This window comes from Globicephala melas, chromosome 15 (assembly GCF_963455315.2).
Source record: "Globicephala melas chromosome 15, mGloMel1.2, whole genome shotgun sequence".
Classification (NCBI taxonomy): Eukaryota; Metazoa; Chordata; class Mammalia; order Artiodactyla; family Delphinidae; genus Globicephala; species Globicephala melas.
The window spans coordinates 6,463,083-6,718,788 of NC_083328.1; the positions used below are offsets into that span (position 1 = coordinate 6,463,083).

Genomic DNA, 255,706 nt, shown 5'->3' on the forward strand with positions numbered 1-255,706 from the left:
AAACTACAGAACATTAACACATGTCACAGCCACAAGGCATTAAGCGTCTCTAGGAACCACCCATGGTACTAGATGCTTTGTAGCCGTGATAGGATCTTTTTTTTTTTCTTGAAGACTATAGAGTTTTTGTTTAACTGCATCGATCTTATATATATGTTTTCTTTGTCTCATGATGAAAATCTCAGTTCTCAAAGAAATCAATATAATCATTCATTTACTTTATTCCATGTTACACAAAAACTATGGAACACTTCACGAATTTGCGTGTCATCCTTGCTCAGGGGCCATGCTAATCTTCTCTGTATCGTTCCAATTTAAGTATATGTGCTGCCGAAGCAAGCACAGGATCATTTTTAAAAGTCAGAACAGTTGCCAAAATGCATCAGCTGCAGAGTGGCAGAGGCTAGTCTGTTCAGGTTCAAAGCTCAGGCTCTTTTCACTAAAACCCTCCAGATATAGGCTCTTACTGTGCTCACACTTTAGAACAGGCCAAAAGCCATCTGGAAAACCCATGGGCTCTATGCATTAGGGAGAGTTTGGCTGCGCAATATTCAAAAGGAAAACTGAAGTGTTTAAGACAAGAGGGTAGTATGGTCTTGTGTTCTGGAGATAGCCAGAGATGCTGGAATATTCTTTACCCCAAATTTTGTCTTCTTCATATTATCATATAGATGCACAAATGACAACCGACATGGAAAAACAGAAGGACTTGATTGGTTTTTTTGAAAACTGCTAAACAACAACAGCAAAAAGAAGTTTTTCTTTGTTTATGAAATGCAAAGGAGTCCTTTTCCACTGGGGCTAAAATGTTTTCTTTCGGTTTTGAGAACTGTTCAATTCATCACCTGAATACAGGCATGTGTTTTACTCTATAGAAAAATTCTGGAGCTCTCGCTTCCTGCCCCAGAAATGCCCGGCTGCTTCTCAGTCCCGCATTGGTGTCACCTTGGGACCATCCCCACCCCCCATATGTTGGATTTCCTGCTTCCGGATCCCCTTTCTCTCCTGATTATTCCTCCTTTTGGTGAAGCATACCCTTCTAGAAGCATCCTGAGATAGAGTGCCTGTTGGAGTTCATATTTTGAGACCTTGCATATCTGAAAATGTCTTTTTGCTCTCCTTTAAAAAACCTCTTTTTTTTAGTTTGGGCATAAAATTTTAGTTTGGAAATTATTTTCCCATGGAATTTTGTCTCCAACTTCTAATATTGCGATTGAGCCACCCAGGAACATTCTGATTCTTCGTCCTTTATATGAGAACTCGTTTTGATTTCTGGAAATCTTTAGGCTCAAAAATTTCACATCTATGGTTTGTTTCTTTCCCATTCATTTTGCTGAGTATTCAGTGGGCTGTGCATGTTCTCTATTTCTGAGGAATTATCTTAAATTCTTTTACTTACAATTTCCCCCACTTCATTTTCTCTGTTCTCTCCTTGCAAAATTCCTAAAAGTCAGATGTGGGACCTCCTGGGTTGCTTCTCTCATTTTCATTTTCCAGTCATTTTCTAAAATTTCTTTGTCTTTTTTGTTCTATTTGCTGTCCTATTTCCTTAACCTTCTCTTCTGTTGAAGTTTCCGTTTTTGCTCCAATAATTTCCATTTCAAAGATACTCCTTTTGTTTTCTGAGTGTTCCTTTTATAGAGCACCCTGCAATTTCCTCTCATATCTCTGAGGACGTTAACAGCAGAGGTTCTTGTTCACGATTTTCTCCTGCTCCCTCCATTGCCATGGTTTCCTGGTCTTTATCTTGTTGTGGCTGCTGTTATTTCATGGGCTAGAGATGACCTCAGTGTTTTTTACTTCTTCACAGCAGGCTCCAAGCCCACCAGTGCTAAATTCAAATCCTCACACATCCGATTGCTTTAAATATAGCCCAAAGAAGGGTATTTTTAGCCACCTGAGCCTGCCCACTTTGAAAAACTGCACCCAGCATCAGCTTACCTTAGATAAGACAAACCCTGGGGCCATGAAAGACCCCAAATCTGCTCTTGCCCTTCAGGGGTCTCTGACCTGGAAACTCCCCACCGCACTGCTGAGTGATGCCACGGAGACACAAAAGTCCCTTCTGTGATTCCACTCTCTCCTGGGAGTTCCCTTGCCCTGTTCCTGCTCTGGGTGCCACAGCTGCCCCTGTAAGGTCTCCTGCAGCTGTCTGTAAGGTCCTTTTCATGCAGTCCCGACCCAGTAGGCCTGTTCTGTGATCCTGACACATCATGGTCCCATCTCTTCCTTGATCAGCCCTGAAATTCTCCACCTCACCAGATGTAAAGATGGGGGCTTTGCTCACATGTCTTGGCCGTCCACTCACATGTCATCGTGGGACTCTGGAAGGTCCTGGCTGTGGGCAGGGCTTGTCCACCACGAGCTTCCCTCAACTCCCAACTGTCAGCATCTAGATCTCGTCTCTTGGTCAGTTTCTCCGGGGGAAAACCCTCTAGTCTCCCTCCTGAGGAGTCCAAGCCTGGCTGCCAGTACTCCAGATGCCCGGGGAGGAAAGGACCTGACCCTTGAAGGGCAGGGGGTGAAGGACAAGGCCACTCATCCACTGTGGGTCTGGGAGCCTGCACCCCTCAGGCTACCAACTAGACCCAGCTGGATCGAGGCCACCAGGTGCAGCTGAGGTGTGGGTGCTGTACCAAAAACAAGGGGTTAAATAAATATCTACCTCCTGAATGGTGAGACCCTCCCCCCAAACCCCTGTCCCAGGCACATAGTTTTTCCTAGGACAGGAGATGGCAAACTTCTTCTGTAAAGGGCCAGACAGCAAATATTTTAGGCTTTGCAGGCCACGTGGTCGATGTTACAACTCTTCAACTCTGCCATCCTAGCGCAAAGGCAACTGTGTAAACGAAGAAGAGTGGCTACCTTCCAAAGTCGCTTTATTTATGGGCTGAAATTTGAATTTAATATAATTTTCACATGTCATGAACAATGATTCTTTTGATTTTTTTCCCAAGCATTTAAAAACATAAAATTCTATATATAAAATAGATAACCAACAAGGACCTACTGTACAGCACAGGGAACCCTACTCAATGTTCTGTAATAACGTATATGGGAAAAGAATCTGAAAAAGAATGACTGTATGCATATGTATAACTGAATCACTTTGCTGTACACCTGAAACTAATACAACATTGCAAATCAACTATACTCCAATAAAATTTAAAAAAATAAAAATAAAAACATAAAATTCTTAGGTCGCTAGCTCTACAAAAAATGTATCAAGCTGCAGTTGGCCCAGTGGTGGAAGTTTGCCCATCCCAGTCCTGGAACATCGTGGTCGAGGCTTTATTGTCAAAGGCCTCTGAACCTCTCTTACTCCTTCCCTTAGCAATGCTCCCAGCGCTGATTTTTACCTGTAGGTATGAGGGTTACCGGTTCTCTCTCCCTCGTGCAGCCTCCAAGACGTACCATGGAAATGTAGACATTTATGAACTGCCTTGGAGTGGAAAAGGTGGTGACAGCGATTCCGAGAGTTCCTGCCAAGTTCTACCCCGGGTGGAACAAGTCGCTGATTGTTCTCTTTCCCTGGATTTTACCCAAGGTGATACAGGAATGCAGTGAGAGGAGATGTCTGGGGAGGGTGGGGCCCCTGAGACAGAGCCCTGACTCCCAGGCCTTGAGCTTATGAGTCAGAACCTCTGTCTCCGGCAAGAAAGATTGTTTCCCGTAGGCCAGGACCTTCTTAGCTCAGCTTCCAAGTTGTCAAGGAAAGAAATCCTCAGTTGTGGGGGCAAAATGGGGGTTTGGCAGAGAGAAGAGCTGCTTCTGCCACTTCTTTTTATTTTTCAGTTAATTTTTATTGGAGTGTAGTTGATTTACAAGGCTGTGTTAGTTTCAGGTGTGCAGCAAAGTGAATCAGTTATACATACACATAAATCCACTCTTTTTTAGATTCTTTTCCCATGTAGGTCATTACAGAGTATTGAGTAGGGTTCCCTGTGCTCTACAGTAGGTCCTTATTAGTTATCTATTTTATATATAGCAGTGTGTTTATGTCAGTCCCAATCTTCTGATTCTTAATGTGCATTTTGGGGGCAAATCAGGTCTACCTGCTAAGCCTCAATTTCTTTATCTCTAAAATGGGGATAATCATTCCCTACCTCATTGGGTAGTTGTGTGGATTAATAAAATAACATACCCCCTAAAGTCCCCATCACATCAAAGGGGCTCAACAAATGGCAGAGAGTATAGTTTTAATTTATCTGGACAAGGAAACTCAGAGAGGTTAAGGCACCATCCAAAAGGCACACAGCTCATTAAGGGTGGAGGCAGGAATAGAGTTTGTTTTCTCGACTCTCCAGCTGATATTCTTTCTTCTACACTGCACTGCTGGAAGAGGAGGTTTTAGTTCTTTTTCTTACCACACCTGAAATTCTACAGTAGGGAAGTTGTCAGGGATGAAGGATATCAGGTCTGTTGCCCCCCTTTTCTCACAGCCCTCTTGGTTTCTGCTGCAGGAGACAGACCCACTCCTCCCATGGCCAGACACTGGGCAAAGCAGACCTCTCTGCATCACACGGCACAGGGAGTATTGATGGGCATCACCTCTTCGCCACCTCCCCTCTCCCTCCTCCCTGCAGCCACCCCCATCTCTACCACCACCCGCTTCCTGATTCAACCTCCCTTCCTCTGGACAGTTACAAAGATTCTTTGTAATGTGTTTACACAGGGAGGAGTGAGAGCAGGGGCCTGGCTATACTCAAACCACAGGGGCCCCCAGCCCTGTTTACAGAAAGAGAGAAGGAGAGCCAAGACAGATGACCCCGTTGCCCGGGGGCCCGGATTGAAAACAGAACCCAAGTCCAGAGCCCAAGGCTCCTCATTTCCTGGGGTTCATCACACAGAAGCAGCACAGAGGCGCTGCTACCCAGGAGGCCTGTTTACTCGGCTGGGTGAGAGCTGTTTGCACAGGGAGGGAGGTGGCAGTGCCGTCTGGCTGTTCTCTGGCTGAGCGGGGAAGCGGGCGGGGGACCTTCGCAGGTCAGGCCCCGTCTGTGTTCCAGGGCCTTGGGGAAGGCAGGCCCCTGACAACAGTCTTTTGGAGACGCTCTCGTCTCTTCTTTGAGAGTGCATCTGGCGGATTTGGAAAAAATTCTCAAAACAGTGCTAATTATTTTCCCCTTTAATTCATACCCACACCAAATAAATCATCTAGGACCTTTCAAAGTGGGGAGAAATGCCATTTTCAGCACTCAAGGAATGGTGATGTTTCACACACGAGGAACGGTTGACAAAGCATTGTCATTTCCACCGTTTCACGTGACCCTCAAGACAGCAAGGAGGTGGGTAGCTGCGGCCAAAGTCATCCCTGTTTTACCAATGAGGAGCTGACACTTAGAGAGTCAAGTCACTGGCATGAAACCACACACCCAACAAGAGGCAGAGGCCCAGTGACGGCGGTTATGAGCTTTTTCTACTCCGTCCCCTGCCTCCCACTTGGCTGTAAAGTAAGGTGTGCGGAGACCTTGTTCCGATATGTTACGTCCTTCCAGTGGCTCCTGGGAGAGAGCCTTGCATCTCAGGGACCTAGCAGAAAGCAAAGGCGGTGTGAGCTGCAGGGCGCTGTGCCTGGACCACGGGGTCTGTCCATGGGTACCGCCAATGGGGCATTCCCTGGGCACCAGACAGAGCCTTATGTGGACCAGCCAGGTGAGACGACACAGAACATACACACTCTTCTACCACCAGCGGAATCATGGCGGCGGGGGAACGTGCTGTAGGACCACTGAAGCTTTCCTCCAAGTTCATTTCTCCCTGTCTCCTCTTGGGCTTGTCCCCATGCATTCGAACCTGTGCGTGTCTACCTGAAGCTGTTACCTGAGTTCCATCTCTGTCCCTCAAGTCCAGCTGCCCTGCTCCATCCAAATTGCTTTGACCTGTGAGGTCAGCTGGAACTTCTCAGCTCTGCTCCTGTCCCCACTTAGCCCAGCTCCAGCACCTGACTCAGCACCTGGCCGGCCTCACTTCCTGGTCTTTCCCGTCGCTGTCAAATCCTGTCTCCCCTCTTTTCTCACCAATCCATCCTTCAGGGACCACTTTCCTGTGACAACTAATGTGCTACCATGTCTTAGAGCTTGCAAGGTCCATTTGCCTACGTGCATATAGACAAACATTCATGCAGACTCACATTTAAGAGTTAGCTTCTCCTCCCTGCTGGATCTCTATTCATCCCCTGCCTAAACTACCAATACTGGGTTGTTATATATTTTTTTAATATTTATTTATTTGTGTATTTATTTATTTATTTGGCTGTGCCGGGTCTTAGTTGCGGCCTGTGGGATCTAGTTCCCTGATCAGGGATCGAACCCAGGCCCTCTGCGTCGGGAGTGTGCAGTCTTAACCACTGGACCACCAGGGGAGTCCCTCTAACACTGGTTGTTTGTGAGTTGTTGTTGTTGTTTTTTTGTCTTTGCCTTCAATGCACCTGAGCTCGGCCGCCATTTTTCTTTTAACCGACCTACGTTAAGATCTTCACTACCTTCCTGATAAATTGCTCCTTATACGCTTTCAAGCATCCTTCCTAATGTGAAGATCTCACTTCCTTTCCTCCAAAAATTCTAAATAGCCCCCTCCTGTCTCTTTCTTCTCTCTCAACATTCAGAGCCTGTCATCGATTGTTAAAATGTGACTCCTGAAACCAGCAACTTTAAGGGTCAGGTGGCCATGAATGACAGTTCACCCCATGGCCAGCCACCCCGTGCTGCCTGGGTGTGTTTGCACATCCACACCTTGCTTCTACCCTGCCGGCTCCTTGCAGCAGTGACAGTCCTTTTCCTTTATAAACTACACAGATGTTTAGAGGAAGCTCTGGGTTAGTTCAGCTGCTCTCTGGGTTCTATCCCGACTCAGACACGCCCTGTGTTCTATCACCTATAGGTTTGGCATTATACCGAAGGCAATTTGGGGGAGGCATCGTGAGAGGTGACTCCCAGCTTGCCTGTGATTGAAACTCTGACGATCAGAGAAGTCCTAGGAACATGTCCTAAAGTTGAGTCCTAGAATTTCATAGAGGGGCATGCAAAGCCCTGTGCCAGCCCTAAATGCACCAGAGTTCTAGATAAATCCTAAACCAGGACTTCAGGCACAGGGACAAGTCAGGATTCCAGACATGGGAACTCAGATTCAAGGAGACCTGGTCTTTGGAACAAAACAGAAATTCAGGTCATAGAACTGGTGCCCAAGAGCAACCAGAGTGACCTTGTGCTGAGACCTAAGGGTCAGCTGGGTCTCCTCACATCTTCCCCTGATATGAATGGGCCTGCAAACAAGGGGGCAGCTCACCTATGAAAGGACCACCAGTGGTCCCAGCTGGGCAGAACCAAGCAGGACTTCACTTCCTCCTCCTTCTGGGTCACCTCACTGCAGTCCAGCCACTGTTCCTTCTCATTTCTGCATTTAAAACTTAAGACTAACTCAAAAATATATGCACCCCATGTCTATTGCAGCATTATTTACAATAGCCAAGATATAGAAACAACCTAAGTGTCCATCAATGGGTAAGTGGATAAAGAAAATGTGGTATCGGACTTCCCTGGTGGCACAGTGTTTAGGAATCCGCCTGCCAATGCAGGGGACACGGGATAGAGCCCTGGTCCAGGAAGATCTCCCATGCCACGGAGCAACTAAGCCCGTGAGCCACAACTACTGAGCCCACGTGCCACAACTACTGAAGCCACGCACATAGAGCCCATGCTCCGCAACAAGAGAAGCCGCCGCAATGAGAAGCCCGCACACCGCAATGAAGAGTAGCCCTCGCTCACTGCAACTAAAGAAAGCCTGTGCGCAGCAATGAAGATCCAATGCGGTCTAAATAAATAAATAAATAGAAAAATGGTACAGATGAACCGGTTTGCAGGGCAGAAATAGAGACACAGATGTAGAGAACAAACGTATGGACACCAAGGGGGGAAAGCGGCGGGGGGTGGTGGTGGTGGTGGTGTTGTGATGAATTGGGAGATTGGGATTGACATGTATACACTAATATGGATAAAATAGATAACGAATAAGAGCCTGCTGTAAAAAAATAAAATAAAATTTTTAAAAAGACATAAAATATTAATGAAGTATTTATTGTAGTTGACATGGACATATACTAGATTGGTTGATTTGTTTTTTCTTATTTTCCCATGTCTATTTCGTTCTTAGTAGTGTGTAAGTATGTAGCCCATTTGCAGTGTTCTCTTACAACAGTAAGATAGTGATTGTCATGAGGCTCCAATGAAACGTACCACCACCCTACCCCACCCCTTTGCAATCTATATATATAAGTGCATATCCCTAGAATGACTATTGGCATTGTCAGCTCAACTCTGAATTGCTTGTCTAGGTGAGGTCTCTGAGTGTGTCCCCTGAAAGTGGTAGGTTACTATTTCAGTCACCAAGATTACAAGTGGTGGTTCATATAGGAAATGAGACCACCAGGAGATTGACTTCAAGCAGATAGGAGAGGAAATTACTTTTCCAGCCCTTATCCTCTGAGGTTTGAACTTTGAATTGCTTGCTAGTACTGCAAGAGAAGAAAGGTGACTTCTATCATGTAGAAGCACCCTTAGAGTATTCCTTCTTGGAAGCCAAGCCACATGGAGAAGCTGTGTTGAGAACAATCAAGGCCTTCAATCAACAGCCCCAGCTGAGTTCCCAGACGACAAGCAGCACCAACTGCCCGCCCCAAGAGCCAGCCATCGTGGCTATTCCAGCCGGGTTGAGTCTTCAGAAGACTGCAGCCCTGACACATGGTATAGAATTGCACTGTTGGGTCCAGTTAACCCACATAGAAATTGTAAGAGGCTATAAATACTTGTTGATTTAAAAATAATAATAATAAAATAATAAATAAATTTATTTTAAAAAGAAGTGTGTGTGTGTGTGTGTGTGTGTGTACTTCAATATTATTCAATCATAAAAGAGAATGAAATCTTGCCATTTGCAGTAACATGGGTGGACCCGGAGGGCATTACGCTAAGTGAAATAAGTCAGACAGAGAAAGACAAAAACCATACAATCTCACTTATATGTGGAATCTAAAAAAAAAAGCCAAGCTCGTAGATACAGAGAACAGATTGGTGGCTGCCAGAGGCTGGAGGGTCAGGGTTAGTGGTGAAAAGAGTCAAAAGGTACAAATTCGGGCTTCCCTGGTGGTGCAGTGGTTGAGAGTCCGCCTGCCGATGCAGGGGACACGGGTTCGTGCCCTGGTCCGGGAGGATCCTGCATGCCGCGGAGCGGCTGGGCCCGTGAGCCATGGCCGCTGAGCCTGCGCATCCGGAGCCTGTGCTCCACAACGGGAGAGGCCACAACAGTGAGAGGCCCGCGTAACGCCAAAAAAAAAAAAAAAAGGTACAAACTTCCAGTTATAAAATAAGTCCTGGGGATGCAATGTACAGCATGGCAACTATATTTAATAATACCATATTGCATATTTGAAAGTTGCTAAGAGAGTAGGTCTGAAAAGTTCTCATCACAAGATAAAACAATTTTGTAACTATGTGTGGTGACGGATGTTAACCTGACATTGTGGTGATTGTTTTGCAATATATACAAACATTGAATCATTATGCTGTATACCTGGAACTAATATAAGGTTATACGTCAATTATACCTCAATTAAAAAAAATTAAGTACAGAAGAAATGGTACCCCAATCCAAAACGATGACTCTCCAGGTCTGGTATTTTGTCATTAAAGGGGAACACAAGAGATATTTTTGCAGTTGTGTACACTCAGCAACAAAGAACCTCAGGCTGATAGATGCATCTTGAGGATTCATCCAGTCTGCCTTTTCTCAGATACAGCCTTCCCAACAAGAGACTATCCACCCTCTTTTTGACCATCTTTGAAACCATCCCTTCCTAAGGCAAAGCTCTTTCTTCTTTCTTACAAAGATTTTCCTATTGAGCCAGAATTGGCCTTCCTAATAATTCCTACACAGTGGTCTTTGCTTTGTCTGCTGGAATCGCAAAAGAGAAATCTACTTCCTTTTCTGCATGTGGAAACAAGAGTCAGTCATTGTTATGGGCTGAATTATGTATCATCGTCCCCACACCAAAAGTGCATGTGTTGAAGTCCTAACCCCCAGTACCTCAGAAGGTGACTGGATTTGGAGACAGGGTCTTTGAAGAGGTAATTAAATTTAAATGAGGTGGACTTCCCTGGTGGTGCAGTGGTTAAGAATCTGCCTGCCAGGGCTTCCCTGGTGGCGCAGTGGTTAAGAATCCGCCTGCCACTGCAGGGGACACGAGCCCTGGTCTGGGAAGATCCCACATGCCGCGGAGCAACTAAGCCCGTGCACCACAACTACTGAGCCTGCGCTCTAGAGCCCGCAAGCTACAACTACTGAGCCCATGAGCCACAACTACTGAAGCCCGCATGCCTAGAGACCATGGTCCGCAACAAGAGAAGCCACGGCAATGAGAAGCCCGCACACCGCAATGAAGAGTAGCCCCCGCTCGCCACAACTAGAGAAAGCCCGCACGCAGCAATGAAGACCCAACACAGCCAAAAAAAAATAAATTAATTAAAAATAAATAAATTCAAAAAAATTTTAAAAATAAAAAAAGAATCCACCTGCCAATGCAGGGGACATGGGTTCGAGCCCTGGTCCGGGAAGATCCCACATGCCGCGGAGCAACTAAGCCCATGCGCCACAACTACTGAGCCTGTGCTTTAGAGCTTGCGAGCCACAACTACTGAAGCCTGTCCACCTAGAGCCCCGTGCTCCTCAACAGGAGAAGCCACTGCAGTGAGAAGCCCGTGCACCGCAACGAAGACCCAATGCAGCCAAAATTAAATAAATAAATAAATTTATTTTAAAATAATGATTAAGATGGTAACTTTTAAAAAAAAATTTAAATGAGGTCCCTGGGGCGGGCCCTAATCCAGTAGGACTGGTGTCCTTAAAAGAAGAGGAGATTAGGACACAAACACACAGAGGGAAGACCAGTGAGGACACAGGGAGAAGGCCATCTGCAAACCAAGGAGGGAGGCCTCAGAAGGAACCAAGCCTCCAGATGTTAAGACAATATATTGTTATGGCGGCCACTGCAGACTAACACAGGCTCCCAGCTAAGCCCCCTCTTCAGCCTAAGCAGACCCTGCTCTTCTTACTGAGCAGGGATCTTCCCTTGCTCCTTCCCCATGTGGCTACCTCTCCCCTCCGTGCACTCTGGTTAGTTCCAGTGCCCAGAGACGAAGCCCCGCAACCAGTTAGTTGCCTGACCACTTGTGGAGGAAGACATGCCTCTCACTTCATTGGACTCTGTGCTGCTGCTCACGGAGCCTAAGATTTATTTAATTTTGATTGACTCACCCTTGGCTCACCTTGAGCTTACAGTCCGTAAAGAAACCCAGGCCTTGTTCACTAACATTACTGTCAAAAAGCCACATCTTTCACTTCTGGGCCTTCTATACTTGTTTTTTCCAGACTGATGTTCCATCTTGGATGGTAGCCACAGGGATGTTTTGTAGACTTTTCCCCCTACAAGCAGAACACTTGGCCCTGTTATATTTTAACTCATCCATTCCCTGTCTGTGGATTGGGGTCGGGGGAGGAGGGACAGAAATTGCTTTTCTACCTTCAACACATTAGTTAACACCGTTAGCTTAGGATCATGCGCTAATCCAACTTTATGACACCAACATTCTTGAGTATGACACTGATAAAAGAGGAAACAGGTCATATAAAGCACATATAAGAGGATCCTGTTGAATGGGAATAGCAGTACGGAGCCCAGTGGTAGCAGTCTCTGGAGACTCCATTTAAAGTTGATATGAATTTGTTAATAGAACTTGGGTCTGGTTATTCAACCAACTAAAAATTCCATCCAACTCTGCCCTTACCTGCCTTCCATTTATATAGCAAACAGTCATGGAGGGCCACGTTTTTCCAGCCTGTCCCCCAGGAATAAGATCCACAAAATCACTATCTTCTCTACAAAGCAATATCTCCAGGTACGTGTCCTTTGTACTTTGCACGAGCGTCTTCATTCTAGTGTTCCAAGATTTAATGATTAAGCCTATTTTACTCCAGCCATGCCACCTATAATTTTTCAGACTTACAAGTCTTACATATAATATCCTCCTGGACTTCTACTTCTGGCCATAGAGCAGCTAAGATGATTAGAGAAACTCTCCCCATAGAGCATACCGAAAAATGATGGGTTCCATGAAAAAGGCATCTTTTATTAATACTGTATGTGAAAGAGCCGGCTGGAAAGTAAGGGAATTCCCTGGAGGCCAGAAAGGACAGTCCAGAGAGATAAGCACACCCGTGAGAGACTTTTCCCTGAAGTGTCTGCTCACCTCTGGTGTCCAGAGCGTGGGTTTTGACAGGCCACACGTGACACGATGGGAGACAAAGCTGGGGACCTGAGGCCTCTGCCTAAAGCTAGGAACCTCAAAGGACAACACTCTGAGGGGTGAGTAAGAATAAGATCCACACCAAGGAAGAGGATGATAGGAATGTGGCTCTTCGGGCCTTGGAAACTTCCCAACCACAAGACCACCCTCTGCAAGGTTTGTGGTCTGAAATCACACTATGTCAGTGACCCCAAAGATGTCTAGCTAAATTTGGTTTATAGTGACTCTAACTTCTTAATGTTCCTGGTACAAGACTGAATCAAACACAGATTCTCACTATAAACCCAGGGCTCAACAAGCCCCTGCAGAGAGAACGCTGAGGAACTCACAATGAAATACCCCCAGGGTCCCTAGTGCCTGGTGTCACCAACGCCTTCAGGGAGGCACCCCTTCAGTATCAACTCCACCAGCTTTCACAGCCTGGAAGTCAAACTTGGGAGCCTTCAGTTTCCAGAGTGCCCTACAGAAACTTTTATTGTTCAGGGCAGCCTGTCAGTCTGTAAGCACAGCATCTCTTTGTAATGGTAAACCATTACACTGAGTGGTACTCTCAGCTCTTACCTTTGAGTTCTTTCAGAGTGATGCCACCTGATCTCATTAGCTGAGTTTGTCTGCCAACAGGTCTAGAACCTTGGAGCTACCAGCACTATTTCATATAGACCCTCTGACTATTTGGGGGACCAACAATCTCATTTCTTAGAATCTGTCCTTAAGAAATCATCAGAGATGCCTTTAGTGAGTATGCACAAAATTGTTTTGCTTTTTTCACAGCACCACTATGAAACTATCTTGATTATTTACTTGCGTCTTTTCCCCCGTGTGGATGTAAGCTCCATTATTTCCTCTTCTGATTCAGATTATGATAAGAATAACAATAATAATGATAGGTAACAGGTCTTGAGTATTAACTGTGTACCAAGCATTTTGCTATGCATTTAATACATTATTTATACATTATGTCATTTAATGCTCACAAAGACTTTATGAGGTTAGTATCATTATCACCCTTGTCAAACATTATCAATAATGATATTAATTATTATTAATTATTAATTATCATTATTTTACATATGAAGGAACTGAAGGCTTAGAGAGGTTAGTAAAAAGCCCCCAAACACAACTGTGCAGTGAGTTACGGAAGTAAGACCTGTAGCAACTATGAATATTTTCTTCCTTATTTGTAGTATATAGTTATATATGTATTTATATATTTTTATGTATCCACTAATCTGTCCTTTTTCTTCTGTTTCTCCTATTATTTTATATAAAGAGTGTTACTAAAAAAAAAAAAAAAGTGTTACTAATTTTACATCAGAAATGGTTAACTTACAATTTAGATTTTAGGTTACAGACTATACAGGTGAGATTGGAACCGAACAAGACATTAACACCCAATGGTGAATAAGTGACTGATGGGGATTTGTGGAAAGGCACAAAAGCATTTCATGTGTATGAGGAATCATTGCAACAACTTAAGTGAAAGTATAGTGTGTTTTGTTGTTGCTGCTGCCACATGGAAGTTAAATCTTGATGAACAGTGAGAATGAGTGCAGTGGACTCTTCCTGTCTGCTCTCAGCTCCCAGCTTGATTCTCTCCCTTCTGGCTCCCACTCTGTATGGAAGAAGCTAGGACCGTGCAAATTACACTTTCCAGACTCCTTTGCCAGCAGGTGATTCTGGTGTCGTTTGCTTTGGGGGTAGTGGCAGCAGCAACATCTTTGATGGTGGTGATGGCAAGCTGACAGTTGATGGTGAAGCAATGGCCTGGGGATGCAGGTCCGTACGTGCCCAGGACTTGGGAGCTGGACGGACAGCCTGCAGTGAGGGTTTGAAGAATTCTTCCCCCAGGAAATTTTGGTGGGCAGAACGATCCCTTCCCAAAAAAAATATCTATGCTGTAATCCCAAAACCTGTGAATATGTTATCTTTCATGGTGAGAAGGACTTTGCAGGACTTCCCTGGTGGTGCAGTAGTTAAGAATCCGCCTGCCAATACAGGGGACGTGGGTTCGAGCCCTGGTCCGGGAAGATCCCACAGGCCGTGAAGCAACGAAGCCCGTGCGCCACAACCACTGAGCCTGCGCTCTAGGGCCCGCGAGCCACAACTACTGAGCCCACATGCCACAAATACTGAAGCCCGTGCACCTAGAGCCTGTGCTCCACAATAAGAGAAGCCACCACAATGAGAAGCCCGCGCACCGCAATTAAGAGTAGCCCCCGCTCGCCGCAACTAGAGGAAGCTCGCGCGCAGCAACGAAGACCCAGTGCAGCCAAATAGCACAGGGAGATCAGCGGGTGCTTTGTGACCACCTAGAGGGATGGGATAGGGAGGGTGGGAGGGAGACACAAGAGGGAGGGGACATGGGGATATATGTATAGTATAGCTGATTCACTTTGTTATACAGCAGAAACTAACACACCATTGTAAAGCAATTACACTCCAATAAAGATGTTAAAAAAAAAACAAAACAATCAGCTACATCCCTCATCCTTCTCCCAGAGGGCCCACCCACCTCCAGGATGTACAATTTCCTCGTGCAGTGCAAAGAAAAAGACTAAGGGATACGTGGGATCCTCCCGGACCGGGGCACGAACCCGTGCCCCCTGCATCGGCAGGTGCACTCTCAACCACTGCGCCACCAGGGAAGCCCCAAAAGACTATTTTTTTAAAGGGAAGGAATTGCAATAGTGCTTCCATATTGTTGGTGGAGGATCAGCATTCACTTCACATGCGGATGGCTCGCTGTTTAGGAAAACGCCTGGAAGGGAATTGTATAAGAAAGGGAAGGTTCCTCGCCCTGGGGCTCTTTAGACGAGAGGTAGCACACACGGCCACCTGCAAATCTCTCTGCGCCCAACTCAGAGGGGGTGTATTGTGTGCATGCCCAGTGCCAGTGTGCCCCTCGTTTGTTTGCTGAGTACCAAGTAAAAATTGAGAGACTTCATCTAAAAATCCCATTTCTCTTTTCTCCTTGGAAGAATTAGCCTTTCTGGAAATTCTGAGTCCACACCTGGTTTGGCAACAATAGCCTGAAGGGTGAGTGTCTCCCTCGGCCAGGGTCTGTGCTCAACAGATGGACAGCCACCCACAGTCCCACTTCAAGCTCAGGTAACAATTAAATTTATCCCAGCCACTGGCTGCCTGGCCCCTGTGGGCACTTGGGGGTGGGGTGGATGGACGTACATAAAGAGACATCGATGTTCAATAGAATAAAAGCTCCAAGAGATTGTTAAAATCCTAGAAGGAAGAAGATGAGAGGGAAGATTTGGGTAAAGCAGAGAGCTTGGGTTCAGGGGGAGGGCTAAGCATGAGCGACCTGGGCAGGTATAAATTCCTGATGGCTGCAGGGGTTGCAAATGTTGAATATTCACCTTGAGTTTGATTCCAATCTGCATGTTATCATCTTCCTCATTGATTCAGAAACTGAGGATTAAATCTATTGTGCACAACAATCTTTTTTCGTCCCAGCATTTTATCCAGAAATATGTTTGCACAGCATATCAGAGGTAATGGAGCAGGTGAGGGGGGCGACCATGCTGGGGGAAAGCCCAGCTCAGGGACAGAGCCACTGCACCCAGATGCGCTGACGAGGGCCAGATAGCAGGCTGGCTACCGGTGGTGGTCTCTCTGTGGAGCCACAGGAAGCAAGAGGGGACAGGCGGGAAGGCCAGAGGCCACACACAGTGGGACAGAGGGGGGAGGCGTGAGGGCCAGGCCCTCAGTCAGCACAGAGGTGGCTGACCTGAGAAAGGTCCTCACGTGGGGACTGCTCCTTCCCTGGCCCGGCCCCTTCCACCCCGCCCTGCCCTGCTCACAGCCTCGCTGGCACAGGTGCACAACAATCTTGTGTTATGGACCTTTCATAAGTCCAGGAACTGAAGAAGAGGCCTTTCCAAGCCAGGGGAGTCAGAGTAGACAACAGCAGGCAGTGGCACTTAGGGGCAGCAGGAGGAGAAGCTGACCTTGTCACAGCTGACCTTGTCACAGCTGACCTTGGAGCAGGCTTGAGACAACCCCTTTTTCTTTTTTTTTAAATTAATTTTTATTGGAGTATAGTTGATTTACAATGTTGTGTTAGTTTCAGGTGTACAGCAAAGTGATTCTGTTATACATATACATATATCCACTCTTTTTTAGATTCTATTCCCATATAGGTCATTACAGAGTACAGAGTAGAGTTCCCTGTGCTATGCAAGAGACAACCCCTTTTTCTACTACCAGAGAGTAACCCTTGGAAGAGGGGCCCCACAGATCCCTTAATTCTGCCCTGGGAAACCTGCAGTCAGGACAAAGAAGTGTATTTATATGGCTCTGGATATATGCATCATTTCACTTTGTATTTTGGTGACCCATGCATTGATCTAATATCCCCACCAGACTTTAAACTTCTCAAAGACCAGTGCTATGTCACTTTTTAAAAAAATTTTTATTATTCCATATATAAGTGCTATCATACGGTATTTGTCTTTCTCTGTCTGACCTATTTCACTTAGCATAATACCCTCCAAGTCCATCCACGTTGTTGCAAATGGAAAAATTTCATTCTTTTTTATGCCTGAGTAATATTCCATTGTATACACACACCACATCTTCGTAATCCATTCATCTGTTGATGGACTCTTAGGTTGCTTCCATATCTTGGCAATTGTAAATAAGGGTAATATATATATACATATATATGTATATATATACACTTTTTTTTAACTCAGTAAACTTGCTTGTCAGAATCTGTCTTATTTAAATAATCCAAAAGACATCTGCACAGAGATCTTCATTTAAATATTTCTTAACGTAGCGAAACTTTTGAAGTATTCAGCATGTCTAGAAATACAGGAATTATTAAATAATTAATGGTACAGCTGCTTGACGGAATACTATACAGCTATTAAAATGATACTTATCCATTCTGTGTAGCAAAATTTTCAATGTTAATGATATGATATTAAGCTTTTCTAAGTAGCATGCATTATTTCACATCAACCACATTGGGCTTTTCTTTGTGGCAAGGAACAAACTGAGACTCTTTTGTTGGCAAGGGATTTATTCTAAGGACACACGGGGAAGTAGGGAGACAGGATACAAGAGCATCTGCAGCAAAGTCAAGTGGTGCAGAGAATAAAACTTTGGGACCTGAGAGTTATTCAGGCTGTCACCTCCTTATGCTGTGGGTTCTCAGCACTAGGTGGCTGGGCTCCCTTCTGTGAGCCCTGCCATGTGGTGCATCAGACCCTCTTGGTCTTTGTTTCTATAGCTCAGTTGAGTTTTCTCTACTGAAACCACTGCTTACCCATGACACTCACGGCTTTGTGGCTTCTGTCACCTAATGCCTTCTGCTGACTGATTTCTGCTTGGCCCCAGTTTTCTGTGTGTCTCACATTTGAACTCCCCAAGAAAGGAGATCTAGTTGCTTTAGTTCCCTACTGTCCCATTCATCAGAGCTCTCAGACCAGACCACCTCAGCATATAAGCTGTGCTTCCATCAAGTGCCCAAAACTGTTCCCATCAGCTGTGGTCCAAAAAGTGGCCACACAATATGAATGTGGCAAGTGCTTCAAGTACACCAGCCACATATCCAATACAATCATAGTTTTGAACCATGTTTAAAATAATAAAAACATATACATATGAAAACAGATAGGAAAGGGATACATTAAAACCATCATAGTTGGGTTACGATGGAGGGATTACAGCTGATTATTTTTCTCCATTTTGCAATTTTCATTTAATGATACTGTAATTGCCTTTTAGTTTTCAAATATTTTTTAAAAAGTAATCTCTTCCAAGCAATAGGAGTCATGCAACCAAGCTATTAAGTTCAGTCTCTCCCCCAAACTTGCCTTGGAATATACAGCAAAGTCACAATCATTAAAGCCTGTGGTCACCCTTGTTCAGCAGGCAGAGTATTATTTCTGCTTTATCTTGCCAGGTGAAGGCCATAATTGTTGTAGGTTGTGAAAGCACCTTGAAGGCATAAGTGTCTGTTATTATTCTGAAAACTTCTTTCAAATCGCTATAATAGCATATCTCACATGAGCAGAACATAGAACCTGTAACTAGCTTGGTTGTAGAAAGACGTCCTTCATCCACACGCCAAGTATTTAAAAATACCACCCACTCAATTGTCAGACATCTTCAGGGCCCGAGAGAAACTACCACGGCAGTTTTGTGAAACCAGCCACCGCTGGCTTCACTTTGACCTTCCTCTGTGTACACCCTTCTTTCAGCTCCTCTGCCACAGACATACAATTATTAAGTATTATTATTGCTTGGTAATAACTATAATTACTACAAGGACTGCCAGAGATGAAAAAGGAGAAATCGAATTATCAGATGGACTGGTGTCAGAACTGGACAGTCTGTTTGTATCTCGAAAGGCCTGAATCCCTTCTCCTTCGTTCCCAGCCTTCACACGGGGCGCACAGGCTGAGGGCGGAGACCCCAAAGCGGGAGATGGGACCACGGCAGGGCACGGGACTGGTCCAGCGTTCGGGAACCGAGATTCCAAAACCTCCCGCGCTCCTAGAGAGGACACGGAAGCGCGGCGCAGTCCCGGAAGACGAGGTGCTGACACACTTCCGGCCTTTGTGACTCATTGTGTCTGTGTCGAGGCGTCAAGAGGGCCTAGATCTGTGCGCGGCGCCCTTCGGCCGGCCTGAGCCCCAGAGTCAGCTCCCCTTGCTCGCCCAGCGCCCCTAGGCCGCTCCCGGGGCTCACGGTGAGAGGTGGGGCCGGCCTCTGGGGGGGGGCGGGCGGGGCCGCAGGGGTGTGTGCGTGGGGGTGGGCTCTGCAACTGAGGCCCCGGGGTCCCCTCCGGGCGGCCGGGGCGCAGCGTGAAGCGAGTCCGTGCCAGCGTCCCCGCCCCAGGCCAGGCCGCCCCCTCCCCACCGCGGGCCCAGGCGGGGAGGGGTCGACGGTCCTTGGCCGGGGGTCCTGGGAGGCCGTCTGCGGGCCCCTTCCGGGCCCCTCTCCTGCAGTGTCGTCATCGTCGCTTGACGTTTCTGAGAACCGGGTCGCGAGCGAACCGACCCCTGTCTGAATGTTCTGCTCTGCTTTCGTCGCCATTTGCTTTGATTCCAGTGAGAGATTTTTTTTTTCGGGGTCCTTGCAGGACCTCGAGGTGAAAAATGCGGAAGGCTGAGAGAAATGGACACGTTTCAAGGTGCCGCATATGTGTTTCCAGATCACCTGCTTCTCCGCACCCCACCCCCACCCCCGAGCGGTGATTAAAGAGCTTTTGAAACCTAGTCAGAGTGGGTAAAGAAATGATTCGGGTCTGGTAGAGGTTATATGTACATCCCACTCTCTTTCAGCTTTATGGACTATTTCGAAGGCTTTTGAAAACGAGCTGTCCGGTAGATGAGGTGGATTTTCCACTTCTGGGTAGTAGTTATTCTGCCTGACGTGGAAGGGGTGAAGAGTGAAAGGAATTTGTGGAAATTGCGCGCGGCCGTCAGGAGACTGATTAACTGAGTGACCTTGGATAAGATAAGACACTTCCGCCAACTCAGTTTTGTCATCAATCAAATTAACTAGGTTTTCTCCAAAGGCCCTTCCAACTTTGAGATAATTTGGTCAATGTAATTGAAAAATTCAGCTACAGTTCAGCCTGACACTGACCCCCTGCCCTCCGTTTCTTGCAGTGCCTCCAGTACTCAATAAGATACTTTCATCATAGAGAGCAGCTGTTACATGGCCTGGGACCAAAGACAGCATTTATTGTACAGACTATTGCTAGGCGGATTGGAGGTGGTCAGTAAATAGTTGTCGAATTGAATTGTGGAGGATTCATTGTAACCAGCCAACAAAGCCCTGTTACTGTATTTGCCAGCCACGTGTGGAGAAATAGCTTTATTACTTAGGGAACCATAATGATCATTTGCCCCAGAATGTTTCTCCAAGTTTGTATTGTCTCTGAATTACTATGCACGATGCTTGTTCATTATTTCAGGCAGTCTTCACCAATCTTAAAATACAAACAGGGAAGCTAGCTACTTAATATCATAGTCTTTTGCTGATTCCCTACTTGATCTAAGCATTTAAATTTTTCCTAACTTTATATTGTATCTAAATACAGATGAGTGTTATGTTAAATGTTACCTTTTCATTCTGAGTATCAGTATTCTTTGGGTAGCTAGTTGTCTTTTAAAGGTAGCTTTTTCATGTTTTAAAACGTCTTAGAGCTCTGTTCAGAAATGGGTGGGAGGCAGTTTAAACTTTGAAGACTATGCCCTGGAAAAGATACTGGCCTGTTTAGAAAATAGCCTTTGAAATAAACTGAGCTTGTAACTCCAAGCCTTTTTTGTAAGAAAATCTTTCGTATTTACCTTCGGGGAGAACCAGGTACTGGGGGTAATCTTATCTAAATCGGATAGTGTGTCAGAATGGTTTTCAGCTCAAAGGGACCCCAGAGGTAGTTTTCTGCTCCTCTGTTCCCTCCCCCACCCCGCCCCAATTTGACAGATAAGGATACTGGATGTCAGAGAGGTTAAATAACTCACCCAGGGAGGGACTCACTCTTATTCATGGGAGACTAGAATTCAGGTGTTCCACCCTGTGCTACTTTCACTATTACAGGATTTCTCCTGTTGCTTAATCTTTTCAGCAGGCTGAAAATTGGAAAGTATAGTTACATCTCTTAAGTTTATTGGAAAAATTTAAAACACTTCTCTAGTGCCTACTAAATGCCAGAGACTGTTTGAAGTGCTTCATATATGTTAACTCCTGTAATCCTCACAGCAGCTCTGTGAGACAAATACTGTTTTGTTTTTTTTTTTTTTTTGCGATATGTGGGCCTCTCACTGTGGTGGCCTCTCCCATTGCAGAGCACAGGCTCCGGACACGCAGGCTCAGCGGCCATGGCTCATGGGCCCAGCCGCTCCGCGGCATGTGGGATCTTCCCAGACCGGGGCACGAACCCGTGTCCCCTGCATTGGCAGGCGGACTCTCAACCACTGCGCCACCAGGGAAGCCCCACAAATACTGTTTTTTAACCCAGAGAAGAAACATCTGTACTTAGAGTAACTAAACCTAAAATCAGCTGGTAAGTGGTGATGCAGCTTAGTGAAACTCTTCCACGCCTGTAATTTGAGGGCAACTTTGAATGCTATGTGAATGCGCCAAAAATAGTAACATTCAGTCAAGTATTTTTTAAAAACTAGTGCTTGCAAAGAGGTCATACTAAGTGTAGGTCTAAGAGGTACAAAGACGCATACTCTTAACAATAGTCTAGTCGAAGAAGACGGCATGAAAAATTAGTTTACCAAGAAAGAACTTGAATAGCAAATGCTTGGTGGAGACCATTAGGGCATAGAGTTTAGAGAGAGGAGAAAAGATTGTGTGCGCAGATCCTCTGAAACCTAAAATAAAACCCAGCCCTTCCGCCGCTGTTGTGACTTTTCTCCTGCCCAAAGTAGGAGCAGAGAAATGTTGGGGGGGGAGGGTACCTGTCAAAATTGGGGGAAGAGGGACTGTGGCCGTGCCCTCATCTCTGTCCCTTTAGGTCTCACTTCCTCCTCAGAATCCCTTCCTGTTGAGTCCCACTGACCCAAGGAGCATCCTACTCTTCAAAACTGGCTAAGATGTGGGCACAAATTAAGATTCCTTTCCTTTAGTCTCCTTAAATGCCTAAGATGGAACAGAATTTTCATAAATGAGATTTCTGACACCAGACTAGATGCCACACTAGCTCTGCTCAGTTGTCTCTTTTGAAGGTCCCACCTGGTTAGAGTTTAGATGATTCCCACTTGCGTCTCCTGCTGTGTCTCCTTAGTCACGCAGCTCTCCAGTGAAAACTGGATGGCAGGTGAGGCCCATTCCTGAGTGGTCATCCTTCATAGGCCTTCCTCTTCAAAAGAATCCGTGTGTCCACAGAAGCCCTTCCTTACCCCACACGTTGGGACAGAATGAGTTTGGTATGATGGTTGGAGCTTGAGCTGAGGGGTCCCACAGACCTAATCTCAAATCCTCGCTCTGCCATTCAGTTGCTCTGTGACCTTGGGTATGTTGTTTAACATCTGTAAGCCTTAGTTTTGTCGTTATACAGTGAGGCAGCCATGGCGCCTACCTCCTGAGGGTGTTGTGTGAGATGCCTGGTGCATGGAAAGCACTCGGTTAGCGTTGGTTCTTCCCGTAATGCCTACTAGAGAGAGGCCTCTTGAGCAGATGAGGGGCACGGTGCACTTAGCTTAGCTCGAAGGATAAGTAGGATTTGAAAAGTCAGAGAAGACTGGGAGTGAAATCCCAGGCATTATCGTGGGAGAAAAGGATGGTGTTCAAAATACAAGACACGTTTAGGAAGTACTGAGTAGACTCATTTTGCTGGATGGAGAAGGTTCATGGCAGGGGAGGGAGAGAAATTCATGGGAAATGAAGCTTGATGGGGAAACTGGGACCAGGTGCTGGGGAGTATTGACTACAAGGCTCTAGAGTTTTATGAAGAAGATCTGAGAGCAAGGTGGGAGGTGAACTGTGGGGAGATGACGGCAGGGCACCAAAGAGAGGAAGCTGGCCTCCGTGGAGCTAGACAGAAAAATAAGTATGAACAAAGAAATACTTCTCCCTGGTGCCTGGAGACTGAATGCATGTAAGGAGAGAGGAGTCAAGGAAGGTGAGATTCTGTGCCTGAGTGATGAGGTAGATGTTCCTGGGCTGTCTGATCACTAATTGCCACTAAAGGCAATAAGACGGCAGGGGGTGCTGTAATGGCTTGAGTTGTTCTTTTTTCTTTTCCTTTTCCTTTTTTTTTTTTTTTAATATTTATTTATTTATTTGTCTGAGCTGGGTCTTAGTTGCGGCATGTGGGATCTAGTTCCCTGACCAGGAATTGGACCCGGGCCCCCTGCATTGGCAGCGTGGAGTCTTAACCACTAGACCACCACGGAAGCCGCTGAGTTGTTCTTATTTTTTCTGTGCTGTTCAACAGTCTCCCCAGTTCCCTAGAAGATAAATAAACAAAAGTCCTTGTTCTTGAGGGGTTTAGCTGGGAGGTGGAGATAGGAACTGCAGCTCAAATAATGATAATACAAGGAGAGTAGAAGTGCCTAAGATAGGAACAGAGAAAGTACCAAGGGTGGTCAAAGGAGGAAGATATCTTATTTAATTCAGAATGTCAGGAGACAGTGTACATCTTGAAGGGTGAGTGAAAATTTGGCCAGTAGAGGTGGATAAAGGTGGGAGATTGGTCCCAGCAAAGGGGTGAAGATGCAAAGTCACACCCTATGCTTGGGGAACATTAATGGGCCCAGTAGGCTAAAACATAGGGGATCACTACTAAGGAAAGTAATGGGGGTGGAAAGGTCGAGTGGGGTGTGTTGTTTGAACACTAATCGGTAGATGTCAGGGATTCATTGACAGTAACTGAGGGGAAGGAGGGAATGCCTAGAAGCATACTTTGGCAATACTAAGTTGACCTTGGTATGTTGTTCGTATTAGAAAGGGGAGAAATGGACGCTAGAGAAAATGTATGGAGCTAAGGCCCTAGTCTCGGCAGGAGATGTGGAGCCTGGATTAGGGTGGTGGAAGACAGTTCTGGGAGGCATAGCTGGAAAAGATAGTCTTGCTTTTCACTTTTCAGAATGAAATAAAGAGACTAAGCCTTACAGGAATTATTCAGCCTCCAGCTGGGAGAAAGCTAGCCAAAGGAGTGATCTCTTGGACTCCCTACTCGCTGCCTCTTCCTCTCTGGGTCCCAGCTCCAGGGGGGCTGTTTCCTGGAAGCTGCCTTGTAGCTGTCAGTCACTCCTCAGGGCTTCTCCAGCACTCAGGTTGTAACCTCCTTAGAACTGTTGGCACATCTGCTTTGTACTGTAATTATTTGTGTAAAAATAGGAATGGTGCTTCTCATCTTTTTATTCCCATCAGTCTAGCAGGACACTTTGCATACTGTAGATTGCAGAAATGGTTAGGAAATTGAATACTCGTAACTGTAAGGACTTTCCAGGTAAAGCTGGTCTGAAGTTAAAAAACAAAATATATTTCCTGCAGCAAGGTGGGTGGAGTGCAAAACAGGTCTGAAGGAGTGGATGGGAAGGGCTAGAAGATGGTTTGCAACAGGACTTTTACCAGTTTAAAATCATTGGAGAAATGACTTAATTCCCACAATGTTTTTACATTTATGTAGTAAGCGTTTTTGAATGTAATATTCTTTATTGTTATTATAGACTGCTATTTTAATAAGGATTTCTGGTTTTCATTAAGGACCAAAGAAAGAGGAAAAAAAACTAATCCTGTGATAAATCTCAGATTAAAATCATATTCTTTGCGATTAGAACAGTCATCTCCAAACTTTTCTGGTCACACGTCCCTGTCAGTAAAAACTATTTAGAAAAATTATATACATGTACCAGTGTTTTGTATAATTAAAAAAATACATTAAGTTGTGCTATTCTAGAAAATATTTGTGCTTTCAACGTACATGATCCGTTTTCCATCAAAATTACTAATAATTTTTCAGTGAGAGCCATGTAATTAAAAATACTTTGCTAGTTTAAAACTCTTGGCTTATCTCTTTGTTATAGAACAATTGGATGCTCTGTCTCTAAAAGTTGAATTTGATGCTTAATTTTGATGGCCGTAGAGGTGGGGAAAAAAAGATGCTTCACAAAGATTTGTCAGTTCAGATGGAAGCGACACATTGTTGCCTCTGCTCATCAACTCATGATTGAGCCTATCCACCAACCATGTTAAATTTTTGTTCTTGAAATTCAGCTACTTTCTCACTTATCGGTTGACTTCTTAAGTTTGATTTAGTTCCACATTTGTTTTTACCTTCTGACCTGGCTGAGTTAAAAATTGCTGTGCAGGGCTTCCCTGGTGGTGCAGTGGTTGAGAGTCCGCCTGTCGATGCAGGGGACACGGGTTCGTTCCCCGGTCCGGGAAGATCCCACATGCCACGGAGCGGCTGGGCCCGTGAGCCATGGCCGCTGAGCCTGCGCGTCCGGAGCCTGTGCTCCGCAACGGGAGAGGCCACAACAGTGAGGGGCCCGCGTACCGCAAAAAAAAAAAAAAAAAAATTGCTGTGCAGTTTTCTTGTTTGTGTGTATTTGCATCGTTAGTATTTCCCTAATTGTAGTTTCTCTGAAAGAATCTTTAAAGCTGCTTGTCTGTCTTTTTTTTTGAGATGTAATTGATATGTAACATTATATTGGTTTCAGGTGTACAACATAACGATTCAATATTTGTGTATATTCCAAAGTGATCACCACAGTAAGTCTGGTTAACATCTGTCACCATAGTTACATTTTCTTTTTTTCATTTTTCTTTTTATTTTATTATTTATTTTTGGCTGTGTTGGGTCTTTATTGCTGCACACAGGCTTCCTCTAGTTACAGCGAGCGGGGGCTACTCTTCGGTGTGGTGCACAGACTTCTCATTGCGGTGGCTTCTCTTGTTGTGGAGCACGGGCTCTAGGAGCACAGGCTGCGGTAGTTGTGGCACACAGGCTGCGGTAGTTGTGGCACACAGGCTCAGTATTTGTGGCTCACGGGCTCTAGAGCGCAGGCTCAGTATTTGTGGCGCACGGGCTTAGTTGCTCCAAGGCACGTGGGATCTTCCCAGACCAGGGCTTGAACCTGTGTCCCCTGCATTGGCAGGCGGATTCTTAACCACTTTGCCCCCAGGAAAGTCCCCTACATTTTATTTTCTTTTGATGAGAATTTTTAAGAACTACTCTCAGCAGCTTTCAAATATGCAGTACAGTATTATTATTAACTGTAGTCACCATGCTGTACATTACATCCCCAGGACTTAACTTATTTTATAACTCGAAGTTTGTGTCATTTGACCCATTTTGCTCACACCCCCCCACACACTTGTCTCATGTGTGACATGTGGCAGTTCAGCATTTAGACCAAGTGAGTTTGGTAGTGTCCATTTGTACATTAAATATGGTTTATTTTTTCTCACTTTTAAAATATAAATAGACATTTTGATATTTTCTTTCTCTGTCCAAAGTGGATTATCTCGTACTGACCAAGGCACCTATAAAAATAATAGAAATAGCTAGATGGTGGGTTAGTAAGTCCTGGCCTTCACGTTTGGCTTGAGTGTTGACTGCTAGGTAGGTAGCCTCCTGCTCCTGAGCAAATCACTTGAGTCGTCCGAGCCGCGGTCATGTCATCTGTGAGATGGTGCTCCAAGCGTGTTGTGGGAGGGGGTAAGATGGCTAGCGTGCTGCTGAAGCGGGTGCCTGGCACCCCACTAACATTCCGCTCTCACTGGGCTTAGCATGTAAACACATGATGTCATAGCCTGCCCTCCTCCTGGAGGGACGGTGCTCAGGCAAACACCCTGAGGGGGGAATTTGCCAGTTGGAAGTTTGTTTGCAAACCTTAATATCTAGAGTGACAGGGAAAACAGTGTGGCTCTGGAGGCTTTTTTTTCCCCCTTTGCTATTCAGAGGCATTTTTTAAAATTAATTAATTTATTTTTTGGCTGTGTCGGATCTTTATTGCTGTGCGCAGGCTTTCTCTAGTTGCGGCGAGCGGGGGCTACTCTTTGTTGCTGTGCGCGGGCTTCTCATCACGGTGGCTTCTCTTGTTGTGGATCACAGGCTCTTAGGTACGCGGGCTTCAGCAGTTGTTGCACACGGGCTCAGTAGTTGTAGCTCACGGGCTCAGTAGTTATGGCGCACGGGCTTATTTGCTCCACGGCACGTGGGATCTTCCCAGACCAGGGCTCGAACCCATGTCCCCTGTGTTGGCAGGCGGATTCTTAACCACTGCACCATCAGGGAAGCCCCCAGAGGCATTTTTAAGGCCTTGAGGTGTAGCCTTGTATGAAATATTAACAGCACAGGTCACTTTTCATAAAGGTACCAATAACTTTTTTTTTTTTTTTTTTTTTTTTTTACTCCTCCAGGAATAGTACAGAAACAGATATCAGAAAACATTTCCCAGGACAGAAAGGAGAGCACAGACCCTGTTTGGATCAAGTCAGGTCCCTGAGCCTGAATGATGACTGCTGAGTCAAGGGAAGCCACCGGTCTGTCCCCCCACGCTGCCCAGGAGAAGGACGGCATCGTGATAGTGAAGGTCGAAGAGGAGGATGAGGAAGAGCACGTGTGGGGGCAGGACGCCAGTCTGCAGGAGTCTCCTCCTCCCGACCCGGAGATCTTCCGCCAGCGGTTCAGGCACTTCTGTTACCAGAACACTTTTGGGCCTCGAGAGGCCCTGAGTCGACTGAAGGAACTTTGTCACCAGTGGCTGCGACCAGAGATAAACACCAAGGAGCAGATCCTGGAGCTGCTGGTGCTGGAGCAGTTCCTTTCCATTCTGCCCAAGGAGCTCCAAGTCTGGCTGCAGGAATACCGTCCCGATAGTGGAGAGGAGGCTGTGACCCTTCTGGAAGATCTGGAGCTGGATTTATCAGGACAGCAGGTAAGAAGAGGGGAAACCTGTCATGTGTGAGCAGCACGTGGACTTTGAGACTGAAGCAGAGAGAAAGTTACTGACTTAAAGTTCGTATTAATAGTCCTTGTGGTGCTTTGATCCTCTTCTGCTTGGATATTAAAAAGTATATTTTAATATACTGGTATATTTAGTGTCTTTTTTCACTTGTTTAAATTCCTGTTTAAAAAGTGATTTACCCACAAGCCCACCCTGTTTGTCCTCAGGTCCCAGGTCAAGTTCATGGACCTGAGATGCTCGCAAGGGGGATGGTGCCTCTGGATCCAGTACAGGAGTCCTCGAGCTTTGACCTTCCTCATGAGGCCACCCAGTCCCATTTCAAGCATTCATCTCGGAAACCCCGCCTCTTACAACCACGGGGTAAGAAGCAAGGTTTCACATGGGGGGAAAGAAGCAAACTATTCAGGATGGGAGTGCCCTCTCTGTGTTGCTAAATGCCTGTAATAGAGAAACATGTTTATTTCTATTGTCATTATTACTAAACATCAGAGGAAATATAACTTACAGGCCAATTTCAGGAGTTAAATAATGTTACCAAGGAGGTAAGTGAAATGTGCATAATGAACTTGGGTGGACATTATATTATTTGTTGAATTGTTAGTATTCTGGATGTCTAGCAGGTTTTTTTTTTTTTACAGGAAAGTCCTAGGAAGAGATGAAATATAGCCAACACCCTAGTATGTCATAAATTATCTTTAAAATGATCATTTATCAATTCATTTTATTTAAAATGTATAAAATACTGTGTAACATCACTCTATTTCTAGGTTACTTTCAAAAATTCCAAAGAATGGGAAAAGGATGGAAAAAATATTTTGTTTTTGGTTGAGGAAAATGAGGCAAAAAAAATCACTTCAGGGTCATATAAATAAAAATCAGTTGAATTTTTTTTCCTTTGAGGGAAATATTAACAATATTTTTAACCAGTTTTAAAATCAAAATTGATACCTAGAATATCAGTAAAAGAAAAAAAAATAACATGCTAAAAGTATGGTTGTTCAGCAAGAGTTGACAAAGGCACAGTCCTTAACCAGTGTGTTTATTTATGATGACATTCAGGATAGGAATATTAGAGCTTAAGGAAGTATTGTCTTCCGTGCATTCTGCAGGATAGCCAGCGCTCGTAAGCTGGAGAAAGCCTTGTGAGCCAACCAGTGCGCTGTGATGTTTATCCACCACTGTCCACCCAGTCCCGTTAGGTCCTCGTAAGGTTTGTGAGCTCTCTCCACACTCCACCAGGTGAAGTCAGGAAACGGAGGAGGATCTTCGTGGTTTTAAGTGCCAGATTAGGGCTGATTCAGGTTACCAGAGTAACAGCTTTCCAGACCCTGGAACATACAGTTGTTACGTCGTAAATAGTTCTTGAAGGAATTGAGGCATATGCACTTATTCTCAGTTTCTCTTTGTGCTGCTCATCTTCCAGAGCGTTTCCTAACTCTCAGCGGGTTAAAGTGCTAGGTACTTGATCTTTTTCTACATTTTGCTTTAGCTTATATTATTGCTGTATATTCTGAAATAGTTACAAGATTTACTAATTCCGTTTCAAATTAGTTTTTCTAGTATCTTTGCAGCACAGTAACATCATCTGTTCACCAGTAACATTTTCAAATCTAACATTACTTGGCACGGGAGGATTTTGATTTTGCCGCTTAAAATTTTTCCAGTTTTTCTTGCACGTCGCAGTTAATGTGACCCTATATTGTAGACGTCTTTTATTAGATGAGTGTCAACCCAGACCCTTATACATTTGTAAATGTCTCATTGACATTCGAACCATGTGTATGTTTTATCCAAAAACTGTGGCTAAGTGAGGGAGAAAAGTAGAGGGACAAAAAATGGCTGAAACTTACCCAGAAGTAAGAAGAGCCCCTTCCTTCTCTGTGTTTCAAGATATTACTACTAAAGATTTTTAAAACTGTTGCATTTTCCACAACTGAATGGGATTCTGAAGTCCTGGTATACTGTTTGTTGGACTGGAGAAAATTAAATTATGAGCCAGACTTGAATGTGGGCTGAGTGTTACCTACTTTTGTGGCTGAGAGTAGGAACCCGGGTTATAGTTCTGGCTCTGCCCTCTTAACAGGATGATGTTACGCAAGTTGTTTACCCTATCGGGGCCTCGGTTTCCCCTTCTTTAAAATGAAGGAGTTGGACCAGGTGATTTTAAGGGCCCTTTTGTGACTCCTTGTTACTCCTGCTTAAGAACAGAGATCTTGGGAAGACACAGATCATGCCTTTTCTTTCTTCCATTCTCTGTAGTTCTCAGTTCTGTAGTTAAACACTGAACATTGGGCATGCTGGTACAGGAAAGAGGGTGCCCCTGGGCCCTTCTTTGAAGGGAGGCCCAGAGCAGAGCTGGCTTCACTCACAGCTCCTTTCTCCTCCCTCAGCTCTCCCTGCCACCCACGTTCCTGCCCCTCATCATGAGGGGGGTCCCAGAGACCAGGCGATGGCATCTGCACTGTTCTCGGCAGATTCCCAGGTGAGCTGTGGGCCCCTCTGCCCTCCTGAGTCCCTTGCATCTGCCTCTTCCTGGAGCTCTTTCAGCGGTCTTCACCAGGACACTGGCTCTTGACGTCCCTGCCCACAGAGTAGCTCCACTCCCACCTGTCCACTAGAGCCTGGCGTGGTCACCTTTTCTTTCCCAGCATCCTGTAGGTTTGCAGTCACCTCCGTCCCTGACTCCAGGTTCGGGCAGTGGGACTGTCCCTGGACTTTGGGAGAACTGAGTGTGGGGATCTCGTGTTATTTCAGGCAATGGTGAAGATCGAGGACATGGCCGTGTCCCTCATCCTGGAGGAATGGGGATGTCAGAACCTGGCTCGGAGGAATCTGAATAGGGACACCAGGCAGGAGAATTATGGGAACGTGATTTCCCAGGGTAAGATGGCTGCAGGATTATTGTCTGATAAGATTGTATTGCCTCTTTTTCTGTTAGTTCTGGGATCTCTGGTGTGGTAGAGACTACTGAGCCCGTTTCTTCAGACCAGATAGAGAAGGAGAACAATTTGAGTTTCTTTAATCCCAAAAGCCTCGTACTGGGACTTCCTGATTCCAGGTGGATTTTTTACCTCTAGGTATTTTTTGCTGTTTGAAAGCAGAAATAATTTTATGTTCTGAATCCCCACCTCTTCAACTACTCTGTCACCATTGAGGATTCTGCTTCATTCCCTGTGGATACAACTAAGTGCTTTTGTCAGGGGAGTGTCTGTATTTCCTATTATAGAGGGCCAGGTGAGAATTGATCATCAATCTAATCCTAACCTGGGACCATGTTCCTGAACCTACACTGCATCCTGCCATGGGCTTTCAGTCTTGCTTCCTGTGAGCGCTGCTCCACAACAGTTCTGTATAATTCCATGAACTTGCACCTGGTCAGGATTCCCAGATTCCAAACCTAATGGTGATCTTCTGTGAAGAGCTCTGGCTCCTGAGTGTGTAGTAAGAACAAAGAAGTTCTAAGAGGCATCAACCAGATAAGACAAGGTGACACAGTTGACAGACAGTCCCATTTGTCTCTATTAGGTCTTAACCCCTGGGAGATAGTACTGCAGGAAGCTCTCAGATCAGTCCTGTCATAGGAGGGCCACTTCCTAAGACTTCTGCCTGGGGAGGGCAGTGGTAGGGTGAATGAAGGGAAGTTATGAAGAAAGGATGTTAATACAGAAACCTCAAGTTTTGTTTTGAACCATAGAGGTAACTGGGGTTTGTTGTTTCTTAGTACTTGCTCTTTGGACGAGGTGAAAATTAAGCCAAAAAACTGATCTCTGTTTGTGAGCCGGGTAGTACCCACCCCTTGCTAACTTAAAACAAAGCAAAACAAAACATTGGGAACAGCCGGCGAACTATCCAGATCATCAAGGACCTAGGCTTGGAATTCAAAAGAAGTAGACCAGTTTCCTCTTCCTTATGATCAGGTCAGTATTTATGGTGATTTCATCACTCAAGTCAGGGGTTAGATACTCAACTCCTTCAGTGATTGCGTTGAGATAGTGCACACTCACGTGGAAAGGTTTCTTAAGGCCAAGTAAATAAAGAATAGATTTGGGATAGTTTTTTTCCTAGACAAATGTAAACATATATAAAATAGTGTTTTTGTACTGAATAATTTTTAGTCTATACTTAAAAAACAGGGTGGCACACAGAATGTAGCAGTCCACAATAAGAATATATTCCAGTGTTTTAACAGGCAGATTGCTAAAATCAGAGGATCAGCTTTGCATTCGTAAGATCTTGTCTTATATTACGTCCTTTGTGGGCTGTCTCCGGAATTGTTTTCAGTCTCTTTGTTCTCAGTAGTTCTCAGTCATTTGTCAGTGCAGGTTTCAGTTACATGTACTAATGCCCCAACCAGCTTCTTCACCCTCATCCCTGTTGCTTAAGCACTGTCAGCTCTGTGCTGCTCTCCCTGGTGGAGAGAAACTAGTTTCTGTGTCTGAAGTTCTGCGTAACCTGCCAGGTTCAGCGCTCCTTGTTTTGCCTGTTAACTATCACCTTGTCAATAAAAATCTCACAGAATTGGCAGAGTATTTGCTTTTTTTAAATTAATTGCATTCCTTTCTTTCTGGTAATACCACTTATCATTTTCTAGGAAAGACCTGTCCGTTCTCTCTTTTTTTTAACTCATAAATTCTTAATTAGAACTGGAACATCATTTTTTAAAAAAATTTTTTTTTTAGCCTCACAGCATGTGGGCTCTTAGTTCCCCAACCAGGGATTGAAGCCGCCCCCCCTGCATTGGAAGCACGTGGTCTTAACCACTGGGCCACCAGGGAAGTCCCTGGACTATGATTTTTTTAATGTGTGTTTATTCTTTCAGATTAATTACTGGGTGACCAAATTATAGAACCATGAGTTGTGACCTCTTACGTTCCTTAATTCCTCACCCCTTCCTTCTTTCCTCGCCTGGTCTGTTCCCTCTGCTCACTCCCGGCCTCTCTGCATGCTCCCTCCATTGTCCTTTCCACACTTCGCCTGCCCTCTCATTTCCCAGTTCTACTCCCTGTTGTCCCTAGGTTTTTTCCCTTTTTTTCCTACTATTTTATCCCCAGTTAATATTGTGAGGTCATTTTGCAGGCAGGTAGAAGCTTCCTGGAAAACAGTGTCACTTGAGTAACCCACATATTCAAAAGAAAAAGATGCTATTTGTATTTTTTATTTATTGTGTCAGGTTGTGAAAACAGGAATGAGAATGAGGAGTCCACCTCAAAGGCTGAAATTGCAGAAGACTCAGCATCACATGGGGAGACCACAGGAAAATTCCAGAAAGATTTTGGAGAAAAACGTGACCAGCAGGGCAGAGTAGTAGAAAGGCAGCAGAGAAACCCTGAGGAGAAAACTGGAAAAGAAAAGAGAGATCCAGGGCCAGCTACAGTCAAGGAAAAAAAAAACCCCAGCACAGGAGAGCGAGGTCCAAGGGAAAAGGGTAAAGGACTGGGGAGAAGTTTCAGTCTGAGCTCAAACTTCAACACCCCTGAAGAAGTTCCGACAGGAGCGAAGTCCCACAGATGTGATGAATGTGGTAAATGCTTCACAAGGAGTTCAAGCCTTATTCGCCATAAAATAATCCACACTGGAGAAAAGCCCTATGAATGTAGTGAGTGTGGGAAAGCCTTCAGTCTTAACTCAAACCTTGTCCTGCATCAGCGAATCCACACAGGAGAGAAGCCTCATGAATGTAACGAGTGTGGCAAAGCCTTCAGTCACAGTTCAAATCTCATTCTGCATCAGCGGATCCACTCTGGGGAGAAACCCTACGAATGTAATGAGTGTGGGAAGGCCTTCAGCCAGAGCTCAGACCTCACTAAGCATCAGAGAATCCACACGGGGGAAAAGCCCTATGAATGTAGTGAATGTGGAAAAGCTTTCAACCGAAACTCATACCTTATTTTGCATCGGAGAATTCACACCCGAGAAAAGCCCTATAAGTGCACGAAGTGCGGCAAGGCCTTCACCCGGAGCTCGACCCTCACTCTGCATCACAGAATCCACACCAGAGAGCGAGCCTCTGAGTACAGCCCTGCCTCCCTCGATGCTTTCGGAGCATTCCTGAAAAGCTGTGTGTAAAGCGAGAATTTGTCAATAAGCCATTTCCCCTTTTCGTTTCTAAAATTATTTCAGAGATGTGTGCCCATGGAGGGGGGGAAAAAAGCCTCAGCAGGTTAAAAAAAAAAATCACACTTATGGATCCTTACAGGTACATCAGCAGTGTTCTGCCTTTGCCTAGTCTGTGGGCATGTAATTCTTCCACAGCCCCTGCAGGAAAATGCTAGTCATAGGGATGGATAATCCACATGCTATTTCCACACAGGATAGAAGCACACACACAGGAAAATGTCAAGCTTTTCAGTAATGAGGAGACCTTTAAGACGCTCTTGAACTCTCCGCAACCACAGTACATAATTGAAAGACTAAGATCGTCTCTGTGAAAATGACACTGAGGTTCAAAACCTGCTTGCCGCAAACACGCCCTCCTTGGCCAACGTCTTGCTGAACCTTATTTCTCAAAAAAGAGGGACAGTTTGAACAAAAACTACATCGGCACATGCTGCTCAAAACTAGTTGTATATATACGGTAAGTTCTGTACAGTCGCTGGTAGCCTACCAAAGCTATAGAAATCTGGGACTGCGCTGTCAGTATCAAACCAAAGATTTCTATCTCTTCCTGAAAGAGAGGGCATGCGCACCAGTCTACAGTTCCAAAGGACGGCTGCAGATGTAGATGGTTCCCTCCTCATGACTGAGATAAATCTTACTGAAATGGCAACTGTGATTCAAAACACTTCTCTCCCTTCGCGAAATCCCCGAATTCCCTAAAGCACTATCGCACTCCTAACTGCGTTTCTCCACAGGTTAGCACTTGATTGCATACTGTCTTTGAATCTTTTGTTGTTCCGTGTGTGAAAGTTTTCATCACTCCCCAAAAGAGATGCTTCTCTCGTCGGGGGATATATTTATATCCCCGACAGCCCTGGACACAGTGCTGACCACATGAGAAGTGCTCATTAGGCCTGACTTCTAGCAGGATTTGTACATTCATGACAAAGCCTGTGAGTCACGAGTACCTGAAATACGGTAGCGTGGCCCAGCTTGTGAGCCCGAGGCGTGGCTAAAGCTCTAGGGTCGCATGCTATTTTTGTCCTAAATATAAACGAAGGGTGCTGGTCAGCTGCCAGCATAGACTATCTAGACACGGATCAGAGAGTAAATACCATGAAATGTCAAACGACTTTGTTGTCATCCGTCATCTTAACAATGTGAACACTTACTAAAGCAAAGATGGCAAAGATCTTAACCAGAATTTCTTCAGTCAGCTGCTGAACAACGTGATGATTTGGGCACTTTCTGAATCATTTGTAACTTTAAAGTTCAAAAGATGTGATTTCTGTTGCTTTTCAGAAAAAGGAACATTGGAGGGAGCACTTTTTTTCCCACACCTTCCAGAAACTTCTAAAAGACATTTGAGATCGTTAGCTGGCAATTACTAAATGTCCGTTGCTCTGAGAAGCTCACCAACGTGCTAAGATGTGGCTTGTCGTATTGTCATACCGCACAATGTCTTTTGTGTTTCTCATCACTAGAGACTGAGGTGAGGTTATGAAACTTCGATCTTTCCCATCATCTATGCAGAATGATGCATTAGCTTCTGCGTGGAAGCCAGCGACAGACCATTTTCAGGTGCACACACAAGAGACCCAAGCAGCGTGGGTCACATAGGAAGTCATCAGGGCCTTGGGTAGAGATAACTGCTCGTGAGAACGTGCAAATGATTGTAGACAGCCCTGCAGGGACTTAGAAACAGACTAAGAACACACCTGAAGACTAGCCCCATAATGGGAGACCCCTCACATAGAGTTTGAGATTTTCCGTCAACTAAAACTGTCACTCGTCACTGGTTTGCTAGCCAGCAACCCAAGCCTATGAGACAGTGTCACTTCACGGGGAACCATGGAGGTGGGGGCAGCTGTGGCCTCAGCTCCGGGCCAAACAGCACTTTTTCTCTGGCCTCTCTCTATAACTTGGAGCAACTTCCAGCCTCCCAGTAGCTCCTAAGCAGTTGCATCAGTGTTGCCTGGGGGAACTTTAAGGAAGTCAGCTGGTGACCAGAGTATTCTGTCCATCCAATTTAAGAAAAACAGGAGAGATACTCCAGAAGAGCACACCTAAATAGCTTTTTATAGTAAGGGAAGGTAGAAGAAATGCTTTTAGGAATTTTCTTCAAAGAGTGAGACATAGTGGTGGTCGCATAGAAAACTGCTGATGCTTTTGAGCAAAGACTTTTGCTGCCAGGAAGCAACTGAAAGCAGTGAGGTGCTTAACTCCAGACACCGATCGAAGCACCGACTGTTGTGAAGAGGGAAAGAACACTGGTCAAGTCCACCCACATTGGCTTTTTTATGCGGACATGATTCAGCCATCATTTCTTTTTAATGGAAGTTAACTATAACCTGTGCCCCACATTTAATTCCCATTTCCTGGAACATCGTACTGACTGTGGGATGGCCATGGGCGTTGCTCCAGATCTTCAACAGATGGACTCCTTGAAGCAGCTATTTGAAGACAAGTTTTCTGAAGAAAACCGGCTACCACTGTTTATTAAAACCATCTGCATTGCATTCATTTATCAGCTCTTCAGTGCAAAGTGTAATAGAGTCATGGCCCAAAAGGCTTACGACATCTAAATTAGTGCTCAGGATAGTCATTTGAAAGTTCTCGACTGGCTGAAGTACGTTAACAGTTTAAGTACTCTAGTTAACTGTTAGCATGCTAGTTGACCCAGTGGAAGTTTTTGAGGGGTTTTTAAAAATATACCTTAACCTTGCCAGGAAGAGAAGTAAAAGTCTTAAAGTTGTGGGGCATTTGTTTCTACTTCATCCTGGCAGGCAAGGCTAAAGCCTAAGACTACAGATGTATGAGGCATCTTGATATGAAAGGCACTTAGTATTTTATTAAAGGCATAAAAGTGAAACTGTGCTAAATATGTACAGAGAGGTTGACACGTTTGATACCTAAGACAATTCTGTCTTACCTGGCGTCGGAGAAGTCATCCCAGGAAGGAACCTCTTGAATGTGATAAATATGGCAAAGCCTTTAATCACATCTCAGCCCTTAGCATCAGAAAGCTCACACTGTAAATAAACATTATTAATATTGTATGTGAGGAAAACTTTCATGTGTAGCACTCATTGCTTTGGACAGAAAATGAATTCCGTCAGTATGTTCCAATCATGTATTGAATTTCAGAAACACTGCAGAGGAAGCTCAATCTTAACTCCAGGGGATCCACAGAAGAAGAAAAAAAATGTGGGGAAATGCTAAAGAAATAGCAAAATGTACAACTTCTGACAAAAATTGTTAATGTTGGGTACTTCTATATATTTTGTATGACCATAATGTCAGTGTCTGTGTTTTGTACCTCCAGCCCCTGTTGTTATTCTGTATATTCCCTGTAAACAGATAATGTATTTTTTATTTTAGTCTATTTGACAGAACACATCACTCCAAAAGAGCAAAGTTTTGGAGTATTGAAGAAGTTGATGTGGTCATAGACAAAAAGTCAGTTCACAGAACTGAGGAAGGGGAAAACGAGAAAAAAACCTTCATAGTTTGGTGCTTATCAAGTCAAGAGCTTAGGAGATGAGTGAAATTGTTAGGAGAGACAGGCGACTAGGGCAGTAAAATGGAACAGTTCTAGAAACATCGGCAGCTTCCTGAAGTTGACCAGGAAGTTGACCGCTTAGCTGCCAGATCACCATTTCAAGCAAGGAGAATGGGTTCTCTGAGCTTGTCGGGGGAGAAAGAAGGTCTGCCCCCGTCAATCAAGAAGAGGGCATGTCCTGGGAGGGCCAGTGGGGCCACTTACCTTGACCCAATGGTGTGAAGCGTAGTCCTGTTTCCTCCACTAACTCTTAAATTTCTGTGTATAGAAAACTTGGGATAGGAAAACACCAGGATGGGCTCTTCCCTGGAAAAACAGACACACAGGCATCCAGTCCCTGGGATTGCAGGAAGGCTCGAGAAGCATTTTGCAATATTCCTGTCTCAGCTGTCTCCTGTGTACCCTCCTTGCTCCCACTCACTTCCCCTGGCCTGTGATTATTAGGAGAGGGGCTTGTGACGATTCATAGCTAGGAAAGAACTTTTTTCTAATTTTTATCCTAGAGTTGATCACCTTTTATTGCAGGGTCTCGACGTCCTCATCTAAAGCTAGCTAACCAGGTTCATCCTACCATCCTCACGGAAGAGTCATCGTGTGAATTGGAGTAACAGTATTAAAACGTAGTCACACAGTGACAGCAGTACTTACCAGCGGAGCCATGTGTTTGTGGGTCCCACTCTGCGCAGCTTCTCAAATACTGATGAGGGGGCTATGGTTCCCCAGCTGGGAAACCACGTGAAGGTCTGCAGATTGCAAAGTGAAACGTAGAATCAGAGAAAAGGAAATTAAGTGGTATAAATAGATCTTTTCCTAGAAGTTAGAGTAGATTTTTATTTCAACTACTACTGGAGAATATAATAAAAAGTATTATTTGAAAAGTTTCCCTAACATTTAGGTTTCATTTTTAGAATGGACACACTACTGTACATTGAAAAGTAGTTACTTATTTTGCTATTCAAATTAATTTTTTATTATATCTAAAAATGAAATTATCTGTTTTACTTTTCAGAGCTTTGTAAAACAAACTTGAAGTTATAGGGAGGTAAGCCATCTCCAATTCTGCAGGTCAAACAAAAGTTTGGGAACTGTTTTGGACATCTCATAATACAGAATGTCTTAACATGAGAACTTAGTTTCATATTGTCTGGTTCTGTTTAACAGTGGATACCACAAACCTCATGTTTTTCTCTTATCCTAAAACAGTGGAAGGTAAAGAGTGGGCATTAGGTTGACTTCTGAACAATGGTCTGCTGTTATTTTAACAGGTTTTTTGTTTTGTTTTTCTTTTAACCGTTGAGATTCTCACCTCCATTTACTAAAGAATCATGACTCACTTCAAATTACATAGTAATCAGCAAAGTTAATTGGTCTTAAAATTAAATTTTCTCCCTTCAGCAAGGACTCATTAAGCAGCCAGGCTGAGTGCATTAAGATACAAAGAGTAAGTTCTGTGAGGGATTGAAAGGTGATGCTGAAACTGGGATTTCATTCCAGTTTCAGATGCGGGTTTCAAGTTCCTTTGGTCCAGGGAAGGGACCGGGCAGCTGCCCGAGTCGCTATTGTTTAGTCTCCCGACAAGGTCAGGTTTGCTAGGAAGGAGAATGCGGGGGGAGGGTTGTAGGGGCCAGACTCCCAGCTGCAGAAGAGTGGTGAGGGAGCCCTGTGGAGGGAGAGAAGAGAGACTGCTGGGCGTGTGCTGGGGGCCAGTGCTCGCCTGCCTTCCTCATCCCCCTACCCCCACTTCAGCCACTTGACAGAGTAAGGTTTTAGTCCGCCGAGCGAGGACAAAGCGTATTAGATTTAGAGGTGCTTCTGCTGGTTGCAGGGGTTCTTATGTGAGAGGGCTGGGCAGGGGGAAGTAGGTTTGTGACGACACAGGAAAATCTTTTTCTAAAAATCTATGAGTTTAGGGGCAAGGGGCGGGATATGCAAGCAAAATCAGCAATTATTTTAACATGAACATAAATATTTTTATTAACTTTTAGTTAAATAGAGGTTATTACACCCAGGTCAACACGATAACCCTAAATCTATATAGAGAGCTAACTCAGGCATTGTCTTGTTTATTATCTAGACTGGGTAAAACAAACCTTTCCTGTTTTGTCAGTTCCTAGTTTCTTAGTTTAGAATAAATTAGACAAAAAGAAACTGACTTGTCTTTGTATATCCGCAGAATTAAGTTATTGCTGTTAAACCTGGCCTTTTCAGTTCCCTGGTCTTTGAAGCGTCCAGATGCTTGGTAGATGTTCAGTGAATGATTTTTAAATTGAATTTGTTCATTTAAAATCCTCATTAACATTTCTAAAACGGCTTCTTTCAGTAAATAATGGAATTTTAGAGGAAAAGTGAGGGTTTTTTTTAAAGCTAGGAAACTCCACTGAAAATAGTCATTTGATTGAGCACTAAAGTTTCAGTCATGAGAAATGGCAGCAAAATAAATTGGTAATGCATTTATAGTCAATGGTCCATTTTAGGAGGCCGATGGTGTCTGACAAATTTTAGAGTAGTGAGGTGGGAGAAGGAAATTGTGGGGATTTGTAATAAATATTCTCTTTATGTTGTTTCTCTTCAGGATCATGGTAAAACAATAAATTATCATCTCTAGGTGGCAGTAGTTGTGATGTTTGTTTTTTGTTGCCCTTGGTTGCATAAAATGCGTGTTTTGGGTAAAGAAAAAAGTATAATTTCAAAGTTAAAAACTAGAACCGACACAATCCTCACCCAAATGACACGTTGTAGGTAATTTCACAAGCGCTTAGGTAGCTTCTTGGCAACAATGAAAAACCATGGAATAAAGTTGCTTTTTTTTTTTTGAGGTACGTGGGCCTCTCACTGTTGTGGCCTCTCCCGTTGTGGAGCACAGGCTCTGGACGCGCAGCCTCAGCGGCCATGGCTCACCTGGACGCGCAGGCTCAGCGGCCGTGGCTCACGGGGCCAGCCGCGCCGCGGCATGTGGGATCTTCCTGGACTGGGGCACGAACCCGCGTCCCCTGCATCGGCAGGCGGACTCCCAACCACTGCGCCACCAGGGAAGCCCTAAAGTTGCTTTTTAATGATCCCCCAAAACAATTTTTTCATAGGATGGAATAATTAAAATAACCTTTGGAGACTGGGATTGACATATACACACTACTATATATAAAACAGATAACTGATAAGTACCTACCATATAGCACAGGGAACACAATGGCCTGTATGGGGAAGGAAGCTAAAAAAAAGTTGATATATGTATAACTGATTCGCTTTGCTGTACAGCAGAAACTAACAACATTGTAAATCAACTATACTCCAATAACAAAAACATACCTTTGACCACTTTATGAGACTTAAAAAATTGAACATGCTAATAGTAGGAGCCATATGTAAAGTTGACATTTTAGACCTTCACACTATGAACTCTAACCTATAACCTTGTTTTTGCAGAACTTACTGAAGCAAAATGTGATTTTTTTCACTTTGTCTCATTTAAATAATTGATTTTTTTCCACCCTATTTAGAAACTAGAGAGAAGTGCAAAGTGTTCTGTTTTCCTCTGCTCTTCAGTTTCCTTATCCTAAAGGAATACTAACCCTTGCCTCACTTGCTTTCCAGGGCTATGGTGAGATAAACAAATTTTTTAAAAAGTAAAAGTGGCACGTGTGAAAAAGCAATGTATTTTTACTTAGGTATCACAACCAAATCTTAATTCAGTAGTACTAAACCCTATACTGTCCAACAATCTTAGCCTAGTTTCCCTGAGAGCAGAACCTGAGGTCAGGGCTCGTGTGCAGTTGATTTATTTTAGGAGATGATTTCAGAGAACAGCAGGGTAGACAGAAGCTGGAAGAAGTCCAGTGCATTATTGAACTTGGTCACTGCTGTGGACGACGGGCCCTGTGAGAGATTCTGGTCCTGAGTTTATTAACGGCTGGGTGTGGAGAGGACCAGAGACTCCAGCGTCCCCAGTGTAGACAAGAGCCCCAGGAGTCGTAAGGGTCAAGGTTACCTTCCAAGAGCATCTCAGCCTTTCACTGTGTCCAGTTCAAACCCTGGTAGCTTCCTCCTCCCTCCATTCCTGTGCCTTAGTTACAGAAAGCTGCCCGGGGAAAATCTGCAGACATGGCCCCTCCATGACCCTCGCCCCTGCTAGCCTACCCTCCTCTCTGCCGTAGTCTTGGGGCCGCTGTCCGGGTGTTCCCTGCTCCCCAAGCTCCCAGGCCCACCATGGCCTCACCTCACCCTTTCTCAGCAGACCCCCCTTGTTATGCTCTCCCAGGGGCCTCAGGCCATCTCGACGCCTCGCTGTCTGGTCCTCCCTGCTCCCTGGAGCCCCTCCCCTGCTGCCTCCGAGGGATGTGGCCTTGCTCTCGAGCGCCTCCAGCCTCCTCCTCACCCCTCGGTACCTGTTCTCCATTTAAATAAGCACAAACTTGTAGCTTTAAGGAGCAAAAGCAAATTTTTCAAATCTTTGGTTTGACTTTGACCCTTCCTTTTAGCTACCAAATTCCTCTGCCACGTGAACCAGAACTGCTGTTTTCATCTCTTCACTGCTGATATCCTCCCTCTTAAAGCCCCTGTAACTCAGTTCTTTTTTTTTTAACATTCTTTTTTTTGTGTGTTTTTATTTTTTGGCCACGTTGTACAGCATGCAGGATCTTAGTTCCCCAGGGATCTGCCCCCTGCAGTGGAAGCATGGAGTCCTAACCACTGCACCACCAAGGAATTCCCTTGTAACTCGGCTCTCATCCCAGCCTCTTAGATGGCACCATTAGAGGTCACCAGTGTTCTTGACAGAGCCCTTTCTCTCGTCTTCATTCTCCCTTACTTTTCTAGAGCACTTGACATTTCCTTGAAACCTTGTGAGTTGTTTGCATTGCACTGCCCATCAACTCCTCTCTCTCTTCCTCCTTCACCAGGTCCTGAATAATAACAACCATGAGGTTTCCCTAATCCATACATCAACTTTGTAGAGACAGTTGCCCCATTATACAGATGTGGACACTGAGGCCCGTAACGTGAAGCAGCTGATCCCATGCATGAGTGGCAGAGCTGGATTTAAAGCGAGGTGTGTCTGACTCCAACAATCAGGTTCTCTCCACTACTTCATGTCCTTTCTGAGCTCAGTTATTCTCCCACCTGCATACGCCACCTCTGTGATCCCACAACTACGTTTATGGAGCAGCCTAGCATAGTGTTTACACACGCAGGCACTGGAGCCAGTGTGCCCAGGATCAAATCCTTCATCTACCACTTACGTGCTGTGTCTTAGTTTCCTCATCAGCAAAATGGACATAGCGTTATAAGCATTAAATGAGCCGTTACATGTAAGGCAGCTACAGCAGTGCCTGACCTATGTGTTCCAGATATACTAGCTATTATTTCCTCCATGGTCCTCTCACTCTTTCCTGAATATTAATTTACCCCTCACAAAGGTCTCCCTTCTTTAAGTGAAACATGCTGGCAGTGTCCTCCATCCCATGAGTCCCTAAAAGACATTACCTTGAAATCAGGTCTTTGTGAAAATTTGGGACCCGTGACAGTCCCCGATGTTATGGACAGAATTTCACATGGCCTCTGAGTCTCTCAAACTGCACTAATCCCTACTCAATTCTTTCCCCTGCCCCAATCCTTCTTCAGCTCTTGCAATTCCAAATCCTCCGGGGAATGGTATTTCCTCTGGAGTCATGGGCATTACTGCACAGGTTTAAGAGGCCTTTCTTGTCCCAAACTATGCACATCCCTTCACCAGTAGTCACCACCACTGCCTCCAAGTCTCAGGTGTCTTTGGCACGGCCTCCACTCCAGATGCTTGAACACACACGTGCTAGCACGACTCCCCCCATCTGGATCATCTGTCATCGTGCGCCCTGCGTTTGGGTCTGGACTCCACATTTTAAAAGAGAGACAGACCAACCGCAGGATGGTAAAACCAAAACCACCTCAGATGTGCAATAAAGGGTTTTGCTTGGTGAGGAGAAAACGTATGAGAACTTGGTCTCTGCCCTCAAGTATCTAAAGGCCTCTCATGTACAAGAGGCATTCAGTTTGTCCTGCATGCCTCCAAGAAATCAATCTAAATCCCTTTCAACAAACATTATTGTCAGGCCATGTGCTGGGTGTCAGGAATAATAAAAAAGAAAGAGGTCCAGCACTGAGTAAGGCAGATAAGTAAAGCCAGCTCTTCCCAGCTGTTACCAGGACTTTGGACAAATTAGAAAAAGGCACCCCTTCCTCAAGACACTTGCCTGCCTTGTGCTAGTGAGTTGTGATAACCGTACAACTCCTGATAAGAAGATGACTGGTGGCCCCAGGGTTCTGCAGGGCCCAAGGTGCACACCCAGAAGGAATGGCCCTAGTGGAAGACGCTGGGAGAAGGAACCTCATTGCAGAGCCAGCCAGAGCAGGTGTCTGCATCAAATCAGGTCAGGTATGACACCCAGGGGTCCTGGGCAGGAAGGGATTTTGCAAGGGGGAGGGCTGGGCCAGATGCCCTTGGTGATCTCCTTCTACTCAGAGATTATGCAATTTTTTTCTGGGTTCTTCCACCAACAACGGGGAACAAGCCGGCAACCTGCTCTTGTAAAAGCTTTGGCGGGAAACTTTACTGTCTCTTGTTAAGAAGGCAAGTGGCCCTCTCCAGAGCAGGTAGGACAACAGCAACAAAAAAGGACCTGTGATGGGCAGAGCCACATCCTAGGACAGGGCGGTGGGGAAGGGCAGTGCACTGACATTAAAACGGAGATCAGAAATAGTATGGTAGCCAAGAGTTTTGAAGATGAAAATGTCCTTACTATTGGTACAGGTAATTACAAAGCTGGTTCACTCTCATGTGATCCAAATGCTTTAAAGTTCTCAGAGCAGGTTATTATTATGCCCATTTTCCAGATAATTAAGCTGCGTCTTCAAGTCCTCCAAGGCACATTAGCAACAGCGCTCCAGCTCTAAGATATGGGGTTGTCTAACTACATCACCTTTATTCTCTTTTCATTTTCTTTAGCTGAATGAATGTCTTTGCAGCTTCCCAACAGGCTGTACAGGTGGACTCCCTCTGGGAAGAAAAGAGGGAAGTTTTCAGAGCTGTGATGGGTAAGGAGCTTGCCTTATTCTAAAAGAAACGAAGGTTTGATCACCCTCTGCTGGCCAAGCATAGTGATGGCAGCAAAAGTAAGTGATGGCGAGACTGAGCGAGGAAGATCCAGAAAGCAACCTTTTTAGAGAGAACCATGACCACCCTGCTGGAAGAGGAGGGAGGAAGCCCAGACCTGCAGTAACTAGCGTAGCTTTTCCCTTTCCAGACCTCTGCTACAAAGCGGGGTCTTTTTCTTTTTCAAACCAAATAATCTTTCAAGACAAAAGACTTCGTTGTACAGCAGAAACTAACACAACATAGTAAAGCAATTATACTCCAGTTAAAAAAAAAAAGACAAAAGAAAACCAAGTAATGCAGAGAAAGTTAAGTGGGAGAGTATGGAGGTCATTTAAATGAGGAACCATGGACTCTCAGAGGGTCATTATACACTTCACATTCCAAGATTCAGAAGCAACTTTCAGACAAGATCATAGAACTGTTGTAGGTGGTTTTTGGGACAGTCACACATGGTAGTTTCCAAATATTTTGAAGGGCTGACAAGAACAACTACATGCATTTTGTGAGAGAAAATGATCAATCAAGACTAGGATCAATGTGGGACTTCCTTGGCGGTCCAGTGGTTAAGACTCCGCGCTTTCACTGCCGAGGGCCTGGGCTTAATCCCTGGCTGGGAACCTAAGATTCCACAAGACTTGTGGTGCAGCCAAAAAAAAAAGACTAGGATCAATGAGTTGAAATTACAAGAAAGCAGATGTTTGCTTTTTGTTTGTTTGTTTTAATTTATTTATTTTATTTATTTTTGGCTGCGTTGGGTCTTCATTGCTGCGTGTGGGCTTTCTCTAGTTGCGGCAAGCCGGGGCTACCCTTTGTTGTGGTGCGCGGGCTTCTCATTGCAGTAGCTTCTCTTGTTGCGGAGCGCGGGCTCTAGGCGCGAGGGCTTCAGTAGGTGTGGCTCGCAGGCTCAGTGGTTGTGGTGCACGGGCTTAGTTGCTCCGTGGCATGTGGGATCCCCCCGGACCAAGGCTTGAACCCGTGTCCCCTGCATTGGCAGGCGGATTCTTAACCACTGCACCACCAGGGAATTTCCCTAGATGTTTGCTTTAATCGAAAGAACTTTTAGCAAGTAGAATTCTCCAAAAGGCGGGAACTGTCCTCTAATAAACTCCCTGCCACAGAGCTTTGCATGTTAGGAGACATCACATTGTGCATCCCCAAGATGACACGTCACTTAGTCACCATTTATTGGTCTCGTCTGTATTATCATGGACCGTGTATTATTATGGACCACGTCCATAGTTATTTGTTTACATAACTGCCAAGAGCTACGTGTATTTTTCATTTTTCATTTTCTCCTTGTGCCTGAACCCAATGGCTGACACATTGTAGGTTCTTGGTTAGTGTTTGCTGAATGAATTCATTGGAAGAGTATGAGGTTCTTGTAAGTCTAAACTGTTCTGAAGAAGAAATGCAGAGCCACCAGCCACAACGGCTAACTGTTCCTTCGTCTGCTCTCTTGTGGTTTTGTCATATGGCCATGGTTATATCAATAGATGATAATGGATCATGTAAGTTAACTTATTTGACCACAGTCTGATTTGGATGGGAGCATATTGATCTTTTTAATCTGCTGAGATATAGTAAGGACACAGGATTGAATTAGAGCATCTGGATTCTACTCTCAGCTCTGCTACTAATTAGCTCACTAGTGTTCCTCGGAGCTGACCTCTTCAGGCACAGGTGGGTTTCTTCATCTGAAAACAAGAACTTAACCAGTTTTTCCCTAAGGTCTCTCTTGCCATCAGTATTTTGCAACTCTAGGCCCTTTGCTGTAGAAACAACAATGGGCTTGGAACGGGAAGGATTTCCTTTAAGCCTCAACATCACAACTTACTGGTTGCATGACTCGGCAAAGATCCTTTTGTCTAAGAGGTTGGACAGAGCGCTGCCAAGGCATCAATACATGTGTGGCTCAGAAATTCCTGGGTGGTCCAGTGGTTAGGACTCCGAGCTTTCACTGTAGAGGGCACGGGTTCAATCCTGCAAGCCTCACAGTGCGGCCAAAAAAACAAACAACAACAAAAACAACAATGAAACGTGTGGCTCATAGAACTATGCAGGTTTCTGAGGTTTCTGGTTTCCCCCTCAGCCTGAGTGACTCTGTTCTATCTAGCTCTTGGCCACATTGCAAAAGAGCATGTGGGATGGGAGTTGTGACTATTTTTTAGAAACAATCTGCTACACACATTTATCTTCAATTTATCAATCCTTTGAAACATAATCCTGAGAATACTTACCCCTGTGAAATATTAAAATCTCTGTTTTATAGATCAGGAAACATGGGCTCAGGAAAGTAAGTAACTTCTCCAGTGTCATATAAGTGACATGTGGGAAAGTCAAGATCCAAACTTGGCTCTTTCTTCAGAGTCTATATTTTTAAGCCCCTTACTGCCTCTGAGTTAGAAGAAGTCAGGATAATTGTTGTGTTTAAGGCACTAAGTTTTGGGGTAGTTTTTTATGCGGCAATAAAGAATTGAAACCAAGTGCTTAACACAGTACCGGCCCACAGTAAGTACTCAGAGGAGGTGTGTGGAGGGAGTGGTAATGGTGAATGAATGCCATTGGGGCTGGAGGTGAAGGGAAAAACTAACAGGAGTCTGGGGCAAGCTGTAGGTCATCCAGCCCCAAAATTCACTCTGCAAAACTCCTGTCCTCCCCATTCCCAGGGCTCTCCCACTTCAAAGCAGCACAAGATGATGCAGGAAGTGGCCGTTTTTGAGCAACTCTCTTAGAAAGTCCTTCCTTGTATTGAACTTTTCTTTCATTTCCATTCATTGCTCTTAGTTCTGTCCTCTGGGCCCCAGAAGACAAACTTCATTTTCAAGTGATGACACTTCACAAATTTGAAAACTAAGACTGCTTTGTCTCTCATTCTCCCCTTGTCCTCTCCTACCTAAGGTAAGAAAAATTCTCCAGATTCTCCTAGGTGGAATGGCATGGTGTTCAGGGCTCACACCTCCTGATGATTTCATCATTTCTGGATGATCACTGGGTTTTGAACACTCCTCTTAACGTTTGCCACCCAGAAGGGGCCCATCTTAGACGTCTGACCAGTGCGTGGGGGAATGAACGAAACAAGACTGACTGTGTGATAACTGTTGAAACTGGTCAGTTGGTACATAGGGGATTCACTGTTGATCTTTTGTATGTCTTTGAATTTTGTTTTTTAATTTAAATGATCATAGAAAACATCAGGGAAAAACGTCTCATCTCTACAAATTTATGGTGCATTCAGACACGGTATTCCCTGCGCAGGCACGTTGCTGTCCCTCAACATGTGTGCCTTTTGAGGGACCAGCCAAAAGCAAACTCAGTGAGGGCCAGATGGGGTGGGGCTGAGATCGAAAACATTGAGAATCTACAGTCCCGTAACCTGCAGTTGAGCAACAGCGGCGGGGGAAAAGGTAGGCAAGGACCTCTGTACAAAGTCCTGCAGCATCAGGAGCTTCTGGAAGGCGGCCTCAGAGACTTCTGCCCAGGAAGTTTCGAACCCGCAAAGCCCCAAGGGCACAGCTACTTCAGGTGGATGCCGCCGGGCATCTGAGTGTGATAACTGAATCTCGGGCTTCGTGGGCTAAGCGTGGGGCTCTGTCCATAAATGGGGACCGAGTTCTCACGCGGTGACCGGCCTGAGGGTCACAGGGGAACCGGCCTCTGAAGTCCACGAGGAGGACCAAGGCCGCCGCGCCGAGCCCACGCCTCCCCTTGGCCCGGGGCGTCGGGGGCGGGGTGCGAAAACCGCCAAGACTTCATCTGGTCGACCCCTCTTTGGTTAAAAAAAAGAAGGAATGGGAAAGAGGTCCCCGCCTGTTCACGTTGCGAGGCCGCCTCCACTAGTCACTTTCGCTCCTCAGCCTCCCGAGTACCCGAGACACCGAGATGCCAAAAAAGACCTCCCAACTTCCTAGAGGGGCCTCTGCGGCCCCGCACAGCTCTCCGTGGGCGGGGCTATGACGCACTTCCGGCTGCGTCGGCGGCGGTGCGCGTCGAGGTGTTCCAGCGGCCCCAGCGGATTTTACTCACGGTAAGCCTCCCGGTCCCCGGTTCGCGTGGCGGGCGGAAGCGGGAGTGTCCGCCGAAGGGTGCGGGGAGATACGGGTGGGTTAGGCAGCTGTGGCCTGTGGGGACTCCCCAGACCGGTCCTGGGAGGGTGGTGGGAGGAGCCCCCAATCCCTGCCCAGCCCCAGACGGCGGAGGCGTTTGCTCCCTTGAAAGCATTCCCCCCACACACACCGCGCACACCCCCAGGGGTTTAAAAAGGTGAAAGTTGGTTTCTTTCGTGTTCCAGAGCAGTTTTTCTCTGCGCTCCCTGAGCCGAACGGCCCGTCAGTCTGAGCGGGGCTGCTTTCTCTTTTTCCCTGGCTCTCGGTAGGCGGTCCGAATTAAAGGCTAATTGATAAGAATTCGCCCGAGGGGGTTGGGGACCTCGTGTGAGAAACTGGGCCTCAGAAGTCCTGGGTAGTATCTGTTCCAAGGGAGGGAATAGGGAGGGCTTTGTTCAGGTTAGAAAGCACGTAACAGGGATCTGCTCCAGTTTGGAAACACATTTTTAGAGGACCATTTATTTATAAATAGTTTGTCAAGAGAAAGGTGATCTGGTGAGTGAGGTACTTGGAAACTTCTTATATAAGGAGCAATTGAAAGAACTGTGAAGAAAAGAGAACTGTTTTCAGGTATTGGAAGCCTACAACGGAGAAAGTAAGTTTTGGTCTAGGACCAAACTAGGATCAGTGAAGAAAGAAGATAAAAAGTGATGCAGAATTTGGCGCAGTTTAAAGAAAACCTGTAACAATTAGAACTGTCCAGCAGTAGAAATCTGTGCCTCATGAATTATCAAGTTTGCCTGCGTAGGAGTTTTCGGGTACAGAATGAGTATGTCAGAAGCATTCTAGCATTAATTGGTAAGTCGTGTTAAATTGTTAGACTGTAATAATTTGGTTTATTTATGCCTCATCTTGTTCTAGAATGGATTTGGGGCACTTTGATAAGGGCATATAAGCTTTGGGAAATCGGCATAAAAGAGGGGGAAAAAACCTCGGAACAGAACAAAGGCCTCTGCTTGTAGTAGACCGTGAACTTTTCCTTGATGGGCCTCTCGTGCTAAACATTCTAGCGAGCTTAAAATAGTTCACTGTGGATGAAGACAGTGTGAGTAATGAAGCCTCTGTTTTCTATTCACATGCTTTTTTATTTTATAAGCACCTTATTAAAAATTCGAAAGCTAAGACCTTGAGGGCATCCCTAAATGAACCTTTAGACAAACTCTGCATGACCAGTGTGGTCATGACCAATACTGGCTTTGCTAGAGGCAGACAAGAGACAAGGAGATCTGAGAGGCAACAGGGGCTGAAATCTTTGAGACCTTGTTGGCCTTGTGATGATTTTGGCTTTTAATCTGTATGACACACAAAGCCTTGAAAGGTGTGAGCAGAGGAATGATGTGATCTGAGTTGTATTTAACAGGCAACAGATGATGGACTGGTGGGACACAAGTGCTGGAGGTAGCAAACTCTGAATCTCTTAGTTGTAGAGATTTGCTCATGAGTTGTGTGCATTCTGTGAAGGAGGAATTGGGTCCCCAGGTTTTTTTGGTCCGGAAAAAATGGTGGAGTTGCCATTAACTAAGATGAGCAGCTTTGGGTGAAAGATGGGAAGTACAGTTTCAGGCGTGTTAAACTTGAGATGCCACTGGACATGCTGGTGGCAACGTCAAGTGGGTAGTTTGTTATGTGAGTCTGGAGTTCAGAAGAGAGGTCCAGGCTGCAGATAAATTGGCGGCTGTTGAGTATATAGATGGTACTTAAAACCACGTGACTGGATGAACTCTCCAAAGAGAGTGAGTACAGTTAGGAAGAAGGCTTCAAGCACCCAGCCCTCCACTTGTCTGTGGCCTTGCTGAGGCATGAATTTGAATTGTGGGCACTGCAAAACTGGTGTGCTAGAATAAACCACTGAGCTATTGAGCCAGCCCAGCCAGTTGCCCAGCAGCAACATCTAGGGAAACTTTCTTCTTTAATTATGACTGTGTATGTGTTTTGCAAAGGCGATTGTGTGATATAGTGGCATCTGTGAGTTTGAACTCGCCAACTTCTGGGAACAGATCCCATGTGAACATGATACAGGACACTCACTGTTTAATGCCTCCTGTGCTGGGTTATATAACTCCTAGTGTCTTGCAGAGTTTCCCAGGCTGGATCCCAGAAGCTGAGCAGTCTTTCCTGTTCTTGGGGTGCCCTCCTCTGAAGAGAGTGGGAAATTTTGTAACCAGTTATGTTACAAAGTTATTCCAACACTTAGGAGGTCCACTTGAAAGGATTTCTAAGGAATGCTCCCAGCGCTACTACATCTATATTTAGGTTATTTTAGCCTTTGGTGCTAATGCCTTTATTTTAAGAGACTAGATGACAGTGCTTCCCACCCCCCCACCCCCCGCTCAGTTTTCAAGTAATTCTGAACGTGGGAGCTTTCAGTAGTGTACTGGGTGCAGAGGATAGCATAAACGAGTGTTCAGTGCTGATGCTGGTCCACTGTGTTGGAATACCTGTTGGCACCTCATAGGATGCTTCAGAATTTGGGTACAGTAGAGGGGAGTCCCAGCTAGCATCCCAAGAGTTCTGAACTAATTAGCAGCTGATAATTATTGACTTTCTCGTAAAAGCAAGGTTACGTATTGAGGTTTTATTCCTAGAACCCCACTTCCTATATTTTTTTAATTACCAAAATTGATTACAAAAATAAAGGGGAAGAGTCATATAAAATACATGTTTTTAATACATATTTACTAAATGTGTGAAACTAAACATCTGATATAAAAGCTGTAACATAAATGTACCTTTTTTGGAAGGTCCTGCATGGGCTGGAATTGCTGCTTGTTTGTTTTTCTGGGTTTCTTTTTTTGAAGGGCATGGAATTTGGGCATTAGAAGTAAAATCTATTTTATTTATTAAAAACTGCTTATGATTCCTTTGGAGATTTTATGATTTTCTGGCTACACAAGTAATAATACCCATTATAGAAAATGTAGGAAATAAAAAAAAGACTTTAAAAAATTGAAATCATTCGTAATTCTGTAACCCAGAAATATCACTGTTTGTGTTTTTATCTTTTTCCTTCATTGTGATTGTGTGTATATTATGAGTGTGTGTGCAAGATGATATTTCAAGTGCTCTCAAGCCAGATCCATGGAGATTGACACGCATGTTAGAAATTAGCATACTCAACTTTTTAAATGCCTTAGCTTTAGATTATCTGCAACTCCTGTTCCCTCGTCTTCAGCTTTTATAAGCCATTTATACATCCTTTTTATGTTCTCTACCATTGTTATCAATATAATTTCATGTAATGAACACCCACATAGATTTTTTACGTGTTTGGCTCTTTCTTGAGACTGCTGGAGTTTTCTTGGTCTAGATTATTCAAATTCAGTATGGGAACACCTATGTGACAGGAAAGGTGCTGCTTAGAGTTTGAAAACATGCTCATCAGGAAGGCCAGTCACAAGTGTGTAAGATTAATTAACTTACGTAGTTTTCTTTCAGAGTACTATATTTAATGAATGCCAAGAATGATAGACTGATTCTGTTGTCTGTTTACTCACTTCTTTTCCATCTCCCCCACAACTTGAAAGCTGTGTGAGTAGGCGTGTATCTGTTTTAGGCATCCCTGCAGTCCTAGCATCGAGCCCATGGCAGGTATTCAGCAAATGTTGAGTGAGTGGATTTCACTTTTTTGGCATATGAAGAAAATGGAAGTAATTATATTTACTATAGATGTTTTCAGTATTCTAATGTATCAGCTGACAGATATATATAATATTTAAAATTTAAAAGAAAAAATACTCTTAAACATCTTTTGTATTGTCTATTGTGGTTTAATTTTTCCCTTCAGTTTCCTCTCAGCAGTATGTGTCTCATCAAAAGAAATACCTCTGAAAGAACGTAGGTTACTTTTAGTCTAATCTCTTGTCATTCCACTGGTCTTTCTGTGAAAGCTAAACATAAATGGCATTTTAAAACAAGAGTATGCCCTGCTTAAAATGGGTCAAGTGAAGCTCAAATTATATCACTAACTATGCTCAATCATTTAAAAATATGCTAATTAATTCCAGGCTTCTAACATGATTCCTGGTTATGCTAACTAGCCTGTCATTTGACTAGTAAATTTTTAATGCTGAAGCTAAAAGTTGTAGGTTTAGACAGACTTCATTTGGCCAGTAGATGGTCTGTTGAGATCTCAGGAATTGTAAGATTCTGAAACAATTTTTGGAGCAAAGTTAATTTAAATTTAGTTTTAAGCTTACACCACAGTGCTTTTTTTTTTTTTCCCAAATCGAGGTATAGTTGATGTGCAATATTATGTAAGTTACAAGTGTACAACATAGTGATTCACAATTTTTAAAGATTATACTCCACTTATAGTTATTATAAAATATTGGCTATATTCCCTCTGCTGTACAGTATATCCGTGTAGCTTATTTCTTTTATACATAGTGGATTGTACCTCTTAATTTCCAGCCCTATATCGCCCCTCCCCCATTCTCTCACCCCACTGGTAACCACTGGTTTGTTCTCTGTATCTGTGAGTCTGTTTCTTTTTTATTATATTCACTAGTTTTTTTTTTTTAGCTTTTGCATATAAGTGACAATATACAGTATTTGTCTTTCTCTTTCTGACTTTTCACTAAACATAATATCCTCCAAGTCCATCCATGTTGTCGCAGATGGCAAAATTTCACCCTTTTTTATGGCTGACTAGTATACCATTTTGTGTGTGTGTGTGTGTGTACACGTACACACCCCACATCTTCTTTATCTGTTTATCTGTTGATGGACACTTAGATTGCTTTCATATTTTGGTAATTGTAAATAATGCTGCTATGAACATTGGGGTGCATGTATATTTTTGAATTAGTGTTTTCGTTTTCTTCAGACATATATGCAGGAGCGGGGTTGAGCCACAGTGCACTTTTTCAGAGAGTGGAGGCAAAGTCAAATCAAAATAGGATATCCTGAGCTGACTCCAGAAAGATATTTGACAGTCATTGTTATATGGTAGTTTTACGATGGCCATAATTTCCACAATTTCCTGTGCTAAAGGTGTGGCTATAAAGACCAAAAAGCATACATACTTTTTCTTTTGGTAATTTTATGGTAACCATATTTTCATAGGTTTAACGTGTAGCCCTAAAGAACCAGAAATCCAAAGGAACCAGTACTCCTGCTACACAGAGCCCCATTTTAGTGACACTGTTTCTGGAGTACCTATATGATGACCAAGGTACTGGGCATGGCCACAGTTCTGGGCCCTAGAACTCCACAAGAGCAGGGGCCTGTGATTGTGAAGGTCGAGGAGGAGGAGAAAGGGAAGCGCCTTCCCAGCTTGGAGACATTCCGCCAGCGCTTCAGGCAGTTTGGGTACCATGACACCCCTGGCCCTCGGGAGGCCCTCAGCCAGCTCCGGGTGCTCTGCTGTGAGTGGCTGCGGCCTGAGATTCACACCAAGGAGCAGATCCTGGAGCTGCTGGTGCTGGAGCAGTTCCTGACCATCCTGCCCCAGGAGCTCCAGGCCTGGGTGCAGGAGCACTGCCCGGAGAGCGCTGAAGAGGCCGTCACTCTCCTGGAAGATCTGGAGCGAGAGCTGGATGAGCCAGCACAGCAGGTAGGCTGGGGAGACCTTTTACTCTGTGAGGTCGGAAGCGTAGCAGTCCAGGCAGGAGCGGGTTTGTTCACACACTGAGAATAACTGAATGGACCTTCCGCTGAGTTAGACCATGTTTCCTCCTATTTTTCTTCTGCTGTCCTATATGGAATTAGGGAATTACCCTTGGGAGTTGAATGGGATGGATGCTTTTCTCTTTCCTAGAGGTTCTACATAGCTGTCCTGAGGTTTTCTTTTGTTCTGGTTCTTAAAGTGAGCTGTGCACAGACCCAGCCATTCCTAATTGTCTCTAGGCCTCACCGCCTCCCAGTGAACAGAAACAGTGGTGGGAGAAGATGGCATCCTCAGGAACAGTGGAGGAATCCCTGAGCAGCCCGCAGCCACGGTCTGTGGAGACCAGTTACAAATACGAGTCTTGGGGGCCCCTCTACATCCAAGAGACTGGTGAAGAGGAGGACTTCACTCCAGAGCTGAGAAAGATTCAAGGTAGGACCATCTGTCAGGCCCCCACTCGGTGCCCGGGCCTTTGTGGTTGAAGAAACACTCGTCCTAATTCCTGGTTGTGAGGTGGCCCCCCTAGGCTGACTCAACTGGTCTGGCTGACAAGGCAGAATGAGTTCCTTTCCTCCCTCAGGTGTGTCTCAGTCAGTCCTGGCGTGGGAACAGATGACACGCTCGTAAAGGGAGAGTTGAAGTGAGTTTAGTAAGGGGACTGTTCATGGAAGCGAGGACAGCTTGAATGAATCAGTAAGAGGTGGTGCTGGTTCATTTGTTAATGACTTAGTGAACCTGCTGTGATCAGTTCGGGATTATGCAGAAATGGTCCTGGTAATTTCTTTTTCAACTTATGCCTCATTAAGCTATTTAAAATGTTTAACTTTTCTTAAGTTATTTACTTCCCACACATAGTTCATGGCAACTTGAAGGGAGATCTGTACGTGTAGCCAAGTGACTGCTCATCATAGGGACTGAAAGGGATTTTAGCTGCTGCTTCAGTCAGCAGTGGACAGTGAGGAGGGGGTGAGCCTAGAAGCAGCTGGTAGCAGAGGAGGGAAATAGATGGTGGGTGGAGAGAGAGACAGGGACGAGGAGAAAGTGGCTTAGAGGAAAGTACCTTGTTGACTGAGGCTTCTGGACTTGCGGAGGGATGGCAGTTCTCAAAGGGAGCCCATTTTTCAGTGTGAATTTCTCTTACTCCCCTTTTCTGTGTATGTGGATGGTTAGGTGGATTTTTTTTTTTTTTTTTTTTTTTGCGGTACACGGGCCTCTCACTGTTGTGGCGTCTCCCGTTGCTGAGCATAGGCTCCGGACGCGCAGGCTCAGCGGCCATGGCTCACGGGCCCAGCCGCTCCGCAGCATGTGGGATCTTCCCAGACCGGGGCATGAACCCGTGTCGCCTGCATCAGCAGGCGGACTCTCAACCACTGCGCCACCAGGGAAGCCCTAGGTGGACTTTTAAGAGGTGTGACTGCCTCGTGAAGTGCTCTAAAAAAGCTAAACTGCTTCAGTCTGATTTTGACAGTTACTTTATAACTAAGAGAATGATAAGACATAGCCAATGTAGGTGAAATGATGAGAATTAAACCCTCATGGGAGTTAAGTACTGTCATTCAAATTAGTAAGGATCTGGGACTAGAATGATTATAAGTGGACCAAACGTTCTCTTTTATTGCTTTTATATTCAGCTTTTGTGAGAATAAGGATTTTGTGAGTTTGCCACTAGCCTCTTCTCCCTTAATTATCCTTTTTATTTTCCTTTATCAACTTTGACCCTTCCACAGTCTTTCTTTCTTGTTTCTTTCTACCTGAGCATCACCCATCTCCTTTGCTGCTGTCTCAGTATGCTTGGTTTTGCCTAATTGCCCTCTATACCCGAAGTTCTCCTGGCAGAGAACACCATGTACTTCTCATACCATGATAGCTTCTGGCAGGGGGCTTGCATGAAAGTTTGGCATCGTAAACTAGATCTGATAATGACTTATTTGTATTAGTGTGATACTGTAACTTCATAGAGCAATATTTGGTTACCCCTTAGAATCCATCAGTGTCACCTGGTGATTCTATTTCTCATTTAACAGTTTCTTCTCAGGACAGGAAACAACTGACATGTCCTTATTCTACTTACTGTTTCAGATCGTAAGTCGAACACCCAGAATGAGGAATCAACAGATAAGCAGGAAAGTTCTGAAGAATTTCACACAGAAGGATTCAGAAGGGATTCTATTCCCATGATTATTGCCAACAAATGTGAGGCCAGGTTAGAAAGGCAGTGGGTTAACCTGGAAAAGGGAAGAGGAACAAAAATTCCTCTCCAAGACAAAGGTCCCTCAAAAGGTAGAGAAGTAATGACTAAACCTGCCCCAGCAGAGAGACGTTACATATGTGCTGAGTGTGGGAAAGCCTTTAGTAATAGCTCAAATCTCACTAAACACCGGAGAACACACACTGGGGAGAAACCATATGTGTGCACCAAATGTGGGAAAGCTTTCAGCCACAGCTCCAACCTGACCCTTCACTACAGAACACACTTGGTGGACCGGCCCTATGACTGTAAGTGTGGAAAAGCCTTCGGTCAGAGCTCGGACCTCCTTAAACATCAGCGAATGCACACTGAAGAGGCTCCTTACCAGTGTAAAGATTGCGGCAAAGCCTTCAGCGGGAAAGGCAGCCTCATTCGACACTATCGAATACACACTGGGGAGAAGCCGTATCAGTGTAACGAGTGTGGGAAGAGCTTTAGTCAGCACGCGGGTCTTAGTTCTCACCAGAGACTCCACACTGGAGAGAAGCCGTATAAATGTAAGGAGTGTGGGAAAGCCTTCAACCACAGCTCCAATTTTAATAAACACCATAGAATCCATACCGGGGAAAAGCCCTATTGGTGTAATAATTGTGGGAAAACCTTCTGTAGTAAGTCCAATCTTTCCAAACATCAGAGAGTCCACACTGCAGAGGGAGAAGGGCCTTAACTGTCAGGTATGCTCTCTTGATGGTTTTTGTTTTTTTAACTTCAGAACGTGAATGCTAGGGAGAAAGCCCAGTAATTGCAATGTAAACTCGGGGGTAGATTTCGTTTCACTCGACGTCGAGGGGACAGTGAGAGCTCAGGCGGGGACACGGCGGGTTCCTCACCTTGCCCGCTGGCTGCAGCAGGGTCCCCTCACCGCACTTCAAGTCCCATAAACCATGCGGACATTGCCTTTTGTATAGTTAAAGTGCTGTGTATCTGGTATAATTAAGAAGGAAACATTAAAACTGTTTAACTGTTTTAACATATATTCAAGAATTATGATTTGTAAAGAAATGAGCCATGTTGAACACAGTTTAATCCGATTCAGAATAAACTTAAAACATCTTGTGATGCCTCAGGACTATTTTATTAAAAAATTGTATGTTAGTTATTCAACACTATTCTAGAGAGGAAACTTCCTACTGGTTTTGCTTTTGGAAAATTTGGATTTGGGGTAAATAGAACTTTCAGTGATTGTGAGTGTGTGTGTGAGGAAATTGCAGCAGGGTGTGCAGGGTAGCTGCAGCTTAGTCTTCATCGTGCTTTTCCTGCATACAGAACACGTTTTTCCAGCATTTGGGAACATTTTGTCAGCCTCATGCTTTTGGGGCATGTATACTCGTGTCTCTGCCGAAGTCTGTGAAAATCTGACTCCTTGAGAAGCTTCCTACTAAATTCCAGAAGCCAATAATACACAATATGATTACCTTAAATCCATCCTGTTTTTTTCCCTGTGACTGCAAACTCTTTGATTTAAGGTATGGCTTTTGGCCAGTTGGTCCTCCTGTTACCTGGAAACCCAACAACTTCACTCTTTGCTCCTATCATTTGCTTATCTTCATATTGTGAGTTTTTTCCACCTCTTATTAGTAGTCACTGAAATATCTCTTTGTCTGCTGCTGCAGTCCTAGTGGTCACGCAAACCTGACATGCCAGGATTGGGGACAGCAAGAAAGTGTCATGTCTAGTACCAGTTCTGATCGCTGGAAACTGCCTCGTATGCCATCCTGGGATCAGATTAAACTACAGGTAATGAGTCTGTGCAGCAGCCAAAATATTAGGGCGGTGGAGGGGGGGGGTCATTACTGAAAAAGAATCAATAGTGCTTGAAATCTGAAGGGTTCTTACTGTTCTGGTGGCCTGCCGACGATCTGGACGTCCCTGCCAGCTCCTTTGACTGGACGTTTCGTGTGAGCTATCCTGTTTGTATATTAACCATCCCGGAGGCCGCAGAGAATTTAGTGATTAGGTAGCAGCTGGCTCTCTGTAGGGCCCCCTCCGAAACTGCTCCAGATGAAGGCTGAGCCTGCTGAGCCCTCGTCCTCCTCTGCTGAGAGTGGACTGGGCCCCCCATCTGTCCTGCCACTCACCTTCCTGACTCTGCAGTGGTAGTTTCTGATGGGTGTCACTGTGACGCAAAGGTCCACATACTTCCTTTCAGCTCCCATTGGTCCATCTGCGAGCTGAAGTCTTCCTGTGGTCTCCTTGTCTCCAGGCTTTCAGCCTTATTCTTTGCAGACCCCTTGTCTAGACAAGTCACAGCCCGGGAGGCCACTTCTCCCTCCATGGAAAGTTGGTGCCAGATAGGCTGCTCACAGCTCTGCCCACCAGATTCCTTCCCCTCACTCTGGCCTTTAGGGCCACTCCTGAACAAGGCCGTGTGAATCAGCACATTTTTGGTTCACACACCAAAATATTGAGCTGATCCCTCTGTGAAACACAAACCCTCCTTGTTCCTTCCACCAAGTCAAAGGGGAATGAATCCACAGGTGTGAGCAGAGGGAGGCAGCAGGTCAGCAAAGGTAGGAAACGTGAGGCCTGAGCCTCCTGCTTACACACCTTGGGACTTCTGGACCTGCTCAGGTTGCCTGAATGACTAAATCGTGTTGTTATAAATCACAGTATCGCAGTCTGTATGTATTGGGGAAGGCGGGGACGGATCTTGAGGAGAATGAGCATTATCTTGAGAGGCATGTGCCTCAGGTGAGATTTTTGCATGGTTTCCAGGCAAAAAGAGGCTCCTTTCCTGTATCAAGGGAAGGGAGGTGCTTTTGTTAGGCCAGAGGGCTTGGGAATTTAGGGTTCCAGGTGCTCAGGCACACCTACCCAAGTGTCACATACATCAGGATCCCAGTCTTTCCCGATCAGGGCCTGGAATTTTGGCATCAGTGACTTGGTGAGGCTTTTCATTTAGCCACCTTTGCAGTTCCGCCACCCTGACAGTTAAATCCTGCGCCTGGTTTTCAGGCCAGTCTGCTCTCAGTACACAAGGTGCGGTTCTCCAACGCTGCCATGGAGGACTTCCGGCTGTCACAACAGGCCCTGAACTGGTAGTTGGCTGACCCAAGTCTATCATTTCCTTTCTTCAAAGCTTGAGAGAGAGAAACTCTGCAGCCCTTATAACTGCCACTCTCCCAGTAATGCTTGGGTTATATAGAACTATTGCATAAGCTGATGCTTTCCCTGGTACCTGTACCTCATCTCTTGCCAGAACTAGTAGGAACAGTAGCAGCTGCCATGGGGTAGAGCGCCAGGGGTTGCCACCGTTACCTTTATCACCAGGCTCCTTTTTTACCATCTGACCAGCAAGTGACGCGCTCCAGAATCCCATCCCGAGGGCTCCATTTCTAGGGCACTCCCACTACCAACTGTCATAGTTCGGATTTCCTCTAAAACAGAGCCCAGGACCAGGGCATGGGGGCAGATAGGTTACTTAGGGAGATGACCAGAGGAAGCAAGGGGAGAGAGAGGAGGAATAAGACAGTAAGAGACGCATTATTGAGCTGGTTCTTCTGTAGGCAGCCAGTGCTCAGGTCTGCTGGGGACCTTCAGAGACGTGAGATCACAAATGGGGGAAGCTGGTGTACCTGACCTCTGCTCAGTCCCAGTTCCCCTCTCCCATGGTTAGGAGACCAGTTCCTGCTTGGCTCCAAGAGAGTGGTTGAGGACCCCTGGTGGGCTGGGAAGGACACGGTCCCAGGGGCTGCGAGGCTGGCTTGGTCTGAAGATGCTTGTGAGTGTTGCCCCATAGGCCACACACGGACACACATTTAGACACACACAGATACACATGTGCACTGGGCCCCTGGCTAGGGCTGCCAGATTCAGCAAATAAAAGCACATGTAGATTCCAGGTAAACAGTATATTTGGGACATACTTCTTATGCTAAAAAAATTATTCAATGTTTATCTGAAATTCAGATGTAACTGGGCATCTTATCCAGCAATCCTACCCCCAGTATATGTGAACAGCGATGCTTCCACCTCTCTGTCTAACCTAATACAGATAACAAAAGCATAAAGAACCAAAGGAAATATAAGAGAAACTTATAAAGAAACTTATAAAGTACTTCCAAGGACACTGTCAAGAAAGTGAAAGGACAACTCACAGAATGGTAGAACATTTTTGCAAATCATGTATATATGATAAGGCACTTTTACGTTGAATATATTTTACAACTGAGTAATAAAAGAGACAACCAAGGGCTTCCCTGGTGGCGCAGTGGTTAAGAGTCCGCCTGCTGATGCAGGGGACATGGGTTCGTGCCCCGGTCCGGGAAGATCCCACATGCCACGGAGCGGCTGGGCCCATGAGCCATGGCCGCTGAGCCTGCGCGTCCGGAGCCTGTGCTCCGCAACGGGAGAGGCCACAGCAGTGAGAGGCCCGGGTACCGCAAAAAAAAAAAAAGACAACCAATTAAAAGATAGGCAAAGGATCTAAATAGACATTTCTCCACAAAAGATACAAAAACGGACAAGTACATGGAAAGGTGCTCAACATAGCTATGAGGGAAATGCAGATCAGAACCACAATGAGACCACACCATACCCAGTAGGATGGCTATAATAAAAAAGATAATATCAAGTATTGAGGATGCAGAGAAATCAGAAGCTTATATGCTGCTGGTGAGAATGTAAAATGGGACAACCACTTTGGAAGGCAGCCTGGCATTTCCTCAAAAGTTTAAATAGAGTGTTTGAGAAATTGCTACCCTAGATATATACCCAAGAGAAATGAAAACATTTACACAAAAACTTGTATACAGGGCTTCCCTGGTGGCGTAGTGGTTGAGAGTCCGCCTGCCGATGCAGGGGACACAGGTTCGTGCCCCGGTCCGGGAAGATCCCACATGCTGCGGAGCAGCTAGGCCCGTGAGCCATGGCTGCTGAGCCTGCGCGTCTGGAGCCTGTGCTCTGCAACGGGAGAGGCCACAACAGTGAGAGGCCCGCGTACCGCAAAAAACAAACAAACAAACAAAAAACTTGTATACAAATGTTCAAAGCAACATTATTCATAATAGCCAAAAAGAAGAAAAACCCCAAATGTTTCCATCAGTGGATGAAAGAAAAAACAAAATGTGGTATATGCATACAATGGAATATTATTTAGCCATAAAAAGGATGAAGTGCAGATTCACATTACAACATACATAGATGAAACTTGACGTCATTGTACTAAGCAAAAGAAGCTAAACGCGAAAGGCCGCATATATGATTATGAGTCCAGTTATGTGAAATGTTCGCAGTAGGCAAATCCATGGAGACAAAGTAGACCGGCAGTTGTCTAGGGCTGGGGCAGCTAGGGGGAAGTGGGGAGTGACTGCTAAAGGGTATGGGGTTTCTTTTTAGGGTGATGAAATGTTCTCAAATTGTGACGGTTACACAACTCGATACTAAAAACCACTCGATATGATGTATGGATTATTTATCAATAAAGTTTTTTAAAAACACACACAAACTCAAGCAAACAAATACAGAGCCTTTGCCGAAGGGCCAGCCTTGGTGGAACAGTGGAGGATTCATGCTGAGGAGACCCATGGATGCCCATACAGGCTGCTGCTTAGTAGAAGATGCACTGGGGAGTCAGATGTGAAAAGACATGAAAAGATTCATGCCAGCAGTTACCCTTGCATGTAATAACTGTAGGGAAATTTTCCATCAGTTTCAACTGGATTGAGGATCAAGACTTCTGTGTGAGGGCTTCCCTGGTGGCGCAGTGGTTGAGGACCCACCTGCCAATGCAGGGGACAGGGGTTCGAGCCCTGGTCCGGGAGGATCCCACATGCCGCGGAGCAACTAAGCCCGTGCGCCGCAACTACTGAGCCTGTGCTCTAGAGCCCGTGAGCCACAGATACTGAAGCCCGCGTGCCTAGAGCCTGTACTCCACAACCACAGGAGCCACCGCAATGAGAGGCCCGCACACTGCAACGAAGGGTAGCCCCCGCTCAGCAGCGAGGACCCAGCACAGCCAAAAATAAATTTATTTTAAAAAAGTGCTTCCCTGGTGGCGCAGTGGCTGAGAGTCCGCCTGCCGATGCAGGGGACGCAGGTTCGTGCCCCAGTTCGGGAGGATCCCACGTGCGGCGGAGCGGCTGGGCCCGTGAGCCATGGCCGCTGAGCCTGCGCGTCTGGAGCCTGTGCTCCGCAGCAGGAGAGTCCACAACAGTGAGAGGCCCGCGTACCACAAAAAAAAAGGAATTCTGTGTGAGAAAACCGCCTCCCAAATGATGATCTGACTTTCAGAATGCAACCCTTTCTAGATCTCAATGCCCCTCGCTGTTCCTGGGATGTGGCAAACACGGTCCTCTTCAAGAGCCCTTTGCAGCTGCTGTTCCTTCTGCTTGGAATGCTTTTCCCCTGATATGAACATACTAGGATTTTAGCAACCAGGGAAAGGAGGGAAGGACACTGCAAACAGGGAACAGTACCAGCAAAGGCAGGGTGGAGAGAGTATGTGGCACACTCTTGAGAGAAGGTGCTGGTGGGTCCTGGGGTGGCTGGTGTGTGGAGAAGCCTTAATGGCAGATCGTGGAGTCAGTGACGGAAATCTGTGACAGGGCAGCGTGACAGTTCCTGGATAGGTGTGAGACATGAAGAAAATGGGGCGGGGCTACCCCCAGGGAATCGTGCAGCTGCTGGGGTTCGGTGTTTCCATGGTGTAATTAGAGCAGATAAGTATTACTAAGAAATTCTGTGTTCAGTTTGGGGTACATGACAGGTAATGTTAGTAGCTTTAAAAGCAACTTTTTTGTCACTTGCTACTCTTTATGATTCTGATGGTGCATCAGCTTCTTCCTGCAGAAGAGACGACATAATCTTTCTTTTCACTGGAACTTTTCACCTGGCGTCCACACTGTGACAAGGCAGATGGGGGCAGGTGGGGGGAGGTGGCAGTGGTATTTCATGGTTCTGGACAGTCTTGTCTAGACGATGCCTGCCTGCCCCTGGCCTTAAGTATCGTGCCGCACAGAACAACATGCAGCACAGAAATTTCTGGGCATGAAGGTGGCGGTGACTGTAATGTCGAGATAGTCTGGGGCGGTATCCAGGGGAATATGCTGGAGTCTTGAGGGAAGGAGAGGTCACACCCTGGTGACTAAAAGAGGAATGGTTGTCTGTATTTACCAACCCACGTTCTCAACTCAGCTTTAATGCCGTTTCCTCAATGAAGCCTTTCATGACCACCATGTGCCTCACCCCTCCCCATGGGGAACACAAGCTAGCTTCTTTTGATTCCCCCGTTTCATTTGTAAAGAGAGAGTACCGTGGTGTAGTTAAGAGCCCAAGCTCTGGAGCCAGACTGCCTGGGTTTGAACCCCTGCTCCACTGCACTGTGTGTCTAGGTTTTCTCATCTGTAAAAAGGGGGGTGTTGGGCTTCCCTGGTGGCGCAGTGGTTGAGAGTCCGCCTGCCGATGCAGGGGACGCGGGTTCGTGCCCCGGTCTAGGAAGATCCCACAGGCCACGGAGCAGCTGCCGATGCAGGGGTTCGTGCCCCGGTCTGGGAGGATCCCACATGCCGCGGAGCAGCTGGGCCCATGAGCCATGGCCACTGAGCCTGCGCGTCCGGAGCCTGTGCTCCGCAACGGGAGAGGCCACAGCAGTGAGAGGCCTGTGTACCACAAAAAAAAAAAAAAAAAAAAAAAAAGGGGGATGTTAATAGGACTAACAGCACGTATGACTGTGTGACAATAATACTGACTGTACTGAAGACGGTCCGTGCTGGCGTGTAGGTGAGCGGTCAATAAAGGGCAGCGGTCATGATGGTTACCAGCCTCTCCTGGGGTCTCACTCTGGCTCTCATTAGGCTGGCGCCTCCTTAGTGCAGAACAATGGGTGGTTCGCCTCTGTGCCCCCCATGGCACTCGCTGAGCTGCTGGCGAAGAGCTTCAAGGATCAGTGAGAGGAGGTCTGGGGGCGACTGTGATGAGGGAGGGCAAGTCCGGGCTTTGGGCTCCAAAGCCTCTGAGTCTCACTGCACCATTTATTGTGCCTGGAGAACTCCTCTCCCTTCTCTCCTTCCTTTCTTCTTTCCTGAAGAAAAGGGAATAAAAATGGGGGCAATAATAGTACCTACCTCGCAGGATGGCTACGAGGATTAAATGAGTTACCAGCTAAAATGCTTAGAACAATGCCTGACACATAGTAAGTGCTCCGTGGCTGTTCCTTCTTACTACTTTTCTCTTTTTCTTGGTATATTTTTTTCTGATTATGAACGCCATACTTATTTATGGTAGAAAAGTGTGAAAACATAGGAAACCCCCCCACCATAGTGAGGGAGTCAGAGGTATGAGCAAACAAGTAAAAGATGGAGGAGGGGGGAGATGAGCACAATAATGAACACGTGTACAAGATGCACAGGCAGCTCAAGGAAATGATGTACTTGGTGGGGGTGGAAGGTGCCGTCCCCCACGCCCTGGAAACACCCCACGGACAAGGTGAAGCTCACATACGAGGAGGTTTTCAAAGATGAATAGGAGTTTGTTAGGTGGACGAGGCAGGGAAGGGCATTAGCATGTGCAAAGGCACTGGGGCATTAAATAGCGTCTGCGCCACCGTCACTGTAGTTGTGCATCGCTCCAGTATAGTGTGTATGGGAGGGCAGGAGGGTGGGTGCTGGGGTGAGAGGGGTGCTAGGAGGGGGGACGGGGAAGTAGGCAGGGCCAGGAAGTGAAAAGCCCTGTGTCATGATGAAAAATTTGGACTTCAACCTGGGGGCTGAGAAGGGGCCCCTGGAAGGCTTGGACGGGCTGTCAGCCAGTTAGCATTTAGGAGTGATGACTCACTCTTAGCAGGACAAATGGTTGGAGGGGACTTTGGGAGCGAAGAGACCTACTGTAAGGCTGGTGCCAAAGTCTGGGAACAAGTCAGATATGGTCTAGGCCAATGCAGAAGTCCCAGGAATGGGCCAGGCAGGATAGGGAGAGACGTGGAGGGTGAGGAGTTGGTGGGCAGCAGTGCAGCCAGAACAAGGCCCAGGTTTGGGGCTTGGCTGACTGGGAAGTTGACGCTCTCAGCAACCAGAGGAGGGGATACACAAGGGAAACTGTGCTGTGGATGAAGGGACTAAGAGTCCTCTGTCATTCCTGAGAAACCACTCTGGCAACCATGTTTATCTGCATATGCAGAAAATGGTCCATGGGAATTTGGACTCATTTAAAAACTCTTCAGTTCTTCATTATTGATATATTTTAAATAATGTACCTGGGGATGTGTGTGTATGTGTAGCTGATTCACTTTGTTGTAAGGCAGAAATTAGCACACCATTGTAAAGCAATTACACTCCAATAAAGATGTTAAAAAAAAAAAATAAAGACAAGGTTGTAAAAAAATAAATTAAAAAAAAATAATGTACCTGACTGGGCTTTCTTTTTATTTTTTGAAGTGGAAAAACACCTTAAGCTCTATAAGCAATTTATGAAAATGAAAAAAAAAAAGGAAATGTCTTTGGGGAGCTTTTAAAAACAATCTTTTAATTAAAAAGGAACGGTTTGTTACGATGTTCTTCTCCACCACCACCCCGTGGCTCACATTCCTGTCAGCTGCAGGGTTCAGGTAAAACCAGGCTTTTCCTCTACTTGGAAACTTAACATCCTCTCTCAAAATTATTTCAGTTGGAGCTCGGACAGGCGTGACTTGGGGTGGGCGGGGGCATCAGGAATGAAATTGCTTTTGCCAGGACTGATGATATCCTTCGGAATCACTCCACAGGTGAGAAGGCAAAGCTAACCGTGGAAGGCAGAAGCTTACAGGGAGACAGCATGCAGCGCAACTTAATTTCCAGCAGTGAGAAAGCTCAAGAGTGGAATCACCTGCTTTTGCCTGGGGTAACAACAAGCCTCCCATCCCTAAAGACACCACAGAGACCCGAGAGCCGCCCGCCAGGATACTACTGTTTACTGTCTGCGCTGAGCGGAGGTTGAAGGCCGCCTTGAAACAGGCCCTCTTGGACTCTGATTTTCACTGGCTGGAGGTAAGGAACTGGAGCGGGACGTGGGAACACCGTGCGTGAACAACCTCACAGGCAGGATGTAGGGTGTGTTCGGGGCCTTGTTATCATCTTGCTATATGATGTGACAGAGATTCTTTGCTTGACCAAACCTTACTCAGGCTCCCGAACCTTTTCTTAGGCCCCTCTGTGCACTTCCTTGCAAAATCCAGTTCTAGCAAGAACCCTGCTAAGTCAGTTTAGCAAGAGTTCCGCATCCTTCACGTCTGGTCCCCCTCAGTCAGTATCTAGTCAGTTACCTCATCCTGCACCATCACCCCAGGGTGATGTCTGACCACCCTGGCCTTTCTTCAGCAAGAATCCTGCAAGTCAGTTTAGCCAAAACCCCTCTTACCCCTAAAGCTTCCCCTTAGAAGTTTTCTATCCACTGACTTCCGCCCTACTCCTTAGCTATAAATTCCCATGTGGCCATGCTGTATTCAGAACTGAGCCCAGTTCTACACTGAGGCCTCTTTTCCCCTATTATAATAGTTCTGAATAAAAATCTTTTACCGCCCTACTACCCACCTCTGTTTTCTCAAACATCTGGTTTTCAGATGTGTGAAGAGCAGTAAAGGAGAAGGCTGTACAGATATGTAGACACCAGCTCAAGGAAAGCCTGGACTATATGGCTAAGGAGTTTGAATTTTATCCTTTAAGGAGGGAGAAGACATTGAAACTTTTTGGTAAAGGAGTGACAAGATGGTTGTAGAGCTTAGGGGAGATTAACCGGAGAAAAAGTAAAGGTATTAATCCATTAGGAGATTATTTATGTGATCCAGAGGAAAAGTCATAAAGACCCAAACTCTAGGGTTCGCAACAAGGGAAACAAAGAGGAGGAACTAGGAAGGAGATGGTAGAATTGTAACTGACAGGACAAGGCAATTGCCTGGATGACGTTTGCTCTTCACAGCGGCCTCCTGACCTCACATCCAAGGCGTCTGGGCCATGCCCTAGGCAAGTTCAATTGTTTTCTCTTCTGTAAGATGGGGTTAATACTAACACCTGCCTCACACACAGGCTGCTGGGAGGATTAAATGATTTAATATATGAACACCACTTGGGAAAGGGCCAGGAAGAGTGTATGCCACGTCTCCACTATTATTACCTTCACTGGAGACCCCACCGCCTCCATGACTCAACTCTGAAACCTTCCCCTCTGACAACAATCTGTCTTTCCACGTCTTGCTTACTGACCCTGCCCAGGACTTGACACTGGTCAGATGTAGGAGGATGAGCATAATTAAAGAAAACTCAGAAGTTTAGACCCTGAGAGGTTTACAGAAAATTTGGGGCAGCATGTGGGGGAAAAATCATATTTGGTTTGAAGCAAATAATTTGCAACTTTAAGAGGCCCAAGTGTAAATGCCCCGCAGTGCGCTAGAGACCCGAGACTGGAGCTGGAGAGCGATCAGTACCCCACGCGCAGTTAAAATTTAATTGAATAGAGGTTAACAGTCGAAGCCATGGGAATAAATGGGTTCCAAGGATAATGGCATAGGAAGAGACCACCGATACAGTGACTGAACATTAAGGAATGCTCAATTAGGGACTGAGAAGAGGAATCATTAAGAGAAAAAGAATGAACAATCAGGAGAATCAGGTGAATCGGATATTGTAGCTGTTTCAAAGATATTTTTTAAAAAACATATTTTTCACACAATGGCCCTGCTCAGTCTCAGGGAGCCCCTGAGATGCTCTGAGGAGTGTCACAAAGTCTTCTAGGGGCAGGGGTAGGGGTCGGGGTTGGGGGTGGTCAGAAGGCTGAGCCCTGCTGTGCAGTGACTGTCCATCACCCAGCAGTTCTACCTGTTCAGGGGTCTTTCCCAGAGCTTCACAGTTGAACCTGCACATGAGCAGCCAGGCTCAGGCCCACCCCAAACTGTCCTGCCTGGAACCTCCTCTCCTTTACACACGGGTCTTATAAGGCCTAGCTCAGGTTTCTCTCTTAGAAATTTCCTCCATTTTCTTACTATTTCTTCCTTCTCAGTGTAAATGTTTAGGCTCTACCCTCAGCAATTATACTTTATAGGTCTGACTTGGGGCTCAGACACCTGCATAACTAACAAGCAGCCTCGTGACCCTGCTATGATACTTCATGGTCTACACTTGGTCAATCTCAAGTCTGTGGCGGGCGTCAAAGAAGAGCCAAAAATGATGAGTTTCACGGTAGTTTTAAGAAATTAAAAACGTATTAGTCACAATATATGATCCAAAATTTTTCAGAGGTCAGAATTCCAGACATTTCCTCGTCTTTTCCATCAGACTTTCATCTCAGCCTTCTCCATGACTGTAGCCTTCTACCAAGAGCGAAACCAAGAAATCTCAACATGCCTATTGGGTTTTTTTTTTTTTTTGGGGGGGGGCGATTTTTGGCCAAGCCATGCCGCTTGTGGGATCTTAGCTCCCCGACCAGGGATGGAACCCAGGGCCCTGGCAATAAGAGCACCGAGTCCCAACCACTGGGCCACTAGGGAATTCCCTCAATATGCCTACTGTTACCCAACATCCAAGTATGCTCTTGTCAAGAACCCCATACTCAGAAACACCTTTCTAGTTTTGGTTGCTGGTGTTAAGTATCGTGCAACACAGAATGCCATGCAGCACATGAAATCCTAAAGGTGGGTACGAATGTGTAAGCGGCTGTGTAAATGAGATAGTCTGTGGCAGTGTGTAGAGAAAAGGACAGAGTCAAGGGAGAGAGGTCACAGGTTTGAGACTAGAAGACAAATAGCTGTCTGTAAAGATTCCATTTACAGTCACTAATGTTTCTTGTTTAAACCGAAATAAATTTGGCCCCTGCACAAAAACACACTCCATCTGTCCTTCTGAAAAACTATTCTGTTTAATAGTGCATTTGATTTATGCTACAGGATGAGCAGGATTTGGAAAATATAATGAAAGGTCATCCCTTCCGCTGGGAAAACTCGGAGAGCTCCATCCTAAGCCAGCAAGGAGCCCTGATGCCAGGCTCAGACCCGAGCTTCCTCCTCTGGGCTGTGCTCTCTGCATTCACACTTGGCTGTTGAAGTCAGAGGTGGGGTCGGGAGAGGTCGGGCTGCTGGGGCCAGATGTCAGAGGTCATCGGTATAAGAGGGCAGGGCAAGCTGGCTGAGCGAGATCCTAAAAGTGTCCTTAGTTGTTAGGGGTTTAGATTAAATCACTTTCCATCACAGGAGTGGCAGGAGGAAAAGGGAGAGGAGAGGGGAGGGAACGAGACAGAGGCCAGTGCTAAATGCTTTTGATCCTTTCCCTCATGTTAAGACTCACTGTCACAAAAGGGAAGAGTGAGTTCTCCACCCATATCGTCAGACTGCTCTTGGAAACTTGGTCTTGCTGCTCTAAGAGCCCTGAAGGATATACAGTCACTATAGAAAGCCTCTCTTGGAATCTTCCCCCATGCCCAACAAAATAACAAATCCCTCAGCACCAGATTCCCATAATTAATGAAGTCAAAATAGCACATTCCTTATCCAAATTTAAAGCTGGATTAGAAGCAGTGGCTTTGAAATACAGCCTCCATTTCCCCTTTCTAGCAAAAACATGACCAAGAACATTCTTTCCACTTTCTTCTGTGCTGTCTACGCTGATTCCAATTAGAGGAATCCTTGGAATTTTATTCCTATTGTGCTTCCATCCCCACCTTGGAAATGGTATGAGAAAATGGTCTAGTGCAAACTCCCTTCCCAAATGGAAGGAGACTGGTCCCAGAGCTTCCCTCTACTCCCAGCACTTAATCTGCTGCTTGCACCCTAATTTTTCAAGGCTGGTGTCATTCCTGGGAAAACTGACTAGGTTGCTAACCACTGTGCCAGGATGATTTGCCCAATATGCCCCATTCTCTAAGGCGAAAGGATGGAGTCGGAAGGGACACGTCCCAAATTGTTCATACTTATATAGTAAGGCAGGAGCTCTTGAAACTTAGAGGAAGTGAGGAAAACAGGCGTGTGGCTCTCTTTCACGTAGACTCTCTGATATTTAATTCAGCAGTAACTCGGAGAGAACTTTTGCTCACTCCCATTACATTCAAAGGCTTCTCTCCAGTGTGAATTCTCTGGTGGCGAACAAGAGCTGAGCTGTACCTAAAGGCTTTCCCACACTCACTACATTCATAGGGATTCTCCCCTGTGTGGATTCTTTGATGCTGAATAAGGCCTGAGCTATAGGTAAACTTCCCTCCACATTCCATACATTCATAGGGCTTCTCTCCAGTGTGGATCCTCTGGTGCTGATAGAGGTGTGAGCTCTGGCTGAAGGCCTTCCCACACTCGTTACATTCATAGGGCTTCTCTCCAGTGTGGATTCTCTGGTGATGAATAAGGGTGGAGCTCCTGCTGAAGGCCTTCCCACACTCGTTACAAGCATAGGGTTTCTCTCCAGTGTGGATTCTCTGGTGGTGAGTGAGGGTGGAGCTCCAGCTAAAGGTTTTCCCACACTCATTACATTCATAGGGTTTCTCTCCAGTGTGGATCCTCCGGTGGAGAATAAGAGCAGAGCTGCAACTGAAGGTCTTCCCACAGTCGTTACATTCATAAGGTTTCTCCCCAGTGTGGATCCTCTGATGCTGAATAAGATGTGAGCTCTGGCTGAAGGCCTTCCCACACTCACTACATTCATAGGGTTTCTCCCCGGTGTGGATTCTCTGATGCTGAATAAGGTCTGAAGTTCGATTAAAGCTCTTGCTACATTCATCACACTTATGGGGTCTGTCCCCCACAGGAAGTCTCTGCTGGGAAATAAGGTTGGAACTCACAGTGAAGCTGTTCCCCAGATCGCTGTATTTCTCACTTCTCCCTCCCACGGGGGTTCGCTTTTCCTCAACTGTCACTTGACCAAAATCCTGTATCTTCCTATTCAGTCTCTCTCCAGAGGAGCTTCCCAGCTGCCTCTTCAGACTGACTTCTTGTTCATAGGCTTCTTCAAACTTAAGACCCTGAGAAATATCCTTTTGGAATCTTCCCAATAGCACCCCGTGTGATCCTGTATCTTCAGAAATTTCTGGATCATGTTCAGTTCTGGTCTCACCATCTGGCACAATGCAAAACACAAATGTCACTTGTTCTTTGTGGGAAGAAGAATCAAAACCAGAGACAGTATAATCACATAATGTTCACAGGCTAAAAGCACATGACTCTTATCTGTGTGCAAAGAGGCCTACCCAGGCTGTACGTAGCTAAGGCAGAATAAGAGAACCGGGCCAAGGAAACAGGGAAGGAGAAAGGCAGGAAGGAAAATCGAGAAAAGAGGTGGAGGTGGAAGTGTAGAGAAAGTTGGATCAGGCAGAGGCAGGGAACCAAAAACAGAAGAGACAGGACATACGGTTTAATGAAGTGACAAAGTCCTAGAGGTCAGAGACTGAAGATAACCTGGGAGATGGTGACTGCAGAACAGTTAGAGGATGAAGTGGGGAGCAGGTACAAGAAACTAACCACAGACGGTGTGAAGAAAAGTGGGAAGGTGATGAATACAAAGCGACAAGGGTGAAGCCCTGTAGCCCCAGGAGAAAAGGACACTCGGGTCTGTAGTCGTGGCACCTATATGCCAAGTCCATGGAAACAGGCCTGAGACAGAGGTCAGTCCATCTCTGGGCCCCAGGCCTAGAAAGCTGTGCTACGATGTGAGGCTATGTCAACAGTTTCCAGGTTTGCCTTCGCTATTTTCACTCCTCTGGGGTTTCGAAGGGAACTTCAGGCACAGAGGACAAGGGTAAAGGGTCCAGGCTGTTAGCATTTTTAGTCTGTCAACATTGTAAGAGTGAAGGCAGGGCAGTGAGTGTTAGGGACAGAAAGAGCTGTTATCTCCCTCACCTGAACAGGTACCTCTCAGGACCTCTCTGCTCAGTGCCCTTCAAACCCAGGACCCTCGGCTCTTCCTCTCACTGCAGCCCAGAGATCATGTCAAAATTCAGAAATGGGAATCCTGCTCACAGGGAAAGACATGGGACAAGGTTTATCCTGTTCATACCAAATGGCCCCAGAGCTCAATCCCAGACCCAGGATCTGCAGGGGACAGAGAGGAAATGCATGGGGAGTTCTCAAATGGGAGTCAGGAAGACCCCCTGGTCTTGCCCACGAGAATGTCCTCACTGAAAGCAGGCGAGGGTAAAGGAATGAAGAGTCCACAGACAACAGGTTAAGAAGCTAACTGCTCCCTAACGCAAGTTGAAATTTCTACAAGAGCAGCAGTTACACTAGGTCCATCCACAAATCAACAGATCCCTAAAGGAAGTCCGACAGAGAAGGGGAGGAGCTAGACAGAGTTCCAGAATGTTCACTTGGGCACTGAGCAGTACTTCACATGTTTAGGGATCCCAATATGTAATCTTTTGGGAAAATCTCTGGGTTATATGTTAATGTTAAGTCCTAAGAATAACATGGAAAAAAGTGCCAGATTTAAAAAGAAGTATAGAATGAAAAGGCCAGGGCTCAAGTCCTGCCAGTCACTAGCAATATGACCGTATGCAAAGCATAAGATCTCTGCGCTCTCTTTCCTCGCCTATAAATGAGGCTAATTCCAGCGACCTCAACAGCTGCATCACTGTGAGGATTAAATGAGAGAGTATCTATGAACACTCTTTATGAACTGCAAATTACTGTACAAATGGGAGTTGCTACTATTGTTAGAATTTTCTGAGACTCAGTCAGTCCTTAGCTAATGATTTTCAGTGACTCAACTATTACTAGCAAACAAGGAGGCAGAGAAATGCCAAGGGAGTTTTACTGAGGAAGCATCACTCCTTACCCAGGGAGAACACGTTCCCGTAATTCTCCAGCATCACATCCCTATAGAGGTCCCTCTGAGCAGGCTCCAAACGCTTCCACTCCTTCCGGATGAAATACACAGCCACGTCCTCAAAGGTCACCAACTCCTGAAACAACATGTTCTCCCGTGCAATTTCAGGCTGCAGGATGGGACTGGCAGAGCCAAAAGCTAATCGGGATGGGGCTGAATAACGCATATTGGGAAGTGGGAGAGGAGGTCAGAGTGGAGGAGAAGAGAAGAGAGTCTGAGATAAAGCGAAGTTCCACTGTGTAGCAGGAAACGCCCACAGTCCTGACAGAGGGAATTGTAGGTTCAGGGCACTGAATGGGATGTTGCTACACAAAAAACTTCTGCAAAATGGGAAGGGAAAGAAGGATAAAGAAAAGCACAGCGTACCTGGGCCTTGGCCTTTAGCAGTGCAGCTGCCAACATCTCATCCCCCAGACTGTCCTTGTCGGAAAATGCAGGAACTTTTGAGGAAGGAAGAGCTGAGGACAATTAAAGGGTCCATGAGTCAGTCGATCTGCACTCGAGCCTCTCGACCTACAGAGAACTCACAGGTCCTGGGACAACCAAGGACCCACCCCCTCTTACATTTCTAAGTTCACTCCTTCTGCAGCTACAGGAGGTGCTTACACTTACGGCCAGCACGCTCAGCATGGGCCTTCCTGCCTGAGGAAAGACGCCCAAAGCCCTGGTGACCCAGGCTCTCTGGTCTGCCCCAGGTCCTTTTCTTTCTTTCCAGTCACTCTACTCTCCATGACATCTGCCCAGAACTACTGTTAGTGATTCGTGTATTCTCGTCCATCCTCCCAAGCCTGGCCAGAACACAGCTATCCTGTTCATGTCCCTTCCATCATTCTCCACATCTCAAACTCCTGGACAAAATTCTTGACCAGAGGAAAACGGGCTTCATCTCAGCCCTGACTGAAGACACAATGCCCACAACTGTTCTCTTTTTCTCTATCCCCAGATCAAATCTACACACTACAAATGTTTCCTGTTATCTGTGCTTGATCGTACATCTTTTCCTGTAATTCTTTTTTTTTAATTATTTATTTTGGCTCCGCCAGGTCTTTGTTGCGGCATGCGGGATCTTTAGTTGTGGCATGCGGACTTCTTAGCTGTGGCATGCAGACTCTAGTTCCCTGACCAAGGATCGACCCGGGCCCCCTGCATTGGGAGCATGGAGTCTTATCCACTGCGCCACCAAGGAAGTTCCAAGCTATACTTAACTAATGGCTTCATTCCGCCTTTCCCCACTAGGCGGGGAGCTAGTGAAAGGCAAGGACTATGTCCTATCCAGTCTGGATTCCAGAAGTTAGCCCAGCACTTGGTGAATGAGGGATTTCAACAGGTGATTGCTGAATGGCTGAATAAAAAGACGAGGGAACCCTGATTCCTTACCACTCTCAAGCAGGGCCTGAGGTTCCTGAGATACTCGATCAGCCTGAGTTTCCATGGGTCGGGCTTGAAGCTCGGATCTCTGGTCTCCTATTTGCAGAGTCAGCAAGAAGCAGGTTTTGAATGAGAATGAGGAAGCACTGTAGAAGGAAAAGTTCAAGGTTCAAAGATAATTATATATATATATATACATATTTTAAATTTTATTTAGTTTTGGCTGCATTGGGTCTTCGTTGCTGCGCGTGGGCTTTCTCTGGTTGTGGCAAGCGGGGCTACTCTTTGTTGATGTGTGCGGGCTTCTCATTGAGGTGGCTTCTCTTATTGTGGAGCACGGGCTCTAGGTGTGCGGGCTTAAGTAGTTGCAGCACACGGGCTCAGTAGTTGCAGCACGTGGGCTCAGTAGTTGTGGCTCAGCGGGCTCTAGAGCGCAGGCTCAGTAGTTGTGGTCCACGGGCTTAGTTGCTCTGCAGCATGTGGGATCTTCCTGGACCAGGGCTCGAACCCATGTCCCCTGCATTGGCAGGCGGATTCCTAACCACTGCGCCACCAAGCAAGTCCCAAAGATAATTTTTAAAAACCCTCTTGAATACAGACAGGGGAACTAGCATTTCAGTTAGTACCAGAACAGCAAAGAGGAAATGTAGCAACTGGGATTAGTCTTTTAGGTCAAAGGCCAAAGTTCCTGGGCCACATCCCACTTTAGGCTCCCCCCCAACACTGAGTGATATTTCTCACAACAAAAAATGGGGAACATGGGTGCCAAATGATGCCATTAGCAGAATGAAATATGAAGCAACTACACAAATGAAAAATATTAAAGTGAAAAAGAGTGTTACACACAGACTGCAAAATGTAAGTTATCATATCAACTTTTAAGAATACTTGGAATAATGGATAATGCTAATGTATACAGATTTTTTATTTTATTTTTGGCTGCACTGGGTCTTTGTTGCTGCACGCGGGCTTTTCTCTAGTTGAGCGCACAGGGGCTACTCTTCATTGCGGTGTACGGGCTTCTCATTGCGGCGGCTTCTCTTATTGCGGAGCATGGGCTGTAGGCGCACGGGCTTCAGTAGTTGTGGTGCGCGGGCTCAGCAGTTGTGGCTCGCAGACCCTAGAGCGCAGGCTCAGTAGTTGTGGCGCACGGGCTTAGTTGCTCCACAGCATGTGGGATCTTCCCGGACCAGGGCTCGAACCCGTGTCCCCTGAATTGGCAGGCGGGTTCTTAACCACTGCGCCACCAGGGAAGCCCTATACAGATTTTTTTTAAAAACCCTCATAAATGTTAGAATTAGTAGAAGAAAAAGAAATTTACTGTGGTAAGTTTCTAGCTGTTATATTAAATGTAGATGCTATCCTTAGAGGAAGAGGGGCCATGAAAAAGCACCCAAATAAGAGAGACCATGGGGGAGTTTCCATAAGTTCTGTCTTAATTTAAAAACCCTGAGGAAACAATACCTGTCCCACAGAACCAGGGCAAATAGCTCAGATCTATTAAATTAAGATAAATTCAGGAACTCCCTGGCAATCTAGTGGTTAGGATTCGACGGTTTCACTGCTGTGGCCTGGGTTCAATGCTTGGTCAGGGAACTGATACCCCACAAGCTGTGTGGTGCGGCCAAAAAAACAAACAAACAAAAAAGATAAGTTTTCTGCTTCCAGTCTCAGTCAAAGGTGGGATGTTATTGAAGGATTTAGTCCCTTTTTGTGGTCCTTGTGTCGTCTCATCACAGGGGTGGGTGTATATATTCGCCAGGTTCTGAGAGACTAGTCCCAGTTGCTGTGTTTCCTCTCCCCAAGAAGGTAGCAGCCAACCTTCTTTTTTATCTCCCTTCTCTCATAAGAGATTTCCTTGGATCAGAATGTAAGTCCCTGAAGCAAGAACCAATGCTTTTTAAAAAGCATAAGACTTATTACTCCATTTTTGTCCCTACTAAGGTCCCCACTCCCCAGCTGCTGTTCTCTGTGGCTCCAGGGAATAAGATGTAACATTAGTACCTAGACTAAGGTTTGGGTCTCAAGGACAAGTTTGTTTTTCACAACTGAACGCTGTGGCAGGAGCCCGCAGATGGAGAATGGGTGCCGCAGCTGCTAGCACACCTTTACACTGAGGCAAGGACAGGGACAACCCCTGGATTTTGTCTGCCTCCCTCTTTGTTCATTTGCTCGTGTAACAAACATTTGCTGAGTGCCAATTAACAGTGCAAAGCACTACTGGAAGGAGTTAGAAAATCAGCAATGCAGAAGGTATTTGCTTCATCATTACAGACTATTGTATTCACATTAAGGCATAAAAAGGGGAGGGGCCCCAAGTCACCCAGAGTTCAGAGAACTCTAGTCTTTGGGCAGCAAGGGGATGTAGAAGGCCCATCACCAGTGCCATTACACAGTGAAAAGCAATGAATCAGGCATAAGCCAGACCCACTGACAATCAAGGTGACACACCCTCTTGCCACCATCACCCTCTTGGCTGGGGCCCTTCAACCCTTTCTCAGAGCCAGCCATCTTTTTCTGTCAACGAACTTTACAATCTCCAGGATTGGTTATAAGCAGGCACCCCCAACAAATCCGCTCGCAGTCTAAACTCTCCTTTAGAAAAGAAGGGAAAGTAAGAGGCTCTGACTCCGGAGAAGAAAGCAACACTCCCTCCTCCCAGCTGGGTTAACCAAAGCTGGAACTCAAACGGATATTGTTGAGAACAAGTCCCCGGTGTCTGGATCAGTAAACAATGTTTCTCATAGAAAGAAAAACCTCCATTGTGCCCCAGAGCTTCAGGTCCTGGCAGGGCCCTTCCCCTGCTCCACCGCCAACCCCACTCTCTGGAGTGCACCTGGGGACTGGGAAAGATGACCTGGCAGTGAGAACAAGTCATGGAAAGCTTTACCTCCTGGATTCTTTCCTTCCTTCTCTGGAGTTGGTCTCTAAACGGCCAGAGTAGCAGTTACTGGGAACTTGGCAGCCTCTGTTCAAGTTCTTGGGAATTCTGACTTTAGTTGATGCCAATGCTGTAGGACTAAGGAAAAAAAAAAGGCATTTTAAATGTTTATGTAAACTTCACTTCTAATCTAGATATTTAGAGATAAGAGGAAAAGAGAGGGGACATACGCTAATAAATACTGATTAAGACCACAACTGGTATTTGTGTTGAACCCTTAGAGCTGAAACAGAAGTCAAGGTTCTCCAGGTCAACCTCCCACCCAGGGCAAGAAACACCTTCTCAAGTTCCTAAGGTTCTGGCAGCTAACTTGCTAGACACTCTCAGCTGCTTCAGCAGGGAGTCTGTCCCATTGCTGCACAGCTTAGCCATTAGAGAGGTCTTCGGATGGTAAACTAAAAACCTGCCCCTTGGACCTTCACCTCTCAGAGGCTTAGTGCCCTATGGACCTTCAATGATAGAATCTTCTCCTTCCACAAAATTCTCCACCAAACACCTGAAACCAAATGATGCCCACTCCACAAACTTCTCTTCTTGGGGGTAAATACCTTCAGTTCCTCTAATTATCCCACAGACTTCAGGTTCAGCATCCTGCTTATCCTCTCCTGGAGTTTACACATGCCCTTCAGAATGGAAACACCGGTCGGTGTTCAGTCCCACTTGAAAAGCGAATCAAGTCAGGGATCTATTACAACTGGAAATGGGACACAGTTGTACCACTCTATGAAAAAGACTCGATTTACTGGGCGCCAAGGGGATTATTTCTGGAATCTGAAGAGTTTTAACTGCGCACACTTCGTTGAACTCATTCTCTGGTCCTCAGACCCAGCCCAGTAAAAAATCGACCCTCTCTCGTGCCGCGGGCGCGGATAACTGTTAACTGTGTTAACATCAAATGAAAGCGTCTCGAGGAAAGACCAAGTTAGGGTCGTTGTCATCAGCTGTTTTAAAGAGAGGAACGCCTATCCAGCCGTACCAGAACTTTAAAGTACTCGAGTTGGGCGCTGTCACAGAACCATAACCGCAGCCCCTTTCCTCCCGCGACGCAGGGCCCGCTGGGGGGCGGGGTCCCTGGGGAAGCGGAGTCAGGACCAGAGCCTCCCGGCACCCTGCTCCGGGAGGGCCTGGGGACCCCGCGGGCCGCAGCGGCACGGACACCACCCCTTCCCCGGCGACCACTGCCTCCGTCCCACCGCGAGCCCCGGGGGCGGCCGGACTCACCCTGGGGGCAGGGACGGGAGATTTGGGGGGCCGGACACCGACCAGGCCCCGTCGGACCCTGTCACAGACCCACACACCGGGGACAGAACAAAGAACGGAAGTTCCCTCCGTTTCGCTTCCGGGTCGGTCCTATTCACCACCACCACCACCACCTCCCCCGGTCCCCCAACATCCACTTGTTCCTTCTAGGAAAATGGAAGGTCTTCGCCTCTCGGTGGTTTGCTGATTGGGCGCAGGGCCCCAGCACCGACGCGCCATTCCAGGCCTGCCGCACCGCCAGCTGCGACTCCTGCTGGCCAGGCCGGGTGGGGCGCCGCGCACCTGGTCCTCAGGGCGCATGCTTGGCCGGGGCGCGGAAGGCGGGGCGCAGGGGGCTGAGTGGGACCTGGCTGCGCTCCCACGTGGTCTTCCGCGGGGCCGCCGAAGGCCGAGCCTTGCTCACCGTGTCCGAGGGATCTGAGTCCCAAGACGACACGCAGCAAACAGGAGGACGCTGGAAGGATTCAATATAGAACATTCACCCTTACTTGAAGTTTCCAAATAAACCAAGTTTATGCTTCCAAACAAACCAAGTTTTGTGTTTGTTTCATGTAAAAATGCCTCCTTTAAATTACTAAAATCTGAAGAAAACATTCCGGCCCATCAGAGAGTTCACATGAGCACAAAACCTGTACAAGGCAAGCAAGTAGAAAAGACTTGGGGAAGTTACCGATGTAGATCCATCCAGATCGTAGAAAACTGGTGAAGCCCCATCACTGTGAAGAAGGTGTGAAACACGTGAAATGCTTGGGGGAATGAGGAGCGAGGCTACGTGGCTCGCTCAGTTTCACTCACTTTTATGCCCTCACAGGAGGAATCCTGGTAGTGAGAGAATCAAGTCTTTCAGATGATATACAAAATGAACTCTTGTGATCTCCTGATTTCCCTTATGGTCCTGCCTCGCAGTTGATCTCAATTTTTACTGCCTCCAATATTTATAGTGCACCCATTCAGCTCTGCAACGTAACAGACCTTACTCTCCTGGGACTTCACTCTAAGGACAGTAATCTAATCAATTCCAAGAAAATACGGTAAGTGCTAAGAAAAGGTGATGAAGAGCAGGATCCTGTCCAGAGGTGAGAAGACTTTCCAGCAGTCATACAGGCTGGTGAGGGGAAGAGAGAGTGTTATCTGCACAGGCAGCAGCCAGGGCAAAGTTCCCGAGGTATGAGAACAATTCACAGGTAACAAAACTTGAGGGTGGCCTGAGAGGTGCAGGTGTATGACCCATCTCCAGTCCTTCCAGACCCCAGTGAGAATCTGAGCACATACTTGGAATAGCCAAGCCATTCAGTAGTCTCAGTTCCCCCCCTCACAAAGGCATTTTTTTCTTTTCCTCTTCTCAATACCTTATTCTTCCACTCCTCTCTCCAGGACAAGAACAGAGATGTAGGAGGAGGCAGTGGCAAGGAGAGGAGGGAAGGGTGGAGCAGAGTGATGCTCCTCAAAGTGGGATTGTATGTTTTGTAAACGTTCACCTAATGACAGTCTTCAGGAAACAGCTCTTAGATTCCCAGCACCGTCAATCCGATCAACTCTATTACTCTGGGGCCTAGAAGTCAGTTTGCAGCCGCCTGGTTTAATTCCCAGCAAGTTCTCAAAAGCCCTGCTATTAATGCTTTTCTTGAGTCTGTGGACCTAGAAGTGCCATGAGTCACGGAGGGGATACCCAAGGCAGTCCATCAAGGTGGGGAAGAAAACACTTAAACTTCCATATAGCTTTAATCTAAAAGCAAGGAAAGAAAATAGAGTAAAAAATGTAAGCCTTGGTAAGCACAGCCACTGAGGCTTGATGGGCTCTGAGTAGTGTGTTCCTGACCTGGCTGGAGCCCGGGGCCCCCACTCGCCCCCGCCCTGCCCCTTCCTATCACCTGGGGCCAACGAAATGACCATTAAGAAGTGATGCCATGGGACTTCCCTGGTGGTCCGGTGGCTAAGGCTCTGCCCTCCCAATGCAGGGGGCCCGAGTTCCATCCCTGGTCAGGGAACTAGATCCCACATGCCACAACTAAGACCCAGCACAGCCAAATGAATAAATAAATATTAAAGTGATGAAACAGTCCATTTGTCCTAAAGTAAGCTGCAACTGTGGCTTTGCAAACAGATTAGAACAAAATTGTATCTATCTTGTCCTGTATCGCAGAAGAGACTTACACAAGAATTTATCTCTGAAGCCTAGAATTTGGCTTAGAATTGTTCATATCTCTATTTCCTCTTGAATCAGATTTGGTAGGTTAATTTCTTCTATGAATTTATCTGTTTCATCTAAAACCTCGAATCTTCCGGTATGATATTATTTGTAACATTATCTTATCTTTGAAGTATCTAATTTTGAGCAGTTTTCAAAGTATGTTCTGTGGACCTGTGTGGGTCCCTGCGACCAGGTGGTCTGGGAGGTCAAAACTGTTTTCATAAGATAGATTTTTTTGTCTTTTTCACTGTGTTGACTTTGCAGTGATGCTACAAAAGTAATGGTGGGTGAAACTGCTAATGCCTAAGCATAAATTTCAGGTAATGGCACAAAACTGAACTATTATATTCTTCATTGCCATGCATTCATAGTTTTTTTTAAAATCCAGTTTCATTTAAGAATGTCCTTGATGAAGCAGTAAAAGTATTGATTTCATTTTAAAAACAATAAGCCTTATCAGAGGTCCATAGAAGGAAGGGTACTGGTGGCTGTATGTGGGTCTCATGTCAGACTGTAGCCGTTTTCAGACAAGGATATGAGGACCTGGGGGAGGGGGCATAGGGAAGGGGGAGGGTGGAGAACACACAAATCTTCCCAAAGAGTGTGAGGACACAGCCAGTTCTGAAAGAATCAATTCCCAGATCCTTCTTTCTTTTTTTTTTTTAAGTTGTTTCAAACTAGCTTATTTAGGGGTTCCATTTTCACTCCTCAATAGATTTCATGTATTTCTCATATGCTTCTTCACTCATTAGGTCATCTAGTTCTGAAGGGTTACTGAATGTCATCTTGATCAGCCAACCATCTTCATAACAAGATTTGTTGACAAGTCCTGGATTTTCTGCTAGAGCTTTATTCATTTCTGTTACATCTCCTGATAGAGGAGAGTGGAGTTCTCTAGCAGCTTTCACACTTTCCAAAGCACCAAATTCCTCGTTTGTTCAATTTTGTCCCAACTTCAGGCAGACTACAGTAAACAACATCTCCCAAAGCTTCCTGTGCAAAATTCCTGATTCCCTCGGTTCCCACATCGTTTTCTGTTGTTACCCATTCATGTTTGTGAATTTACGACCCGACAGCAGAGCCGGGCCAGTGTGCCACGGCGACAGAGACGGTGCACAGGCTGCAGACCTCGGCCCTGCACAGTTCCCACAGCTTTCAGTGCCATGTTTGCCCCAGATCCTCATTTTCTATCTGTTCACGTTTAAAACTGCTCTCCTGGAAAGCATCCCAGTGGCCAGAGCACCCTCTTTCTCGGTCACCTTCCCCACCTGGCAGAAGATAGGCTTCTCGCCCCCAAATCTTGCAATGGTGCATTGCCCTCAGGGTGTCAAAACTTCTGGGGTACCAAACAAAAGGATTCTTTGGGAATCTTGCGGCCAGTATATATATATTTTATTATTGGAATAAAATTGCTTTACAATGTTGAGTTAGTTTCTGCTGTACAATGAAGTGAATCAGCTATATGTATACCTACATCCCCTCCCTCCTACCCCCCCACCCATCCCACCCATCTAGGTGGTCACAGAGCACCAAGCTGAGCCCCCTGTGCTATACAGCAGTTTCCCACTAGCTATTTTACACATGGTAGTGTATATATGTCAATCCTAATCTCCCAATTTATCCCACCCTCTCCTTCCCCCACTGTGTCCACACACCCATTCTCTACGTCTGCGTCTGTATTCCTGCCCTACACATAGGTTCACCTGTACCATTTTTCTAGATTCCATATATATGCGTTAATATGTGATACTTGTTTTTCTTTTTCTGGCTTACTTCACTCTGTATGGCAGACTCTAAGTCCATCCACATCTCTACAAATGACCCAATTTCGTTCCTTTTTATGGCTGAGTAATATTCCATTGTATATATGTACCACATCTTCTTTATCCATTCATTTGTACTTGGACATTTAGGTTGCTTCCATGTCCTGGCTATTGTAAATAGTGCTGCAATGAACATTGGGGTACATGTGTGCTTTTGAATTATGGTTTTCTCAGGGTATATGCCCAGTAGGGGGATTGCTGGTTCATACGGTAGTTCTATTTTTAGTTTTTTAAGGAACCTCCATACTGTTCTCCATAGTGGCTGTATCAATTTACATTCCCACCAACAGTGCGAAAGGGTTCCCTTTTCTCCACACCCTCTCCAGCATATATTGTTTGTAGATTTTTGATGATGGCCATTCTGACCGGTGTGAGGTGATACCTCACTGTAGTTTTGATTTGCATTTCTCTAATAACTAGTGATGTTGAGCATCTTTTCATATGCCTCTTGGCCATCTGTATGTCTTCCTTGGTGAAATGTCTATTTAGGTCTTCCACCCATTTTTTAATTGGGTTGTTTGTTTTTTTGATATTGAGTTCCATGAGCTGTCTGTATATTTTGGAGATTAATCCTTTGTCCTTTGCTTCATTGGCAAATATTTTCTCCCATTCTGAGGGTTGTCTTTTCATCTTGTTTATGGTTTCCTTTGCTGTGCAAAAGCTTTTAAGTTTCATTAGGTCCCATTTGTTTGTTTTTATTTTCATTACTCTAGGAGGTGGGTCAAAAAAGATCTTGCTGTGGTTTATGTCAAAGAGCATTTTTCCTATGTTTTCCTCTAAGAGTTTTATAGTGTCTGGCCTTACATTTAGGTCTTTAATTCATTTGGAATTTATTTTTTGTGTATGGTGTTAGGTAGTGTTCTAATTTCATTCTTTTACATATAGCTGTCCAGTTTTCCCAGCACCAGTTATTGAAGAGGCTGTCTTTTCTCCATTGTATGTTCTTGCCTTTGTCATAAATTAGGTGACCATATGTGTGTGGGTTTACCTCTGGGCTTTCTATCTTGTACCATTGGTCTATATTTCTGTTTTTGTGCCAGTACCATACTGTCTTGATTACTGTAGCTTTGTAGTATAGTTTGAAGTCGGGGAGCCTGAGTCCCCCAGCTCTGTTTTTCTTTCTCAGGATTGCTTTGGCTATTTGGGGTCTTTTGTGTTTCTATACAAATTGTTAAATATTTTGTTCTAATTCTGTGAAGAATGCCATTGGTAGTTTGATAGGGATTGCATTGAATCTGTAGATTGCTTTGGGTAGTATAGTCATTTTCACAATATTGATTCTTCCAATCCAAGAACATGGTGTATTTCTCCATCCGTTTATGTCATCTTTGATTTCTTTCATCAATGTTTTATAGTTTTCTGAATACAAGTCTTTTGCCTCCTTAGGTAGGTTTATTCTTAGGTATTTTATTCTTTTTCTTGGTACCCCAAAACTTCTGGGGTACCAAACAAAAGGATTCATTGGGAACCTTGCTGCCAATATCAAGTAGGTGAATAAGTCCTTTGTGATTCAAGTGATTTCCTATTATTTCCCTCCAAAAAAAATGAGAGGAGGCCAAGGCCATCGCTGGTGATAGATCACAATATGATTTTGGCAGATAAAATTGACATTGTTATAACTATATTCCTTTCACCATTCATCTCACTTAAGTAGGGAATTCCCTGGCGGTCCAGTGGTTAGGACTCGGCGGTTTCACTGCTGGGGCCCAGGTTCCATCCCTGGTCGGGGAACTAAGATCCCACAAGCTGTGCGGGGCACGGCCTAAATTAATTAATTAATTAAAAACCAAAAGTAGCAGGGCGATCAGCTCCGTACTTTGCGATGACCTAGAGGGTGGGATAGGGAGGATGGGAGGGAGGCTCAAGAGGGAGGGGATATGGGGACATATGTATGCATATGGCTGATTCACTTTGGTGTAGAACAAAAACTAACACAGTATTGTGAAGCAGTTATACCCAAATAAAGATCTATTAAAAAAAAAAACCCCAAAGTAGTAATAGACATAATATTTCATTCCAGTAATAAGTAATGCCCATCTATTGAGAAAAACAAGACAGTTCCCTCCATCTCACTGAGATAAATTCTAATAAAAATAACTTTTTGTTACTCATAGATCAGATTTGTTATACATTTCTTTTTTTTTTTAATATTTAAGTTTTGGCTGCATCGGGTCTTAGTTGCGGCATACAGGATCTTTTGTTGCGGTGCACGGGCTTCTCTCTAGTTGTGACACACAGGGTCATTAGTTGCAGCAGGTGCGTAGGCTCCAGAGCAAGGGGGCTCAGTAGTTGTGGCACTCGGGCTGTAGGGCGCAAGGGCTTAGTTGCTCTGTGGCATGTGGGATCTTAGTTCCCCAACCAGGGATAGAACCCAAGTCGTCTGCATTGCAAGGTGGATTCTTAACTACTGGACCGCCAGGGAAGTCCCTATTGTACATTTCTATTTTGATCAATTGTAAAGTCCTACTTATCATGATAACCCAATCCAGGAGAAATTTTTTAAAATACTTAAAGCCTTATATTCACGGAAAACTTTAATTAAATTTCAGTTTATATACAATTTTTTTGCAGAGAATTATGGTAAGTCGATCAGTTATCAGTAGGTACCAATCTTGTTTCATCTGCAGTCCCACTCGTCCTCCTCCTGATTATTTTGAAGCAAATCCCAGATATAACATCATTTTTTGTGTAAATATTATTTTTCACACTTAAAAAAAAATTGAAGTAGAGTTACAATATTATATGAGTTTCAGGTGTACATTATAGTAATTCAGTATTTTTATGTAAATATTTATTTTACAGAATAATTACAGTATAATTGCCCATATGATAAGGACTCATGAAACATAGAACTATGAAACCAAACCTCTGAAGGACAGAATCGCCCCCAGCTGAGAACCACTGGGTTAGGGTGAAAAGGTCTCTCCCTGAGATTAGTTAGGATGGCTGCCTTCCTTCAGAGAACTGGTGAGGCTGGGGAAGGGCACCTTGGCTCTGGAAGTAGCAGCTGGAGCCGAGTACCAGATTCCATGACCACACTCCAAACGTGGCTTTGGGAATAGCGTTGTTTCTCATGTAGTTTGTCTCCTTTGAGAGAGATTCAATCAAGTTCCTCAGCTGACTGAGCTCAAGCTGCAGTCCCATCCCTGAGGGACAATTGACAAGGAAGCTGCCCCATCTTTTCTGCTCCAGGGCAACCTGGCTCCCAGGATGTAGAAAAAAGGTTTTAGCCTATTTGTCTGAGAGCTGCCTTCATCCAGTGACACACTGTGGAAAGAGCTGGCCTGCAAAAGCTGCTGCCCTCAGGGTAAGACCCTGTGCCAGGCCCCAAGGCCAGCCTGGGAGCAAGGACTTCCACTCCACCCTTGTGCTCAGGAACCACCATCACCAGGCCAGTTTCTTCCCATCACCTGGCCCCTCCTGTCCAACATCTCAATATAGGACCCAAGAGGACTCAAGACAGGTGTCTAGGGAATTACCTGGTGGTCCAGTGGTTAGGACTCCACACTTCCATTGCAGGGGGCACAGGTTCGATCCCTCAGGGAACTAAGATCCTGCATGCCCCGGTGGCTTGGCCAAAAAGAAAAAAAAATTAAATTAAATTAAAAATAAAAATAAAATGCTGCTTCTTTAAAAAAAAAAAAAATACAGGGTCTAAGTACTCGGGCATCCGGGACAGTGGAAGGGAGCAGGCTTGAAGCTCTGGAGAGGGACAGACAGGACATCTGGATGTCCTTCTATTCCAGCTCTGTGCGTGTGAGCATTCTTAGGGGATCCACCTGGACCCCAAACTGAATTAGAGGGGCATTCTAGTTAGTTTTTAGTGGTTATTGGAAACAGATGCATGATTCTATAGTTCTCTTTCACCTTTACATCCAGTGTCCTAAGATTCTGTACGGGGATGGCATTTTTTCTTCACATCCCTGGAATAAGAGAGCCCCCTTAATCCTGTCTTTTGGTCAGAACTGCTGTGCTAATCCCGTTGGATCACCACTTTACACCGCACAGCCCAGGGCAACAGCGGCTCTGGGGCATCCAGCTGTAAGCGTTTCCTGCTCAGTAACTGGAAGTTCCTGGCCTCAGGGAGGTGTTAGCGCTGCAATCCGGTGCTTCATCGCGCGTGTAATTTAGCCTCTCCAGGGTAACTCGTGCAAAGAAGGGGAAGGAGGGTGATGAAGGGCCCCGGACAGCACGCAGAATCCGAAGGCAGGATCCTTTTCAGAATTGGGAACTCAAGGAACTTTAAGGGAAGCAGGCGCTCCCTAAGCGATCTGACCCAGCTTCCTCCTCTGTGGGTCGATTCCATTCTCCTCTCTACGAGCCCACTCCGCTTACTCATGCGCATGCGCACAGGACCCCAGGATTAGTTAGGCGTCTCAGCCACCGTTTCTTGTCCGTACTGAAGGCTTCTCTGAGGCCAGAGGAAGGGAGATAATGTGCTTTTACATCCAGGAGTGAGTCCCATTGGTGGCCACAGGACAGGAAGGCCTCTGTTGGGAGGTCAGCTCAATTGTCAGTTATTTTCAGCGGTGGCAAAAATTCATATGGGTTTTTTGCAAATGAAGTTTTCAATTTTGGATAAGTAGCCAGATTCCCTGGATGGCACATGCTATGAACGGCTATGGCTGGGCTGGAGCCCAGAGTCTGTCTGCTTCCCGTGGGTGGAGGGCGGGTGTCCTGCACCCGCGCCCGGCAGGTCATCTCCCAGGGGCCGCCACACTTGACTGCGGCCCTTCCGTTTATCTCCACGGCCGCTGCTTGTTCCAGTAAGGCCTGCCTGTAGCCCTCGAGTCGTGACTGGCTCCCGCAAGATGTTCCGATGAAACTCCAGGTAAGATTCATCCTCTGAAACTACAGGTGAGGAGATGGAGAGAGATGTATATACCCGCTAGGATTGTTAGAGATCAGGAAGTCGACGTAAGTTGTACCAAAGAAGCTGTATTTCCTGGTAAGCAGGAGGCAGGGTGAGAGTGGAGGGGTCAGGGTTGAGGAAAAAGGGGCTTCCGACCAGGTGCCCAGCCTGGGTGCCTGGGACGAGTTACAGGTGATCAGAGACTCCTCGGCACTTGGATGGCCAGCAGGCTGCGTGGTTTTAGGGTGGCGTCGTCGCAAACGGGGAGTAGGAGGTTGGTATATGGGAGATTTCACAGAGGTAAAACCAAGAGCGCTTGGCAAAGGATTAAAACGCCCAGAACGAGGGACCCAGAGGACTAGAAGAGATGATAATTTTTTGACCTTCACTGCGTTGGGATCCACTCAGAGTCTTCTAGTTCCCTGCAACATTTGAATACTAGTCACTCTCTTTTTCTGGATTGTAACTCCCACGGGAGAGACATGTGGGCAAATTTATCTTAGCTACCCCCACAGAGCCTTAATCAATTAGAAAATTAATGCTGCTTTATTTCTAGATTAAACTCTTCCGGCCACCTCCAGGCCTGCATGAAGGGTGAATGTGTATCCTCTCTTGGCTTATCTTCCTGGATAAAGAGCTCAGTGGGGTGTGTGTGTGTGTGTGTGTGTGTGTGTGTGTGTGTGGCGTTCCGGGGGGTGGGGGGTAGGAAGTGCCCAGGAGATGTGGCCTGCCCACAGCTGACTAGCCTGTTGTGTGTTCCAGGAGCGTACTCGAGGCCGGAACCATAGGATTCTATGAACTGAAACTGGCCAGCTGGTCCTCTCTTCCCGCCACATGGGGGGCTGCCACAAGTGACCCAGGGGGCCTGTGCAGCCCCAGCCCAATAACAAGGCCACTTGTTTTCATCAATGTGGGTTTGGAGGGGGCAGTCATGGTGGCCTTGTGGGTCATCACCCCTCTGTGCAAGGCAAGGGTGTCCGGACAGGTCACCTTTCAGGCCACTGGCTTATGCCATTGCTGCCTAAGCCAGTGGCCTGAGTATCTGCTGGGCTGGGCTCACAACCCAGCCGCAGTACCTGGCTCCTGGTAGTCAGGTCAGGGTGCTCAGCACAGGGGTGGGCAAGGTCCTAAGGACTGCAGGGTGAAATGCAACAACATGCATGGGTGCAGAAAGAAAGGGGCCACCTGGGCTGGGGCATTTACAGGAGGCCAGGAGGTACCAACCCTCCATGCAAGGGAAGGGACAGCAGTGAATCGTGGGTGCTGACCCTGGAGTGCGAGGCCCAAGAAGGAGAAGCCTGAGGGTTCAGTTTCCCCTCTGCCGCCTCCACCATGCCCTGCAGGTTAGCTTTCCCCGCTGCCCTGCAGCTCAGCTGGAGGATTAGTGGGGTCTCCTGCTGGTGGTTATTGTTGTCCCTGGCAAATGTGTTAGATTTCTTGGTCCTTGTTCCTATAGGGGAAGAGGTGTCTGAATTCAACTGATGCTTCTGCACCTGTATACGTAGCAGGAATTGATGGCTTATATGCTTGCACTTTTCCAGTCCCTTAAGTGTTAGAGGGAATTTTCCCATTCAGGGACTGCTGTATGTAGAGGATGACAGTGGAACACGGAGATCACGCCTCAACCCTCCTTCCTTCCACCTCCGATGGTCCAACAGAAACAATAAAGACTGTGAAGCAAGAAAGGGAAATCACAGCTTTTCTTAAAAACGGGATTGCTGCCTGTGCTCTCAGAGAGGCCCCTCTCGCTGCAACAGCGCCACCTGCTGACACAGCCACAAGGTACCTCTGCCACTGAAGAACTCCAGACCCAGGAGGCTTTGTAGCTCTCCAGCTTGATACCCCATTTTCGGATGAGTCAAGTCGAACCTGACAGTTAACAAGATGGGAAGAGCCTAAGAGGCCTCGCTAAGTCAAATAGAAATGGTATATTTAAAAGCGCAGTCAGCCTGGCCCTTGAGGGATTTTACATGAAAAAGTGGCAGCTACTTACCTTGGGAGAAACCACCTGAAACAAGGTCCTGATTCTGGGGCCCTCATGTGTCACAGGTTCCCTTAAATGCCCGGCCTTGGTCCACTGATGACTTAGCCAAGGTGAAACCTGATGGGTGCGTTGGGTGGCCACTGCCATCCAGCCTCATGGCCAGCTACGTAAAACCGAAAGTGGATGTCACGATGGGCAGAAGTCAAGGCCATTCTCATCCTGAGTCTGGCCAGCACTCCCCTTGATGAACCTTGTTACATTTTACTGACTTGGGCTACTAGCCAATGGCCTGGCTGCTTGGTTCACTTGGAAGAGGACAGATATGGAGAATTAAAGACACACCCTTGGGGCGGTAAACTATGGAATCACACCTTGGTCCTATCTGACAGATGGGTCATTCATGTGGATGCCCAGAGTGGGCACCTGGTCTCTAAGACTCCCTGGCTGTTGATCAAGCCTGCACCGCCCAGAAGCTCCCTCCTGTTCCTGGTAAACTGACTCCATCGAACCTTTAACACCTGCTATGGGCTCTCTTGATGCTGGTGTCCCTGTTCCAGGCCAGTCGGCTGACTCAGGCCACATCATTATAGCCCTTGAAACTGTGTTATGTTTTAGGCTTTGCAGATCCTCTACAGTCTGATATTGATGCACCTTCTGTTACAAAAGCCACTCACCGGGGGCCAATAGTCAAGGTGTTGGATGGACATTCCACACTCCCTACCACCCACAGCATCTGGGTACCACGCACTGGAATGACCTCTTTCAAGTCAGCTCTACTACCCTCACTTCCTTCTGGTCCACACACTGTAGTAAGGCAGCCTGGTCACTGAATGTGGCTGTCCCTTCTTGGTTGGCCATCTCTTGGGTAATGATCAGGATGAAAGGGATGGGGGGCTTTCTAGACTTATTTTGAAAATCCAAGAGTCTGCCCTGACCACTTGTTGGTATGGCATTTCTTTTCTTTCCCCTAATAGCTACCCTAGGCCAGCCTGGCTGGTAGACTCTCTTGAGTACAGCCCAGCCAAAAGGGAGCCTAGAGAATTCCAGCTTAATTCTGGCCCAGCCATCAGGATTCTCTTGTTGGATTGATGTGGTTCTAGATCATGTGACTGAGGACACTGCTCTCTCCAGCTCCCCTATAGTGGCTCACACTTGCTGTGGCAGGCTAGACAGTGGCCCCAAGATTTCTGGGTCCTAATCCTTGGAACCTGTGAAGGGGATTTTGCAGATATGATTAAGTTAAGAATCTTCAGATAGGGAGATTATCCTGGATTATCCCAGTGGGCACTAAATGTAATCCCAAGTGTCCTTATAAGAGGGAGGTAGAGACAGATTTTACAACAGAGGGCAATACGATAATGGGAATAGAAGGACAAAGAGAGAGATTTGAAGACGCTGCTAAAATACTGGATTTGAAGACGAGGAAGAAGCCATGAACTAAGAAATGTAAGGAATGCAGTTCTAGAAACTGGAAAAGACATCAAAAGGGATTCTCCCCTAGAAGGAATGTGGCCCTGCAGACACTTTGGTTTCAGATCAGTGGAAACTATTTCAGACCTCTGACCCCCAGAACTGTAAGACAATAAATGTGTGATGTTTTAAGCCACGAAGTCTGTGGTAATTTATATCAGCAACGATGGGAAACAAATACATGTGCCACGGTGGCCAGAGTAATGGGTCTTTGTAAATTTTGTAAAAATGCCTCGTCACTCACACCTGACCCTTCTGAACAAAAGGTCTGGAAATAGGGGATAATTGGAGAAAAGGAGAAGCCATAGTTACTGGGATGTGACATCCACCACCATCCATAGTTACTTTTTCTTGTGATGAGAACTTTTAAGATGTACTCTCGGGAATTCCCTGGTGGTCGAGTGGTTAGGACTCTGCGCGTTCACTGCCGGGGGCCCGGGTTCAATCCCTAGTCAGGGAACTAAGATCCCACAAGCTGCTTAGTGTGGCAAAAAAAATTAAAAAATAAAGGTGTACTCTCTTAGCAGCTTTCACATATGTGCCTTCTTTGCAGGCTCTCTGAGCAGACCCTCTGCTCTATTCCCCACCAGCCCAGTCACCTCCACTCTGTCTGTGGAAGGAAAAGTTAACAAAACAACAAAGTGATACAGTATGTTTAGTTTTGTTGGAAGGGAAAAAAAGAACAGTGGGATAGCTGCTTTAACACCATCATTTCAACCTGAGGTTTTGATGGTAGTTTTTTGTGTTTTTTTTTTTAATTTATAGTTTTGGCTGTGTTGGGTCTTCGTTGCTGCGCGCGGGCTTTCTCTAGTTGGGGCTACTCTTCGTCGTGGTGCGCAGGCTTCTCATGGCGGTGGCTTCGCTTGTTGCAGAGCACGGGCTCTCGAGGCGCACCAGCTCAGTAGTTGTGGTGCAGGGGCTTAGTTGCTCCGCGGCATGTGGGATCTTCCTGGATCAGGGATCAAATCCGTGTCCCCTGCATTCGCAGGTGGATTCTTAACCACTGCGCCACCAGGGAAGTCCCTGATGGTAGTTTTTTAAAATACAATGCACTTTAAAGAAATGCCCAGTTGAGCTTACTTCCAAAGCATGTATAAACAACTGATTCAATTTCCAAGTCATCTTTAAATTTCACAATAACAACTGTTTTATGTGTTGTATAGTTACCTGAACAATGTTTCAAAAGCATTTGAAACAACAAAAAGACAAAGGAATTCTCTAATGATTGAAACAGCAATGCAAACTAGCAATTTCAACACCAGAATAATTTTTTTTTTTTGAGTCTTCAATCTAGCTGAGAAGCATTACAGTCCTCAGAAGCTGCCTATTATTTAAGAGATACATGTTTCTGACCTCACTTTTCCTAAGAGAAGTGAGGCATATATAGAGAAGTGAGGTTTTCCCATAACCCTCTCAGTTGACGGGGAGGTTTTTCACTCGTTGGGGATTAAAACGAGAGAAACTCTTAACTTCCCTTTGGCCAGAAGACGTCTCTCCCTGCAGGATTTCTCAGGCCCCTTCCTTTGAGGGCTGCTTGCCCTTTAACTTCCCTTCACTCAGGCTCCATTTAGGAAAGATTGCTTAATTCACAGAAGGCACCATTATCACCAGAAAACATCTCCTGGGACCTGCTGGTTCTGGGCATGAGTAGCCTCCATAGAGTCAAGATACAGGTCTCTACCTGCTCTCCAAGTGCTAACACTTTGGGTTCAGTGTAGGCACACACTAAAAGAGCCAGCGAAATTGTAGGGGCAACAAGATGGAGTAAACGCAGTGTACACAACTTGCTTGGGTGCAGGGTTGGGGAGAGGGCTGGAGTAGGCCCGGTTTGCCAGAGGTGAGTTTGGAAAGAATGATGGAGATGGAGGGTAGAGGGAGGTTGGAAGAGGTTAGAAAACACTAGGGGGTGTTCCTAGTGCCCTAGGTAATACAGAAGGAGGAAAGATAGGACGTGTGGATGGAGCCTCTCAAGACCAGGCTCCACCGCCAAAGCATTCACTCAAAAATCATTTAGGTGCCCATGTTTCAGGTACAGTTTTGGTCACAGGGGTTACAGTGATGAAGGCGACAGAAGGCCCTTAGGTGGGGGTGAGTGAGGGGTGTGAAAGGAACAGACGTGAGGGCCAGTGTGGCTGAAGCACGGGGACCGAGAAGCAGAAAAGCAGAGGCCAGGGCCACCGGCAGGCAGTGGCCGGATCTTGCAGGGCATGGCAGGCCATGGTTAGAGGTTTGGGTTTTATTCTGAAGGCAGCAACGGGACGTTTCATTCATTCTGCAACAGCCTTAGGAACTAGGTAGTCTGATCCCACTTTTACTGACGAGGACGAGCAGGGTGGGGTTAGGTAATTTGTTCAAGGTCAGCTGAAGGCTAGAGGGGCTACGAAAACCTGCCGGCTCTCCCCACCCCAGGGCCGCCTGTGCCACCCCACCGAGACTAGGTAAATACAGCCGGCGCGCCCCAGGTTTCGGGGCGTGCGCGCGCCACGGCGACACTGCGCATGCGCCTCTGCCTACGGAAGCCGGGAGGGAGGGGAGGAGGGGAGGGAGGGGGAGGAGAGAGGGAGGGAGGGGGCGGGGCCGACGCTGGCGGGCGCGGGGGAAATGGCGGCGGCGGCGGCGGCGGCGGCCCCTACGGCGAACGGGACCGGAGGGAGCAGCGGGATGGAGGTGGATGCAGCAGGTAATGGGCCGCGCGGGAGCGGCTTCTGGAGACTTCCTTGGGGGCGCGTCAAGGCCGTCCTGGACTCCCGGGAGAAGTCGGGAGGGCGGGTCAAAAGCGAGCTCCCTGGGTTAACTTGCGGGAGGGATGTATGGCCCGACTCTGCCGTCTCTCACTCCCGTCTCCCGGGAGGACTCTCACCCCCTCTTCCTCCTCCCTTAGTCGTGCCCAGCGTGATGGCCTCCGGAGTGACTGGCAGCGTTTCAGTCGCTCTTCATCCCCTCGTCATTCTCAACATCTCAGATCATTGGATTCGCATGCGCTCGCAGGAGGGGCGGCCTATGCAGGGTGAGTGTTCGGCGTAATTCTCCAGCCTCCTCTCCTTGGTCACCTCCCCCAAATGGTGGTCTTTCCCCTTCCTTTACTGAAGCCAGTTCCTCCTCCGCAGATCACCGTTTCCCTAATATTTGGTTCACACTGACCTCAGACCCTCAAGCTATAATGATTAGGGAAGTTTGGGGTTTCCTTACCCTCACCTCTTATGTGTCCTTCTCTCATCCAGTGATTGGGGCTCTGATCGGGAAGCAGGAGGGCCGAAATATCGAGGTGATGAACTCCTTTGAGCTGCTGTCCCACACCGTGGAAGAGAAGATTATCATTGACAAGGAATATTATTACACCAAGGAGGAGCAGTGTGAGAGGGGAATAGACGTGGGGGAGAGGAGTGGGAGTGGGGAAAAAAAGCAGAGTGGGGAAGATGGAGAGGGTCGGGGAAAAAAGTAAACAGGATAGGACGAGAACGGAGGAAAAGTGAAGCTAGAGTAGCTGAAGAGACCTTAGAAAAAGGACACATTCAGTTATTCCCTGCAAAGAAAGTGAGAAGACTGAGGAGATTAATTATTCTAAATAGAACCAACATGGGAAGGGGAGAAGCTGGTAAAAATACACCAGGAATTTCAAATTAAGGAAGGATGGTTTCAAGAAATATTCTGGCCCCTTCCTCTCCAGTTAAACAGGTATTCAAGGAGCTGGAGTTCCTCGGTTGGTATACCACAGGGGGGCCGCCTGACCCCTCCGACATCCACGTCCATAAGCAGGTATACACACTCACACTTGTGCATGCTGGGGCAGAGACTAGAGGATGAGGGGAAGATGGGCCCTGACACTTGTGTGTATTCTCCCCCTCTTCCAGGTGTGCGAGATAATTGAGAGTCCTCTGTTTCTTAAGTTGAACCCTATGACCAAGCACACAGATGTGAGTAAAACTGACCCCGTGCCCACTTTGTCCTGCTTGTCCATCACTATGGCCATCTTTCATTCTCATCCTGCTATCTTTAACTGTATGACATTTTTATTGAATTGAATCTCTTTTGCAGTTTACCAGCTGTGAGACTTTGGGTTAGTCACTTAACCTCTAAAGTGCATTTTCCCCGTGTGTAAAATGGGGTAATTCCTACTTCACTAGGTCCTTTGGAAGATTAGATGAGAAAATGTAATGTGAAAGGGCCAAGCCCAAGTTTTTGGCACTTAACATATAGGTTCAGGTGTGTTTGATGTCAGTAAGAGCTATTCTCCCATCTCTTCTTTACAGCTTCCCGTCAGCGTTTTTGAGTCTGTCATAGATATAATCAATGGAGAGGTAGGTAATGCCCTGCCCTTCAACCCTCAGATTCTGCTCCTGGCATTTCCTCCTTTTGACTGTGTGTGCCCTGTAGGCCACAATGCTGTTTGCTGAGCTGACCTACACTCTGGCCACAGAGGAAGCTGAACGCATTGGTGTGGACCACGTGGCACGAATGACAGCAACAGGCAGTGGAGAGAACTCCACTGGTAGGGGAGGCTGGAGGGGCTTCCTAAGTGGGGGTGGAAGGTGTGGCCCCACTCCTTCTCCACCTTGGCCTGTCCCTGTCCCCCTGCAGTGGCTGAACACCTGATCGCACAGCACAGTGCCATCAAGATGCTGCACAGCCGCGTCAAGCTCATCTTGGAGTACGTCAAGGCCTCCGAAGCAGGTAGGACAGGTGTCTCCCCGGCACTTGAACCCCTTTTCCTCTCCCTCCTGGGGAAGCGACAGCATCCACGTTAACGCAGCCTCTGTTGTGCCTTTAGGCGAGGTCCCCTTTAACCATGAGATCCTGCGTGAGGCCTATGCTCTGTGTCACTGCCTCCCAGTGCTCAGCACAGACAAGTTCAAGACAGACTTCTACGATGTGAGTGTAAAGCCCAGGACAGGGAGGTGGGGCTCGCACCGTCATTTCTGCACGCAGGACCTGGGACCTGGCTGTTCCCTGGGCATGCAGCGGGGGACCCAGAGCCCCTGGGGAACTGGCTCTTTCTGTTCCCTCGCAGCAATGCAATGACGTGGGGCTCATGGCCTACCTTGGCACCATCACCAAGACGTGCAACACCATGAACCAGTTTGTGAACAAGTTCAATGTCCTCTATGACCGACAAGGCATTGGCAGGCGGATGCGGGGGCTCTTCTTCTGATGAGAGGGTACTTGAAAGGATGCAGCACAGGGGTCGGACAGCTGTCGAGAAGAGGGTGCTACACTCCATTCAGAGAAACCTGTTGCTAATAAAAGGGGAGCAGCCCCTCCGCACCCCTTCTAGTGGCTCTGTCCTCTCTGTTAGGTGCCACGCTCTTTTGGATCTTAAAGCCTTGATCCTACAGGCTCAGTGGATGGCCAAGAAGTGTTTCTCAGTTACTGCAGCACTGAGTGTTTACCACAGGGAGGTATGTGCCTGAACCCCAGGAGGCAGAGGTACTCGTGTCCATACTTTGAGACTATGAACTGGAGCGGGGGAGGGAGTGGAGACCCCGTGCAGTCTCTTATCAGTGCCTGGCAGGCAGAGCAAGAACTCCCCTGAGTAGACTATGAGTGGCTGGAGTAAGACAAGCATAAAGGGAAAAGACAGGAATCTAGAAAACTCAAAATACCCTGTTTCAACAGAAGGCAGCAAATCTACACACACTTTATTAGCAAAATGAATAAGTAAAACAAGTGCAGCTTGGGAAAAAGAAGGGATCCTCCTTTCCCCTCAAGGGCATCTCTAGGTCTTTAAAGTAAGGGGGATTAGGACCATATGCAGAGTAGATACCAGTGTCTCAAGCGACTCGAATCACACAAAAGTGACCCGTGTCCGGGCGGCATTGACCTGCCAGACGTTCAGCTCCTCGTACTCGTCTAGGGCCGCCTGGAACTGAGCAGGTGTGAAGCCGCGAGACACGCAGCGCTGCTCTGCCTCGGAATACCGGACACTGCGGCCCTCCGAGGCCAACTCACGGACAGTGGCAAATATCACATCCGCTGGTCTCTGGGTCCTGGAGGAAACAAGCATGGGTGTGCAAGGTCAGGGACAACAAGAACACCCAGTACCAACAGAACAGCAGTGGTCAGGGTTAGAATTCTGAGGCCAACATCACAGACACAGGGATGCAGAAGCCACAGGATAAATTTTCTGCTCAAGAAGGTCAAGGTAACTCCTGACATCCTTCACTAAGCCGCTCACCTGGCTGCTTGCCCCTTGTCACCCAGAAGGGAGTCCTTGGACATCTCCATTAGCCGTATGGCTTCATTCACATCCTCCTTCTCCACTGTGTCCACCATTCGCAGACGTGCCTAAGGGGAAGGTAGGGAGAGATGGGAACGGGAGGAGGGGGGTGGAACAAAGTCAGGGACCCCCCCCCACAGCTCCAGCTTTAAGGTTGGGCAACCCACGTGTTCCTACTCACAAAGGAGTAGAGGCCCCTCCCCTCCCGCCAAGCATCCGCAGTGTGGGGCCGGCACTGTCAGACCGAGACAAGTGCAATGCCCAGGGCAGCGTCCAGCAATTGCCCAAGTCTCCGCCTCTCAACACTGGCCAGTCCCGGTGTTCAGCTGTCCTGTGAGGGAGACCAGACCCTTCTGAACTCCACTGGGCTCCCCACCACGACAGATGGAGCTTGGGGAGCTCAGCCAAGAAAGCAACTGGCAGAGAGGTAGTGTCCCTGGGGCTCGGGAAGTGCTAGCTCAGCAGTAGGTCAGGTAATCACACTACCTGCACGAACAGCACTTTGGAGCCCCCAGGACTAAGGTCCAAGATGTGAGGACAGAAATGAACGTTCCTAGCACAGGATCTGGGACACAGGGGGTGAAGTTAACTCGTCCACCCCCTCGGTGAGGTCGGAGAAGCAGGGAGAAGGCCTTTCCCTCCACGGACGCTGGCCGTGCCCTGCTGGAGCAGCAAGTACCCACAGTGCGGTAGCACGGAGAGGACCGCTATCTGCACTGTCAGCACTTTAGCCCCGGCAGGGCCTGCGCGGACGGAGGCCGCGAGGGGGCCCCGTTCAGGCAGGCTGCCCAGTACAGCCCAAATGGACCATCCTCCAGCAGGACAGACTGGCACTCACCAGAGCAGTGGACAGTCGCAGGATAGCCAGTAGAGTCCGGGCGGAAGTGTAGGTGGCATCCTTACTGGCCCAGGCCTCGCGCCTCATCTCCACATACGCTGCTGTGATGTAGTCGGCCAGAGACTCTGGCACCGTGGGCTGCTTCTCCTGGCACATAGCTATGTAACGTCTGTGGGAAAGCAGGAGAGAGGGGTGCAAAGAGTATGTTTTTTCTGCATTAAGAGTTTTACTTTGGGGGGGGTATTTTTAAGTAGAAAAAAAATCAGCAGATGAGTATTTGCTTGCTTAAGTATCACTGATGGATTTCTCCAAATGCTGCATTTCAAATTATTCCCCAGTTTTTAGGAAAATGGCCTTTACATGAATATGACAAATCCACCTGTCTTAAGAGGCGGTTTTGTTAACTTCAAGTGAATAGGTAAAAAGAAGAAAAACTTGAGGAATCCCTGGGAGTCCCTGGACAGACTCCATGGAGAGAATAGTGCTATCAAGTATCTGTACAGCAGGATGCAGCTTTGCCAAAAATCTGAACCTGTCTCAACCCTGAGATGGGCAGGTGGTGGAGGTAGCATGAAAGGCAGGTTCTGTGTCATGGTCTCCCGTGGCCAGGCTAGGGGGACCTAGACTCACTGTTCTTAGACTCAGGACATGTGGTGGAGGAGGAGTGAAAGCTTTTCAAGAGACGCACACACAGGCCAAGACACTGCCACCCATGGCACTTGGGCAAGTACACCAGTCCTCGCCCAGCTCTCCTACCTCATAAGCTTCATGTCCAAAGGTTCAAACTGGGCGGGGGGCTGCCGGCTGTGCTGGTGCACATAGGTGATGTGCTGGGCCAACCTGGGAAGAGGGGAGACAAGTAGGAACCCTGTCTCTTTGGTGCTACACGTCACACCCAAACTCTACATCTTGGCCCCTCACCCCTCCACCTCACAGCCTGGCAGGGACAAACTTTCAACCCTGACCCACTCTAACAACTGCCGACCAGCCCCTGCTGTATGAGGGAAAGGTTGTGGAGTTTCCATGAGCAGACAATGCGTTTTCCAATTTCTCCTCCAACTCCAGAGACTGTTACTAAAGGGTGTCTCCTTGAGTGCTGAGCTGCATTCACCTCAGGTCGTTGTCTCGGTCAGGCCGGTCCTGGATCAGCCAGAGAAGGTCAAATCGGGAGAGCAGCGCAGCAGGAAGCTGTATGTTCTGCTCCAGGCTGCGGCGAGGGTTGTAGCGCCCATAGGCAGGGTTGGCGGCAGCCAGGATGGAGCAGCGGGCATTGAGCGTTGTGAGGATGCCCGCCTTGGCAATGGAGATGGTTTGCTGCTCCATGACCTCGTGGATGGCCGTGCGGTCAGCCTCCGCCATCTTGTCAAATTCATCAATGCAGCACACACCCTGGTCAGCCAGCACGAGGGCGCCACCCTCCAAGGTCAGCTCTCCACTCATGGAGTCTCTCAGCACAGCTGCTGTGAGCCCCACTCCGGAGGAGCCGCGGCCTGTTGTGTACTGGCCTGAACAAAAGGGCCAGGGAGAAAGAAAATAGACATGTTTAGGAAAAGCAGAGAACAAGGGAGCAACAACGGGGCAAAGGACAGAAGAAACAGGGCTAGTGAGGCAAAGCCTGTACTGAACTGCTCTGACCCAGCCAGGCCTTCCCAAGGCAGCTGCAGGTCTGTGGGTGGTGGCACTGAATCTCCATTTCCCAACGCTCCCAGAAGAGAACAAACACGGACGCGTGGTGGTCCTACTCCTGCCCTCAGTTTGCCTTTCCCAGGATCTGACTACTCACTGCGGGGGGCCAGGCGGTCAATGTAAGACAGGAGCTGAGACTTGGCCACACCAGGATCCCCCATCAGGCAGATGTTGATGTTGCCTGGAGGAAGGGAAGGAAGCCCCTGAATGACTATTCCTTCAATGCAAGTCGTCCAAAAACAGAGAAAAGTGCTTTCGAGATCTGCCCCCATCATGCCCAGCACCATTTCTTTTAATCCCACCCCGTGCCCTGGAAGCCAAGACGCCTGCTCTTTTATTGTGGCCTATGGGACACGGGCCCTGGTCACCCATCCTTTCTTCCTGAACGCTGCACTCACCCCTGATCTTCATGCCTCGAGGAGACTGGTCCACCCCTCCCACCAGCAGGAGCAGCAGTGCCTTCTTCACATCCTCGTGCCCATAGATCTCTGGGGCGATGGAGGCTGCCAACTTTTCATAGAAATCCTCCTCTGTGGGAAAGGGAAAAGTAAAAGTGTTTTCTGGGGGATAAAAAGTGCTCGGATGAAACTCACATTCCCAGTCTTTCCCCCGACCCCTCACCTGCAATTTGCCTCAGTTCCTCCCTGCTCAGTTCTCCTGCCCCAGACTCATCATCCTCACTCTTACTCATCTTCACAATCCGATGGGCTTCCAGGTAAGTTTCCGAGAGTAAACCCTTGGGCAGGAAGATGCCAGGGTATGGATGAAGTTCTTTAACTTGCCCATCCACGTGATTCCCTCAGGAGTTCCTAACAAAACCTTTCGTTCTGCTTTGGTGTCCTGCTATTGACACTTTTCTCTGTGGGGCTGGATAAGAATAAGGGGATAAGAAGAAAAAGGAAAAACCACCTCCTCATTTTAAACTCCCTTTCTCACCTGGACCATCTGTCGGAACCCAGCGCGCAGGACTGGCAAGAAGATACCGGTGACGCTGACATGGTCCCCGGGCTGGGCAATCCTTGTGTTCTCTCCTTCTACCAGCACCGTGATGCTGCGAGGGATATTTCCCACGGGCACTTGGTCGCTCTGGGGGAGAAGGGTACGTGAGGCCTCCGAAGACTAACCTCCCCTCCCCAGGCACACTGCTCTTCCGCTTCCTGGCCTGCTCGGCCTCACAGAAGCCCACAGGAGGGAAGCTGAGCTCTCCTTTACCTCTTCCCAACTTAATCAGAAAGTTCCAGTTAAACTTCCCTGCTGCTCTTGATGACTTCTCTGCCTCAGCTCCTCTCTCGCTTGTTCTAATTTCTTCCTCCTACTCCAGTGGACTCCCAAGCTCCACCTTCCCTGGGTCCTGGACCACACACCCCAAACTCACATGTTCTTGCATCTTCATATCCTGGAATTTGATGAACTTGGAGCCACGTGTCTGTAGGTACAGCCGCCCTCCTGAGCGGTTGGTCTGGCACTCCTGGCTCGGGCACATGATCAGAGGCATGAAAGTGGGAGACTGGATCTAAGATACAAAAAAGGAAACACCAAAGGAAATCATAAGAAAAGGAGCCCCTTAGAGTCAGTTACTTGAATCACATTCCTCTTTGTCACAAAAGCCAGGGAACTTTCGAATGTCTTACGTTATCCCTAGTAGATGTCAACAAACAAAAAACATAGAATGTACAAAAAAACCACTCCACGCTAAAAAGAAAATGAAAGGTGAACACACCAGCATGATTTACAATAATCAGAGAATATAACAAGTGAACGTCAGCAGACAAAACTAGTTCTTACAAAATGCACTGTTCGTTGCTCCATACATACCGGCTGATAGGTCTCTGCCCCACACTGGTCACACGTGTAAGTGGCCACCACCATCCTGGGTTTGACTTCAGAGACACGAGTGACAATTCCACGCACTGTTACCAATTTCCCCACAGAGTCAGCCCGTACTTCCCGGATCACGCGAGGCTTGTTACTACTGGGACCTTGAAAATACAGCTCACTAAGGGAAAAAACTGTCGTTAGCAAGGCTCTGGGGATCAAACCCCACACCCTTCCCAACCGAGACCACTCACAATCTGCGCATAAGTTCAGGAGGGTACTGGTTCTGGGGGCTCCGGGCTGCCCCAGGGTCCCGGCTCCGCTGCTCCATCATCAACCGGTGCTCAATGTAAACGTCCAGAACATCTTTATTTACCACCTAAAGGAAAAGGCAAAAACCAGGATGGTGAAAGGACAGCACGTAAAGGGGGCCAGCAGAAATCACTGCCCCCTTTCTGCCAGCTTGGAAAGCCAGCTTTCTGCCCCCCCAAGAACCTTCTCGAAAAATACCTAAGTTCCATGCCCTGCATTTTTCTCACCTCCCTCTCCTTGTACTGAGGCAGCAGCTCTTGTATAGCATCAGCGAAGAGCTTAGCATAGCGCTTGGTGTTCTCACAAATTGAATCCACCAGCTCAGGGTCATCCTCAGCTACATCATCTAGATCTATGTACACTGCCACTTGCTCCCGATGAGCCAATCGAACCTGGGGTGGAGAGGAGATAGCCACGGGGCCAAATTTACCTTACCAGTGTTGACAAGCAAAAATCTGTCACCACAAGCTCAGCACACAGGTCCCAGGCCCCACATGGGAGAAACAGCAGTGTGAGACAGAACAAGACTCACTTCTCAGCCCCCCAACCCCTGAAAATACCTTAATTATTGTGAATCTAGTGATACACTGGTATCAGGTATAGTGTTAAGCTTGTAACTTACACAAAAATGCATTTGCTAATAGCTCTTATAGCTTAAGTCACTGCCCCATTCCCTCTACCCAACCTTAGACTTACCAACTGGTTGCCATACTTGAACTGCTTCTTGCCAAATTCATCATCCTGGTAAAACTCTTGTAGAAACTTCTTCACCTTTTCTATAAAAAAAGCGTAAAACCGTAAAAGTCAACCTTTCTTCAGATACCTTACTGCAAAACCCGTCTGAGAGAAATCTAAGAAACTCACCTCCATTTAAAATCAGATCGATGAACTCATCAATCGAAACAACATTCAAATAAGCCTACCTAATTCTCCCCAAACAGGGCAGAACTCTTTTTCACAAGCCTGTTTTGGCCTAGGGAAGAAAAAGCGGCCCCGGGCAGTTTAGAGTATTAACCGATACCCTCCCCGCAGGGGAATTCCACTCTCTGCCTTAGTTAGAAATCTCAGTACCGTTTCCTAAGGGCCTCCCACAGCCGGCAACACACTCAGGTCTCAAGGTTCTCAGCGTTTCTTCCACGCGTTTTATTCTCCTTTTCTTTCGGTCCCCTAAACCGCTGCCCTCACTGGGATCTCCGCCACCAGGCCCGTCCTCCGCCCCACCCCCTCTCCCGCCACGGCTTCCGCTCTTAGTAAACAAAGAAGCACATGGGCCCAGATGCCGCCGCCTCACAGCCCGGGATTCCTCCGCCCAAGGCGGGAGCCCGTCCGGCGATTGGCCGGCTCGTCAAGGGCCACATCGTCCCACCCCACCACTTCCTCCCTCTGCCTCTGATAAGCACCCCAATTCCAGGCAGGCCCCCACCCTCAGCAGCTCTCTCCGAGGCCACCGCGCGGAAGGACACTGTTTACACACGACACTCCTTCCAGCGGCGTCGCGCAACTTCCGCCCGCCTCCACTTCCGCTTGGAGGTGGGCCTAACGCGGCCAATCCCGGAGCGCAGCGGCCGGCCTGCCCGCCCCCCGAGCTTCGGCGCGTCTCTGGCGCTCGGAGCACCTAAGAGCGCGGAGGGAAGTGGGACTACGGGTGGCCGACCCTGAACCTTTTGACAGGGTTCCCTGAGAGCCTGGTCTCCCCTTGGCGCGACCCTTCCTTCTGGAACTTACAGCCGGGGTGTCCGCCTACCCACCACGACCCCTACTTCTTTTCCCGTACGCGGTTACCAGCTTTCCCCCGACCTCGGCGCCCCGTGCGCATCCCAGGCACCCCGTGCCTCCAACCCGCCACCTCCCGACCCTGCCTCGGGCCTCGCGCGCCGAACCCGGCGCCCCGGGACCCCCGCTCACCCAAACAGGTGTTGACCAGGAAACTTCCCGCGCAGGACGCCCCTCCCACACTTGCAGACCCTCACCTTTCTCGAGCGCGTAGTCCTTAAGTGCCATTGCTGCTGAGGGCTGTGCGGCAGCAGTTCGCGGGCTCTGAGCTCTCACTCCCCGGACAGCTAAAAACGTCCGCGCGGCGGACTGCGGGCGACCAACCGAAATTGGCGCGAAACGTCGCTCCCCACGTGACCAGCGCCGCTGAGTGCGGGCCAATCGGAGAAGATGCCCTCCGCCCCTCCCGCTCGCCACGGGCCCCTGCCACGACCAATCAGCGGGCGAATCTGGGCTGAGTGACGGGGGAGCGGCGCGGGTGTCAGAAGGGAAAGGCTGGGCGAGGCTTGGGCGGGCGCCGGGTTTCCCGCGGTCGAAGGAGAATCGCTCTTAAAGGGCCAGCCCACTCGTGTCCTTTTGTTCCGGGGCCGCAGGGCGGGGCAGGCCCAACTTTCGCTGTATCCTGGTCTACTCTCCAGAACGGCCATGATTTCCCAGTTCTTCATTCTGTCCTCCAAGGGGGACCCGCTCATCTACAAGGACTGTATCCTTGGCCAGCGGGGCCGGGGGGAGGGGCTGGGTGGGACTAGTGCCCCCGAGCCAGCCAGTGTCGCCAGCTCCTTAGCTGTCCTTCCACCCGGTCAGTCCGCGGAGACAGCGGAGGCCGGGATGTGGCCGAGCTCTTCTACCGGAAGCTGACGGGACTGCCTGGAGACGAGTCTCCGGTTGTCATGGTAACCACTGGCGGGGGTGGGGTGGAGGGGATGCGCTTGGTGGGTCTGGGTGGGGGGCGCCTCCTCCCAGGGCTGTTTCCTTGAGAGCTTCCAGTTGGGGGGTACATTCCTCTAAATAATATTAATAAAAGTTTATTGAGCGCTCACAATGCACCAGGCACAGCTCCCCGCACGTCTCAATCCTCAGCCACTCTGGAATAGGTACTATTATTAACTCCATTTACACATTAGGAAGCTGGGCCCTGGGGAGGTTTCGTATGTGGCACAAGCACGTTGCTAGTAAGTAGGGGAATCAGGATACCAGCCCAGGTCTCATGGGCCAGGAATCACTACAACTCTTTCTTGCTAATGCTTTTTCCCCCTGCCTCTGCCTCAGCACCACGATGACCGTCATTTTATTCACATCAGACACAGCGGCCTCTATTTGGTGGCCACGACTTCCGAAAACATTTCTCCCTTCAGCCTCCTAGAGCTGCTCTCCCGGTGAGGAGGGCGGGGCTGGGCACACGGGCGTGGGGGTCAGAGAGGAGGAGGGTATGCACACTCCGTCCTGTTCTGCAGGCTAGCCACGCTCCTGGGTGATTACTGTGGCTCCCTGGGTGAGGGGACCATCTCCCGCAACGTGGCTCTGGTCTACGAACTTCTGGATGAAGTGCTGGTGAGGTCCAAGGATGTCCCTCCCTGTCCCCCGTTCCCTGAAGATGCATCCCATGGTTGGGAGGCTGAGTCCATTCATTTTCACCCCTTCCCCCCCGACCACCCAAAGACTGCCCTTCTTTTACCTATAGGACTATGGCTATGTACAGACCACATCCACGGAGATGCTGAGGAACTTCATCCAGACGGAGGCTGTGGTCAGCAAACCCTTCAGCCTCTTTGACCTCAGCAGCGTTGGCTTGGTCAGTCCACGGACAGATGAGGCCAGGATTGAGGAGGGTTAGTGGGAAGTGTCATACGTGAGGATTGATTGCTTTGGATGATTTCCAGTTTGGGGCTGAGACACAACAGAGCAAGGTGGCCCCCAGCAGTGCAGCCAGCCGCCCGGTGCTGTCCAGCCGCTCTGACCAGGTGAGGGAGGGATTGATGGGTTCAGATCCTCTGGTTTTTCTCTCAGCCCCCAGAGTCCAAGATCCCAGCATATCTTTCCACTTTCTCTAGACGTGGATGATCCCTTTCCTTACCCGCGTCCCCAACCCAGGGCTCCAGCCTCCACTGTCCTGTCCTTTCTGCCTGTCCGCGTTAGAACACAGGCTGATCAACCCCCAAATCCCTCTTTCCTTAGAGCCAAAAGAATGAAGTGTTTCTGGATGTGGTCGAGAGATTGTCCGTCCTGATAGCCTCTAACGTAAGTTTGGGCCCCCAGCCCTGCGGCTGAGGACAGGCGACCTTTGGGAAGTGTGTCGGGGAGGTCACGTCTGGGCATTGACCTCCTGTCGCTCTCAGGGCTCGCTGCTGAAGGTGGACGTGCAGGGAGAGATACGACTCAGGAGCTTTCTGCCCAGCGGCTCTGGTGAGCAGCCTGCAGGCTGGACCAGGGTGGGGTTTGGGACAGGCTCCTTGGTGGCATGTATGGGGTATTTGGCTGCTTCTTCTGTTCTTTCCTCTGACAGAGATGCGCATCGGCTTGACGGAAGAGTTTTGTGTGGGGAAGTCAGAACTGAGAGGTGAGAAAGTGGGTCTTTCTCTCCTAGGTCGAGGTCACTGTCAAAGTTTTCATGGAGGGATGTTAGAGACAGCTCCCCACCCCCTCCCAAAATATGGGTTAGGAGAGGGGTCTTTCTCTCTTTCCAGGTTATGGGCCAGGAATTCGGGTGGATGAGGTCTCATTTCACAGCTCGGTGCATCTGGATGAGTTTGAATCTCATCGAATCCTCCGCCTGCAGCCACCTCAGGGTGAGGTCAGGATCGGGCTGGCCTAGCATATTCCACCTACCGAGGGGAAGGGAGGCAGTTCAGGTGTGAGGAGACCAAACTCACCTCCATTCCTCTCTGGTCTCAGCTGACGGTGATGAGGTATCAACTCTCAGATGACCTCCCCTCCCCGCTCCCCTTCCGGCTCTTTCCTTCCGTGCATTGGGACCGAGGCTCAGGCAGGTGAGACCGTTTCCCCGTTCTAGAAGTTCTCTGGAGCCCAAGCCAACATGTGTACGCATGTACGTGTGTGTGCACATATATACACGTATCTGTTTACCCCTCGGACTGGCTGTGAAGGAGTGGTGGTGGTGGTGATATTGGCTCCGAGTTAGTAAAAGCACCCTCCCCCACAAGTGGACCCAGCTCCGTGAACGTAATGGCTCGTGGAGTTGGGTGGATTTCAGCCCTTCTCTGTCTGTCTTGGGGCAAAATCCACGCAGCCACACGTGGGGGCCCTGTGTGAGGGATGGTGAGATGCCGGTAGGATAGGGCCTGAGTAATGGTGTTGTGCCCTCCCACCCAGGCTCCAGGTTTATCTGAAGTTACGATGTGACCTGCCCCCAAAGAGGTAAGTGGGGGTAGCCAAGCTTAGTCCAGCTACGTAGGGTAGGAGACAAGGCCAAGATACCTGCTGTTTCCACCTTCAGGTGCGGCCAACCAGCCTCAGAATCCAGCTTAGAGGCACTAGAGTTTGGGAAGGGGGTGGGGTGGCACTTGTGCAGAACTCCAGTCATGACAGTAATGAAGATGGGACACGTCACGACATTCCTGGGGCTGACTCTGGTCCTTTTTTCCTTGCAGCCAGGCTCTCAACGTCAGGCTGCACCTTCCCCTGCCACGGGGAGTGGTCAGGTGAGCGTGTGTGCACCGTGGGCCCACGGGTGGGTTTACCAGCTTCTCCGGACAACAGGACAGCACTGGGGGAGGAAAGTGGGAGCTGTGGGATGGCAGGGGCTAACCCAGCACCTTTCCTCTCCCAACTCCAGCCTGTCTCAGGAGCTGAGCAGCCCAGAGCAGAAGGCAGAGCTGGGGGAGGGAGCCCTTCGCTGGGACCTTCCTCGGGTGCAGGGAGGCTCTCAGCTCTCAGGCCTTTTCCAGGTATCAGCCGCTGAGTCTCAAAGGCCCTCTCCTCCCACCTCCACTTTCAGCCCTGACCCATAGCCTCCTAATGCGGTCGGTCTGCGTGGTCAGCTTCCTGGCCCCTCGGCTCCCCTGCCCTCCTTCCTGTTGATGCCTTCAGCACCCTCCTCCTGCCTCTGCCCCTCACAGATGGACGTCCCGGGCCTCCCTGGGCCTCCCGGCCAAGGCCCCTCCACCTCGGCTCCTCCTCTGGGGCTGGGCCCCGCCAGTCTCTCGTTTGAACTTCCCCGGCACACATGCTCTGGCCTCCAGGTTCGCTTCCTCAGGCTGGCGTTCAGACCATGCGGCAACGCCAATCCCCACAAGTGGGTGCGACACCTAAGCCACAGCGACGCCTATGTCATTCGGATCTGAGCCTCCCAAACGAGGACACGGGTGGCAAAGGAGGTGATCTGTGCATCAGGACAAGGACAACGTTTCCTCTCCCAGCATCCTGGCCTGTGGCTGTGGCTCTGGCTGGAAGGGTCCTGAGTCCTAGAGAGCAGGGGGGCTCCACGGGTTCAACCGCCCGTCCGTGGGATCTGACCCAGGAAGGACTGAGGTGGATCACAATTTAAAAATCAAACTTTTATTCTGAGGAACTGACTGTACAATACTGAAAGAGAAAGTCACGTGGGGGAAGCTGACTACTATTTCCTTTCACCCAGCGCGCGCGCACACGTGTGTGTGTGTGTGTGTGTGTGTGTGTGTGTGTGTGTGAGAGAGAGAGAGAGAGAGAGGGAGAGAGGGAAAGAGAGAGAGGGAGAGAGGGAGAGTGAGTACAGGGGAGAGAAGAAGGTCAGCAGACGTGTGACAGCATCAAGGCGCAGGCGGAGGGGAGCCACATCCGGGGGGCTGAGAGCCATTAGCCTTCGGAGTCCCTGGAGCGGGAGGGGGGCTCTCCCCAGCTTCCGGTTTCCCCCCACATAGGGCGCTGACCCCAAGCGGGGAGGGGGCTGAGGTCGGGGGAGGGGCTGGAGAAGGATGGGAGGTGGGGCCTCCTTTGCCCTCCCCTGTGGGGGGAAGAGAGACCACGATGTACTTCTGGACACTCCCGGGACCAGAGGGGGCAGTGCTGGGGGGCGCGCTTGTGGCGGTGGAGACCAGCTTGACGATGGGCTGCACGCTGGGGACGGTGGTGGTGACAGGAGAGGTAGTGGTGGAGCCTGAGCCAGGGGCCGAGGTGCTGAGGGACAGGACCTGGGCGGGGAGAAAGGCAGTGCCGCTTGCCTTGCACTCTTCCCACACCCGAGGCCGGGGGATACTTCCCTTGCTCCAACCAAATAATCGGTGACATGGTGACACAGTCCCCACCACCCCTGGTCCCACACGGCTCCACATACCTGTTGGGTGGATGAGGCGCTGGAGGATGATGACATGACAATGAACTTGGTTGGGGGAGGGGAAGGCTGAGGCGGGGCAGCAGCTCGAGCAGACACCAGTGTCTGGACAGGCAGCGCAATGGAGCCAGGGACCTTCAGCAAGCCAGGGGTCCGAGGGCCAGGCTGGGGGGCCTGTGAGAGGGTCAGCGTGGGCCGGGGCTGTAGGAAGAAGCAGCAGGAAGAAAACGTCACCATCTATGAAAGATACCAGCTATGAAAAGGGCTCCTCTTGCTCCTCGTGGGTCTCACTGGGTTTGGGACATCATCACAAAGGGGGCCTGGACACCCCCAAAGACGGCTGACTCAGGGGGCCTGTGTTTTACAAAAGTCAGTGTGTGTGCCCGAGTTCGTGGTGTGAGTCCCGCCTGGATGGGAACCACTGCCGTGTTTTTCTTCATTTTCACCTTACCACTTGCTCACCTGTCCTCCCCGGACCCTGTACTGACCTGAGTGATGGTCAGAGTGGTCCTGTTGACCTGCTGAGCCTGCAGAGCAGCCTGGGCCCGGGCCTTGACAACGTGGGAGCAGAGGAGGGGCCCGAGGGACCCAAATTCTGCCCGATAGGCATCCTGATTGTCAGGCGGTGGGCGCAGCTTTGCCAGAACAGGGGCACAGTGTTTCTGCAGAGAGAAGGCAAAGAGCAGCCAGGTAGAGGGAGGGCAGTGACTCTGAGAATCGTGATGGGGGAAGGGGTGAGAAAGGAGGTCACCCACTATTTCAGTGTTCCTGCTGGAAGCCAGGCTGTGCTGGGTTATCAGTGTGTAAGGAATGCTGTGGTTTTTCTTCATAGAGAACTTGGGCACTAGCTGGTGGGAGCGGAGAACTTGCTGAGTAATTACGCTGGTGATATCTAAGGTCCACAGGGCATGTGCCTTGCACAGAATGGGCCAGAGTGGTGCAGAAGCATCAGGGGCAGTGCAGGCTTGAAGTCACAGGCTGAGAGTTAAGACTCTTATTTCTTACTTAACCCCTTAGTGCCTCAGTTTTTCCAGCTGCGAAACAATATGGGACTCTGAGGTGTGCCCTGAACGTAAGAGGCGAAGATGGGATAGATGAATGAAAGATGCTGTATGTTTGCTAAACATTATCCTTGTGTGTGTGTGGTGGGGGGTGGAGAGGGGGATCAGCGGGAAGAAATGGGGGAGGGTGGGGGTGGGGCTTTGTCACCAGGAGGAGGCTCTGCACGTGGTCAGCCCCTATGCGGTCGATGTTGCTCAGCACAGGGCCATCCAGGACCCCGCGGATCCGCTCCCCCTCCTGCTGTAGCCGCGGCAGAATCAGAGTCTTAATCACCTGTTGGAAGAGAAGGGGAGAAGCCGGGGCCCTGGGGTCACCACAGTGTCTCCCAGGTCAGGGGGCTGTTGCCCACTCTGACCTCACGATCCCTCCCCTCCCCCAGGGCTCCCCCCCCCGCTGGGGCCTAACATCATGTCCCAGCTCTGCCAGGCCTGCGATGGAGCCGTAGCGCGTTGTCCACGGGGTCTTCTCATCCACCCAGCTCTGTAAGGGGATGGAAAATAAACCCAAATAAAGGGGTGTGAAAAGCTAACTACTAAGGACCAAAGTCTCTCATACACAAATTTTCCTAGTAAACCATTAAGACATGACAGCTCCTTCCCAGCCACCCTCTCCTCCCCAAAGTAGCCGCTATTCTGACCTCTACCACCAGAGATTAGTTTTTCTGGTTTTTGAACTTTAAGTTAATGGAATCACACAATTAGGAAAAAAAAAAAAAAGACACCAGAGATGCAGCTCAAGTCCCAGTCCCTGTCCCCCTGCCCCCTTTCCCCTGGGTTTCAGCATCATTTCCTGCAGCCACAATGGTTTGAGTGAAGCTCTCATTGTTCTGGTGACAACCCCAGGTAGTGATGGGAAACGGCTCACCTTGGTGAAGGTCTTGGTGATCCGGGACTGGATGTTGTTAGTGGTTGTGCTGAAATGCTTGCAGATCTGGGCCACCAGGCGGGCGGCGAAGTCCCGGAGCGCCCAGTGATTGTCCACATCTGGCCGCAGGCACAGCTGTCTGCTCACGATGCAGGTCATCACAGCCGGGATCAACTCATGCACCTAAGGGAGAAGCCTCAAGTCAGCTGATTCTGACAAATGGTCTCCTGTGGGTGGTGGCAGGGTCCCCAGAGCCTGGGATGAGAGGTGGGCGGGCAGGTCCACTCACGTATTTCTCTAGATACAGAGTAGGGTTGTCCATCAGTGCCTTCACCATGCGCATCAGGTAGATGAGCAGGGCCAGGTTGTTCTGCACCACGTTCACGCGCACCTGGTTGCAGGGAGAGAAGCGATGGGGCAGCGGGACCCTTCCGGTGAGCTTCCTCTCCCTCCTCCTCACCCCGGAACCTTGTCCTAGGTCCCCCCCTCCCGCGTCCTCTCACCCCCTCTGAGATGAAGGTGCTGAAGCGCGGCAGCATCTGGTAGAGCCCCGGATCCGTGGCGATGCTCTGCAGAGCCTCCTGTGGGGGGAGGGGAGCGAGTGAAGAGGGGCCGACACTGCGGGGGGCGCGGGGGGCCTCGAAGGGGTAAAGCCAGGGCCGGGTGGCGGGGCCTCACCGCTCTCTTGGCCTCACATGAGCCCACACAGGCTTCTGTGATCTCCTTGTAGTACAGCTGCTGCTCCACAGACAACTCGTGGATGCTTCGGGGCTTCAGTCGCAGAGGCGCCCCCTCCAGCAGGGGTGGCGCCTTCTTCTCTTTCCCTGTGTGAAGTGGGAAGACAGGTTTAGAAAAGAAAGCTCCAGAGGAGGCCTCAGCGCCAGACACACCTCAACCCTCACCTCCCCCACCCAGGGAGACCCGGCTTCCCTGGGGCTTCTTGATCCTCTCTGGGGCTCCTGGCCTGAGGTCTTGCCCTCTGCCCTGACCTCACCCACTTCACAAATGACCATCTGGCTTTGGGGCAAGAGGCCTGGCCCAGCAGTACTGACCTTTGCCGTCAGCTGGAGTGGCCCCCTGACCTTTGCCTTTCAAGGGGCCGTCTTCCTCCTGGCCCGGCTTGGCTGACTTCAGGGGTTCTGTGGCCTCAGCCTTCTGCTGCTCTTTGGGAGCTGGTGGGAAAGCAGTCAAGGCAGGAGATGTAAAGGGAGGAGGAGGGAGAGGGGTGGGTGCTGGACGCTGGGCACGGAGGTTACCTGGGGGTGGGTTCTCTGGAATAGCTGGCTGGCAGCCTTCAATGCTCAGCCAGTGAGCTGCGAGGAAGGAAGGTGTTAAGGTGAACTGCTGAGCGCAGACATCAGGAAGTCACTCCACACCAAGGGATGCGTGCTTTCCTTCCTGTTCCTCACCAGGGATCTCACACTGAGGGCTCCTTCTCCGCGTGCTTCCTCACACCCATACAAATTGCTCCTTCCCCTCCCCGCCCCCCATCCCCTGCTCTCCCCTCCCCTCCCCCAACCTTTGAGGCAGACATCCAGGGGCACTCGGGGCAGAGGGGTATTGATGATGTCGCTCAGATCAACCTCCTTCTCCTCGTAGAAGTAAAGCTCCCGGCCGCCACCAGAGGCGAAACGGAAAGGAATGAACTCCTGAGCGTGGAAGCCATACAGTGGCTACAACAGGACGGAGAGACACTGGGATGAGAAGGGAGCCCAAGCAGGCAGGTCTGGCTGAGGCAAATGTACCGTATGGGAGGTCTCAGTACCCTGCCCCCTCAGTCCTGTGCATTCCCATCACCTCGACGTTCTTTAGCTTCAGTGCGTAGTCAATGTCACTGGTGGTGAGCTTCTGCCGCTTCCCCATGTGCATAAACTTCAAGGCATCCTAGGGATGGGAGGACAGATGTCAGCCCGAGACCCTGGGGAAGAAGGCGGCCTGGGCAGCACCCTCCATACAGTGCAGTGAGGCCAGGGTACCTGTGCAATCTCCTTGATGCGGTAGCTGACCTCATCTGTCAGCAGCTGGCAGGTCTCCTCCTGAATCTGAGCGATGCCCATGGACTCGGCCACCACCTTCATGGACTCCGAGGGCAGCACGGTGTTGCTCAGCTTCAGCTTCTTCTCCTCAGCCATTCTGGAGCCCCTCCTCCCCTCCCCTGAAGGAAGATGCCCCAGGGCGGAGAGATGGAGACCCTGGCAGGGGGGTGAGAGGAAACGTGAGAGGGACATCCCAAGAAGAGGGGCTGTCCGTTCAGGAGGGGCCGCAACAAAGGGAAAACAGTGGAGATGTGAGGGGGGAAGGGGCTCGGGGGGTGCCCTTTGTCCATCCCCATGTGAACAGCACCGGCTGAACAGGAGGAGGTAGCACTTGGACCCAGTTCGACACAATTTATCGAGCTGATTCTACGTCAGGCACAGTACAAGTGAGGTATAGTGGAATGATCTCAGCTCTCAGTTTAAATCCCACCCCCGGCACTACCTAGCTATGTTACCTGGGCAAGTTACTTAAATTCTCCCAGCTTTGGGTTTCTTCTCTGTAAAATGTGGAAAGCATCTTTTTTCCCTAAGGTTGTTAATGTGCCTGCTTTCATGTGTCTTGCTCCGTCATGCATCATTATTCACACTTGACAAAAATACAACATTGGTTAAAAACAACTCTCCCTGTCTGAGCCTATGTGCCCTTACAATTGAATGTGATGAGAAAATGCACAACCATCCTGACCAATGTGCACTTTTTTCATGGCCACGAACTTCAAACGGGCCCTTAATGCTGCCTGATGGTCCTACATTTCAGTGCACCCAGGTTCCTTCTGTCTCATCTGACACCTCTTCTCCTCCCTGATTTTTGGCCATCAGAAGAGACCTCCCCAGGCTCCCACGACCACGTGCACCCGCTGAGCAGCAAGGGCGCCCTCATGCTCTGCCTTCCCTTTCACTGTAGAGATTCTGGTCATGCCCCTCCCAACTCAAGCATCCCTCCAGCATCCCCCCCCCATCCCTGCATCATCGTCAATTCCTCGACCTACCAGATCACTCCCATTAGCCCTACAAAATGCAGTTATTTCTCCCATCTTCAAAAAACAAAACAGTGGTCCACCCATACCATGGAATATTCTTCAGCCTTAAAAAGGAAGGAAATTCTAACACACGCCACAACACAAATAAACCTTGAGAACGTTGTGCTAAGTGAAATAAGTCAGTTACAAAAGGATAAATACTGTATGATTCCAATTATATGAGGTTCTTCGAGTAGTCAAATTCATAGAGACAGAAAGCAGAGTGGTGGGTGCCAGAAGCAGGGAAGGGGAGAAGGGGGAGTTATTGTTTAATAGGTACAGTTTCTGTTTTACAACATGAAAAGCGTTCTGGAGATGGATGGTGGTGATGGGTGTGAATGTACTTAATGCCCCTAACGTGTACACTTAAAAATGGTTAAGATGGTACGTTTTATGTTATGTGTATTTCACAGTTAAAATTTTTAAAAAAATCTTGGACTTCCCTGGTGGCGCAGTGGTTAAGAATCTGCCTGCCAATGCAGGGGACACAGGTTCGAGCCCTGGTCTGGGAAGATCCCACAGACCGCAGAGCAACTAAGCCCGTGCACCACAACTACTGAGCCTGTGCTCTAGGGCCCGCGAGCCACAACTATTGAGCGCACGTGCCACAACTACTGAAGCCCGCGTGCCTAGAGCCAGTGCTCCGCAACAAGAGAAGCCACCGCAATGAGAAGCCCGCGCACCACAATGGAGACCCAACACAGCCAAAAATAAATAAATAAATAAATAATTTTAAAAAGAGAAAAACATCTTTTCTTCATCCCACTTTCTCTACTAGCGATACTCTGGGGGTTTTTGGCTCCTCTTTGCAACAAAACTCCCTGAAAGAGCTGTCTTATCTCTAATTCCTCTTGAACCTACTCTAGTCAGGCTTTTGACTCCATTAGGTGCCTGAAACCACTCATCAAGTTGTGACTCTACATTGTCAAATCCAAAGTCCCATCTCCTTCCCCATCTTCCTCGACCTCTCAGCAGCACAGGGCATAGTTGCCTACTACCTTCTGGAGACACTGTCTTGACACCACTGCTACTCCACCTTCTCTTGGTTTTCCTCCTCCTTCACTGGCCACTTTCTCCACGTTTCCTCTGCTGCTGCTTCCTCTTCTCCTCGTCTGCTTGATGTTGCAGTGCCCTGGGCTTGGTCCTTGTACAGGTATGAGCTATACTTATTCCCTTGGTGACCTCAACCATTCTCACAGCTTTCAGTATCGCTTATAGGCTGATGATGGCAAATTTATATCCCCAGCCCAGAGCTTTCTTCCTAGCTCCAGACCTGTATATCAAACTGGCTACTTAGAATCCCTTCTAAACTGAACTCCTGATGACCCCACTCCACCAGCTCCAGCCTCGGCTTTTCTCATCTTCATAGCAACACCATTCATCCAGGCGGGCATTCATTATGTGAGCCCTCAAAGCTAATCCACCAGGTGATCCAATCTGATCCTCCACTCCCACTGTGTGACCAGCTCCCAGCATCTATCCCCTGGGGAACTTCAACAGCCTCCTGATAAGGTCTTCCTGCTTCCATCCTTGCTCCCTACATCTATTCCCAACATAGCAACCAGAGTGATTCTTTAAAAAAATAAACCACTTTGGGTCATTTCTCTGCTCAAAACCCTGTACTGGCTCCCAATGTGCCACAGTGTAAATTCGAAATCCTTATTATGGTCTACAAGCTCCTTTGTGATTTACTCTCTCCCCATCACATCTCTGACCTCCTTTCCTTCCTTCTTCCACGTTGATCCAGCCTCACTGTCCTCCTTGCTGTTCAAACCTTTGCTCTATTCCCTCTGCCTGGAATGCTCTTCCCCAGATGTTCCCTGGCTGCCTATTCCCATCACCCTCTTTAATACTGCACCCCACCCCCACTCTGCTTTTTTAAAAAAATTCCCATGGAATTTAACATCTGCTGATACATATTGTATTATTTCTTATTGTTTATCACCACCACATCTCCGCTTTCCGCACTGTGTGGACAGGGATCTTTGTTACGTTCACTGATGTATTCTGAGACCCCGGACTGCTGCCTGAGACACACTAGATACTCAATAAATACCTGCTGAATAAAGGAATGAACTGTAAGGCTTAGGAATTAGGTGCTCACTAAACCCTCAAGTACCACTGTTATCAAGTGAACAAGATATAAACCCAAGCTTGGAATCTACTTTGTGTCCAAAAGGAAAGTGGCTCGCTTCAAGCTGGCATTAGGAAGACTAATGTCAAAGGTGTTTTGGACTGACTGCGAGGTGTACGTGGAGGGCGGGTGTGGGCCTGTTGGAGGGGCGGGAAGATGGGAGCGAAATACAAGTTAGTTCTTCTCAAACCATCCCAGGTCTCCTCCCCCGCTTTTATAAGTCTTATCTGCAGGGAACACATTTATTCAACATACTCTGTGCCTGGAGCCGGGTATACAGGAGGCGGTCATGTCCCAGTTCCCTGGCGAACTCCTACTACTCTTTCAATACCCCGCGGTACCCTCTGCCAGTACAGGCTCAAATAACACGCCACGGCCTCAGGAAATCTCAGGTCAGTGGAGTCGGCAGGAAGGCTTCCCAGAAGAATAACTTGACCTAGATCCGTGTAGCAGTTTCCCCAGCAGGGAAGCAGGTCTAAGGTCCCCAGGCAATGGGTACAGCGAGAAAGAAGGCGTAGAGAGCCCACCTCATCCCCCCAACATCCCTCCAATGCAAACACACAGAGTCCCCACGCGCACGGACACACAACCAACCGTCCTCCTCCGGGTCCCCACACGGGCCCTTCAAAGGGTCTAGTCCCGGGTACCACTCAGACCCGCCCCCGCCAGTCGAGCGCCCAGCGCAGGAAGAGCCTCTCACCGCCGCTCACCCGGCGCTCGGCGCCATGTTGGCCCCGCCCCCTCCAGGAGCAGTTCCTGGCAGAGACCGAGAGCAGGTCACTGCCCCTTCCACGAGCCGGAATAAGCCCCCTAGGCTCACGGCCTGAAATTATATAAAAATGCTGTCTCTGTGCCTACGTGTAAGGAGCACACCCTCTTGCTGTAATTACTTGTTTATTCCTTCACTATCCGGCAGCCAGGACCTTTGGGAGGCGCCACAAAACCAGGCGGGGAAGCCCGCAGCGCCGCGAAGCCCCGCCCCCTTCGAGCCGGCACTGCGCTTGCGCTTCCCATGCCAGGCTGGGTTAAAGTTGCAGCCGACAGCCTTGGGATTTAAAGGGCCCGCTGCCTGACCGAAGTTGGTTTGAAGGCAGGAGGTGGTTGGCTGTGGACGGCACTTGGTCATGGGACCTGTGCGGTTGGGAGTGTTGCTTTTCATTTTGACTGTGTCTGGGACGCCGAAGGAGGAGGACGATGACACAGAACGCTTGCCCAGCAAATGCGAAGGTATCTAAAGGGAGTAGCCCCTATTCGCATCCCTCTGCCCCACCTCCGTCTGGGCCAGACCAAATGGACCGTGATGGGTGGGTCACCTGACCTCCTTCAGGACCTGAGGGAGGTTCTGATGGAGCCTGGTGGAATTCGAATGGGGTCAACGGAGGGAACGCATAGCGCTACCCCAAAACTATGGCACTACAATTCCCATGAGACATCCAGAGGGAGCCCGCTTTTTCTTGCTGGTTTGGGCCCCCCAATGGTTTGTGGGAATTGTAGTGCAGAGACTATCGGCTCAGGACCGACCACTTTACTGAGCATCGTGTGTGTGTGTGTGTGTGTGTGTGTGTGTGTGTGTGTTTGTGTGTGTGTGTGTGTGTCCTCCATGCCACCAGACCTAAATCTGAAGAGACTGCAGGAGTGAGGTGTCAGGCTCATTACCTGTGGACATCCTCTACTCCACCCCAGCGGAGACGCTCCCAAATTATAGGCCCCACGCCCTCCTGAGGGGTTTGGGAGTGAGTACGTCAGCCTTTGAAGCTCATAAAAGAAAGAGGAGGCCACACAACTGGGAGAGTTTCCCCATAATTGTGAGGTTTTGCAGAGGGTGTGCACTGTATGGATTTTACCGTGAGCAGCATCTTCTGTGACTGTATCACCTATGGGGCCCATCTGGGAGGGGGCACTTTAGAGTGCCCTGGTCCCCTGGTTTGTTGCCTCCCTGGCTTTAATTTCTTCCTGGATTCTTTTCCCCTTCGGCTCACTCCACACTGCATTTCAGTAGCAATGTTCCTCCTGACTTGGTCCTCATCTCTCCTCTCCTTTCATTTGTGTCCCTACTCTTAACCCCCTACACCTGTCAGTTTTTCTAAACACAGACTCAATTGTGTATGTCCTCGCTTTAACACCTCTTCAGGCCTCCTGCTGTGATTAGACTACAGCCAGCGGTTTTGGCAGAGCATCCAAGTGTTTGTGGTCTGGCCTCCATCTTTCTTACATTTCCATACCCCACCTCCCATCCCCGAAGTGCCCATGCTTCAGCCATATTGAACCTCTCAGTGGTCACTGAGCCTGCCTCATCCTCTCACACCTCTCTGCCTCTGCACATTGTTTTTTTTCTTTGCCTGGAATGATCCTTGCCCTTCTGGTTTTGGTTCTTCAAGACCCAGTTTAAATGTCACCTCCTTTGGAAGCCTCCTTCCTTATCTGTCACCTCCCACTGCATTGGAGGGAAGGAGAGTACCTGTGTCTCCCTGTGTATCCTTAGCATAGTGCCATAGGCACATTTGGGACACTTTTGCTCCTTGCCCCTGTGTTTAGTTTGCTTGGCACTTCTGTATTGGCCTGTCCTTTTCTTGGGACCCACTGGTGCTGGGAAGACAGTGGTGGAAGAGACACAATGCTCATCCTTGAGGAAATCGTAGGCTAGTAGGAAGTCCATGAATGACCATTGAATGAATTTTGCATTTCCTAGTGAGATTAAGTCTCTTGATAGAGTCCATTACACAATATTGTCACCACCTTTTTATCTATCCCCAGAGACATTGGCAATGTCCTGTGGATAGATCATGGGTCTTATTACTCTCTGTATTGCTATTGTGCATCCAGAAGGGGCTCAACAAATAACTGCAGAAAACAGCAAACAGTTAGGCAGTGCTCACCACGTGCCAGGCACTATTCTCGGGGCTTTACATAGATTGATTGATTTAATCCTCACCACACCCCTGTGAGGGAGGTACTATTATTATCTTCATTTTAGAGGTGAAGAAACCAAGGCACAGCAGGATTGTCACCCAGCTACTAAGTGGCTGAGTCAGGATTCCAGCCTTGCCAGGCTGGCTCCAGAGCCTGCACCCATAACCATTGTGCTCTGCTGCCTTTGCTTATCTGCCGAATGAGTTGCTGCTTTGTTTGTTTGTCTTTCACGTCCCCTTGGATATCTAGTATGTAAACTGCTGAGCCTGGAGCTACAGGACGAGCTGAGTCGCACTGGCCGATCTCGAGAGGTGCTGGAGCTGGGGCAGGTGCTGGACACAGGCAAGAGGAAGAGACACATCCCTTACAGTGTTTCGTGAGTTCTTCTTGGTGTTCTTCCACCTTCCAATCCCCGAAGGAGCCCTGGGAGCGCCCACAGCATCCAGGGAGTCTTTGTTTCCCCTCTTCCCACAGAGAGACAAGGCTGGAAGAGGCCTTGGAGAATTTATGTGAGCGGATCCTGGACTACAGTGTTCATGCCGAGCGCAAGGGCTCACTGAGATATGCCAAGGTCAGACTCTTCTCCAGGGCAGGATCCCATCTCTCAGAAACTACAACCTGTACCCCCTGAGGTCCTCACAATGTCTGCCCAGCTCCCCACAGCTCTGGAGTGTCCCCTCCCCATCGTAGACTCCCTCATCTCATCTCTATGGAACTCACCGGGGTCTCCAGTAGTTGACAAAGCTGATATGGCAAAAAGGGGAGGAGGCAGGGCAGTGGCCTGGGCTGATCTCAAATTCCCATCTCTCAGGGGCAGAGTCAGACCATGGCAACGCTGAAAGGCCTGGTGCAGAAGGGGGTGAAGGTGGATCTGGGGATCCCTTTGGAGCTGTGGGATGAGCCCAGCGTGGAGGTCACGTTCCTCAAGAAGCAGGTAGGATAGGATACTGCACTGCCCAGGAAGGTGAGAAGGGAACCTGAGACGGGAGCTAGATCCTAAGGAAGTCCATCTTTGAGCAGAGCAGGGACTCTGCCATTGACTGAAGTGGGCCCAGGAGCATATCAAGAAGTAATAATGGAGGCTAATGATATATACTGCCACTTACTGAGCACCTACTGTGTGCCTGCTTTGGGGCCACAAACTTTCCAGCTGCTGCCTCATTTAACCCTCACAACAACCTGATGTGGTAGGTACTATTACCACTTCCCATTTTACAGGCAAGGAACTGAGACTCAGAGTATAATACTTACTTGGCAGCGTAGGTGCTGGTAAATGTCTGTTGAATGAATGAGGATCACACATCTAATAGGCCAAGTTTAACCTCCTGGTTCCCTGCCTTTCCGAAGTGGGGTGGGGAGACAGGGAGTGAAGAGCAGAGAGGAGGGTCTGCAGAGGCCAGCAGAGCAGATACCCTTCTGACCTTTCCACCTGATCAGTGTGAGACGATGCTGGAGGAGTTTGAAGACGTCGTGGGAGACTGGTATTTCCACCATCAGGAGCAGCCCCTACAGCATTTTCTCTGTGAAGGTCATGTGCTCCGAGCTACTGAAACTGGTAAGCCTGGCGGCTGGCCCCTTTCTTGCCAGGTCACAACCTTCCCTCTCCCCAGGACCAATATCTAAATTGTTTTCTATCACCCAACCTAGCATGTCTACAGGAAACTTGGACTGGAAAGGAGAAGATCACAGATGGGCAAGAGAAGACAGAAGAGGACGAGGAGGAGGTGACTAACACACCAGGCCACCCCAAGCATGACCCAGAGGAACTCTGAACTTTGCCTTTGAGCCCCCAGGAGGGACAGGGGTCTTGGAGAAGAACCGTCTGAAGTCTGAGCGCTCCCTGCCCCACAGCTTTCAGAGTGTGTGTGTGTGCGAGTGACTCCACCCTAGAGCTTGTAGCTCTTCTCTCCCGTGTAGTCTCAGGCAGGATCCTGGTGGTGCAGCATGGCATGGCTATGGGGAGAAAGGTGGGAGCAGTAGGTGGAAGCCCGGCACCGACAGATGAGTCCTCCACCTGCCATTTATCCCCTTGTCAGGTGTGTGTGGTGACAGTATTGAGATGTTTAAATATGTCTGCTACTCCCCACCGGACCCAGAGGTCAACATGGCTTAGAAGCGGTGGACCTTGGCAAAGTCACTTTGCCCCTCGAGGGTCTGTTTTTAGACTCATAACAAAGAAGCTGAATGTACATTCTACGACCTATACACGCTGCCGGCGTCTAGGAGGCTACATGCCAACAGTCTGTGAACGGGAAGGGGACACTGGATGGGGACGGGGTAATATTGATAAGTTAGGTGGGGTAGACACTTGGTCTACATATTAATTTCACTGCAGGGCCACTACGTAATATCAAAGGTGCCAAATTTTCTATAACGCTAGTAAACTTTTTTTAAAATATCAGCTGGGCCCCAAATTTCAAACAACTGCCGTGCACACATCTTAGCTGGCCGGTACGGCAGCGCCCAGTGAATAGGGCCGTTGGTCGCCGTCCTGTTAAAAGCTAACGGTGCTTTGTAGTTTTGCAGCCCAAGGAGGGTGGCATGGATCAGGGCGTTGAGACAGGTTTCGGGCTTGGGACTGCGCAGCCGCGATCCGCGCATGCCTGAAAACGCGACGGAATTAAGTTACGTGCGCGGCGACGCCTGGGCCGCCATACTTGGGTGACGGGAGCTCGCAGAGGACAAACTCCCACGCGCTTTTCCCGTGTCTCTTCTTTCGTCAGAGTGAGGCAAGACCTAAGAGGAGCTAAAACTAGGTCCAAGGTAGAGAGCGGCTCCAGTTAGAATGAAGAAAATAACAAGGTTATCTCCGGAGGGTGGCGGTTGAGGACCTCACACGCGAGCTGGGTGGTGGCCGAAGACGTTGAGGGACGAGTGCATTCTCGCCGAAGTTCAGTTGGGCGATGCCAACTTAAGGGTCTGAGAGGGGTGGCAAGGAACTGAGATTCACTCCGCGGAGGCTGGGCGAGTGCGGAAGCCCGAAGGGAGCGGACAGTCGCCGAAGGCCCCACTTCCTTTCCCCAGCCCATCCCTCTCCGGCCATGAGCGGTGTAGTGCGCACCGAGCCGCTGCGCGGGGAGCCTCCGCTGCGGGTGCCCGGCGACGCCTTTTCTGTGGTGGTTCTGCTGCAGGGCTACGCGGAGCCCGAGGGGGTCGGCGACGCCGTGCGCGCCGACGGCTCCGTGACCCTTGTTCTGCCCCAGGCCTGGGGCCCGGCCTCCGGCCACCGAGAGCCCCCGCCCGAGGGCTACGAGGCGAAGACCGCCCTGGAGGAGGCGGCCCGTGGCCCCATCCTCGTGGACACCGCGGGGCCCTGGGCTCGAGAGGCACTCTTGGGGGCCCTGGCGGGGCAGGGCGTGGCCCCGGGAGATGTGACTCTCGTGGTGGGGACCCACGGACACTCGGACCACATCGGGAACCTGGGGCTGTTTCCCGCGGCGGCCCTGCTGGTCTCGCACGACTTTTGCCTCCCCGGGGGCCGCTACCTCCCCCACGGGCTGGCTGAGGAGCAGCCTCTGCGGTTGGGGCCGGGACTCGAGGTGTGGGCCACGCCCGGCCATGGTGGCCAGCGGGACGTGAGCGTGGTGGTGGCTGGCACGGCCCTGGGTACCGTCATGGTAGTGGGCGATGTGTTTGAACGTGATGGGGACGAGGACTCGTGGCAGGCGCTGAGTGAAGACCCGGTGTCCCAGGAGCACAGCCGGAAGAGGGTCCTAGCCACTGCCGACGTGGTCGTGCCTGGTCACGGAGCCCCCTTTAGGGTGATCAGGGAAGCCTCGGCGCCAGAGACAGAGGGTCTGGGGAACAGCCGGCCAGATCTCGTGATCGGAGACAAGGAGCCCACGGTGCACCGATAAACCCCAGTCTTGACTGAATGCCTTTCAGGGACCCCAGCCCCCCACCCCCAGACAAGAAACTGACGTCCAGGACACGAGAGGATGTGTCAGAGAGGAGTCATGGGTTGTCACTTCCAGCCCTCGCAGGAGGCCAGTTTTCCAGCGAGGACAGAGTACTTTTGCCACAGCTGTCACCAGTATCACTAGGACCAAGGACTGGCACAGCTTTGTGACACCTCTCGGGCTTCATTAGTAAAATGGCAGAATGTTCTTGGGAGAGTCTTCCAAAATAAAAGTAGAAACTGCATTGAAAATCATACTGCCCTTCAACTATTCTCCAATAAAAAATTAAAAAAAGTCATACTGCCCTAAATGTAAATGTGAAGCGTTCATAGTGATAATCATGCAGATATAATCCAGCAAGTGCAACAAGGAGACGCTTTGGCGATACATCGCCTGTTTCTCAGAGGAAGCAGCTTGCTGAGAGAAGGTGCAGGGCAGACAGGTATTCTAGTCATCTGACTTTAAGTTATTAATTCGTTCAATGAATGCTGCTTAACACACCTGCAATGTCTCAAGCACGGCTCGAGGTCACGGGGATACAGCAGTGAGCAAGCCAGACAAACTCAAGGAGACAGGTAAATAATAATAGTAGTAAACCAAATAATTACGGGTTCTGGTTACTGATATGCAGAAAAAGCAGGGTGAGAAGGGTATAGAGTGCTGGGGTGGGAGAGTGGTCAGGAAAAGCCTCCGAGGTGATGTTTGATGAGAGAACTGAATGAGAAAAAGCTGGCCACACGGAGGTCTGGGAGAGGGGCATTCCAGGCACTGGAACAGCAGGTATAAAGGCCCCGAGGCAGGCTTGACCTACTTGAGCAGCAAGAGGACCTTGGGGTTGGGTTGCAGAGCGCTGGGGAAGAGTGGCAATAAATGAGCCTACAGAGTTGGGCAGCGACATCTTGCAAGGCCTTGGTAACCATGGTTAGGGGTTTGGATTTGTCCTGAGATAGAAGGCTTTGGCTTTATACTGATACAAAAGACCAGACCGTTGACCTGGTTTCATTTACGTTTTAAAATAACCACTCTTGTTCTGAGTGGAGAAGGGTTGGAGTGGGGCAACAATAGAATGGGCTGGACTAGATCGAAAGCCATTGCGGTCTTCAGGTGAGAGAGCTTGATGGCACCTGCCCTTATCCCAGAAGTCCTGTTGTGGCTGTGGTCCTCTTCACAGCTGGGTTCCTGAGCTTGGGTCTTCCGTTCGCACAGCCCCAGGGTGGACAGAAGCACTCAGTTGGGAAGAGGAAAGAAAGGAGGAAGTCCACCTTGTTGTGGACGATGAGCCTCTCCGGGTGGACGCTGTCACGCAAGGCCAGGCTGGAGGTCATTTCCCAGGCGTCCACGAAGGCCACATGGTCAGCAAAGGCAGCTCAGAGGAGCGCGTTCACCTGGAGGGTAAACCAGTTGCTGCTTTACATAGACTTGTAGCCGGTGTTGGCCAGTTCGATGATCACCAGGGTTCAGGGCTCCCAGGCCAGCAGTGCAGCCACGGCTGCCCAGATGCCTGCCAGTCGTTGCATAAAGATGGACAGAAGAAAGGTGGTGAAGTGGGTGCCCAGGCACCACCATGGTGTGGGGGCCCCCCGTCAGGCCCCCCCCCCGCTTCATGGGCCACCAATTGTAATGAGGCCACTGGTGTGTGGAGGGAGCGCAGGGGCCAGCTGTGCGTTCCAGTGCCGCACTATGCCCCGAGCAGTGTCCACGGCCATCAGAGAACCCAACTGATACGTGGTGTGTAGATCCACTGGCTTCAGGGCTGCACGGAGGACGAGAGAGGAGGGGATGGGTTATTTAGAGCTGTACACTCTCAAGTTATACAGATAAAAGTTCCAGTCTTGACTTACTTTCTAGAACATGGATATCCTGCCCTTGACTCAGGGCTGGTCACCCAGAGCAACACATCCCTTTGGCCACACTGATTGTCTCCAGGATGGATGGGTCACCTACGCTAGTCCAGTCTTAGTAATCTTAGGGGTTTTGCTGGAGCTAAGGGAAAAAGTCTCGTTCTTTCCTGCAAGACTGACATGGGAGGATGGGTCATCTTGCCCCCTTGTTGGAAGAGCCCGCTGGTGCTGGGGCCACCAAAGAGGAACTGAGAATGAGAGAATGAAGCTGAACGGTAGGGGGCAGAAGTGGGCAGTGAAGAGAAACAGACCAGATGACAGGTGTGAGCACGGGAAGCCAGGCTAATCACCTGGGCTAATCAACTCCTTTCGTGCCTAAGCTGTTCTGACTGTGTTTTCAGCTGTTTTCAAGATGAGTTGTGAATGGATACAAACGCTGATGGAAATGATCCCTTAGAGGCAGGGAGTGAGGACAACAGCATGGGGAGACCGCTGACAACAGAGGGAAAAAGTGCTTAAGATATTAGGAGGTTGGGCCCAGAGTGATTGTTTCTTTCAAACTTCTTTTTTGTGAAAACTCTTAGGAAAACTGGACCTATATGATCAGCTTCCTCTACTCACAAGTCATTGGCAGACATTGGCTGCAGAATAACCCAGGCTTTCTTGCCCAGTGCTCTCCAAGAACAGCTCTCCGCTCCAGTTTGGGTGACTGCCCACTGCCTTTCAGACACCCACACCCTCCTCTCCTGCGGGCCTTTGAGCCCGCTCCCCCTCCACTCCCCATCCTCTCGCTTTTCTCCACCATCTCAAACACCCAGGCTCAGCTCTCTCACCTCCTACAGAAAACCTCCCCTGAATTTGCCAACCTTATTTTAAACTCTAGCTATGCCTTCTCTATATTGTTCACTTAGCATTAGGTGATACCTGGTGTTGGTCATTATTTTTGGAAATGTCCTCTCCCTACTGTGCCGCTTGAGAGCAGAAGCTGCAAGGCCACTTGAGGTCTAGGCTCAGAAATTGCAGAATATCACTTACATCACATTCTGTTGACCAAAGCAGGCCAGCCCAGATTCAGGGATGAGGAAATAACCTCTCCATCTTGATAGAAGGAGCTGCAGAGAATTTGTGGCCATTTTTTTCTGTTGCAACGTACCACAATGGGTTAGTGCACAAATTGGTGATGCTAAAAGTTCCCCTTTTTTGGGAGGTGGGGTGGTTATCCTAGGTTCTATTTTTATTTTTTGATTTTTTAAATTGAAGTATAGTTGATTTATAATATTATATTAGTTTCAGGTATACAACATAGTGATTCAATATTTTTATAGATTGTACTCCATTTAAAGTTATTACAAGTGGCTGTATTTCTCTGTGCTGTACAATACATCCTTGTTGCTTATTTATTTTATACATAGCAGTTTGGATCTCTTAATCCCATACCCCTATTTTGCCCCTCCCCCCTTCCCTTCCCTCACTGATAACCACTACTTTGTTCTCTATATCTGTGAGTCTGTTTCTGTTTTGTTATATACATTCCTTTTCTTTTCCCCCCTTTGGCTGCGCTATGTGTCTTGTGGGATCTTAGTTCCCAGACCAGGGATCAAACCCAGGCCCCGACAGTGAAATTGCCAAGTTCTAACCACTGGTCTGCCAGGGAATTCCCGTGTTTTGTTATATACATTCTTAAATGCAATTTTTATGCCTTCTCCCATTGCCCAAAGCTCCTGTCAATCACATCACATCATTCCCTCTTCACTTCCGGAAGGGGGCAGCACTTACTTCACAGAGAAAGCAAAGACCGTTGTCCCACCTATCTCTGCTTCAAGCCACCTTACCAGAAAACTCTGCATCTGCACCCAGGCTCACCTCCAGAAGAGGGGTGATTTACCCATTTATTGTGGGTAGCTGTAATTCATTCATTTTCACATGCGTAGTATTCAATTTTGTGAATTACCATGTAGTGTTGGGAAAACCAGTTATCCACATGCGAAAGAATGAAATTAGACCCTTATGCCATACACAAAAATTAACTTAGAACAGATTGAAGACTTAAATGTAAGACCTGAAGCAATAGACTCCTAGAGGAAAACATAGGGGAAAAGCTCTTTGACATTGGTCTTGGTTGTGATTTTTTTGGATATGACACCAAAAGCAAAGGCAGCAAATGCAAAAACAAGTGGGACTACCTCAAACTAAAAAGCTTCTTCATAGCAAAGGAAACAAAATGAAAAGGTAACCTACAGAATGGGAGAAAATATTTGCAAACTGTATACTTGGTTAATGTCTAAAATATATAAGGAATTCATACAACTCAATTGCAAAGAAGCACCCCAATTTAAATATTGTCAAAGGGCATGAATAGACATTTTTCCAAAGAAGACATACAAATGGCCAACAGGTATATGAAAATGTGCTCAGCATCACTAATCATCAGGGAAATGCAAATCTGAACCACAATGAGATACCACTTCACACCTGTTTAGGATGGCTATTATCAAAAAGAAAAGAGATAACAGGTAATAGCGAGATTGAGGAGAAAAGGGAACCTGTGTGTACTGACTGTTAGTGGGAATGTAAATTGGTATAACCATTATAGAAAACAGTATGGAGTTTCCTCAAAAAATTAAAAATAGAATTACCATGGTAATTACCATTACCATATGATCCCAATCCCACTTCTGGGTATCCAAATGAAATGAACTCAGTATGTTAAAGAGATATCTGTACTCCCATGTTCACTGTAGCATTATCCACAATAGCCAAGATATGGAAACACCATAAGTGTTCATTAATGGATGAATGGATAAAGAAGATGTGAGATACACATATGTATACACACACACAGAGGAATATTATTCAGTCTTAAAAAAGAAAATCCTGCCATTTTTTGGCAGCATGGGTGAACCTGGAGGACATTTTCTAAGGGAAATAAGTCAGACACAGAAAGGCAAATGCTGTATGATCTCACTTGTATGTGGAATCTAAAAAGTTGAACTCATAGAACCAGAGGATAAAATGGTTGCCAAGGGCTGGGGAGTGGGGGAAATGAGGAGATATTGATCAAAGGGTACAAACTTTCAGTTATAAGTTCTGCGGATCTAATGTACAGCATGGTGATTATACTCAGCACTGTATTGTATACCTGAAATTTGCTAAGTGAGTAGATCGTAGGTGTTCTTGCCACATACACAAGAAAAGGTAACTATGTGAGGTGATGAATGTGTTAATTAGCTTGATCATGGTAATCATTTCACGATGTATACATACATTAAACCATCATGTTGTACACCTTAAAAAAATCACGCTATACAACCTAAATATATACAATTTTTGTTAGTCAGTTTTATCTCACTAAAGCTGGGGAAAAATAATTTTAAAAGCAGTTAATTTAATATTAGATATTGGAATGACAAATTCAAGTCAAAGCTGCTAACAAGAGCAAAAAACTAAAAGAAGAAATTGGAAAGATGGCCAAAAAGTAACAAATGGGAAAGCTGGTTTGAAGGCCACAGAGACTGTAAGGAACAGTAAATGGATCTAAATCATAAGCATGTTTGGCTCTGGGTTAGTTACCCCTATTAACAGCAACACCTTATGGTTAATTTAAATGTGACCCAAATAAGATCCCTTGCTCATTAATCTGGTATTAAATTTTCTATTAATTTGGTACTGAATTCAGAGGTTACCAAATAGGCATAGAAGAATCCCATCTGATAGTGGGCTTCTCCAAAGAAAATTTTTGCTTCTGCCAAAAATTTAGGCTAATAACTTCCTAGAGTGTGTTAAATTAACACAGGTTGAGATTTTTCAGACCAATGGTTCTGTGAATTTGGACTGCACATCTACCTAAGGGCTGGCTTGTGGGTATAAATTCTCCAGAAAGAGTTTTCTCTGTCTGTTCTGGACCAAGGTCCAAGACAGTCAAATTCTTCGAAATCCTCTGCTTGAGTGTGGCGTGGTGGTCTCCAGGTCACACAATATGAGGGTGTAGAACTTTGAGACCCTGACTTTATGCCAAGCAGGCAATTTCCTATTAGACTCACCACATTGTCAAAGACTTTGGGGTCTGTATCCTGCTCTTGGCTTCCTGAACACCAAATCGCAAGTTTCTTGAGCTTGGCAAATGCCCTCAAGGGGAAAGCAGTCTTTAGTGTATTACTCTCTGAGTTCCCAGTTTCGTTTAGATTTTGCCCTCTGATAATTCCTTTAAAATTTGACAGATTATCAATGCATTTATTTATTTAAAGTAGATAGAATGTGGTTTTTTTAAAAATTTATTTATTTTTGGCTGCATTGGGTCTTCATTGCTGCACGCGGGCTTTCTCTAGTTGTGGCGAGCGGGGGCTACTCTTTGTTGTGGTGCGCCGGCTTCTCATTATGGTGACTTCTGTTGTTGCAGAGCACGGGCTCTAGGCATGCGGGCTTCAGTAGTTGTGGCACGTGGGCTCAGTAGTTGTGGCGCACGGGCTTAGTTGCTCTGCAGCATGTGGGATCTTCCTGGACCAGGGTTCATACCTGTGTCCCCTGCATTGGCAGGCGGATTCTTTTTTTTTTTTTCATTTTGATGTATTTTATTTAACCCATGTATCCAAAATAATGTGTCCATGTGTAATCAATATTTTTAAATTGAGAATTTTGAGATTCTTTTTATTGTACTAAGTCTTCAAGATCCTGTGTATTTTACACTTAACAGGGCATCTCAATTCATATGCTACATTTTCTTTCTTTTTTTTTTTTTTTGCGGTACGCGGGCCTCTCACTGCTGTGGCCTCTCCCGTTGCGGAGCACAGGCTCTGGACGCGCAGGCTCAGTGGCCATGGCTTACGGGCCCAGCCGCTCCGCGGCGTGTGGAATCTTCCCGGACCGGGGCACGAACCCGCGTCCCCTGCATCGGCAGGCGGACTCTCAACCACTGCGCCACCAGGGAAGCCCCATATGCTACATTTTCATCGGAAATACTTGATTTGTATTTAGATTTCATAAAACTTACAGTTGCAATTAGATTCCCATACTCAAGTTGTTCCAAACATACTTAGAAGTTGTCCGATAACTGAATTGAACGTCAGGTTTTTCTAAATTGATTTTTAAATTTTCTTTAATTTTAATTAATTTAAAGTATGGAATTTTAAATTAGGTGTGATTGGGGAACTGAATTTTAAGTTTCTTTTAATTGGATTCAGTTCCTCAGTTGCACTGAGTACAATTCAGGTGGTCTACAGCACAGGTCTCTTGGCATTAAGAAATGAGACAGCTTCATCCTCTCCCAGCTCTCACTTTGTGAGGGTTACTTCCCGTCTCTGTCAGTGAGATTCCTTTTGTGCTGCCATGAACCCAAGGTGATCCTCAGAGCCTCAGATTTGACCAGATCTCGAGACCTGCCATGAAGTTTGTCAGGTAGAAAGGGGTGCAAAACTAGCCCAACTTTCCCTTAAAGTCTTAAGACTGAGATTAACTGACCTTAGAAACAACTGATTCATACGTTCTGCCTCTCAGTAGCCACTTGTCTGCTAGAAACATTTTAGGCAAAGATCTTTCCCTTCCACCCTGCTCCCCCAACCTACATGCATCCTCTCTGTAGGTTCACCCAGAATCTGTCAGCATTCCATCGAGAAGTCAACGACTCGATGAAGAATTCCACTTACAGCGTGAATAGCAATGATATGAGCTGACACCTCCTTGGACTCTACCTGTACAGAGCAGCGTCCCTTTGGTCTGGCCCAGAGGGGCGAACAATTACACTGGAGAGGGCCTGACTGATCCTGGCCCCCTCCTCCAGGGGTGTGGGGAAAATGGCAAAGGTCAACTAGCTTCTTCCCCAGGGAATAGGGGTGTGAGTGCACTCACTAGGGGGGCAGGGCGCTGCTGGTTCCTGGGGGATTGGGTGGGAAGGGTGGTGGGAGGAGACAGAGACACAAATGTGTGAGACTCCAGCCCTCTCCTCCTGGGGCCGCCCACGGGGAAAGAACCCCAGTGTCCTGTCACAACCTGCCTTGTATAAACATGTACATTTTTTCATAACATTTTGAACAAGGTTTATATTGACTCAAGTTTAAAAACAAAGTGTGACTGAAACTTTTTTACAGAGTCTAGTGCACCAATGCTGATGTGAGGGGGTATGTATGCGAGTGAGGAAAAAATGTGTATTCTGGTGGCCTGAAGCTTTACTGGACGAGGATGTGTGAACGTGCAGGGATATATTTAGTGACACAGTGTAGAGAGGCAAAAAAAAAAGAAAAAAGTAAAAATTCCAATGTATATTTTTTCTTATACCCTTTCCTTGCCCCCCAAATTATCACTTCCTGTTACTGTATCACCCTTGTTATTAGGAACTCTAAGCCATGCGGAGCACCATCCCTCCCCCTTCAACCCAGGTGCTGCCCTAGGTCCCTTGGCCTCTTGCGGTGACAAACAACTCCAGCTAAAAGTGTTTGGTGTTCTTAGCTTCATCCTCTTTCCCACTTTGCTTATCCCCATCCTCAGACCCATGGCCTTGCCCTCCTCCTGGGATGAGAAGACAAGCAGAGCCTTCAAGGCCAGAGGGGAGGCCTGTGGAGGGGCCGCCTGCGGGGAGTCTCAGCACCAGGAGAGCGAGGACCAGGCTCCTTCCGAGGACTGAGGAGGGTAGGGGCCTTTCCCAAACCCGCCCACCCCTGCCATGACTGACACTTCCTTTATCAATCTGGCTTCTTTTCCTATATTGCAAAAGGGCCTCTCTGTGGTCAGTGCAAAGGGAACCATGATCTAGGGCTCCCTGCCCCGCTCTGCACACTGAGGGGCTGGTCCTGACCTGGGCCAGCTGGGGCCTCTCCTCTCTCCCTCAGCTCCCTGCCTCTGCCACCCCCTTGGCATCTCCTTAGGAGTCAGTCTCTGTGTCTCTGTGTGTCTGTCTCTCCTTTTCTCTGCTTCTCTGAGTGTCTCTCTCCTCCCAGGGAAAGGGGTGACAGCAGGACCAGTTCAGGCTCCTTCAGGGAGAGGTCCACGGCCCTGAGTCCCTGCCCAGCTACAGCCCCTTAGAGAGGAGGAGGAGGGAGCTGCTGGTGGTCAAGCCTCAGCCCCCAGCCCAGGCACCAGGGGCACCAGCATGCTGGTGGTCTCTCTCTGCAGGTAGGGGACACTGCAGTGCCCCCCTTCATCCCCAGGCAGAACCAAGGCCCACCAGGCCCCTCCCGCCCTGCTCTGCTCCCTGTGTGCAGTCTCACACCCTCCCTGAGTTGAGGTGAGGGTGGGCGCAGGTTCCCACCTACCCAGAAGGTGGGCCTTCTGGAGGCCACGCCTCCACCCAGAGATGCAGGACTGGATCTGCAGGGCCCTCTGTCCTCACACTCTACAAGGAGGACACCGGGGCTCAGACACGCCCTGCCCCACGTCCAGGACTCTGAGGTGGCGGGTCCAGGACTTGAACTCCAGTCTTGCTGAGCCCACAGAGCCTTCTGCTCCTTCTGGATGCTTCCTCCTGGCTGCACCACAGAATCTCTGGGCTTCACCCTGTGAGTACAGAGCCCTGCGGGGTGAGCCCAGAGACTGTATTTAATAACGCTTCTCAGGGGGTTCCATCTGCAGCTGTGCGACCCTGGCTCATCCAGAGCCTTCCCTGGACAGAGGGGATGAAGGTCAGAGCAGTCATGAGCCATCCAGCTGACAGTCCCTGGGACCCCCTCTGATGGAGGCCCTGCCCGCCTGTGACTGGTGGTGGGCGGGGTGAGAGATTGGGGGCTGGGAACTTTGGTGGCCCCCCCAGGGCTGGCTGGGATGGAGGCTCTGCTCACCCACTCTCCAGGATGACGTTGGCATTGGTTCACAGAATGGACCATGGGGGTGGGAGGACATGATTTGAACTTCCTTTTTCCTTTTCTCAGTTTCTTTCCCAATCCTAATAGGTGTTTTCCACAGTTCTCTCATGGCCAGCCAGGTAGTCCTGGCTTTCTCTACGTGCCTGCACTTATAGGCCTCAGAGGACAGATTCTGCACTTTCATGGAACCCCCTTATCTGAGTCAAGCCCTAAACCTGCGTTTTCTCATTTTCAGCTTTACAACATTCTGTGGTGATGTATCCTTATGTTCATTTTACCCAGGGAGAAACTGAGGCCCAGAGCCTTAATGTCATGGAGAGTCCCAAACTCTCCCATTCCTGTTGGGGGAAGGGAGGATGAACTCCTGTCACCAATTCAGCCCAAGCATCTTTCAAAGTCCACAGGGAGGTGACCTCACTTACTCTGGTTCCCTCCAGGTCTGGATTTGGACCACACTCAGGTCTGTCTGCCTCGTGAGCTTCATGCTTACCCAAGATCGCCCCTCCCCCACCAACCACCCCCATTAACCTCCCTCACTTCCCCTTCCTTCCACAGCCCATCCTGGGGGGTCATTCATTGTGCTTCATTCAGCCGGCCCCTTCTCAGGGTCTGGGGAAACAAAGGCAGGAGGGATGTGAGTGTGGCCCCTGAGGTGAGGCAGGACACATGAGGCAAAGAAAGAGCACAGGGAAGGGGGAGGTACGAAGGGCAAGGTCTTGGTCTCTGCTCTTTCCCGTGGGCTGTCCACGGGCCTCTGCCGACATCAGCACTCTGTGTACTTCCTCTTGTTTTGCAGGCAGGGAGGGGCCCAGAGAAGGCTTCTCCTGCCCTGGTTGGGTGCAGGCGTGCAGTGAGCCCTCCAGGAACTAGAGTCCAGCTGGGAAGGGAAGACTCTCAGCTTGCTTCACTATGTGAGGCAAGTAGAGGGAGACCCAGGCCCCACAAAGTTGAAACAGGCAGGGATGACATCTCCCGCTTCCTGTGTGTCGGGTGCTTTGCACTCGTGTTGGCCATGTTTTCTTATTTGCTGTATTCTTGATGCTCTGACATCTGGGGCCTCACTGACCAGGGAGAGACTGTCCCTCCCAGGGCTGCCAGTTCTTAGAAGAGCAATGGACGTGCCCAGGAGCTCACCTGTCATATGCAAACCAACAAGTCCAGAGCCCACACTCCCCACCACCTCCTCCATCTGGCTCTTATGCTCCAGGAGGCCCATGTTCTTCTGCCATATTCATCCCAGGGCCAGGTGCCAGGCAACTAGGGACAGCCCCTAATCCCCAGAGCCCGCAGACATTATTCATACCAGCTGATCCTAAACCTGCCTGCTCTCCCTTGCCTTGTCTTTCTCGCAGAACCTACAACAAAGGCTCCTGCCCATGTTTCCCCCTCCCTCCCTCTGCCTCCTGACTGACCCTAGTGCCTCCCTGCATGGCCCTGCGTGGAGTGCTGGGCATCTTGTTTTTATGGTTTTGTGAATATAAACTGCTTCCTTCATAACAGTCATTTGCATGTGTGTCTTACCATACCTGATTAAAACACATCCAGGTTAGGTTTTAAAATAGCTCTTAACTCTCCCAGCAGCCCCAGGAGGTAAGCAGGGTCTATTTTGATCCTCATTTTTTTTTTTTTTTTTTTTTTTTTTTTGTGGTATGCGGGCCTCTCACTGCTGTGGCCTTTCCCGTTGCAGAGTGCAGGCTCAGCAGCCATGGCTCATGGGCCTAGCCGCTCCGCAGCATGTGGGATCTTCCCGGACCGGGGCACGAACCCGTGTCCCCTGCATCGGCAGGCGGACTCTCAACCACTGCGCCAGCAGGGAAGCCCTGTAGATGATCTTTTTTATTCGAGGATGTGAATACTAGATTTCTATGATGCTCAAATCTCTTATATAAAATGGCATAGGTATTTGCATATAACCTACACAATCCTCCTGTACTTATTTATTTTTATAGAAATATAGATGATATACAATATTACATTGGTTTCAGATGTACCACATAGTGTTTTGACATTTGCATACATTATGAAATGATCACCATGATAAGTCTAGTAACCATCTGTCTTCATACAAAATTCTTACATTACTGAACATGTTCCTTATGCTGTGTATTACATCCCCATGACTTATTTTATAAATGTAGATTTGTACTTCTTAATCCCCTGTACCTCTTTTGCCCTCATCCCCAAACTTCTCCCCTCTGATAACCACCCATTTCTTCTCTGTTTCTGTGAGTCTGTTTTCATTTGTTTTGTTTGTTTTATTTTTTATATTCCACATATAAGTGAGTTCATATGGTGTTAGTTTCTCTCTGGCTTATTTCACTTAGCATAATATGCTCTACATGCACCCACGTTGCCACAAATGGCAAGATTTCATTTTTTTTATGCCTGAGTAATATTCCATTGTTTATATATACCACATCTTCTTTATTCATCTACTGATGGGCACTTAGGTTGCTTCCATATCTTGGGTAAATAATGCTGCAGGAACATAGGGGTGCATATACCTTTTCATATTAGTGTTTTTGTTTTCCTCAGATAAATACCCAGGAGTTAAGTTGCTGTATCATATGGCAGTTCTATTTTTAATTTTTTGAGTAATCTCCATACTGTTTTCCATAGTGGCTGCACCAATTTACATTCCCAACAGCAGTGCACGGTGGGTTTCCTTTTCTCTACATCCTCCAACACTTGTTATTGGCGGTAGTTCATTATGGTTTCAATTTGCATTTCCCTGATGGTTAGCGATGTTGAGCGTCTTTTCATGTGTCTGTTGGCCTTCTCTATGTCTTCTTTGGAAAAATGTCTATTCAGGTCTTCTGCCTGTTTTTTAATTGGGTTATTTGTCTTATGGATGTTGAGTTGTATGAGTTCTTTGTATATTTTGGATATTAACTATTTATCAGATATATTATTTGCAAATACGAGCAATTTCATTTGGGCAGGGCGGTCGCGGTGCCCAGGGCCCAGCGCTTCATCTGTTCCTTGGGTTCTTCCCAGCCGGTCCCTGGAGGAGCCTGCAGGCCCCTGAAGGAAGCTGCCTGGAGCCTCCACCCGGGGTCTGGGGGTCAGTACAGGGCGGTTGTGTTAAAATGTCGGAAGCCGAGAGAGGCCGGATGGGCGGTGGGCTACCCGGAGGGTTGGGAGTGGGCGCTGGGCTGTGGCGGGCGGGGAGCTTCAGGCCACGGGGACAGGCGGCGGGACCCCCGGGTGGGGAAGAGGGCTCCGGCGGGCTGGGGACAAGGGACTGTGTCAGGGTCGGGCCAGGGGGCGAGCCTGAGGGTGGGTGGGGCTGGACTGGGGAAGGAGGGCTCTGGGGTCGCCGAGGGGCAGAAGGACGGGGTGAGTGCCTTCTCGCGACCCGCTGCTGGATTGCAGTGGCGTGGGGAGGGGATAGTCACGGGGGAGGGAGGGTCCTAAGGACGGTCGGGGGAGGGTTGAGCTCGGGTCACCGCTGCTGTCCGGGCTGCTGGGCCAGCTGCAGTGGGCGGGGGCGGGGCTTAGGGACCCAGCACGAAGGGGTTGGGGGTCTTGGACGTGGGTTGGGTCACAACTCTGTCCTCCTCCCGCGACCCCGACAGCGTCTCTCAGGACGCTCTTCTCTCCGGCGGGGCTGGCGTCCTCTGCAGAGGGACCCCTTGGGGGCCGCCCGCCATTGGGCCCCTTCGCGGCGGGTGTCAGTGGCGCCACCTAGTGGCGACCCCACGGCCGGCTCCTCGCTCCGGGCGCCCGGTTCAAGATTCTTTTCTACAACACTTTACTTCATTGTCACTGTTGTAATAACAATCTGAATCTTGTTCCTTTGTACACGACTTGCTCTTACTTGGAAAGTTCTTAGAATTTTCTTTGTATTTGATGTTCTTATCTTTCATTATAATGCATCTATATGTTTCTCTTATTTCTTTGGTATACAATGGGCCCGTGCAGTCAGGCCATTTCTCTTTTTAAATTAAATAATTGAGTAACTTTAGTAAATTCTGGGAGATTAGTTTCTATTTGTATCAGTCAGGGCAGGAGACAGATGACATTCTCAAATTGAGGGAATGGAGGAGAGTTTAATAAAGGAACCATTTCTAAAGGAATGGGGAGGATTATGGGACGCCGACAAGGGAGGTGGAGCATCTTGGGCTAGCAAGAGTGGAGTCCTTGTTGCCAATATGCTTGAAGGAGCAAAGAGAGGGAACAATTGCCAGAAACTGGAATAAGTAGCCCTAGTTGTAGGGGGAAGGCCTTTGGTGGAGGAAAACAGCAGCCCAAGGTGATTCAACAAGGAGGGGATCCCCTCCCCTTGATCATCAGGTGTCTCCCATTGGCAGGTCCCAATAGGAAACCAGAGGGCAAAGGCACCTGGGTGACGTGGTCCAAAGGAATCAGCCTCCTGGGGCTGAGTAATATTTCATTGTATATACACACCACGTCTTCTTTATCCATTCATCTGTCAATGGACATTTTATTTATTTATTATTTTAAAAGGTGACACTTTTTTTATAAAAAAGTTATTTACTTTCTTGACTTTTTTTTTTTTTTTTTGGCTGCGTCGGGTCTTCATTGCGGCCTGCGGGCTTCTGTCTAGTTGTGGCATGCGGGTGTTCTTTCTCTAGTTGTGGCTCGCGGGCTCCAGAGAGCATGGACTCTGTAGTTTGCAGCACGTGGGCTCTCTTGTTGAGGCGCACGAGCTCAATAGTTGTGGTGCCCTGGCTTAGTTGCCCCATGGCATGTGGGATCTTAGTTTCTCCACCAGGGATCAAACCCTTGTTCCCTGCATTGGAAGGTGGACTCTTTACCACTGGACCACCAGGGAAGTCCCCTGTTGATGGACATTTACATTGCTTCCATGTCTTGACTATTGTAAATAGTGCTGCTATGAACATTGGGGTGCATGTATCTTTTTGAATTATAGTTTTCTCCGGATATATGCCCAGGAGTGGGATTGCTGATCATATGGTAACTCTATTTTTTGTTCTTTGAGGAACCTCCGTACTGTTTTCCACAGTGGCTGCACCAATTTACATTCCCACCAACAGTGTAGGAGGGTTTCCTTTTTTCCACACCCTCTTCAGCATTTATTATTGTAGACTTTGTGATGATGGTCATTCTGATCGGTGTGAGGTGATACCTCATTGTAGTTTTGATTTGCATTTCTCTAATAATTAGTGATGTTGAGCATTTTTTCATGTGCTTCTTGGCCATCTGTATGTCTTCTTTGGAGAAATGTCTGTTTAGGTCTTCTGCCCATTTTTTGATTGGGTTGTTTGTTTTTTTGGTTATTGAGTTATATGAGCTGTTTGTATGTTTTGGAAATTAAGCCCTTGTCAGTTACATTATTTACAAACATTTTCAACCGTTCTGTAAGTTGTCTTTTCATTCTGTTTATGGTTTCCTTTGCTGTGCAAAAAACCAAAAGCGTCTAAGTTTGATTAGGTCTCATTTGTTTATTTTTGCTTTTATTTCTACTGCCTTGGGAGACTGACCTAAGAAAACATTGCTACGATTTATATCAGAGAATGTTTTGCCTATGTTCTCTTCTAGGAGTTTTATGGTATCATGTAAGTTTATGTGGTATCATTTAAGTCTTTAAGCCACTTTGAGTTTATTTTTGTGTATGGTGTGAGGGTGTGTTCTAACTTCATTGATTTCCATGTGGCTGTCCAGCTTCCCCAACACACACCACTTGCTGAAGAGACTGTCTTTTCTCCATTATGTATTCTTGGCTCCTTTGTTGAAGATTAATTGACTGCAGGTGTGTGGGTTTATTTCTGTGCTCTCTAGTCTGTTCCATTGATCCATATGTCTGTTTTGAATACTGTAGCTTTGCACTGTTGTCTGAAGTCTGGGAGGGTATGTTTATTTGATTGAATCCTCTCTCCCGACTATACATGAGAGCAGAGGCTGTGCTTGCTCTTGCTCTCTGTGGCATCCCCTGCACATTGCGCAGAGCCTGGCACATAGTAGGTTCTCAGTCAGTATTTTTGAATAAATGAATAGAAACCAGAGAAAGCCAGAAGAATGGAAGTCCACAGGACTCTATGTCTGAGCAGTTGAGAATTGGGAGCTTTGCTTTACAAGTTTCAAAAAAATATATGCATTTTTGCCTTTTGAGTTGAAAGGCAAAAACTGTGAATAAATTTTTTAAAGTGTCTTTTGTTCTTATAAAAGAAATCTGGAAGAACCTGAAGCTGACACAGGCATCATTTAAGACCCAAGATGTGAAGGTGTGGGTGTGACTGTGCCAGGTTGTACCTTATTAAGGGAAAAGAACTCTCTCGCATAAGGATCGAGAGTGGGGTTCCGCATATATGTGAGACCATACGATACTTGTCTTCCTCTGTCTGACTTATTTCACTTAGCATAATGCTGTCAAAGTCTATCCAGGTTGTTGCAAATAGCAAGATTTCCTTCTGTTTTATGGATTAATATTCCATTATGTATATACACCACATTTTCTTTATTCATCCATTGATGGACACTTAGGTTGTTTCCATATCTTGGCTATTGTAAATAGTCCTGTATGGGGCTTCCCTGGTGGCGCAGTGGTTGAGAGTCTGCCTGCCGATGCAGGGGACACGGGTTCGTGCCCCGGTCTGGGAAGATCCCACATGCCGCGGAGCGGCTGGGCCCGTGAGCCATGGCCGATGAGCCTGCGCGTCCGGAGCCTGTGCTCCGCAACGGGAGAGGCCACAACAGTGAGAGGCCCGCGTACCGAAAAAAAAAAAATAGTACTGTATGAACATGGAGGGGAGATCTTTTTGAGTTAGTGTTTTCCTTTTCTTCAGATAAATACCCAGGAGTAGAATTGCTGAATCTTATCAGTAATCTCTTATCTGACTGAAGTTTGACTTTTGTTGTTCTTTTAGAAAGTCAGCTGTATTTCCTGGATTATCACATATTTGAAATGTTGGTCTGTTGCCTTCACAGTTGTGTAATACTTTAGCTGAGTGTAAAATTCTTTTTTTTTTTTTTTCAGGACACCTTTCTCTTTAATGAAATTGTTCAGATGTGCAAGGGATTACAGTAAGTGTGATCACAGTAAGTGTCCTGAGGTTGGAACCACACAACAGACCAGAAAAAAAAGATGCTATAGTCTGTGCCCATTCATGCTCTTCGTCCTCCTTCAATATTAATAAAATGTAATGGAGAGTCCCTACCTTTTGTTGAACTCATAATTGAGTTTTAGCATTTTAATGATTATTCTTTATGATTTGTAGGGGCCACATGGCCCATAATGCACAATTAGAGGTTAGATGCCCTTTCCAAGGTCATTGGCTCTATACAACTTTTGTAAATATGACTGGTACATTACTTTTATTATTCAGTTAGCTTTGGCAATCAGGAACTTAAGACATAATTGGATCACGTCAAGTACAGTTACATTGCACATGAATCCAAGAAAAGAATGTGATGAGTACACCACAAGTTTAATTCAGGGTTTTCTAATTGTTTAATCCTAAAATACAGTTCCTCTCATCTCACTGGAACCCACACACTAAATTAAGGACTTCTGGCTGCCAGAATTCATTTGTGTTCTTGGATTTTCACTTTGAAAACTTCCAAAGGAGCCAAGGAATCCTGCTGATAGCAGAGTAAGCCTCAGCTATGGAAGTCAAACTGGTGATAAATATGAAGAAAACCGTAATCAGTTTTAATGATACAAATAGCATAGTGCCTGGACCAGGGGAGTCCAGGGAAATGTTCAGCGTAGTTCATGGGTGGAATTCAACAATTTTTTTTTTCATACACACACACTGTATTTTATTTTTACAAGAGATAAATAGACTGACACCGAGCATTGTAAATGGATGACCACAACAGAAGCAACAATGACTGCAGTTACCAAACACGAAACACACTCACACTATGTCATAATATTGACATTCAGTCCAGGAATCCTCCACTGTAACAGCTCCTTTACTTTGCAGTGAAAATTGATTTGTACATTTTTTGCCTCTGAGTCCTTGTGGGATTTTTTTTTTAATTCAAACAGAAAGTCACAAAACTTATAATCATCCTCATCAGTTCACTCAGTCCCGTGTAATTAATTTTTTTTCATCTTGATCTTTTGTTAGCACTTTTATGAGTTCATCAGTTTTCCATTAGAGTTCTGAAAATGCTTATTCATTCAGTTCAGCAGTATAGTCAGTTACCAGAAACCTGTACTTGTCAGAGTCTTTTCCATGAATTCCTTGAAGATGTGAGTGTAAAATTCTTGGGTGTTTTTGTTTTGTTTTCTTATAGTTTGTGGTCTTTGCAAGCATTGTTCCACTGTCTTCTAGTGTTCAATGTTGTTGTTTATTAATCTAAGTCAATCTTAAATTTTCTCTTATAGGTGACTTAAACCTATTTTGCTTAAATGCCCAAAGGATTCTTTCTTTATTTTTAAATGTCAGTGATTTTACAAGTGATGCCCTGATGTTGGCTCTTTTGTGTCAGTTTTTTTTTGGTATGCATGTAATAATACAGATTTCAATCATGTGAAAGAAAAATGGTTTGAATTAGAATAAGCTGAAAAATCCACAATTGTGTGAAATATGGCATGGATTCAGCTCTGAAGTACAGAAACAAATAAACAAAACCCAGGAGCTTAAACAAATTAGAGAAAAATTGTGTGTCTCACATAAGGAGAAGTCTGGAAGAAGGCAGCCTGGGTGCGGGGGCACAGCAGACCTGTGATCCCAGTAGGAACCCTGGCTCCCTGTAACTTTCCTTTCAACCAAACTTAGCATTTGCTTGTTTCCTATGGTCACAAGATGTCTGCTCCCTCCCAGCACCAGAGCTGCATCTTAGGAGGTCAGGAAAAGAAAGAGAAAAGGGCAAAAGACATTCACCAGCCAAGTCTCTCTGCCCGTTAAAGAACTTTCCTGAAGCCCAACTCAGAAATGTCATTGGCTTGAAGTATGTCACATGGTAATCCCTAGTTGCAAGAAAGTCTGGGAAATGTGGCTTTTTCACCAGCCACTTTTGGTGGGGGCGGTTCACATGCAAACTCTATTTATTTTATTTATTTATGTTTTTAACATCTTTATTGGAGTATAATTGCTTTACAATGGTGTGTTAGTTTCTGCTTTATAACAAAGTGAATCAGCTCTACGTATACATATATCCCCATATCTCTTCCCTCTTGCATCTCCCTCCCTCCCACCCTCCCTATCCCACCCCTCTAGGTGGTCACAAAGCACTGAGCTGATCTCCCTGTGCTATGCGGCTGCTTCCCACTAGCTATCGGTTTTATATTTGGTAGTGTATATATGTCCATGCCACTCTCTCACTTTGTCCCAGGTTACCCTTCCCCCTCCCCGTATCCTCAAGTCCATTCTCTAGTAGGTCTGCATTTTTATTCCTGTCCTGCCCCTAGGTTCTTCATGACCCCCTTTTTTTTTTTTTAGATTCCATATATATGTGTTAGCATACGGTATTTGTTTTTCTCTTTCTGACTTACTTCACTCTGTATGACAGACTCTAGGTCCATCCACCTCACTAAAAATATCTCAATTTCATTTCTTTTTATGGCTGAGTAATATTCCATTGTATATATGTGCCACATCTTCTTTATCCATTCACTTGTTGATGGACACTTAGGTTGCTTCCATGTCCTGGCTATTGTAAATAGAGCTGCAATGAACATTGTGGTACATGACTCTTTTTGAATTATGGTTTTCTCAGGGTATATGCCCAGTAGTGGGATTGCTGGGTCGTATGGTAGTTCTATTTTTAGTTTTTTAAGGAACCTCCATACTGTTCTCCATAGTGGCTGTATCAATTTACATTCCCACCAACAGTGCAAGAGGGTTCCCTTTTCTCCACACCCTCTCCAGCATTTATTGTTTGTAGATCGAATATCCAAAGTAATCTTGAGAAAGAAAAACGGAGCTGGAGGAATCAGGCTCCCTGACTTCAGACTATACTACAGTAATCAAGGCAGTATGGTACTGGCACAAAAACAGAAATATAGATCAATGGAACAGGATAGAAACCCCAGAGATATACCCACGCACAAATGGTCACCTTATTTTTGATAAAGGAGGCAAGAATATACAATGGAGAAAAGACAGTCTCTTCAATAAGTGGTGCTGGGAAAACTGGGCAGCTACATGTAAAAGAATGAAAGTAGAACACTCCCTAACACCATACACAAAAATAAACTCAAAATGGATTAAAGACCTAAGTGTAAGGCCAGACACTATAAAACTCTTAGAGTAAACATAGGCAGAACACTCTATGACATCAATCACAGCAAGATCCTTTTGACCCACCTCCTAGAGAAATGGAAATAAAAACAAAAATAAACAAATGGGACCTAATGAAACTTAAATGCTTTTGCACAGCAAAGGAAACCATAAACAAGACAAAAAGACAACCCTCAGAATGGGAGAAAATATTTGCAAATGAAGCAACTGACAAAGGATTAATTTCCAAAATTTACAAGCAGCTCATGCAGCTCAATATCAAAAAAACAAACAACCCAATCCAAAAATGGGCAGAAGACCTCAACAGACATTTCTCCAAAGAAGATATACAGACTGCGAACAAACACATGAAAGAATGCTCAACATCATTAATCATTAGAGAAATGCAAATCAAAACTACAATGAGATGTCATCTCACACCAGTCAGAATGGCCATCATCAAAAAATCTACAAGCAAACTCTATTTAGTATCTAACCTCCATAACACACTAAGTTCATCTTACAGAAAATAAAAATATATGTATTTAAAAATTGATCTGAAAGAAGAACATAATAACTGGAACAGAAATAAACAAGTCCCAAAAGAAACAACCATAACAATACTTAATTTTGGAAATGTAATTTTCCCTAATATAATTAATTTATGTTTATGATTCATTAACTGTTCCTTAATTTTCTGCTATAATTCTGTACCATTTGTGTAACAAGCAGAAAAGTTCCAGTTTATGGGAATTACAAGAAATAGAGGACAAACTAAATGCCACCATAAGGAAGCAATCAGAAATATCCAAAGGTGGAACATTTGACAGGACAAATGGCCCTGGCTTTTCCATGCAGCAGGGCCAAGAAAAGAAAGGACTGGCCTGTATTTCAAAAAAAAATCAAGGGGCAGAACACCAGATCCTGGAATGGATGTGGATTTGCAAAAACAATTGTATAAACTCTTGAAGGACAATTGAGCAAATTTGATTATGAACTGAGTATTAGATGCAAAGAATCTACTTTTGGTTATGTTTAAAGATATTCTGGTTTTTTTTAAAGGTATATACTGAAATATTTGGGAGTGGAACATCATGATGTCTGTAATTCATTTGAAAATACTTAAGCATGTGAAAATAAAGTAAAAAGTAACATGTCTATATGCTAATGGGAATGTGATGGAAATAAGGCTATTGAGAAGGAAGATGATTTAGGAGGGAGAGGGGAAAATTGGTCGAGTGATGTTCTTTTTTTTTTTTTCTTTTTTTTTTCGAGTGATGTTCTTGAATAGGCAAGAGGGAATGAGGTTTAGAGCTGTAGTGGAAAGACCAATTGTATTTGGGAGCACGGAAAGTTTTTTCTTCATTTTGCCCAAGAAAATAGGTTAAGTCATCAGCTGAGTGTGAAGATGAGGAAGGTTTCAGGAGAGAGAAGTACAGTGGGATGAGTGCAGTGGCTCTAAAACTTCAGTGTGCATGAGTCGTCTGGAGAGCTTGTTGAAACACAGACTGAGCTCCTCCCCAGGATTTCTGATTCAGTAGGTCTGGGGTGGGGCCTGAGAAGTTGTATGTCTAACAAGCTCCCAGGTGATACTGATGCTGCCGGTCTGGGGATCACATTTTGAGAACCACCATGATTATTGTGCAGCATTAGGCCCCCTTGAGGTTTTAAAGTGAGAACATTCAGTGTGGTTGAACTTTTTCTTCATGCATGTTCAGCTGCAGAGCTGTAGTTGAAAAAGAGGCAGAGGGTTGCATGAGACAGAGATGATCACCAAGATCGTCACAGAGCTGGCTCCTTATTGCTCTGGACTCAGCCCAAATGAAACAGCCTCAGAAGCATCTTCCTCCCTCCTCATCATCTTGAACTTTCACATTACTTTTTCTCACAAATTTTTTCATTCTTCGGAGTCGTATGTATATTTATTTTGTTACTTGTTTCTGAGTCTTTTCACCAGAGTTTATGCACCACAAAACAGGAATCTTTTTTTCTTGTTGGTCACTGCTGTTTTCCTAGAACCTAGAACACTGCCTGGACATCACAGGTGCTTAATAAGTATTTATTGATGAAAAGTAGAAAGAAAGAAAAGAAAAAGAAAGAGAGAGAGAAAGAAAGAGAAAGAAAGAAAAGAAGAAAGAAAAGGAAGAAAGAAAAAGAAAGGAAGGAAGGAAGGAAAGAGAGAGGAAGGAAGAAAGAGAGAGACAAGGAAATATGAATCGCTATACAAGAAACTAAATCACAGTATTAGTTTTGACTATGAAGAGAAAAATATACAATTATAAAAATATATAATTATAAAATATATTAGACACAGATTACTATGTCTAAAATTAATGTAAATACATTAGAAAGATGGGAAGCAGGGGCTAGCTAGTTGCATTTTCTTTTCCTGAAGACAGTGTTTCCCAAATTCCCTGTTTGGACCGTGAATAGGTTGTGGTCATTGGAACTTGGGCAGTGAAGATGCATACCATTTCCATGCCTGGACATCAAACATCTCATGCAATCCTTTGTTCTCTGTCTCTCTGTCTCTGTCTCTCTTTCTCAGCTCATCAGTGGGCTGGGTGCAGAGGACAAGTAGTGACCTCTGGGGAGGCCCTAGGGGACAGTGGAGACATAGAATGAAAGGGACCTGGGTTCTCGAGTAGCAGCTTGGAGGACAGCAGTGTGGAAGGCTGCTCCCAGACACTGGCTGGACTTCAGATGAGTTCAAAATAAACTTTTGTGTCAAACAGCCACTGAAATTCCAGGGCTCTTTTTATTACTGCAAAAAAGAGAAATGTCAAAAAAGGGATTCAGGGCTTCCCTGGTGGCGCAGTGGTTAAGAATCCACCTGCCAATGCAGGAGACATGGGTTCGAGCCCTGGTCTGGGAAGATCCCACATGCCACGGAGCAACTAAGCCCGTGCGCCACAACTACTGAGCCTGCGCTCCAGAGCCCTTGAGCCACAACTACTGAGCCCACGTGCCACAACAACTGAAGCCTGCGCGCCTAGAGCCTGTGCTCCATAACGAGAGAAGCCACTGCAATGAGAAGCCCGCGCACTGCAACGAGGAGTAGCCCACGCTAGCTGCAACTAGAGAAAGCCCGCACACAGCAACGAAGACCCAATGCAGCCAAAAATAAATTAAATAAATAAATAATAATAATTTTTTTAAAAAAGGGATTCATTAGGAACTACTAGTGTATCAGTCTGTGTCCAGTCAGGATAAAGAAATCACACATTAATTGGAACAGGGAAAGTTAACATAAAGAATTATTAACTGTAGAAGAGTAAAGAGAATTCTAAAGAATACTGTAGCGATGAGGAAGAGAACCTGAATTCTGAAATAAATCTTTAGCTGATTTGCTCTAAAGTGGTATTCATTCCACTCTTTATTCCATCTGCTGAATATTCTTAAAGAATATTTCCATTTGCAAGATATCTACTGGGTTCTTTGTAGGGTATAAAGAATTCAAAGTAAGATATACACTAATCAAAATAAAATTGACTCCAGGAGGGATCTGAGCTTCTGTTCCCACCTGGCAGCGAAACAGCAGGAAAAAATGGAGTGAAGAAATGCTGGTTGGCACTGCACTCCCCCACCCTGATGTCAGTAGTGCGAAGTGTGGACCTGAACTTCCCCCTTCATCTGGAGGCAACAAGGCCATGGGAATTGGTGCTCCACTTACACCAGGGTGGCATCAGCAGGGCCCAAAGGGAGCTGAACATCCCCCCCCCAACCTGGACCTACATGCTACACCTAAACAGGGTGACTGCCTGCTAAATAGACCTGGGGTCTCACAATATACTACCTAAAATGTCCAGTATACAAGAGAAAATCACTCATCATACCAAGACCCAGGACAATCACAACTTGAATGAGAAAAGACAATCACCCAGTGCCAACACCAAGATTACTCAGATGTTGGAATTATCTGATGAGGATTTTTAAAGCAGCCATCATGAGTGTCCATCCACAGACGAATGGATAAAGAAGGTGCGGTATATATATGTAATGGAGTATTACTCAGCCATAAAAAAGAATGATATGATGCCATTTGCAGTAACATGGGTGGACCCAGAGATTATCATACTAAGTGAAGTGTCAGACAGAGAAAGACAAATACTGTATGATATCACTTATATGTGGAATCAAAAAAATACAAATGCACTTATTTACAAAACAGAAATAGACTCACAGGCATAGAAAACAAACTTATGGTTACTAAAGGGGAAAGGGGGAGAGGGATAAATTAGCTGAACTTTTCTCAAAAGCATGATAAGCAAGTGCTACAATTAGTCTGATGCCAACTTTACAGTTGAGTTCACAGAGATCATGGTCACTGAACAACTGGCTATAGCTTTTCTATTTTACCTTCCTACTCTTCAGGTACCTTCAAGACTTGTACTTGATTCTGGCTGCTTGGCATATACTTTTGTTTAAAGTAATCGCTATAGATATTGTGTCTGTTTTTCTTTTCTAAATGGGAGATAAGTCACAAGTCCTGTGATAGTTTTCTCTTTTCCATTAGTCTTTTTTTTTTTTGGCTGTGCTGTGTCTTTGTTGCTGCTCATGGGCTTTCTCTAGTTGCGGCGAGCCGGGGCTACTCTTTGTTGCGGTGCACAGGCTTCTCATTGTGGTGGCTTCTCATTGCGGTGGCTTCTCTTGTTGCGGAGCATGGGCTCTAGGCGCGCGGGCTTCAGTAGTTGTGGCATGCGGGCTCAGTCGTTGTGGCTCGCAGGCTCTAGAGCGCAGGCTCAGTAATTGTGGTGCACGGGCTTAGTTACTCCGCGGCATGTGGGATCTTCCCGGACCAGGGCTCGAACCAGTGTCCCCTGCATTGGCAGGCGGATTCTTAACCACTACACCACCAGGGAAGCCCTGATTGTGGGCAACTTTTATTTTCACCTTTTTGCTTATGCATGTTTCCTAATGTTGCTACAATTCTTCTGTATTGTTCGGTTTTTAAAATAGGTTTTAAAATGTTAACTGCCTTCATCAACAAACCTCCTCCATCTCTTTGCCCTAGGGATGCAGTTTCATTTAGGGACCCTACACAAAACCCATCATGCTTTCTTTTCCTTCCCATTTTTGCACCTTTTGGGCTCCAGTCTCCACTGTCCTAAGCTGCATCTAGTCCTAATGACAAAAGAATTAGATGTCACTATTTTCCTTAACCCCAAGACTCAAATTGTTTCCTTTCCCCCTTACCTCCTCTGCCTTCATTTCTCCAAGAGAAATAACCTCAAATCCATCCTCTAGAGTTGTATGGTTGAGGAGCTAAATGTGACTATTGACTTAAGAGAAAAACAGAAATGAAACCCACCCCATCCCTTCCTAATTCCTGAATATTTTACTTCTTCCTTTTTTTGGGGAGAGGTGGATGGGTGGGGGTGGTCTTCTCCTTTCACAATCTTTTTCCTTTTCTCTGCAAAGAAATACATAACACACCTCCACCACTCCCCTCAAAAACCCTGGATTCGGGTCATACCCACTGTTAATATCTAGCTACTTACTGCATATCTTGCATAACTTGCTTAACTTGTTTCTTCTGTAATGAAATTAATCATACCTACCTTATTTACATTACAAAGTGGTTGAGTTGGTAAATATAACCTGAAAAAGCTCTGAAGACATAAAATGCACATTACAAATTCTGAATGAGGCATGATTGTTTGTTCTTTTTCTCCTCCTCTTATTCTTCTACTTCCGGCCTCCTTTGATTACTAGTTAGGTTTTCTTCCTTTTCTGCTCTTTCTCCTTTCCTCTTTCTCCCTCCTCATCAATCTCTTTTCTTATTTATTTATTTATAAAAATTGAAGTATAGTTGATTTACAATATTGTGTTAGTTTCCAGTGTAGAGCAAAGTGATTCAGTTACACGTATATATGTATATATCTATATTCTTTTTTTTCAATTCTTTTCCATTATAGTTTACTACAAGATATTGAATATAGTTCCCTGTGCTATACAGTAAATCCTTGTTGTTTATTTTATATATGGTAGTGTGCCTCTGTTAATCCCATACTCCCAATTTATCCCTCCCCGCCCCCTTCCCCTTTGGTAACCATAGTTTGTTTTCTATGTCTGTGAGTCTGTTTCTGTTTTGTAAATAAGTTAATTTGTACTATTTTTTTGATTCCACATATGAGTGGTGTCATATAATATTTGTCTTTCTCTGACTTACTTCACTTAGTACGATAATCTCTAGGTCCATCCTTGTTGCTGCAAATGGCATTATTTCATTTTTTTTATGGCTGAGTAGTATTGCATGTATGTATGTATATATACATATGTAAATGTATATATATCTTCTTTATCCGTTCATCTGTTGATGGACACCTAGGTTGCTTCCACGTCTTGGCTATTGTGAATAGTGCTGCTATGAACGTTGGGGTGTATGTATCTTTTCTTTTTTTTTTCCATGTTTAAAAATACATTTTAATATGAGAAATAAACTACATCAAAATAACAATAGTGGGGCTTCCCTGGTGGCGCAGTGGTTAAGAATCCGCCTGCCAATGCAGGGGACACTGGTTCGAGCCCTTGTCCGGGAAGATCCCACATGCTGCGGAGCACCTAAGCCCATGTGCCACAACTACTGAGCCTGCATACCACAACTATTGAAGCCCGCGCACCTAGAGCCCGTGCTCCACCACAAGAGAAGGCACCACAATGAGAAGCCTGAGCACCACAACGTAGAGTAGCCCCCGCTCGCTGCAATTAGAGAAAGCCCACACAAAGCAACAAAGACCCAACACGGCCAAAAATAAATAAATAAAAAATAAATTAATTAACAAAAATAATAATAGTGATTGTAGTTGAGGTCTTGGGACTGTTGGTGCCTTTTCTCCTAATTTCTAAGTCTTTTATAATATGAACAGATTTATTTTTTTTCACATGTATAAGAATTTTATTGTTGCATTGTTTTTTAAAATTTTTATTGGAGTATAGTTTCTATTGGAGTATAGATTTACAATGTTGTGTTAGTTTCTGCTGTACAGCAAAATGAATCAGTTATACATATACATATATCCACTCTTTTTTAGATTCTTTTTCCATATAGGTCATTAGAGTATTGAGGAGAGTTCCCTGTGTTATAAAGTAGGTCCTTATCAGTTATCTATTTTATATATGGTAGTGTGTATATGTCAATCCCAATCTCCCAATTTATCCCTCCCCCGCTTTCCCTCCTGGTAACCATAAGTTTTTTTTCTACATCTGTGACTCTATTTCTGTAGATAAGTTCATTTGTATCATTTTTTTAGAATCCACATATAAGCAATAGTGCATGGTATTAGTCTTTGTCTGACTTATTTCACTTAGTATGATAATCTCTAGGTCCATCCATATTGCTGCAAATGGCATTATTTCATACTTTTTTATGGCTGAGTAATATTCCATTGTATATATCTATCACATCTTCTTTATCCATTCATCTGTCGATGGACATTTAGGTTACTTCCATGTCTTGGCTACTGTAAATAGTGCAGCTATGAACATTAGGGTGTGTGTATATTTTCAAACTATGGTTTTCTCCAGATATATGCCCAGGAGTGGGATTGCTGGATCATACAGTAGTTCTATTTTTATTTTTTTAAGGAACCTCCATACTGTTCTTCACAGTGGCTGCACCAATTTACATTGCCACCAACAGTTACGAGGGTTCCCTTTTCTCTACATCCTCGTCAGTATTTGTTATTTGTGTTCCTTTTGATGATAACCATTCTGACAGGTGTGAGTTGGTATCTCACTGTGGTTTTAATTTGCATTTCCCTGATGATTAGTAATGTTTAGCATTTTTTCATGTGCCTGTTGGCCATCTGCATTTCCTCTCTGAAAATGTCTATTCAGTTCTGCCCATTATTTAATCAGGTTGTTTGGGGTGTTTTTGATATTGAGCCCTATGTGCTGTTTGAAAATTAAGCCCTTGTCAGTCACGTTGTTTGCAAATATTTTCTCGCATTCTATAGGTTGTCTTTTCATTTTGCTTATGGTTTCCTTTGCTGTGCAAAAGCATTTAAGTTTAATTAGGTCCCATTTGTTTATTTTTGCTTTTATTTCCATTACTCTAGGCAACGGAGCCAAAACGTACTGCTGCTATTTATGTCAGAGAATGTTTTGCGAACATTCTCTTCTACGAGTTTTATGGTGTCCTGTCTTACATTTAAGTCTTTAAGCCATTTTGAGTTTATTTTTGTGTATGATGTGAGGGAGTGTTCTAACTACCCACCTCTTTTCATTTATTCCTTCTGCAAACATAGATCAACGGCTGGGTCAGGCACGCTGCTAGAATGCTTTGAAGAGCTCAACGCTAAAGCGGGAACCCAGCTTAGACTAGTAGCTGCAGTATGATGCTGTAATTTCTAGAATAACACAGAGGACCCTGCGATTGATTCTGGGCACAGGAGAGTCTTCCCAGAGGAAGTGGTGGTTTGAAGAGGGCTTTAAAGAATGAAATAGTTCACAGATAGGCAGAGGAGGGAGGGAAGAGCATCCCAGACAGAAGAGCCACCTGCAGAGAGAGAAAAACGGATAATCCCAGGAAGACAGAGGCAGAAGATGCAGCCAGAATGGAAGATTACAGCCAGATCACGACGTATTTTTTTAAACCTGACTAGAGAGTTCAGACTTATAACCGAATTCAGAGTTTGCTAGCTTTGTTTTCGTTGTGGTCTTGGGAGAGGGCTTACAGGATCACTGAGAGGTCTCCCTGTCAGGCGAGAGGGGGTTGCAGGGCACCAGCTGTGTGGGAATAATTAGCATCTTCTCATCCCAAACACTTCCCAACCCTGACCTACTCACTCTTTACTTCTCTCTTGCTTTGTTTTTCTCCCTCCTCGCTACCCTACTCCCTCTCCTTTCCCTACTGCCCTTCACCACTCTGGGCTCTCAGTGCATTTGGGGCAGGAAAGCATGGTCAATAGCATTAGGAATTCTGTGCAAGTGCACTGGTGCCCACGTGGTGGGTGTGAAGGGGAGGAGGTAAAACGGGTCCCCCACCGAGGATCACAATTACTCACTTGGTCATGGGGGGAAGTGAAATAAAGCACAAGGGAACAAAAAATGAGAGCAACGGGCATGGGATTTGTGGGCGGGGTTTTCCTACCAAAGAGGCAAGAGGTAAATTCATGTCCACGTTCGAATTTTTTTTAATGTATGAAAAAAAAGTGGGTCTGAATTATGGGTTGTGAGAAAGTAAAGTTTCCTTTGCTCCTGCCAGGGTCCTGAGCAGCCTCTCAGAGTGATTCAGGGCCATCACCCACCACCCCAGGATGTCCCCCAATTGTGACAGGCAGGACCAACTATAAAATTTCACTCAGAACATGTATTCTCAACAGGAGCAGTATCATCTCCAAGGAGATAAAAGTGGTTTGGGGCGGGGGGCAGGGAGTGAAAAGAACCTTGGATATTATTGTACAACGGTTAGTGGCCCTCCAAAGGGCCACTGTACATAAACAAATATATGTTATATCTGTGGTATTAAGATTTTATGAAAGGATAGCCATTAGGAAAATAAAATTGTCTAGAAAGTTTCCTAAGGGGCATGATAATTTTTAAAAAGTTGACAACCACTAATTCAGAGGAAAACATCAAATTCCTACATATGCCCCTATGAGATCAGGCCCATTACCTCCCTGAACACAGAAAGTTCCACACTGGCCTCTGCCGATTCTCCAGTACATCAGGCACACTCATCCGTGCGCACACTGAGCCTTGGCATTATGTGACCTCTGCCGCGGATACTCTGTCCCGGGTTTCCTCCAGGCGAACTTCACCTCCTTCCGGTCTTCGCTCGACTCTTCTCAATGTCTCCTCAGAGAGACCCACCATGACCACCCTATTTAATACTGCAGCACACTCTGGATCCCATTTGCCCTGATCTACTTTTGCTTTTTTTTCCCCATAGCACTTATCATCTTCTTTTCATACATTTAATTCATATATGCCATGTCCACGTATAAATTAGTAAGATTTTACTAGACATTGCATGTTAACTTTTTTGCATCATTACTGCCTATATATTTTAACTTTACCAACAACAACAGACAACAGCAACAAAACCTTCTCTAAAGACTACAGACAGTGATAAGACAGAGCAGTCGTCACTTTGCTATGCTCAAGTATATGGAAGTCTTCTGTTGGTGATGAAATACACAACCCTCTCCCCTCACTGAAGAGTATAGCCTGAAACAGAAATGGAACAAGTTAAAAGATAATACAAAATGACGTGCAGTTTTAAGACAACTAAAACTAGATGTAGGTCCAAAGTCGTTAAACTTTCCACCAACTGGTGATGACTGGCTGTGTCAGAATCATCTCGGGGAACTTTTGAAAAGAGTGTCCTGAGACACATTTCCCAGTTTTCAATTTTAGTATTGTTCAGGGTGGGAGCAGAGCTAATCTCAGGTATTTCTAGCACACAACAGATTTAAGAACTACAAGCTCCATTTTATTAAAGCATTTTTTAAAATATTTATTTATTTGTTGTGCCGGGTCTTAGTTGTGGCAGGCGGGCTTCTTAGTTGTGGCATGCATGTAGGATCTAGTTCCCTGGCCAGGGATTGAACCCGGGCCCCCTGAATTGAGAGCACAGAGCCTTAAACACTGCGCCACCAGGGACATTCTACAAGCTCCATTTTAGAATTAATCAGAAGCACCACAGCACAAGCCAATTTAAAAATTTACATGAGATAAGGACCCAATTTAGTAGCTTTTCACCGAGTCACTGAAGCAGACATAAACATTGTCTTTACACAGGACTACATAGATAGGTGGAACAAGATGAAAAGGAGGCCACTTGCTACAGCAACTGATGGCAGTGTTCTACCGTCTGATTTCCCTGGTCCACCAAGTAGGTTCTAAAGCGATGCATTATCAACTTTTCAAACAATTAGACTGAGTGGAACCATAGCAGCGAGGATGCATGCTGCTTCTACCAAATCCACAGGGCCCCGAACACTGGTGACACCAGTGCACCTATATATTACTGAAACAAAAGTACCAAGAAATAATTACATAAGACGCACCGATAGTTTCTGTGTGGGACAGGGCTGGGGCCGTGGGGGGAGGTGTCAGTGATTAATGTTGATCCTGAACCGCTGAAGGGCTGCAATCCAGAATTTGAAAAACAGACCCACTTCAATACTTCACTTCATAGGTAGGAAAACACGAGTCTGTAGATACGCCATTTCACTATCTCAGTTAAATCTTCCGTGTGACCTTTCGTTTACCAAACTCCCACCATGAAATCTCTCTACAACATAACCTCAAATGATGTCCATCTCCAAGCTCTGCATTCTCTTCCTGCAAAGGCTGGCTTCCACCAAAGGACCTAGAACAAGGCCACCAAACCTCTCACCTTACAAGCCCTGTTGCCAAAGAAAGTGACCCATACTTTCTCCTCGAGGGCAAAAATTCTAAGACAACATAAGTTAGGTAGATCATCCATTACATATGCAATCAACTGGAGCAGTTGCACAGGAATGTCCATTCTAGCCATAAGTAACCAGGAGGAAAAATAGAGCATGGGGCAGACAATGGATAGATGTACACTAAAAATGATAAAACTGTTTTTAGAGACATTTCTCTTGGCTATAACAAATAATTTAAAGTAGGCTGCTTACAGGTAAAAATCACAATGAACAGCATTATCAATTAAACAATTCCCAAAGCTAGTGATTTTAGCTAAATAATTATACATTGGAACCTTCTAAGAAGGCTGCTAATAAACTAAACTGTGTCAAAATTTGCAGTTTTACAGTCAGACTTGAAAGCCAAGGTAAGCAACTACTTTGTATAGCTATTACCTCTGATCAAGGCATAAGAATTCACTCAGACAGATAACATTCATAACCTACCTAAAAATAGGATAGCTCATAATTTTTCTAAACTGTTCTTCCCTGCTGTGGACAGCCCTTGATCTCTGACTATAAAGCTTGGCAAGCTTTGTCAAACGCTGTTAGTTTTATAAGTTACTAAAAACCTCTATAAATAAAGCCTCATTTCTCAAATCTGGACAGTTCTCTCATTCTGAATGTCTAAACATTTAGGTCACAAGTTGAAATACCAGTAGAAGAATATTCGTCTTTAGGCAGGTTGTATAGTTACCACATGGCAAGAAACTGACAAGAAAACGTAAACATTCAGAGCATAAAAATACTTCAAAGCATTATGAACTTTGAACTTAGTACACTTTCCTAAATTTTAGTATTTCCAAATACAGGAAAAGCAGACTGCTGTAGGATCTTAGATGATTTAAGCTAACTTAATAAATGAATGAATCTTTTCCAGTCCTGGGAAACGTATAGTCCTAGAAGGAACTATAAATTCAATTGAGTGTGGAAAAAAAGTATGTGGCCAGGGCTGAGGATGTGACTCATGACCACATTACTAATTCTGTCTGGGACCCCTTCCTTAGGGTCATAAGAATAACTAGAAATTGAGGCATGTTAAAGCTGTATCTGGAGCCTAGCCAGAGCGAGAGGGATTCTTTTCTTGGGCCTCATTCATGAAGAGCCTCAAATGTAGGTTTTGAACAGTCCCCGAAAGGGGGTTGGTCATATCTTCAGCCAGAGACATGCCCACTATAAAGGAAGGAGACTTTCAGCCTACAGTTTAACCGGTGTCTCATTACAGCATCCTGCCTCAAGGATTAACTTTGTAAACCCTGCAATTATTGCATGACTATCAAAATTATAAAGGTTTGTAATGTCTCCCTGTTAAAAGCATTCATTTGTTAAATGTATCTAGTTCAATCGTGCCACAATTTTGGAACCCTGCTTTTGCTTCTCTTTGGTTTTCACATACTACTAAATTTGAGAAATGGAGGTGGCTTGGGCTTTAAGAGAGCCTGCATAGGTCACATAGTCTTGGCCCCTCTTGGCCACAGAGAACCAAGGAAGTGGACTCTGCAACATTACATGGCGCTTGCAGGCTGCCAGGTCCCAGTCCCCAAATGCCTCCTACCCTTCTGGTTCCCCAAGCTTCCTCCAAGATATGTTCTTACAAAGCACATTCCTTCCCTTTTGCTCAGTTATCCCATAATACTCCTGAGTAGGGGCAGGGGTAAAAAAGGGAAAGTGGGAAGGATCACCCAGGAGTGCTGCCTGTGATACTGTGATTTATGATAAGAAATATATATTTGGTCTTTGTCCCATTTCTGGCACAGAGCTCCTAAAACCCTTAGAGTTTCCTAAGTGAGGAGAGCAACAAAGGTGTCTTTCGTTATGTTGATGAGGTGACTCTGAGGTTCTGGACTGGTTGTCATTGGAGCCAACCAAGGGATTAGGGGGTTGGAACTTTCAGTCTCACCATCCCCACCTCCTACACCAATGGTCAATGATTCAATCAATCATGACTGTAAGGAAGTCTCCATAAAAACTCAAAAGGACGGGATTTGGAGAACTTCTGGGTTGGAGATTCAGGAAGAATTGTTCACTCGGAGAGAGGATGGAAGCTTCGCTGCCCTTTCCCCATACCTTGCCCTGTGCCTCTCTTCCATCTGGCTCTTCCTGAGTTCCATCCTTCTATGATAAACCAGTGATCTAGCAAGCAAAATCTTTCTCAGAGTTTTGTGAGCCACTCCAGCAAATTAATCAAACCCGAGGAGGGGGTTGTTGGAACCTCCAATCTAGAGCCAGTTGATCAAAAACACAGGTGTTAACCTGGGCTTTGACTGGTCTCTGAAGTGGGGGATGGGGCAGTCTTGTAGACAGAGCCCTTAAACTGTGTAATTTGATGCTATCTCTAGGTAGATAGTGTTAGAATTGAGTGGAATTTTGTTGAATTCTCAGACTCCCAGCTGGTGCCCCAAGAATTCTTTGTTAGTGTGGGGACCACCCTGCAACACACACACATAGCAGTGAAGTCCAAGAACGCTTTTACAGGCCCAGGTATGAATGCTGCCATGAAAACCATCACAGCAAATGGGCACCCGCCCTCTTGGGGTTTTGTGGCTGTGATGGTTCATTTTATATGCCAGTTTGGCTAGGTTGTGTGCCCAGTTGTCTGGTCAAACACCAGTCTAGATGTTGCTGTTGAAGGAAACCAGAATACGTTGCTCCAAAATCTGCCTCTTTGACATAAAAATTACTTTGCGCTAAAGGTATTTTTACCAGTAGGTGCAAGAAGGATGCTCTGACTCTCCCCTTTTTCTTCCTGAAAGCAGGAGATGAGACCTTCATATGGAAGATGTGTCCATCTCCTACCAGAAGGAAAGTAACATTCTTATCATCAAGGATGGGAAGTTAAGACTTGGAAAATTCTGTAAAACAGACCTTATTAAAATAATTCCTGTCTTTCCACAGTTTAGTTGCTTTTCCACAATCACCTCTTTGCTCAACCTGGTATAAAAGCATGTAGGTTTTACCACTTCTTTGGCAGAAACATGAAAAACAAAGCTATGTATTATTTAGAAATCTATCTCAAAATGATAAAGAAGATCAAGGAAGTGACAAAAAAAATCTGAAATTATGGTTACTTCTGGGGTAGAGAGGGGGATGGGATAGAGAGACACACAAAGGATTTCAAAGAGTTGATAGTTGCTATAGACTGAATGTTTGTGTCTCTCTGCATCCCCAACCTGCCAGATTCATATTAATCCTTAATTTGATGGTATTTGGAGGTGGGGACTTTGGGAAGTGCTTAGGTCATGAGGGTGGAGCCCTCATGAATGGCTTGAACACCCTTGAAAATAGACCCGAGCGAAAGACTTGTACTCAGAAAACTATAAAACACTGATGAAAGAAATCAAAGATGACATAAACAGATGGAGAAATATACCATGTTCTTGGATTGCAAGAATCAATATTGTGAAAATGACTATACTACCCAAAGAAATCTAATGATTCAATGCAATTCCTATCAAACTACCAATGGCATTCTTCACAGAATTAGAATAAAAAATTTTACAATTCATATGGAAAAACAAAAGACCCCAAATAGCCAAAGCAATCTTGAGAAAGAAAAATGGAGCTGGAGGAATCCGGCTCCCCGACTTAAGCTATACTACAAAGCTACAGTAATCAAGACAGTATGGAACTGGCACAAAAACAGAAATATAGATCAGTGGTACAGGATAGAAAGCCCAGAGGTAAACCCACGCACATATGGTCACCTAATTTATGACAAAGGAGGCAAGAACACACAATGGAGAAAAGACAGCCTCTTCAATAAGTGGTGCTGGGAAAACAGGACAGCTATATGTAAAAGAATGAAATTAGAACACTCCCTAACACCTTACACAAAAATAAACTCAAAATGGATTAAAGACCTAAATGTAAGACCAGACACTATAAAACTCTTAGAGGAAAAAATAGGAAAAACACTCTTTGACATAAACCACAGCAAGATCTTTTTTGAACCACCTCCTAGAGTAATGAAAATAAAAACAAAAATAAACAAATGGGACCTAATGAAACTTAAAAGCTTTTGCACAGCAAAGGAAACCATAAACAAAATAAAAAGACAACCCTCAGAATGGGAGAAAATATTTGCAAATGAAACAATGGACAAAGGATTAATCTCCAAAACATACAAACAGCTCATGGAGCTCAAAATCAAAAAAACAAACAGTCCAATCAAAAAATGGGTAGAAGACCTAAATAGACATTTCTCCAAAGAAGATATACAGATTACCAACAGACACATGAAAGAATGCTCAACATCACTAATCATTAGAGAAATGCAAATCAAAACTACAATGAGGTATCACCTCACACCAGTTAGAATGGGCATCATCAGAAAATCTACAAACAGCAAATGCTGGAGAGGGTGTGGAGAGAAGGGAACCCGCTTGCACTGTTGGTGGGAATGTAATTTGATACAGCCACTATGGAGAACAGTATGGAGGTTCCTTAAAGAACTAAAAATAGAACTACCATATGACCCAGCAATCCCACTACTGGGCATATACCTTGAGAAAACCATAATTCAAAAAGAGACATGTACCACAGTGTTCATTGCAGCACTATTTACAATAGCCAGGACATGGAAGGAACCTAAGTATCCATCGACAGATGAATGGATAAAGAAGATGTGGCACATATATACAATGGAATATGACTCAGCCATAAAAAGAAACGAAATTGAGTTATTTGTAGTGAGGTGGATGGACCTGGAGTCATACAGAGTGAAGTAAGTCAGAAAGAGAAAAACCAATACCGTATGCTAATGCATGTATACAGAATTAAAAAAAAATATATAAGGTACTGATGAACCTAGTGGCAGGGCAGGAATAAAGACGTATACAGAGAATGATCTTGAGGACACGGCGGGGAGGGGGAAGCTGGGGCAAAGTGAGAGTAGCATGGACATATATAAACTACCAAATGTAAAATAGTCAGCTAGTGGGAAGCAGCAGCATAGCACAGGGAGATCAGCTCGGTGCTTTGCAACAACCTACAGGGGTGGAATAGGGTGGGTGGGAGGGAGGCTCAAGAGGGAGGGGATATGGGGATATATGTATGCATATGGCTGATCCACTTTGTTGTACAACAGAAACTAACACAGTATTGTGAAGCAATTATACACCAATAAAGATCTATTAAAAAAGAAAATAGACCCCAGAGACCTCTCACACCTTCCACCATGTGAGGACACAGCACAGATGTCATCTGTGAAACGGGAAGTGGGCATTCGCCAGACACCAAATCTGCTAGCGCCTTGATCTTGGACTTCCCAGCCTCCAGAACTGTGAGAAATAAATGTTTGTTGTTTATAAACCACCCAGTCTATTCTTTTATAGCCGCCTGAATGGTCTATGGCAGTAATATTCTATTTCTTAAGATCTAAGTGTCTCTCTCTCTCTCTCTCTCTGTCTCATTCTCTGTGTGTGTGCATACATACACACTGTTATTAATACATAAAAGATTCAATAATTTAAAAAATCTTAAAAAAATAAAGTAGGTCTTGTGACCCAGCAATTTCACCCCAAGGTATTTACCCAACAGAAATGTATACGTATGTTCACCAAAAGACATGAACTGGATCATTCATGGAAGCTTTAGTCCTAATAACTCACAATTGGAAACTACCCAAGTGCCCATCAATGGTTGGATGGATAAATAAATTGTGTCACATGCACACAATGAAACACTATAGAGCAATGAGAATGAACGAACGAAACCCCCACATGGCAACATGAATGAATCACACAACCTTGATGGTAAATGAGAGGAGTCAATCACACAGGAGTACATTCTGTGTGATTCCATTTACGTCAAGTACAGAAACAGGCAAAACGACTCAATGCTGTTAGAAGTCCCTTTCTCCATGGGAGAAAGGTTGAGACTGGACAAGAAGGGCGCTTCGGGAGCTGTAATGCTGTTTTTTCATCTGGATGCTGGTGCATGTGCGTTCAGTTTGTGAAGAGGTACTGTGCTGTACATTATGATGTGTGAACTTTTCCTGTATGTATATTATGCTTGAATAAAGGTTTTTTAACATCTTTATTGGAGTATAATTGCTTTACAATGGTGTGTTAGTTTCTGCTTTTGAATAAAGTTTAACAACAAAGTCGGGTGAGAGGATGTAGAAGGTCAGGGTGGTGATGGGTGTGCTGTTTTCTATCAAGGGGACAGGATCAGGTTCTCGGATAAGGTGAAAACTGGACGGAAACCCTGAGGGAGTTCGCTGTGCAAGTATCTGTATACCTTGAGGAAGAATATTAAGAATATTGTGATGAAGATAATGGGCACGATTAGATCAGTTGTGATACCTGAATCCTGGAATGCTAAGTAGCCTTAGAGACTGGGAGATGTGACACTGACATGGGAGAAAACTGATGACTATGAACAGTGCAAACTGGATGACACATAGCATTTGTAATAGCCACAATTTAATTTTTCGATTATGTAAATACACATAAAATGAAAAGAAAGAAAGAAAGAAAAAAGAATACGCTGGTGAGTGCTCACTGAGCTTATTTTAGACAATGAGTTCTTGAAGATGAGAACCTGGTCCACCTTGAAATTCCAGTGTCTACCTCAGTACCTAGCACGTTGCTAACCTACAAATTGAATAATTTTTTTCTATATTATTCCAGCTGCTCCCAGGATTTCCTTCTGGTTTTTAGAGACTTTTTGTTTCGGCCTCGTGGTCTCTAACTTTGCTCTTTGCCCTTTCTTCTTTTGAAAAGGAGGGAACAAATCGTGAGGCATGAAACAACGTGTTTTCGTCCATCCCAGTGGCGGAGCTGGCCTCCTCCTTTCTAAGCCGTTTCCAAATGATCCCAACACCCCGTCTCTCAGCCTAGCAGAGCCTCCTGACTGGACACCACACATTTTAAAATTTACCCCCAACTCGACCCCTCCCAATGCACACATCTTGTCCCATGGGTCCTAAGGGGCTCATTTCTAGTGTAGCACTTACTACACGTCACTGTGACACTTTGTTTGCCTGCCTCGCTCACTTACAAGCTGAGCAGTTATGGGGTCAAAGTACATGACTCTGACTCTTACCCTATAGTCTTTTTAAAAATTAATTTTTAAAAATTTAATTGCACTGTAGTCTTTGAAAAGTGTTGGTTGAAGGGGTGGGTCAAGGTTAAGAGAATCAAGAAAGGCAGACTTGGGGTTGGGAAGTTTGTTGATGGCTGTTCGATAGGGTAAGAATTGGTACTAGGAAAATAAGAGGCAAGGACATCTAGTTTCAAAGCAAACAACAACCACCCCAAAAAAATCAGAATCGAAAAGAAAAAGAATGCTAACCGAGGCAGCAAAGATGCCAAGCCCACAGAAACCAGCCATAAGTTAACCACTGTATTAGTCAGGGTTCTCCAGAGAATAAGGCGAAGGGGGGTGGAGGGAGAGAGAGAGTATTTATTTTAAGGAATTAGCTCACAAAGTGTGGGGACTGGCAAGTCTCGAATCTGTAGGGTAGGTCAGCAGCCTGGAAATTCAGGCAAGAGCTGATATTGCAGTTTTGAGTGTGAAATCCACAGGGCAACAGGCCAGACTCGGGAGGGTTTCTATGTTATTCAAGTCTTGATGAGAATTCCTTCTTTTCCGGAGACCTCAGTCTTTTTCCTTAAGATCTTCAACCAGTTGGATGAAGCCCATCCACATCATGGAGGCTAATGTGCTTTGTTCAAAATTAAATACTCACCCTACCTTAGAAGTACCTTCAAAGCATAGGGCAGGCAAATTTTTTTACCTCTACCCCCTTAGGGTTTTCAGCTGGGTCTGCGAATTGACATAAAACAGAGTAGCGGGAGAAAAGCATACAGGCTTACTTAGTACAAGTTTTACGTGACGTGGGAGCCCTCACAAGAAAATGAAGACCCAAAGAAATGGCCAGATCTATGTGCTTTTATACCAGATAGAACAAAAAGAGGTGATTGTAGAAAAGTAACTGAACTGTGGGAGGCTAAGGAAAGAAAGGAATTATTTTAATAAGGTCTGTTTTACAGAATTCACTAGGTCTGGGTCTTGTGAGTGGAAACTTTGCTTCATTTTTCTTCATAGCACTTTTCACCACTTAATATATTTATCTATTATCTGACTCACCTTCTTCCTCACAACTTGAAACCAATAAAAAATGTGTCTTATTTCTATTCACTGCTGTATCTCCAATTCCAAGAAGAGCGTCTGGTACATAGAAGGTGCTCAATAACACCGGTTGAATGAAAGGACGAAAACCTTTGCTCCCTACATGAGTAGTATGATTCAAGCTGTTTGTGAAAATGAAACAATTCTAACGATGGCTGATGAGCAATGTCCTGTAAAAGTTTCCTCTGTGTTAAGTAAAATGAGAACAGGGAATTTCTGAGGTAAAATTAAATGTAGCTTAAAAAAAAAAAAAGTAGTTGGCCAATGGAGCAATGGAAAAAGCATCAGCCTCAGCGCCAGCCGACTTAGACTGGAATCTGGCTCTGCCAGTCGCCAGCTGTGTGCCGTGAGCAAGGCTCAATCTCTCTTGTTTCCACTTCCTCATCTGTATAGTATCTGGGATGAGTGGGTTAGGCCGGTATACAGATGAAAACGCTCAGAACCAGTATGTGCAAAAAAAAAAAAAAATTGGTACCACAAACTGTCATCAATATCTAAGGCCAGGGAAGGCTTTGCAGATCAAGCATCCCCACAGAACTTTCTCTACATCCTCCTCCAATTTAAATTTTATATTATAATCATACCTCATCTTTAAAAAAGGCATCCATCTTCTCTAATTAGTTTTCTCCTCAAGCAACAACACTTTGTTTTATGTTGTTGAAATATGATTCACATACTGTAAAATTCACCCTTTTAAGCTTCACCATGCAGTGGTTTTCATTACATTCACAAGGTTGTGCAACCATCATCACTCTATAATTCCAGAACGTTTTCATCACCCAAAAAGAATCTTCACACCCATTAGTCACTCCCCATTTCCCCCTCCACTCAGCTCCTGGCAACCACTAATCTGCTGTCTGTCTCTTTGGATTTGCCCAGTGTAGACATCTCACATAAATACAACCAGACAATATGTGGCCTTGTGTGTCTGATTTCTTTCACTTAGCATAATGTTTTCAAGGTTTATCCATGTTGTAGCACAGATCCGTACTTGATTCCTTTTTATAGCTGGATAATATTCCACTGTATGGACATGCCACATTTCATTTATCCAGTCTTCAGTTTATGGGTATTTAGGTTGCTTCCATCTCGGGGCTATTGTCAATAATGCTGTTATAAACATTTGTGTACAAGTTTTGTGTGAATGTATGTTTTCAATCCTTTTAGGTATGTATTTAGGAGTGGAATTTTTAGGTCATATTTAACTTTTCTACATCTAATTCTCATTTATAAATATAGTAACTCTATATTTAACTTTTAGAGGAAACTTGTCAATCTGTTTCCAACAGCAACTGCACTATTTTACGTTCTTGCCAGCAATGTATGAGGGCTCCAATTTCTCCACATCCTCATCAAGTATTTACTGTTTTATTACTACTTATCATTTTCCCTCACCCACATTAACATTGCAGCAGCCCTAAAAACTATTTAAATTAAAACAAAAAATTTCTATGACACTCATATATTTAAAAATGACTCCAAGGTCATTTTCTAATTATTCCTGGCAGAGAATATTCAGTATTGCAGCTGCCTTGGCTAGCGAGGGATCAATGCACCATCACACCGTTTCTTACAGAATCCCGGGACAAAAAACCACTTTGGGAACAAATTTCTGTCTTAGAGAGCTGCCCGGAGTAGGCACAAGAGTAGCACTTGAATAGCTCTTCATCTGCATTTCACGTTTTTTTACTCTATTCTCTTACTGTCCCACTGCGAGCGGTCTAGCCCTAGGTGGAACCCGGGCCGCCTCTGTTGCGCAGGCACAAACCCTTAGCCCAACCTCCTCCCTCCGGCCCCGCCCCCCCAGGCCCGCCCCTCCGCCGACATGCCCCCCTATCTCGGCGCTTTGGGGCTGAGGGAAGAGGAGATGAATGTTAAAGAGGGTCTGCGGCCAATCCGCGTGCGCCTCCGGGAAGCGGCGCTCCACACTGGCAGAGTAAGTCTGATGACGTAGCCACTCTCCAATCCGCATTCTGGGGGCGGGACTCAAGTCGGGCGGTGCAAGGCAGGAGGAGGAGACCGCCGGGTGGAATCACGTCACCTGGGACTGGAGCCGGAAGCTACGTCTGGCAGTGAGCGCCCCCCAGCACCTAAGGCTGCGATGGTGAGTGAGGACGCATGCGCGGGACTACGCGCCGGGGGTTCGGTGTCCCTGCCCCCCCATCTCCTTGGTCGCCCAGTCCTGAGCCTGCACTCCGCCCTCACCTCCTATCCGCCCCGGGACCGAGAGGGAATGGAGATGGAGGGGTGGCGACGTAGAGGGCTGAGCAGGGGACGGTGGGAGGGTGTACAGAGGCTGGGGAGTAATCTGAGGGGGAGCGGCGGGCCACAGGTGGAATTGGAGACCGGGCTGAGGGGAGTTGTCTGTGGGGTAGCAAAGGTGGGGTGTGGAAGGCCGGTGGAGCCCAGGGGCAGAGAGTGAGGACTGACGGAGGCTCAGGAAGATCAGTGTTGAAGGCCATGTAGAGGGAAGAGGGTCTGGAAGGGCCCTGGCTGGGGAAAGAGGCCTGGGGGGCCATTGTCAAGAGAGAGTCTTGGGTTTGCCAAGGGCTGTTCTCTTAGCCTGCTGCTCACTGATTGCATCTTTACCCACTAGACTTCTGCACTGACCCAGGGGCTGGAGCGAATCCCAGACCAGCTCGGCTACCTGGTGCTGAGTGAAGGCGCAGTGCTGGCGGTGCGTTTTGGAAAAGGGAGGGGGGGCTCCTCCAATACACATCGCCCGATGATGCCTTCTAACGTTGCCCAGTTTAACCTGATTTGTCTCTGTTCTTGATTTTTACCTGGTATCATGCCTGGCATATAGGAATTAAATTCAGGAATTAAATCAATTAATCTATCTCTGGAATCTTAGTCCTGTAACTGTTTTGAGGTAAAAGAGGTTTACTGACTTTACCAAAGCCAAAGTAGTTACAGGTTTGTTGATAACTGACATTACCTGAGTTATTCTTGAGTATGTCTTTATTTGGTATTTATTGAAGAGGCTTGGTATTTTGTTCTGCAGTACAATATAGTGTCAGTGCTCTAGAAGTTTTCAATCTAGCTGGAGAGACAAGGCTTAAGGTTAAAAGTTCAGCTAGAGAGACAAGGCTTAAGGTTAAAAGTTCAGCTAAAGTATTGCACGTGGTAAAGATAACTGAAGGAGTCCAGAGAGTGAAGGATTCAGCCCTTTGTGTTATAACTTGTGTTTTGGCAAGGAAACTTTCTTGGAAGAGACAAGAATTCAGCTGGCCTTAAAAGATGGATGGTTGTGAACAGGCAGAAAAGAAAGAGCATATTCAGGGCTGGGAGGTGGGCATATTTGCAGGAGTGTGACATCAGCCTGTCTGAATTGCTGGTGCGTTTATGTTGAAAAGATTTGGAAACGTTTGGGGGAAGAAGAGGATATGTTAAGGAAAGATCTGATTGTGGAGGACTTTCAAGGCTGGGTTAACACCTGTGGATTAATCTTGGGGGGTAATAGGAGCTTTGAAGGGTTTTTGAACAGAAACAGCTGATGAAGTGATTGAGCGGAATTGTTCTTTTAGGTGTAAAGATGAGCCGGAAGGAGAGGGATTCAGAAGCAGGGATGCTGTTGCCAAAATCTAGGTATGAAACAGCTGGTGGCAGTGAGAAGGAGCAAGGAGAGAAGAGATTTTTTAAAGGAAGAATCGATATGTCTTCGTAATGACTAGAGATAGGTAATAGAGGAGATAACTTTTCCATGCTGTAAGACTTTGAACTCAAGCCTAGAATTATGGTGCCTTAACAAACAGGGACTTAAGAAAGGAAGTTGATTGGGGAGGGGGAGAGGTAAGGGGAGTTTTGGTGGCTCAACTTTGAACACTGAGTTTGATATAGAATAATAGCAATTAAATATATAATGCTAGGAGTTATTCTAAGCATCTTACTAATATGCTCTTGTAACCCTCACAACAAGCCCATAAGATAGGTATTGTTGTCCCCAATTTACAGATGAGGTAACTGAGGTACAGAATGTCCAAGAGAGCAAAGCGTGCTGAATTTGACTCAGTGGGAGGCCCATATTGAGGAGGTAGGAAGAGGAAGTTGAGATCATCACGAGAAAAGAGGAAGCCCAGGCCACTGTGACATCATTACCCAAGGGCTAGGTAGTAGGAAGGGGTTCAGGGACAAAGGGGATGTTATGTTTCAGATTCTGCAGACAGGGCAACAAACAGGAAGACTGAGGAAAAGACGGCGCCTGGGACAAGTCTGTGGTGGGTGGGCACTGATGTTTGAGAATGTGATTTTATCAAGTAAGTGGGAACAGGGAGAGAAATCAAGATTCAGGGATTAGGAAAACAGCGTCAGTAAAGAAATGGATGAGAGTCACTGCTTCCCAGGAGGAAGCCCGGTATTTTAAGGTTGACAAACAGGATGGCATCAAGAGGGGCAACAACGTCACAGGGCAGTTTTCAGGTGGGTCTTTCCAAAACCGGGGGTGACCTTGGGGTATTGGAAAGTGGAGGCAGGTTACAAGTGCTAGAGCCAAAGTGTCCTCGGAATTTTCTCCCAATTCTGTTCCCTAATTCCTGCCATCTTCCCTCCTCTGTCTGCATGCAGTCATCTGGGGATCTAGAGAATGACGAGCAGGCAGCCAGCGCCATCTCTGAGCTGGTCAGCACGGCCTGCGGTTTCCGGCTGCACCACAGCATGAACGTACCCTTCAAGCGCCTGTCGGGTGAGCCCCTGGCCCTGGTGACGGTGTTGGGGGGTGCTGCTCCCCGAGGCTTCTCTTCTCAGGGAAAAGCACCTGTCTCCTACCAGCCGCCCACCACCTCCCTGGGGTCCCTGGTTCTGGCCACTCTGTTCCCCTTGGTATTCACCCCTGCATCAGAATTATGAGAAAGCAAGAGAAGGGGATTTAATGGAGACCTCCCATCTTCAAATCTCTGAGCTTGCAACTGTCAAATTTCTTTGGCTTTGGAGCCCAGCCAGTTTATGGTGACCCCCAGGGAGGCCTTCGCACCCCACTAACTCTCTGCTCCCTTCCCTCTCCCGGGGCGGGGGAAGGTGTGTCTCCCCTCCAGTGGTCTTTGGAGAACACACGCTGCTGGTGACCGTGTCGGGACAGAGGGTGTTTGTGGTGAAGAGGCAGAACCGAGGCCGGGAGCCCCTTGACGTGTGAGCCTGCCAGAGGGCGAGGGGCAGAGGTGGACGGGGCCGTGAGCCTCTGTGATGAGGAAGACGCAAACCTCCCCCCGCCTCTCTTGATTGCCATTAGAACTAAGGCTGTCTGCTCACCCACTTCCCCACCCCTACCGGGAAGGGCAGAGGCTTGGGGACTCTGTACTATGTTAAGGAGAGTGAGGGCGAGGGGACCTCCCTCTCCTCACCTTCCCTCCTAATAAACGTGAGTCTGATGTTCCCAGGCCCAGGGATGTGTCGTGTGTATTGGGGGAGGAGGGTCACACCCCATGTGTCTTCCAGCTTCTAGGGCCTCAGCCCAGAGGAGTGGAGCAAGGCCACCTCTAGACATCTAAAACTGGGACTCAGAAGAAAAAGAAAATGGGTGGGAAGGGAACTGAGGGGAGCTATTTGGTGTACATGCTAAAGGAAATCTTTCTGAGCCCCTGGCTCTCTGCTCCTGCCACCAACACACAAAGAACAGTCATTCTTCTCCCTCCTGAACAGGTATTTAATAGTCTTATTTCAGTTGGAAGCAGTAGTTGGAGAATAAGTTACAGGAACAGACAAACCAAAAAAAAAAAACCCAAAAAACCAAAAAACCCCACATAAAGTGCTTCAGACTGCAAACGTAAACATGAGGACGAGGGGAGGCCACCAAGCTCTCTCCCCTGACCTGAGACAGGAGGGTCATGTCATTGTCGGGTCCCTTTACCATCACCACCCTCTGATCTCAGCCCTGCGGGTGGGAGGGAGGGAGGGAATGTCAGAGGCAGGGAAGACAACTTAAAGGAACGAGGGAAACACTTTGTAAACTTAGAACCAGGGTGCAAGGCAGGGGGCAAGGGAGCTCCTGGAGCCCTTGCCTTGGCCGAGGGGTGGGGCCAGCCCCCCCAGGAGGTCCGGGAAATACTGCTGGCTTCACGCCGCAGCCATCCCTGTCCATTTCACAGCTTCTTCCCTCGTCCCTCATCAGCAGACACAGACAGGCGGCCCTGAGGGCCTCCTCACCCTCGGTGGGAGGCATCCCAGGGGAGGCACAGCCTGGAGGGAGCACCGCTCCGGGGGCTGTTGATTTCCAGGAGTGTGAGAGGGAGGAGAGCTGGATGGCGCTACTTGACGGGCTCCACCACCAGGACCTTGCACTCGCGCTTGGCGATCTTGTCCAGAGAGAGCACAGCCTTGTCCGGGGGCAGGTAGAGGGGGCGGCTGACAGGCGAGGCCACGGGGGGCGTGATGGCCCTGCGCTCCATCACGCTGCCCGACCTGGGGGAAGGCAGAGGCTATGAGCTCTGGTTGGACCCAGGGCCCCTCCCTGCTCCCTCTCCAACTCCAGCCTCTACCAAGTCCACTGGCACCCCTCCCGCGGTTCCGTACCTCATGAGGTGGCTGCGGGAGGGCTGTTGGTGGGAGAAGGACTGAGAGCGGCCCAGGCTCGCCTGGTGCCTCTCGACCAAGTCCCGGACGGCAGGGCTGCTGGGGCTGCTCTTGCGAGAGAGAGGCCGGGCCTCTGGCGGAGGGTGGGACACGCTGGCGGTGAACTGCAGCTTCAGTTTCATGTGCTGGCTCAGCTGGGGTAGGGAGACATGGATCAGCCACCCAGCTCGGCTTCCAGGCCCCGGACCTCCTTTCAGGTCATCTTCCCCACTTGACAGGCCGAAGTCGGATCTAAATTCCACCTTCCCTCCGCGCGGCTTTGTAGCACCACCCATTATGCTTCAGCCACAGAAACCAGCGGCCCTGACTCCTTCCACCTGACGCTCTGCCTCACCCAGCACACAGCCTGGCCCCCACCAGCCCACCTCGAAGAGTCCCGTCCTCAGAGCCTGGAAGGCCACACTGAAGGTGAGCGCGCTGCCCTTCCGGGAAAAGCCGAGGTTGTTGAGGGGTGTATGGCAGACAATGGAGTCCAGGGCTGCCTGCATGGCCCGGCGCTCCTCCTCACACAGCTGCTTTCCTGGGGGGGACAGAAACGGGGGCTGGGAAACACATCTGTATGGTGTTCCTCAGTTTGCAGAGGGCATTCACGAGCACAGTCTTGTTTTGATCCTCAGAGCCACTCTGTGGAGTAAACTGAGTATATGCTATTGTTTACTGAATTTTATAAATAACAGTAGCTAATACTTACTGTGTATTGAGATCTATTCTAACCACTTCACATAATATTAACTCACTAAGTCGCTGTAACAGCCTCACGAGGTATTATTTTCTCTGTTTGAGAGATGAGAAATCTGAGGCTCAGAGAGATTAAGTAACCTACCAAAGGTCACACAGCTAAGAAGTGGAAGAGGTACAAGTCAAACATACCAGGGAGCCCAGCTCCAGTGCCAAGGCCCTTAAAATCACTCTGCCCCGCGGCCTCTCTAAACTCTCCATTGTGACACCATGGAGACCACCCTGGTTCAGAACCGAAGCAGCCAGCCACAGTCACCCATCTCTGTGACTGCTTCCCTTCCCCTCCCCTCCTTCGGGACAAGGTTAGGCCTGGCAGCCACCTACCAGCCTGGGCGTGCTCCGGGGTCCACACGAGCCTCACAGCAAGGAAGTCTTGGAGATTGTTGAGCAGCGTATAGGTGACAGTGAAACGCTCGTAGGTCCGAACAGGGGACTCACAAGAAGCAGTCATCACAAAGCACGGGCGGTCCAGGCGGATGCTGGGAAGGCTAGAAGCAATGAGAGAGGGAAGCAGGATGTGTGTGTTTTGAAACAAAGATGAACAGGATAGTACCCAGGCGGGGCCAGGGTGGGGTGTCCCACAAACTCACCGGTAGTGGGTATAGATGCTCTGGGTAAAGGGCAGCTTCGGCGTGGACCACTGAACCACAGCGATCAGGGGAACTTCTAGGCCCTGCCAGAGGGACAAAGGGAAACATCACATGTATCAGAGGTTTCCTCTCCCCTTAGTCAACCCCCTGGCCTCTTCCTCCCACTGCATTTTCTCACCCTTTCTCCTGAACACACCAGTCTCTTATACTCACCTCCTTGGCCCCTGGAGGGGGCTGCTCACCCCCTCTGAGCTGGAACAGGAAGTTGTGTTCCTCCAGAGCACTAAGCAAGCAGGGGAAGCAGCCAGAGGTACCAGGGAGCCGGCAGAAGGAGCCCATAGAGACTTCCCCAGATTGGTGACTAGTTCAGAAGAAAGGGACCAGAGCTGGATCTTTCCACACCAGAGCTCTCGGCCCTGCCCCCATCCCCACCACTGTGCGGCCCTGCCCCTCCCCAGGACCTCACCAGACATTGTCCACCAGCAGCACAGAGCCATCGGGCATGACAGGCAGATAACTGGCATTGAAGTTTGGGAGAATGCGGATATCCCAGATGGAAATTTCCTCCTGGGAGGAGCTGTTCAGCACTGTCGGAGGTAACCAGCTCAGCTCAGAGTATCTGGACCCCTTGGACCCCACCTTTTCCCCCCTAAAATGGATCTATCCCCACCAGAGTAACTGACACCCAGTCAGTGCCCTTGCTGCTGCCCAAGAACTGAGCCGCCAATCTGCTCACCCTTGAGCACGGTCAAGTGTTTTCCAGCCACAGTGAACTGGCGACATTTCAGAACTGGAGGAGGCAGCAGAGTCAGCAGGGTGCTCACTGCAGGAGAGGGCGGAGGCAAGAGATGATGGGCTGGGTGAGCCTCATTCCAACCCACAGTTCTAATCTTGCTCTTCTCTCCAGCTTGGGCACTTGCCAGTATCACCCCTCCACTGTCCCCCAAATTCCAGACTCCAGCATTTCCTCTCTGCATTCTCCTCCCCACCTTGGGCCTTGAAAGCGCTCTGCTCGCCCCGGAAGGTCTCCCCAGGAGATCGGGTTTGCAGCAAGCGCAGGTAGCCTTGATCTCTGACCTCTGGTGCTTCAACCTCCCGCTTCCACACGGTCACTACAATCTGAGCACAGGGGACACAGGACCACAGTCGAGAGAAAAGACACACAGCCAGCCTCAAAAAGGGCGTCTGAATTAGGACAACAGCTCCACCCCGTGCCAGCCTTACCTTGGCCTTAGGTGTCCCTGGGGGCAGTCTATCCAGTGAAACGGTGAGTGGGAAGATGACCTCATCTGTGGACACAATTGGTTCCTCCACAGGCAGCTGGGTTGTGAAAAGGGTGAAGAGGTCAGAAGAGTCAAGGCCGCCCGCAGCGCCAGCGTTCCCTTTAAGATCCGCGGTACGTGGTTCTCGCCCTCCCCTCTCCTCACCCGTCATCGGCCTCCCGCTTCCCTCCAGCGTCCCTCTCCCCTCCGGTCTTTGGAGCCCAGCAGACCGCCCCTCCGCCCTGTGCCGTGTCGCCCCGAGCTCCTCACCGTGGTCGCTCCCCCTGAGGTAGCAGGGCCCGGGCCGTGGGTGAGGAGGGGGCTGCAGCCTCGAAACAACCCCCCACCACCAGGGTCCCCGCCCCCCGGGGGTTCGCAATCCTGGTCGCCGGAGCCACCGCCCACGGGCGCCCCTCCGGCGCTGACCGAGGCCAGGGCGGCCAGGGCGGTCGCCAGTTCTGCCCAGGCCCCTCGGGAGCCCAAGCCCGGGCCGCCTCCGGCGCCGGACCCCACGCCGCCCCGGCAGCGCAGCACCAGCAGGAAGCGGACAGTCTCCCCCAGGTAGAGGTGGTTGCGCCGGGGCAGCGCCCGGTACCGGCCCGGGTCCCCAGCCAGCTCCGCGCGTGGTGGCAGCGGCACGGCGGGGAAGTACATCGAGTAGTCGCACTGGGACTCCATGGGCGGTGAAGGCGGCGCGGGCCGGGGAGCGAGGTGGGCCGTGGCCGGCGGAGGGCGAGGGGGCCGCTGGGGTGGGCCCGGGGAGCCCCGAGCCCCGACCGGTGCTGCGCGCGGCCGGACCGGCCCGACAGACCAGCCGGGGCCGGGAACCGGGGCAACGAGCCCGGAACCGAGACCCCGTGGGGCCGGAACCGGGGTGCTGGGCCGAATGACTGGAGAGACACCGGAAGCGGAAGGGAAGGGGCGTGGCCTCGGAGGCGCCGGAATTTGTGGGCAACCGGATTTTGGACAAGAAGAGCGGCGTGTTCCTGTGGTTAGCCCGCTGCGTGAAGGGTTTAGGTGAGACTGCAGACAGACCTCTTCTTAGAGAAGAACTATGAAGAGAACCCCCTCCAACCCCGTTTCTCCCAGGAAGATGCTCCATCCCCTTCCCTTCCGCCCTATATAGAGCAGGTCAAAGTTTCAAATTATTTATTCATTCAACAAACATTTCATAGTGAAATGAGTATAGCCCAGTAACAAATATTTCATAGAGAGATGGACGCGTTATTCCTATCCCTTGTGTCCCAAACAATTTCTGCCGTACTCCATGGTTTGCTCCTCCAGGGGGGCTTTGAGAGTGCTGTTTGGACCTGGGGGGGGCACGAGGTGCTGGGAAGGGAAAGGGGCAAGATGGGGGGAGGATGCTTCTAGGACTAGGATTCCTCGGCACAGGCTGGGGCCTGTGGGGCCCACATCCGTGCTAAGTTCCACTGGTCCTTTGGGGAGCAGACATGGTCTCTGGGGGAAGCAGAAAGGGCATGTGGCTGCCTCACATTCATCACTGTGCCCCTGTGGCTCAGCTGCTTTTCAGCCTAAGACTTAGTGGCCTGCTGCCTAGGGGGAGGGTAGCCTTGAAGTCTTGAGGGGCACAGAGACTGTTGGGGGGAACTGCTTGGCATCTAGTTTGTCCTTGTACTGTAGCTCAGGGGTAGCCAGGCGCTCACACTCCTCCTGGTCTTGGAGGCTCAGGCCACTCTGAAGCACGTAACCCAAAACCTTACCTGATCCAAACTGGAAAGGGCGGAACCGCCGGTCAGTGATGTACTTGGGGTCTAAAGCCTCACCCCCCACCAGACAGTGTTTAGCCAGGGCCTCTCGGCGAGCCCGGAGCTCCGCCACAGCACTGTCCAGCCGGCTCTGGCCGTATTGCTTTATCCGGGCCCACAGGCTGCGGTTGAAGTGAACATAGAGAGCCCAGTCCAGGTTGTTCCAGGCTCGGGCCCTTGCAGACAGCTGCCTGTCCTCAGCAGTCAGTCCACCATCGCCGACAGCACTTCCGCCCTGCCCACCTCCAGCCTGAGCGTTGTGCATGAAGCCCACCACATCATCTAGACTCCAGCACAGGGCATCTGCCAGCAGGACCAATGACTCGTCAAAGTACTCGGCCACCAAGACCAGGTCAAAGACAGAGTCCAGCCAGGCCAGATTCCACTGGATGAAAGATGAAGACCTCAAATCTAAAGAGGCAGAGCTGGACGTCTGGCTGTGACCATCAGCAACAGTGGGAATGGGATGGAAGAGAGCATTGGGATCCAAGGTGTGGGCTCGCAGGCCAACACCAGAAGGCAGCTGTGGCGGGTTGGGATCTCTGGGGGGATGAGGATTCCCTCTCTTGGTCCTCATCTCTGGGGGAAAGGGGAGGCCAAAGTCAAACCATAACAAGTTGCGTGCATAGTGGTCCCCACGGGCCCCGGGCTGGTAGAAGGCTCGGGGATTGTCCAGGAAGGCAGCCAAGGACGGTGATTTGCGGAAAGCCGATGATGTGGATTTATAGTAGGAGAAGGCAGAGCGGGCCAGAGCCGCTGGGTCTCGGACAATGGAAAAGAAGAAGCTGTCAGAAGGCATGACCTGAAGTACCTGCAGAGAAGAGGAAACAGACATAAGGAGAGAGAACTAAGCCAGGAAGAAACTAAGAGCAAACCCAGTGCCCACGGATCCCCCAGCCTCCTCCAACCTCCTTCTGACAGCTCTGCTGGGAACCCCCAGCTTCCTTCACCAGCTACATAGATCTTGGGTAAGGCACGTAACATCTCTGAGACTCAATTTGCTTATCTGCAAAACGGGGATCCATCATACCTTCCTTCCCAAGTGATGATGGAGGTTACATGAGATAAGGATAGGAAGGAACCTGGAACATGGGAAGCTCCTGGAGAACATTAACTTCCTTGGGCCTTTCTGTCTGCCTTGGTCAGTAACACTTCTAGGAATCAAGCTTTGTGTTCACTTCTCCAACAAAAACCTAAGTGCCTACTCTGGGACTCTGTCACGACTCCAAGAAAGGAGCTGGCCTCAGGCCTTCTCAGGAGGATCACTGGCAGCAAATAGGGAGGAGACAGAGCAGTCGCAACGCTGTCTCAGGTATAGGCGTCAGGGGCAGGCCAAGCCCAGGATGGCCGAAGGACAGGGCACTCCTGGGGCTCCTTGGCATCTTGCAGAGCAAGAGACACCCCTGGAATGGGCACTGGGGAGCCATGGCCACTCGGTAGGGTGCTGCTCTGAGGCCTAGGATGTGTGGTCCCACTTCTGGGCAAGAAGGAGGGTGGGGATTGGGCTGAGCCACACCCTAGTGTGGTCCTTCAGGCAGATCCATGCCAGAACTCAGCTCTGGGGCTCCTTGAAGGGTTTCTGCCTCTGAACGCGACCTCTGTCATTGAACCTGACTCCCTGACAAGTCTTCCAGTCTGCTCTGCCGATGTGGGCATGCCTGCAGGGCGAGCCTGTGAGCTGTATGTCTCTTTGAAGGCATAGGGAAACAGTGCAGAGAACGGTCTGTGGCATCAGATGGACCTGGAATAAAATCCCAATTCAGCCATTTACCAACCCTGTAACTTTGGGCAGGTTATCGAACTTCTCAGAGCCTTCTCAGAGCCTCCATCAGTAAATCTGGGTTAACACTTACCTTGAAGGATGTGGAAGTGTGGGGAACATGGGGGGTAGTGAGGGGTGGTGACAATCATCCTAAACTCCAGAAGAACCTGCCTCAGTGACCGCTGTCCTCGCCTCACTCCCAGCAGTGCCCCCTCGCTTCCCATTAGATCACATTCATGCTGCTCAGCTGCTTTCTCCTGCTCCAGCTCCAACAGGACTGCCTTTGCAGCCACCACTGAAGTTCTACCACCTACACACGCACACACACCACTGCCACCATGTCTTTAAGATGTTTTGCTCTAAGAACACCTGATATTTTTCTTACTACAAAGTCATGTCCACCCTTTCCTATAAAACCCACCTCTCCAGAAAGCCCCACCTCTTTTGATGACTATTCTCCCCACAGTTCCGAATACAAACACACATACACACGCACACAGCCCACAGAAGGCACTTTGACTTTGGAGCAGCTGGGCCTGGGTTCAAATGCTAGCTCTGTGGCTTTCCGTTAACAGAGGCCTGTCACTGAGCCTCTCTGAGATTCAACCTCCTCATCTGTGTAGTGGAGACACGTATAATGCCTTCCTGGCAGGATGACGGTAAGATGACTATCCAGCACCCAAGAAGTATTCAGTGAAAGTTCGCTCTTTCCCTGTATGTGTTCATTTGCCCATTGATTTTCTTCCTCCAAGAGGTTCGCGCGCGTGTGTGTGTGTGTGTGTGTGTGTGTGTGTGTGTGTACACGGATGACCTGTGTGCGTGCACTCATCTCCCCCTTTAGAACTGAGGCTCCGGGGGTTGGGGGTGGGGCTGGGGCTGGGGCTTGGCATGTAGCTGATCTTCAAAATCTGGCAGACGTGGTGAGGGGAGTGAGATGCAGCCGGGTCAGAAGGCAGTGACTGCACAGGGCCCTGGTAGTGCCAGCGGAAGGGGCCAGGAAGGGCCAGGTACCTGGAGGGAGGGTTGGCGGGGTGGGGTCAGAGTTGGCGGGACACTGATGCCAGCAGGATAAATTGGTCAAGGAGAGAGACTGCAGTAAACTCTAGATGGAGAGGGCAGAACTTCGGCTGCCAGAAAATTCTGAGGAAGGGACAGCTGAGGAGGGGGCAGCAGGACTCACCTTTGTGGCCCCCATGCCCAACTCTTGGGTGAGGGGATGCCTGGGGAGCCTCCAGGCCTGGGGTCTCCTCCCCTGGTGGTCTTGGCTACAGGCATGAGCCCATCTCTCGCCAGTCCTGTCCACCCCCTCAACACTCCTCACCTCTTTCAGGTTGAACCTCATGTGATGACAGAGGATGTGGAAGGGGGACTGGGTGCCTCCACCCTGAGGGCGGTAGCCTTTGACCCGAGAGGCCTGGAAAAGCTTTGGGTAGCCGAACTGATAGCGGGCGGGGAGGGCGAAGCGCAGCCCGTGTCGGTCCCCGTAGCGGTGAAGTAGACTGAGCACAGAGCTGCTCCCGGATTTATGCGTCTTCAGGAACACGAGTCGCTGCCGTGGCGGGCAGGATGGAACAGCTGGTCCCGGGGTTGAGGCCCAGGACTGTCGGAGCTGCAGCCCAGGTAGCCTGGGGAGAGACGGGAGGGGAAGTGTCGTGTCCCTCACCAGCAGGTGGATGAGTGTCTTGAGGAGAAAGGACGAGGGCGTGGAGCGTCCTCTGAGTCCCCAAGAGTCACAGCCCCAGGTGGGACGGGGAGGAGCAAGTGGGGGGGCATCTGTGGGGCGTTGGGACAAGATGGGAACTCACCTCCTCTGGAAGGGACCCCCCCAGAGCTGGAGGGCAAATCCGATGGTCATGAAGACTCCCAGAGCCACCCCCAGGCTCCGAGGCCCCCAGAGGCGCATGGTCCTGGTAGGAGACAGAGGGCCCATGTGGCACAGGGAAGGGGGTTGCTAGAGCGGGGCAGGGCAAGGGCCAGGCACAGAGGCAGAGACAGCTTGAGACAGCCGTGCAGCCGCGGAAGGCGCCAGTTCGAGTTTGGGGGTTCATTCCCCAGGTCTGCTCGCAGCCCCGGTTGAGTCTGCCCCCTGAGTTAGCAGATTTTTGCCTCTGTCAGCGTCTAGAAGGGAAATGAGGGGGAAGGAGGAGAGTCTAAGGAGGGGGTAGAGCCTTCTCTCCTGCTGCTGCTGCAGCTGAGACCTCATTCCGGGCAGGGGGGCAGCGGAGGGGGGAGCCCCCTCTACACCCAGATCTTCTAGGTGCCCCACGACTGCTTCTCTGCTGTCAACCTGCAGCTCCTTCCAACCTCCACTGACAGCTCCTCACTGAGCCCCAGGGATTTGGAAGGCAAGGGGAGAAAGATCAGACCGGTCCGCTCATACCAGTGAAACAGACATCACCGGGCCCCTGACCACCTCCTCTGCCCCTCTGTCTGTGACATGTTGGGCTGAAGAGCCCCATTCTGAGGCTGAGAGGAGAAGCCATAAGGAGCGAATGAGGGCCAGACAGGGCACCAGCTTAGGAACCCAGGGAGGTGAAACCACAGGAGCAACTTTGTAAAGAATAAGAGCCGACCAGTTCATCTAAGCTCAGGTATGCTTTCCCTCTTGGCGCCAGGCAGAGCCCAGTGTGTGAGAGGGCCTGGGGGGGTATAGGGTTGTTTAGGAAGCCCAGATCCCACACACCCCCATTCCCACTTTCCAACCCCAGCAGTGCACCCAGAGGGGATTGAGAGGGTGGGGCTGGAGAGAGACTGCGACACAAAGAGACAAAACCCGAACGCCGAGCTTCAGAATTCCTTCCCAGGCCCCAGCTTCCCAATCTACTGAGAGTCCAGACCTGCCCCTTCAATTCCAACCCGCAGCCCCTCCACCAAGCCCCGACGGCCCCCTTCCAGGACGAGCCCGGAGCGACCCCAGGCAGAGAACCCACACTGGCCACCTAGAGACCCGCCCCCTCTGGCATCATCCCCCAATTTCCTCCCCCAACCCAGCCTCCAGGATCCAGCCCCGCACTGGACTCCTTCCTGTGTCCAGATTTCTTCTATTCCTTCCATCCATCCCTGTCTCCTCCCATTACCCCCGATTCCAGCCCGCAGTTCCCTCCAGCTTTGGTGACTGCTCAGTCTGTTGCCAGCCCTGAGTCGGCTCCCTCTGGGGTTCTCTCTATGAAACCCCCCCAAGTCTCCTCCCATAAACTCTAGAGTCCCTCCACTGGCCGAGGCCTCGGCTTCACATGCCCACTCACCAGGCCACCTGAGGAGCAGCAGGGAAATCGGGGTCTGGCCCTCCCGCCTGCTCCAGCCACCGCCCGGTTTCTCGCTCGGCTCAACTTTCCCCCTAAACTTTCTCAGCGCCCAGGCTCCTCCCCCTCCCTCCCTTTGTCCCGCCAGTCTCTGCAGCTGATTCGGCTTTGATCGCGTCTCTGGGTCTCTCCCTCCCTGCACCTTTCCCTCTCCTTCAGGGCACCCAGCCTGCCATTGGAAGACACCAGTCCTACCCTCCTTTGGCACTTAGGAATCAATTATACTTTTTCTTTCAGCTTTCTGCAGAACAAAAGCCTCATTCAGGCGACCAAAGGAAAGAAGGAAAGAAGAAAGGAGAATGACAGACAAGAGTTGAAAGCAGACATTGTAAAGGACATGACAAGGTAGCCAGAGGCTGACACAGAGAACTGGGGCCCCGACTCTGACGGCAGGGTCAGTGGTGTGGTAATATTAACGGTGGCTTGGGTCCAAGAGTTTTGCAGTCCCCTCCCCGCAACTCTCCCCATTTTGCAGATGAAGGTGCTCAGACCCAGAGGGTGGACAGCTTGCCCAAACTCAATCCCAGGGGACAGGTTCCAAGATAAGCAGGCAGAAATGAACTGCTGGTCACAGAGGCTCTGGGCTAAAGGTACAGAAAGTCACACATAGGGTCCAATAAATTAGCCATTTATTTATAAATAAAATCGAGCCGAACACTGAAACATGAAACGGGGAAGCTTGTGAAGGATGTGGCGGATGGCAGAGGCCATGAGATATGCTTTTATTTCTTCTTTCTTTTTTCTAGTTTAAGAAAGTGATACTGAAAAAACTCGATAGAACCCGACCCATAGATCCTGACATCCTAGTCCCCTGCCCTGCACCCCGCAAACACCAGCTTTGTCTGTTTCTGAGACCGGGTGCCCCCACCCATTCCCCACCTTCAACTTCCTTCAAACCCCTCCCCCCGCAACTCTAAAACTCCTCCCTTTTTCTCTGTTGGGGCTTACCACCAGCCCAACCATAGAGGCTGGGTTAGAGAGACCACACCTCCTTCCTAAATAAATACCCCCAGCCCCTCCTCCCCAGATACCAAATGAAAAAATAAATATAGTGAACACCCATCCCCAACCCAACCCACCAATGGAAATCTGGATTTGGGGCCCCAGCCATTCACCCAAAAAGTCCCTTCTCTACCCTCTCTGCAGCCCCCTCCGACTCCTCCCCAGACCCAGCAGACGGGGGAGGAGGGGATGGGCCACGAACCCTTCTGATGCCAGGGCACCCCTCCCCAGTTATCGAGGTCCGAGCAGGGCCAGGGCTGAGAGGAAGAGAATGAGGAGGGGTTGGGTGTGAAAACTGACAGACGTCCCTCCAGTCCTGCTCCTGTCTTGGCTGTGGCGGATAATGACACCTCCTCCTTTGCCCCCAGCACCATCCCTTCGAGGAGGGCGAGGAGGCCGGGCCGGGGGGGCCACAGCTGCTGCCCCAGCCATCCAGTCATCTGCATAGTGCTGTCCCTCTCCAGAGCCGCTAGCGTCCTCTGCAGGGAGGAGGAGGATCGGAAACAGACAGGGATGGAAAAGAGAGGTAGCGGGAGACAGAGAGAGAGAAGGAGCCACAGGCAGCGAGGGAGAGAACTCGAGATAAAAACAGTGATAGGTGGACGGGTGGAGGAGCAGGCAGGGTGAGAAGAGGGAGAAAGCGAATGACAGGAAGGTGAGCAGAGAGATCAGACACATGAGAATGAGGGAAGGCAACGAGAGACAGGAAGAGACAACGAGGCAGACAAAAAGGAGAGACAGATGGAGAGAGAGGATAAACAGGAAAAGAGAGAAAACAGACGTACACAGAAGCAGCGAGCAGACGGGAAGGGGGGAGAGACAGAGACAGACAGTGGGAGAGAGGAAAAAAATAGATGTCAGTGCCTTGTTTCCCTGGCAAATTCTACTTTGGGGAGCCAGCCCCATGGCGCCCGCACCCCACTTCCCCACCTCCCGGGATTGCCCACTCTTAGGAGCTTCCCACCGTTCTGTAAGAGTGTTTTGGTGTCTCCCCCAGGGAACCATGAACTCAAGGATAGAGACCCTGTCATTGGTGCTCTACCCCCTACCTTTGAGTAAAGCGCTCAATACGTGCGTGTAAAATGTGTGAGTCAATGAATGGATGGTAACGGAGAGACGCCAGGGGAGGGACTACAGAAAGCAGGGGGCGGGGCTGCGGGTTGGCCCGGGTCCAATCGCGGAAAGCCGGGCGGAGCGAGGCCCTCGCGGCGGCCCGGGGCCTCACCCCAGTCCTCCAGCTCCAGGTCGCGTCCCAGGGCGGCCGCCTTCATCCTGGTCGTGGCCGCCCGGAGCTGCAGCCGCCGCCTCCGCGTCTGGAGGTCGGGGCTCGAGGCTTCCGCATCCAGCTCTGGGTTGTCGATCTGCCCGGCCTGGGGACCCCCGACCACGGGCGACAGGTACCTGCGAGCAGAGCAGCCCCGGAGGCTCCCGCCCCGCCCCCGGAGTCCGCCTCGCCCTCCCGCCCGCCGCCGCCGCCGCCGCCGCCGCCGCCGCCGCCCGGCTCTCACCGGCCCCGCCCAGCTCCGGTCCAGCAGGGCGCCGCTTCCTGGGAGACGTCCGCAGCCACGCGGGGGTCCCCGCACACTGTCAGGGGCAGCCCGGCCCAGAAGCCCCTCACCCGGCCCAGCCGCTCGCGGAGCTCCCACACCTGGACGCAAAGAGAGCCCGGGAGGAGCTGGTGCGCGCGCCCCCCGCCCACCGCCGCGCCTGCGCCCCCGCCTGCCGCCCGCCACTCACCAGCCGGGGCAGGCTGGCGCCCGCAGCCGTCGTGGGCCGCTCCTCCTCCGCCGCCACCGCCGACCAGAGCCGGCCCACCTCCTCCCGGGGGGCTGGGGCACGGCGGGCGCGGGCCGGCGCCGGTTGGGGGCTCCCGCATTCCTGGAACACCTGCGGCACCGGAAAGAGACCCCACAGACAGTCGTCCCGCGGTAAAAACTACACTCCAATACTCCAATCGCCCCCGACACCCCAGTTTATCCAGAGGCCCTACAGTGTCTCACTGACACCCTGCACTGTACCCCCAGCCTGGGGCCTCCCCCTCCACCCTTCTCTCTCCGGTCCTCCCGCCAACTCCCACTCTTCTCGTGGCCCCTGTACCTGGGCTGACAGCCCCACGCTGTTTTCCTGCAGATGCATCAAACCCTCCGCGATCTTCACCCCGATGGACTGTGCTGCTAGCTCAAAGGAAAAGGGGCCCTGGATCTTCTCGGCCAGGAACAGGAGACCATCTTGAAAGAGGGAAAGAAAGAGAAAGGGTGAAATGAGGGGACATCCAGGGAGATACTCACTGAAGTAGGATGTTCACGCAAATCCTGACCCCGGCCTTGGAGGGAAGCAGCAGGTCTTAGATGGGGGAAACTGACATGAGAAGAGCCGCTCCTCATCCTCTCCCCTCAGTACCGCTTAACACTCCCTCCCTGGTCCACCCTGCCCACCCCCACACAGACAGCCCTCCCGGGCTTTCCTGAATCCCCTCACCCAGATAGGCCCCCCAGTCAGGATCCAGTCCCTGGCTGCTGATACAGCCGTGGGCCACGTTGAGGCAGAAGCCCCGGCAGGGTGGCAGCGAGGGGACCCCCCGACAAAGGGGGCAGCCTGTCAGACGCATCACAGCCCGCTTGCAGCCTTCGGACAGCGGCATCTGGGAGCAGAGAGCAGGCCTGTGTCATCCACGGTTGGCTGCCCTCAGCCAAGCCTGGTGCTGGGCACAGAGAGAAGTCAAATGCCCCACCCCACCTTTCCCAGGCTCTCAGTGTAGAGCTGGATGTGAACATCTAGGACTGATGACCCCATGTGGTAGCAGGAGTGGCCCCAGGACTGCCACAGATCAGAGGAGGGAGGCTCCTAGGGGCCAGGTTGCAGATGCTGCTTCTTGGGAGAGATGGGGCGGTGAGGGATCTGAGAAAAGGTTCAAGGACAAGACTGAGCCCATCATGGTTGGGGAGAGAGGAGGATGAGGATGCAGGAAGTAAGGCTGGGAGGTCAGGGAGAGAATGAGCAGTAGAGAGAGGGCCTTGAAGGCCAGGCCAGGAACCTGGCCTCCAGTAGCAGGGAAGAGGGAGCCACTGAGTGGTCCTGGAGAAAACCAGGAGGGCCAGTACTCCAATCTCAGAGATGCTATGGAGATGAGCAGGCCCGTAGAGGCTGGCAGGGGGTAAGAGTCATCAGAGGGTCAGAGGTGGGAGGAGATCATGGGTCATGACACAAGGGAGACTCCAGCCTTTCTGATTTACCCTGGGATGCCAGGGCTTCAAGGCTGATATGGGAAGGCCCCAGGCCTCTCCTGCCAGCTGGCACCGGACTCTTCTTCATGGGACCTTTCCTGCTTCTTGTCTCCCTCCCTGGGCCCTGCCCATACTCAGGCTCCCTCTAACCTTAAGCGTTTCGCTGACCACATCTCTTCCGGTCTCCAGGCCCTGGATAAAGGCCCGGGCAGCCACCAGGGCCCGGGTTATCTGGGGGAGGGGAAAGAAGGTGAGAAAAACCACAGGACTGTTGAGGGTCAGTCAACACTGGGACCAAGAGACTGCACCAAGGGGATGAGCAGGGGGGTGAGGTTTGTAGGGTTATCTTGGGGTGGTTAGGAGTGTCAGGTGGTCCCGGGAGGCAGGTTCAAGAGGATCAAAGGAATCACAGTCTAGAAGGACCCAGGGGAACTGGGCTTGGGAAGAGGTGGAGGGATTACATTTTACAGGGCTTGGAGATAGAGGGGCTTGTATCAGAACAAACACTGAACCCGAAGCCAGGAGACCTGGGTGTGAAACATAGCTCTACCACGTATTGGCTGTGAGACCTTAACCTCTGGGAAGTTCAGTTTCCTCATCTGTAAAATAGGAATGCTAATATCTACCTCCTAGAGTTATGATGATAATTAAATGAGAGACTATAAATGAAAATTCTTCTTAAATATTAAGTGTCTAATTCACAGTTAGTTGAACCAGAGGAAGCCAAGGTATTGGGATTAGGGAGGAGTTGGCAGAGAGGTGGGGTGAGGGGAGGCAAGAGCAGGTGAGTGGGTCAGCAACTTGTGTAAACTAGGACACAGAAAGGGGGCCATCCAATTAAAGGAGACCAAGGAGCACTGGGTCAGGCAGAGGTGACTGAGGCTCAAGATTGGGGTCACCAGGTCAGACATGGCTGCCATGCAGGATAGAGGGATCACCAGGTCAGGGGTGACTGGGGCATGGAAAGGGGGTCATTGGGCTGGAGGTGAGTAGTACATACTTCAGAGGTCACTAGGTCAAAGGTGGCTGAAACTCAGGCCTTGGGGCCCCTCACCTGCAGGCGGAGGCGGCGGGGTGAGTCCCCAAAAGGCTTCAGAGAGTCATCAGCAGAAGAGGCCAGGCGCGTGAGGCAGAACAGGTAGTCAGGGGAGAAGATGTACTGTGGGTGCAGCAGGGGGAACATTTTCTCCAGGAGCTGAGCCCAGAAATCCACCAAGGCATCATCTAACCCCTCACCGGACCTCTCATAGTAGTCCCGTAGCCGAGAGAACAGGCCACTGAACAAGGGGGTGTGCTGGGCATACAGGCGGCCGAAGGAGCGCTGGAAGAGCAGGGACAGGGAGTGCTCGGCTGATGAGAGCATCTCCCGAAAAACCTCTGTGGCAAGTGCAGAGAAAGGGGTGTGAGGTGGGGTAAGGCCAGAGAAGGATGGACAAGAGAAAGGGCAGAGGCAGGAAGAGATGGGCATGGGGAGAGAAAAGAAAAGTGAGTCAGAAATTAAGCAACTCTTAGAGGTCTGGGCAAATTGGGGCTGGGGGTGGAGGGCAGGACCTTGAGAGAGCCTAGGGTGGGGATGCGGGGGCTAAGCCAGGGCCGGAGTGCCTTAGGGATAGAGTCAGGAGCAGGGACGGGATGCTTGCTCGGGTCATGAGCACAGAGAGGAGGTGCGAGGCCAGGTTTGCGGACGCCAGGTCCTCACCATCAAATCTTCTGTGCCGGGCAGCCAGTGTGTGAACCAAGAAGGAGCCGCTCTCTTCCACCAGGCCTCGGAAGGTGGCCTCAGTCTCCCAGGTCAGCTTCTGCTCTATCTCACTGGAACAGCAAGTGTACTCCTGGGGACAGATCCGGAGGTGCTCACCTGGACAGAGGAGACACGAAGGAATGGTGGGAAGTCGTGTCGTGAAACTGCTTCCTTCTCCTGCTGATCTCTGGGGGCCATCCTTTCTCTTTGAACTGTCTGGTTTCTTTTCTATTGTCTGCCACCACATTCCCACCTGGCTCTACCCCCTTCTTATTGTCCCCTCACCCATCCCAGGTCCACTGGCACTAGCGATAGGATCAAATAAAGATGGGCCCATTTAGTGATCAGAGGGTCCTAGGTAGCCTGCCTAACATCGCACACCCCAGGCCTCTAAGGACTTACAGGATGGCTTCAATGGGAAGAATGGGGTTTGGAGGGGTGGGATTACCTGGTAAGAAAGAAAGTATTGTCATAGAAGGGGCTCATGGAAATAGCGAGGGGAACAAATTGGGCTGTGAATAAAGAAACACAGAGGCGGGTGCTAATTACTAGAAAGGGATTCCTGGGGTGGGGGTGGAGTAGAGAGCTATTATCTGAACAGGAGTGTTATTGTGATCCTGGTAAAGAAGTTCCGGAGGAGAAGAGACATTATTACTATGAGACGAAAAGATTATTATAACGGTCACTCTGAAAGGGAAGAGAGTTATTGTGAGATGGGGGGACCGGCCCCCGCCCCCTCCCTCGCCCCCAATTCTCTAGTCTTCCTTTTTCTCCTCACCTGAGATCAGGGCGGGAGGGAGTAGGCTTAAGCTATATCCCCGGGCCCCCAGGATCTGCCGGGTCTCAGTGCAACTCCGGGTGACCTTTGCCTCGATACCGGGTCCAGGACCAGGACCGGGACACAGAGGCAACAGCAGAAGCAGAAGAGATCGCAGCGCGTACATAGCTGCTGCCACCTTGGGACGGCAAAGTGGGTCCTAAGAAGGAAAGAAGAGCCGCCCGAACTCAGGAAGCCGGTTCTCTGCCGCGGGATCGCCCCGCCGGCCAGAGAAAGAGCGCGACCTCCGAAAACTGAACACGGAGCACGATCGCTGGACTAGGCGGCATCTGCCGAGACAATGGGAGCGGGAGCCGGACAGGAGGCGGGGCCCGGGGCGGGGCCCGGCCAATGATGGTAAGGAGCCGGACTCAGGGGCGGGGTCAAGGGAGAAATTAAGCCAATGTACTGGGGAAGCTCGGCAGTGGGGCGGGACTCGGCAGGACTAAGGAGGCTGGGGGAAGGGCGTGGCCTTCCTCGGGGGCATGGCTATTTGGTTCGCAAGGCGGGGCCCGGGTGGAACCCAGCGTGTGGTAGTTGATGAAGCCAGATTAAAGGAGCTCTTACTAGTGCAGTGTGAAACCCGGCCAATGGGGGGGGAACTTGGGGGCAGAGGAGCGGGGCTGGGGCGGGGCCGGGAGGAGCCGAGTTAAAGCAGGTGGCCAGCGCGCGGGAGCCCACGTGACACGGCGGCACGCTGAAGAGCTCGTGGCCGCACGAGGCTGCCGGAGCGCCGTGACTGGAACGTGGTGAGCACGAGCTCGCACGCGCCCAAGCCTCGCGACAGTTTGCCCGCCCTGAGACGAGCCGTTGGGCTCGCGCCTGCGCACCGCACAGCCCGCGCCTTCCCGCGTTTTTCTGGAGTCTTCTGCCACCCAGAAGGGAAGCGGCGGGCGCCCGTGCCGGACTGTGGGGCTGGTGGGGAAGGGTGACCACAGAGACCCAAAGGACCCGCGGTGGTGACTTTTCCTCAACGCAGCTCGGCCAGAAGTCGCTGTTCCGGGTTCAGACAGTGAGGCTCCCCTTTGACCCAGGCGGTCGCCCTCCCCCACACTCTGGCCCTGAGAGAGGACTTTCCCTTTTCCATACCCTCCTCCACAGTGGCCAGGAATCCCAGACCCAAAGGCTGATAGTCGCTCTCCTGAGCGGTTAGACGGCTCCTCCGCTCAAATAGCGTAGCCCAGCGTTGAGTAGAGATCCCCTCTTCTGGAAAAATGGAGAATGCGAGCTTTCCGTGACTCCTTCAGCGTTTCCGGCCTGGTTCTGATGGCGCCTCTAGCCCCAAATCGTTAAGCGCGTCACAGCCGGGTCCTTGAGGAGTCCCGTTCTAGCCTTTTAGAAATGGAAGTCTAGGTGCTTCTGTGGGGGTGGGGGGGGTTGGGGGGGCGGTTCTTGTTTCTCGTTTGCACCCTGTGAGCTGGTTTTCTTTCACTGGCAGTTAACTCCGAATCCTGGGGAGAGGGGTGTGTTTTAAGCTGCCCTGGTGTGTGCCTTCCTCGGTGCTTGGGGAGTGACCCCAAACCGGAGGTCGGCGTTGGGGCCGTGGTGTCTTTAACGCCCTGATGCCTCAGGTCGGGACTGTCTCCGTCTTTTTTTTTTTTATTTATTTAGCGGTACGCGGGCCTCTCACTGCTGTGGCCTCTCCCGCTGCAGAGCACAGGCTCCGGACGCGCAGGCTCAGCGGCCATGGCTCACGGGCCCAGCCGCTCCGCGGCATGTGGGATCTTCCCGGACCGGGGCACGAACCCGTGTCCCCTGCATCGACAGGCGGACTCTCAACCGCTGCGCCACCAGGGAAGCCCACCGTCTCTTTTTTTTTTTCTCAGTTGAAGTAATAGAAGATTTACAGTGTTGTGCTAGTCTCTGCTGTACAGCAGAGTGACTCAGTTATATATACACATACGTTTTTTAAAATATTCTTTTCTATTATGGTTTATCCCAGGAGAAACCATAGAAGCTGTGCTGTTCTTTTTTAATTTGACCTGTAGTTGATCTACAGTGTGTGCTCCGTCTTATTTTTTTGTGGGTCCCCCACTCCCCGAGTTCCAAAGCAGTTCCCTTGGAAACAAGGGGGGTCGTCAGGGCTGCAGATGGAGACGTGGTGGGACAGGAAGCCTTACCCCTTCTCTCTCTCTCCCGCAGTTGGACCACCATGGCCACCCTGCGGTCGTCGTCCTCCCAGTCCCATAGCTCCTCCTCCCCGAGCAGTGGGTCCTCCCCGCTGCGCAGAGCTGTGGGGACTGGGCCGAGGAGCATGTCTGCGTCTTCTAGTTCGTCTGTCGCTGTGCCCTGCGATGACAGGGACTCGGACCAGACATCGGAGGGGTGAGTGGGGTTGGTTGCGTTGTCCGCAGCTTTTCTCATTTTCATGTAACAGACGGGTAAAGTGGCAACACGTGTGTGACTATGAAAAGCCAGGAGATGCTATACTGGTTCAGAACAGGCTGGGTTTCAGCTGCCCTACGTGTTGGAGGCGTCAAGAATAATCCATCCTGTTCTGAATCCATCATCCAACTTGTCTGAACCTTTCTTGAACACTTTTGTGTGTTCACGGACAGCCTCCGGTGGGGGCCCACAGATGGGGGAAAGGGAAAAGAGTTCTTTATTTGGTACCTGAAAACTAGTGTATACTTTTTAGTTGGTGTCCTGTAGTTCTTTTGTTTGGGGTTTTATAAAGAGGTCCGTAGCTGTTGGCATTTATGAGCTTATTCTGGAAGATTGTATGAGTATGTCTTGGGTTTTAAAAAAATCTTTCCAGGAAAAAATTAATCAAGGTCTGATTTATCCCCTGGTAATTTTTTTTATTGCGGTATAGTTGATATACAATATTGTATAAGTTTCAGGTGTACCACATAATGATTCACAATTTTTAAAGGTTATACTTCAGTTATAAGAGTATCCCATGGTAATTTTAATTGGTCTCTTCTGAATCATTTCTATTTGTCAGTGCAGCTGTTTGGCACCAGGTTATATCTATTTTGTAAATTTAACCCTAATCAACAAGACGTGAATTTGTTTTCAAGAGGTAAAATTTAACACCAGGCACGTATTAATCTCTGGTTTGTGTATTAGTAATACATGACTTACTGAGCCATTTTTCTCTACTCAGCAGTGATCCCCTCACTGCTTATGTGAATATCTTTTTTTAAATGTGAATATCTTTTGATTTTCTTATTCAGAGAGGATATTAAGAAAGGGTTGTCCTTTATCTACCTCAGTTCTTCATCTCCAATGGTTTATTCAAGTGAAAGTTTTCCCTTAAGACGTTGTCCCTACTTCCTGGCAACAGTAAGCTCATCTCTTCTTAAAATCTGAATATATTTTTCTCATGGAGAGGGATGTAAAGTTAGAGACAAAAAGAAACTATAATTCATTTACCCTTTTATATATAGGGACTAGGGTGTTGTATCTAAGCAGAACCACACTCCCTCACAGGGATAGTGAATCTTTGTCAGCTGGTGAAGGCAGTGACTTCGAAGACAACTTGAGACGAAATGTAAAGAAGAGAGCAGCAAAACGACCACTCAAAACAACCCCAGTGAGTCAGTTTTGTTCTGTTTTTGAACCTGGTCTGGGAAGCAGCAAAAGAAAACCTAGAAGAGGTCAGCTGATATGCTTGATGAAAAGACAAGGCTTAAAAAGTGTTAAGGGACAGAAGTAGGAAGAAGGCAGATTTTGAAGAGCAAAGAATAAGAGAAGAGGGTATTAGGGTATAGAGGAACAGGAATGGGGCTTAGGGACTTTTAAAAGGACAAGAGGCTAGAAATAATAACGTTTACAATATAAAGTCAGTTATTTCTAATCTGAGTCAGTAACTCAAACTCTGCTGTGGAATTGGCAGCTTAAGCCTACCTGTGTGATGAGACCGAGCGTTAATGTCACTTTCACTTTTTAAAGATATTCGTGATCTCTTTATGCTTACTAGGTGGCAAAACGTCCAAAGAAGGGGTCCCAAATGGTACGTGCTCATGGTCAGAAAGAGTCAGAGCCACCAGCCAGTGATCTCTTTGAGGCTGTGAAAGCTGCCAAAAGTGACATGCAGGTAAAACAGAGTGTCTCATCTCTGTTTCTTGATACCATCTTACCCCTCGCTGGGTGGAAAGATAAGTACAAGTGCTTACAAACTTGATTTAATGTAGACATTTTAGTGAACATAACCTGTATCAGGAAAGGCAGATAAGACCACAGAGTGAATCCGTGGAGGGATTGATGTAAGGGGAATCTTACATGAGAGGGAATGTTCCTTTCCTAATAGTATCACAGAACAGAATAGATTTTGCCTTGATTGATTGATGGAGGAGACAAGGAAAGGCATTGGATAATGTAGAGGAGAAGCTTGGATTTGGGTGGCAACTTGTTCACCCTTGTCACTTTTTAGCTCCACTTCGACAGTTATACCTAATTTTTTTCCTTCCCCACATATCTTTTTTCTCTTCTTACATTTCTTTTTCAATAATTTTATTGTAATTACCATCTAAAAACATGAAAGGCATATATGTGCTTAAAAATTTTTTTTCAGTGATCACCCAGGCCTCTAGCCCCAGCTCAAGAAATGAAACCTTAATGGTGCTGTAGAGACCCTTGTGTATCCTCCCTCCACCTTACTCCCCCAGTTCCCTCACCACCCAGAGATAACTACTAGAATGAATTTTCTGTTAACCATTCCCTTGTCTCTCATTATAATTTTCTCACCAATGAATGTGTTTTCCTTAATTTAAGTGAATGAGTCGTTCATTAGTTTTCTATGACTTAAATTATTTCAGTTGTTTGAGATTGACCCTTATTGATGTATAGTGTGGATTTTTCTAGTTTTTAGAAAAACTAAAAATTTTCAAACATACGGAGTTTTTCTGTTTTTGTTACTGGTTTCTGTGTGTTGGAATTCTTTGGGGCCTGGGTTGAAGATGGGTTGTTAAGAGAGGAAACCTACGTTTGCTTTTGGTGGTTGAGTGAGGATGCTCCAGAGTCACTTTTTTTTTTTTTTTTTTTTTTTTTTTTTTTTTGCGATACGCGGGCCTCTCACTGCTGTGGCCTCTCCCGTTGCGGAGCACAGGCTCCGGACGTGCAGGCTCAGCAGCCATGGCTCACGGGCCCAGCCTCTCCGCAGCACGTGAGATCTTCCCGGGCTGGGGCACGAACCCGTGTCCCCTGCATTGGCAGGCGGATTCTCAACCACTGCGCCACCAGGGAAGCCCCCAGAGTCACTTTTAATTAAATTATCTGATTGAGGTTATTTTGACTGTAGAGGTAATGTGGATCTTGACTGCAAATCCAGATATGGGAACTGGCTTATGGTTTTGAATTCTCAAGGGACAATTTGTTTTTCCCTCTACCCCACACTAAGGTCATAACAAGCTAGTTTTTTTGCTGTCCCCATCTTACCTATAGGTTTATTTCTCATTCTTGCTTTCATGAGGGTGTGACTCTTTGCAGGAGCCTCCTTTTGGACTACTGTTTTTGGAAGCCCCTTAGGCTCTATCTCCTATGCTCTACATTCCATGCAGCCATCTGGACAGAAAGTTAGTTTCCTAACTGTCTGTAGTTAAGAGACCCCTCAGAGCAAAAGTCAGCTTGCTTATCTCTCAGAACCGCTACCTTCACTTCATTTTTGGCTTTTATGGAATTTTACCTTTTATTCTGGTTTAGCAATACATTTTAAAAGATGTTTTAATATTTTAATCAGAAGTTTAGATGCTTCAGTTAGAAAGCTTATACAGAATTTCTAGTCTGTCATGTTGCCAGAAATAGAAATCATCCACATTGTTTTCCTAGTCTTTGGTAGATGAGTGGCTGGATAGCTACAAGCAAGACCAGGATGCAGGATTCCTGGAGCTCATTAACTTTTTCATCCGATCATGTGGATGTAAAGGTGAGGAAACTCCTACCCTTTTCTAATCCCCAGCCTTTGCTCCTATATTGTAAAACTTTTCCTCCTTTTAGATGTGTAGGATTAGGCATTTCCTAAATAAATGGAGAGGGAAAAGCGTAAGAAAAATTTCACTTATTTAACTAGTGCCGACTACATTGTTGATTGGTAAGTAGGGAAGAGATCCAGTAAGGAAATGTGTTGGTTTGGAGACAAGACACTTTGGAGAAAAATAAATAATCATGCTATTGTGATGGTATGATGTTTACAAATTTGGAAATGGACCATCAGACTTTTACTCTTCCTTTCTCTAAATGAAATAATCTTTTCTTATTCCTTATTTCTCAGCCACTTCATCGCATATTTCTCCACTGAAGCTGTGGGGCCCCAGGTCCCCAGAGGCCATGACCTAACTTTAGTCTTATACGTCTGCAGATTGTATTATAAGAATCTGGCATAGTTTTCTTTGTTTTTTGATTGTTTGGAATATTTTTTTAACCATAGTTTTCCACTGTTTGATTCCCTTGGGTTTTCTAGAGAGGTTGCCTTATAGCAGGTACTCAGTTAGATGGCAGCAGATTTATGACTAGGATTCAGGTCTTCTGATTCCCCACCTAAGCTCTTTTCAGTATATTTCCTAGCTCATCTTCAAATGTGTATGTTAAATGGTCATGGTGTCCTGTTATTTGCCTTCTAAGTACCTCATCTCCTCCATTTCTCAGGCACTGTGACCCCTGAGATGTTCAAGAAGATGTCCAACTCGGAGATCATCCAGCAGCTAACAGAACAGTTTAATGAGGTGGAGGAAGACAGTCCAGGATCCTCTTGCCACTCTTTTTTGCAAAATACAAGGCCCATTATCCTCCTCTTTCTGATTCTGGGAAATAGGATAGCTTTTAGAAAGAGGAGTTTAATCTCTTGGGAGCAAAAGGGACCTATACACGTTATCTGAATAGGCCTGTAGAGTTGAAAATGAGGTATAAGAGATACATTTTTACTATACTATTGGGTTTTGACATCCAGTCCCTGTGACTTCATAGACCTGGTAATAACTTTTCCATCCTTTTCATAACCTCTTTTATAGGACTCAGGAGACTATCCTCTGATAGCTCCAGGCCCATCCTGGAAGAAGTTCCAGGGCAGCTTCTGTGAATTTGTGAGGACGTTGGTCTATCGGTGCCAGTATAGCCTCCTCTATGATGGCTTCCCTATGGACAACCTCATCTCTCTGCTCACTGGCCTCTCAGACTCCCAAGTCCGTGCCTTCCGTCACACTAGCACCCTGGCTGGTAAGCAGTCACTTTTATTCTGTCAGTGTTCTCTTGGGGGTTGGTAGAACTTTCCTCTGTTCTCCAGTCCTGGATCTTCTTTCCTACCTGCATTCTAGCTCTTTACTTCAGGGTCATGCTTCTTTTATCCCAAACCTCCATCCAGTTTCTCATTAGTGGAATTGTAAAAAGGAGTGGATTACAGTGATAGTTTCCAGCCTTAACGTGTTTCTTATAGCTCACCACTGGGAATATGCTAAGCATTAAAGGAAGCCCAAAAGAGTTAGGGAGAGAAAAAATCCACTCCAGAACAGTGAGTCTTAGGATTTTAGGGTCACCCTGCTCTAGCTTTTCTTTTTCACTGCCCTTTTTTTCCTTCTTTTTTGAACCTACCCTCCCTCTCTCTGACTTAATTAATGATCTCGTTATCTTATTTTTACTGACTCAAAGCCATGAAGCTGATGACCTCCTTGGTAAGAGTTGCCTTCCAACTGAGTCTGCACAAGGACAACAATCAACGTCAGTACGAGACTGAACGAAACAAGGGGCCAGGACAGAGAGCACCTGAGCGACTGGAGAGCCTGTTGGAGAAACGCAAAGAGGTGAGAAGTGTTCCCTGCCTCTTCCCTCCTCTGCTGCTTCCATCACAGCTGCTGCAGCCCACCTTATCAGTCCCCAAGCTTCTCTCTGCTAAGGCACAGTCCCCCAGGCAAGCTTTGAGATCATGAATGATGGAGTCTGGCAATAGTTTAATAGACTCCTCCGGTCAGAGGTTATTGCATGCTCACTTTGTTTCTGGGATGTGGGCTCAATAGAGCATTTCTAGTTTAGAGTAAATTTTAGAGTTCTCTATGATTCCACTTTTGCTCAGTTTCCATTGTCTGCATTCATTATCACAGGTGTTTAAATGTTGTGCCTGCATCTTGTGCAGGGGGTTAAGCATTGACTTTCTTGTCAAGTGTGCAGTATGCAGGTTACCACAGGAGTACTGAAGGCCAACCACTGATGCGGGAGGCCAAGTGTTCAAGAAATGGATAGGACACAGGCCTTTCAATCTCTCCTGCGTTTAAATTCTGTTCCAGTTAGCTACTAGCTCCATGGCCTTATGTAATCTCTAAGCTTCAGTTTCCTTTCCTTTAAAAAGGGAATAATTCTTTTTGTGAAGATTAAATGAGATGAATAAATTGCCTAGCTGGGCACATAGTAGGTACTTGCTTTGTTGCCTGTTAAACTTGAAGAAGACCACTGGAGGACATAAACCCCAACAAAATCTTTTACACTGATTAAACCTTCAAACAGCTGTGTCTATCGTGAGACTAACACTGACTTTCCCCTCATTCCCCCTAAGTATCTGAGACCTCCCCCACCATGAGGTTGGCAGGACTTATCATGTGTAACTATGCCAGTTGACTGTTTTCCAGCCCTCACCAAACATATCTTCCATGCTAAATCATTAGAGAATGATCTATACTTTCCTGATTCTCTTTTGCTATTTTCACTGTCAGTATGTCTTAAATCTTATGTGTACTGGGTCTGTGTCAAATCTTAAATTATATACACTAGGGTGACTCCTATTATTTGGACTTCTCTGGCCTCTTGCTTCATCAGTTATCGTTTTGCTTTCTGTCTTTAATCTCTCCCTCACGACTGTTTTCCTCTCTCCACTTATAAATGTATATAAGCCCTTGAATCTTCTTTCATTCTCCTCTATGAGCTACTCCATTTCTATCCTTCCTTTTAGAATTTCCTTACTTCCTTAATATCCAACTGAATCCTTTCACTACCTAGCTTCTATCCCCATTTTTTTTCTTTCAAGTTATTTTCAACAAACCAGTGACTTTTTTTTTTTTGCGGTATGGGGGCCTCTCACTGTTGGGGCCTCTCCCGTTGCGGAGCACAGGCTCTGGACACGCAGGCTCAACGGCCATGGCTTACGGGCCCAGCCACTCCGTGGCATTTGGGATCTTCCCAGACCGAGGCACGAACCTGTGTCCCCTGCATCGGCAGGCGGACTCTCAACCAGTGCGCCACCAGGGAAGCCCAAACCAGTGACTTCTTAATCCCTATAGCCAATGACCTTTTTTCAGTATCCCTTTTCGATTTACATAGAATTTGGTACTGATGACACACTTTTCCTCCTTCCCTCCCTCTCTCCTTTTCCTTTAAGTATGAAAATTTTCAAACGTTCAGAAAAATAAATAACACTGGTAGAATGAACACCACATACAAATCTAGATTTAACTAGATTATTTAATTTAAATCTAGATTTAACTAGATTTAAATTTAGTTTTAACTAATATTTCACTATATTTGCTTCATCTATTTTTTTTTTACTATTTTGTATTAAATTATGGGCATATTGGTATTTCAACCTAAAGACTTAAGTATGTCATCTCAAAAACATGTTACTACATAATCCTAATACCATTTTCATATCCAAAAATATTAACAGTGATTCCCTAATATTTTTAATCCCAATTCATATTTAAAATATTCCACTTGTCCCCAAAATACCTTTTATATCTGGTTAATTCCAACCAGGATTTAATTAAGAACTATGCATTACATTGGGTTGTTGTGTTTCTTAAGTCTCTTTTATACAGAACCTCTGCTCTCCCCCCCCCCCCGCATTTTCCCCCAATATATTGATTTATTGAAGAGTTGGGGCAGTTGTCTTAAAGAATGTTCCCTTGTAATTCTGCTTCTTTGTTATTTGTTATTCATCTAATCTAGGGTTTCTCAACAATGACATTTAGGGAGCTGTCCTGGCATTACAGGATGTTTAGCAGCATCTCTGTCCTCTATCCACTAGATGGCAGTAGTACCTTCCCAGGTTATGACAACCAAAAATGTCTACAGACATTGCTGAATGTCCCCTGGGAGCCACCAGTTGAGAACCACTGATACAATCTCTTCCTTCTCTTTTTTTTGTTGCGCTTCTTTTGTCAAACTGCATTTATTAAAATTTTTTTCCCCATTGTTGTTAGTCAAAAACATGTATAACTACCAGCTAGGGCCTCTGAATAGCCAAAGATAGTCAAAATAATGAGACACAGAAGGGATATTATTTTTTCCAAACACAGATCTCTGAGGCATTAGTTGACTATACGGCTTCTTCCAGAATTGGAAGGTTTAACCTTTTTCTATTCTGATAACTTATTGGCTACATTTTCTTTTTCGCTGCTTTTGACTGATTAGTTTAATTACTTTTGTTTGCAAACTCCACCCTTCTCATCAACTTTGTATTTTAGATGTATCTATTGACTGCCTGATTTCACCGGCCTGTCCACTGTCACAAGTGGATGAGTAGGTGATACTCTTTTCCAAGTTATCTAATCCATAGAAAGAGAGAGAAAGTTAGAGGCCTGTAACTTTCATACCTTACTATAGATGTATATTTCTCATGTGGGGGAAAAATGATTTGGGGAGATAGAAGTATTATGAACGTGTGGGAAGTAAAGCCAAATGTCCTGAAAATTTAAAAAAAAAATTAGAAGGTTTAAAAGGGAACAAAGGATACCAGAGGTTCAGACTGTGTCCTCCTATTAATAGGAAGTAGGTGGATGTCATGCTTTTCTTATATTTTTGTGGCCTTATATTATTGGGGGACATGAGAGATTGACCTGTTACTCCCTGTCCTCCAGCTCAGAGAGCATCAAGAGGAGATTGAGGGAATGATGAATGCCCTCTTCAGGGGTGTCTTTGTACATCGGTACAGGTGAGTTACTGGGCTCCTCTCATTGAAGTGGCTGGTCCTCAGTTATGGAGTCTGTAGAAGTGACAAGGTCTCCTCCTAACCCTGAGTTATCTGGTTAGTCCCACAGCTAGCGCAGCTGGGGCAACAAATGTTCCAAATTAGGTTTAGTTTATCCCCGCCTACAAAGGATCGTGTAAATTCTTCTGGGAGAGACGATAAGAGGGTAAGGCATTGCTGAGTATTCTTCTGCTCCAGCTTTGCCTGAGACCTCCCCTGCCCCATCTTACTGGGGCTTGAGCCTTGAGAGGACAAGAGCAGAGAGCCAAAAGGCAGGACCTTTCTGAGGGTGTACAGCTCGGTAAGCCTTTTCCTAGCCCACTTCACTGTGCCTTACACTGTGCTAAAGGCAGGGGAGGTTTTTTTTTCTGTTTTTTTGTTTTTTTTGGTACGCGGGCCTCTCACTGTTGTGGCCTCTCCCTTTGCGGAGCACAGGCTCCGTTCGCGCAGGCTCAGCAGCCATGGCTCACGGGCCCAGCCGCTCCGCGGCATGTGGGATCTTCCTGGGCCGGGGCATGAACCCATGTCCCCTGCATTGGCAGGCAGACTCTCAACCACTGCGCCACCAGGGAAGCCCGGCAGGGGAGTTTTATACTGGGTAAAGAATTTCTTCCTCAGTATTTGTGTCTCACTCTTACCTAGATTTCAACCTCTGCCTTTCCAGAACCCTTTAGCTGATGTAATCTTTTCTTGAAGTGGAAGCAAAACAGACAGGTGGATATATTGTACAACACAGGGAATATAGCTTATATTTTATAGTAACTATGAATATAACCTTTAAAAATTGTGAATCACTATGTTGTACCTGAAACTTATATTGTATATCAACTGTACCTCAATTAGACACACACGCACACGCACACACACACACGCAGTTTGGGCAACAGCTAAATTAAATTCCAAAATCGGTTTTTAAAAGGGGCATGGAGGATAAGTTCAACTATTTCATAGGTTGGTTACAGAAAGTGTTCACTTTTTAAAATATTCACATTGGGAGGAGGAAATGAAAGGCCTAGTACCTGGTGTTTAGGCAAGAAAATAGATTCTCCTGTGACAGAGATATCTGCTGGGATGGAAAGTGAGTTTGGAGAGAAGGTAATAAGGGTCAGTTTCTCTCTGTGCCTAGGGATGTCCTTCCTGAGATCCGTGCTATCTGCATTGAGGAGATTGGGTCTTGGATACAAAGCTACAGTACCTCTTTCCTCACTGACAGCTATTTAAAATATATTGGCTGGACCCTGCATGATAAGGTGAGAGTTGAGTCAGTCCTCTTCCCTGCCCTAGGATGCTTCAGCTTTTCCTGGTACTGCCACTTAGGTGTTTCACTAGTGGTCAGTGATCAACTCATCAAGACACTGAACCTCGAAGTTCCCCAAGTATTTGTGAGGGTAGGATAAGTTAGGAGAGAGAAAGACATATCTAGGAGATTAAATGCCTCAAAACCACAGTCGAGTGGAGAAAGACTTTCCCTATGGAAAGGCGAGAAAGTTGACAGGGTGGTAATGCAAGTGCTAGGGTGGTAGCCAAAAGATCCTTTTAATCATGATTGCTAAAGTCTGCTGTGATCCTGTTGGATTTTAAGTGAGAAGACAGCTGTTCATTGTCTCTGAGACATCTCAGAGTCCTCGATACAGAGGACACCCAGGCCCAGAATGAGTAATCTGAGAGGGAGGTATGGAGGCCCAGTGAGGGTGAGTAGAGGAGGAGTCAGCCACATTTCCCTTCTCCTCAGTAGCATCGAGAAGTCCGTCTGAAGTGCTTGAAGGCTCTAAAAGGGCTGTATGGCAACCGAGACTGGACTGCACGCCTGGAGCTCTTTACCAGCCGCTTTAAGGTAAAATCGGGACAGTGCTCCTGTGCTTGGCTCTGTCTGTGGTTCCCATTTCCCCACCTCATTTATCCATGTCTATTACTTTTATATATCCATAGATATCCCAGTGTCTGCTTCTACACCCTGTCTTTAGGAATCCCTCAGATTCTAAGAAAGCGGTGTTTTGGGATGGATATAATGAGCTATTGAGCAATGTTCTCCTTTTTACAGGACCGGTTGGTTTCCATGGTCATGGACCGAGAGTATGACGTGGCAGTGGAGGCCGTCAGGTTACTAACACTTATTCTTAAGTGAGTCCTGGGAAGTGGAGAGGCAAGCATCTCAGACTTACCTTTCAGCATCAGGCAGGCCCTTCCAGAGTCCTATCCCTCCGCGGATCATAGGTTGACTCTTGTTTATATACAGGTTGAAAGACAGAGGTCACTCCCGAGTTGCAGGATCTTCAGGGGGCAAATTTCCTATCTTCTCTAACTCTTCATATCCCTCTGTTTTCCACTCTTCCATTTGGAAGTTCTTTGTGAGTTAATCCTTGTTGGTTTTCCCTTTTTGTTTCTAGCCTTAGTTAGAGGCTAGAGGACGACATCCATATCCACCTGCTTGTTCTGCGTTTCTCCTGGCAGGAACATGGAAGGGATGCTGACAGAGGCAGACTGTGAGAGCATCTACCCTGTTGTGTATGCCTCTAACAGAGCCCTGGCCTCTGCTGTGGGGGAGTTTCTGTACTGGAAGTGAGTGGGCCTCTTTTCGTTTGTTCCTTTAACACCATCATCTGTTGTTTTCTCTCCATCATCAGCTGGTGCTCTTTCTAAGGGCTCCCCATACCTATAAAGTCTCCCTTGGTGTCTCCTTCCCTTCTCAACACCTTGGGGCTTTCCTTAGCTCTGTGCCTCTTTTTTCTTTAATCCTCTCCTTGAACTGTTTCTTCCTTCCATGGTAACTGTTGCACTGCTTACTTCCTTCCATGCTATGCCCTTTCCCTGTGTCCCCTCTACCAGGCTTTTCTGCCCTGAGTGTGAGACAAGAACGGTGGGTGAGAGAGAGCGACGCCGAAGTCCACGCTCCCAGAGGACTTTCTTCCACCTTCTGCTGTCCTTTTTTGTGGAGAGTGAGGTGACGTATGAAAAGGAGCTGTTGGGCTCTCAGGCGTAAGACCTTCAGGTAGAGAAGGATGGGAGCTGGCACTGCAGGAAGGAGAGAAATGGTTCATTAGTAGCCAATTTCTAGAGTTTTAACATGTGGCGTCAGTAACTTAACATCTGTCTTCTTCCACAGCTCCATTACCACGCTGCATACTTAGTAGACAGCCTGTGGGACTGTGCGGGGCCTCAGCTGAAGGACTGGGAGAGTCTGACAAGCCTGCTGCTGGAGAAGGACCAGAGTGTGTGCCACCTGGTAGCCAGGGGAGGGGACCTCTCATCTCCTAGTAGGAAACCAGGAGAGATTTCTCTCCTGACTTGTGAAAGACATAGGTGTCATGGGCGGTGGGGCGGTGGGGTGGTGGGGTCCTTGGAGATGGAGGGTGGCCACCCTGTGATTCTGTTTTCCATCCTCCTGCCACCTCAGACCTGGGCGACGTACAGGAGAGCACACTGACAGAAATCCTTGTGTCCAGTGTCCGGCAAGCTTCCGAGGGTCACCCGCCTGTGGGGCGGGTCACGGGGAGGAAGGTATGGCAAGAGGGGCAGGGTAGGTTGCTTAGCAATATTAAATCCAGGCAGGTATTGTCTGTCCTAATTCTCAAGTCTTAGGTTCAGGTGCTCCTTCCTCTGCCCCTCAAAGAATTCCATTTCCAGAGAAAGAAATTGAAGGGAGCTGCTGAGTTTTCCTTCCTGGGAAGATAAAATTGTTGGGCAGAGGAATACATGTACACACACTTTTACCCCCACCCCCAAATGATTGTAATTCCAGGGCTTAACACCCAAAGAACGTAAGATCCAAGCCGACGACAAGGTGAAGCTGACTGAGCACCTCATCCCCCTGCTTCCCCAGCTCCTGGCCAAGGTAGAGGGTCCCCACTGCTCAGCCTCTGGGAATGAGCGGGTGGAAGGAACTGGCCTCCAGATTAGCAGTATAGCAGGTAATAAGTAGGCTTCCCTCTCAATCACCACAGTTCTCAGCTGATGCAGAGAAGGTTGCTCCCCTGCTGCAGCTTCTCAACTACTTTGACCTCAACATCTACTGCACCAGGCGCTTGGAGAAAGTGAGGAGAGAGGAGGACACATTCCCTATACTTTGCTACTTTCATCCTAGGGCCAAAGGGTCTACTGCCAGTATCCAGTTTTTCTCAAGAACCTGGATTCTAGAAAAACCAATAAGCCCTCCCTTTCTGAGGCATCTTATGCTTGAAGTTTAAAGCTTTCGACCCTGTTTCTTTCCTCCCCACCTCTAGACCCTCCCGGAGGAGTTGTCCTCCCTGCCCCCCCCCACAGCACGGTCTTCTCCCACCGTTTTCTCTCTCAGCACCTGGAGCTGCTCCTGCAGCAGCTCCAGGAGGTGGTGGTGAAGCACGCAGAACCAGCGGTGCTTGAGGCTGGTGCTCATGCCCTCTATCTGCTGTGTAATCCGGAGTTCACGTTCTTCAGCCGGGTGGACTTTGCCCGCAGCCAACTTGTGGATCTGCTGACTGACCGCTTCCAGCAGGAGCTTGAAGAGCTGCTGCAGGTTGGAAGTGGGGCTGCGTGATGGGACACCCCAGACTTTTGTGGGAGAGGCCCCAAGATGGGGGTGTGGATCTGTGAGTTCTTGGGGAAATCCCACTGTGGACCTTCTTTCTTCCTCAGTGTTCCTTCCTAGATGAGGATGAGGTGTACAGTCTGGCAGCCACCCTGAAGCGCCTCTCTGCCTTCTACAAGTGAGCAGCTCCCCTCCTGCTCCTTCTTCTGTTTCTACCACTGTCTGTGGGGTTGATTCCTCTCATTCTCTTCCAGTGTAACGTTTTTCTCTCCCCGCCCCCCAAAGTGCCCATGACCTAACTCGCTGGGAGCTCTATGAGCCCTGCTACCGACTCCTCCGGAAGGCTGTGGACACAGGAGAGGTTCCTCACCAGGCAAGTAGACAAGTTGGAGGCAGGAGAGGAGTTTTAAGGGCTGTGTCCTAGGTGGCCACCACATATGCAGTTCGAGTCCCGGGGCTGTGGAGCAGATGAGAGAGAGAGAGATCTTGATCATGTGTGTCGTTCCTTCCATCCCAATCTTGGAAGGTGACTGTACTTTCCAGCACCTGAAAACAGCTATTCTCTCTGGTTTCTGGGGAGTCAAGGATAATATTGAGGGGGTCTAGGAGACTTTAAATAAATTAGGAAGAGGTGGCATTCCTACTCAGGATAGAATCCTCTGAAGACTTCCAGAATCAGTTTTTTTCTACCGGAAAAGGAATTGGGTCTCTCCTAATCTCATTTTCTCTCTTCTGTCTGCTTTTTTCTTTTTTCCCTCCTTTGTGTGTATCTGCCTGTCTGTCTCTCTCTCCCCACCTGCCCCTTACTCCTGACCCTCATTTTGTCACATTTGGTTGTTACAGGTGATCTTACCAGCCTTGACTCTTGTCTATTTTTCCATTCTCTGGACACTAACCCACGTATCTGGATCAGATGCTTCCCAGGTGAATATGGGTCTGAGTAGGGGGAACGGGAATGGAGGAGTCCGTGTCTTCCTTCATTTCTCCCTGCTGAAGCCATTGTCTCCACAGAAGCAGCTGTTGAATTTGAAGGGCAGGATGGTGGCCTTCTGTGAACTCTGCCAGAACTGCCTCTCAGATGTGGATCCTGAGATTCAGGAGCAGGTGAGCGTTTTCTCAAGTGAGCGTATGTCAGGATGTGAGTCATCCCCCCGACCCCGACCCTGTGGTCTGAGGAAACCCCGTTCTGAGGGGAAATTGGCAATGTAATTTCTGTCTTGGTCAATATTCTGTCCTTTTTAAGCGTTCTTTTTTTCCCTGACAGGCTTTTGTATTGTTAAGTGATCTGCTGCTCATCTTCGGCCCTCAGATGATTGTCGGGGGACGAGAGTTCCTTAGGCCCCTTGTCTTTATTCCTGAAGCCACTCTCCAGTCTGAGCTGGCCAGCTTCCTCATGGACCACGTCTTCATCCAGCCTGGAGGACTGGGCAGTGGTACAGGGGCTGTATACCTGGGGCTCAGGCATATAGGGCAGGAGGTCTGAATCTGTGATTCTGATGTTTCCCATTCTGCACTTGGTGTGAACCAGGTCATTCCCAGGAGGATCATTTACAGATAGAGCAGCTGCACCAGCGGCGCCGCCTCCTGGCTGGGTTCTGCAAGCTGTTGCTTTATGGGGTGCTGGAGATGGACGCAGCCTCGGATGTTTTCAAACACTACAACAAGGTACAGCAGGGCGCCAAGCTGAGCATGGCCATGGCTGCAGACTCTGTAGCACTACAGAAAGGAGGGTTGGAGAGATGATGGTATCAGGCTTAAAAAGAGAAGCAGGGGGGAAGGCCAATAGTTTAGAATAAAAGGACAAAGAAAAGAGACTTTAGTAGTAAATAGTTAGTGGAGAAAAAACTGTTAGGAGGAAGAAATTCATTGGAGGGAAAGTATCTTATTCTTCTTGTCCAGATTTTTTTGTGTGTGTGAATCTAGTCTATGGAATGGGGTAATGTAAGAAAGGGAAATAAGAATGGAAGAGGGATCAGTCCTCACAAGATACCTAGATATATACCTCATTTCCTCAATCCAGCATTGTGTTGATTTCTCTTTATTGAGTACGTACTATCCCAGGCACTAAGGACACCTCAGTGAACAAAATAGTCAACGGTTCCTTCTTCCTGGAGCTTCTGTTCTAGTGGGGAGAGACAAATAGCAAAGGCTTCGGTGCTGGATGACACTGGGCTCTGGCAGGCTTAATATCCTCCTTCTCCAAGAAATGGGCTCAGGGCAGAGTTTCTTCCCTTACTTGCCTAAACTGATTTCTTTGGGGCTTTGTACCTGTTGGTTAGAAGTATGGTCTAGTATGAGTTGTTTTATGCTTAGGTTCACATTTCCCTACCTAAGGCTGTTTCGGAAAGAGATACGGTTAGGGCTGTGAAGAAACAAAACAAAAGAAATAGTTTTTTCCTGTGGTCAAACAGTATCTTCTCCACTTCTTTTCCCTCAGTTCTACAATGACTATGGTGACATTATCAAGGAAACGTTAACTAGAGCAAGGCAGATTGACCGAAGTCACTGTTCCCGAATCCTGCTGCTGAGCCTCAAGCAGGTATGCCCTTCTGCCTACAGTGCCTCAGACCTGACGTGCCCTCCTTGCAGCCCACCCACAGCTGTCTAGAACATGAGATCCTTCAGAGCAGGAAGTTTCTGATTTACTTTGGCTTTTATTCCACATGACAGTCACCTTCACAGTTAACGGAGCCATAAAAAGTATTTTTTTTAACTGTGGGCTGTTTCCACCCCAACCCCATAGAAACTCCACGTCAGTTAGGACATGGGAGCACCAACAATAAAGTGATAGGGAATTCCTAATTCTTTTTCTAGTCTGTTCTCTCTCAACCCCTTCAGTTACTACAGTCATTTTTATTGTTACAGAGCAGGGTGAAGCCTCTCTCTGTTGCAAGGGGGTCAGGAATAGGGTCAGTGTCCTAGGAGGAAAGAAAGAGTAAAAATAGCAGATGGTGTCCCAAGCCCTTTCGGATTTCTGGGCAGAGAAGGGAATGCTATACTTCCTTGTTTCTATCTTGTTCCTCCCTTTCCCAAATGTGCCATGTCTCCTGGACACAGTTATACACAGAACTGCTGCAGGAACAGGGGCCCCAGGGCCTGAATGAGCTTCCAGCCTTCATCGAGATGAGGGACCTGGCCAGGAGGTTTGCCTTGAGCTTTGGACCCCAGCAGCTACAGAACCGTGACCTTGTGGTCATGCTACACAAGTAAGGAAGTATTGGTTGGAAAGCAAGGTACTTGAATCTTCCTAAGAGGGCTGAGCCAGAGGCTGGGTACAGGGAGGGCTGGGAGTGAGGTCTCAGAGGGGGAGGGTAAGCATGTCGAGGAGTCGCAGTAGAGTTGGTGAGCGGGTATCCTTTGGAGACAGGCTGGGTCCAGGGGAAGAAGCACTTGGACAGGATGCCTCAGCCCTGGGAGGGAAGTGGGAAGGGACTCTCTTCCTAAAATGATTTTGCTCAACCAAGGGAAGGCATCAGGTTCTCCTTGTCTGAGCTTCCTCCAGCTGGCTCCTCCAGTCAGCCCCCAAATCTGGCATTCCTGGAGCTCCTTTCAGAGTTCTCCCCCCGACTCTTCCATCAGGACAAGCAGCTGCTGTAAGTTAGGGCGTGGGTGGATAAAGATGGGAGTTAGAGAAGAAGGGTGTGGCGAGGGCCTGTGACCACTTCAGCCTCTCCATCCCACCCCTTTCTTAGACTGTCCTACCTGGAAAAGTGTCTGCAACGTGTCTGCCAGGCACCTGGCCATCCCTGGGGTCCAGTCACCACCTACTGCCAGTCCCTCAGCCCTGTAGAGAGTACAGCAGAGGCCAATCCTCAGGGCTACCCCCGCTCCAAGAAGAGGCGCATTGAAGGTAAAGTGCTGTGAATGCAGGTATCAGGGTGCTCAGTGCTACTTCCTTGATCGCCACTACCTAGATACGCAGCATATTGGCTTTTGCCTCCTTCAAACTCTTGTGTCTGGTCAAATAATTATTTCATTAATCACCTACTATCATTAAGGGTACTCATTTTCTTCACGGTTTATCTAGCCAACTAAAAACAGCGAACTTCTGTGAAAAATTAAATAGAAACTAATCATAAAACCAGAGATTGAACTCAGAAATCTGTACATTTAGGATGCCTCTCTGTGACGTCTTGTTATTTTCCAATTTTTAAAGATTTTTATATAACCTTCGTGATTTTTTAATCTTCAGATCACTACCTGTCTTATAACTTACCAGTTGTTTTCTTTAAACTGATTTTCTTTTTTTTTAAAAATATAGTCTCATCTTAAGTGGTAATATCCTAGAAATCACAAGTTTGAGGTGTATGTTTGTGCTTTTTACGGTACATTTTATTTTTATTAAAAAAATTTTTTTGTGTGGTATGCAGGCCTCTCACTGTTGTGGCCTCTCCCATTGCGGAGCACAGGCTCCGGATGCGCAGGCTCAGTGGCCATGGCTCACGGGCCCAGCCGCTCCGCAGCATGTGGGATCTTCCCGGACCGGGGCACGAACCCATGTCCCCTGCATCGGCAGGCGGACTCTCAACCACTGCGCCACCAGGGAAGCCCTAGGGTACATTTTAAAATGTTAGTAGTCATTCGCCATTCTCCCCATTCCCGCAGCCTAGGCAGCATAACTAATCTACTTCCTGTCTCTGGGTTTGCCTATTCTTAGACATTTTGTATAAATGGAATCATATGGTATGTGGCCTTGTGTGTCTTTTACTAAGCATCATGTTTTCAAGGTTCATCCATGCTTAGCATTTATCAGTACCTCATAACTTTTCATGACCAAAAAGCATTCCATTGAGTGGATATGCCATATTTTATTTATCCATTCATCAGTTAATTGACATTTAGGTTGTTTCCACTTTCTGTTAGGCATAATGGTGCTGTGAACATTCATGTGTAGGTTTTTGTGTGGATGTAGGTTTTCACTTCTCTTGAGATATACCTAAGAACTGAAATTGCTGGATCAGATGGTAACTCTATGTGTAATTTTATGAGGAACTACCAAATTGTTTTCCAAAGTGCCTACATCATTTTACAATCCCAACAGCAATGTACAAGGGCCCCAGTTTCTCTACATTCATGCAAACACTTGTTACTGTCTTTTTTATTTTATCCATCTCCTAGTGGCTGTGGATTGGTATCTCATTCATTGTAGTTTAAATTTGCATTTCTCTAAGGACTAATGCTGTTGAGCATCTTTTCACATGCTTATTGGCTATTTGTATATCTTCTTCAGAGAAATGTCTGTTCAAATCCTTTGCTCATTTAAAAATTGGGTTGTCCTTTTCTTGTTGAGTTCTTTACATATTCTAGACAAAAGTCTCTTATCGGATGTATGGTACAGAAAAATTTTCTTCCATTCTGTGGGTTGTCTTAATTTTCTTGATGGTGGCCTTTGAAAATACAGAAGTTCTTAATTTTGGTGAAATTCAACTTATCTATTTTTTTTGTTGCATGTGCTTTTGATGTCTTAAGAAGCTATTGCCTAAAGTCACAAATTCCTGTGTTTTCTTCTAAGAGTTTTCTAGTTACAGCTAATACATTTAGGTCTGTGACCCTTTTTTTTTTTTTTTTTTTTGCGGTACGCGGGCCTTTCACTGTTGTGGCCTCTCCCGTTGTGGAGCACAGGCTCCGGACGCGCAGCCTCAGCGGCCATGGCTCATGGGCCTAGCCGCTCTGCGGCATGTGGGATCTTCCCGGACCGGGGCACGAACCCGTGTCCCCTGCATCGGCAGGCAGACTCTCAACCACTGCGCCACCAGGGAAGCCCTGTGATCCATTTCGAGTTAATTTTTGTGTGTGTTGTGAGGTAGGGTATGAATTCCTTTTAATGTCTTTTGTATACCACCTAAGGACATACTATATGCGAGATACTGTGTTAGGTGTTTTAGAGGCCATGAAGGATTCTCAAGCAGCTTACCATCTAATAGAAAAGAAAGCAAATACATTTATAGAAAATCTGAGTTATGAAGTCACCACTAAGTAATAAATTCCCAGGGATTTGACAGAGGAATGCTATAGAATTCAGGGAAGGAAGGTATCATTTTAAGTTTAGTTGATCTGTGAAGGCTTTATCAAGAAGATGGGATTTAAGCCGGATCTTGAAAAATGGGTAAGATTTATATAAGTTGAACAGAGGAGTGAGTATCATGGGCTAGCAGAAGAGCACAAGCAGAACATAGAAAGGTAAGATTTTGCCAAAGCACATAGATGTATAGATTGGTTTGCCTAAAACAGAGTTTGTAAAGGTAGGAGAAAACTGAAAAGATCGGTTCCATTGTTCATTCAGCAGACACTTACTGAGCACCTTGTGCTCAGTTGTGCTGAGAATACTGCAGTGAACTGGGGATGGGGAAATACTGATGAGGTGGGGATTGCAGTCTTACAAAGAGTGATTGGGGAAGGCCTTGGAGAGAACATGAATGCAGGGGAGAAAACTGAAGGAAGTGAAAGAGGGGGTGCCTTGTGTATATCAGAATAGCAGACTAGAGGGTGCAGCCGGTCCAGAGGCCATGGTGGGAATGTCTCTGGCACATTCAAGGAACAGCAGAGAAGGCCGGTATTGCTGAATGGAGACTGTGTAGGATATGAGACAAAAGAGGTCGTAGGAGTCCAGAGCATACGAGCCAGAATAAAGACTCCAGCTTTTACTGACAGTGAGATGGGTAAACATTGGAGGATTTGAGCACAGGATTGACAGGATTTGCCTTAAATTTTAAGGGGTTCCTTCTGGCTGCTGTGTTGAGAACTGACCGAAGGAGAGGCAGGGGTTGAAGCCAAGGAGCTGGTGAGGAGGCTGCTGTGGGGGCCCAGACAGGAGATGAGAGTGTGTGAGCCAGGGGAGCAGCGGATATGGTGAGAAGTGGCCAGATTCTGGACATACTTCCAAGATATCACTAATAGGACCTCATAATAAGAAAGAATGTAAGATGTAAGAAAGAAAGGAGTTGAGGATGACTCCAAGGATTTTGGCCTAATAACTGGAAGGATGGAGTTGATAGCACCTGAGATGGGGAAGGCTGTGAGTGAGAAATGAAACCAGGGCTTTAGTATGAGCCATGTTACTACAGGTGGAGATGTTGGACAGACAGGAATTTGGAGGAGGGGGGCAGGCAGACTTGAGATAGATGTGGGAGTTGGTACTTAAAGTCATGAACCTGAATGGCTAAGGAAGCCAGTGAAGATGGAGATAGGGAGAGGTCCCAGGGCTAAATCTGTGGACATTACACCAGTGATAATAGGTTGGAGAGATTAGGAGTCACGTGGGGGCCCAAGGTTTATTCTCTGGGAACACAGCTCACGGACGTGGCTCTTCCCTGTTTCGATAGCCCTCTGCTTAAACCAGAAGCAGCTCACTCTCCGGTTGCCGGTTTCAGTGTACAAACAAGGCTGTGGGGAGGGAGGATAATGGGGGTATGAACGTTTACAGTTGACAAATTCTAATATGGATTTGACTTATGTTTTAAAAATAGCATTACCTAGGTTTTCTAAGACATTTTGGGTTTTTTTCTCCTCCTCTGCCTTCCTAGAGCTCTGCAGGAGAGAGTCCTTAATATTTTGAGCCCCAGGTCTTCCATTTACCCTTCATATTAGAACTGTGCTGACATTGCCGTTATCTCATTTTTTCTGGCTTCTAAAAAATCCAGTCTCCCGTTTTTCTGTTTCTCCTTAACCCTCATGTTTCCTCCCTCATTTCAGGCCATTCTAAGCTTTTTCTCACTACAGAAATCTTGAATGAATAGGATTTCAGATGTCTTCATTGATTAACTGAGACCTCTCAATCTTAGGGACTCCAACCCTCTCTCACATTCGTGTTTGTATGTTACTGTTTATCTGTGGAATGTATGTCTCTTTCCTTCTTGTTTTCTAAGCTGTGTAATGAGCTTTTCTTGGACAAATCCTTGGTACAATTCTGTAAACCCTACTTTTTATAGTACATAGGGCTGTACTCGTTTTTAGTCGTGTCATAATGAGACCATCTAGGTTTTCCATTCCCTTCTTTTATAACTTTTCCTTACCAAATTCTGAGCAGGTCTTGAAAAACTAAAAGTGTCTGTGGTGGTACCTGGTTTACAGTTAACATGTGCCTCTGCTGCTTTGCAGGCCCCTCCAGGCGGCACAGAGAGGACATCTCTGCATCACAGGAGGAAAGCCTACAGCTGAACAGTATCCCACCCACACCCACCCTCACCTCAACGGCTGTGAAAAGTAGGCAGCCCCTGGGGGGATTGGAAGAGATGGAAGAAGGCGGCGGCTCAGAATTGGCATTTACCCAAGGGTGCGGCCCCAGGAGAGCCCGGCTGTGACGTCCCAGTTTGGTGTCTCGTCATTTCTGTTGCGTTGTTCCCTCCCACAGCGCCCCCTCATTCTCGGGTTCTTCTCCGGTCCTTTCCCCTTTCTTTAGCTTTACATTTTCTCTTTTTCCCTCCACTCTGAGCTTTTTACTGGCTTTCATGCTGGCCACTTTACCTCCTCTTTTTACCTTTGTTTTTAACCCTTGTCACTGATCCACCTTCATTCCCAACAGCCAGCCCCTTTTAGGTGCCCAGAGGTTAAGGTCCTCGAGTCCACAGCATTTCCAGACTCCACTCAACTCTTTGGGTCCTGGTCTGGGCAGCCGGCTGACCCGGTGAGCTTTTCTCATCATCTTCTGTCTTCACTTCAGATGTCACCCATTGTGAGGGGATTCTTTCCTTCTCATTGCTTCTATGCTGGTGCTTTGTGGACTTGTTTTAACCACAGAACACTTCCTTCCAGTGTAACATGGAACCCTAGTATGTAAAACAGATATAAGTAGAGCTGCTTTGATTGAAGCTGGAGTGGGACTCTGGAGCCCTGGTCTGCTTACTGCCCACCCTGTTCCCCTGGGATGCCTCTGAGAAACTCTCCGGGGTCCTTGAAAACCTCTACTCTTTGCCACTGTTTCCAGGCTCAGCCTGATGGAAGAGGATGAAGAAGAAGTAGAAATTCAGAATGACTCAAGTGAAGAGTGGCAAGGTACAGGCAAGGTGAGTGGATCCAACAGTCCCTTCTCCCTCTAGAACTGGAAGCAGATGTGAGGGAGAGAAACTATTGTGATTCTCCTCTGTCCTGATGATGCCTTGTCCTTGGAAGCTGCCCAAGATGTTTTGAAAGAATCATAGAGTAAAGGAGGAAGGGTTTGTAAGTTGCTGTTGACTTTGCTTGGACTTTAAGGAAATAGGGGGGAAAAATTTTAAATACCATTGGACTGGAATAGCACTCCCACACTCTCAATCCCCTTATAGGTATTTTGCCTCTTAATCTACTAAGAATTAAAGGGAGTCCTAGAGCTAGACAGAGATGGAAGGTCACCCAGTCTCCAACCTTGCAGCCCGTTCAGCAAGTCTCTTCATAACACATGCACACAGGCACAGCCGACCTTCCTTCCTGTCTCCTTAGAGGGCTGCCCCAGTCCCTCTTCCTCCAGTCACTCCATTTTCTACCCTTGCCTGCCTGCTTCCTCAGGAGGATATGCTGCCAGTTCAGTAGGAGAAGCATGCAATTCGAGTGAGGAGACCTAAAAGTCTTCCCGTTTTACCACTTTATCAAGTTAGCTCCTTAACCCCTCTCAATCCCCTCATCTTTAAAATGGACCTTTTACACAAAATACAAAGTGAAGGCGCCTTATAAACAGAAAAGGATTGTGTGTCTGCTGCTGTTCTGCTCCCTTCTCTTCTCTTTGAAGGTGGAGAAAGGACACAGTAGAAGAGGGGAGTGGAGGTCTTGTGCTCAAAGGGAAAACCAGATAACATGTTCAACCCAGAGACTAGACAGCAAGGCCTCTATCAGTCTTTCCTAAAGTCCCCTCAGGAAAAACCCCATTCTCTCGTTCCAAAGCTGAACAAATTTAAGGGTCTCAGTTGGCAGGCCAGGAGAGGAAGCACTTCTCTGATGACTCTGACGCTGCTGCCCACTCTGACTTTGCTCCTCTTCCCTCCCTGGCTGCTTCAGGGACCTACCCCAGCCTTCAAGCTTGTCACGAGACTGGAAAGGGACCTTTTGTTGTTGTTTGCAGGTGATGGGAGTGGGGAGGGACCTTTCTGATTTTTGATCCCATTCTCTCTAGCAGTCTTCCCCCAGTGAGCACGGGCTGGACCTCTTAGATTTTACAGAGCTGAACACTGAGGTGAGCGTCCCCAAAACAGACTGTGGAAGGCAGGTTAAGAGGAGTTGTGCATCCTTGGGAGACGCTGGCAGGTAGCACATGTGCCTGTCAAGTAGGTGGAAAGAAAGGCCACAGCCCCTGGCCTGCTGTCTCAGCTGCCTTGGGGCTTTAGGGGTATGCTGGGGGAGGGGTGATACAGGAAGAGAATGAGAGTTGTCCTCTGGAGGACCTTGCAATCATCTCTTTGCCCTTTGGTCTGTTGTTAGGTCTCTGTATCTTACTTTCATCTTTCTCATTGTAGGATTTCTGACATGATCCTATGTCCCTCCCCATCTCCACTCCCCATCTCCACTCCGCACCTCTACGACATGACCACTTGGAAAAGGCCAATGGGAAACGGAGCAAAAGGAATCATCACTTCCCCTTCCCCTTCCCCAGGGGAAGGAGAGGTGGGCTGTGCCTTTCTAACCTGACCTTTCTCTGACTGACCTTTCTCTGATGCTGCTAGGATAGAGCAGTCATAAGCCCCCTGTCCTTCCTGGTGCACCATGGCTCTGTCCCTCTGTTTGAGCAGAGTGCCTATTTTCTGCTGTTTGGAGGGGTGGGAGCTTCGCCTCAGTATTGGAGAGGGGCACTGCCTGTGTTGAATGGAAGGAGCCCATTAGTTTTTCTGTATTTTGGGAATGTCTTTCCTAGCCTCTTTTGTGCCTTGCTGATTTAGCTCAATAAACATGTTTGAGTCAATTCCAGGTTGTGGCTTGAGCGATTGTTAAACTGATGGAGGTCAGGTTCTTTCCTGGAGTCTTACGCAGCTCTGCCTAGCCCTGTGGTCCCATGTACCAGGTGCATTGCACCCCTGCACGCGCACACGCGCGCACACACACACACACACACCCGCTAGGTGCTTTGTACGCTGGCTTTTAGGGATGTATTGCTTAGTAAGTGGGAGACTGGCTGCCTTTGAGTAGTTTACCTAGTGGAGACAGTTTATGCTGAAGAGGGAAGGTAAGAGTAGCATCCTGATCGGCTGAAGGGTGCACCTACCCGTCTCACCTCCACTGAGGCCAGGCCAGTCCACATATCTTGGCAGCTTTCACTCAAAGGTTCTTTCCAGGGATAATTTCATGCCCTCATCCCAGAGACACCTGTCATAGTTTGAACTTTTATAGAATCTCAGTATCTGAGAGTTGGGAAGAAACTTAGAAGTTATTCTGAATGACCAGCCCCAAATCCTCAACACCATTGTCTCCTTCATCCTTTCCTTCCCTAGCTAGTTCCTTACCAAGTCCTGGCAGGTTATTCTCCAGAATGTCTCAGATCTCTCTCTTCTCTCGGTACTTGCTATCATCTCTCACCCAGACTGCCACAAAATAGCCTCCAGATGCTGGACTCCTTAAAACTCTGACTTGTTCTTGTTCTGCTTCCTGGAACAGCAGAGCGCCTCTGTTCTCTCCTTTCCCTCTGACAAGCAGTCAAATACATGAAAACACTGTCGTCTCTTTCTGCTTTCACTGTTTCCTTCTGTGGTTTAAGGAACTCTTCAGCCTCTCCTTTTAAATAGGACTTCGAGTTCTTCCCTGTCCTGGGCATCTGCTGTAATTTCAAGTTCTCACTGTGTGGTGTCCCAGGCTGGACACAGTCATCCAGCTAGTCTAGGGGTTTCTGCAGGAGGATCCATGATTTCCTGTGATTAGGTCACTCAGCCAAACAAGCTCATTTCTTCTTTCCCCCTCCCTCCCTGCCAAATAAAAGCTAGAAGTTGGGTTTGTGAGTCTCATTTTAGAAAGGCAGCCTACCAGTGCCCTGGGGATCTTTAGCCTGTATTCAGTGGAACAGTTCCAGAGAGCGGAGCTTTTCTGTGGGATCTGGGAGCAGAGTAGGAAAACTAAGGTAGAGATATAGAGGTAGAGGTCACTAGGGATCCAGGAGGGGGAAGAGGAGTCCCAAGTTATTAAATGCCTGCCAAGCTGGTACTTCACAAGATCAAAAGAGAAAGTTGGAAGCTCTGTAAATGTGGAGATGTTTATGCAGCTGACAGACCAGTGTGGTAGATAGAGCCCCAACCTTAGAATCTGTGCAAGTTTTATAACGTATTCCCCAAATTCTTTGCCACTCTTAATATATTGAGAGTTTGGGACTAAGTCCTTTCCCCTTGAATATGGGCTCTGTGAGTGCTAGATTAACAGAATATGGTGGAGTGTAGCTGGGCCACTTTCCAAGCCCAGACCTTGAAGAAACTGGTAGCTTCCACGTCCTGTTTCTTGAGATGTTTACTCTTGGCACCCAAGCACCATGCTGTGAGAAAGCCCAAGCAGCCACATGGAAAGGCCACATGTAGGTGTCCCTCCAGCAGACCTAGCTGAGGTCCCAGCCTGTGTTGAGCATCTGCCACAAGACATGGTTCAGATGTGAATCAGATGATCCCAACACCCAGCTTTTGAGTCTTCCAGCTGAGGTCCCAGGCATCAGAGAGCAGAGACAAGCCATCTTTCTTGTACCTTTTCCAGATTCCTGAGCCATAGAATCCATGAGCATGATAAAACAATGGTGTTTACACCACTAGTTTTGCTACGTAGCACTAGGAACTGAAACAGAACCTTAGAGTCATAAGATGCCAGAAGTTTGGACATATTTATCAGTTTAAAAATTATTTATATATTAAAATTTAGCACTTATTTATTATACACATTAAGATGTAATGGATGAATTTATGGTGAAATAAATGTTTTTAAGTATTTTATTGGTTAACAGTACAAAAAACACTTTTGCTCTAAAAGAAACGTTGTACTGAGCAAAGTGAGAAATATTTTTATCGCGATTGCACCCCTCCTACCGTCTTGTTGTGGCTTCTTCTTTGTCTTTGGATGTAGGATATCTTTTTTGGTAGGTTCCAGCATTTTTTTGTCAGTGGTTGTTTTGCAGTTGTGATTTTGGTGTTTTCGTAAGAAGAGGTGAGCTCACGTCTTTCTACTCCGCCTGTTTTGAGAAACAATTTTAAAATCATGGCTTAACATTTTCTGAAGTTCTAGTTGAAATTTCATTAAAAACTCTCAAAATAAACTGACCTTCATAACTGAAAAGAGTATGTCTCAAACATATGTAAATCCAAGTAGAATAGGTGCTTCTTTGGCTGCATTGATTACTTTTTAAATAAATGAGTCAAAACCCACTGAGATTCTTCATTTGGAAGACTTGTCAACAGGTCAGAAAATGATTTCCAAATTCAAATAACAGCATTCTTAAAGGGGGTATATACTGTTTGGGACCACAAAACCATTACATCCTGTAGCACATAAGTTGCAGTTGGTCATAATCTTGAATTTGCCTCTCTGACCTTAGGATACTGATCTTGTTAGAGGTGAACCATGGCATGAGGATCCCAGTGAGGGTACCAGTGTCACTTAAAAATACAATGAAGTTAACTTTTTATTACTGTTATCTTTAAAAATTAGAAATACTAATTTTTCCTGCATGACGCCAGTGGATATTTTGTACCATGTGCAGTGCAAATGCCCCACCTTGACAACTACAGCTCTGAAGCGTTTTGTGCCAGTAAGCCCTGTGCTGGCAGAGGCAGGGCTGTGGGCTTCATGAGCAGCAACACCAGCTGGTCAGGCCCAACACCAGCTGGAACCATAGCTGAGGCCAGTTCCAGAAGGAGAGGTGGAGGCCTCTGCACAGGCTGAACCTTCCCCATGTTGACAAGTGACAGCAAGGAATGCTTTTCAGGGAACTGGCATTGCTGTGCATGGCCTGTTAATCTTACTGTTGAATCATTGCTTTTAAATCATTTAAAATATTTTTCAGTAAGACTTTTTCTTCCCTTGTGACCATGAGCTCTGCCAGAAGGTGAGTTGTTGTTCTCTCCTAAATTATAAAGTGAACAGGGCTTTTCCAGATTGCTGAGAAAAGTCTTCAGCTAAGTGACACTTAAAGTCTTCACTTTGTCCTTTGAACTCCAGTCAACACTGACCCTGGGGGTTACAGGATGAAAGAAGAATTTGTGCTTGGATGACATGAGAGGTTGCGGGGGTGAGGTATTTTCACATGAAAACATTTTGAAGTCTTACTTGAGCTCTATAGTTCCTTCCCAGGGGATAGGGTGGAACATTGCGATCCTGGAAAGGGTCCACAGAACAAGTCACTCTTCAGCACAGATTCACTGAAAACCCTGTGTGTTTAGTTGGGATGGCTGAGAAATAGGCACTGAAGAGTGTGGTCAGGAAGAAGCAGAGAAACAGTGAGAAAACCAGCAAACTCACCAAAGATGAACCTGTGAACCTCAGGAAACTAGAGAACAGGAGCCCAGAATCCTGGGGAAACCTGAAGGAAAATATATTTAATTCAGCAGATTAGACCCAGTGATGGGGCTGAGTGTGCAGTAGAAGCTGAAAAGTAAAGCATCTTGTGTTGGTGCTGTAGCCGCTCACATCAGGAGGGGGAGGCATCCCGATCTGGGAACTCAGCACAGGTTCTCCGCTGACGTGGCAGGGGCTGCTGGCTTTTGTGACAAAAACCTTGTAATTCAATTTAAATTTTCCACTGGGAGAAGCAGCTCAGCATGGTTGTTAATAGTGTGGGTTCTGGAGCTACATTTTTGTTCACTGTGTACTACTAGCCTTGTGATGCTGAACAGTGTTTCCTCTTAAGGTGATTGTTGTGAGTGATTCACATATATTAGCTTCATAGTTACAAATTTAGCATGTAGTGTATACTCAGATATTATCTTCTATTTATATTGTTTTGATGCAGGAACTTAAGTGGCTTATTACACACATTTAAAATAGATGTAAAAATAAATGAGTCTCATGCTACAAACTCAAATGAGGAATGTCTCATATAAAAGAATGGTCACCAGGATTCACTAAGAGAGGGCTTGAGCCAGTCATGAGCAGAGTGCTGCACCTATGCTAAAATCCTCTCAGTTACACTCAAGTAGAGTGTGGTCCCCTGGTGGGCTATTCCTGCTTTACCTAATATTGAAGAGCTGTGAAATTCTGGCACCAGTTCAAAGCCTCAAGGGCCTAATTCTAGAGACTGACCACAAGGGCCGTTTTCTCTGCAGCAGGACTTGGGCTGTGGCTGCAGGGATTTCACCAAGAAATGTTAGAGCAGGAGGTGGCCATTAACCAGACCTGTGTTGTCTAACCTGTACCTCAAGGCAAAAGAGGAAAGAGGCCAACAATGATGAATACAGGGCTCATGTAGTTAGATTTAATGACCTTTTGTGTCTCCAGAGCTCAAAATTCTGGATACTGTTCAGGAATAGCCAAGAAACTGAGAAAGGATGAGTACCTTCAATATCAAAATGTAAAAGCATTCTACTTAGGACCATTTGATAGTGACACAGGAATAATCAAAACAATGGATAGATTAGGAAGGAGAATCCAGAAGTAGACCCATTTGTGAGAATTTATGATTAAGACACCAAGAGACTGAGGGAATTTGACCAAGATGGAGTAGGAAGATGCTGAATTCACCTCCTCTCATGGGTACACCAAAATTATAACTATTTAGAGAACAACTGTTGGTGAAAAAGACTGGAATCTACCAGAAAAGATCTTCTACAACTAAAGATATTAAAAAGGAACCACAAGATGGGTAAGAGAGGCAGAGTTGGAGTATAGTCAAGACCTATACCGCCGGAGCAGGCAACCCTCAAACACAAAAGTAATTACAGTTGCAGAGGTTGTCCCCAAGGAGCAAGGGCTCAGAGGCCCACATCAGGCTCCCCAGCCATTGGGAAAATGAATCCCCCAGAACGGCTTGGAAGGCTGGAGGGGCTTACTTTGGGGAGAGCCAGAGGGCTGTGGGAAAGAGAGACTCCACTCTTAAGGGGTACACCCAAAATCCACATGCTCAGGGACTCAGGGCAGAAGCAGTAATTTGAAAGGAGCCTGAGTCAGAGCCACGTGCGATCTTGGAGAGTCTCCCGGAGAGGCAGGAGGCAACGCAACGAGTTCACCCTGGGGACCTAGATGCTGGCAGCAGCCATTCTGGGGAGCTGCTTCTGCCACAAGGACCCTGGTGCTGGTAAGTACCATTTTGGAATTCTCCCTCCAGTTCGTTAGCCTTGGGACCTAGCCCCACCACTGCTCCTCACACCCAACAGCCTGTAGGCACCAGTTCGGGGATATCTCAGGCCAAGCAACTAGCCATGGCTCAGGGGGTTCTGGGGCTGGTACCCGTCTGCTGCTGGTATGTTGGCTGGGTCCTGACATAGCAAACTGCAGGGCTGGGGTGGTCCTGGGGTTGGTGTCCGCCCACTGGTGGGCCAGATTGGGGTCCAGGGCAGCCCCACCCACCAGCAGGAAGGTTTCCTTAAGACCCTCTGAGCTCACAGCCAGTGTCCACTGGGGGGCACAGGACCTGACTTCACCTCACACTAAACCCAGGACCCAGCTCCACCCACCAGTTGGCAAGCACCAGTCCCAAGACACCCTGGGCCCTGAGTCCACGTACTAGTGAGCTGGCACTAGGCTGAGGACCAACCTCACACCAGTGAGCATTCACTAGCCCCACCCACTAGCAGGTAGATATTAGCCACAGACCACAGCATGCCATGGCAGGACCTAGGCCACCCATCAGCAGGCAGGTAGGCACCAGCCCTAGCATCCCCTAGGCCCTGGCCCTGCCCACAAGCAGGTCAGCTTCAGCTCTGGGACACCTTGCGCCTCTTAGCCAGAGAACCCAGGATCTAGCACCACCCAGCTAGCCAGCTGACACCAACATCAAGATTCCTGGGGCCCCCTGGGGTTCTGCAACCAGCTGCCTTGTGACCCGGCCCCAACTAGTTGATGGGCTCTGCGCAAGGCAGGGTCTAGAAGCCACCTGGACTGGGGGCCGGCTCTGCCTACCAGACTGCCCATGGTAATTAGCCACAACAGCCCACATAGGGGGCACCCCTAGAGCATGTAGACCTGGTGACCAGAGGGGAGTGCACTGCTGGGATGTATAGGACGTCTCCTACAAAACTCCACTTTTCCAAGGTCAGGGAATGTAACCAATCTAGCAGTTACATAGAAATAAAAACAGCAGATCAGGCAGAATGAGGTGACAGAGGAATATGTTTTAAGTGAAGGAAAAAGATAAAGCCCCAGAAGAAGAACTAAGTGAAGTGGAGGTGGTAGGCAATTTATTCAATAAAAAGTTGAAGGTAACAATTGTAAAGATGATCAGAGAAATTCAGAGAAGAATGGATGAACAGAGTGAGGAGTTAGAAGTTTTTAAGAAAGAATATACAAAGAGGAATGAAATAGAGATGAAGAATTTAATAACTGAAATGAAAGATACACCAGAAAGAACAGTAGATTAAAGTGATAACAGAGGAATGGATCCGTGAGCTGGAAGACAGTAGTGGCAATTGCTGCAGAAGAATAAAAAGAAGTGAGGACAGTACAACTGGACCACACTAACACACACTGTATAGCGGTCCCAGAACAGAAGGAGAAGAGAGAGAGAAAGGGGCAGGAAGCATATTTGAAGAGATAATGGTGGAAAACTTGCATAATCTGGGAAAGAAAACAGACATTCAGGTCCAGGAAGCACAGAGTCCCAAACAGGATCAACCCAAAGAGGATTACACCAAGACACATTGTAATTAAAATGGCAAAAATTAGACAATGTTAAAAGCACTAAGGGAAAAGGAACAAGGTACATACAAGGGAATTCCCATAAGGCTGTCAGCTGACTTTTCAGCAGAAACTGCAGGCCAGAAGGGAGTGGCATGATATGGTGATGAAAGGGAAAAACCTACAACTAAGAATACTCTACCCGGCAAGGTTTTCATTCAGATTTGATGGAGAGATCGAAAGTTTTATAGACAAGCAAAAGCTGAACGAGTTCAGCACCGCCAAACCAGCATTACAAGAAATGTTAAAGGGACTTGCCTAAGCAAAAAAAAAAAAAAAAAAAAAAAACCCACTACTAGAGACATGAAAATTACAAAAAGAAAAAGCTCGTTGGTAAAGGCAAATACACAGGAAAGGTAGTAAGTTAACCACATACAAGCTATTAGGAAGGTTAAAAGGCAAAAGTAGTACAATCATGTATGCTCACGATAAGTAGTTAAAGGGTACACAACAAAAAGATATTAAAATGCATTTGAAATCAAGAGATCAGCAACTTAATCACACATATATAGATTGCTATATGTAAACCTCATGGTAATAACAAACCAAAAATCTGTAATAGATACACAAAAAATAGAAAGGAATTCAAACATAACACTAAAGATAGTCATCAATTCACAAAGGAATAGGATAAAAGAAGAAGGAACAAAAGAACTACAAAAACAACCAGAAAACGATTAAGAAAGTGGCAATAAGTGCATACCTATCAGTAATTACTTTAAATGTAAGTGGACTAAATGCTCTAATCAAATGACATACAGTGGCTGAATGGATACAAAAATACCCGTATATATGCTGCCTATAAGAGACTCACTTCAGATCTAAAGATACACAAAGTGAGGGAATGGAAAGTATTCCATGCAAATGAAAATCAGAAGAAAGCTGGGGTAGCAATACTTGTATCAGACAAAACAGGCTTTACAATAAAGGCTGAGCAAGAGACAAGAACATTACATAATGATCAAGGGATCAATCCCATAACAATGAATAAAAATATATATGCACACAACATAGAACACCTAAATACATAAAGCAAATATTAACAGACATAAAGGGGGAAATTGACAGTAACAGTAATAGTATGGGACTTTAACACTCCACTTACATCAATGGACAGATCATCTAGAGAGAAAATCAGGGAATCACTGGACCAAATGGACTTTATATATATATTACATTCCATTCAAAAGCAGGAGAATACACATTCTTTTCAAGTGCACATGGAACATTCACCTGGTTAGATCACATGCTAGGCCACAAGACAAGTCTCAGCAAATTTTTGAAAATTGAAGTCATATCAAGTATTTTTTCCAACCACAATACTATGAGACTAGAAATCAACTACTGCAAAAAGCACAAACACATGGTGGCTAAACAAATGCTACTAAATAACCAATAGGTCAATGAAAACAAATCAAAGAGAAAATTAAAAAGTACCTGGAGACAAATGGAAATGAAAACACAACAATCCAAAATCTATGGGACATGGCAAAAGCAGTTCTTAGCGGGAAGTTTATAGTGATGTAAGCCTACCTCAGGATACAAATATCAAACAACCTGACCTAACATCTAAAACTACAAAAAGAAGAATAAAACTCAAAGTTGGTATAGGGAAAGAAATCATAAAGAGCAGAAATAAATGAAATAGAGATTTAAAAAGCAATAGAAAAGATCATTGAAGTTAAAACCTGGTTCTTTGAAAAGATAAAATTGATAAACCTTTAGCCTGACTCATCAAGGAAAAAAGAGTGCCCAAATCAATAAAATCAGAAACAAAAATGGAAAAGTTACAACCAACACCACAGAGGTACAAAGGATTATAAAAAGTTACTAGACAGCTATATGCCAATAAAATGGACAACCTAAAAGAAATGGACAAGTTCCTAGAAATGTACAATCTCTCAAGACTCAACCAGGAAGAAACAGAAAATATGAACAGACCAATGATCACTAATGAAATTGAATCAGTAATTTAAAAAACTCCCAACAAACAAAAGACCAAGACCAGGTGACTTCACAGGTGACTTCTACCAAACATTTAGAGAAGAGTTAACACCTAACCTTCTCAAACTATTCCAAAAAATTTGCAGAGAAAGCAATGCTTCTGAACTCATTCTATGAAGCCAGCATCACCCTGATACCAAAAGCAAAGATATCACAAAAAAAAGAAAGAAAAGTATAGGCCAATATCACTGATGAACATAGATCCAAAGATCCTCAACCAAATACTAGCAAATCAAATCCAACAATACATTAAAAGGATTATACACCATGATCAAATGGGGTTTATCCCAGGGATGCAAGGATGGGTCAGTATCTACAAATCAATGTGTTACATCACATTAACAAATTAAAGCATAAAAATCATATAATCATCTTAATAGATGCAGAAAAAGCTTTTGACAAAATTCAACATCCATTTATGATAAAAACTCTCCACTGGGCTTCCCTGGTGGCGCAGTGGTTGAGAGTTCGCCTGCCGATGCAGGGTACATGCGTTCATGCCCTGGTCCGGGAAGATCCCACATGCTGCGGAGCGGCTGGGCCTGTGAGCCATGGCCGCTGGGCCTGCGCGTCTGGAGCCTGTGCTCTGCAACGGGAGAGGCCACAACAGTGAGAGGCCCGCGTATTGCCAAAAAAAAAAAAAAAAAAAACTCTCCACAATGGGTATAAGAATATACTTTGATATAATGCCATATATGATAAGCCCACAAATAACATCATAGTCAACAGTGAAAAGCTGAAAGCACTTCCTCTAAGATCAGAAACAAGACAAGGATGCCCACTGTCACCACTTTTATTCAACAATAGTATTGGAAGTTCTTGCCACAATAATCAGAAAAGAAAAATAAATAAAAACATCAAAATTGGAAAGGAAGAAGTAAAATTGTCACCATTTGCAGATGGCATGATTAATGATTTCCTATATGTAGAAAATCATACAGGTGCCACCAAAAATCTAGAACTCGTCAAATTCAGTAAAGATGCAGGATACAAAATTAAAATACAGAAATCTGCATTTCTCTACACTAACAACAAACTATCAGAAAGAGAAATTAAGGAAATAATCCCATTTGTAGTCATATCAAAAGAATAAAATTCCTAGGAATAAATCTACCTCAGGAGATAAAAAACCTGTACTTGGAAAACTAAGACACTGCTGAAAGAAATTGATTGAAGATAACACAAACAGATGGAAAGACATACCGTGTTCATGGGTTGGAAGAATACTATTAAAATGATCATACTACCCAAGGCAATCTATAAGGTCAGTGCAATCCCAATCAAAATATTAATGACTTTTTTTTTCACAGAACTAGAACAAATAATTCTAAAATCTGTATGGAAACACAAAAGACCCCAAATAGCCAAAACAATCTTGAGAAAGAAGAACAAAGCTGGATGTATCAAGCTCTGTGACTTCAGACTATACTACAAAACTACAGTAATCAAAATGGTATGGTACTGGCACAAAAACATTCACATTGATCAACAGAAAAGAAGAGAGAGCTCAGAAATAGACCCATACATTTACAGTCAATTAATCTATGACAAAGGAGGCAAGAATATACAGTGGGGAAAAAACAGTCTCTTCAATAAGTGGTTCTGGGAAAACTGGACAGCTATATGTAAAAGAATGAGATTAGACCACTTTCTCACACCATACAAAAATAAACTCAAAATGGATTAAAGATCTAAACGTAAGATTGGAAACCATAAAGCTAGAAGGAAACACAGAACACTCTTTGATATAAATCATAGCAATGTATTTTTTAAATCTTTTGCCAAGGGCCAAGGAAATAAAAGTAAAAATAAACAAGTGGGACTTATTTAAATTTAAAAGCTTTTGCACAGCAAAAAATACCACTGACAAAACAGAAAAACAACTTACTGAATGGGAGAAAATATTTGCAAATTATATGATTGATAAGGGATTAATACCCAAAATTTATAAACAGCTCGTATAACTCAATACTTTAAAAAAATATTTATTTATTTGGCTGCACCAGGTCTCAGTTGCAGCACGCGGGATCTTCATTGCCACGTGCAAGATCTTCGTTGTGGCATACGGGATCTTTCAGTTGTGGCATCCGGGATCTAGTTCCCTAGCCAGGGATCGAACCCAGGCCCCCTGCATTGGGAGCACGGAGTCTTAACCACTGGACCACTAGGGAAGTCCCATAACTCAATATTTTTTTAAAAAAAACAATTAAAAAATGAGCAGAAGACCTGAATAGACATTTTTCCAAAGAAGACAAATATTGGCCAACAGGCACGTGAAGAGATGCTCAACATCACTAATCATCAGAGAAATTCAAATAAAAACCACGATGAGTTATCACCTCACACTTTTCAGAATGGCTAGCATCAAGAAGACCACAAATAACAAATGTTGGTGAGGAGGTGGAGAAAAGGGAACCATTGTACGCTGTTGTTGGGAAAGTAAATTAGTGCAGCCAATTGGTGGAAACAGTGTGGAGGTTCCTCAAAAAACTGAAAATAAAACCACCATATGATCCAGCGATTCCACTCCTGGGCATATATCCAAAGAAAATGAAACACTAATTTGAGAAGATGCAAGCGCCCCAATGTTCATAGCAGCATTATTTACAATAGCCAAGATATGGAAGCAACCTAAGTGTCTATCAACAGATGAATGGATAAATAAGTGTGGTGTACATATATACAATAGAAAACTACTCAGCCATAAAAAAGAATGAAATTTTGCCATTTGCAACAGTGTGGATGGACCTGGAGGGTATTATGTTTAGTGAAATAAGTCAGACGGACTTCCCTGCTGGCACAGTGGTTAAGAATCCGCCTGCCAGTGCAGGGGACATGGGTTTGAGCCCTGGTCCGGGAAGATCCCAGATGCTGTGGAGCAAATAAACCCATGCGCCACAACTACTGAGCCTGCGCTTTGGACCCCGCGAGCCACAACTACTGAGCCCATACGCCACAACTACTGAAGCCCACGCGCCTAGAGCCCGTGCTCCCAACAAGAGAAGCCACCGCAATGAGAAACCTGCAAACCCCAATGAAGAGTAGCCCCCGCTCGCTGCAACTAGAGAAAGCCCGTGCGCAGCAACAAAGACCCAACACAGCCAAAAATAAACAGAGAAAGACAAATACTCTATGTTATTACTTATATGTGGAGTCTAAAAAATACAACTAGTGAATATAGTAGAAAAGCAGCACTCACAGATATAGAGAACAAACTAGTGGTTCCAAGTGGGAGAGGGAAGTGTGGAGGGGCAAGATAGGGGTGGGGGATTAAGAGGTACAAACTACTATGTATAAAATAAATAAACTACAACAATCTAGTGTGTAACACAGGGAATATAGCCAATATTTTATAATAATTATAAATGGAATATAACCTGTAAAATTGTGAATCACTGTGTTGTACATCTGAAACTTGTATAATTTTGTACCTTAATTGTACCTCAGTTTAAAAAAAGAATAAGCCTTCAAGGATTGTACAGCACAGGGAATATAGCCAATATTTTATAATTTTAAGTGGAGTATAATTACTTAAAAATTTGAATCACTGTGTTGTACACCTGAAACTAGTAACTCAACTATACATCAATAATAATAATAAATTTAAAAGATGGCAAGTGACTATTCAACAAGTAGTTTGAAGGCATCTGGCTGTCCACCTAAATTGTAAAATAACACCACCTCCAAATTAAAATTATTCATGGGCTAAAAATAAACCCTCATAAGAGTTAAGCATAAAAAGAAACCTATAAAGTTATTTTTATAATTTGGCCCTCCTAAGCAATACACAAAATCCAGAAACAATAAAAGATTGATAATTTTAGCCTTATTGAAAATTAAAATGGGGAGGGAAAAGGGAATGGGCAGGCTGGTGAAAAACAGTAATGTTTTCTACTCTGTTTTTTGAATCTTATACAATGAGAACTTACTGGGGACAACGTGGCTTACAAGACTAAAAAAAATGGAAAATTTTGTGAGTAGTTAACTTCGTGCCGTGGCTTTTCATTCATCCATTGATCACCCAGTATTGAGCTCCTCTATGTGTACTTGGACTGTGTGGAGGTTAATAAAAGAGCCACCACCTAGGGCCCGCTATCTGTGCAATGGTTGTCCAAGAAGGAAAAGCTCACTCAGTTCAGCTTCCTGGAGTGGGTGGGATTTGATCTGACCCTTGCAAACTGGGGAGAAGATAAGGGTCTTCCAGGCTAGGGAGACTGAGGTTGGCAGCCCCACGTGCCCAGCTGCTTGGCACCCACGCTGGGCTGGGCCTCCTTGAAGTGGGTGGGTTTTGCACAGGCCTCCCCTGTGTCGGGAACAGTAGTGGAGGAAGTGGTGAGAGTGGGTCAGAGTCAGGTTTGGAGATTGGCACACCGAGCCTGAGAGAAGTTCAAAGGGTTGAGAGAATGAATGCTACCTGGGCTGGGAGCAGTGAAGTGACTGGAGGCCCTGCTTATCCAGCCTCTCAGGTGTGGATGGGGTGGTAGAGTTTACTTAAGAGGCCGACTGGCTACCACCACAGGATTAGAAGAGATGCTGAGTCAGGGGCATGTGTGCAGGGCAGGCCTCAGGGGACCACAGCCCTGAGGTGGGGCCACCTCTCAGTTCTCACCACACCCTGGACAGGAGTCCTCAACACAGACCCATGGCTCTAAGCTTGAGCTCACCAAGCTACTCTCACTCCAGATGCAAGCTCAGCACAGGATGAGACAGGACACAAAGCCTTCTGATCACTTGTCACTGCTTACAGCAGCATGCTGGTCAATTTTCATTCTGTAAACGAACATACACAGGAAAGCAATTTACAGCAACACTTTGCGGGGAAAGATGGCTTGTGTCCGAGAGGTGGGAGTGGTAAGAAGAGGTCAGGTGGTCAGGATGGGAAGCCTTCAGAATTTCCTGATGGGCTGGAGATGCGTGAAGAGTCACAGGTGGCTATGCGCCTTTGGCCTTCGCAGCTAGAAACCAGTTGCCCTCAGCTGTGGGAAGGAAGGCTGCAGATGGGGCAGAGTTCCGTAGGCAAGCCACTGGTCAAGCTGTGCCTGCCCCTTAGGCAGCTCCCCTGCTGGTTCTCCTGCTTACAGGTCTTCCTGTTCCCAAGTTCCACCACTTCCCTACCCCTTAGCTGGGGGTGAGAGGGGTGTCAGAGCCTTCTCCCTAAGGAGAAACAAGGGGGGCCCTCCCTCCCACGGGAAGGACATCTCAGGTCCCCCTGTGGCGTCTCTTCCCTTCCCCCTCCCGCCCTTCCCCAGAGCTTGCCCAGGGTTGGTACCCTAAGGCAGGGCTGGGAAGGGAGCCTGAGCCACCAGCCTGCTCACACTACAGCACAGCCTGGGGACAGGGAAAACCTTGTCACTGTCACTTTAAGTCTCCTGAGGGAGGGGGTCCTCGACCCTGGATTCACCACCCTGAGGAAGACAGAGAAGGAAGTGGGGCAGGTTTGCGGACAGCACCAAGCAGCGCTCCTAGGGCCCGCTCACACGTAAAAACTTCCTGCGATGAGACCGGAAACACAGGTGCTGTCCCCACCACGGCAGCCCCCAGAGCCTGGGCCAGAGGGGAGCCATGGACAGGCCCCGGGCCCTGGGCCTGCTCTTGGCGCTGCTGACTCTCTGCATCACTGCTGGTGAGTGGGGGCCAGAGAGAGGCAGAGGCCATGGGGATGGGGCAGAGACCCAGGCCTGGGTCCTAGCTCCTGTGCCCCTATCCCACAGGGACTCCTGAGGTGTGGGTGCAGGTTCAGATGGAGGCCACCGAGTCCCCGTCCTTCACTGTCCGCTGTGGATTCCTGGGATCTGGCTCTGTCTCCCTGGTGACTGTAAGCTACGGGGGCCCCGATGGTGCCGGAGGGAGCACGCTGGCTGTGTTGCACCCAAAGTTCGGCACCCAGCACTGGAACCCTGCCTGCCGGGCCCACTGGGAAACCAGAACCAGCATCTCCCTCACCTTGGAAGAGTCCGAGGGGAGAAGCTCCAGTTCCAACACCACCTTCTGCTGCAAGTTTACTTCCTTCCCCGAGGGCTCCCAGGAGGCCTGTGGGAACATCTCCCTCAGCCCAGACCAAGGTGGGGCTGATGAGGAGAGGGGGCCCTGGGAGGACAGGGAGGGACTTGGGGGTGCCAGGCACCTAACCAGTATGTCTCTCCCTGTGCACAGGCCTCCCTGCTCCTACTCCAGCCACCATGCTGCGAGCTGACCTGGCTGGGATCTTGGGGGTTTCGGGGGTCCTTCTCTTTGGCTGTGTCTACCTCTTCTACCTCCTGCGTCGGCAAAGGCACTGGTGAGACCCAGCCCCTGTTGATCCAAATCCCCACGGCACTGGGCCAGCCACATGCTTTGCCTCTGACCCTCCTAACCCTCTCCCAGGTCTGTCATGAAGCTTCAGCCACCCAGCCACAGCAGCCCCCAGACACAGAGGAGAGCAAGTGTGAGGATCGGGGGATGGCTTTGGAGAGGGGAATGGAGGGGGCTGGAGGTGGGAGCCACGAGGTGGAGCCTCACTTGAGCCTCCTTCCCCGTCTCCCCTGCAGGCAGCCGGCCAAGCCTCCCTGACCTCTCTCCACATCCCCTATGCCACCATCAACACCAGCTACTTCAGCCCGGCAACTCTGCACCGGGTCCTCCCACCCCAGCCCCTACCCAGGTGGGCGCCGCTCCCCAGCCAGAGCCCCGTCCCCTGGGCACCCCTGCCGGCCTCCACTCGCAGCAGCTTCATCTCTGTTGAGAACCGACTCTACGCTCAAGCAGAAAAGGGGCCTCTCCACGCCGGCACCGACCTCATCCCGCTCCCGGACTGTCTGGGGCGCAGAGCCATGGAGGGGCGTTAGGAGTTCGATGAGAGGGACCCCAAGTCCACTCTGCCTTTCTCCTCTCCTGGGCCCCTAGAACCCCCTTCTGTTGGGTGTGTGTCCTGGTGGTCCACTGTCTTTGCACAGCTTGTTTTATTCTCAGGCTTCCAGTAAGTGTCTCCACACATACCCCTCCAGGGCCCACTTGCTGTGGATGTGGTCAGCACGAGTGCATGCGTGGGCGCACGTGTATGTATGTGAAGTGACAAAACCCCATCCCGGGTCGTTTCCTGTTTTCAAGTCCCCAGCCCTCCCAGATGAGGTTGATAACTAAACCAACAAGAATGGTTTTTCTGACCTGGGCTTTGGCTGGGCCTTTTTTTCTTTGCGGGGGGGGGGGTGGCGGTTAAGATGTTAGAGTGGTTTCAACCCCCTGGGATGCAGGGGCCAGGTTAGACCCGGAGGGGGAGGGGGACTCAGCGTGGGGATCTCTCCTCTGCCTGACAAGGGACAGGGGTGTTCCTGGCCCTGAAGACCTTGCTGAGGGATGCCAAGTGGGAAGACAGGATTGGGGGTCTGGTGGCCCCCAGACAGGATGGCCCATATTCAAATCCCACTGTGTCCTAGGACAGCAGCAAGGGCTTCTGGAGCTTCAACCCAGAAAAGTCCCTGGGACAGGGGCTCCCTGAGATGGCCTGGGGGTGGGGCCCTGATGCCCTCCCTCCACAGAGTGGACATTCAGAGGCAGGGGACCCACCTCAGATCTGCCCACAGTGGCTTCCTCCGGCTCCTCTCCTGTTACTAGGGCACCAGGACTACTCCCCACTGGCCAGTCAGGGGGAGGCAGAGGCCCGCTCAGACACAGGGACTGAGCCCATGCTCCCCCGCCCACTCATCTTCCCATCCGGGAGCAGCCCTCCTGTAAACAGGCCCAGCAGCCTGGGCCTCATCGCACTTTTGCCACATGAGACAACATGGTGAGAGAGCTCTGTAAGCTGCAAGGCTCCACAGAACGTGATGGATTCCGGTGACAGGTGGAGGCCTGGGCCTGGAACCAGGCTAAGGCAGCACCCAACCAGGGTGAATACTGGGGGGTGGGGGGTGTTGGGGGAGACAGCTGGTGCTCAGCCCCTTCCTTGGTCCTGCATGTGGAAAGTCCCAGGCAGTGCCACCTGCTATCCCAGGAACCATTCCTTCTGCCTGGCTCAGGGAGGGCCTGCCCAGAGGCTATGTTCAACCACAGAATCTTCCAGAAACCCAGCTTATTATTGCAGGCATTGTTCAGACATGGTGCTCTCAGAACCCATCCCCATCAAGCCACCAGCTCTATACCACGCAGGAGAGAGGGTGAACCAGACAGGGTGAGGGGGTGGCTAAGGGTCATCAGGCCTGCCTTCCTCAGCCCGTGGGCATCGTCATCTTCTGAGGCGCCCTCAGCACTAGCCTGGGCAGCTCAGTAGTCCCTGCAGGGCTGGGGGTTCAAGGGAGAGAGGTGGGGCTGCAGAAGTCCCCGAGGAAGGTAAAGAGATGTAAGGGAGGGGGTAGCTCAGGGTCAGGCAGCCTTGGGACCACGTCAAGACCAAGCACAGGGGTGTGTGGGCAACGGGGCTCAGGGGAGGCCTTGTAGGAAGCCTCACTTCCCTAGGAAGAGACTATTCATGGGGTGGGGGGGCAGCTCTAGGGCTCCCAGGCCCTCAGCCTGGCCACTTGCCCATCAGAGCGTCAGGGGAGAGGCCCCATTCCATCCCCCGCCCCCCCCCAACCCCGGGCCTGAGCCCACTTTCCACAAGCTCAGGAGGCCACAGCCCAGCCTGGTCCTGCACTACATGAAACCAAAATCCTCGGGACCCAGGAAGTCTCCGCAGCTGGCCTGACCCCCACTGCCCAGTCCCAAGTGCCAGAACCAGCAGCAGTGAAGGGACCAGCTGAGAGAGCCAAGTTGTGGCCCTGCACCTGGAGGTGTGGCTGCACACGGCCCCCCAGAGCAGCATCCAGGCCCCCCCGCAGAACCCAGTCGTGGAGACCATGCTCTGCTATTCCTTCATTCAACACATGGGGAAACTGAAGCCCAAGAGGGAGAGAACTGGCCCAAGGGGACAGGACTGAACCAGCCCCAGCACCTCCACGAGGCATCCAGGACACGCCCTCAGCCAGAATCCCTCAAAAGCCTTGTGCTCTGAGCTGACCTGGCTTGGAATCCCAGGGGCCACTCCCCTGCTGTGGGACCCCCAAGTGGTTTACTTAGTCTCTAAGAGACTCACTTTGCTCCTCACATAAGGGGAGGTAAGGCCTGAGGGGAGTGTGGAGATTGTAAACCAGGACCAAGTACTAAGCAGCTTGGCACGAAGTATCTTATTTACTACTTTGAAAACACCTACCACTTCGGCATGTTATAAGCCCATTTAACAGAGCCCAAGGTCACGCAGCTGGGAGGCAGAGATGTTTTTAGTGGGGAGGAGGGGAGGCGTGGCGCCACCAACCCACTCTAAAGGGTCCCACTGCAGCTGGCCCAGGAGCCCACCCCGGAGCCCGGGACCGAGCTCAACACTCCCCAGACCAGCCTCATGACCCTCCCTCCCCGTGACGCCCCCCAGCCCCAGTCAGCTGCTTCTCCCTCCCCACCCCACAGCGGGTCCAGCAGGGGGTCCCTGCGAACGCACCCACCCCAGTCTTCTGCCCCTCTGCGGCCCCGGAGCCCTCCTTCTGCCGTCCAGCCCGCACCCACCCTCGGGCTCGCCCCCTGGCCCGACCCTGACACACTCCCAGCCCGCCGGAGCCCTCTGCCCCACCCGGGTCCCGCCGCCTGTCCCCGTGGCCTGAAGCTCCCCATCTGCGCCCCCGCCCGGCCTCCGCAGACCAGCGCCTGCTCCCACGGTAGCCCGCGACGGTCGGCTTTTCTAGGCTTAGGACTCTCGGCTGCCACTGCCCAGTCGTGATGCGCGCCCACACGGAGTGCGGGGCCCTAGGCATCACGACGACCACCCGCCGGGTGTGTGACCTCGGGTCGCCTGTGCGTCTGGGGAGCCTCACACCCTTGCTGGGTTGGCTGCAGAGGTGGGGCAACGTCACGGCCTCGCCCCCAGTCGGGGTGCCCACCAGCTGGGGCTGACCTTAATGGTGAACGGAGGCACCTGGGGCCTAGGGAGAAGAAATCGGTCCCAGGGGTGTCTGAGGGCTCCGCCAGCAGGACGCAGAAGGAAGGGCTGGGCAGGATGTGCTGGGGGCTGGAAGGGGCCAGAGTTGAGGGGCCAGGAGAGCCTCTTGCCTCCCTCGCCAGCACGGGGACACAAAAAGCACAGGACGCTAGGTCTGTTGGCCCAGCCATGGGCGGGAGCTCTCACCCTCAGGTTCCACTCAAACCCTGGTGGGGGTGGGGGAGCAGTGACACCTGGAATTTCCATAACTGGGCCCTCAAACAGCTTCATTTCAGCATCCATGAAGTGGGTCAGAAAGCTATTTGGATAAAAATAAATAAACAGACATTACAGACTTTAAAAGAAAAAGATCAGGGTGCTCTGAGGAGTAGGCCTCTCTGAGATGACCTTTTTCTCCCCAATTTTTTTATTGCGGCAAAATACACATAAAAATGGTTAAGGTGGTAAATTTTAAGGGACAAAAATTGAAATACAGTTGAGGAACAATATTATGGTAATTCCAGGTGTACTGCATAGTGATTAGACATTTGCATACATTATGAAATGATCACCATGATTAAGTCTGGTAACCATCTGTCTCCAAAGTTATTACAATATTATTGAACCTATTCCTTATGCCGTGTATTACATCCCATGACTTATTTTATAACTGTAGGTTTGCACCTCTTAATCCCCTTCACCTCTTTTGCCCCCACCATCCCCTTCTGGTAATCACCCATTTGTTCTCTATCTATGAATCTGTTTTCTTTTTTTTTTTAAGATTCCCCATATAAAGGGGATCACACAGTATTTGACTTTTTCTGACTTATTTCACTTAGCATAATACCATCTAGATCCACCCATTTTGTCACAAATAGAAAATTTTCATTTTTTTTGAAATGGCTGAGTAATATTCCATTGTGTGTATATATATATATATATATATATATCATATCTTCCTTATCCATTCATCTTTTTTTTTTTTTTTTTTTTTTGCGGTATGCGGGCCTCTCACTGTTGTGGCCTCTCCCGTTGCGGAGCACAGGCTCCGGACGCGCAGGCTCAGCGGCTATGGCTCACGGGCCCAGCCGCTCCGCGGCATGTGGGATCTTCCCGGACCGGGGCGCGAACCCGCGTCCCCTGCATCGGCAGGCGGACTCTCAACCACTGCGCCACCAGGGAAGCCCTCCATTCATCTATTGATGAGCATTTAGGTTGCTTCCGGATCTTGGCTACTGTAAATAATGCTGCAGTGAACATTGGGGTGGGTATATTTTTTCAAATTAATGTTTTCATTTTCTTTGGGTAAATACCGAGAAGTAAAAAATTCCTGGCAGGTTTGTAATTTTGGGGGGAACCTCCATAATGTTTCCACAGTGGCTGCACCGATTTACATTTCTACCAACAGTGCACAAGTGTTCCCTTTTCCCCACATCTTTAACCCTTGTTATTTGTTGTCTTTTTGGTGACAGTCATTTGGACAGGCGTAAGGTGGTATCTCATCGTGGTTTTGATTTGCAAGATGGCATTTAAAATAAAACCTGAACATGAGTGGGAGTTCTCTAGGCAAAGATTGTGGGGAGACCACTCCAGGCAGGAAAAGATATGTACAAAGCCCCCAACGTTAAAAAGAGCTTGGTGTTGGCAAGGCCCAAGGAAGGTCACGAAACAAGTTGAGTGAGAGCAGTAGGCAAAGCCCATGAAAAGGGATTTGGGTTTTATTGTAAGGGTAGTAGTCACCCTTGTTGGGTTTTAAGCAAAGTAAGATGATCAGATTTACATTATAAAAACATCAGTCTGGTTCTGGGTAGAGAACACTTGCATGAGAGGGAGGGAGCAAGAATAGAAGTAAGAAAAATGAGGGAGCTACTGCATAATCCAGGCGGGAGATGGGGTGTCTGAGTCAAGGATGGTAAAATGTAGATGGAAAGAAGCGGATGGATTCAAAATGTGTTTTGGAGGCAGAGTTGTTTCTGGCTGTGGGGAGATGGGATCAGGATGGTCTCAGTGGTGAAGCCCAGTTATCCAGCTTGAACAACTAAGTAGGGGGAGATGCCATTCACTGAGATGGAAGACTGACAGCAGCGTGTTCCAAGGAAGGGGTGACAAGGGGCCAATAAAAGCTTAAGTTGAGATGCCTGAGAACAAACGAGGTGCAGGCGTGCCAGTGCCTCCTTAGAGCCCAGGCAGCACCTTAGAAAGGGACAGGAACTACATGCACAACATCGAAAAGAGAAATCAAAGTTCTAAGTAAATGGAGAGAGATACCATGTTTATAGATCAGAAGGCTCATTGTTGCGAGATTAATTCTACCAAATGGATCAAAAGCATCAAAGCATTCTTAATTGATATGCCAGCAGGCTGCATTGTAGAAACTGCCCAGCTGATTTTAAAACTTATATGGAAAAACAAAAGTACTTGGAAAAGCCAAAACGATTTTGAAAAAGAACAAAGTTGGAAACTCATACTATTGAATTCAGAACTTATATAAAGCTGAAGTAATCAAGCCAGTGAGGTATAGGGGTGAAGAATAGATGTGGATCAATGGAAAAGAATAGAGTCTGGAAATAGAGGCCCACACGTGTGTGTATATACACACACACGCACACACACTCACATATACAGTCGACCCTCTGCATCTGCAGATTCAACTAACCGTGGATCAAAGATACTTGGAAAAAATTTTTCAGAAAATTTCAAAAAGCAAAAGTTGAATTAGCAACATGCTGGCAACTATTTATACAGCATTTACATTGTATGAGGTTCTATAAGTAATCTAGAGATGATTTAAAGTATACAGGAGGGTTTGTTATTGTACGTCTTTTCCTTCTCTTGTGTTTCCTGCCTAGAGAAGGTCCTTTAGCATTTGTTGTAAAGCTGGTTTGGTGGTGCTGAATTTTCTTAGCTTTTGCTTGTCCGTAAAGGTTTTAATTTCTTCGTCGAATCTGAATGAGATCCTTTCTGGGTAGAGTAATCTTGGTTGTAGGTTTTTCCCTTTCATCACTTTAAATATGTCCTGCCACTCCCTTCTGGCTTGCAGAGTTTCTGCTGAAAGATCAGCTGTTAACCTTATGGGGATTCCCTTGTGTGTTATTTGTTATTTTTCCCTTGCTGCTTTTAATATTTTTTCTTTGTAGTTAATTTTTGATAGCTTGATTAATATGTGTCTTGGTGTGTTTCTCCTTGGATTTATCCTGTATGGGACTCTCTGTGCTTCCTGGGCTTGATTGACAATTTCCTTTCCCATATTAGGGAAGTTTTCGACTATAATCTCTTCAAATATTTTCTCAGTCCCTTTCTTTTTCTCTTCTTCTTCTGGGACCCCTATAATTAGCATGTTGGTGCATTTAATGTTGTTCCTTAAAAAACTAAAAATAGAACTAGCATACGACCCAACAATCCCACTACTGGGCACATACCCTGAGAAAACCATAATTCAAAAAGAGTCATGTACCACAATGTTCATTGCAGCTCTATTTACAATAGCCAGGACATGGAAGCAACCTAAGTGTCCATCAACAGATGAATGGATAAAGAAGATGTGGCACATATATACAATGGAATGTTACTCAGCCATAAAAAGAAATGAAATTGAGATATTTGTAGTGAGGTGGATGGACCTAGAGTCTGTCATACAGAGTGAAGTAAGTCAGAAAGAGAAAAACAAATACCGTGTGCTAACACATATATATGGAATCTGAAAAAAAAAAAAAAGGTCATGAAGAACCTAGGGGCAGGATGGGAATAAAGACACAGACCTACTAGAGAATGGACTTGAGGACACGGGGAGGGGGAAGGGTAAGCTGGGACCAAGTGAGAGAGTGGCATGGACATATATACACTACCAAATGTAAAACCGATAGCTAGTGGGAAGCAGCCACATAGCACAGGGAGATCAGCTCGGTGCTCTGTGACCACCTAGAGGGGTGGGATAGGGAGGATGGGAGGGAGGGAGATACAAGAGAGAAGAGATATGGGAACATATGTATATGTATAGCTGATTCACTTTGTTATACAGCAGAAACTAACACACCATTGTAAAGCAATTATATTCCAATAAAGATGTTTTAAAAAGAAGTATATGGGGGGAGGTGGCCAAGACAGGGGGGGAGGTGGCCAAGACAGTGGAGAAGGAAGACCCTGAACTCACCTCTTCCCACAAATACACCAACACTAAAAGTACTTACTGAGCCACTATCTATGAGAATGACCTGAAGATTAGCAGAAAAGATTTCCCACAACTAGACAAGGAAGGAACCACAATGAGATGGATGGGAGGGGCAGAAACGCAGTATAGTCAGGACCCACTCCCCCGGGTCGGCAACCCACAAACGGGAGGAATATCGCAATCCTAGAGATTCTCTCCAAGGAGTAAGAGGTCCAAGCCCCACATCAAGCTTCCCAATCCCAGAGGTCCTGCACTGGGAAGACCAGACCCCAGAACATCTGGCTTTGAAAACCAGTGGGCCTTATGTTCAGGAGAGCAAGAGGGCTATTAGAGGGCAAATGGAAAACCTCACACACTCTGAGTCCTAGCACAGAGGCAGTAGCTTGAGAGGAACCTGGGTCGGTCTCACTTGCTGATATTGGAGAGCAGCCTAGAGAGGCAGAAGGCAACTGGGCTCCCCCTGGGGACAGAGATGCTGGCAACAGCCATTTTTGGAGCTCATTCTACCATGATAACACCTGCACTGGTAAGCACCATTTTGGAATCCTCCCTCTAGCCTAGTAGCGCTGGGGACAAGGCCCTGCCCACCAATGGGAATAGGCCAGCAGCAGCCTCATGCCCCACCCCAGGCTGCACAGCCAACCAGAGTGGAAGTCTACCCCACCCTCCAGTGGGCCCACAGTCACCACACAGGGCATGGCCTTGTAGCCAACTGGGCCAGGGGCCAACCCCACCTACCGGCACACCCATAGTAGTCAGTCCTGCTGTAGTGGGAGTGCCCATGCCGCACACATAGGAGGCACCCCTAGAGCATACAGCTCTGGTGACCAGAGGGGAGCATGCTACTGGGCCCCACAGAACATCTCCTACATAGGGCCACTTCTCCAAGATTGGGAATGGTAACTGACTTACCTAATACACAGAAATAAACACAGAGAATTGGGCAAAATGAGGAGATAAAGTGTTACAAATGAAGGAACAAGACTTAACCTCTGAAAAAGAACTAAATGAAGGGGAGATAAGCAATCTACCTGAAAGCATTCATGGTAATGATCATAAAGGTGTTCACTGAACTTGGGAGAAGAATGGATGAACACCACGAGAATTTCAACAAGAGTTAGAAAATATAAAGAACCAAACAGGGCTTCCCTGGTGGCACAGTGGTTAAGAATCCGCCTTGCAATGTGGGGGACATGGGTTCGATCCCTGGTCTGGGAAGATCCCACATGCTGCGGAGCAACTAAGCCCATGCACCACAACTAGTGAGCCTGAGCTCTAGAGCTCGCGAGCCACAACTACTGAGACTGTAAGCCACAACTACTGAAGCCCGAGCACCTAGAGCCCATGCTCCACAACAAGAGAAGCCACCACAATGAAAACCCCACGCATCACAAGGAAGAGTAGCCCCTACTCGCTGCAACTAGAGAAAGCCCACATGCAAAAATGAAGACCCAATGCAGCCAAAAATAAAATAAATTAAAAAAAAGAACTAAACAGAGCTGAAGAATACAATAACTGAAATAAAGAATACACTAGAAGGAATCAATAGATTTGATGATACAGAGGAATGAGTCAGCAATCTAGAAGACAGAGTAGTGGAAATCACCCAAGATGAACAAAAAAGAAAAGGAAGGAAAAAACCTTTCTTTTCCTCTCTTCCTTTCTCTCTCTCTCTCTCTCTCTCTCTCTCTCTCTCTCTCTCTCTCGGCGTCTGTGTCCCCGTCCCCATTCCCGCCTGCCCTCAGGACTACATGCAGGCCCTCACAGGCTTCTGCTACGATGGCGTCGAGGGCCTCATCTACCTGGCCCTCTTCTCCTTTGTCACAGCCCTCATGTTCAGCTCCATCGTCTGCTAGTAAAGGCAAATATATAGTAAAGGCTGAGGATCAATCACTTACATAAGCTAGTACAAAGATTAAAGGAAAAAACATCGTAAAATCAACTATAATTACAATAAACAGTAAAGAGTTAAACATGAAGATATAAAATATGACACCAAAAACAAAATGTGGGTGGGGGGATTTTTAAAATGTAGATCTTTTATAATTCATTTGAACTTAAATGACTACCAGTTTAAAACAAGTAAATATAGTTATAGGTCAACATATATGAACCCTGCAGTAACCACAAGTCAAAAATCTACAATAGATATATAAAACTAGAGAGAAAGTAACACAACCACACCACTAAAGAAAACCAAACCAAAGGGGAAAGAAACGAAAAGAAGAACAGAGAAGAACTACAAAAACAACCAGAAAACAAGTAACAAATGGCGATAAGTACATACATATCAACAATCACTTTAAATATCAATGGACTAAATGCCCCAATAAAAAGACAGAGTGGCTGATTAGATTTAAAAAGACTCATCTATATGCTCTTTACAAGAGACACACTTCAGAGCTGAAAACATACAGACTGAGAGTGAGGGAATGGAAAAAGTGTATTTCAAGCAAATGGAAATGACATGAAGGTAGGGTAGCAATACTCAGACAAAATAAATTTTAAAACAAAGTCTATAACAAAAGACAAAGAAGGGCATTATATAGTGATAAAGGGATCAATACAAGAGAATATAACACTCATTAACATATATCCACATAATACAAGAGCACCTAATTATATAATGCAAATACTAACAAACATAAGGGGAGATATTGAAAATACAATAATAGTAGGAGACTTTAGCACCTCACATCAATGGACATTCTGTCCAAACAGAAAAATCAATAAGGAAACAATGGTCTTAAATGACACCTTACACCAGTTAGACTTCATAAATATCTATAGGACATTCCATCCCCAAACAGCAGAATGCACATTCTTTTCAAGTGCACATGAAACATTCTCCAGGGTAGATCACACTCTAGGCCACAAAAAAGTGTCAACAAATTTAAGAGGATAAAAATTACATCCAGCATTTTTTCCAACCACAAAGGTATGAAACTAGAAAACAACTACAGGAAGAAAAATGGGAAAAGCACAAACACATGGAGACTAACAAACATGCCACAAAACAAAACAAAACAAAAAAATGGGTTGATGAAGAAATCAAAGGGGAAACCAGAAAATACCTCCAGACAAAAGAAAAGGGAAATACAACTTTCCATAATCTATGGGTTGCAGCAAAAGCAGTTCTAAAAAGAAAGTTTATAGCTTTGCAGGCCTACCTCAAGAAACAAGCAGGGGTTTCCCTGGTGGCACAGTGGTTGAGAGTCTGCCTGCCGATGCAGGGGACACAGGTTCGTGCCCTGGTCCGGGAAGATCCCATATGCCGCAGAGCGGCTGGGCCTGTGAGCCATGGCCGCTGAGCCTGTGCATCCGGAGCCTGTGCTCTGCAATGGGAGAAGGCCACAACAGTGAGAGGCCCGCGTACTGCAAAAAAAAAAAAAAAAAAAGAAACAAGCAAACTCTCAAACAACCTAACTTACCATCCAAAGGAATTATAATAAGAACAAACATAGCCCAAAGTCAGCAGAAAGAAGGAAATAAATACCAGAGAGGAAATAGAGACCAAAAAAAAAAACGAAAAGATGAAACCAAGAGCTGATATTTTTTTTTGAAAGACAAACAAAATTGATAAGCCTTTACCCAGGCTCATCAAGAAAAAGAGAGGACCTAATAAACAAAATAAGAACTGAAAGAGGAGAAATAACAACCAATATCACAGAGATACCAAAAAAAATCGTAAGTGAATACTATGAACAGTTATATGCCCACAAATTGGACAACCTAGAAGAAATGGACAAATTTCTAAAAACATACAACCTCCCCAGAGTGAATCAGGAAGAAATAGACAATCTGAACAGAACAATCACTAGTAATGAAACTGAGTTTGTAGTGAAATTGAGTTTGTAATTTAAAAAAAAATCCCATCAAACAAAAGTCCAGGACCAGACGGCTTCACAGGGAAATTCTACCAGACATAAAAAGAAGAGCTAATTCTTATCCTTCTCAAACTATTCCCAAAAATTGAAGAGGAGGGAACACTCCCAAATTCATTCTATGAGGCCACTATTTCCCTGATACCAAAATCAGAAAAAGACACTACAAAAGAAAATTACAGGACAATATCTCTGATTGATATAGGTGCAAAAATCCTCAACAAAATATTAGCAAGCCGAATTCAACAATATATAAAAAGGATACACCATGATCAAGTGAGATTTATGCCAGGGATGCAAGGGTGGCTCAATACCTACAAAAAATCAATGTGATACATTACACTATTTAAAAAAAAAAAAGGGAAGGATAAAAATTACATGATGATCTCAATAGATGAAGAAAATAATTTGACAAAATTCAACATCCATTCATATAAAATCTCTCAAAGTTGGTATAGAGGGAACATATCTCAACATAATAAAAGCCATTTATGAGAAAACTACAGCTAACATCCTACTCAGTGGTAAAAAGCTGAAAGCTTTTCTTTTAAAATTAAGAAAAGAGGAGGATGCCCACACTTGCCACTTATATTTAACATAATGTTGGAAATCCTAGCCATAGTAATCAGATAAGAAAAAGAAAAGACATCCACAACTAGAGAATATCATACTAAGTGAAGTAAGTCAGAAAGAGAAAGACAAATACCATATGATATCACTTATATGTGGAATCTAAAATATGACACAAATGAACCTATTTATGAAACAGAAATAGAATCAGGGACATAGAGAATAGACTGGTGGTTGCCAAGGGGTAGGAAAGGGTTGGATTGGCAGTTTGGAATTAGCAGATGCAAACTGGTATATATAGAATGGGTAAAAAGGGTCCTACCGTATAGCACAGGGAACTATATTCACTATCCTCTGATAAACCATAATGGAAAAAACATGAAAAATAATGTATATATATGTATAACTGAGTCACTTTGCTATACAGCAGTAATTAACACAACACTGCAATTCAACTATACTTCAATAAAAAAAAATTTTTTTAAGGCATCCAAATTGCAAGGGAAGAAATAAAACTGTCACTTATTTGCATATGACATGATACTATATATAGAAAACCCTAAAGTCTCCAAAAAACTATTAGAACTAATAAATAAATTCAATAAGGTTGTGGAACACAAGATTAATATTCAGAAATCTGTTGCTTTCCTATACACTGATAATGAACTATCAGAAAGAGAAAGCAAGAAAACAAGTCTGTTTAAAATCACATCAAAAAGAATAGGTGGAATAAAATTAACCAAGGAGGTGGAAGACCTATACTCTTAAAACTATAAAACACAGATAAAGGATATAGAAGGTGATACAAAGAAATGGGAAGATATCCCATGTTCATATGCTGGAAGAATATTGTTAATATGTCCATACTAGCAAGGCAATCTACAGATTTAATGCAATCCCTCTCAAAATATCCATGACATTTTCCACAGAACTAGAAAAAAGAATCCTAAAATTTATATGGAACCACAAAAGACCCCAAATTGCTAAAGCAATCTTGAAGAAAAAGAAGAAAGCTGGATGTATTACACCCTCTGACTTCAGACTATACTTCAAAGCTAAAGTAGTCAAAATAGCATGGTACTGGCCCAAAAACATACACATTGATCAATGGAACAGAATAGAGAGCTCATAAGTAAACCCACGCAATTATGGTCAACTAATCTATGACAAAGGAGGCAAGAATATACAATGGAGAGAAGACAGTCTGTTCAATAAGTTTTACTGGGAAAACTGGACAGCTGCACGCAAAAGAATAAAACTAGAACAAATTATCATACCATTTACAAAAATAAACTCAAAATGGACTAAAGACCTATATGTAAGACCTGAAACTATAAAGCTCCCAGAAGAAAACATAGGTAGGACACTTTTTTTTTTTTTTTTTGCAGTACGCAGGCCTCTCACTGCTGCGGCCTCTCCCGTTGCGGAGCACAGGCTCCGGACGCGCAGGCTTAGCAGCCATGGCTCATGGGCCCAGCCGCTCCGCGGCATGTGGGATCTTCCCGGACCGGGGCACGACCCGTGTCCCCTGCATCGGCAGGCAGACTCTCAACCACTGCGCCACCAGGGAAGCCCTGGTAGGACACTTTTTGACATAAATTGTAGCAATATTTTTTGGATCAGTCTCCTGAGGCAAAGGAAACAAAAATAAACAAATGGGACTAATTAAATTTAAAAGCTTTTGCACACTAAAGTAAACCACCATCAACAAAAAAAGACAGCTTACTCAATGGGGGAAAATATTTGCAAATGGCATGACTGATAAGGGGTTAATATCTAAAATATATCAACAGCTCATACAACTCAGTATCAAAAAAACAAGCAACCTGGTCAGAAGGTTGTTTGTTAAATAATGGGCAGAAGACCTGAACAGACATATTTCCAAAGAAGACATACACTGGCCAATAGGAACATGAAAAGATGCTCAACGTAGCTAATCAGAGAAATGCAATAAAAACCACAATGAGATATCACCTCACACCTCACAAAAGAATAAATTTAAGAAGGTTGAAATCATATCAAGCATCTTTTCTGAACACAAGGGTATGAAACTAGAAATCAACTATAAGAAAAAAACTACAAAAAACAAACAAACAATAAGTTACAAAACAGTAGGTCACTGATGATATCAAAGAGTAATCACAAAATACCTGGAGACAAATAAAAATGGAAACACAGCAATCCAAAATACACAGGACACAGCAAAAGCACTTCTAAGAGGGAAGTTTATAGCAATACAAGCCTACCTCAGAAAACAAGAAAAAGCTCAAATAAACAATTTAACCTTACATCTAAAGGAACTGAAAAAAGAAGAACATCAAAACTCAAAGTAGTAGAATAAAAGAAATAAAGATCAGAGCAGAAGTAAATGAAATTGAGACTTTAAAAAAATAAAAAAGAACCAAAAAGAGCTAGTTTTTTGAAAAGACAAAAAATTGATAAGACATTAGCCAGTCTCCTTAAGGAAAAAAGAGGGCCCAAATAAATAAAATCATAAATAAAAGAGAAGTTACAACTGACACCATAAAAGAGATTACTATGAACAACTTATGTCAATAAAATGGACTACCTAGAGGAAATGGATAAATTCCTATAAAGTAAATCAGGAAGAAATAGAAAACATGAATAGATTACCAGTAATGAAATTGAATAAGTAATAAAAGCAAAAACACTCTCCCAACAAACACAAGTTCAGGACTAGATGGCTTCATAAATGGATTCTGACAAACATTTAGGAAGAGCTAAACCTATCTTTCTCAAATTATTCCCAAAAATTGAAGAGGAAGAAATGCTTCTGAACTCATTCTAGAAGCCCAGCATCACTCTGATACCAAAACCAGACAAATGAACCACAAAAAAGAAAATTCCAGAGCAATATCCCTGATGAACATAGATGCAAAGTCATCAAAATATTAGCAAACCAAACACAATGATACATTAAAAGGATCATACACAAAAATCAAGTGGGATTTATTCCAGGGATGTAAGGATGATTCAATATCAACAAATCAATGTGTAATACCACATTAACAAATTGAAGAATAAAAATCATATGCTCACCTCAATAGATGCAGGAAAATCTTTTGACAATATTCAACATTCATGTATGATAAAAAGTCTCCAGAGTGAGTTACAGAGGGAATATACCTCAATATAATAAAGGACATATATGACAAACCCACAGCCAATTTTTTCACTCAGTGGTGAAAAGCTAAATGCATTTCCTCTAAGATCAGAAACGACAAGTATGCCCCCTCTTACCAATTTTTTTCAACATAGTATTGGGTTGGCCAAAAAGTTCGTTCAGATTTTTCCATTAGATGTTAAAAAAACCCAAGCGGACTTTTTGGCCAACCCAATATATTGGAAATCCTGGCCACAGGAGCCAGTAGAGAAAAACAAAACATCCAAATTGGAAAGAAAATAGTAAAACTGTCACTGTTTTCAGATGATATGATACTACATATAGAAAATCCCAAAGATGATAGCAAAAAAACCTACTAGAATAAATGAATTCAGTGAAGTGCAGTATACCAAATTAATATAAAGAAATATAGCATTTCTATATACTAAAAATGAACTAACAGAAAAATATATTAAAACAATCCCATTTACAATTGCATTAAAAAGAATAATGTACCTAGGAATAAATTTAACTAAAGAGGTAAAAGACTTGTACTCTTAAAACTCTAAGAGAAATTTAAGATGACACAAACAAATATAAAGATATACTGTGCTCACGGAATGGAAGAATATATTGTTAAAATGACCATACTACCCAAGGCAATCTACAGATTCAGTGCAATCCCTATCAAAATACCCAGGACACTTTTCACAAAACTAGAACAAATAACTTTAAAATTTGTATGGAAACACAACACCCCTTGAATAGCCAAAGCAATCTTGAGTAAGAACAAAGCTGGAGGTATCACACTTCCTGATTTCAAACTGTAATATAAAGCTACAGTATCCAAAACAGTATGGTACTGGCACAAAAACAGATACCTAGATCAATGGAAGAGAATAGAGATCAAAATGAACCCACACTTATATGGGCAATAAATCTGTAACAAAGGAGGTAAGACTATATAATGGGGGAAAGACAGCCTTTGCAATAAATGGTAATGGGAAAACTGGTCAGCAACATGCTAAAGAACAAAACTGGACTACTTTCTCACACCATATACAAAGATAAACACAAAGTGGATTACAGACTTAAATGAAAGACTTGAAACCATAAAACTTCTAGAAGAAAACACAGACATTAGACTCTTTGACATCAGTCTTAGCAATATTCTTTTTTTTTGGATCTGTCTCCTCGGGCAAAGGAAACAAAAGCAAAAATAAACAAATGGGACTACATTGAACCAAAAAGCTTTTCAACAGTGAAGGAAACTATCAATAAAACAAAAAGATCTCCTACTGAATGGGGAGAAGATAATTGCAAATGATACATCTGATAAGGGGTTAATATCCAAATACACAAAGAACTCACGCAACTCAACATCAAAAAATCAAACAACCCAATTAAAAAAAATTTTTTTATGGTCAGGAGACCTGAATAAACATTTTTCCAAAAAAGACCTACAGATGGCCTCCAGACACATGAAAAAATGCTTACCATCACTAATAATCAGGGAAATGCAAATCAAAACCACAATGAAATAACACGTCATATCTGCCAGAATGGCTGTCATCAAGAAGACAAAAAAAAAGTGTTGGGGAGGACATGGAGAAAAGGGAACTCTTGTGCACTGTTGGTGAGAATGTAAATTGGTGCAGCCACTGTGAGAAACAGTGTGGAGGTTCCTCAAAATATTAAAAATAGAACTGGATATGATACAGCAATTTCACTTCTGGGTATTTATCTGAGGAAAACAAAAACACTAATTGGAAACGATATCTGCACCCCCATATTCTCTGCAGCATTACTTACAGTAGCCAAGAGATGGAAGCAACTTAAGTGCCCATCAATAGATGAATGAATAAAGAAGATGTGGTATATTTAAACAATGGAATGTTACTCTGCCATAACAAAATAAAATCTTGCCATTTTTGGCAATATGGATGTATGAAGAGGGTATCATGCTAAATGAAATAGGTCAGACAGAGAAAGACTAATACCATATGAACTCACCTATATGTGGAATCTAAAAAACAACAAAATGAAAGACTCATCGATACAAAAAACAAATTGGTGGTTACCAGAGAAGAGAAGGTTGGGAGTGGGGGCAAAATAGGTGAAGGGGATTAAGAGGTACAAACCTCCACTTACAAAATAAATAAGTCATGGGCACGTAATACACAGCATAAGGAATACGTCAATAATATTGTAATAATTCTGCATGGAGATAAATGGTTACTAGACGTATGGTGATCATTTCATAATGTATGCAAATGTCAAACCATTATGCAGTACACCTGAAACTAATACTGTATGTCAGTTATGTTTCAATAAAAGATAATTAAAAATTAAATTGTATGAGAAGGTTGTGTAGCTTATATGCAAATACTATGCCATTTTATATAAGGGACTTGAGCATCCTGGGAGTTTTGTATTCACAGAGGATCCTGTAACCAATCCCCTTCACAGACACCAAGGGACTGTATATTCAGTTGATCTTCCACAAAGGAGCCAAGGTAATTAAATAAGTTAAGAATAATCTTTTTAACAAGTGATGCTAAAACAACTGGGTATCCACGTGCAAAAAAATAAAACTTGACCCATAGTTTCCATTATATATTTTAAAAACTTAAGATAGATTATAGACAATGTAAAAACTTAGACTATTAAACTTTTAGAGGGAAAAATAGAAAATCTTTGTGACCTTGAGTTAGGCAAAGATTTCTTAGATTCAACACCAAAACCATGATCCGTAAAAGAAAAACATTGACAAACTGGACTTTATCAAAATTAACTTCTGCTTTTCAAAAGATATTATTAAGAAAATAAAAAGATCACCTACAGACTGGAGAAAACACTTGTAAAACACACATCTGATAAAGAACTTGCAACGCAACATGTAAAGGTTTCTCAATAACAAAAATCCCAAGTTTTAAAAATTGGAAAAAGATCTGAACAGATATTTCATCAAAGGACAGACACAGATGACAATCACATGAAACGAAGTTCAAAATTATTATTTATTAGGAAAATGCAGAAGAAAACCACAGTGAGATACCACTACAATACCAAGAATTGGTGAGGATGCAGAGGAAGTAAAACTCTCACACTTCACTGATGGGGATGAAGACTGGCATAACCAGTTTGAAAAACATTTTGACAATTTCTTATAAATGTAAATACATATTACCATATGACCCAACAATCCCACTGCTAGGTATTTACCCCAGGAAATGAAAACATGTTCTCATGCAAATCTGTACAGCAGCGTTCATAGCAACTTTATTCATAACCATCCAAAACGGAGGGAAGAAATTGTCCATCAACTGATCAACTGGTGAGTGGGTCAACAAGTCATGGTACATTCCATACAATGAATACGACTCAGCAGTAAAAAGGAATCAACTACCAATACACATAATGATGTGGACAAACCTCAAAAATATTTTGCTAAGTGAAAGAAGCCAAACTAAGGCTACATACTGTATGATTCCATTTATATGACGTTCTGGAAAAAGCAAAAGTATAGGGACAGAATTCAGAGCAGTGATTGCCAAAGGCTAGAAATGGGAGGAAAGGATTGACTATAAAGGGACATGAAGGAACTTGGGGTAGTGGAATACTGTGTCTTGATTGTGATGGTGGCTTCAGAACCTTATACCTTTTAAAAGCCCGTTGAGCTGTAATACCTAAAAAAAGATAAATTCTGCTGTATGTAAATCATACCGCAATCGACCTGAATTAATTAAAGTACAATTATCTAACAAAACAAGCAACATGCTAATAGGGAATAAATGAATAAATCTAACAAAAGATATGTAAGACCTTCTTGAAAAATTTGTATAACTATTGAAATTTATTTAATTTTACACCATGGTCATGGATGGAGACTTAATATCATAAATATGTCAATTCTCCTCAAATTAGTCCATGAATGCATACCATTCCAATAAAAATCCCAAGAGCTTTTGTCATGGAAATCGGCAAACAGATTCTAAAATGCAAATGGAGGAGAAAAACACCTAGACTAAATGAGATTTTGAAGAACCAAAATTAGATGAGGGTTTCACATACCAGGTCTCACATACTGATACTAATTAAAAAGTTATTGAAATTAAGAAAATGTGGCTTTGGCACAAATAGAGCAATGAGAAGAGAGCCTAGGAATGGAAACTTTATATATTAGAGAGATGGCATTATAATTCAGTGGGGAAGGATGGCAAGGACAAGTGGCTATCCATCTGGAAATACTTAAATTCCAACTTTACACCTTACACAAAAAACAGTTCTAACTGGATGAAAAACTTAAATATGAAAAGCAAACTTGTAGTTTTTAACATAAAATACAGGAGGCTGTCTTTATGACCTTAAGAGTAGGACAGGGGCTTCCCTGGTGGCGCAGTGGTTAAGAATCCACCTGCCAATTCAGGGGACACGGGTTCAAGCCCTGGTCCGGGAAGATCCCACATGCCGCGGAGCAACTAAGCCCGTGCACCGCAACTACTGAAGCCTGCGTGCCTAGAGCCCATGCTCCGCAACAAGAGAAGCCACCGCAATGAGAAGCCCTCGCAACAAAGAGTAGCAACAAAGAGTAGCCCCCGCTTGCCGCAACTAGAGAAAGCCCGCGGGCAGCAACGAAGACCCAACGCAGCCAAAAATAATAAATAAATAAAATAAATGAATTTTTAAAAAAAGAGTAGGACAGGATTTCTTAAAAAGACACAAAGGTTTGATGAATCTGAGATCAGATTTAAATTTCTACAGTTCAAAAGTAAAGGGAAATAACAAGCCACTGACAGAAAAAGGACGTTTGTAACATATATGATTGACAAAGAATTCAAATTTCAAGTATCTAATGAATGGCAAACCAATTTAGAAATAGGAAACTATGTTACCAAACCTGGCTCATTCGCTGGACAGGCAGCAGGCCAAACACTGAGACGCCGAAGTTTGCAGCAGAGAAAACCTGTATTCACGAGGCGGCCAAGCCAGGAGAGGAGAGAATGGATCTCAAATCTGTCTCCCGGAAGGGGAGGGGCACAGGATATTGATGGGATAAAGCTGAGGCATGGAGGGCACAGGGAAAGGTAATAAGGTGATCAGAGAAAAGAAAAAGTGAGGCAATTGTCCTTCTTCACAGGTGCAACTAAGCTGTGGCTTCTTCATGGGACACATGTTCAGAAAATGACGGTGTTACCATGCTCTGATGGTGGAGTTTTGGGCCCTCTGGCATCTAAAGGTCCCTGAGTGGATACTCACGCATGCCCAGTTGAGGGTCAGTAGTCTTAGTCTCATCTGGCTCAAGCTCGAACTGGACACAGCTGACTCCAAGTTACTAAAAAAACAACTTGGGCAAATATCTTTATTATTTAGGCTGCATGAAGCTTGGAAGACACGCAAACCTTCTGCAGCAGCAGTTAAAGTGAGCTTGAGCAGTGAGCGCAGGTTACAGGTGTAATGGATCTAACTAATGATCACTCCTGGTCTCCAATATTCACAAGATCAATACAAAGAGGCAGTTCACAGAAGAGAAAACCAAAATGGGCGAAACATGAGACGTGCTCTTCTCTCTAGCAATCAAGGACATGTCAATGAAAATCGTCATTTTCACCCACATCAGATTGGTAAAAATTTAAATGTTGGAGGCAAAGTGAACAGTGGTGGGAGCGTGTCTTGGTACTGCTTGGAGAACAATTAAATATAATCTCCAAAATTTCAAAGTGCACATACTCTGTGACCCAGGAATTCCACTGTTAGGTATATACACTAGAGAAACTCTTGCACACGTACCCAAAGAAACATGGAAAGAAGTGTTTATTACAGCATTATTTACAATAGTCAAAGACTGAGGATAACGTAAATGTCCATCAATAGGAGAATGAATAAGTGGATCATGGTAAATATTCACACTGAAATATTTAACAGCATTTAAAATGAATGAACTCCAGTTCATCTATCAACACTGGATAAACCTCTCAAAATCATGGTGTAAAGTTAAAAACGGTTCTGACCCCAATTCCAATGAGTGTGGTGTGAGGGTTTTCCCCACACACCAGGCAATGTTCAGACACCAGCTGAGAATAACTCAATTCTGACACTATCTACTTCGAGACAGGGTCAGATTCCACAGGGTAAGGACTCAGTCCTGCAAGACTACTCCTCCCACCATACCACCACTTCAGATGCCAATCACAAGTTCAGGTTGTCACCTGGGCTCCTGACCCATCAGCTATAGATCAGAGGCGCCAACATCCTCAGGTTTGATTAATTTGCTAGATCGGCTCACAGAACTCAGAGAAACATTTTGCTTCCTGGATCACCAGTTTATTACAAAAAGATATATAACTCAGGAATGGCCAGATGGAGAAGATGCTAGGGCAAGGTAGGGGAAAGGGCAGGTATCTGCCATGCTCTCTTGGAGCACTCTCCCATCCACCTCCACATGTTCACCAACCCAGAAGCCCTACAAGCCCCAGCCTTTTGGGGCTTTATGGAGCATTCATTACATAGGTATGGTTAGATTTTGGTTGTTGGTGATTAATTCAACCTCCAACCCCTCTGCTCTTCACAGAAATCAGGGGGTAAGGTCATGGTTCGTTCCTCTGGCAACCAGCCCCCATCCTGTGGTGCTTTCTAAAAGTCACCTCATTAATATAAACCCAGCTGTGGTGAAAAGGGGCTTGTTATGAATAACAAGATGCCCATTTCACCTTTATGGCTCTGAAACAATTTCAAGAACTGAGGATAAGAGACCAAATATTATAACAAAAGATGCTCCTATTGCTCTCATGGCTCAGGAATTTCCAAGGGTTTTGGGAGCTGTGAGTCAGGAACTGTGGAGGAAAACCACATATATATGAGAAATATGTTTTGGTCATCCAAATGACCAAATATATATACTTCTTATCAATCACAATATTGCAAGAATAAGAGGCAAGTTGCAGATGAATGTATCCTGGAAGATACCGTGCATCAATCATCCAGTCCCCAGGGGCCCAAAGCTAACGCCTGGGCTTTAGCCAGCCTCCAAATCTCTGGTGACAAGAGGCAAAGCCTGGGCCAGAGCAGGATGGAGATCAGACGAGACGTCTGCATAAAGCCAGGACCCCTAAATCACTGACCCTCTGACAGTGAGCCAGAAGAGAAAGAACTGCCATGAAGGGGGAGGTAGTAGAGATTGATTCTTCCGCCACAGCCTTAGAGAAAAGCATGAAAGATATCTTCCCTCAGAGCATCCCTAACCCTCACCCACACTCTCAAGGGTTTAGGCCCGCATTCACGATGCCTGTGAGCCTTAAAAAATACAAAGCTGAAATTTTCATTTAAAGTGACCCTCGACAGGTAGTACACCTGCACCCAGTGATGTAAACACAGACCCCCTCTGGAGGAAGGCACTCACATCTAGGTCTCAAAGAATTCCCACAGATTAAGTTGCAAGTAAGATGAAATATCAATTTAAAAACACAACAAAACAAGTGATCATGAGCAAAAGAACTAGAGAAACAACTGCAAAGTTAGGTCTTCAAAGACTGCTGCTATTAGTATTAGATGGTATTGTTCATAAATCAATAGGTTTAAAGAAATAAAAGAAGATACTGGAAGGATGATGAAACAAGAGAATGTAAAACTGACCAGGCAGATTTGGGGGAAGAAAACACAAGTAGAAACTCTACAAATGTAAAATATAAAAATTGAAATAAAAGAGTCAATGGGTACATGAAACGGCAAATGAAATACAGCTGGAGATAAAATTTGTGGGTTGGCTTAAGATAGGTCCAAAGACATTGTCAGAATGCAGCATGGATGCACAGGGAGGGAAAATAGGAAGGAAAAAAAAGTCAAACATAAAAGAGTAAACAAGTCTGATGTGTCTAACTACTGTATAGCACAGGGAACACTACTCAATACTCTGTAATGGCCTATATGGGAAAAGAATCTAAAGAAGAGTGGATATATGTATAACTGACTCACTTTCCTGTACACCTGAAACTAACACAACATTGTAAATCAACTATACTCCAATAAAAATTTTTTTTAATTCTGCTGTGTCTAATAATACGACTTCAGAAAGAGAGATTAGAGAAAATAGGAAATAAGCACTATTTGACAAGACAATGAACTTTCAGGAAGCCCAATAAATTCACCAAGCGAGCATAAGAAATAAAAAGAAGTCCACAATTATAAACATTCTAGTCTAACTGTAAAATACCAAAGACAAAGAGGAGATGTTAATAGCAGGCAAAATGAAAAATCAGTATCTACAGAATGAGCCAGCTACCTCCTCACTGGAACCCAAAAGAAAGTGCAGTGTTATCTCTAAACTGTTAAGAAAAAAAAGTCAACCTAGAATTATTTACACAGATAAATTATTTTCAAGAACACTAGCAAAATAAACACATTTCCAGACAAAATAAAAGTAACAGAAGGAAGTAAGGTCTGAGGTGCAAAAGGGAATGGTGAGAAAAAAGAAGCAAGGATGTAGGTAAATCAGAAGTAATACAGAGCTTTGGAGAAATGTCTATTTAGGTCTTCTGCCCATTTTTTGATTGGGTTGTTTGTTTTTTTAATATTGAGCTGCATGAGCTGTTTATATATTTTGGAGATTAATCCTTTTTCTGTTGATTCATTTGCAAATATTTTCTCCCATTCTGAGGGTTGTCTTTTCATCCTGTTTATAGTTTCCTTTGCTGTGCAAAAACTTTTAAGTTTCATTAGGTCCCATTTGTTTATTTTTATTTTCATTACTCTAGGAGGTGGGTCAAAAAGATCTTGCTGTGATTTATGTCAAAGAGTGTTCTTCCTATGTTTTCCTCTAAGAGTTTTATAGTGTCTGGTCTTACACTTATGTCTTTAATCCATTTTGAGTTTATTTTTGTGTATGGTATTAGGGAGTGTTCTAATTTCATTCTTTTACATGCAGCTGTCCAGTTTTCCCAGCACCACTTATTGAAGAGACTGTCTTTTCTCCCTTGTATATCCTTGCCAACTTTGTCATAGATTAGTTGACCATAGGTGCGTGGGTTTATCTCTGGGCTTTCTATCCTGTTCCATTGATGGCCAAGAGGCACATGAAGAGCTGCTCAACATCACTAATCATTAGAGAAATGCAAATCAAAACTACAATGAGGTATCACCTCACACCAGTTAGAATGGGCATCATCAGAAAATCTACAAACAACAAATGCTGGAGAGGGTGTGGAGAGAAGGGAACCGCTTGCACTGTTGGTGGGAATGTAATTTGATACAGCCACTATGGAGAACAGTATGGAGGTTCCTTAAAGAACTAAAAATAGAACTACCATATGACCCAGCAATCCCACTACTGGGCATATACCCAGAGAAAAACATAATTCAAAAAGACACATGCACCCCAATGTTCATTGCAGCACTATTTACAATAGCCAGGTCATAGAAGCAACCTAAATGCCCATCGACAGAAGAATGGATAAAGAAGATGTGGTACACATATACAATGGAATATTAGTCAGCCATAAAAAGGAACGAAATTGGGTCATTTGTAGAGACGTGGATGGACCTAGAGACTGTCATACGGAGTGAAGTAAGTCAGAAAGGGAAAAACAAATATCGTATATTAATGCATATATGTGGAATCTAGAAAAATGGTACAGATGAACCAGTTTGCAAGGCAGAAATAGATACACAGATGTAGAGAACAAATGTATGGATACCAAGGGGGGAAAATGGGGGGGGAGTGGTGGTGGTATAGAAAAAATACCTGTATTAAAAAAATTAAATTTAATTAAAAAAATAAAATAAAATACAAAAAAAGTAATACTGAGCTTATAAAACAGTACCAATGATGTCTAATTTGTGGGACTGAAAATATCAAGGTAGTAAAGCAATTATACTCCAATAAAGATGTTAAAAAAAAAAAAAAAGAAAATATCAAGGTAGGAGTCCCAGGTCTGGTTAAGATGAGTAAATACACTCCATCCTATATCTCCCCCACTGATTACAACTAAAACCCTGGACGAATACATGAAGCAACAATTGGAAGACCCTGAAAGGTAAGGAATAGCGGACAGATTGGAGAGAGAAATCAAAACTCATGGAAGGTATGGCAGTGAGTTTATGGTTTGGTTTGGTTTAGTTTCCTCCCATATCTCTCAGCTCAGACTCAGAGCATCCTGAATCCCAGAACTGCAGAGCAGGCACAGGAAGAAAAAGCGCCAACAAAAACCCTCCTTCTCCGATCAGAGGACGACTACAGAGAGAGTAGAAGGAGAACCCTGGTTTTATTTTGTAATCCTACCCAGCTCTGCCCTGAGGTAAGACCCAAAGATGCACTCTCATGGCAGTAGTGGCAACCCAGCTCTAGCGGCAGCCATGCTCACCCGGACAGAAACTAGGAGAGAGAAAAAAATCCTTCTCCCTGACCACAGAAACTAGGAAAGAGAGCCCTTGTTGTTGAAAGAGCCTGGGAGGCACCCCTCTTGCTTTTTTCTCTCCCCTCCCTCTCACTGCTTCCCCTAAAGGCAGATGCAGTTACCAGAAGTGTGTGCAAGAAGTGATGAGGAAGCTAAAACCTCGGCTTTCTATCTTTAAGAGGAGGAAGCTTGAAAGAGGAATTCCATCAGCTGCATATGGAGCCCATGTCCAAGATACACATACATGGAACTGATCCTAAAAACATACCAAAGGCTTCGAGAACTAAACTGTGCTGTAGATCCCCACTCGGTCCCAGGGTGGCCCATGGGCAGTGGAGGGGCAGGGGGAGAAGGAGAGGAAGCGGGTGGGATGCACACACAGGACAGATCCAAACTCCATAGCCAAATTTTTGAAAATGGAAATGGCTTTGGAATCACAGCCCACAGAAGGCATGTTGGGACTTTGGGCTGAAGTTAGTCAGCCCAACTTGCTGCCAAAACAGAGAAATCAACACCCTCTGAAGATTGTAATAGGACCCAGCATCTCACAGAGCAACAGTTAAAATGTCCAGGATGTAATCCAAAATTACTTGAGATAGAAGGAGACAGAAAAATCTCAACAACCCGCAAGGCAAAAGACGCACACCTCGAGATGACACAAATGTAGGAATTGTTAGACAAAGACTTTGACACGGCGATGACAACCTTGCTCCACGAAATAAAGGTGAACAGTCTTGAAGTGGATGGAAAGACAAACATCTTAGCAGAAAATATAACCCATAAGAAAGGGCCAAATGAAAACTTCAAAGCTGACAGACATGATCTTGCTGAAACAAAAAGCTAATTGGAAGAGTTCAGAATTGAGATTGACAGAGGAAAGAGTCAGTAAACATAAAAACAGATCAAAAGAAACTATCCAACTTGAACAGCCAGGAAAAATCAGATTTATAAAAATGAACAGAGCCTTAGAGACCCAGGGGACAAAATAAAAAGGTCTAACGTATGTGTCGTCGGAATTCCGGAAGAAGAGGAGATAGAGATCAATGCGGAAAACAATATTTGAACAAACAATGGCTGCAAACTTCTCAAATACTTGAAAGAGATCAATTTAAAGATTGAAGAAGCTCAGTGAACTCCAGACAGGATAAACTCAAAACCATCTCCAGACGCAGCATAATCAAACCTTGAAAGCTAAAGATAAAGAGAGAAATCATTATTAAAGAACAAAGATGGAGAATAAAATACGTAAAGGATGAGAATAAAGTGTGGGGATTTGGCAGAGACTCTTATGTGTTCCTCAAGATCTAGATACCTTTCCTACCAGACACACAGAAGTGTGGGCCCCTAGGTACATGCTTTCATGTATTTTTAATGGATAATTTTTAACAGAATACTAAAGAGTTGGAAAAAATATTGAAAAATTGAAAAGGAGGTCTATTAAAACTCACAACACTATTTTAAGTTTACAGACTTTATTTACACCCAAACCAGAATTTATTATAATTTTACCTTCCTGGCTTTAATGGACGCAAACATCAACAAGACACTCAAAACCTACTGAGTTTTTTTGGCATCCCCTGAAACCTTCAGTCTGAGATGAGTGCCTCGCTTGCCTCACCCTAATCCTGTTCCCACATCTAAACACATTTCCTAGCCTCTCATACAGACGGGGGTGGGTCAGACAATTGATTTCTGGCCGATGGAGTGTAAAAGGAAGTGAAGTATGTAACTTCCACAAGAAGTGCTGTAAAACCCTCTTGTGCAATCCTCCAAGCTCTGTCTCCCATCTGCCAGGTGAATGGAGAGGACCCTAAGGAACCAGAGGAGGTGAAGCTGGGAGACAGAAGGAGCCTGGGTCCCAGAATCACTGATGGAAGGAGAGATGCCCAGGAAGCCTTTGACCAGGAACATCCACACTGGAATGTTATAGGATCCAGGACGGAACTTTCATTGTGCTCAACCACTGGCATTTAGGGCTGTTTGTTACACAGTCGTAAGGATTTACTTTACCCGGTACACTTCAGATCCAAGAATGAAGAAATACAGTTGCAGGCTTTCCTGGTGGCGCAGTGGTTGAGAGTCCGCCTGCCGATGCAGGGCACACGGGTTCGCGCCCCGTTCCGGGAAGATCCCACATGCCGCGGAGCGGCTGGGCCCGTGAGCCATGGCTGCTGAGCCTGCGCGTTCGGAGCCTGTGCTCCGCAACGGGAGAGGCCACAACAGTGAGAGGCCCGCGTACCGCAAAAAGAAAAAAAAAAAGAAATACAGGCCTTACCTGGTGGCGCAGTGGTTGGGAGTCCGCCTGCCGATGCAGGGGACACGGGTTCGTGCCCCGGTCCGGGAAGATCCCACAATGCCGCGGAGCGGCTGGGCCCGTGAGCCATGGCTGCTGAGCCTGCGCGTCCGGAGCCTGTGCTCCGCGGCGGGAGGGGCCGCAGCAGTGAGAGGCCAGCGTACCGCAAAAAAAAAAAAAAAAAAAGAAATACAGTTGCCATTTCTTTGGTTGACTGTAGACCCCTTTCCTTCCTGTCTACATTTTCCAGTCTACATTGCGGCTCTGCTATCGTGCAGCGGGCGTTTTTCAGCAAAAATTAGGACAAAAATCTGCTGATCAGGGCCTCCCTGGTGGTGCAGTGGTTAAGAATCCGCCTGCCAATGCAGAGGACAAAGGTTCGAGCCCTGGTCCGGGAAGATCCCACATGCCGTGGAGCAACTAAGCCCGTGGGCCACAACTACTGAGCCTGTGCTCTAGAGCCCACGAGCCACAACTGCTGAAGCCCACGCACCTAGAGCCCATGCTCCACAACAGGAGAAGCCACCACAATGAGAAGCCCACGCACCACAATGAAGAGTAGCCCCTGCTCGCTGCAACTGGAGAAGGCCCATGTGCAGCAACGAAGACCCAACACAGCCAAAAATAAAAATAAATAAATAAATATATATTTTTTAAAAATCTGCTGATCATGTCTCCCTGTCTACCACACATTTGCCAACAGTGAATTCAGACTCGGATATGAAGCGGGTGGGTCTTGGCTGGAAACAGGTGGCTCTCTCAGATGAAGGCAGTTGGAAGAGAGCTGAAGAAAGGGATGCTTAGATAGGAAGGGGTGGGCAGGGTATAGAAGCATGCTAAGAGACAGGGTGGTGGCCTCAGGCCAGTCCAGCAAGTCTGCTTTTATACCTGCAGTCCTGGGGAGGGGGAGGGGGAGGGGGAGAGTGTGTGCTGTAGGGAGAAGGCTGCTTCATTCAGGCAAGAGGGATCCTACCCTGGCCCCAGGCTCTGGAAAGCCTTGAACATAAACACACAAGTGAGGGACTTCCCTGGTGGTCCAGTAGTTAAGACTCCGAGCTCCCAGTGCAGGGGACCAGGGTTCGATCCCTGGTCAGGGAACTAGATCCCGCATGCCACAACTAAGACCTGGTGCCGCCAAA

The 255,706-nt window shown here is 47.0% G+C and overlaps 14 protein-coding genes and 1 non-coding gene across 37 annotated transcripts; 8 read left to right on the plus strand and 7 right to left on the minus strand.

The window, feature by feature from the left end:
- Positions 1 to 236: 236 nt before the first annotated feature.
- Positions 237 to 343, minus strand: LOC115846887 (U6 spliceosomal RNA). Its single transcript, XR_004037100.1, has one exon. It is a non-coding gene; the product is annotated as a U6 spliceosomal RNA (small nuclear RNA).
- An 18,596-nt stretch (positions 344 to 18,939) lies between these two features.
- Positions 18,940 to 57,557, plus strand: ZKSCAN1 (zinc finger with KRAB and SCAN domains 1). 4 transcript variants are annotated; one of them, XM_030846110.2, is made up of 7 exons: positions 18,940 to 19,071; positions 27,213 to 27,730; positions 27,967 to 28,120; positions 30,151 to 30,242; positions 30,515 to 30,641; positions 32,931 to 33,771; positions 56,573 to 57,557. In XM_030846110.2, the coding sequence occupies exons 2-7, from the start codon at positions 27,305 to 27,307 to the stop codon at positions 57,168 to 57,170; spliced, it is 2,238 nt and encodes a 745-aa protein (XP_030701970.2). In that variant the 5' UTR covers positions 18,940 to 19,071; positions 27,213 to 27,304; the 3' UTR covers positions 57,171 to 57,557. The 4 variants fall into 4 exon arrangements, with proteins under 4 accessions (XP_030701970.2, XP_030701971.1, XP_030701963.2 ...); XM_030846111.2 differs by lacking the exon at positions 56,573 to 57,557 and having other exon boundaries at positions 18,957 to 19,078; positions 32,931 to 40,029; XM_030846103.2 differs by lacking the exons at positions 18,940 to 19,071; positions 27,213 to 27,730; positions 27,967 to 28,120; ... (1 more) ...; positions 30,515 to 30,641; positions 32,931 to 33,771 and adding exons at positions 48,498 to 48,568; positions 53,712 to 54,201; positions 54,495 to 54,687 and having other exon boundaries at positions 56,335 to 57,557.
- An 11,741-nt stretch (positions 57,558 to 69,298) lies between these two features.
- ZNF3 (zinc finger protein 3) lies at positions 69,299 to 79,095 on the minus strand. 4 transcript variants are annotated; one of them, XM_060284830.2, is made up of 6 exons: positions 78,800 to 79,095; positions 77,528 to 77,656; positions 74,647 to 74,733; positions 73,636 to 73,727; positions 73,219 to 73,345; positions 69,299 to 71,505 (listed from the first exon to the last, which is right to left on the minus strand). In XM_060284830.2, the coding sequence occupies exons 3-6, from the start codon at positions 74,699 to 74,701 to the stop codon at positions 70,436 to 70,438; spliced, it is 1,344 nt and encodes a 447-aa protein (XP_060140813.1). In that variant the 5' UTR covers positions 74,702 to 74,733; positions 77,528 to 77,656; positions 78,800 to 79,095; the 3' UTR covers positions 69,299 to 70,435. The 4 variants fall into 4 exon arrangements, with proteins under 4 accessions (XP_060140813.1, XP_060140811.1, XP_030701968.1 ...); XM_060284828.2 differs by having other exon boundaries at positions 74,647 to 74,783; positions 77,528 to 77,648; positions 78,800 to 79,093; XM_030846108.3 differs by having other exon boundaries at positions 74,647 to 74,783; positions 78,800 to 79,093.
- An 8,118-nt stretch (positions 79,096 to 87,213) lies between these two features.
- Positions 87,214 to 96,432, plus strand: COPS6 (COP9 signalosome subunit 6). 3 transcript variants are annotated; one of them, XM_070043701.1, is made up of 10 exons: positions 87,214 to 87,683; positions 94,040 to 94,165; positions 94,380 to 94,511; positions 94,826 to 94,914; positions 95,010 to 95,072; positions 95,409 to 95,456; positions 95,533 to 95,647; positions 95,737 to 95,829; positions 95,909 to 96,027; positions 96,167 to 96,432. In XM_070043701.1, the coding sequence occupies exons 2-10, from the start codon at positions 94,054 to 94,056 to the stop codon at positions 96,305 to 96,307; spliced, it is 912 nt and encodes a 303-aa protein (XP_069899802.1). In that variant the 5' UTR covers positions 87,214 to 87,683; positions 94,040 to 94,053; the 3' UTR covers positions 96,308 to 96,432. The 3 variants fall into 3 exon arrangements, with proteins under 3 accessions (XP_069899802.1, XP_069899801.1, XP_030701806.1); XM_070043700.1 differs by lacking the exon at positions 87,214 to 87,683 and adding an exon at positions 93,729 to 93,838; XM_030845946.2 differs by lacking the exon at positions 87,214 to 87,683 and adding an exon at positions 93,729 to 93,838 and having other exon boundaries at positions 95,927 to 96,027.
- Positions 96,433 to 96,757: 325 nt separating this feature from the next.
- Positions 96,758 to 104,185, minus strand: MCM7 (minichromosome maintenance complex component 7). 3 transcript variants are annotated; one of them, XM_030845909.3, is made up of 15 exons: positions 103,994 to 104,185; positions 102,720 to 102,799; positions 102,251 to 102,415; positions 101,966 to 102,090; positions 101,712 to 101,892; positions 101,272 to 101,409; positions 100,833 to 100,982; positions 100,518 to 100,632; positions 100,295 to 100,426; positions 99,994 to 100,077; positions 99,322 to 99,715; positions 98,967 to 99,050; positions 98,211 to 98,379; positions 97,331 to 97,440; positions 96,758 to 97,142 (listed from the first exon to the last, which is right to left on the minus strand). In XM_030845909.3, exons 1-15 carry the CDS (start codon positions 104,022 to 104,024, stop codon positions 96,941 to 96,943), a joined length of 2,160 nt encoding a protein of 719 aa, XP_030701769.1. In that variant the 5' UTR covers positions 104,025 to 104,185; the 3' UTR covers positions 96,758 to 96,940. The 3 variants fall into 3 exon arrangements, with proteins under 3 accessions (XP_030701769.1, XP_030701770.1, XP_030701771.1); XM_030845910.3 differs by lacking the exon at positions 103,994 to 104,185 and adding an exon at positions 103,095 to 103,343; XM_030845911.2 differs by lacking the exon at positions 103,994 to 104,185 and adding an exon at positions 102,888 to 102,942.
- An 85-nt stretch (positions 104,186 to 104,270) lies between these two features.
- AP4M1 (adaptor related protein complex 4 subunit mu 1) lies at positions 104,271 to 108,380 on the plus strand. The gene is made up of 15 exons (XM_030845942.2): positions 104,271 to 104,499; positions 104,601 to 104,689; positions 105,066 to 105,172; positions 105,251 to 105,347; positions 105,478 to 105,588; positions 105,677 to 105,757; positions 105,972 to 106,034; positions 106,133 to 106,199; positions 106,300 to 106,353; positions 106,481 to 106,587; positions 106,689 to 106,783; positions 107,127 to 107,171; positions 107,405 to 107,455; positions 107,590 to 107,701; positions 107,873 to 108,380. The coding sequence occupies exons 1-15, from the start codon at positions 104,442 to 104,444 to the stop codon at positions 108,095 to 108,097; spliced, it is 1,362 nt and encodes a 453-aa protein (XP_030701802.1). The 5' UTR covers positions 104,271 to 104,441; the 3' UTR covers positions 108,098 to 108,380.
- On the minus strand, positions 108,290 to 117,123 carry TAF6 (TATA-box binding protein associated factor 6). Of its 7 annotated transcripts, none has more exons than XM_060284253.2 (16): positions 116,878 to 117,018; positions 116,433 to 116,613; positions 112,965 to 113,180; positions 112,786 to 112,872; positions 112,508 to 112,661; positions 112,245 to 112,301; positions 112,041 to 112,160; positions 111,667 to 111,812; positions 111,492 to 111,569; positions 111,278 to 111,379; positions 110,989 to 111,171; positions 110,530 to 110,604; positions 110,272 to 110,397; positions 109,551 to 109,724; positions 109,066 to 109,263; positions 108,290 to 108,922 (listed from the first exon to the last, which is right to left on the minus strand). In XM_060284253.2, the coding sequence occupies exons 2-16, from the start codon at positions 116,466 to 116,468 to the stop codon at positions 108,542 to 108,544; spliced, it is 2,133 nt and encodes a 710-aa protein (XP_060140236.1). In that variant the 5' UTR covers positions 116,469 to 116,613; positions 116,878 to 117,018; the 3' UTR covers positions 108,290 to 108,541. The 7 variants fall into 7 exon arrangements, with proteins under 7 accessions (XP_060140236.1, XP_060140235.1, XP_060140239.1 ...); XM_060284252.2 differs by having other exon boundaries at positions 116,888 to 116,980; XM_060284256.2 differs by lacking the exons at positions 116,433 to 116,613; positions 116,878 to 117,018 and adding an exon at positions 117,068 to 117,123.
- A 64-nt stretch (positions 117,124 to 117,187) lies between these two features.
- Positions 117,188 to 121,488, plus strand: CNPY4 (canopy FGF signaling regulator 4). 2 transcript variants are annotated; one of them, XM_030845956.2, is made up of 6 exons: positions 117,188 to 117,404; positions 119,337 to 119,463; positions 119,562 to 119,658; positions 119,899 to 120,021; positions 120,525 to 120,642; positions 120,735 to 121,488. In XM_030845956.2, the coding sequence occupies exons 1-6, from the start codon at positions 117,302 to 117,304 to the stop codon at positions 120,857 to 120,859; spliced, it is 693 nt and encodes a 230-aa protein (XP_030701816.1). In that variant the 5' UTR covers positions 117,188 to 117,301; the 3' UTR covers positions 120,860 to 121,488. The 2 variants fall into 2 exon arrangements, with proteins under 2 accessions (XP_030701816.1, XP_060141365.1); XM_060285382.1 differs by lacking the exon at positions 119,899 to 120,021.
- Positions 121,489 to 121,634: 146 nt separating this feature from the next.
- On the plus strand, positions 121,635 to 160,207 carry MBLAC1 (metallo-beta-lactamase domain containing 1). Its single transcript, XM_030845953.3, has 3 exons — positions 121,635 to 123,561; positions 139,576 to 139,637; positions 151,021 to 160,207. Exon 1 carries the CDS (start codon positions 122,129 to 122,131, stop codon positions 122,942 to 122,944), a length of 816 nt encoding a protein of 271 aa, XP_030701813.1. The 5' UTR covers positions 121,635 to 122,128; the 3' UTR covers positions 122,945 to 123,561; positions 139,576 to 139,637; positions 151,021 to 160,207.
- Positions 160,208 to 164,417: 4,210 nt separating this feature from the next.
- LAMTOR4 (late endosomal/lysosomal adaptor, MAPK and MTOR activator 4) lies at positions 164,418 to 180,375 on the plus strand. Of its 5 annotated transcripts, none has more exons than XR_009559116.1 (7): positions 164,418 to 164,553; positions 164,903 to 164,983; positions 166,870 to 166,987; positions 169,156 to 169,278; positions 171,515 to 171,594; positions 177,282 to 177,579; positions 178,528 to 180,375. XR_009559116.1 is itself a non-coding variant. In XM_060285384.1 (7 exons), exons 1-6 carry the CDS (start codon positions 164,425 to 164,427, stop codon positions 178,591 to 178,593), a joined length of 597 nt encoding a protein of 198 aa, XP_060141367.1. In that variant the 5' UTR covers positions 164,418 to 164,424; the 3' UTR covers positions 178,594 to 178,635; positions 178,766 to 180,375. The 5 variants fall into 5 exon arrangements, 4 of the variants coding, with proteins under 4 accessions (XP_060141367.1, XP_060141366.1, XP_060141368.1 ...); XM_060285384.1 differs by lacking the exon at positions 177,282 to 177,579 and having other exon boundaries at positions 178,528 to 178,635; positions 178,766 to 180,375; XM_060285383.1 differs by lacking the exon at positions 177,282 to 177,579.
- On the minus strand, positions 167,911 to 172,363 carry TRAPPC14 (trafficking protein particle complex subunit 14). Its single transcript, XM_030845934.3, has 11 exons — positions 171,731 to 172,363; positions 171,423 to 171,518; positions 171,188 to 171,317; positions 170,935 to 171,021; positions 170,665 to 170,785; positions 170,412 to 170,559; positions 170,199 to 170,281; positions 169,933 to 170,096; positions 169,236 to 169,390; positions 168,811 to 169,004; positions 167,911 to 168,699 (listed from the first exon to the last, which is right to left on the minus strand). Exons 1-11 carry the CDS (start codon positions 172,136 to 172,138, stop codon positions 168,546 to 168,548), a joined length of 1,740 nt encoding a protein of 579 aa, XP_030701794.1. The 5' UTR covers positions 172,139 to 172,363; the 3' UTR covers positions 167,911 to 168,545.
- GAL3ST4 (galactose-3-O-sulfotransferase 4) lies at positions 172,604 to 177,070 on the minus strand. Of its 2 annotated transcripts, none has more exons than XM_030845941.2 (3): positions 176,794 to 177,070; positions 176,310 to 176,613; positions 172,604 to 174,037 (listed from the first exon to the last, which is right to left on the minus strand). In XM_030845941.2, the coding sequence occupies exons 1-3, from the start codon at positions 176,916 to 176,918 to the stop codon at positions 173,015 to 173,017; spliced, it is 1,452 nt and encodes a 483-aa protein (XP_030701801.1). In that variant the 5' UTR covers positions 176,919 to 177,070; the 3' UTR covers positions 172,604 to 173,014. The 2 variants fall into 2 exon arrangements, with proteins under 2 accessions (XP_030701801.1, XP_030701799.1); XM_030845939.2 differs by having other exon boundaries at positions 176,169 to 176,613.
- Positions 178,903 to 185,338, minus strand: GPC2 (glypican 2). The gene is made up of 10 exons (XM_030845936.2): positions 185,036 to 185,338; positions 184,216 to 184,374; positions 183,571 to 183,893; positions 182,667 to 182,747; positions 181,771 to 181,933; positions 181,390 to 181,520; positions 181,030 to 181,179; positions 180,801 to 180,940; positions 180,518 to 180,693; positions 178,903 to 179,771 (listed from the first exon to the last, which is right to left on the minus strand). Exons 1-10 carry the CDS (start codon positions 185,199 to 185,201, stop codon positions 179,524 to 179,526), a joined length of 1,737 nt encoding a protein of 578 aa, XP_030701796.1. The 5' UTR covers positions 185,202 to 185,338; the 3' UTR covers positions 178,903 to 179,523.
- A 613-nt stretch (positions 185,339 to 185,951) lies between these two features.
- Positions 185,952 to 211,290, plus strand: STAG3 (STAG3 cohesin complex component). The gene is made up of 34 exons (XM_030845902.2): positions 185,952 to 186,086; positions 187,217 to 187,399; positions 188,510 to 188,612; positions 189,000 to 189,116; positions 190,847 to 190,943; positions 191,663 to 191,739; positions 192,025 to 192,229; positions 192,659 to 192,810; positions 195,853 to 195,926; positions 197,089 to 197,212; positions 197,698 to 197,796; positions 198,004 to 198,083; positions 198,414 to 198,521; positions 198,789 to 198,903; positions 199,066 to 199,171; positions 199,357 to 199,460; positions 199,702 to 199,794; positions 199,904 to 199,993; positions 200,254 to 200,454; positions 200,574 to 200,644; positions 200,752 to 200,839; positions 201,310 to 201,390; positions 201,478 to 201,570; positions 201,731 to 201,899; positions 201,995 to 202,131; positions 202,904 to 203,005; positions 203,524 to 203,672; positions 203,931 to 204,059; positions 204,159 to 204,316; positions 208,564 to 208,738; positions 208,988 to 209,089; positions 209,390 to 209,468; positions 210,548 to 210,607; positions 210,888 to 211,290. Exons 2-34 carry the CDS (start codon positions 187,227 to 187,229, stop codon positions 210,894 to 210,896), a joined length of 3,720 nt encoding a protein of 1,239 aa, XP_030701762.1. The 5' UTR covers positions 185,952 to 186,086; positions 187,217 to 187,226; the 3' UTR covers positions 210,897 to 211,290.
- A 14,493-nt stretch (positions 211,291 to 225,783) lies between these two features.
- On the plus strand, positions 225,784 to 227,045 carry PVRIG (PVR related immunoglobulin domain containing). Its single transcript, XM_030845948.2, has 5 exons — positions 225,784 to 225,844; positions 225,933 to 226,283; positions 226,375 to 226,498; positions 226,585 to 226,645; positions 226,749 to 227,045. The coding sequence occupies exons 1-5, from the start codon at positions 225,784 to 225,786 to the stop codon at positions 227,043 to 227,045; spliced, it is 894 nt and encodes a 297-aa protein (XP_030701808.2).
- Positions 227,046 to 255,706: the final 28,661 nt, after the last annotated feature.

What these genes read in the sequence shown, in the direction of transcription:
- TAF6 (XM_060284253.2), bottom strand. Translation starts at nt 116,468, where the DNA reads ATGACCGCCTCCTGTATACCCGGCTCCAGGCACAGA. An exon ending in TCCAGAGAACCCACCCCCAG is followed by an intron (nt 112,161 to 112,244) that starts GTAACCTCCGTG and finishes CTTTCCCACCAG; the next exon opens with CTCCCAAAGAGCAGCAGAAG. An exon ending in CCACTCTGACCATCACTCAG is followed by an intron (nt 109,264 to 109,550) that starts GTCAGTACAGGG and finishes TTCTTCCTACAG; the next exon opens with CCCCGGCCCACGCTGACCCT.
- CNPY4 (XM_030845956.2), top strand. Translation starts at nt 117,302, where the DNA reads ATGGGACCTGTGCGGTTGGGAGTGTTGCTTTTCATTTTGACTGTGTCT. An exon ending in CTTGCCCAGCAAATGCGAAG is followed by an intron (nt 117,405 to 119,336) that starts GTATCTAAAGGG and finishes TTGGATATCTAG; the next exon opens with TATGTAAACTGCTGAGCCTG. An exon ending in TCACGTTCCTCAAGAAGCAG is followed by an intron (nt 120,022 to 120,524) that starts GTAGGATAGGAT and finishes CCACCTGATCAG; the next exon opens with TGTGAGACGATGCTGGAGGA.
- MBLAC1 (XM_030845953.3), top strand. Translation starts at nt 122,129, where the DNA reads ATGAGCGGTGTAGTGCGCACCGAGCCGCTGCGCGGGGAGCCTCCGCTG.
- LAMTOR4 (XM_060285383.1), top strand. Translation starts at nt 164,425, where the DNA reads ATGCGCGGGACTACGCGCCGGGGGTTCGGTGTCCCTGCCCCCCCATCT. An exon ending in CCTGGAAGGCCACACTGAAG is followed by an intron (nt 169,279 to 171,514) that starts GTGAGCGCGCTG and finishes GTTCCTCCACAG; the next exon opens with GCAGCTGGGTTGTGAAAAGG. An exon ending in CGTTCCCTTTAAGATCCGCG is followed by an intron (nt 171,595 to 178,527) that starts GTACGTGGTTCT and finishes TTTTTCTTTCAG; the next exon opens with CTTTCTGCAGAACAAAAGCC.
- MCM7 (XM_030845909.3), bottom strand. Translation starts at nt 104,024, where the DNA reads ATGGCACTTAAGGACTACGCGCTCGAGAAAG. An exon ending in GGGCAGAGACCTATCAGCCG is followed by an intron (nt 101,410 to 101,711) that starts GTATGTATGGAG and finishes TTTGTATCTTAG; the next exon opens with ATCCAGTCTCCCACTTTCAT. An exon ending in TTGGACATGAAGCTTATGAG is followed by an intron (nt 98,380 to 98,966) that starts GTAGGAGAGCTG and finishes GCTTTCCCACAG; the next exon opens with ACGTTACATAGCTATGTGCC.
- TRAPPC14 (XM_030845934.3), bottom strand. Translation starts at nt 172,138, where the DNA reads ATGGAGTCCCAGTGCGACTACTCGATGTACTTCCCCGCCGTGCCGCTG. An exon ending in CAGGGACACCTAAGGCCAAG is followed by an intron (nt 171,318 to 171,422) that starts GTAAGGCTGGCA and finishes CCCTGTGCTCAG; the next exon opens with ATTGTAGTGACCGTGTGGAA. An exon ending in ACACTTGACCGTGCTCAAGG is followed by an intron (nt 170,786 to 170,934) that starts GTGAGCAGATTG and finishes TACCTCCGACAG; the next exon opens with TGCTGAACAGCTCCTCCCAG.
- COPS6 (XM_070043700.1), top strand. Translation starts at nt 93,760, where the DNA reads ATGGCGGCGGCGGCGGCGGCGGCGGCCCCTACGGCGAACGGGACCGGA. An exon ending in GGAGGGGCGGCCTATGCAGG is followed by an intron (nt 94,166 to 94,379) that starts GTGAGTGTTCGG and finishes TCTCTCATCCAG; the next exon opens with TGATTGGGGCTCTGATCGGG. An exon ending in TAGATATAATCAATGGAGAG is followed by an intron (nt 95,457 to 95,532) that starts GTAGGTAATGCC and finishes TGTGCCCTGTAG; the next exon opens with GCCACAATGCTGTTTGCTGA.
- PVRIG (XM_030845948.2), top strand. Translation starts at nt 225,784, where the DNA reads ATGGACAGGCCCCGGGCCCTGGGCCTGCTCTTGGCGCTGCTGACTCTC. An exon ending in CTGCGTCGGCAAAGGCACTG is followed by an intron (nt 226,499 to 226,584) that starts GTGAGACCCAGC and finishes ACCCTCTCCCAG; the next exon opens with GTCTGTCATGAAGCTTCAGC. An exon ending in AGACACAGAGGAGAGCAAGT is followed by an intron (nt 226,646 to 226,748) that starts GTGAGGATCGGG and finishes TCTCCCCTGCAG; the next exon opens with GCAGCCGGCCAAGCCTCCCT.
- GAL3ST4 (XM_030845939.2), bottom strand. Translation starts at nt 176,918, where the DNA reads ATGGGCCCTCTGTCTCCTACCAGGACCATGCGCCTCTGGGGGCCTCGG. An exon ending in GGGGGTCCCTTCCAGAGGAG is followed by an intron (nt 176,614 to 176,793) that starts GTGAGTTCCCAT and finishes GTCTCTCCCCAG; the next exon opens with GCTACCTGGGCTGCAGCTCC. An exon ending in TGGGCATGGGGGCCACAAAG is followed by an intron (nt 174,038 to 176,168) that starts GTGAGTCCTGCT and finishes TCTTCTCTGCAG; the next exon opens with GTACTTCAGGTCATGCCTTC.
- STAG3 (XM_030845902.2), top strand. Translation starts at nt 187,227, where the DNA reads ATGGCCACCCTGCGGTCGTCGTCCTCCCAGTCCCATAGCTCCTCCTCC. An exon ending in GACCACTCAAAACAACCCCA is followed by an intron (nt 188,613 to 188,999) that starts GTGAGTCAGTTT and finishes TATGCTTACTAG; the next exon opens with GTGGCAAAACGTCCAAAGAA. An exon ending in GGCGGGTCACGGGGAGGAAG is followed by an intron (nt 199,461 to 199,701) that starts GTATGGCAAGAG and finishes TTGTAATTCCAG; the next exon opens with GGCTTAACACCCAAAGAACG.
- ZKSCAN1 (XM_030846110.2), top strand. Translation starts at nt 27,305, where the DNA reads ATGATGACTGCTGAGTCAAGGGAAGCCACCGGTCTGTCCCCCCACGCT. An exon ending in TGTTCTCGGCAGATTCCCAG is followed by an intron (nt 30,243 to 30,514) that starts GTGAGCTGTGGG and finishes GTGTTATTTCAG; the next exon opens with GCAATGGTGAAGATCGAGGA. An exon ending in TGGGAACGTGATTTCCCAGG is followed by an intron (nt 30,642 to 32,930) that starts GTAAGATGGCTG and finishes TTATTGTGTCAG; the next exon opens with GTTGTGAAAACAGGAATGAG.
- GPC2 (XM_030845936.2), bottom strand. Translation starts at nt 185,201, where the DNA reads ATGTACGCGCTGCGATCTCTTCTGCTTCTGCTGTTGCCTCTGTGTCCC. An exon ending in CCCTCCCGCCCTGATCTCAG is followed by an intron (nt 184,375 to 185,035) that starts GTGAGGAGAAAA and finishes TCCTCTGTCCAG; the next exon opens with GTGAGCACCTCCGGATCTGT. An exon ending in GCGTGGGGCTGTCAGCCCAG is followed by an intron (nt 181,180 to 181,389) that starts GTACAGGGGCCA and finishes CCGGTGCCGCAG; the next exon opens with GTGTTCCAGGAATGCGGGAG.
- ZNF3 (XM_060284830.2), bottom strand. Translation starts at nt 74,701, where the DNA reads ATGGAAACTCAGGCTGATCGAGTATCTCAGGAACCTCAGGCCCTGCTT. An exon ending in TCAGGCCCTGCTTGAGAGTG is followed by an intron (nt 73,728 to 74,646) that starts GTAAGGAATCAG and finishes AATTGTCCTCAG; the next exon opens with CTCTTCCTTCCTCAAAAGTT. An exon ending in CGGGAACGTGTTCTCCCTGG is followed by an intron (nt 71,506 to 73,218) that starts GTAAGGAGTGAT and finishes GCATTGTGCCAG; the next exon opens with ATGGTGAGACCAGAACTGAA.
- AP4M1 (XM_030845942.2), top strand. Translation starts at nt 104,442, where the DNA reads ATGATTTCCCAGTTCTTCATTCTGTCCTCCAAGGGGGACCCGCTCATC. An exon ending in GGGGAAGTCAGAACTGAGAG is followed by an intron (nt 106,354 to 106,480) that starts GTGAGAAAGTGG and finishes CTCTCTTTCCAG; the next exon opens with GTTATGGGCCAGGAATTCGG. An exon ending in TGGGACCGAGGCTCAGGCAG is followed by an intron (nt 106,784 to 107,126) that starts GTGAGACCGTTT and finishes CCTCCCACCCAG; the next exon opens with GCTCCAGGTTTATCTGAAGT.